The 257,249-nt window shown below is 39.0% G+C and overlaps 2 protein-coding genes, 1 long non-coding RNA gene, 3 other non-coding genes and 1 pseudogene across 15 annotated transcripts; 3 read left to right on the top strand and 4 right to left on the bottom strand.

Annotated features, from left to right (window-relative positions):
- Positions 1 to 9,877: 9,877 nt before the first annotated feature.
- LOC112854930 (U6 spliceosomal RNA) lies at positions 9,878 to 9,981 on the top strand. Its single transcript, XR_003223002.1, has one exon. It is a non-coding gene; the product is annotated as a U6 spliceosomal RNA (small nuclear RNA).
- A 19,202-nt stretch (positions 9,982 to 29,183) lies between these two features.
- Positions 29,184 to 96,070, bottom strand: CCAR1 (cell division cycle and apoptosis regulator 1). Of its 3 annotated transcripts, none has more exons than XM_025917856.2 (25): positions 95,939 to 96,070; positions 94,626 to 94,747; positions 79,660 to 79,832; positions 78,827 to 78,871; positions 73,905 to 73,937; positions 71,276 to 71,469; positions 70,028 to 70,142; positions 69,720 to 69,912; positions 66,812 to 66,941; positions 66,410 to 66,571; positions 63,286 to 63,511; positions 62,592 to 62,705; positions 61,859 to 62,025; positions 60,910 to 61,120; positions 60,010 to 60,093; positions 57,226 to 57,411; positions 47,748 to 47,939; positions 43,741 to 43,980; positions 43,237 to 43,348; positions 34,989 to 35,071; positions 34,521 to 34,667; positions 33,351 to 33,471; positions 33,081 to 33,266; positions 30,612 to 30,817; positions 29,184 to 30,042 (listed from the first exon to the last, which is right to left on the bottom strand). In XM_025917856.2, exons 2-25 carry the CDS (start codon positions 94,696 to 94,698, stop codon positions 29,983 to 29,985), a joined length of 3,453 nt encoding a protein of 1,150 aa, XP_025773641.2. In that variant the 5' UTR covers positions 94,699 to 94,747; positions 95,939 to 96,070; the 3' UTR covers positions 29,184 to 29,982. The 3 variants fall into 3 exon arrangements, with proteins under 3 accessions (XP_025773641.2, XP_086535992.1, XP_086535993.1); XM_086679866.1 differs by having other exon boundaries at positions 95,814 to 96,009; XM_086679867.1 differs by lacking the exon at positions 78,827 to 78,871 and having other exon boundaries at positions 95,814 to 96,010.
- LOC112854897 (U6 spliceosomal RNA) lies at positions 53,458 to 53,563 on the top strand. The gene has a single exon (XR_003222980.1). It is a non-coding gene; the product is annotated as a U6 spliceosomal RNA (small nuclear RNA).
- On the bottom strand, positions 62,157 to 62,221 carry LOC112854909 (small nucleolar RNA SNORD98). Its single transcript, XR_003222989.1, has one exon. It is a non-coding gene; the product is annotated as a small nucleolar RNA SNORD98 (small nucleolar RNA).
- An 8,580-nt stretch (positions 96,071 to 104,650) lies between the features above and the next one.
- On the top strand, positions 104,651 to 141,032 carry LOC147575965 (uncharacterized). The gene is made up of 3 exons (XR_015241627.1): positions 104,651 to 104,833; positions 115,877 to 115,934; positions 140,409 to 141,032. It is a non-coding gene; the product is annotated as an uncharacterized LOC147575965 (long non-coding RNA).
- Positions 118,452 to 256,505, bottom strand: TET1 (tet methylcytosine dioxygenase 1). Of its 8 annotated transcripts, none has more exons than XM_086679858.1 (13): positions 256,092 to 256,505; positions 246,272 to 248,300; positions 216,091 to 216,144; positions 175,684 to 178,000; positions 171,555 to 171,645; positions 170,909 to 171,002; positions 148,454 to 148,665; positions 143,731 to 143,881; positions 143,308 to 143,394; positions 139,309 to 139,398; positions 136,736 to 136,873; positions 133,749 to 134,097; positions 118,452 to 128,254 (listed from the first exon to the last, which is right to left on the bottom strand). In XM_086679858.1, the coding sequence occupies exons 2-13, from the start codon at positions 248,177 to 248,179 to the stop codon at positions 127,239 to 127,241; spliced, it is 6,507 nt and encodes a 2,168-aa protein (XP_086535984.1). In that variant the 5' UTR covers positions 248,180 to 248,300; positions 256,092 to 256,505; the 3' UTR covers positions 118,452 to 127,238. The 8 variants fall into 8 exon arrangements, with proteins under 8 accessions (XP_086535984.1, XP_086535987.1, XP_086535986.1 ...); XM_086679861.1 differs by having other exon boundaries at positions 118,452 to 128,188; XM_086679860.1 differs by having other exon boundaries at positions 256,253 to 256,505.
- Positions 161,710 to 161,860, bottom strand: LOC112854912 (U2 spliceosomal RNA; annotated as a pseudogene).
- Positions 256,506 to 257,249: the final 744 nt, after the last annotated feature.

Below are 257,249 nucleotides of genomic sequence, written 5' to 3'. Positions count from 1 at the left end.
GCCAGATGTGGGCTCGATCTCACTAACCAGGAGATCATGACCTGAGCCAAAACCAGGAATCTTATGTTCAACCGACTGAGCCACCCAGGCGCCCCAGTATCTCTATATTTTTTATAGATGAGGAAACTGCAAGCCGTGTTTGATCAAGAAGTGCGACCTGATCACACAGGTGATAAGAGATGGAGTTGGGCAACCACTGATCAGGGTTCCTTATGACAAATAAGTCAGACACAATTTTCTTTCTTTCCTTCTCTCTTTCTTTCTTTCTTTCTTTCTTTCTTTCTTTCTTTCTTTCTTTCTTTCTTTCATGTTTATTTTTGAGAGAGAGAGAGTGCAAGCAGGGAAGGGGCAGAGAGAGAGGGAGACACAGAATCCACCGCAGGCTCCAGGCTCTGAGCTGTCAGCACAGAGCCCAACACGGGGCTCAAACCTACGAACCTCAAGATCATGACCTGAGCCAAAGTCAGAGACTTAATCGACTGAGCCAGCCAGGTGCCCCGAGTCAGACACAATTCTCAATTCAAATAAACATGCAAACCTGAGACAACGATCTCACATCTGAATTCTGACTCTGATGGCGATGGATGGGTAAATACAGCAGGGAGTCTAAATGAACTACACTCCTATGCCTGTATAAGCTCCACAGTGAGGGCTGTTTCTTCCGGTGAATTCTCTCTATGGTAGCCCTAACCTTGCAGGATCAAGGATACCTTTGCTGTGTTTCCCATCCTGGAGAACTATAACTTTTGTCTCTGTTATCTCTAGCATCTGGCACAGTGTCTTTTCCATTATAATAAGGTAATGATAATTCTCGTTTATTCTCGGCTCACTCTATGCCTAGAACTGTACTAAGGGTTTTACATGTGCAATCTAATTTTATCCTCAAATTTTACCCTCTGAAAAGGGTAATATTAAGCCACACCTTCCACAAGAAGAACAAAAGCTAGGAAAAAAGAAAAAAGGAAGGAAGGAAGAGAAAGAAAGAAAAAGAAAGAAAGAAGAGAAAAAGAAAGGAAAAGAAAGCTTAGATAGCTTAGGCCACTTGCCTATGAGGACGAGGCTAATGGACGGTGAAGCAGAGATGCCAACATTGTCCACACACCAGGCTAGATGAGGAAGTCCAGACACCATGCCCTGACTCACTGGACCTGTCGCCTGGTCTGAAAAATTGTCCTGAGCTTGCTTCTGTCTCCCAAGCACTTGAACTGGAAATATACAATCAGGCCCTTGTTAGCTACAGGGATGCTGTGAAGTAGACCCAGCTATGAGGTTTCACGGCCTGAAATTATGAGGTAGAACTGTCTTAAACTGTGGAAACATTCATTCAGATGTGTGACATTTCCATTATCATTTTACTTAAGCTAGTCCAATTAACAAAACAAGGGGGAAGACTGTAAGGAGGAAAATTGTATTTATTTTTATTTTAAGTTTATTTATTAACTTTTATTTTGTTTCTTTTATTTATTTATTTATTTATTTATTTATTTATTTATTTAAAAAATTATATTTTGGGAGAGAAAGAGCAGAGGGAAGGGGCAGAGGAAGAGAAAGAATCCCAAGCAGACTCCACACCCAGCAGAGAACCCCATTTGGGCTCGATCTCAAGACCATGATGACATGATGACCTGAGCCGAGGTCAAGAGTCGGACACTCAACCAGCTGAGCCACTCAGGCACCCCTAGTTTATTTATTTAAGTAATGTCTACACCCAGTGTGGGGCTCAAGCTCATGATCCTGAGATCAAGAGTTGCGTGCTCTTCCAACTGAGCAACCAGGTGCCCCTGTAAGGAGAGAAATTTAAACTACAGCCAAATATGCATCCACTTGTTTTCCCAAAGGATCAGTTACCTCACAAATAGCCCCAAATTCCTCCTAAATGGAACACGTCTTAAGAGTTCATGGAAAGGGGCACCTGGGTGGCTCAGTCGGTTAAGTTTCCAACTTTGGCTCAGGTCATGATCTCGCGGTCTGTGAGTTCAAGCCCCGCGTCGGGCTCTGTGCTGACAGCTCGGAGCCTGGAGCCTGTTTCAGATTCTGTGTCTCCCTCTCTCTCTGCCCCTCCCCAACTTGCGCTCTGTCTCCCTCTGTCTCAAAAATAAATAAAAAAACGTTAAAAAAAAAAAAAAAAACAAGTTCATGGAAAACAAGGTCTCCAACCTGAATGGCCAGTGTTACATGGCAAAACTAGAGAAACAGAATCTTCTCAGGGGCCCTCCATCTTTGCGATCTCTGGAGACTAGACAGAAACGTTTTTAGAAGACAGATTTGGTATCATTCTCCACTTAAAACAATTTTTTTTTCTTTTTTCAACGTTTTTATTTATTTTTGGGACAGAGAGAGACAGAGCATGAACGGGGGAGGGGCAGAGAGAGAGGGAGACACAGAATCGGAACCAGACTCCAGGCTCTGAGCCATCAGCCCAGAGCCCGACGCGGGGCTCGAACCTACGGACCGCGAGATCGTGACCTGGCTGAAGTCGGACACTTAACCGACTGCGCCACCCAGGCGCCCCATCGTTCTCCACTTAAAGAGGGACACAGTAGTCAAACTAAAAGGTACACTAAAAAGTCTCATGATAAAAGGATTTTTAAATAATTTTTTTCAGTGAAATCTATGCGTGAGAAAGAACAAAGTCATTCTAACACTATATATACATCTAAAGAACATGCTATGTAGTTAAAAAGATTGAGACAAAACTTTATGTACTGATTGATACAAGACAGTATCCCAGAAAGCTATATCTGTATCTATATCGATATAGATGTTTTATGTATGTATGTATGTATGTATGTATTTAGAGAGAGAGAGTCTGCACTCACATGAGTAGGGGACAGGCAGAAAGAGAGGGAGAGAATCTCAAGTAGGCTCCACACTCAGCCAGACAAGGGACCTGATCCCATGACGCTGAGATCATGACCTGAACCAAAATCAAGAGTTGAAGCCTTGGGGTGCCTGGGTGGCTCAGTTGGTTGAGCGTCTGACCTCAGCTCAGGTCATGATCTCACAGTCCGTGAGTTCGAGCTCCGCGTCGGGCTCTGGGCTGACAGCCTGTTTCAGATTCTGTGTCTCCGTCTCTCTCTGACCCTCTCCCATTCATGCTCTGTCTCTGTCTCAAAAATCAATAAACATTACAAAAAATTAAAAAAAAAAAAAAGAGTTGGAGCCTTAGCCGACTGAGCCACCCAGGCGCCACCCCCCCCCCAGATGTATTTTTTTAAGTAATCTCCACACCCAATGTGGGACTCAAACTCATGACCCTGAGATCAAGGGTCACGTGCTCTTCTGACTGAGCCAGCCAGGCACCCCCCCCAATATATTTTGAAGTAAAAAAGAAAGGTAGACCCACTACTTGCATTTAAAACATGGGGGGGAAATGGGCATATATATTCATGTTTGGCTGGAAAATCTCTGGAAGGGTACATAAGAGGCTGGTCATCACAGGGGTCATCTGTAGAGAGAGGAATGGGGAACAAGATCAAAGGAAGGCTTATTTTTCACTGTGTATTACCATGTGCAAATACTTGTTCAAAAAATACTTTCAAGGGGCGCCTGGGTGGCTCAGTCAGTTAAGCATCTGACTTCAGCGTGGGTCATGATCTCCCAGTTCATGAGTTCAAGCCCTGCATTGGGCTCTTTGCTGTTAGCACAGAGCCTGCTTAAGATCCTCTGTCTCTCTCTGCCCTCCCCCCACCCTCATGTATGCTCTCTCTCTCTCTCTCTCTCTCTCAAAAATAAACATTAAAAAAGATTTCATTTGGTTCAGAAAACAACCTGAAGGAGGAACAAAAGCATGCCTGCTACATTTGTAATTGCTATGGAAGATAAACCTGATCATTTGATGCTCATATCTTCCTGGGGTCTGTCCTGAGTAGAGCATTCAATGCTTCTCACACTCTAACCCCAGCCTGTCTTTCTAGCTTCATCTCCATTTCTATCTTTGCTCTACTCCTGCAATCCACACAAGGACGGGGTACTCCAGGTACACAAAATTGCACATCTTCCCATGTTTTTGCTCACATTATTCCATCTGCCTGGAAGGCTTTCCCCCTTTCCACCAGGTGATATCCTCCAAAGCTCAGCTTGTGAAGCCTGGGACAAATCCAGCAAGGTATCATCTGTTCTTGGAGCACATTGTTAACCCTTTTATAACCCCTGTGTGTTAAGGGCTGTAATACTTAATTATCTGTCTCATCAGGCAATCTGAGATTCCTGGAGGGCCAGGCTCCTGACTGACTCATCTCTGTCACCCAGCACATAGTCCAGTACCTGAGCTGTAGATTCATTCTGCTTGCATCAAGTCCAGTTTAACTAGTACTCCATCTAGAATAACTCCACTTTTGCTGCTTCCCACTAGCCTGGGGTCATCACACACCAAAGCATTTCTGGGTTGTGGGTGAGTCACAGGAAGACCTGGTTATCCAACAGCCAATGCCAGGGCAAAGCCTCAAGGAATAGACACACCCAGGCCATACCCACACATTTGGAGTGCAGTGGTTTCTCTGGAGTCTGTTTACAGCACACATGTTACACTGAGGATGATGTTTTGATGAACTGCTTCAAAATATTTTTCCATACCAAAATTCATCGGGCTGAAGGTCCTCCCCCTTAACTCAGAAAATCAAGCTTTAGGGCACCTGGCTGGCTCAGTTGGTTGAGCAGCTAACTTTGGCTCAGGTCATGTTCTCACAGTTCATGAGTTCAAGCCCAGTATCCAGCTCTGTGCTGACAGCTCAGAGCCTGGAACCTGCTTCGAATTCTGTGTCTCCTTCTCTCTCTGCCCTTCCCCGGCTCGCACTCTGTCTCTCTCTCTCAAAAATAAAACTTTTTAAAAAGTTTAAAAAGACAATCATGCCTTGACATCTAAGGCTGATTTAGAAATCATTTTCTGTCTGGCTTCTCTTTATTTATGACCATTTCTCTTCCACGGCATGTTTTTTCCCCTGTTGCAGAAAAAAGGAAAGAAAGAAAGAAAGAAAGAAAGAAAGAAAGAAAGAAAGAAAGAAAGAACGAACAAATCCTGGAGACTTTTGTTTGTATTTCTCAAGGAGCAATGTGAGGCTTTGCTAAGCAACTGTGTTGATGCAAAGAGTAGAGAAGAGGAGGTGGGGGCAGGGGAAAGGCATTTAATACCATTTCTTTACACACACACACACACACACATACACACACACACACACACACACCACAAATTACCTCCATTATTCTAGCTCCATTATTCTAGCCACTGAACTCAGACAATACAAGACTCTGGACCATGGTAGCCTTTCCTTTAAAAAGAGAGTAAAAATACTTAGCCAACCTAAGAACGTCTTAGGGTCCCTTCCAGCTTCCTGGTGCTACAACTCCACTTTCACACCCAAAGATAGAAACCCAAATGTAGTTTAAATAGTCATTGAGTCCAATGAGACACTAAGGGACGCAAATTCAGAGGCTGAGAGCCGGATATCCCAAAGGTGATTCTGATTTGCCTTTGAACAGTCCACTTTATCTCTCCAATGGCAAGAGGCCAACCGAGAAATAAATATTGGAGAAAAAAGGATCCTTAGTTTGGAACACTTAAAGGCTAAGAATATTGGAAGCCCCATGATTCTGACGTGAGAAGTGTTCAAGAAAAAATTATTCCAACACTTGCTAAACTCGTAAGGAAGACTTTATTCAAAACTTTGCAAAGTCTAGACAGCAGAGAGTTGTAAAGCAAAGATAGCAGAGGAGCTTGGGATTTCAGCCAAGAAGCAGAGTGAGGGAGTTAGTGGATAGAAAATTACTAACAAGACTTCCGGGGTAGGGGGTTTCTTGCTAAACTGACCTAGTAGGACTCCTGGCTAAGGGCAGGTCAAGGATTTACACATCAAAGGTGGGGAGTGAAGAACTTGATCAGATATCAAGGGTCAGGGATTCATACTAAACTGACCTTGGCAGGATTCTGGCTAAGGCTGGACTGGGCAGGCAGAAGACACTTTGGGGCCCAAAGGTGAGGCTTATCCAGAAAGAAGGCTTGGAGGAGAGGCACCTGGCTGGCTGACTCAGTGGAGCACCTGACTCTTTATCTCAGGATCCTGAGTTCAAGCCCCACTTTGGCTGTGGAGACTACTTAAAAAAAAAAAAAAAAAAAAAAAAAGGAAAAATAAAAAAAAAAAAAAAGAAAGAAGGCTTAGAGGAGCCTGACCCAAAGTTTGGTCAAGGAGAGTCTTTGTCAGGAACTAATACTAACTTCCTGCACTCTGCCCCTCCTCACTGGTTAAAGGAACTAACACTCAGAAAACATTTAAAACACCCTCAAAATATTTTTTTTTAATGTTTATTCATTTTTGAGAGAGAGAGCAAGCAGGGAAGGGGCAGAGAGGGGGACAGAGGATCCAAAGCAGGCTCTGAGCTGTCAGCACAGAGCCCTATGAGTGGCTTGAACTCATGAACCACAAGATCATGACCTGAGCTGAAATTGGAAGCTGAACCGACTGAGCCACCCAGGCGCCCCAATCTTTTTTTTTTTTTTTTTTTTTTTAAATAATCTCTACCCCTAATGTAGGGCTCAGGGCTCAAACTCACAGCCCTGAGATCAAGAGTCACATGTTCTACCCACTGAGCCATTCAGGTGCCCCTATAACCCTATTTTTGTTTGGGGAGGGGGAACTGGAATTTTATCATTATATTACAAAAAATTATTTCTAGAAGGTGGAATTGCAAGCAATTTTTATTTCTTTCTTTGAGTTTTTCTATACTTACCAAAAAAAAATTTTTTTTTAAGGCCCCAATAATGTTTACTTTAAAAGAAGTGAAGGCAGCTGGCTCTCCTGCACTGGGGCCATCGGTGCCACTAAGCCTTCTAAACAAAATGAAGCGACTCTGTCATTCCACTTACCCATTGAACTTGGGGTCAGAGGGCAGGTCTCAGAGCTGGAAAAAATTACTTCCAGAAGGAAAGCTGCAACGCCAGCCTGTTTAAAAAACATGCAATGAAGTGCCCTGGAACCAGAGCAAGTCAGCAAAATTCTTATTATTTGAAACATGGAAAATCAAATTAACTCTTTCTCTACACTTAAAAAAAAAAAAAAAAGGAATAAAGTATGCAGGCCTAAGGCAAGATGCCAAACTTAGTTTCAGGATTTTAAAGGAGAAACCACTTTTCTTTAGTTTTATTACAGCACAGGGTATAAAGCTGGGCCTCATATCCATTATTTCCATGCAAATCCCTTCAAAAATGAGTTGGCCGCACTCCAGGTGCCCCGATCTCAAAGGAACTCTGTTTCCAGTGAGGCCCCTACCCTGTAGCTAGGAGTCTCTTTTCTCTACTTTCTTTTTTTTTCTTTTTTAATTTTTTTAATGTTTCTTTTTGAGAGAGAGAGAAAGTGCAAGTGGGGGAGAAGCAGGGAGAGAGGGGGACAGAAGATCCCAAGCAGGCTGCACACGGACAGTGGTGAGCCTGATGTGGGGCTCTAACCCACGAAACATGAGATCATGACCTAAGCTGAAGTCAGAGCTTTAACCAACTGAGCCACCCAGGTGCCCCTCTTCTTTGCTTTCGTATGAAGGAAAGGGAGAAAAGATGCTGTCTTTTCTGTCACACACTGAAATTGTCTTGGATTGGGGAACAAACTGTTGCTTTGTCCCTTCTCACAAGCTACCTGTTACCAGTTGTTTAAGCTTCTTAACAGGAATGCAGGATTACCTCATGTTCATCTGTACCTTCTAGAATCCTACCCACCCCCCCCCACCCCCCCGCCAACCCCAGCATGGCTCAAAAGCCAGACAATGGTTCTCTGAACAAGATGGTTAAAGAACAACAGTGTGATACGGAACGACTGGATGTTCAAGTCGGTGCTAACCAACCCTGGTTTGGGACTGCATGGATGCAGTTCATTCAGCGTTCACTAGAGCATCCAAATAGAACAGGAGGCTTTGTAGAAGTACCTATAATACAACAAGAAAAAGTACTTGGGGCGCCTGGGCGGCTCAGTTGGTTAAGCATCGTAAGTTTGCGCCCTACATCGGGTTCTCTGCTGTCAGCATGGATTCAGCTTCCAATCCTCTGTCTCCCTCTCTCTCTTTCCCTCTCCCCCCTCTCTCCTGCTCTCAAAAATAAGGGAAAAAAGAAAGAAAAAAAATACTTATTGAGCCTGCTAAATCCCAGGTGCTGCTTTGGTTAATAAAGAGGAAGACACAGGGGTGCCCTGGGGGCTCAGTCGGCTGAGCGTTGAGCTTCTGACTCTTGATTTCGGCTCCAGTCCTGATCTCATGGTTTGTAGGGTCAGGCTCTGAGCAGACAGTGCGGAGCCTGTGTGGGATTCTCTCTCTCTCTCTCTCTCTCTCTCTGCCCTTCCCCTGCTCTCTCTCTCTCTCTCAAAATAAATAAGATGTTTAAAATAAAGAGGAAGACACGAAGATGGAGGAAACATTTCCATTCACTCAGATAGCTGGCAGTCTAGTGTTTTTCAAAACATCAGAGCCTTGGGGCTCCTGGGTGGCTCCTGGTTGAGCGTCTGACTTCGGCTCAGGTCATGATCTCACGGTTTGTGAGTTCGAGCCCCACATCTGGCTCTGTGCTGACAGCTCGGAGCCTGGAGCCTGCTTCAGATTCTGTGTCTCCCTCTCTCTCTGCCCCTCCCCTGCTCATGCTCTGTCTCTCTCCCTCTCAAAAATAAGTAAGAAAATTAAAAAAAAAAAACAGAGCCTTCATAACAAATTTATGGTGAGAAAAACAAAGCAGGGGAAGAGCATAAAGTAAAAAGAATGAGCTATCAACTAATGCAATGGCTAGTGTAGACCTTACTTGGATCCTAATTTGAACAAACCAAATGCGAAACAATTATGAGAAATTTGAACACTTGACGGGGTATTTGATACAAAGAACAAAAGGAAAAACAAAGGGATACATGAATGTGATTTATGAAGAAATGAATATGTTCTGAAAATACTTCCACCTTAAAAAAAAAATCAGCATGTTGGGTAAGCTGTTTGGTGATTTTCTTTTCTGATCTTCAGTAAAAATGATTACTAACCCTCAGTCATCACCTCCTACAATAAGGTATATCCGGTAGCAGAGAGCTTATAAAATATACTTGCCAATAAGTTGCAAAAACACTAACAATTTTTTAAGTTTATTTATTTATTTTGAGAAAGAGAGGATATGTGCACAAGAGAGGGGAGGCAGAGAGAGAGAGGAGAGAGGGGGGTAGAAAGAGAGAGAGGGAGAAACAGCAAAAAGAGAGAATCCCAAGCAGGCTCCACACTCTCAGCACAGAGCCCGATGTGGGACTCGAACCCACAAACTGTGAGATCATGACCTGAGCCGAAATCAAGAGTCGGATGCTTAACTGATCCACCCAGGCACCCCCCAAAACATTAACATTTTAAAATAACATCTTTGAAGGAGAAACATTTCCGTTTTCCAATAAACTCTGGGATCATACTTTCCCCACCCACCAGAAAGAAAGAAAGAAAAAGAAAGAAAGAAACCCAGGAAAGAAAAAGAATAGCATTGGCAAAACAAAAAGAAAGGGTGTGAGCCTTCAAATAGAGATAGGAGGCTACAAATTTTGGTCTTGCTCTCAGGATGGTGACATTGCTCCTCTTACTAGGACAAAGAATCACATTGAGAATATTAAGATTTATGTGTTTCCTTTAACTTAACTAATTTCCATTCCACATACATAACATTGCTTGTGTTGACTTACACTCCTAGAATAGACTCAGGAAATCTAATAGAGCTAAAAGGAACTTTGTTTCATTTGTTTCTGTTCCTCCCCATTCTGTCAAAACACACTGGATAAAGAGACCAAGGCCCATGGAAGTTGCTCAGGGTTCCACGGCTCAGTCACTAACTAGCTGGCGTGGGAGCGAGGGAAAGTTCCAAGTCTTGGTCAGAAGCAGAGGTCAGCAAGTGCTTGCTCCCGTAGCACATATACTGAAATTGGAATGATACAGAGATTAGAATGGCCCCTGAGCAAGGATGACACACAAATTTGTGAAATGTTCCACATTTTTTGGGTGATATAAAGGGGGTTCAGAGTACACACATCTTGATGAGCAGCGAGAAATGTATAGAATTACTGAATCATTATATTGATTCTAATATAATAAAACTAGTATAACACTGTATGTTAATTATACTTGAATTAAAAAAGAATTATGGGGGCATCTGGGTGGCTCAGTCAGTTGAGCGACTGACTCTTGATTTCAATTTCAGCTCAGGTCATGATTCCAGGGTCGTGGGACCAAGCCCCAGGTCAGGCTCCTTGCTGAACATGGATTTCTTTCTCCCTTTGCCCTTCTCCTCCACTTGCTCTCTCTCTCTCTCTCAAATTAAAAAAAAAAAGAATTATGGCCTAAAAATAACTAAAAATAAAATAAAATAAAATAAAATAAAACAGAGGTTGCAAATTATGGGTGGTAGGCCAAATCTGGCCCACTGCCTGTTTTTGTATGGCCTGTAAGCTAAAGGTAATCTTTATATTTTTAAATGCTTGAAAGGAAAAAAAAAAGGAAGACTATTTCTTGACATGTGAAAAGTATATAAAACTCAATTTTTCACGTCCCTACTGTTGTGTTGGGAGATCGGCACATGCATTCACATATGTATGCTATGTGGCTGCGTTTGTCAGTCGAGTTGAGTGGCTCCAACAAAATCTGTATGGTCTGCAAAACCCAACCTATCTCTGTCTCCTCTCTGGCCCTTTACAAAAAATGTTTGCAGCATCCTGGTCGAGAGCCCTATCGGCGCCAAGACTGCTTTGCAGAACAGGGCCAGACGTATGGCAAGGATCATTCCTTAGTGCACACACGACAGGCCTTCAGACCTCCCGGATCGAGTCCGTTGCTTTACATGTTCGATGCCGCCGAAGAGGGGAGAGCTGGTAGCTGCCCCCTCGGTGTCCTTCAGCCGACATGCGGAGCTGAGGTGGGGTAACTCAGTTTCTGTTCTCACCGCCTACTCAATCTCGGGCTCTCAGTGAAGCCTGTCAACAGGGAGACCAATTAGTGCCAATTTCTGTGTAAAAGGCGTTTCCTTCAGGCAAGACTGAGATCACCACTTCATTTCACACAAACAATTCAGGGTCACAAGGTTAACCCGGGTTAGATTCAAACCAGGGCTTAAAAAGTGCAAGGCAGCCTGTTTACCAATCCTTAGAGCTCTCCAGACTCCTTAGGAAAAAAGTGCCAAAGAATTCACCTCATTTACCAGACGGGGACCTAACACTTCGGGGGTAAACAGCCAACAGGCCCTGCAAATTTAATACCCCTCTACAAGATTATCCCCAGATTTCCCACAGATGTTTACGGCAAACTTTATTCGAGCCCTGTGTAGCAATCAGTTTCCTTGGAATTCAAAACCACCAGAGAACAGGCCCTCTACTTCAGAAAACTGAATTTTTTAGGAAATCAGAGAACTCCAAGGGCCAGTGAGTTCTCAAAGCACATTTCTTTCTTTCTTTTTTTTAATGTTTATTATTTTTGAGAGAGAGAGAGAGCAGGGGAGGGGCAGAGGACCTGAAGCAGGCTCTGCACTGACAGCAGACGGAGCCTGATGTGGGTGGGGCTCGAACTCACGAACCTTGAGATCATGATCCAAACTGAAGTTAGACATTTAACTGACTGAGCCACCCAGTCGCCCCTCAAAGCACATTTCTTACGAGTGTAAATATCCTTTTGCATGAGGGGAGAAATGCATTTATAGGCAAACTTGTTTTATACTAGATTGTCTAAAAGTTTACTGTAAATAAATTTGCATGTGTATGTTAGAACATTTTTTTTTTTTCAACGTTTTTTATTTATTTTTGGGACAGAGAGAGACAGAGCATGAGCGGGGGAGGGGCAGAGAGAGAGGGAGACACAGAATCGGAAACAGGCTCCAGGCTCCGAGCCATCAGCCCAGAGCCTGACGCGGGGCTCGAACTCACGGAGCGCGAGATCGTGACCTGGCTGAAGTCGGACGCTTAACCGACTGCGCCACCCAGGCGCCCCTGTTAGAACATTTTAATAAGATGAGCAGAGCAAACCCTTTGGTAGATCATTTCATAAAGAATATCTCTTTTTGGGGCACCTGGGTGGCTCAGTCGGTTGAGTGCCCAAATTTGGCTCAGGTCATGATCTCACAGCTCAGGCACTGGAGCCCAACATTGAGCTGTCAGCACAGAGCCCACTTCGGATTTTCTGTCCCTCTCTTCCCCTTCCCCGCTTGTACTCTCTCTCTCAAAAGTAAATCTTTTTTTTTTTTTTTTTAAAGAATATCTCTTTTCTTTTTTGAGAACTCGTAGTTATGTTATTCAAAAGAATCACATTGTGTTTATTTTTTAAAAAAATTTTAAGGTTTATTTATTTTTGAGAGACAGAGCACCAGTGGGGAAAGGGCAGAGAGAGAGGGAGACACAGAATCTGAAGCAGGCTCCAAGCTTTGAGCTGTCAGTACAGAGCCTGAAGCAGGGCTCGAACCCACAAACTGTGACAACATGACATGAGCCAAAGTTAGATGCCTAACCGACTGAGCCCTCAGGTGCCCCAAATCTCATCATTTTTAAAAATTAAAATGCCATTGATGTAATATAACTTGCTTATTCTACCTACATCAAAATTATTCATTCTTACGTGGACAACTCCATGACATTCACGATATCAGGATTTTTTAAAATCATTTTTTAAAGCTTATTTATTTATTTTGAGAGAGACAGAGTATGAGCTGGGGAGGAGAAAGGGAGAGAGAGAGAGAGAGAGAGAATCCCAGGCAGGCTCTGCAGAGTCAGCACAGAGCCCGACAAGGGGCTCCAACTCACAAAACTGTGAGATCTGTCACGATTTGTTTTAACGTCAATGTAGCCTGTTTTCATTTGCCTAAAACTTCATTTATATTTTGAATATTAACAGTGTACATACACCCACAGTGTACCCGCTGCTCAGAAGAATTTGAAGCCAATAATTGTTTTCTAATTCCTCACGGACGTTCAAATTGCCAAATGATGGTAAGTAATTCACACTAGCAGACAACAGGAAAAGAATTCTTTTCAACTGATTACAATCGCTCAGAAAGGAGATTTGCTGGGGTTTTGTAATTTTTTAAATTTTGATTTAGTTTTTTATTTTTGGGGGGAGACAAAGCATGAGTGGGGAAGGGGCAGAGAGAGAGAGAGAGAGCGAGAATCTTAAGTGGGCTCCAGGCCCAGAAGGGAGTCTGACGCAGGACTCATCTCACAGTCGTGAGATCATGACCTCTGCCAAAATCAAGAGTCATGAAGGCTCTGAGGGCACCTGGGTGGCTCAGTCAGTTAAGCATCCAACTTTGATTCAGGTCATGATCTCACAGTTTGTGGGGTCAAGCCCCAGATTGGACTCTCCGCTGTCAGCGCAGAGCCCACTTTGGATCCTCTGTCTCCATCTCTCTCTCTGCCCCTCCCCGCTCCCTCTCTCTCAAAAATAAACATTAAAAAAAAGAGTTGAAGACTTAACCGATCGAGCCACCCAGGTGCCCCTAATTGATTTTTTAAAAAATCCTTATTTTTGAGAGAGAGCACACATAAGTGGGGGAGGGGCGGAGAGAGGGGGACAGAGGACCCCAAGCAGGCTCTGTGCTGACAGCAGAGAGCCCGATGTGGGGCTGGAACTCAAGAAACGCAAGATCACATCTGATACAGCCAAAAGGCCAAGATGCGATGATGAACCGTGAGATCATAACCTGAACTGAAGTCAGATGCTCAACCTATTGAGCCACAAAGGCAGCCCTGATTTTTTTTTTTAAGTTTATTTTTGAAAGAGAGAGAGAGAGAGAGAGCATATTCATATGTGAGTGGGGAAGGGGCAGAGAGAGAGAGAGAGAGAGAGAAGGAGAGAGAGAATCCCAAGCAGCATCCATGTTGTCATGCTGTTGTGGAGAAGATACGGATTGTTCAGGGTCTAAGAGGTGAGTGTCAGCTCTCAGCAGCACTCTCCCTTCATAATACTTGGGGCTGTTCTCTCACTGGAGATTGGAGCTTTCCCTCCATTTTATATTTGTGTATTTTTAGTAGGTATGAAGAGAATCATGAGCAAATATGACTTTGTTTCACAATTTTTAATTCAACATACCATTCCCCACCCCAAATGTTTGGGACAGCCGCTTGCTAAGCATCCGGAATGAAGAGGTGTGCTCTCTTAGCTTTCATCCATCCACTTTTGATCTTCAAACATTTTATGTACATGTGATTTTTTCATCATGGTTGATAACATCTCCATTCTTCGACCCCAAGCTCAACATTTGCAAAGGAAAAGGGGAAACCACAAAGGACTTCTGTGAAACAAAGTGCCTTACTCAGCTGGTTGTGAAACAGCAGTATAGAAGCCCTACATGAAGTTTATGGTAGGAGGGCACCCAGCTGGCTCCGTCAGTAGAACATGTGATTCTTGATCTTGGAATCCTGAGTTTAAGCCCCACATTAGGTGTAAACTTACTGAAAAATAAAATTATGGGGGCACCTGGGTGGCTCAGTCGGTTAAGTGTCCGACTTTGACTCCGGTCATGATCTCATGGTGTGTGAGTTCGAGCCCCACGTCGGGCTCTGTGCCGACGGTTTCAGAGCCTGGAGTCTGCTTCAGACTCTGTGTCTCCCTCTTTGCTCCTCCCCCACTCACACTCTATCTGCCTCTCAAAAATAAATACACATTAAAAAAATATTTTAAAAAATTATGATAGGAACCATGTTAAGTGCCAAGGAAACACTCTGAGCAGGAAAAAAAGAGGACAGATGTGTGAACCTATTACTGAAGCAGCAACATATCAGTTTCTGATCAGTTCATCATAGCTACATCATTCTTTGTTCTTAAGGTTTTTTTCCCTAATATTTACTTATTTTGAGAGGAGGGGGAGAGAGTGGCAGAAAGAGAAGGAGAGAATCCCAAGCAGGCTCAATGCTATCAGCACGGAGCCTGACATGGGGCTCAATCTCATGAACCTGTGAGATCATGACCTGAGCTGAAACTAAGAGTCGGACGCTTAACCGACTGAGCCACCCAGGCACCGCACCCACAGCTACCTCATTCTTAAACTACATCGATCGTAAACTGCTTTTCCAAAAATAGCATAGGCTCTCAAAGAAGAATTTATAGTAAATTTCTCCGAATTCCAGTTCATAATGAAAAGAATCCAAGACATCTTGTTTTTATTTGGTATCTCTCATGAGAATTAAGAAAAACAATCCAAATGTTTTCACTTCCTTAAAAAGCCGGGGAGAGACTGCAGCTAGTGTTACATGGTTTGGCAGGCAAACATTCCTCACAGTCCAAGTGTGATCTGAGCTAGGTCCCCACGGTTTTGGTTCATTGCCAAAGTATTCTCAGCTGCAAAGTGGGAGGATGAGAAAAAGCCCTACCTTGTAACCCGAAAAGGTGACTGAATGAAAGATGATTTAGGGTAAGGACTGGGGTAAGAAAGGTGTAAAACAATATTGAAATAAGATTAAGATTATACAGTATACTTTGAAACATAGATTTTATGAAATAAATATCATTTCTTACATCTATCTTAGAACTATAAATATCTATCTTATTTACACAACATTCCAGAATTATGTCACAATTTTTTTCTTATCCAAACCTTTTTGGTTATGATTTATATTTCCTCTATCGTCCTCTCAATTAAAGTTTGAATGTAAAACCACTTTCATTTGAGACAGTGTTGTCTTGAAAGTACTCAGTAAAGCTTTGAGCATCTTTGCAGTGACTAGAACAATGTAGTTATCTATGGGATTACATCATTTAGGGATAATATATATTTGCTCAAAGTAATTTACATTATACTTGAATCATTATGTTGTATACCTGAAACTAATGTAACACTGTGTATCAACTATAATAAAAAAAGAAAAAAATTGGGGCGCCTGAGTGGCCCAGTCGGTTGAGCAGCCGACTTCGGCTCAGGTCATGATCTCGCGGTCCGTGAGTTCGAGCCCCGCGTCGGGCTCTGTGCTGACAGCTCAGAGCCTGGAACCTGTTTCAGATTTTGTGTCTCCCTCTCTCTGACCCTCCCCTGTTCATGCTCTGTCTCAAAAAAAAATGTTAAAAAAAAAAGAAAAAAAAAAGAAAAAAATTAATAGTCCCTTTACAAATGGGAAGCATTTTAAGATGGGTGAGATGACACTTAAATAGTTACTGCAAGAAATAGCTCTGAGCCTGCAGCTTAGACTTTCAACTCTGCTGTTATCTTAATAAAGAGTTTTACTGTCAATATAAGTACTATTAAATCACAGCTGGCCCGAATCAGCATTTTTTTCTTTTTAGTGTGGAATAGAGCTGAAGGTTGAACTCCTAATTTTTTTTTTTAATTGCAGGAAAAATCCATTTTAGTTTGCTAGGTCAAATCAATCCTTCATATCTACACTGACTAAACCCCACCCACCATACCTTTATTAGTTAAGTTTCTGTCTTTTATACTGTGACACTTCAACTTTTTACTTTTCCCGACTGCCGTTTTGGATATAGGTAAAATTAACAGAGTAACTGCCAATCCTCTCAATAATTGTAACAGAAGTGTATGTGTGACTTCATAATCTTGGGCAATGGAATCAAAAGAAGTGATGACTTTCTTCTATTCAAGCAGATAAAGACTGGCTTTCAGGAAACAGGAACTGATCTGCTATTTATTAAAGAGGAATCTTTACTTATAACAAATCCTTAATAATTAAAAAAAAATTTTTTTAATGTTTATTTATTTTTGAGACAGAGAGAGACAGAGCATGAACAGGGGAGGGTCAGAGAGAGAGGGAGACACAGAATCCGAAGCAGGCTCCAGACTCTGAGCTGTCAGCACAGAGCCAGATGTGGGGCTTGACTCATGGACCACGAGATCATGACCTGAGCCAAAGTCTGACGCTCAACTGACTGAGCCACCCAGGCGCCCCACAAATCCTTAATAATTTAAAACAAAAGTACTGCTGGAACTATGCTGAATGCACAGGAAAGCAAGAAGCTTGTGGATCATAGCTTCTACCTCTAGGCTTCAATTTCCTCAATTTATCTGCAGACGGCTGGAAGGCGCAGGCAACTGAGAGCTAACCACGGCCATACCTTAAAATAGACGCAACTTAACTACGGAGCTAAAGAATTAACTTTAGAATGGTACACGTCTCATTTTATTCCAAATTCCAATTCTTTTTCTCCTCCTCCCCCTCCTCCTTCTTTTTTTTAATGTTTATTTATTTTGAGAGAGAGAGATTGAGCACAGGCAGGGGAGGGGCATAGAGAGGGAGGGAGAGAATCCCAAGCAGGCTCCGTGCAGTCAGTGCAGAGCCCAACGGGGGGGCTCTCACAAACCATGATATCATGACCTGAGCCCAAATCAAGAGTCAGACACTTAACCGACTTAGCCACCCAGGTGCCCCTCCAAATTCCAATTCTTACAGTGATGGTTGATACTCTTCTGGAAACAGTAGCTAAAGGTTAAACATTCACCTCTTGTAAACATTTCCAAAAGCCAAGTGACTGCCTCCTGAATTTGCAAAGCTGATAAAAACTCTGGGATAAATAACAGATGGTTTGGGAAATGGCTTAAGTGTATCCCAAGGCTAGTATATTTTATACCTTAAGGAAGAATGGTTCAAAGTAGGTTTTAATTAAATATTTATGTTCTAGCCAGAAACAGCAAGCGTTCTTTGTATGGCCAGGGACTGGCTTTCAACAGGTCTATCTATCTCAGCAAGGAAATGAATGGACATTAAATATTTATTCTATACATGTTAAAAGTAGATTCTGCTTTTTCCCTGCCTGAAGGAAGATAAAAAAGGCTAGAGATAACCAGTGAGCTCCATTTGGAAATATAATATTAAAAAAAAAAAAAAAAAGGAAATATAATCTCATAAAAAGACTGGGAGGCCAGGTTCAAGTAGGAAGCAGACTTGAGGTTTTACTAAGGCAAGATGATGCGAAATATTAAACCCTATGCCATTTATCTGAATTATTCAATAAAGGAATAACTTTTTTGGTTGCATTTTCTCACCTTTAGAATGGGGAAATAATATAATCAAAAGAATTTTTTTCTGCAGCATAAATAATTGTTATAAAAAGAGTCAGCAGGCCCAAGATGGAGTCATTTGTGCTAAGTCCACATCACCAAATCAAGACTTAATGCCAACTTAATTACAGTTTTAACTTTTCCCAGAAGTAGAAACTTAAACTAGTCAATCTGGAATTATCTAGTCAACTCTAAATGAGGCAATCTGCTTGAATGACCCCTGCCATCTCCTAAAGGAAGGTGACCTCGCCACAAATAATCCACTTTGCTAGGAGGCTTCCTTGTCCCACCCCTAGCTCTTTGGAGTTCCTTTAAAAAATTTTTTTGTTTGTTTAATGTTTATTAATTTTTGAGAGACAGAGTGCAAGATGGAGTGGGGCTGAGAAAGAAGGAGACACAGAATCTGAAGCAGGCTCCAGGCTCTGAGCTGTGAGCACAGAGCCCGACGCAGGGCTCGAACTCACGAGCCGTGATATCATGACCTGAGCCCAAGTCGGATGCTTAACCGACTGAACCACCCAGATGCTCCTGGAGTTCCTTTTCATTTGCTAGATGGAATGCTACCTGATTCATAAATCATTGAATAAAGCCAATAAAATCTTTAAAATTTTCTTAGTTGAATTTTGTGTTTATACTAATTGCTGTATCAAGTCTCCAAACTTCTTTTTTTCATGTCTCTAAACTTTTCTATGACTATTCCAAAGGAGAATTTGGAATTAATTAGCAAACTAATCCCAAGACCATCTTTTGGTTTATTTTGAATTAGAAAATTTAGAATGATCATGAACCATAGGGCATGCAAATTCCTCATATTTTGTCTCTTTAGATGTGAGAAAATTGCAATAACCTCCATTTAATGGCTTTCCATAGATTACACTTCAAGTTATTCCCTGCTCAAAGGGGCGCCTGTCTGGCTCAGTCCGTAGAACATGCAACTCTTGTTCTTGGGATGGTAAGTTTCAGTCATTTTGGGTGTAGAGTTTACTTAAAAAGAAAAAAAAAAAAAGTAGAGCACCTGGGTGCCTCAGTCTGTTGAGTGTCCAACTTCGGCTTGGGTCATGATCTCATGACCTTGCAGTTTGTAGGTTCGAGCCCCCTCATCAGACTCTGCTGTCAGCACAGAGCCTGCTTCAGATCCTGTCTCCCTCTCTTGCTGTCTCTTCCCCACTCAGCACTCTCTCAAAAATAAGTAAACATTAAAAAAATAAAGCTATTCTCGCATTTCATGAAGCTTCATTTGACTGAACTACAATGGTACAATATCAATTATTGTTGGATCACATGCATATGTATCCAAAGTTGAAACTTCCACCTGATTTAGTAGTTCAGAGAGTTTTTAGGGCAAAGGTCATGAAAATACAAATAAACACCAACTATAAAAAATGTTTGGAAAAAGTCCAAATCTGAAGTTAAATTAATCCCCCAAACTTGAGAACCTAGAACAAACTTCATACAAAGAGGTACCCTCTTAGCCATATGTTAATAACAACATTGGCTATTGTTACAGCCAATAACAGTATTGCCTTTAGTGGCTACTGCACTAGTGCAATAAAGGATAGAAATTAACATGATTATATGACATTCTTTGATGTTATGTCCAAGGCACATGCATCCTAAAACTGATGAATTAGAAAGCCATCTGTTCTCAAGACTCTTTAAAACAATGTCAAGAGCCAAATATTTAAAAGATGATTGAAATATCTAAACCTAGACTTAAAAAATTTTAAGGTTTAAACACCTTTGCTAAGAATAGATGTTTTATTTATTCATTTGTGTTTATATATTTTTGAGAAAGGGAGGGAGAGAAAGAGAGAGCACATGAACAAGGTGGGGATGGGCAGAGACAGAGGAAGACAGAGGATCTGATGTGGGGCTTAAACCCACGAACCATGAGATCATGACCTGAGCCACAGGCTTAATTGAGTGAGCCACCCAGACACCCCATGATTAGATGTTTTAAAATATCCACTTAGGGGTGCCTGGGTGGCTCAGTCGGTTAAGCATCCAACTTTGGCTCAGGTCATGATCTGACAGTGTGTGGGTTTGAGCCCTGCATTGGGCTCTGTGCTGACAGCTCAGAGCCTGGAGCCTGCTTAGTATTCTGTGTCTCCCTCTCTCTCTGCTCCTCCCCAGCTGGCACACTCTCTCTCTCTCTCAAAAAATAAACATTAAAAAAAGTTTTTCTTAAAAAAAATTTTTTTAACATTTATTCATTTTTGAAGAGTGTAAGGGGGAGAGGGGCAAAGAGAGGGGGACACAGAATCAGAAGCAGGTGCCAGGCTTCCAGCTGTCAGCACAGAGCCCAACACAAGGCTCAAACCCAATGAACCATTAGCTCATGACCCGAGCCCGAGTCAGACGCCCAAGCATCTGAGCCACCCAGGCGCCCCTAAAAATTTTTTTTTACAATATCCACTTAGAGGGCACTTAGGTGGCTCAGTCAGTTAAGCATCTGACTTTGGCTCAGAGCCTAGAGCCTTTTTCAGATTCTGTGTCTCCTCTCTCTGCATCTTGCACTCTCAAAACTAAACATTAAAAAATTTTTTTAAAATATATTAAGATGTTTATACATATTTTGAATAAATAGTGGTGTAAACCCAAATGCCCCCACCCACATAAAGCTCTTGTCTTCAGTCAAACTGATCCATTTCCCTGGAACTGAGATTTTTCAGTCCACAGCCTAGAGGATTACTACCTCCTCATCCCCTTTATTCTCTCCACTCACCAGATTATACTTTCGGGCAATGATGTCAGCCTGTACACGGGAATCTGGACTATCAGCCTGCCCTGGGTTGGGTCTGGGGGAGTGGCACAATTGGGATGACCCCCACATCACCAGATTCATTGATTATCGACATATTCTAGTTCCTTAAATGCTCGATGGAGCAACATTTTAGGATTTATCTAATTTAGCCAAATAAAGTTTCTCCCACCATTTGCTTTGCCCAGTTCAAAGCAATTTCTCTAGGGGGTCCTAACTAGTCCTGGAAGCTCCCCTTCTGCTTCTAGGAGAGAACACAGCCTTTTCAGTTGAGGTTTCAAAGGATGAAGCCAGTCTTGAAGAATAAATAGTCCCTTTAAATCCAGGCAGACGTTAGACTAACCTCTGGCTGGGGACACACACAGAGAACCTGGAATCTGTGCCTTCGCACACAATTCACACCGCTTCAAGAGAACCTCCCCCATGGCTTATTTGCCTAACTCTTGCCTTGACATTTTCTTGACCACTCCGTTGTCAAAAATACTTTGTTGCCTACTGTTTACCCCTCCCTCTGCTGACCATCTCAATTCTTTAATTTTTTCCCCTCTCAGCCCAGCAACCCAGTGTTCTTGCCCAACCCAGCTGATCGGCCCCTTTACCACCTACCTGTTCTCCCAACCAAGCACTTAACCACCTTCACAAACTATTATGTCTGAGCATCCTGCTTGTCACCCATCCAACCACACACAGACACTCCACCTTAGATTATGTTCAGAATGATACCTCATAAGGGAATTATATAGTCATGTGAGCTTGAGGGTGAGAAGTGAAACAAAACACTATGAAGAAAATTGATTTTTCCCAGATTTGTTCAGTAGTTGTGACCCTTCTCATAAAAAAACTATCTCAAAGTAGCTTTTCAAAGTCAACATCCTGCAGGTTCCTAGACTTGCTTATCCAATGTAGAAATATTTACCCCTACAGAAAATGCTCAAATTGCTCAGATCATATCTCCAAGACAATTGCTATTTTCCTTGGAGTTCGTTTTAATGTTTTTTTTAGATTTTATTTTTTTAAGTAATCTCTACTCCCACCATGGGGCTTGACCTCACGACCCCAAGATCAAGAATCGCATGCTCCACCAACTGAGCCAGTTAGGCGCCCCCCTCCTTGGAGTTGTTTTTTAAAAATCACGCATTAATGGGGCACCTTCGGTGGCTCAGTCAGTTAAGCATCCGACTTCGGCTCAGGCCATGATCTCACAGTCTGTGAGTTCAAGCCCCGCATCAGGCTCTGTGCTGACAGCTTGGAGCCTGGAGCCTGCTTCAGAGTCTGTGTCTCCCTCTCTCTGCCCCTTCCCCACTCACACTCTGTCTCTGTCTCTCTCAAAAACAAATAAACATCAAAAAAATGTTTTTAATGAAAAAAAAAGCAGACATTAAGTAGGGAAACCTATTATATATACCTTAGTTAGGAGGGTCTCTAAGTACGTTAAGCTAGAACAGCATCAGGCCCCACCCCAAACCTTCTCAATCAGAAATTCTGAAAGTAGGCTTGGCCTATGAGTTTTAATTAGCCTGTCAGAAAAAAAGCAAAAACAAAAACAAAAGAACACAAGCCTGTCAGGTGATTCTGATGAGTACCAGTTTGAAGTACCATGCCTTAGTTTAGGCATAATGATCACATTCACACTCCATCATTAACGGGCTCAAATAGGAGCTGACTCAGTGACTTAAGCAATATCCTGACTATCTAATAATATATGTTCTCTACATACACAAGAAAAACTAATAATTTATGGTCAAAAGTACTTTGGGATGTAATCTTCATTGATGTATAATAAGCTTGAGGCTTGTTTTTAAACTAGTGAACACCAAGAGAGCAGGTCAATATTACCCACAAGATGAATAGTAGGCAATAATTAATTTGACTTAATCCTGGTTTATACTCGATGTCTTGGTATAATTCTTGGCATCGTCCTCTCAAAAGAAGTTGCCGGTTTAACAATAAATTATGGTCTATATATCACCCATTCTATTAATATATCATAAAACAAGGCAGTGAAATGTGTCAATGATTCTTGAAACATTCTCATTATTCCATTAAGCTTCATCTAACAAAAACAATTAGTAAAGATATTCTTAGAAATTTGGGGGGCCTGGGTGGCTCAGTCGGTTAAGCGTCCGACTTCAGCCAGGTCACAATCTCGCGGTCCGTGAGTTCGAGCCCCGCGTCGGGCTCTGGGCTGGTGGCTCGGAGCCTGGAGCCTGTTTCCGATTCTGTGTCTCCCTCTCTCTCTGCCCCTCCCCCGTTCATGCTCTGTCTCTCTCTGTCCCAAAAATAAATAAAAACGTTGAAAAAAAAAATTAAAAAAAAAAAGAAATTAATTCTAACTAACGTCAAAACAATCTTTATGAAATTATAGTGGGAAACACTTCTTTTCTGGAACCCACAGATACGGCAACTATACTGCAGTTAAATCAGGAAATGTGGTACATACTACATGGCCTATAGAGGAGCCTTTTACGGTGCCTCTACTTACTGTGTTCACTTCAATCCTTTGCTTAAAACCAATACATGTTTTTTGAACTTACTTGCGGACTTGCAAAGGTCTCCTGAGATGGGTATGCTGGGCTACAAAGGCTGCATCAAGGAAGTAGGTATAGGACTGTCACAGAGTGCTCTGAAATCCCTTTTAGTATTAGGTCAAACTCTTATCTATAGTCCTCACTATAGTATTTCATTTTTTATTTTTAAATTTATTTACTTTTGAGGGAGAGATAGAGAGGAAGAGAGCACAAGTGGGGAAGGGGCAGGGAGAGAGACAATCCCAAGCAGCTGGAGCCCGTTGTGGGGCTTGAACTCACATACAGTGAGATCATGACCTGAACTTAAATCAGGAGTCAGATGCTTAACCAACTGGGCCACCCAGGTGCCTCTAGTATTTTTTTTTTTTAGGTTTATTTTGAGAGAGCACGCACACGTGAGCTGGGCAAGGGCAGAGAGAGGAAGAGACAGAATCCCAAGCAGGCTCCATGCTGTCAGCAGAGACCCTGACACGGGGCTCGGATTCACAAACTGTGAGATCATGACCTGAGATGAGATCACCTGAGCCAAGATCAAGAACCAGACACGTAACCTACTGAGCCATCCAGGCGCCTCTCCACTATAGTATTTTTGATGAATTCTAGTCAGTATTCCAAAATATCAGGCTCTGAGTAGCCTCTCAAGGTCAATTAATACCTGGATTACAGAGAACTCGCCAAGGTTGGCTTGGATCCAGTCAACCACAAAAGAGATCATTCCTTTCCTGCTGGAATGTCAATAACTCTATCTAGATACCTAAACAGAGTATCTTTACTGTTTGCTATATACAAGTACCACTATCTGTTTTCATCAAATTCTTTAATGCCTTTTGGGCATAGATATCCATGGGTAAATTCCCTAATACATTTCTGATAAATTTTGTCCACATTCTAATAAGCAAATTCATCCATAGTTAACACATTTCACATTTCTATCCATTCAAATGGATAATTTCCAAATGGTTTTTTGCTTTCTACATAATTATTGTATTTTTTTTTTTTTTACCAGAAAGTGACCACCACTGTATGAAGGCACAACACAATTACATTGTCATTGTAGCAGAAACCCATTTTGTCCCCTTGATCTCAGGTAAGGCTCTGAGTTGTGGCCCAGAGACTAAGGCGTTGGAAATTTTCCCCCCAACCGAAGCACAGGGAAAGTTGAGACTCTTGGGGCTGTTGTGGTCTTTGGCCCTGTGTCCAAGTTTACTTGTCTCCACTGGTGCTAAAGATGGACATTAAAATTTACCAAAAATGTGAAAGCATCAAATGGCTTTCCTCTTGAGTCTACCTTTGGCAGTCTCCAAAGCTTGACCCCTCCACAAAGGTGCAACCCCATATCCTGCCAGTCTTAGGGTCTAGAGACAATGGCCCAGGGGTACACAATTGGGATATTCTCTGTGAATCATGCACCTGTGCAGAAGGTGAGGTGCAGTTACAAGTGACACACGCAGTACTACCATAAACTCTCAGAAGGCAGAGAGGGCAGGTAAAAAGGACATGAGCAACATCTGTCCGACCTAGTCCAGCCCGTGAAGTTCAGGGTGTTTATGTTTCTTTTGCTTTCCACTTACAGTAAGACAATGTTTTCCAAGGAATTACCATTGAAGAGTGAACTATTTAGGTTTCACTCTGCTGAAACATGAAAGACAAGGTGGAAAAGTCCTATGTTAGCTCTTAACTTTGCCACCATGATTCTGGAATTCCTTGGGACACAATTTGTTCAAGGTTTTTATATAAGCTGTATCAATTATATAAAAATATTCTTCTATCTATAAAATTTATTGTCATCCCAAATCTGGTGTTATTAGATAAATACCAAATCACCTCTGAGATTTTAAAAGGCTATTAAGTGAATGTTAGTGAGAAGTTAATTCTAACTTTATGCTGAGCTATTCCCCCTTGATCACTTCTATAGATTGTTTACAGAAGGCATTCCAAATATTCTGAAATATCCTGTAACATTAATTCTCTGGTCTGCATTCAAAATTTTTATGGTTTTACCTTGCTATTTTCAGACAACTAAGGCCTAAATCTTTTATTTCTCTAATATACAGTTTTGTTCATCTAGATTCTGAAGTTAAATTTTATCAAGAACAATAAAGATGCTGGAATTATTTGTACAATATACTTCCACTGTCCCATGATGGTTCATTATCAATTTCATCAGAAATAGAAGCAGGAAGTTCTCGGGGTACCTGGGTGGCTCAGTCAGTTAAGCGTTTGACTTTTGGCTCAGGTTATGATCTCACAGCTTGTGGGTTTGAGCCCTGCATCAGGCTCTGTGCTGACAGCTTGGAGCCTGGAGCCTGCTACGGATTCTGTGTCTCCCTCTCTGCCCCTCCCCTGCTTGTGCTCGGTCTCCCTCCCTCTCTCTCAGAAATAAATATTAAAAAAAAAAAAAAAAGCAGAAAGTTCTCCTTTACTAATATAAGACCACTGATACCAAAGAATCAGCACTCTTTTACCACTTTAGAGGATGTTTTGCATTTTATAATAGGATTAATGTTATTTACTTCATCAGTAACATGATCCATTTATTCAAGCTACAAGACTTTATGATTAAGGTTATAGAATTGTTAGGATGAAAGGCAAGAGCACCTCAAACTTTCTTAAAGTGGCATACAAACGACTTCAAGTTGAATAATCCTACAGTTTCTGAATAAACACGGATTCGTAAGAAAATATTAGTTATCTCTAATTCCAAGTTGTGATGTAATAGGTTGCTGTTGGGGATCAGACCAGGTGAAATATTTAAAAGTATGTGGCTGAGGGCCACCTGGATGGCTCAGTCGGTTAAGCATCCAACTCTGGCTCGGGTCATGATCATAGTTTGAGCCCCACATCATGGTCTCTGTTGTCAGCACAGAGCCTGCTTCAGATCCTCTGTCCCTCCTCTGCTCATGTTCTCTCTCTCTAAAATAAGTGTCCAACTTTGACTCAAGTCATGATCTCTTGGTTAGTGAGCTTGAGCCCTGTGTTGGGCTCTGAGGAGCCTGACTGGGATTCTGTGCTTCCCTCTCTGCCCCTTCCCCACTTGTACTCTCTCTCTCAAAAACATTAAATTTTTTTTTAAATTAAAAAATAAACATTAAAAAATATGTGACTGAACAGTAGTATTTTGAGAGGAATGAAAAATGTACCTACTAAAGTCTAAGTGCCACTTAAAAGATTTTTTGTGTTGCTACATTTCTACCTTGACTTAGACAAATTTCAAAAAAACACCTGAAATTCTTAAAATTTCAATTGTTCTACAATGACCGAATCAAACAATAGAAATGCAAAAACAGGGGCACCTGAGTGGCTCAGTCAGTTTTAGTATCTGACTTCAGATCAGGTCATGATCTCAAGGTTCATGAATTCCAGCCCTGAACAGCCCAAAGCCTGCTTTGGATTCTATGTCTCCCTCCCTCCATCTCTATCCCACCTCCGCTTGCACTCTCTCTCTCAAACATAAACACTAAAAAAAAAAAAAAGCAAAAACAGGGGGCACCTGGTTGGCTTCGTTGGAGGAGCATGTGACTCTTGACCTTGGGTCATGAATTCAAGCCCCACATTAGGTGTAGAAATTACTTAAATAAAACTTAAAAAAAATGCAAAAACAGGTATCTAGAACATAAAAAGGATGGGAAAATAAAACTAAATGTTTTCATAGTCCTGCTTTATCATTTTTGTTAATTTTTTGACTTGGTCAAGGTCAGATGACAGTACAAAGATATTTACTTTTGAATAATATTCAAAGCAGTTATCTATTTTTTAATGTTTATTTATTTTTGAGAGAGAGAGAGAGAGAGAGAGAGAGAGACAGACAGACAGACAGACAGACAGAACATGAGTGGGGAAGAGGCAGAAAGAGAGGGAGACACAGAATCTGAAGCAGGCTCCAGGCTCTGAGCTGTCAGCACAGAGCCCCATGCGGGGCTGGAACTCATGAACCCTGAGAACATGACCTGAGCAAAATTCAGATGCTTAACTGACTGATCCACCCAGGCGTCACTAATGTTTATTTATTTTTGAGAGCAAAAGAGAGACAAAGCGGCAACAGGAGGGGGGCAGGGAGAGAGGGAAACACAGAATCCGACGCAGGCTCCAGGTTCCTAGCTGTCAGTAAAGAGCCTGATGCAGGGCTCAAATCCACAAGCTGGGAGATCATGACCTGAGCTGAGGTAGGATGCTTAACTGACTGAGCCACCCTGACACCCCCAATGCAGTTTCTTTTTTAATTTTAATTTTTTACAAAGCAGTTTAGAAAGGAAAAAATAGGTCCCTTCTCTTTCCTTCATTTTCTCTAAAACCATTTTTTTATATGTAACTTGCTTTTTTCTAAATGATCTCACTTTCCACTTCCACTGAATTTATAAAAAGTTTAATACAATTTAAAAATCTACACTTTTTCTTCATTCTCCCAATATTACTGACTTAAATATCTGGGAAAAATAAGTCTAACAAGTGGACTTTACAATGATTTTTCTCATTTACAAACATACTCTATTAAAGAACTATACTGTTTATTTTTATTATTCTTTAATTTAAAACAATATTTATTTTTGAGAGATTATGAGCAGGGGAGGGGCAGAGAGAGAGAGGGATAGAGGATCCAAAGCTCGCACTGTGCTGACAGCAGCAAGCCTGACATGGGACTGGAACCCATGAACCATGGGATCATGACCTGAGCTGAAGTCAGAAACTCAACAAACTGAGCCACTCAGGTGGCCCCTTTTAGTCTTTTAGTTGAAAAACTTTCCAACTACTCAGAAATGTTTCATTTTACCTTAAAAATGGAGAAACGTTTATTTTATGATAGAGAGTGAGGAAGGGAGATAGAGAGAGTGAGAGAGAGAGAATCTCAAGCAGGCTCTGCGCTGTCAGCACAGAGCTCAACTTAGGATGAGATCATGACCTGAGTGGAAACCAAAGTCAGATTTAGCTTAACTGACTGAGCCACTCAGGCCCCTGGAGAAACATTTATACAGTAACAGTAAAATTATGGATTAATCATTAATTGTTCTTCAAAGAAGCTCAACAAACCCTAAGACCAGAAAGAGCAGTTTAAAACAAAAATCAGTTTGAAAGAATTTCAGGTATTTTAATCTATTTCTTAATAAGAGCCACGTGGATTCAATTTAGCTTAAGACACATATAACATGGCACTTACATTCTCATATTAATCTATTTGGAACACCTTGCCATTATCCTAGCAAAATAAGGCAAAATGAAATAAAATAACCCTAATATGGCATATATTTCTATGATAGAGAAACATTCCAGTAAGGGTTAAATACAAAAAAACCCCCAACCATCTGCTAAAGATGTGATTCAATTTTCACCAGTGTTAAAAGACATGTCATTTAATCCTAGATTTTTCTTTTCTTTTTTTTTAAAGATTGTTTGTTTATTTAGGCAGGCTCTGCACCCATCATGGGGCTCAAACTCATCACCCTAAGATCAAGAGTCACATGCTCTAGTGACTGAGCAAGTCAGGCACCCCTAATCCTAGACTTCCTTTTTTTCCCCCCAAGATTTTATTTTTAAGTAATCTCTATGTCCAATGTGGGGCTCAAACTTACAACCATGAGATTTAAGAGTCACATGCTCTACCAACTGAGCCAGCAGGTACCCCTCCTGTATTTCTTTAGACCAGAGTTTCTCAACCTGCATACTGACGTTTTGGGCTAGATAATTCATTGCTGTTGGGGGGCTATCCTGTGCAATGGAGGATGTTTAGCATTTAACAACTAGATGCCAGTAGCATTCACCCAGTTGTGACAAGTAGAAGTGTTTCCAGACATTGATAAATGTCCTCTGGGACAGATGATAGGATATCCCCTGTTAAGAACCACTGCTTTACAGTATATCACATTTCCTATGCTTTTCACTCAACGGTTAATCAACTCTTATATATTCACTTAAATTCTGAAGGAAGTACACAGACTAATAAAAAAATTATTTTTAATTAAAGAAGGCTTAACTTAAGACATCATACTGACATCTACTGGCTTGGTACTAAACTGTACATTTGACATATACTGCATTAAAAAAAAAAAAACCCTCAAAATTAAAATATAGGTGCTATTTTGGGAAAGTAGAACAATTAACTGAAAGTAGTAACATTAACATCAGTACTGTTCGTTTTTCGTAAGTCTAACATATAATAACAATGGTAACGGTCTATTATTTTCTTAATTTTTGATGTACTGTCTTTTGGACAATTGAATTTGTAATGAACGGCTTAGAGACTGATAATTAAAGGGATTTTTTTAAACAAGTAAAAAAGTATGGTTCAAAAACTTGCAAAAAATTAAGCAGCATGCTATTTTATGATTTATACTGAAATTTTAGAAGACTGAAAAATTTTTATAAAAACCTAATGGTAATTCTATAAATAAAATTACAATTTTCTAGATATTTTAATAAAAGACATTTGGTAATTAAATACTACTATCAATTAAATTGATGAACTTTATTGGGGTTAAAACTATAACAAAGTTCATCCTAAAACATTTTGCAATGCAAAATTATTTCACTCAAGGAGTGTTTAATATTTGAATGCCAGGAATTACAAGCAATTTTCAAAAGCAGAGACTCTTCACATTCATAAAACTTTATACATCATTTGAACTAACAGATATTTATACTACTAAAATCAAACATGCATCACTTTCAAACATTCTTGTATCATGATTTTATATATTACATTATTTAACACCGTTCCTCACTGCTACATGTATTTATCATACGCTTGCACCATTCTCCTTGGATTTCTGATCTTTATCTTCATTCTTCACGTTATCCTGCAACACAGTAGACAAACAGATTTTATTAGATTCTCTTAAATGTTACTTTAAAAGTAAACATTAGTAAACAGATACTCTAAATAGTCCATTTTACCATACATAAAAAACTGACTGAGGGGGCAACTACGAAAGAAAGCTCTCAATTCTACTATGCAGAATGATTTCTAGTATGTGAGAAAGCTATCTAAGTCCTAAGAAATTTAAAGTTCTTAGGAGTAAGAGCAGTATATTAGGAATATAGCAGTATAGTAGGAATTTTTACTCCTTGTTCTGAGTAACATTGAGGATATGGCAGATCTCTCAATTACTGAAATTATTTTGTAATGGCACTGAGTCACAGATTTGTCTTTTAGTGACAAAGCACACATAAACCACATTGACATTTCAATTAAGTTCTAGAAAAATAAATCTTTTGGAAATTGCTTGTAATTAATCTAACAAAGGACAGAATGATACCATTATTTAAGCCTAGAAAAACTACTAGGAGCTTAAGAACATTAAAATTTCCAAACACAAATTTAAAAGTTGAAATAAATTGAAAATACGAAAAGTACAAAACTGCTAACCTTCTTCAAAACAGTGTGGATTTCATCCATTACTGTAGATAAGTTTCTGATTGTCTTACTGAGTTGGTTTTCAAATTGCAAATTCATGTTTTCTGTAATCTTTAAGTTTTCTTGTAACTGACTAAAGTCCTTTTTAACTTCTCTGAGTTCACCAGAGAGGCTTTTGTTGGAATTCTCCAAATTTAATATGGTTTTTTCATCCTCATCTGTTTAAAAAAAAAAAAAAAAAAAAAAAAATCATCTTTCCCCTTTAACATCCCCAATTTAACTTAAAAAAATTTTTTTTTTAATTTTATTTTTGAGAGAGACAGAGTGAGAGCGAGGGGAGGGGCAGAGAGAAGGGGAGACAATCTGAAGTAGGCTCCAGGCTCTGAGCAGTCAGCACAGAGCCCGACATGGGCTCAAACCCACAGATCATGACCTAAGCCAAAGTCATATGCTCAACCGACTGAGCCACCCAGGCGCCCCTCCCCCAAATATAACTGTGAAGTTAAAAGTATAATGGGGCCCCTGGGTGGCTCAGTTAGTTGAGCATCTGACTCTTGATTTTGGGCTCAGTCATGCTCTCATGGTTTGTGGGTTTGAGACTCCTCCTTGGACTCTGCATTGACTGTGTGGAGCCTGCTTGGCATTCTGTCTGTCTGCCCCACCCCACTTGTTCTGTCTATCTCTCAAAAATAAATGAACTTAGGGGCACCTGGGTGGCTCAGTGCATTAAGCGTTCAAGACTTGATCTCAGCTCGGGTCATGATCTCACAGGTTCATGAGTTCCAGCCCCACAATAGGCTACATGCTATCAGTGTGGAGCCTGCTTGGGATTCTCTCTCTCCCTCTCTCTTTCTGTCCCTCCCCCACTCTCTCTCTCTCTTTCTCTCTCTCTCTCAGAATAAACTTAAATAGGGGCGCCTGGGTGGCGCAGTCGGTTAAGCATCCGACTTCAGCCAGGTCACGATCTCGCGGTCCGGGAGTTCGAGCCCCGCGTCGGGCTCTGGGCTGATGGCTCAGAGCCTGGAGCCTGTTTCCGATTCTGTGTCTCCCTCTCTCTCTGCCCCTCCCCCATTCATGCTCTGTCTCTCTCTATCCCAAAAATAAATAAAAACGTTGAAAAAAAAATTAAAAAAAAAAAAAGAATAAACTTAAATAAATAAATAAACTTAAAAAAAAAAAAAAAAAAAGTAGGGGTGCCTGAATGGCTCAGTCAGATAAGTGGCAGACTCTTGATTTCAGCTCAGGTCATGATCTCATGGTTCCTTAGATCAAGCCCCAAACTGGCCTCCACACTGACAGTGTGTGGAGCCTGCTTCTGATTCTCTGTCTTCCTTTTTCTGCCCCTACCCAGCTAGTGCTCTCTCTCAAAATAAGTAAACAAAACAAAACAAAACAGGGATTTAAGGAGGGGCACCTGGGTGGCTCAGTTGGTTAAGTGTCCAACTCTTGATTTCGGCTCAGGTCATAATCTTACAGTTCATGGGTTCAAGCCATGCACTATCCATGTGGAACCTACTTGCGATTCTCTCCCCCATCATTGTCTGCAGCCCCCTACTCCCTGCATTCTCCCCCTCTCTCTTAAAATAAAATAGATGATAGATAGATAGATAGATAGATAGATAGATAGATAGATAGATAGATATGCCTGGGTGGCTCAGTTGGTTAAGCATTCAACTCTTGATTTCAGCTAACGTCATGATCTCACTGTTAGTGAGATCAAGCCCCACATTAGGCTCCATGCTGACAGCATGGAGACTGCTTAGGATTCTCCCTGACCCTCCCCTGCTTGCATGTGCTCTCTCTCTCTCAAAATAAATAAACATTTAAATAAACAAACAAATAAATAAAAGATGCAACAGAATAGGGATGCCTGCCTGGCTCAGTTGGTGGGACAGACAACCCTTAATCTTGGGGTTTTAAATTTAAGCTCCACGCTGTGTAGAGAAAGACTGTTTAAAAATAAAGTCTTAAGGGTTAAGGGGCACCTGGGAGGTTCAGTTGGGTTAAGCATCCAATGATTCTGTCTCCCTCTCTCTCTCTTTCTGCCCCTCCCCTGCTTGTGCTGTCTCTCAAAAACAAATAAACATTAAAAAAAAATAAAAAATAAAGTCTCTCCAGGCTCTGAGCTGTCAGCACAGAGCCTGATGTGGAGCTTGAACTCAAGAACTGCAAGATCATGACCTGAGCTGAAATCGGACACTTAACCAAGTGAGCCACCCAGGCGCCCCAAAAATAAAGTCTTAAAAGATTCAACAGAACAATAAAGGAATCTAAGAATGCACGTGAAAAATCAAAGATTCTTCTACAGCTAAGCAATGTTGTAGTTTTTATTGAAGTGGTCAAAAGTAAGTTACATTATGTGCCTACTCTACAAGGCAAAGGATGGATATGCAGGTGTATGTAAGTATGTATACATATGAGTACACGCATAAATCCCAACAGGGTGTTAAAAGTACCAAAATATCCAATGCTGTTCCTTACCCGTTTTTTCTTCTAGCAATTGCAGCTTCTGTTCTACTTCAGCTCTTACTTTTTCACTTTTTTCCAATTTTTGCAAGAGGCTTCCTACATCTACCATTGCACCATTGTACACGATAAGACCAACATTTTCTTCCACATCCTTTGGTTCCTGTTTTACTGTTGGTGTTGGAAGTAACAACCTGTTTCCTATTAAAAAAATTTTTTTATCATTATTTTTTCTTTAATAACATAATTATAAAATGACATAATCGTAAAATAATACACTCAAACCTAGCATATCTTCCTGCAATGCTTCAGACTCTTCATGGTTTTCTTCATCTTTTGAAGTGTCTGTTAATTTCCGGTAAAAGCAAGATTCACGGAGTACTACTTTATTCAGAAGTTTCTTTACCTGTTATTCAAGCAAGTAAACAAGTTAAAAAGAATATGTTTTTGATTTCCTTAATTGTGTTATTTTCACATATGAGGAACATCAATGGCATTTGTGTTCTTAGTACCTCTCCCTTTGAAACACTTCTGCTTTTTTTTATAACTGTCTTCCCCATAAACCTAAAATTCAAATAATCTTTTGAAAAAAATTTGTTAAAAAAGAAAAAGTATAACACTGATAGAAACACTAACACATATATTAAGGTATATGTACAAAGATATGACAGCATATAGCCTGTAATTCTAAAACATGGAAACCGCCTAACAACAGAGACTACTTAAAGGAAATTATAGTACATCTATGTTACACGATGCTATGCAATCATAAAAAGAAAAAAGTGGGGTAATTGTGTGTGCCTGGGTGGCTCAGTCAGCTGAGTGTCAGACTTCTGAGTCTGGCTCAGGTCATGATCCCAGGGTCTTGGGATCATGACCTGTGTTGGTTTCTGCACTGAGCATGGAGCCTGCTTATGATATTCTCTCTCCATACCCCCAACCCCCTGCTCACACACACTCTTTAAAAAAAAACAAAAACAAAAACAAAAACAAAGTGGGTCTCTATTTTCGTGGCAGAATGGCCACTATACATCGTTAAACGAAAAAAGCTGTCCAGGGGCACCTGGCTGGCTCAGCTGGTAGATCATGGAACTCTTGACCTCAGGTTGTAAGCTCAAACCCATGGTGGGTGCAGAGGTTAGTTAAAATCTGAACAGAAGAGAAGAGAAGAGAAGAGAAGAGAAGAGAAGAGAAGAGAAGAGAAGAGAAGAGAAGAGAAGAGAAGAGAAGAGAAGAGCTGTCTATCAATAATGTATAAAATGGTTTCATGTGTTGTATCTGTGTACACACAGATCGTATGTACATGTATACAAGTTGCTTACAAAAAGATCCAGAGAACTATATATGAGGCCAGAGGTGTAGAAAAAGCTTTTTTTTACTTCACACATTTCAATATTTCTTGACTGTTATTACTTAAAATGGCTTTTCATTTTAAATATTCACAAGACAGATTACCTGAGCCCGAGAAAGATGTAGTCCAAGAGTATAAAGTATTTCTTCCAAATCCTTTTCAAGAAGGTAACCACAATGGCTTTGATCAAAATAAACAAATGCCATTAACAAATCCCTGTTAATTGTGATCATCTGAGTCTTTTCTTTTTCCTAAAGAAAATGCAGAAGATAACAGTGAAAAGTAAGAAACTGAGAGTTTGTCTATATAATAGCCAAAATCTGAAAAGACCTTTGTCTCATGTTAGAAGTTAAAATGAGTTGATCTGGTTTATGTGTATGGGAGAAAGGAATAAGACATACCAGTTTACCTGACATAAACATAAATACCAAAATACAACTGGCTGAATTTTGCTCCAAGTGGTAATATATACATATACAAGGATGAATAAACTTCATGTGTTATGCTTAAGTTTGGATTATGTGAGTAATGGAAATTATTATATTATAAAGAACACAGTATCCAATAAATACCTTATCTTTAGAGGGTCTCTCCTTGCAGTACCTGTTGACATCTCTTTTGTCATCTCGTTTGTTTATTTCTTCCTCATCCCTATCTATAAAATCAGAACAACAGCAAAATACTCATTAATACAGATATTTCCAACTATTACAGAGGCCAAAGATAGTTTTCTATTACTTACTTTCAAAAGACATAAGGGCAAAAAAAATTATATGAATAAAAATGGTTTGGAATTCATAGGAAAGAATTATGAAGAAAAATGGGTGCCTGGCTAGCTCAGTCAGTGGAGTACGTGACTCTTGATCTCAGGGTTGTAAGTTTAAGCCCCATGTTGGGTGTAGAAATTACCTAAAACATTAAAAGAAAAAAAAAAACTATAAAGAATAATAAGAAGAAATGTATAAAGAGGCTAGAAGGAGGAAAAATCTAACTTTATTAAATCAATTAACTTTGTTCCATAAAAATTTGGAGGACATAGTTCAAAAAATGAATGTTTTATATATAAAATTAGAAATTATAACATAAATTTAAACAAAGCGAAATATATTTTCTAAGAATTAAAAGGAAAAATATTCAACACAATAAAACTAACTGCAAACAGATTATTGCAAAATAAAACGTGAGCATCTGAGATGTTAAGATAATTTTAGAAGACCTAACAGTATTAATATCCAGAATTTGCTGACATTTACATATCTATTCCACAGTAAAAGATGGGAACTTGGATAAATCATTCTTTTTATTTTAAAAGATTTCTTTTTTTAATTTTTAATTTTTTAGAGAGAGAGAGAGAGAGAGAGCAAGCAAGCATGAGCTGGGGAGAGGGGCAGAGGAAGAGTGACAATCTCAAGCAGGCTCCATGACCAGGACAGAGCCTGATGCAGGGTTCATGACCTAAAAGGAAATCAAGCTGGATGCTCAATGGACTGAGCCACCTGGGCACTCATTCCATTTTAATTTTTTTAAAAAGATTTTATTTTTAAAAATCTCCATACCCAACTATGGGGTCTGAAACCACAATCCCAAGATCAAGAGTCACATGCTTCATCAACTTAGGCAGCCAGGTGCCCCTGAATTGCACACTCTTTAAAAAAACTTTATTTATTTATTTTTAAATGATCTCTACACTCAACCTGGGGCTCAAACTCATGACCCCAAGATCAAGAGCTGCATGCTCATGACTGAACCAGCCAGGCACCCGAACTGTACTCCAAATTTTAAATGAAGGAATTACATAGTATGTGAATTATATCTCAACAAAGCCATTATTGTAAAACATAAATAGGCAAAAGGTCTAAAACTGGACTGTGGTGATGGTTTCAAAAAAAGTTACTAAGAATGATTAAATTGCACATTTAAAAAAAAATTTTTTTTTTTAACATTTATTTATTTTTGAGACAGAGAGAGACAGAGCATGAGCAGGGGAAAGGCAGAGAGAGAGGGAGACACAGAATCTGAAACAGGCTCCAGGCTCTGAGCTGTCAGCCCAGAGCCCGATGCAGGACTCGAACCCACAAACCGCGAGATCACGACCTGAGCCGAAGTCGGACGCTTAACCAACTGAGCCACCCAGGCGCCCCTAAATTGCACATTTAAAATGAGTTTTGTAGTATGTATTAGCACCTCAACGAACTGTTTAAAAACAAATGTGTCCTTGGAACCATACTATAGTACAGAGCAGTTCAGCTGCTTTATTAGGTTTATTACTTTATAGGGTAAACTAATTTACTGCTAAGAGCTTCAGTTTCCTCCATCATAAAATACAGAAAATACCCTCTGAGTAGAACTATAATTACAAATAATTTTTATCAAGAGTATATCATATACTACACAAATGTTAAATTCCCTTCCTTAATATTTTATAGACATGATCCACCTTATTTGAGTATTTAACTTGAAAGCTGTCACTTTGAAAACTTTGACTCTCCTGGAACTTAGATTTTTAAAAATAACTTTAAAGAGGGGCACCTGATGGGGCGCCTGGGTGGCGCAGTCGGTTAAGCGTCCGACTTCAGCCAGGTCACGATCTCGCGGTCCGTGAGTTCGAGCCCCGCGTCGGGCTCTGGGCTGATGGCTCAGAGCCTGGAGCCTGTTTCCGATTCTGTGTCTCCCTCTCTCTCTGCCCCTCCCCCGTTCATGCTCTGTCTCTCTCTGTCCCAAAAATAAATAAATGTTAAAAAAAAAAAAAAATTAAAAAAAAAAAAAAAAAGAGGGGCACCTGAGTGGCTCAGTCGGTTGTGTCCGACTCTGGCTGTTCATGATCTTACAGTTCATGAGTTCGAGCCCCACATCGGGCTTGCTGCTGTCAGGTGAGAGCCCACTTTGGATCCTCTGTCCCCCCCTCTCTGCTTCCCCACTGGCTCCATCACAAAAATAAACATAAAAAAAGAGTTGGGACACTTAACCAACAGAGCAAGCCAGGCACCACAGTGTGTTGGTATTTTAAAGGACACAGTTGACAGATACCATCAAATTTCTGTCCAGAAAAAGTGCAACAATTTAAACTGACCCCAAGAGTGATGAAACAACTCTTCTCTTTACCCTGGTTAATATGACCTTTTATTAAAAACTTAATTTCATCAAATTGATAGGAAAAAATAGATCTTATTGTTATATGCTGATTACTAAGATTTAACACCATTTTAGACATTAAATGACATTGGATTTTCATTTTTAAAAAAATTACCAATTCTACTTTACCACTGGAAAAAGAGTAGTCTCCCAATAGGTTACTTGATAGGTTAATGAAATATAGTATAAGGGAAAAAAACCTGATATCATAAACAAGCAGCAATTGGAAATACAAAGAAAACCAAAAAAGAACGATAATCCCATCACCCTATTTGGCTTTGCAGTTAATGATATTCATTCAACAAATATCTACTAGAGACTATTTGGATGTTGAGACTATTCCAGGAACTTGAAATAAACATCAGAAAAGAGGAGACAAAAACTGCTCGTCTATTTTTTTTTTTAATTTTTTTTTTTCAACGTTTATTTATTTTTGGGACAGAGAGAGACAGAGCATGAATGGGGGAGGGGCAGAGAGAGAGGGAGACACAGAATCAGAAACGGGCTCCAGGCTCCGAGCCATCAGCCCAGAGCCTGACGCGGGGCTCGAACTCACGGACCGCGAGATCGTGACCTGGCTGAAGTCGGACGCTCAACCGACTGCGCCACCCAGGCGCCCCTCGTCTATTTTTTTTTTAAGATTTTATTTAAAAAATTTTTGAAGATTTTTTTAAAAGTTTATTTTATTTTTAAAGATTTATTTTTGAGAGTGTGTGTGAGTGGGGGAGGGGCAGAGAGAGGGGAAGGACAGATGATCTGAAGCGGGCTCCCTGCTGACAAGAGACTGATGTGGGGCTTGAAACCACAAACCATGAGACCATGACCTGAGCCAAAGTTGGATGCTCAACAGACTGAGCCATCTAGGCACCCCTAAAGTTTATTTATTTTGAGAGAGAGAGCACACACACGCACACAGCGAAGGGGCAGAGAGAGAACTCTAAACAGGCTCTGTGCTGTCAGTGCAGAGCCCAGCGTGGGACTCAAACCCATAAACTGTGAGATCATGACATGAGCCGAAATTAAGAGTCAGATGCTTAACTAACATAGCCACCCAAGGTCCCCTTTTAAGATTTTATATTTAAAATTTTTTTCAATGTTTATCTCTGAGAGAGAGAGAGCACGAGTGAGCGCTAGAGGGGGAGGGACAGAAAGGGAGGGAGACAGAATCCAAAGCAGCCTCTGTGCTATCCACATAAACCCCAACATAGGGCTCGAACTCCCAAACTGTGAGATCATGACCTGAGCAGAAGTTGGGATGCTGAACCAACTGAGCCACCCAGGACCCCCTTAAGATTTTACTTTTAAGTAATCTCTACAACCAACATGGGGCTCAAACTCACAACACGCTCTACCAACTAAGCCTGCCAGGCATGCCAACACTGTTTTTTGTATGTATGTATTTGTTTTTTAAATTTTTTTTTTTTTTGAGAGAGAGAGAGCAAACAATCCAGTGGGGATGGGCAGAGGCAGAGAGGGGGAAAGAGGATGTGAGGTGGGCTCTGTGCTGATAGCATCGAGCCCAATGTGGTGTTCGAACTCACCAACTGTGAGATCACGGCCTGGGCCAAAGTTGGACCCTCAACTAAGACACCCAGGTGCCCCTATATGTATGTATTTTTTTTTTTTTTAATTTTTTTTTCAATGTTTTTTATTTATTTTTGGGACAGAGAGAGACAGAGCATGAACGGGGGAGGGGCAGAGAGAGAGGGAGACACAGAATCGGAAACAGGCTCCAGGCTCCGAGCCATCAGCCCAGAGCCCGACGCGGGGCTCGAACTCACGGACCGCGAGATCGTGACCTGGCTGAAGTCGGACGCTTAACCGACTGCGCCACCCAGGCGCCCCTATGTATGTATTTTTAAGTAAGCTCCTTGCTCACCTGAAGCCCAATGCAGGGCTTAAACTCACAACCCTAAGATCAAAACATGAGTTGAGATTGAGAGTCAGACACTTAACCAACTAAGCCACCCAGGCAGCCCCTTAACAATTTTATTCTTTTTTTCTTTTTAACGTTTATTTTTGAGAGAGAGAGAGAGAGAGAGAGAGAGAGAGCGAGCACGCACGCATGCAGTGGGGTAGGCACAGAGAGAGAGGGAGACACAGAATCCAAAGCAGGCTCCAGGCTCTGAGCAGTCAGCCCAGAGCCCGACGCAGGGCTTGAATCCACGAACCGTGAGATCGTGACCTGAGCCGAAATCGGACGCTTAACCGACTGAGCCACCCAGGTGCCCCAACAATTTTATTCTTAAGTAATCTCTATACCCAATGTGGGTCTCAAACCCACAAGCCTGAGATCAAGGGTTGCATGCTCTACCGAATGAGCCAGCCAGGTGCCAAAAAAACCTCCCTCTTTTCCTTACTAAGAGCTCATATGTATTCAACTAGGAAAGAAACAGTAAGTAAAATAAGTAATTAGTGTTAAGAAAATAGGTTTAAAGTTCTATAAGTAGAACAGAATAAGGAAGGATGAGGAATGTGTACTGGTGGGGAGGACTACATTTTTTTTTAAAGAGGGCTGAGTGCAGAGTAGGCCTTACTGAGAAAGTGATAGTTGAACAAAGACCACAAATGTGAAGGAGTCAGGAAGGCAGATCTCTGGGAAAGAGTGTGCACATAGAAGGAACTGCCAATGCAAAGGTCCTAATATGGGGGCATACACAATGGGTTCAAGAAACAGGATCCATTAGGTGCAATGTGCAAGTAGAAAGAGTGGTAAGAGATGAAATTACAGACTTGATGTGGTAGAGCCTTAGACAGATGTCACTGTAAACACTTTGGCTTTTAACATGGAGTGAAATGGAGACCCACTGAAGGAGTCTGAAAACAAATGAGAAAAAATAAATGAAATGCCTTAAATTTTACAAAGGTAATTCTGTCAATTGTGTTGAGAAGAGACTTTATTTTTTTTTACTTTTTTAAAAATTTTTTAATGTTTATTTATTTTTGAGAGAGACAGAGAGCAAGCAAGGAAAGGGCAGAGAGAGAGGGAGACACAATCCGAAGCAGGCTCCAGGCTCTGAGCTGTCAGCACAGAGTCTGACATGGGGCTTGAACTCACGAACTATGAGACCATGACCTGGGCCGAAGTTGGACACTCAACTGACTGAACCACCCAGGCGCCCTGAGAAGAGACTTTAAAGGAGAAGTGAGCAGGCCAGGAAACCAGACAGGAAGATATTTATTTATTTAAATCTTTATTTATTTTGAGAGTGAGTGAGCGAGCAGGGGGTGGGGAGAGGCAGAGAGAGGGAGAGAGAGAATCCCAAGCAGGCTCCGTGCCACCAGCGCAAAGCCTGACTCGGGCTCAATCCCACAACCCATGAGATGATGACCTGAGCTGAAATCAAGAGTTGAAAGCTTAAGCAACTGAGCCACCCAGATGTCCCCAGATAGGAGATTTTTAAAAATAAACTATGCAAGGGGCAGCTAGGTGGCTCAGTCAGTGAAACATCCAACTCTTGATTTTGCCTCAGGTCCTGATCCCAAGGTTCATGAGATAAAGCCCCATGTGGGACTCTGCACTGACAGCATGGAGCCTGCTTGGGATTCTGTCTCTCTCCCTGTCTCTGCCTCTCCCCTGCTTGTGCTCTCGCTCTCTCAAAAAAAAAACAAAACAAACAAACAAAAAACAAACACTTGGGGCATCTGGGTGGCTCAGTCAGTTAAGCGTCTGGTTATGATCTCACAGTTTGTGGGTTTGAGGCCTGCGTTGGGCTATGTGCTGACAGCTGTGGTGTGCTTCAGATTCTGTGTCTCCCTCTTTCTGTGCCCCTCCCTTGCTTGCTCTCCCTCTCGCAAAAATGAATAAACATTAAAAAAATAAAAATAAATAAAAATAAACTAGGCAAGAGAAACATCACTTGGATTAAGGTTAGATTAGTGGAGCTGGTAAGATATGGTCTGCTTCTGGATTTTTTTTTTTTTTTTTTTTTTTTTTTAATGTTTATTCACTTTTTGAGAGAGACAGGGTGCGAGAAGAGCAGGGGCAGAGAGAGAGGGAGACACAGAATCCGAAGCAGGCTCCAGGCTCTGAGCTGTCAGCACAGAGCCCAACGCAGGGCTCGAACTCACAAACTACAAGATCATGACCTGAGTTGAAGTCAGATGCTCAACTGACTGAGCCACCCAGGCACCCCTGGATGTTTTTAAGATAGAGAAAATATGACTTCCAGATAGGATGGAAATGGCATATGACAAAAAAGAGGAGTTTAGGAGGATTCCTAAATTTTAGCTTGAGCAATTTAAAGGATGAAGTTGCCATCAAATTAGTGTAATAAGGCTGAGGGTGGAAGGTTTTTTGTTTTCTTTTTGGTAAAGGGGGAAAGCAGGAATTCAGTTTTAGATACGTTTATTTTGAAATGTCAGATAACTTAATAGAGATACCAAGTAGGCAGCTGATAGGGAAATATGGGAGAGAGGTCTGAACTAAGACATACCTTTGAGAACAGTCAGTATATAACAGTACTTTATATATAGTATATATATAAACAGTATATAACAGACAGTACTTTAAGCTAGGAGAATGGATGAGAAAACCACCAAGGTAATTATATACTAGAATAAAGAAGACAAATAAGGATTGAGAGCCAGAACATTCTGACACAGACAAAATAATGAGAAAACAGTTTAGTGATTTAATTAAAGCAGTGATAGGACCATACTGGAGAACGGGGCAGGGAGGTGGGGGGAACCAGGACAATAAAAAAGGGCTAAATTGGACAAAGCAGGTTATAGAAGATAAATGAAGCAATACTGCTATTGAGATTATTAGGACAATTAAGACTAGATATTAGGTGGTTAAAGTGGAATATGATGTTATTGTTAATTTTCTTAGGTGGGATTATAGAGTTATGGTTAAGAGAATATCTTTTCTTAGGAAAGTTGAAGAATTCCTACTTTCAAATGGATCAGAAACACACAGAAGACAAAATATTCACAAATGAACGAATTGTTGGATATGGAGTGTTTGATGCACTATACTCTCAGCTTCTTTTATGTTCAAATATTTTCATTAACGCAAAGAAAAGTAAAATGCTGTGGTAGCAAGAAAAGGTAGAGGCAAACCAAAAAATACCTTAAATAGTAATAATCCTCAGAAAATATATATTATAAAAAATCTCTATCCTAAAAAAGGATCTTTAGGGGCACCTGGGTGGCTCAGTTGGCTAAGCATCCAACTTCGGCTCAGGTAATGATCTCACAGTTCTTGAGTTTAGCCCGCTTCGGGTAATATATGTGCAGCATTCCCAGGCAGTCCTAAGTGTCCTACAGAAAAACCCTGGGTTGAACATAAAGGGGGTCTGGGTGGTGTTAACAGAAGGGAAGGCAGAGCTGGTGCAACTGGCCATGGAGAAAGCTGACTTGGCTTGTGTAGCACAGAGAAGACAGCTGGTTTATTCCATGACAGCTTGTCCTAAGCAGAAAGTGTCTTTCAGGATCTATTTTTGGAGGTTTGTTACATATGTCTGGTTCTCAATTCCAACAGTTTAGTAAGATCTAAATAAAATGCTAGATTTTACTTAAAAAAATTCCTCTCCTCTATTAATAATATAAACAGGTTTTTACTAAAAAATATTTTACTGTTTCTAACGAAGAAAAAATACTAAAATTCTAGATTGTGATTACATAAAGTCAACAAACAAAAAATATAGTTCATCCAAAGGAGAGATAAAGAAATTTGGACCATACCATCTTCTTCATCCTCAGCTTCTTCTGCTTCCATTGGATCATACTCATCCTGATTATTATCTTCTTCAGTTTCATCATCATCTTTAGAATCATCTTTTCTTTTATCTTCTTTCTATAATTTAAAATGTCTTAAAATTAAACAAGATATCTGACCAAACGTTAAACGACTGAAACCAAAAATCATTAAATTCATTAATTTACTTGAAAAAGATACTATAAAATCTTAACAATGCACTTTAAAAGTAAACTACCATTCAAATATATGTAAATAAACCACTATGCTATACACTTTAAATTATAAAAAAGAAATAAACTATCAGAAACAAGATCTAGATGTTTATAGAGGCTTAATTCAAAGAATTAAATTTCTAATAATACAGTAAAATCTTTTAGTTTGGCCTTTACATTTCACTATCATGATGAAATTCATCATCATTTTTATACTCTAGAAGACTAAATGAAAACTTCTAAATCAGGTTGGTGGCCATGGAAATAATTACAGACCTTCCTTTCATCTCTATCTTCTTTTTTATCCTTATCATCGCCTGATTTTCTCCGCTTGGGTTTTGGTTCATCAGTTTCATCATCTCTATCTTCTTTTTTATCTTTTCTCTCATCTTTTTTGCTTTTCTTCTCCTTTTCTTTTTTGTCCTCTTTCTCAGGAAGAGATAATAATGATTTGTATATTCTGACACCAAAATCTCTTTGAAGCATTTCATTGAAAAGTTCTGCAAACAATGAAACCTATAAAAAGATACCAAGAGTAACGCAACTTTAATAAAAATACTGAATACATCCAGCACAGTAATTTATCAAATAATGACTTGCCACATCTAACAATTAACATTCACTAATAATAGAGTTGTAATAATTGGTGTCAATGATGTTGAAGATTCTCAAAAGACTCAAAAAAACTCTTATGAATACTATATAGTGTACTTTTGGCCAAATTTAGAAAAAATAGTAAAACTGTACCACAAAAAATTTGAAAATGAGTAGAAAAAAAGGGTTTCTACTATTTTACACAGCAATTCATCTTCATGATTAACGAATTTTATTCATTTACTCAGCCAGGTTTTCTGAAATGCCTACTATATAACATGGAGTGTTTTAGGCATTGGTGATATAGCATTAATGAAAGCAGACAAAAATCTTGACTCTAATGAGCTAATAATCAAGTGGGGAAAAGTAAAAGATAACCAAACCAACATCAAATGTTTAAGCAGGATAAACACAGACAGAGTAACAAAATGTAATATAGTCAGAGAAGGCCTCTCTGAAAAGTGAGCTGAAGGTGGCAAGGGAATGGGCCATATAAATATCTATAAAAGCATTTCAGAAGAGGGAGACCAATTCAGAATTCTGAGTAGGGAGTATGCATTATTATTATGCAAGTGTCCATGTATACCGACATACTCACGAACCTAAAATTATATAATGAATTTTCTACATAAAGATTTCTAAGGAAGGGGCATCTGGCTGACTCAGTCGGTAGAGCACACAACTCTTGATCTCGGGCTTGTGAATTTGAGCCCTCCACCAGGTGCAGAGATTACTTAAAAATATTAAAGAAAGAAAAATTCTAAGGCTAATTGTTTCTAATAGATTGAAAGGGTCCAGGACTTGAAATGGTTGACCACAGCTCTAAAATATGTATTCTTGGGGGGCGCCTGGGGGGCTCAGTGGGTTAAGTGTCTGACTTTGGCTCAGGTCAAGATCTTGAGCTCCATGCATACAAGCTCCAAACTGGGCTTGCTGCTGTCAGAGCAGAGCCCACTTCAGATCCTCTGTTCCCCTCTCTCTGCCCCTCCCCTGCTTGCCCTCTCCCGCTCTCAAAAATAAATAAACTGAAAAAAAAAAAAAATAATAAAAATAAAATAAAATACATAATCTTGGGGTGGCTCAATAAGTTAAACACCTGACTCTTGATCTTGGCTCAGGCCATGATGTCATAATTCATGAAATCAAGCCCCACATGCAGCTCTGCAATGACACTGCAGAGTCTGCTTGGGATTCTCTCTCCTCTCTCACAAAATAAATAGACTTAAACACATACATACATAATCTTATACAATGTGTTCAGTATATTTGACTATTTTTCTGATCATAAAGGATAATATAATGTATTAAAATTGATCTTATAGTCTATTTTATTTATTTATTTTTTTAATTTTTTTTTTTTCAACATTTATTTTTGGGACAGAGAGAGACAGAGCATGAACGGGCGAGGGGCAGAGAGAGAGGGAGACACAGAATCGGAAACAGGCTCCAGGCTCTGAGCCATCAGCCCAGAGCCCGACGCGGGGCTCGAACTCACGGACCGCAAGATCGTGACCTGGCTGAAGTCGGACGCTTAACCGACTGCGCCACCCAGGCGCCCCTCTTATAGTCTATTTTAATTCATACCCAGTCTTTACACATTTTAAGAAAACAGAAATCTATTATCTGTAAAATGACCACTAAGATGTTGAAAACTCCACTTTCTCTTAACCATTAGTGTAAATAAATAAGAAAAATAGCAAGAGGCATATCTTTTCCTAAGTCTTCTCTTTTCTATTACTTAGAGACAAAAAGTAGTAATTTAAAGGCGTTAAATAAGAAGCCCAGACCAGTGACTAGAAAAATAGAATTAATTTTTTAAAGTTTATTTATTTATTTACGTAATCTCTACACCCAATGTGGGGCTCGAACCCACAGCCCTGAGATCAAGAGTTACATGCTCTTCCGAATGAGCCAGTCAGGCACTACCTAGAAGAGCAGAATTGAAACTGAAAGAGATAAGCCTAGAATTAATATTAAATCAAAGATTTATAATTTTATGATAAATGCTTTTTCTTATAGAATTTTTAAAGATTTTATTACCATTTAAAAAAATTTTTTTAATGTTTATTCATTTTTGAGAGAGACAAAGCATTAACGGGGGAGGGGCAGAGAGAGAGGGAAACACAGAATCCAAAACAGGCTCTAGGCTCTCTGAACTGTCAGCACAGAGCCTGACATGGGGCTTGATCTGACGAACCATGAGATCATGACCTGAGCTGAAGTCGAATGCCCAACCGACTGAGCCACCCAGGCACCCCATTATTAGCATTTTTTTAAGTAACCTCTATACCCAACACGGGGCTCAAACTTACAACCCTGAGATCAAGAGTACCATGCTCCATCAAATAAGCCAGCTAGGTGTCCCTCTTACAGAATATTTTTTAAAAATTCATGTACCAAAATGACATCTGCATTCTAAACAGATTAAAAGGAAATTAACCCAGAAGATATGTTAGGTGAGGAGGAAACAAAGAAAGGATCATTTTACTAATGAAGGGCTATTTCACAAATTGCTTTGTTTCCAATGGAATAGCATTAGTTTGAGATCCATGGACACCATCAGTCAGATTTACATTATATATTGTATAAACAATATACAATACCAAAGACTAATTTTTTCATGTGCTTATTCAAATTACTACTAAGAGTTATATTACTATCAAGAGTTATATTTATGGCAACTAGTAATAAAAATAAAATCATATAGCCATAATATTTAAAAACATTTAAAAACACTATAATATTTAAAAACAGTATTTAAAAACACTAAAAATTATAAATATTTTACTATTTGTAACCTGTCTTATATCACAACCAATAAGCGTGGACTTCCGTGTTTTATAATTGCCTCAGTAATTCTCTGTGTTTGTAAATGTCTCTAGTCTTAAGTAATTCATTTTCATCTTGTGGACAAGGATATCTTAGGTCAATTAAGTATGACTGACTTTTCCAATATAATTTATAAAATAAAACAAAAACAAAAAGACCAATGTGAAATGTGTTAAGATACAATAATTGAATACAATTATAATTTTTCACAGGCTATTAAGAAATTAACATTTTTAAATATTTTACATTGTTTTACTTAAAGAATGAAGCTATCACTTCTTTAGGGATAAAAATCTTCAATTACTTTGAAAAATAAATATGTTGTAAATCTGCAGTACAATAATGGTAAAAAAGAAATAGATTCATATTGAAAAATAAATATCAATTATTTTTTATCTTATACCTCAATTACAAGCAAAATTTTAAATCCTATTAAATGAGATTTTAATTATAGAGTAAATAAAGCATTACTTCATTCTAAAGGAAGCAATTAGACATAATGTATCATGTGTCCCCTGTAAGTCTGATAAAAGAACACACCACTACTTACGAAGTAGTTTTTTAAAAAAATAATTAAATCAGAATCTGATTAAAACTTCAGATCTATCTATCAATTCACAAGAAATACAGAGGCCACAGGAACATTTAAACAATCCTACAGGAATGCAATCAACAAAAAGGAGTCATTCAGAAAAATCAGCTGCTGTCTCCACCCCCACCAAAGAATAAAATTGCAAGGAAAAAACAAAAACCCAAAAACATAATCCATGAAAAAGGCCATCAAAGAAATTTAAGAGATATATTAACCAATCAAAATGTATGTACCTTATTTAGATCCCAATTCAAACTTAAAACATTACCTCGAATGAATGTTCCTTATTATCCTCTAATCTGTAGTCCAAAAGTACACTCAAGGACATAATGCTACAGTCAAACTTGCCACTTTTTGCAGCCCAGTTTGGATGTACTATGATGGCTGGTTCATCCGGCAAAATGTATCTTCTTTCCCGACGCTGGCGTTCCATTTCTTCCTGACGTTTTCTTTCTTCTTCCTACATATTTGAAATTTTAAGTGCTAGTTATATCTCCACATACTATATATATATATATATATATATATATATATATATATATATATATATATATATTAAACGCACATCATGGAAAGAAAAAGGGCAAAATTCCCATGACTCCTTATGGTGATTATGCCAAACATAGGGCTGGAAGAAAGTTCAAATTTACTAAAGACAGCAGTTTTTATGGCTCCTACTTTTCTTTCTTTTCAGTTTCTCAGCATAAGAAATTGTTCTAAGGGGGCTGGGGGGACACCTTTATTAACATTATATAAATCAGGGTATTTGGAAAATAGTGATGGTAGCATAGCTTCTGGATCTTCTTGAATCCCCACATTAAAAAAGAATAATCTATATACCAAAACCAACATCCAAGTACACTCACAACAAAACAAGGTGAAATGGTATCCCCATAAACCCCAGTATACAAGTGGGTAGAAAAAAGTCACAAGAGCCAAAAGACCTATATGTTACTGGCATTTGTATAGAGAGAAAGCAAAAGGAAACAATGGAGTTGTATGATGGATCTAAGAACAGGAAAACTAGGGAGGAGGAGTTAAGATAGAAGAGTAGGGAGACCCCGAGGCTTGTATTGTACCTTGAACACAGCTAGATAAATAATAAATAATTGTGAACACCCAAGAAATCTGAGGAGAGAGCAACAATGCACAACTAGACATGAAAAAAACACCACGTCATGAAAGTTCAGCTGAGGATCTAAATCCTCAGAACCAAGGGAAACCTCAAGATGGAGATGTCCTTGCCAAATACCAAAAGAAGGAACGTAGGAGAGCCAGCCCACAAGACGAGCCAGATGATGGGCACACATCTTTGACACTGGCCTCATCTAACGCATAGGAGCACATGTGGGACCTTGGTAGGATCTCCCACCTTTGGTTTCAAATCCCTGACCTCTGTTTTTCTACTTAAAAAAACATAAAAAACAAAAACAAAAACACCACATTAGGATATATACTTATTTTCCCACTGACTTTGTTTTCTAAGTGAAATCTAAAATTAAAGTCAATAAAATGTGTGGCTTTCCTCATCCTCCATTAATGATTAAAACTGTCCATTTAAAAACTACACAAAGACAATGTAGTCCTAAATAGCAATCCAGCTTTAATTGTAGGGCACTGAATCACCTTGCAAACAAATTACAGTCACTATGATTTAACAATAGATACTGTACTGGGTATTGCTGGGATTTTTTTGGCAAACTTGTAACAAACCAGAGAATAAAATTTAACTCTTAATCATCATGTAGAAAAACACAATAAAGAAACCTAAAATATCTTAAAACAAACAAGAAAACCACAAAAGAGTCAATAGGTATTCACTGGAAAGTGAGCAGGTCAATTTCATAAAAGCAGCTGAAACTAGGCAACATTTTACTCCCAACGATAGTGAGTACAAGGAGCCGGTGTTTAGCCGGTGATCTAAAAGTGCCTAGAACAAAACTAAGGGTTGATGGGGGGTGGGAGGGAGGAGAGGGTGGGTGATGGGTATTGAGGAGGGCACCTTTTGGGATGAGCACTGGGTGTTGTATGGAAACCAATTTGACAATAAATTTCATATATATAAAAAAAAAAAAAAGTGCCTAGAACATTCTAGGTCTATGAACTTGCAAGGCTGATTTACCACGGCATCTTCACAGCATAGGGCCTTACACTGAGGAGGTTATTTCTGGAAGTAGAATCATTAGAATAGGGAGCAGGATAGCGACAACAGAGACATGGGAGGAGAAGGTCCTGATAAACAGTGATAGAAGGGCAACAGAGATTGAAATCTCAGAAAGCAAGCTATCATATATTTTGAGAAAATAAGAAAATAACACAATATAGAGCTCAATGAAATTTAAAAAAGCTATCTCGGAGTACCTGGGTGGCTCAGTTGGTTAAGAATCTAACTTTGGCTCAGGTCATGATATCATGGTTCATAAGATCGAGCCCTGCATTGCTTCAGATTCTCCATCTCCCCCTCTGTCTGCCCCTCCACCCCTTATACATGTGTTTTCGCACTTTCTCAAATATAAACATTAAAAAAAAAAAAGAAGCTGTCTTAAGCAATCTCTTCTAATAAAATGTTAGGCAAACTAAATTCACCTAAAAATGAGCAACAGAAAGTATTGAGGTCAAGTCCTATACAAAGTTACTATTTAAAAAAAAAGAGAACAAGGAGAACTATATCCCTACAGACAATGAAAGTGGGCCAGAAAAACAGTCATAGATAAAAATCTTAACTTACTATTTTACTATTTTAAAGTGTGCTAAAAGAGACTGAGAAAATCTCACAAACTATGAAAGAACAACATAAAGAATTTTAAAAGTAAAAATAAGGTGAAAGGGGTGCCCGGGTGGCTCAGTCAGTTAAGTGTCGACTTCAGCTCAGATCGTATCTCCCAGTTCTTGAGTTCGAGCCCGCGTCAGGCTCTGTGCTGACAGCTCGGAGTCTAGAGCCTGGTTCTGATTCTGTGTCTCCCTCTCTCTCTACCCCTCCCCTGCTCACCGTCTGTCCCTCTCTGTCTCTCAAAATATATAAACATTAAAAAGATAAAAAAAATTTTTTAAGTAAAAATAAGGTGATAAAATACAGGAAATAATTACAAAGAAAAAATCGATTCAGAAATTTAAAATAAACTAGAAGGAATACAAAAGCAAATAAACTCAAGAGCCACTGCCTTAAGCAAACAGAAGACAATGGGAAAAAATTTTAAAACAAGAAATGAAGAGGAAAAGGATCCAAGCAATAGATAGACGCTGAAAAGGCAAAAATACTGAATATGAGATAACAGGATTCTTATAAGAAAACAATAGGGAATAGACCAAATACAAAACAACTTTACTTAAGAAAATGTGACTGTTGATGACAATTTTATTCCCAAGAGCCAAGAGATGAAAACAACAAGTGTCCACCAGAGATGAATGGATAAACAAAATACAATATACACATGAAATGGAGTATTATTCAGCCTTAAAAAGAAATGAAGTTCTGATATATACTAGGACATGAACTTTGAAAACATTACATTAAGAGAACCAGACACAAAAGAGCAAATACTATATGATTCTACTTACATGAGGGATCTAGCACAGACAAATTTGGAGACAGAAAGCAGAACACAGGTTACTAGGGTAGAGAGGAAGACGGGTATGGGGACTTAATTGTTTAATGACAGTTACCATTTGGGATAATAATAAAGTTCTGGATGCATAAAATAGGGATAGTTCCACAACACTGTGCATGTACTTAATGCCACTGAATTGTACAGTAAAAATAGTATAATGGTGTTTTTTTTTTTTTAATTTTTTTTTTTCAACGTTTACTTATTTTTTTGGGACAGAGAGAGACAGAGCATGAACGGGGGAGGGGCAGAGAGAGGGAGACACAGAATCGGAAACAGGCTCCAGGCTCTGAGCCGTCAGCCCAGAGCCCGACGCGGGGCTCGAACTCCCAGACCGCGAGATCGTGACCTGGCTGAAGTCGGACGCTTAACCGACTGCGCCACCCAGGCGCCCCCAATGGTGATTTTTATTAACGTCTATTTTACTAAAAAAAAATTTTTGTTAAAGAGAAATTTTGCTCAGAAAAAAAAAAAAAAATCTGAAATCACATAGCGAAAGAGCACACCATGGGTCTAAAGACAGTAACTCAGAATGACCAGTATCAAAATACCATTCTAAAAAAATGAGAAAATCGGTGCATCTAGGCAAAATAGCAAGTGATCATATCAGAAAGTAAATTGCCTTATCATCAATTTTTGACAGCAAAACTCTACATGTCATAGAAAAGAGTTTATTAAAAACATTCAAAAGAATATAAATGTGAATCAAAGATTTTATAATCACCAAAACTGACTTTAAAAAAGTATTTATTTTTTAATTTACATCTAAGTTAGCATATAGTGCAACAATGATTTAAGGAGTAGATCCCTTAATGCCCCTTACCCATTTAGCCCATCCCCCCCCCACAAACCCTCCAGCAACCCTGTTTGTTCTCCACATTTAAGAGTCTCTTATGTTTTGTCCCCCTCCCTGTTGTTATATTCTTTTTGCTTCTTTGCTGTTTTATATCTTAAATTTCTCATGAGTGAAGGCATATATTTGTCTAATTTCACTTTAAATAATACCCTCTAGTTCCATCCATGTAGCTGCAAATGGAAGACTTCATTCTTTCTGATTGCCAAGTAATACTCCATTGTGTGTGTGTGTGTGTGTGTGTGTGTGTGTGTGTGTGTGTGTGTGCGCGCGCGCGTTTAACATACCAATTGCTGGGTTGTAGGGTAGTTCTATTTTTAATTTTTTGAGGAACCTCCATACTGTTTTCCAAGGTGTCTGCACCAGTTTGCATTCCCAAAAACTGACTTTTAAGTATAGTCAAACTGTTACCAACATACAAGAACCTAAACATTGCTACCATGAGCTCTGAAGAATCTCCTAGAGATGACCTTCAGAGACAATGACAAAAGCACTAGTGGTGAGCGTTAGATATAGAACTGTAGAACCAAGACTAAAGGAGGATTAAAAGAGTACAATATGTAATGCTACATGCTAGCCCAATGTATTTATAGTACAACATAAAAACAACAGGGAGAAAATAAGGATAGGAAAAGCAAAAATAACTTTATAAACAAATTTCAGCAGTAACATTAGTGGTATATCATCAGTACTGTATTAGTGCTGTGTATCTGTATATATATATTCCCACCCACTGGCCAAAAAAAGACAATTTGAGCTTCAATAAGGATAAGAATTGCAAAGAACTGAAGCCCATCAAATACATTTAAATCTATAAATTCACAATGTTTAATAAACAAATTTTTTAATGTTTATTTTTGAGAGAGAGACAGAGTATGAGCAGGGCAGGGGTAGAGAGAGAGGGAAACAGAATCCAACAGCTGCACTGTCACCACAGAGCCCGATGCAGGGCTCCAACCCTCGAACCTTGAGATCATGACCTGAGCCGAAATCAGACACTTAACCAACTGAGCCACCCAGGCATCCATGTTTAATTTTTTTTTTTTTCAACGTTTATTTATTTTTGGGACAGAGAGAGACGGAGCATGAACGGGGGAGGGGCAGAGAGAGAGGGAGACACAGAATCGGAAACAGGCTCCAGGCTCTGAGCCATCAGCCCAGAGCCCGACGCAGGGCTCGAACTCACGGACCGCGAGATCGTGACCTGACCTGGCTGAAGTCGGACGCTTAACCGACTGCGCCACCCAGGCGCCCCCATGTTTAATTTTTTAAATGTTGTTTATTTTTTAAAAGAGAGAGCTCGAGCGAGCGTGAGTGGGGGAGAGTCAGAGGGAGAGAAAATCCAAATCAGGCCCTGAGCTGCCAGTGCAGAGACCAATGTGGGGCTTGAACTCACAAACTGAGATCAATGACCTGAGCCGAAGTCGGATACTTAACCAACTGAGCCACCCAGGTGCCTCAATAAATTCATAATGATGTTAAAAAACAAATGGGTAACCATCATAAAACAAAGGAAAACAGTGCTTGCTTCAGCAGCACATATACTAAAATTAGAACGATACAAAAAAGATTGTCTATGGCCCCTGCACAAAGATTGTTCATATGCAAAAAGTGTTCTATATTAAAAAAAAAAACAAAAACAATCAAGAATTAATCCTGCCTTGGGGCGCTTGGGTGGCTCAGTTGGTTGAGTGTCCATGAGTGTCCAACTTCGGCTAAGGTCGTGGTCTCACAGCTCGTGAGTTTGAGCCCCATGTCGGGCTCTGTGCTGACAGCTCCGAGCCTGGAGCCTGCTTCAGATTCTGTGTCTCCCTCTCTCTCTGCCCCTAATCCACTCGCATTCTGTCTCTGTCTCTCTCAAAAAATAAACATTAAAAAAATTTTTTTAAAAGAATTGATCCTGCCTTCTTCTATATGAATTTAACAAGAGAGAAAACTATACCACCAGGTAACCAAATAGGAGATGAGGGAAATATGTAAAAACAAAATGGTACGAATTATAATATCACTATTTTCCAACCCCAATGGCTGCTAACATCAAAAAGTGAAAACCAGCTCTTCTTTGCCTTCTATTTCTAGTCTTTCTGTCCTGAACAATTCAGTTCTAAAGCAACTCCTCCAACAAAGCAGGTGTCTATACAGAGGATGGAGGCTGGCAGACAAGCCCACCAGTCAACAGGTACTGACACAAATGGAGCATGAACATTCAGAGACACAACACAGGGTAGGGAATCGGACCAAAGTAAAGAGAGTATCCAGATAGCAGAGGGAATGCAACAAACAACTGAGCAAGTAAGCAAATATATTAAGTACAGTGGAAGCTACATTTCTCATTATTGGAAAAGGGAGTTAGGTATGCAGAAAGGAGGAAACTGAAGTGAACTCTGGTGTTGGGAGTACAACTGGAGATACTAGCATAAACTCATGACTTTTTTTTTTTTTTTTTTAATTTTTTTTTTTTTTTTAAACGTTTATTTTTTTGGGACAGAGAGAAGACAGAGCATGAACGGGGGAGGGGCAGAGAGAGAGGGAGACACAGAATCAGAAGCAGGCTCCAGGCTCTGAGCCATCAGCCCAGAGCCCGACGCGGGGCTCGAACTCACGGACCGCGAGATCGTGACCTGGCTGAAGTCGGACGCTTAACCGACTGCGCCACCCAGGCGCCCCAACTCATGACTTTCAATACATACACTGTAACAAATATAGATACAAATACATATATGTAGGTATATATAAGTATAAATTAATATATATCTGTACCATAGCTCTATTGACTAACAGGGGTCATGAGAAGCACAATGATACGAGTGAGTATGTCTTGGCTTCTAAATTATCATCACCTTCACTAAAAAGTATGAGGGCTTTTTATAGTTCTATCTTAAAAAAGTATACACACACATATTTCCTTGGGAAATGGCTAATTCCAAAGCCAGGGCAGGGAGTGTACACAGTGAGATGGCAACACTGTTTTGGGCTCCAAAATAAGTTAAGTCCTCAAAATAAAACGAGGACATGTGAAAGGACACAGAAGCCAACTCAAAAGGGCTCCTACTACCCAAGTGATATATTTTCATTATCAAGATAAATATTATCATTGAATGAAATAAGAAATCACAACTCTCTTAAGAACAAGGTAGTTCAACGTAACAAAAAAACCATTATCACATCCAAGAAATTTAACACTGCTTGAAAATTATCTAATATCACACCCATATCCATAATCAAATGTCTCCAATTATCCACAAACTATTCTTCACGGCATTTTTTTTTCCTATTCGGGGTCCAGTCAAGTTTCATTCAATACATCCAGTTATCATGTGTTGCTAACCTCTTTTAATGTAAATTGTTTATTTTTATTTAAAGTTTATTTATTTGAGAGACAAAGTGGGGGGGGGGGACAGAGAGATAGGGAGAGTGAGAATCCCAAGGAGCCTCCACAGTGCCAAACCAGAGCCCAACATGGGGCTTGAACTTTCAAAACCACGATATCATGACCTGAGCTGAAACCAAGAGTTGGATGCTTAACAAACTGAGGTGCCCCCAATGTAAATCATTTCTTTTCGTCTCTCATGACATAGACATTTCAGAAGTTCAGATAAGCTGCTTTGTGTAACTTTTTACATTCTAAATCTGACTATTCTCTCACAATTAGATTAAGGTAAAAACATTTTTGGCAGGAATACTTCATAAATAATTATGTATAATCCAGAATGCATCACATTAGGAAATACATACTGTTGGTCTGTCCAATTACTGGCATTCTGACATGCTTCTTCTATTGCTCTCTTTCAAATTCAGAAAACAATGGCAGGTTTGTGCATCTAGGAGTTATTGTAAGGGCATAAGATGCAATGCAATCAAACACACAGCTGTAGAAGCAGCAAAATTCTGGGATAAGCACTTCACTCGAACTCAATCTCTGAACTTAATGGCTCTGTCAATCAAATTCTCTCTAAAACACAGGGATAATTTTTTAAAGTTTATTTTTATTTTTGAAAGAGATACAGAGAGCAAGTGGGGGGAGGGGCAGAGAGAGAGGGAGACAGAATCCCAAGCAGGCTCCAAGCTATCAGTGCAGAGCCCAACGTGGGGATCGAACCCACAAGCAGTGAGATCACGACCTGAGCTAAAATCAAGTGTTGGATGTTTGAGCCACCCAGGTACCCCTGAATAATTTTTTAAGTAAACTCTATGGCCAACGTGGGGCTCAAACCCATGACCCCAAAGATCAAGAGTCGCATGCTCTGCTGACTGAGCCAGCCAGGCACCCCAAACATATGAATAATTTAGCATTCATTTTTAAAAGGGAAGATGAAAAATACATGATTTGGAAATAACTCAAATTTCTCTCGAGTAGAAAACAAACTGTGACATTGATACTATGGGATATTATGGGATATTATTAAGCAATACAAAATAACAAATTAGTAATATATACAACAAAATGGGCAAATCTCTAATGCATTTTGCTAAGTTGAAGAGGTCAGACTGTAAATGTTATATATAATTCCATTTACATGAAATACTGGAATAGACAAAACTACAGGAAACAGATCAGTGGCTCCCAGAGGCTGGTGTGAGAAGCAGAAGGAGCACATGGAGAGAAGAAAATGCTTACGTAAGGGTAGAGATTTTTAGAGGGTGACAGACCTGTTTTTTTGTTTTTTTTTTTTTAATTTTTTTTTTCAACGTTTATTTATTTTTGGGACAGAGAGAGACAGAGCATGAACGGGGGAGGGGCAGAGAGAGAGGGAGACACAGAATCGGAAACAGGCTCCAGGCTCTGAGCCATCAGCCCAGAGCCTGACGCGGGGCTCGAACTCCCGGACCGCGAGATCGTGACCTGGCTGAAGTCGGACGCTTAACCGACTGCGCCACCCAGGCGCCCCATGACAGACCTGTTTTATGTCTTAGTTGTTGTCATGGTTATATAACTATATTGCATTTGTCAAACTGTTCACCAAAAGCGTTGAATTTTACAGTTATGTAGTTGTATTTTTTTTTTTAATAAATGTTTATTTAGTTTGAGAGAGAGTGTGCACACAGGCAAGCTTAGGGAAGGGGCAGAGAGAGAAGGAGAGAGAGAGAATCCCAAGCAGGCTCCGCGCTGTCAGTGCAGAGCCTGACTTGGGGCTCTATCTCAGGAACCATGAGATCATCACCTGAGCCACAATCAAGAGTCAGACACTAAAGTGACTGAGCCACCCAGGTGGCTTAATAAAAGTACACACGCACATATTTTAAGAATTCCCTATAAACAAGTATTATATTTAATAGTGTATATATACCTCTTTATCATCTTCAGATTTCCTATCATCCTCCTCTTCCTCTTCTTTTTCTGATTTCTCTAATTCCTTTTGTTCTTCTTTTTGCTCTTCTACTTTAAGCTGTTTTGTCAATCGGGCTATTAACTGAGATTTTAATCCTTTGGAACTAAGGGCTCGACTTTCTAATTCTTTTCGAAGGTCATTTACCTAAATATGCAGAACATAAAAAACACAGAAAAAGAAAATGGGACATTGAAATAAGGAACAAACTGCAAATATCTTTAGTTTGATTTTTTAAAATTGAGGTGAAAAGTACACTTGTTCAGCTCAGAACATGTTTGTGAAAATGCAAACTGACGATATTTTTGGAAAATAATCTGAAACATGTTTTAAGATGCTTAAAAAATTAATTCTCTTTGACACAGTTATTTTGGGGAATTAACCCTAAAGAAATATTCTAAACACAGGAAAAACAAAACACTTTACATATTCCTTGTAACAGTCCCTTTCTCAAAAAACTAAAGAATCTAAATATCCAATGAAAGAATAATACCACATCAACTAAATAGAAGAGTATAGAACATTTAAAAATAATTATATGGGAAACACTAATATTAACTGAAAAGGATGAAACTGCAACTTTTTAATACAATGTGATCAGAACCAACCAAGCAAAGTGTGTACCTCTAAAAAATAATAATAATAAAAAAAAAAATCAACATTTTAACAGTGGTTCTCTTTGAATCATAGGCTTTGGTAACTTTTTTCTTCAATTTTTCATGTATGTACCAATTTTTAAAATAAACATGCGTTATATTTATAATCAAAAGAAATACAAGTTTTAAAATAAGAAACTTAACAGTAAAGTCATCAGTTTGAAAAAAAGTCCTGGGATGCAGGCTTAAACTAATTGACTGTATTTTCTTTCTTTTTTTGTTTGTTTATTTTTAATGTTTGACAGAGAGAGACAGACAGACAGACAGACACAGAAACAGCACAAGTGGGGGAGGAGCACAGAATCTGAAACAGCCTCCAGGGTCCAGATTCAGAGCTGTCAGCACAGAGACCATCTGCAAGATCACGACCTGAGCTGAAGTCGGATGTTTAACCGACTGAGCCACCCAGGCGCCCTCCGTTTTTAAATTAATGTTTGAGGCACAGAGACAGAAAGCGAATGGGGGAGAGGCAGAGAGAGAGGGAAGCACAGAATCTGAAGCAGGCTCCAAACTGTCAGCACGGAGCCTGACGCGGGGCTCAAACCCATGAGCAATGAGACAATGACCTGAGCCGAAGTTGGACACTTAACGGAATGAGCCACCCAGATGCCCTAATTACCTGTATTTTCTGAATCCACAGTTCTCTATACAAAACCTGATGCTGATCAAGACAACTTGAAGTAATACAAGAATAACAAACATTCTTGTGATACATATTTACTTATTAAAAAAGCAATGTGAATTAAAAAAGTATAGTTTCATACAAAGGAAGAAAACCTGCTTTTTGCTGAGAACAAAAATTAACCAAAAGGTCAGCTTTTATGTGTTAAAAATAACAAGATGCAAAAGCAATTTACAATCAGCTTCTGACTTATGTAGAAGTCACATATACAGAATCTATGAAAATATACTCACATTAAAGGCCCAGAGACGAATAAGTGCAGAAAGATAACAGGTCCAAAAACATTGGGGAACAAAGAAAACCTAGTACAGGTTAACCAAAGATTTTCAAAAGAGACTTTTAAATTATTATTTCCTTCCCAGTTCAGATACCTTTTTTTCTTTTTTTTTTTTTTTTAATTTTTTTTTTTTTCCAACATTTATTTATTTTTGGGACAGAGAGAGACACAGCATGAACGGGGGAGGGGCAGAGAGAGAGGCAGACACAGAATCGGAAACAGGCTCCAGGCTCTGAGCCATCAGCCCAGAGCCCGACGCGGGGCTCGAACCCACGGACCGCGAGATCGTGACCTGGCTGAAGTCGGACGCTTAACCGACTGCGCCACCCAGGCGCCCCTTTTTCTTTTTTTTTAAGAGAAAGAGCACGAGTGTGGGGGAAGGGGCAAAAGGAGAGAGAATCTTGAGCAGGCTCCACATTCAGTGGAGCCTGACATGGGGCTCAATCCCATGACTATGGGATCATGACCTAAGCCAAAATCAAGAGTTGGGTGCTCAACTGACTGAGCCACCCAGGCACCCCATATCAATCTACTTACAAATTTTATTTTTAAAAACTAAAATAATCTTGATAATCTTTTCCCAGTTTCTTCCCTTTTCCTTGAATATAAATTACTTAAATATAAAAATTCTGCCTTCTTGGACAGTTCCCCAATCAGAAAATGATGTTGCTTACACTATAGCCAATTGTATATTACATTAAAAAGATACTGGCTGCACTGATTTATAAAGTCACCTTTTGTTAATAGAATTTCTTAAAAAGGTTTTTATTTATTTTTGAGAGAGAAAGACAGAGTGTGAGCAGGGCAGGGGCAAAGAGAGGAGGAGACACAGAATCCAAAGCAGGCTCCAGGCTCTGATCTGTTAGCACAGAGTCCGACATGGGGCTGAACTTGGTGAACCTCAAGATCATGACCTGAACCGAAGTTGGGCGCTTAACCGACTGAGCCACGCAGGCACCCCTGAAGTCACCTTTTATTTAATCATTATACACATGCACATAAATACAATATAGAATATTTATGTAAAATTCATGGACGATTTGGAGTGCCTTTTATCTGATAAAACACTGTCCACATTCTCTGTTCCTATTCAGAGACTTAAAATTAAATACCATCAATTTCAAAGTTACCTTCATTGTCTTTGGATCAAGTTTAGACCAATGGGTAGGAGTGGAAATTTCTTTAGCTTCACCATCATCCTTCTCTTCTTCATCCTGATATACAAAGTTAAGAACATAATTACTATTCTGAAACCTTAAAATTATGGTAATTTATTTTTAAAAGTCTGTTGCTGATCTGTGCAAGGTCACAAATGTTTCAGATTGTCTTCTCCTAAAGTTATTATTTAGGCAAGTCCACGTACATACATTCTACCACTTTTAACTGATCACAAAGACACTCATCAGCCAATCAAAGCCAGATCTGTGAAACACAAAAGGGTGATAAATTACAACACAAAGGATATCAGGGATGCACAAACACTGCCGGTCTCCACTAACCACACAGTGTGTGATCTTGCCCCAATTTTCAAGCCACCCAAAGTTAAGACTGATTTAGTCAGACCTTTCAAATGTACCAAAGACGATGCCACATAGCCTGAAATGTCAAATCTCTCAGACTTGTGGTTGTCCAATTTCAAATATCCATGACTAGAACTGATGACCGTGAAAGAGAAAATTTTTTAAATTTTAGAAAATGGCAAAATGTTTAAAATGGCTTAATACTGAAACTTGCTCAACAACTGGTCCCAGATTCCAGCAACTAGACCTATGATAAAAACAAAATTCTGTGCAATTTAAGCACAACTTATTTTCCTTTGAGGTCTCAGCACTCTTAAAGTTAGCATACTAGACAAATTTTTTTTTAAAGAAAAGAAAATAAAACTATACTGCTGAAAGCTGGAGTACCAGTCGCTGTTACCAGTTATGTTCCTCCATGTGTGTTTGTTATGTAGTGTGTGGTGTGCATTTGTGCCTGTGTTCCTGTGCCTGTGAGAAGCGGAAATAGAAAAAGGGATTAGCGTTCAGTGCCTGTTCTCCATCAGCCTCCTTGCGTTCACCCTGAAGCTTCTCGACCAGCTGCTGCTTGTATCCTCGGGAGAGGGTTTCCCACTCTGAGCGGGTGGGAAGGCAATGCCAAACATCCGGGAAAAATAAAACCACTGTCTCCACATGAGCTGGAACTGTACGCCCCTTGTGGGTCTCCTCAGGGCGATGGTAGCGAATCTCTGCAAAACGGTACCTGTTGCAAGGGAAGAAGCATGTTGGAAAAAAAATTCTAAAATACATTTTAAAGACCCTAGTTCACTTGTAGCACATCAAGTAAAGAAATTTTGCTGCAAGAACTTGAGGTTGGTCTAAAGAAAAAAAAATTATAGAAGCCATAGTTCCTCTTTTGGTACATTTGTACAATATTTTATGGTTAAAAGAATATGTTCCCCAAAGCATTTTCAAGTTTGATTACAATGCTACCCATATTTTAGAGAATACCTGAAGAAGCTGGATAGCTGTTCAGATTTCATGTGCTAAAAAAAGAATGTTCTCAATTAAATCACAAGAAATATACTAAAATACACAAGACAAATAAGCCTCAAGAGAAAATATGGCTGAACAAAAATAATCAGCAACTATATCATTTTATAACAAAAGAATTATAATGAAATGAAGTTCTCTCTTGACGATCTTCTCCAGCTATGCATGAAATGAAAAATATTTTCAACATACATCCAACTTCCAAAGTAAAGCATAACAAAACATTTAAATAATTTTCAGTTTATTTTGATTAGTTCTTAATCCTTTTTCCCCCAAACATTTTGGCACCAAATAAACTTTTGCTACAAATGGGGATTTTCCTTTGAGATTACCTGCATGATCGAGGTTGCTAAAGTAAGGGTGAGGGGATGGGGAGAGGCTGATAGATAAGAACATCTATATAAACTATGAAAAAATATTTCTAATCAAAAAATGAATTAGTACTTACCATTGTGTGCATACACTTAGATCAATGCCTGTCAGAGCCTTACAACAACGAATAGCAGTCTTAATCAACACAGACGGGTCTTTTTCTGGGTCTGGTCCATCCAGCGAAGGAGACCAGTGGCCTCCAATGGCCATGGCTTCATCCTTGCCTTTCATGCCCACTAAAAACTAATTCAAAACAAACAGTCATTTACATATATTATGCAACTTGTCAAATTACAAATAAAATACTTGAAAAGGAAAGGTACAAACCTTTCCAATATCATTTTTACTACCTCTGGTATCTGTCAGTCAAGGAAGAGTTCAGTTCATCGTGTTCCACACTGCATTTCAGCAATGGAATAGGATTTATACATCATAACTCATCCTTCTAAAATATTTCTTCAGATAAAGAATTCTTTAAAGAAACAAGCTAGAATTCACACTTTAACAGCATCCAAAGATACACTAAATCCAATACCACTAAGATTTTACTACGCTTCAAATACAAAACATCAAAATGGTAGCTGAACTAGTGACATACAAATAACATATATCTATAATCTGCAATGAGAAAAACATCCATATCATTAAATTTTAAGTGCCATCATACAAAAATTAGTTAAACTAATCAGCAAGCTAAAAATGTAGTGTTTTAAAATTATGTATACACACACACACACACACACACATATAAAATCAGAAATAAGCAAAGGAAGTATACACCTGAGGTTAAAATAAATGTTTCATTTTACCTTAACAAGTCTAGCAGGATGTTGAAATCCATCTCGAAGTTCTTGTGGGTCTTCGGCAAGAGCACATGACTTATGATACAAATCTTCCATACTAGGACTAGCCATCAGCATTACCTATTATAGTCAAATAATTCAATCCTGTCAAAAGTCTAAAGTAATGTAAAAAAATGAGAAGCACTACTAATTATCCTTACATATTTGATATCCACAATTTTTACAAAAATGGAAAGTAAAATGCTATGGCAGAAACGGCATTAGATATTGTATAATGATAGAGTTTTAACTTTTCAAGAAATACTTTTTGATTAATGTGCTAAAAATAACCAAAAACTGTGAGACCATAAACAACATACAGAATGTTACCCTGAAGACTAACCTATAGGGTATACACCAACATTATGTTTTATCAGAGGATACCAGAAGTTACAGAACATTCTAAAAAGCTCAATAAAATCAACTTCATCTTCAGATTTTTATAAGTTTCAAAATGTTAAAACAATAACCACAAATTTTAAGAGGTAAGGCAAAGAGAGGTTAAATTAAATTATTTAAGTAACCAAAACAGAATTAGGCAGACAAGAAAAAAATAGCTATTCAGGTCTTAAACCTAACAACCACTTTATGAAGATTAATTCCACATTCTTAATATGAATAACTGCTCAGAAATTTTAGCTGTATATCACATAATACAAACCTTTGCACTGTATAAATGGTCAGCATCTGGCGGATCAAGAACGGCCATATTTTTTTCTAAGGACTCTACTTCTCTGTGCATTACATAGAAATTGCAGTAATTTCCCAGCTGAAATGGTCTTGACAAAGGGAAAGCATCCACCCATGTAAACTGAGCATCAAAAAAGTCACTAGGTATATATAAATTCTGATAACGGCGCCTTAGTTCCATCATGTCACAACTAGGACTGAAAAACAGACATAAGTAGTGAATAAATAGCCTTAATATCAAAAATTATACAAAACATCCACTCCATTCTGAATCTAAATATACAACCCGACAGTTAAAAGGCAGCTGAAAATGGTCAGAGTCAATTATTAATGGGCTACAGACTTGCACAGAGGCATAGGAGAACCTCATTTTCAAATTTATTTACTTACAGTTTAAAGAAATAACTGGTATCTAAGTGTTACCTTTATTTCTTTGCTTTTTGTGTGTAGCTTAAAATTCATTAGAGACACTTTGAAATAACTTCAACTCCACCTCCAGAGAAAATATGAACAAAAAGCAGTTCTGCCTTAGTTGAAACTGCATTTTTGAGAAAAGTATAATTCACGTAGAATGGATAAAAAGAAGGGACAAGAGAGGTACCAAATAATGAGTACTCTTCAATCTGGTTCATATAGTATAAAAATTAAAAAACCGGCATTTTATAAAAAGATCCTAGATCAAGCATATTTACATTCATAATCAAGCACAATAATCCACATGAAAGCTAAATCCAATGTTTTTTTGGATTATCCACATTTCTCTGTATTAATGGCAATGACCCATACCTGAGTGTTTATTAGGAAAAGAGGATAAATTTCTTGCCTTTTAAATCTGGCATAATGATTTTTTTTTAAGTTTATTTATTTTGAGAGGGTGGCACACTGGTATTTTTTAAAGGATGATTTCCTTTTTCCTAAGAAGCAGAACTTGTAAAGGAAAGGAACTCAAAGGCAAATCAGTCTGGTAAAAGAACAAAGACTTTCTATTAAAAGCATAAAAAGTGTGGAAAAGAATAATTTGTAAGCTGAAAAGCTCACTACATTATCTTTTTTATTAAAAAAATTTTTTTTTAATCTTTATTTTTGAGAGACAGAGTACAAGCAAGGGAGGAAGGGTAGAGAGAGGGAGACAAGGAATCCAAAGCAGGCTCCAGGCTCTGAACTGTCAGCACAGAGCCTGACACAGGGCTCAAGCCCACAAATCGTGAGATCATGACCTGAGCTGAAGCTGGATGCATAACGGACTGAGCCACCCCAGTGCCCCTTACCTGGTCTTTTTTAAAGGCACCTAACAACAAAGCTAAAAAATATGACCTAATATATTTGTAGGAGTGTCTTTTTATTTGAAGCCTAAAAATAACAAATATATGATAAACTTGTCAGGTGTGGTTGCTGACATAATTATACTTTATTTGTATAAAATTCTGCTGTCAAAGTAAGGAAAATGTGAAAAACAGTATTTGAGGTTTTTTTTTTTTTAAGTGTTGCAAACATAAAGTATGTGTAATAGTTTCTTAGTTTCCCATCACTAGAATTTTTGAAGTTGTTTTTTATCCTGTAAGATTAAAATCTAAAATAAAAGATTAAGTACAAACAAGCCATTTCTTGGCATACAGTCTCTTATAACTGCATTACTACAAAACAATCTTGATTTACACAACTATAGATGAGAAAAGGTGTGCAAATTTTAAAATCATTTTTATTTGTCATAGATTGATTTGATGTTCTGGGAATTTATTTCAAAGTGGTGAAATGACACTGTCAGTGTCTAACTCGGAAGGAGATAGCTGTTGATTTTATACCCTATCCATTAATTCTCCCCAAAAAGGAGCATTATAAACTGGAACAGAGGAGTTTAAAAGCAGAGCTCCTCTATTTAATATCTTTGAGACTGGAGAAGTCGGTTACAGTGAATTTCTCAGATGTATGCAGTCTAGACATTTTAAAATATACAAGTAAATAGGAGTAGTAAGTAGTACAAATTAGAGTAGTTGCTCATTTGACCACAAGGCTAAATGAACATCAACTATACAACAATTAAGCAAAGTTACTAAGCGAGATTTTTTTTTTTTGGCACTGAGTTGCGTAAGTAAATTACACTGTTTTTACTCAATCTAGAACTGAATATATAGAAATTTAAACTTTTGATAGACTAGAATTATGAATATTATTCTTTGATAAAATGCAGTTAATACTTTCTCAGGATACTGAAGTACATACAGTTATCTGTGCCTATGTTCAACAGCTATAAACACTGCTTTCAATGATTCATTTTTCTTACTGTACTGTCAATTTGTTTTCCCCATTTGTTAATTTATCCTATACACAACTGCCAGTCTCAGGGCCTTTGAGTAATTCTTCCTTTCCCCTAGGCTAAATTAGTCATTTTGCCAATCTTTTTATGAATTGCAACTTTGTAGCTATCTATTACCTTGTTGGCCACCACATCCCACCATCCATTAAATGCAGAGTATATACAACTGCCATAGACTGATCAAGTGCTTTAGATACAAGAACTCAATTTAACCTTAGTAATTCTGCTAGTTAACAGAATTTCCATTTTGCAGGTGAAACAGAAATTTTTTTTTTTAACGTTTATTTATTTTTGAGACAGAGAGAGAGCATGAATGGGGGAGGGTCAGACAGAGAGGGAGACACAGAATCTGAAACAGGCTCCAGGCTCTGAGCTGTCAGCACAGAGCCCGCCCGACGTGGGGCTCAAACCCACGGACCGTGAGATCATGACCTGAGCCGAAGTCGGATGCTTAACTGACTGAGCCACCCAGGCGCCCCAAAACTCAGAAATTCTTGGTAACTCACCCACTCACCACCTCTGATTCCAAAGGCTGAAAAATCTATTTATGGATACACACACGTGTATGTTATATGTCTATGAGTGTATATGTAGGTCCATTTTGCTATTATGCCAACATTGTCACAGCTAACTTGACATAACTGGTACACTGCCGTATTACTTTATCAAACACAATGGAGTATGTAAGAAAAAGATCTCTGTATATATAACACACTCTAGTAAATTATACAAAATCAGAAACTGGTAATTCAATGAAACAATTGAGGGGCAAAGAACTTACCAATCTAAAGAAAATTTTGAAAACTGAACTGTGTAACGTGGAACAACACGTCGAACTCTTCGAGGTGATCGTTCTCTCTCTCTTCGAGGAGATCTCTCCCGGGAACGTTTTCTCTGAGGAGATCTTTCTCTGGATCTACGTCTTTCTCTCTCCCTTTCACGACTTGAAACAGAATTTTCTAAAATTACTAATATTTCTGGCATTATTGAAGAGTTCTTCAATAAAATCAATACTTACTACAAGCAAGATTTCAATATACTTTAATGACTTTTAAAAACTATTATAAAACGTGTAAGACAAACTTAGCATTTAACCACTTTCAAATGTACACTTCAGTGGCATTAAGTGCATTCACACGGTGCAACCATCACCACCATCAAACTTATACTTTTAAAAACATACCTTCTATCATCTTTTCTGTTAGGCACTTGATCGCCTCTGTCATTCCTTCCTGAAAATCTGGATGGTGGATCTAATCTCCGTGCTGGTTGTGGCTGTGAAACTATACGGACGGGAGGCTGCAATAAACCAGCTTTAAAAGACACAGAAAAAATATTTTAACTTATATAAAAGCATCACCTAGTTATGTTTTACAAATAGAAAAAGTAAGCTAACATCTTAAGCTTTGTGGCCAAAAACCTGTAGAGATCATTTATTTGTATATACTTTTTACAACAGTTTAAAAATGCAAAAGCTCAGAGACAGTATAAAACCAGCCCATGGACCAAATCCAAGGGCTGTAGTTTGAAATTCTTGATCCACAGACAGTAAACCAGAGTGTTGTACAGTAAGATATTCACAGGGTGCTAAAGTATCAGCCAAAGATTACCCAGAGAAAAAGCTCCTTATAATGGAGAGATCTATGGCCACCACTCGGACCAAGTAATCAAATTTAGCATCAATTAATACAAGAATCTGACATGTGCCTCCTAGTATGATGCAATATGAATTACAAAACATCATGTATGATGTGTTCTTGCCAAAGCCTTCAGATTTAATTCTAGTTCATAGTTTATATGACGGATAGCGGAACAAGGTAAAAATATTGCAAGGAATCCCAGCAAATACAGAATACAACATTCCAAAAGAATCTATAAGTCAACAAGCCTACTCTCTTCAAAAAGTCAATGTCATAAAGGAAGAAAGGAAAAGTGGGAAACTATTCTAGAATAAAAAAACTAAAGTAACATAACCAAATACAATGGATAAAAGCTGACTGGCTTTTCGTTTTTCACTTTTGTTTAGGAAATAAAAATAACCTTGAAAAACATCTAGGAGACAAATGGGGGGATATGAATATATTGAGAATATGTAAATATATTCTTAGATATAACAGACTGTAATTATTAGAAAAATGGTCTTTTTGAGGAAGGGCATGCTTAAGTACATAGGGATGAAATGTCACTGTCTGCTAATTACTTTAAATGATTGAGCAAAAACTATTTGTATATACACATGTAAAACACAAAGTAAAATGTTAAAAATTTTTACAAGGTTGTAAGTATGTAAGTGATCACTATACTGTTGTTTTGACATTTTTGAATGCTTGAAAATTTTCATGGTAAAAACTGGAGAAAAATTAGCTAACTTATGTTTCTTATAATAAGGAATCCTAGTTCCCAATGGACAATTCCCTACCCTTCTGCCAACACATCAACTCCTCTGAAATCCTCATCCTACCACACCACTTTTCACTCTTCTTTTAAGATTTTAAGTAATCTCTATACCCAACATGGGCCTCGAAATCACAACACTAAGATCAAGAGTTGCAAGCTCCTTCAACTGAGCCAGCCAGGTGCCCCTATTTTTCTCTCTTCTATTTTTTCTACCCTACTCATTGCTTCTCTAAGTCATCCACCAAATTCATGGGACTTAGCTGCCTTCATCCCTCCCACAGAGGCCATTCTCTCTTCTTGACACAATGACAAGGAAAAAGTGGTATTTAAGTCCCTGCTCACAAATAGAAAACAAAACCTCTTAGGAAAAACATGAAAAGGAAAAAAAAATATTAGAAATCACATGACTGGGGTGCCTGACTGGCTCAGATGGAAGAGCATCCTGATTCTTGACCTCAGGGTCATGAGTTCAAGGTCCACATCAGGTGTAGAGATTACTTAAAAATAAATAAAATTTTAAAAAATAAGTAATGAAACTTTAAAAATTATTTTTAAAATTAAATAAAAATTAAAAAAAAAAAGAGAATTCACAGGACTACTAATCAAATATCTGGAAGAACCAAGAGCTTGGAAATGGTCTCACATTACCTAGTAAGTTTAAGTCACACAAACCCTCAGACCCCGCAATGCCACCTGAAGGTACATGCCCTGGACACATATATGAAGAGAAACCTAGGCACATTCCCCTGAGACACATATGTGAGGACATTTATAACAGAATTTTCCAAAACCAAAAACTAGAAACAATCCAAACGTTTACCAAAGAACAGATAAACTATACAATATTCATACATATAATATTTTCTAATGATAAAAATGAAGAATAACCCACATGGAAAAAAAGTATAAGAAACTGTCACAACATAATATTGAATAAAATAAGTCTTACACAACAGATTACATAAGTGGAATCACACACTATGTAAAATTCAAATACAAAGCTAAACTGTATTATGCGGACATCCATAGTTTAGAGAGTAAAACTATTAAAAAAGAGTAAACTAACAATTTTAACTTTTTACCCAAGTAGTGATTGCGCAGGTATTCATCTAAGAACTCATTACACTATAATCTCTTTAATAATTCTAAGTGTGTCATAATTTATAATAAAAGAGAAATTGCCACAATTACACTTTAAGAAAATACCAATTAAGTAGGCTTCTGTTAAGCCAAGGCTATCTTTGTTAACACTGGTTCAGTAAAAAACTGTCTAGAGCTTCAAATAATTAATTTGCAAAGGAAAAATGTAAAACACGGCTCATTTCATGCGCTAGAGTTCAACAAAGTACTACCACTAGACAATATATATATATATATATATAATGTTATGTTTATATGACATTTTCTTCCATTACAGATAAAATACCAATGAAGGGATAAGGGATTAATAACTCTAATATTTATGTCAAGTTCACAAAGAGCAGGTCTTCCTATAAAAGCAACAAAATAAAAATACTTCCAAAGAGGTATAAAATACAAGCGGTCTACATAAGATACTTACACTTCCTTTCAAGTATTCTGGAAATCCCTGCCTTTTTTTATAATTAGAAGCATATTCTCATTATTATAACAACTAAGAAGCTGTAAAAGTTATATATTAGTCTGAAACAGAAAAGATACACTGCATGTAATACCTTTCTGCTGTGGCTGCTGTAATAAAGGCTGTGGCTGAGTCTGCAATAATGGTGTAATAGAAGCTGCTGAAATCTGTGCCTGCAGCAGTGACTGGGGCTGAGGCTGAGCCTGAACACCAAATGTCGTCTGTGGTGCAATTGGCTGAAGTACAGCAGGAGGAGTCTTGAGTAAAGGTTGAGTTTGGGATTGATTCTTAACAAAAATAAAAAAATAAAATAAAAATTTTTTAAATAAAGAAAAAAAACTTCAATTATTAGAAGACTGAGTCACCAAGTTTCTGTAATACTTAACTCAGTATTTTATATACCTGGTTTGGTAGCGTCTGAATTCTTTGTGCATTCCATTTAAAAGGCATATTGGGATTATATGTAGCTTCAACCAATACTCTGTCACCCACTTGGGGGGTTTTCCCTTTGACAGCACTGGAAAAAAAATTGTTAAATATAAATGCAATTAAAAGATTCCTCCAAAAATTATTTACATTTGTAGTATTTTAACTAAAGTAAACTATCTGAAATGGAAGTCTAAAAGGCTCTTAAAAAGTCTACTTTTTGTCTGCTACTCCTACACTGATTTGAGTACTGATCATGTTTCACCCTCCCTGTAAAAACACAGGGTTTCAAATGGAAGAAATAATTTCCACCTCATTTTCTCCATTTTCTCCCAATATTGTGTCCTTCCTTCTACAGTACATTCTACCTTTTATAGCCCAAGAGTAAGATTTCCTTTGGGCTGTGGAGAGATAAGAGAAATGAGGTGGAAAATAGGAGACCCATTTTTTTTAATGTCATACAGCAATTACATTTCCCAAAAAAGTACCTCTAAGGCAATTCATTAAGAATATATTTGAGACATCCACGGAAAATCTTATTTCATGCAACCACCATCACACTAAAAAATATTATTTTGAATAGGTTAGTCACTAATCAATCATTCAATGTGATTCGCTAATTTTTCAGTTGAAAATGTTTTAGTATATATTGTCATTAGATATGTCAAATAGAAGATTAATTTTAAAAGGTATAGGACTAATTAAATCTCTAATCCTATTTTAAGTCTGCCCATGAAGAGTTGGAAAATAAACTCACTCCTATAAAACATGTATAAAGAATTCACCATTAACTACTTTGTTCAGTAACCAGAAGATAGCTTCATTCATATTCTCCATCAAAAAAGGCCAGATACAAATATAATAAAAGCTGAATGACTAAAACAAAAACTTAGAACTAAACCACGATCCTCTACCGTAATCAAGCCTTATCAATATACTTCATGCTAAATACAAGAAGGCTGGGGTGCCTGGGTGGTTCAGTAGGCTAAGCATCCAACTCTCGATTTCGCTTCAGGCCATAATCTCACAAAATATGAGTTCAAGTTCTGCAAGGGGCTCTGCCCTGATGGTACAAGAGCCTGCTTGGGATACTCTCTCGCTCACCACTCTCTGCTCCTCCCCCACTCACTTGTGTACACAGGCACATACGCACTCTCTCAAAATAAACTTATAAATAAATAAATAAATAAATACAAGAAGGCATTTGTCAAAACCTAAGTTTACCTAAGCTGAAAGAATACATCTTCATCCACAAATCCGAACGTATCATGTAGTTTTGTAACTACACCTGTAAAAACACGCTGTTTTTGAGGTTGGGTTTGTTGCTGACTGGACCTAGGTGTTGGATATGATACAGTTATCTGTGCTGCAGGCTGAGGAGTAGACAGGCTAAGGCTTGTAGGCAGTGCAACAGCTGGCTATAAAACAAAATCAACATCAAATTAAGCTAATGATTTGAAATACTCTAGAAATTAAAAATGACTACTCAAAACTAAAAATGCTAAAAATAACTTAGTTGAAGTTAGGAAATACACATGTACACCTTGAAGATAAGATAAATATTAAAAAAAATCTACTTCAACATTAAATTCTCTCAAATGAATGTTTTCACAGATCATTCCAAGAAAAGAAGATACCATAGTGAAACAAGTTTTAAAAATACTGCATATTTTAGGGGTGCCTGGCTGGCTCAGCTGGTGGAGTGTGTGACTCTTGGTCTCCGAGTTATAGGTTCAAACACAATACTGGGTGTAGAGATCACTTAAAAAAAAAAAAAAAAAAAACACAAACAACCACTTGCAACTATGTGGATGGAACCAGAGGGTATTATGCTAAGTGAAATTAGAGAAAGACAAATATCATATGACTTCACTCATATGAGGACTTTAAGACACAGAACAGATGAACACAAGGGAAGGGAAGCAAAAACAGGGAAGGGGACAAAACATAAAAGACTCTTAAATATGGAGAACAAACAGGGTTACTGGAGGGGTTGTGGGAGGGGGGATGGGCTAAATGGGTAAGGGGCATTAAGGAATCTACCCCTGAAATCATTGTTGCACTATACGCCAACTTGGATGTAAATTAAAAAACAAACAAAAACCTGTGTATTTTAGTCCCTTCTCACAAATTCAAAAACAATAATGTGATACTCAGGTAAAGTCCTATACAAGTGAAAGACAAATACATATCTCATGTGTAAAATCTTAAAAAACACAAAAAATTAACAGAAACAGAGAACAGATTGGTGATTAACAGAGGTGTGGAGGGAAGGGGAATGGGTGAAAATGGTCAAAAAACACAAACTTCTAGTTATAAGATAAATATAAGGATGTGATGTACAGTATAGTGAATATAATATTGTATTGTATATTTAAAAGTTGCTGAGACAGCTCTTAAAAGTTCTCATCAGAAAAAAATATTTGTAACTGTGAGGTGATGCATATTAACTAAACTTCTTATGATAATCATTTCACAATGTACATAAGTCAAATTACACTGCACACCTTCAACTAATACAGTATCATATGTCACTTATCCTTAAATAAAACTGGAACAAAAAGAAAAGTTAACACTTTCATTGTTCTTTCGTGGCACAATCAAGCATGAATAACATATTACTGATTAAAACTTCTCTACATAAATAGGAATAAAATCATTAAAAAGAAACATTCATCTAATTCTTCAAGACAAACCATTGTATTTGTTTTATACCTGCCATAAGACGAGTCTCTTAATTTCTACCATTAAAAAAAAAAAAAAGCAAAGTCCTACATATAGTGAAGGAACTCAACATTTCTCAAATTGTGACCATAAAATTATCTTCCCACAAAAATAATTAACATCCTAAGACACTAATGATTTATGGGTACACAATGGGAAATGCTACTCTAAGAAAAGACAAATTTTTATAGCTTTTCTAATTAGTTTGGAAATTCTACTATTGGAGATTGAAAATACAAGATCAGTGTTAGTTGATTTTGATTCTACAATAACAGAAAGTGAGGTTGACTTCTCAACTCAAGTGCATTTTTTACAAAAATAACAGATTCAAGACTAAAAAAGTATGAAAGGTTATAGAGTAAACCTTCTTCTTCTGTTCCTTCGATACCCAATTCCTTAACCATGGGGAAATGGTCACCAGTTACTATTAGAGGTTCTGTTTTGTTTTTGCCAGTTGCATAGTATTTCACTCTCAGTGAACCATGGCCCTTGGGCCACATCCAGCCCACAGCTTCTGATTCATGTATAGCTTATAAACCAGGGATGGTTTCTTACACTTTTAAATAATTTCTAAAATGAAAAAAATATGCAACAGGGACTGTAAGTGGTCCACAAACCTAAAGGAGCATTAAAAGTTCAAAACATTTTAATGCTGCTGAAAAATTAAGCTGATAATGTAAACAATACCTTCACCTACTAAGGTCAAGCCAAAAAAGATACATAAAAACTTCCTAAAATTATTAGTTACAAAGGAAATGTAAATGCCAAAATCAGTTTTTTGGTTTTTTTTGAACAGCAGGCAAAAGTTTATTAGAGTAAAAGATCAGAAAGGAAGAACAGTAGGACAGCTCTCTTTATAGAGGGGACATTCGAAAGTGAATGCCCCAGAATTAAGTTTAAATAAGACCTCATATTTATTCAAACTAGATCACAGCTGGATCTGTGACCAAAAACCATAAAAGAGAAAACAAAACCATATGCTTTCCAGCTGTATTTAACACATTGTTAAATTATTATGTGAATCCAACCAATATTCATCTTCAAACTCTGGAACACTAGAATACAAATAAAATTGTGGTCTATTCTTCATTCAGATATCCAAAAGAAATTCAAATAATGGCAAACTAACCTGTGTTAAAAGGGTCTGTTGAGGTTGCTGTAACTGAAAATAGAAAAAAGAAAAACAAAAAAGATCAACTGAAATTGTTTCACAGATGCTTTATATAAGGAAAAATTCCTATTAAGTCAGTACTTCATTTCTAATTAAGAAATACAGTAAAAAATACCAGAAGTCATTAGGTGTAAGGTTTCCTACAACTATTTCTTTTTTTTCCTACAACTATTTCTAAGCGTAGATCTGATATATAACTAACTCATTCAGTGGAACAACCTGGCTGCCTCCATGAGCACAGCATGCAACTCTTCATCTCGGGGTTTTAAGTATGAGCCCACACTGGGTGTAGAGATTACTTAAACATAAAATCTTTAGGGGTGCCTGGGTGGCCACTGAGCTTCTGACTTTGGCTCTGGTCATGATCTCGTAGTAGTGGTTTAGAGCCCTACACTGGGCTCTGCACTGACGGCAAGATCTTCTGTCTCCCTCTCTCTGCCCCTCCCCCGCTCTCTCTCTCTCAAAAATAAACATTAAAACAAACAAACAAACAAACTCCTTAACAAAAGGGGTGTCTCGGTGGCTCAGTCAGTTGAGTGTCCAATTGTTGATCTCTGCAGAGGTCAAGATCTCATGGTTCATGAGATCAAGCCCTGCATCAGGCTCTGGGCTGGCCATGTGGAGCCTGCTTGGGATTCTCTCTCATTACACTTCCCCCACTCACTTGCTCTCCTCTCTCTCAAACATTTTTTTTAATCTTAAAAAAAAACGAAAACCAACTAATTCGTTCAATAAAGAAATTGATCTTTTATCTTATTTCATAAGAGTAACACCCACAAAAAAACCCCATGAGACCCTAGACAGGATAATTTCTAGTTCTACCACGTTAATCACTGTGCTACAGAAATGATTAAATATCATCAGTATGCTACCTGTATCAAAAATATCATTGGCTAGGGGCGCCTGGGTGGCGCAGTCGGTTAAGCGTCCGACTTCAGCCAGGTCACGATCTCGCGGTCCGTGAGTTCGAGCCCCGCATCAGGCTCTGAGCTGATGGCTCGGAGCCTGGAGCCTGTTTCCGATTCTGTGTCTCCCTCTCTCTCTGCCCCTCCCCCGTTCATGCTCTGTCTCTCTCTGTCCCAAAAATAAATAAAAACGTTGAAAAATTTAAAAAAAAAAAAAAATATCATTGGCTATCTATTTGCATCTGGCTGACTCAGTTAGTAGTGCATGAGACTCTTGATCTCAGGGTCCTGAGCCTTAGCCACATGTTTGGGTGTAGAAATTACTTAAAAAATATATCATTGACTATCTACATGATACATCTGATAAAGGATAAATTCCCCATATATATGAATGACTCACACAGTAACTCACACCAAAAAACAATCTTATTAAAAAATCGGCAGAGGATCCAGACATTTTTTCCAAAGACATACAGATAGGTGAAACAACACATGAAAAGATGTTCAACATCATGCATCATCAAGGAAATGCAAATCAAAGCTACAACGAGCTATCACTTCACACCTGTCAGAATGGCAAATTCAAAAACACATGAAATTAAGTGTTGGCAAGAATGTGGAGGAACTGTCATGTACTGCTGGTGGAATGTGAATTGATACAGCTACTGTGGAAAACAGCATGGAGGTTCCTCATAAAATCAAAAATAGAAATACCATATAATCCAATAATTCCACTATTGGATATTTACCCAAAGAAAACAAAAACACTAACGTGAAAAGATATATGCACCTCTAGGTTTACCACAGCATTATTTATAAGCCAATATACGGAAGCAACCACACACACACACACACACACACACACACACACACACACACACACACACACACACAGGAATATTACATAGCCACAAAAAAGGATGAGCTTGTGCCATATCAGACAATACAGATGGACCTAGAGACTATTATGCTAAGTGAAATATGTCAGACTGAGAAAGACAAATACATGATTTCACTCGTAAGTGGATTAGAAAAAAATGAACAAAAAAGGAGAATCAGAGCTATAAACACAGAGAACTGATGGCTGCCGGAAAGGAGGAGGTTTGGGCAAAATGACTGAAGGGAAGAGGGAGATTCAAACTTCTAGTTACGGAATGATTAGGTCACAGGAATGAAAAGGCACAGCCTAAGGGGGAGCTTGGATGGCTAAGTCGGTTAAGAGTTCAACTCTTGATTTCAGCTTAGGTCACAATCTCACAGTTTGTGAGAGTGAGTCCCACGTGTGGCTCTGTGCTGACAGGGCAGAGCCTGCTTGGGATTCTCTCTCCCACACTTAAGAGCAAGCAAACATGCACATTCCCTCTCTCTAAAAATAAACATTCATAAAAATAAACATTAAGGGGCGCCTGGATGGCTCAGTTGGTAGGCATCCGACTTTGGCTCAAGTCATGATCTCACGGTTCATGAGTTCAAGCCCCGCATCGGGCTCTATGCTGACAGCTCAGAGCCTGGAGCCTGCTTCGGATTCTGTGTCTCCCTCTCTCTCTGCTCCTCCCCTGCTCACACTCTGTCTCTCTCTCAAAAATAAATAAAAAAATAAATAAACATTAAAAATTTTTTTAAAAATCTGAATGAAGGTTCAAAAAACTGAAGAAGTTCCTAGTTTATAGTTCTCTTACATTACATTTTACAATAGTGCTGTACAAGCTTGCGAAGATAGAATATGGGTCGTCAGTCTTTACATCAGACTTCAGTTCCTCCATTTGGAATTCAGAAAGAGGAGGGATCCTGAAGAAATCATATGTGGAACATACTTTGACACCTACTGTGTTATAAAATGTATCATCAGATGTGCCTTGAGAATAGTAAATGTAACATTAAAAAAAGTTGCTGGCTATAAAAAAAATTTTTTTTAAAAAAAGCATAGCATAAGGAACACAGTGTTGTTATAATAACAATGTAACAAGACACATGGTAGCCACATTTGCAGTGAACGTAGCATAATGTATAAATTTGTCACATCATTAAGTTGTATACCTGAAATTAATGTAACAAATGTGTGTCAACTATACTCAAAAAGAAAAGCTCAGCCTAATAAAAGAAAATAAAATTAGGGGTGCCTGGGTAGCTCAGTCAGTTGAGAGTCCAACTTTGGCTCACGTCATGCTCTCACGGTTCTTGGATTCAGGCCCACATCGGGTTCTATGCTGACAGATCAGAGCCTGGAGACTGCTTTGGATTCTGTGTCTCCCTCTCCGTCTGTCACTCCCCCACTCACGCTTCATCCATCTCTCTCTCTCAAAAAAAAAAAAAATCACAGGCTATCTAATTCATATATATCCCCCTAAAATGAGAAGCCTTCTCAGATTTGCCACATGCATGGGGACCATAAGGAACCATACACTCTGACATCGTTTTTTTGGCAATAGTAAAGGATAACACTCATTACCAGAAAATACAAGGAATTGGTGTAAAAAGAAAAAAATTTAAATTATGGAATAGAAAGTTGACTTAAGCTAGGATAAAAGAATCTATGTGGGGTCCTATTCAAAGCACCCGGCTTACCTGGGATTACCATGTATTAGAGGTTAAATCTACCAAATTATTTTTTCTCTAAGTCAAGAATAAACAATGGCATTTTTTAAGGCAATAGCATTTGAGCCTTTCATTTTCATACGGTTCAACCTAACACATAATCTTTAATGATAAACTTCATAACAGTAATAAAATAAGTCTAAGGATATTTTTGAAAAGCAGGTAGCCAACTCTGACATCAATCTCTTTCCAAATTTTTACAAGTTTACATCAATATTAGGAGGATAGTATAACTTTCAGTGAAAGTGCAATGCTTCTGAAGCCCCAAAGGACTTAGCCAAGAATGAAATTGGGTCATGGATCCACTAGGGACAAGACCTTATGGATAAGAAGCCTCATGTTTATCTAGTGTTTTTGGATCTAAGTTTTTGGTCCTTCTCTCATATCCCCTTTTCCCCTCCTGATTGCTATACTTTCCTGAAGCTATCAACAACACTGAGAAGAAAGAAGACTACCTCTACTCTTAAAAAGCCTTGAGTGGGTGCTTAGGCTAGAACCTATCTAGATTTCAGCAGGGCAAACTCTTTTCTCCTTGACATGCCTCTCCTTGGGTTCATTTTTTCTTAGCTTTTCCTATCATCACAGATATAAGACTCCATAGAACATAATTATAGAACAAGACTAGAGAAAAAGGGCTAAAAAAACTTGCTTTTTCCCTACATCGGGAGTTTTCAAATTGTCAAAATGTGCTATGAGAGTAGGAATGGGAAAATACAACGGGAGGCTTCTACCCACTTTCAACAGCTCTATTTTAATATTTTATATTTTATATATTGAGTTTCAATACACAATTTCATTAGGTGAAAATAGAGAGGATTCTGTTGCTTTAAAAAAAATAAAGGCTCACGGGGTGCCTGGCTGGCTCAGTTGGTAGAGTGTGTGACTCTTGACCTCAGAATCATGACTCAAGTCCCACACTGGGTATAGAGCTTACATTAAAAAACCAAAATAATAAAATCAATAAAAATAAAAAATAAAGGCTCAAAGCCAGTGGTCTATCTAGGGCTTAGGTTTCAAATGAGAAAAAGGACCTTTTCATTTTCACATGTGGTCTAATACAGCACAGTAGGGCTAGATGCTCCAGACAGAAGTACTGGGCCACTGACTCAGTAACAGATTCTTTCCAGATTACCCTCTGCATGCTTTCTTAGCAACATGTGACAAAAATGGCTGCTAGTTGAAGATTTCAATTTCCACAGGACACCTCTCCTACCTTCCTCTCCCTGGGAGACATTCCTTTTAACCTACCTCATTTCCCCACCCCAAAAGAATTCAAATCACACATTAATGTAGCTGAAAGGACATAAAATCTGTATAAATTGAATCTGGGACAAATGGCTTTTTAAAAATCAGTTTTTAATATCGAAAATATAAACTAACCTGCTGTTGCACACTATACAAGGCCTGCTGAGGTTGTGAATATTGCTGGAAAAAAATTTTTTTTCAAAGAAAAATATGGATGTTAGTTTTATTCATTCTCAAAAAGTGATATACATATATACAAATACATAAACAAAATTATACTAAATAGAAATTTTCTTGAACAGCTAAACTTGATGAAAAATAAGCAAAAGATATAAGGACTATCCGTTTTAAGAATTTTGACCATGCAAACGCACTGCTCCATATATCTTAGCATATATAGTAATTTTAATCACCTGAAAAATAAGCATAATAAAACCCCACAATTATTAAGTCTTTAAAAAATGAAAGTACCTACTGTGGCTACACAGAATTAATAGTTTTCTATGTCACATATTAAAAGCCAACAAAGGGGGTGCCTGGGTGGCTCAGTTGGTTGAGCGTCCAACTTTGGCTCAGGTCATGATCTCACAGTCTGTGAGTTCAAGCCCCGCGTCAGGCTCTGTGCTAACAGCTCAGAGCCTGAAGCCTGTTTCGGATTCTGTGTCTCCCTCTCTCTCTGCCCGTCCCTTGCTCATGCTCTGTCTCTGTCTCAAAAATAAATAAAAACACTTAAAAAATAAATAAAAGCCAACAAAGGAGTGCCTGGGTGGCTGAGCTGGTTGAGCATCCAACTCTTGGTTTTGGCTTAGATCGTGATTTTACAACAGCCCCAAGTGGGCTCTGTACTGACAGCGTGGAGCCTTCTTGGGATTCTCTTTCTCTTTCCTCCTCTCTAACTGCCCCCCCCCCCACTACTCACGCTCTCTCGCTGTCAAAATAAATAAACTTAAAAAAATAAAGAGATTCACCTGTTGCAATGCAGCTGCTGCAGCTGCAGCTTGTTGCTGCAGCGCCGCAGTCTGAGTTAACTGATAGTTTGCTGGGGTTTGTGTCGTAAGGCCCGCTGCTGCTAATGCAGTTTGCTGTGTGTAAATGGTAGGAGATGCTCCAAGGAGTGATGGCTGTTGAACACCCAACGCGGCTAAAATGAGATTAAAAAGGAAAGAAAAGAAAAACATTATTTGGATCCTTCCTAGGAATCTTCCATAAGTACTTAGTTATGAATAATGTTGTTAATTGCTTAGTAATAACCTAAAGCAGAATTTGAGTAAAGCTTGTTAAACTGAACTGATTCAAGTACCGTCCCAGATCCCAGTGGCTTTGTACTTAATGTTGATGTCATGATTGAAAACATAATTCTATAAAATCAAACTGCACAATGAACACAACCAACCTTACCTAGATCAAAAGTCTAAAGTACTCTTAAGAAGTATTTTCAGGAAAAAATGCAGAAAATAAATTGTATTATTTTACTAATCTAGAATTTACTGTTTTATCTTCAAGAAGATGAAAATCATGTATTATAGGCAGTGCTGCTGCAAGTTATCCACCTATAACTTTCTACTGGACAAAATTTTCATGTATTTCTACTTTGCATTAAAGATTTATAAAACTAGGGGCACCAGGCTGGCTCAGTTGGTAGACGGGATTCTTCGTCTCGGGGTTGTAACCTCGGAGTCCCATGTTGGGTGCACATTACTTAAAAATAACATCTTGGGGCGCCTGGGTGGCGCAGTCGGTTAAGCGTCCGACTTCAGCCAGGTCACGATCTCGCGGTCCGTGAGTTCGAGCCCCGCATCGGGCTCTGGGCTGATGGCTCAGAGCCTGGAGCCTGCTTCCGATTCTGTGTCTCCCTCTCTCTCTGCCCCTCCCCGTTCATGCTCTGTCTCTCTCTGTCCCAAAAATAAATAAAAAAGTTGAAAAAAAAATAAAAAAAAAAAAATAACATCTTAAAGGGGCATACCTGGGTGGCTCAGTCGGTTAAGTGTCTGACTCTTCATTCTGGCTAGGGTCGTGATCCAAGGGTCATGGGATTAGGCCACATGTCAGGCTCCATACTGAGCCCAGAGCCTGCTTGGGGTTCCTTCCCTCCCTCCCTCCCACACACTCTCTCTCTCCCCCCCAACTCTGCCCTTCTCCCCAACTCCTGTGCTCTCTTTCAAAACAAAACAAAACAAAAAAGATTTAGAAAATACTAAATAACGAGGAAATAATAAACCAGGAAATACACCAAAGCAACACTTTAAAATTATTGCACTACTTTATGGGACAATGCGACAAAATTAACCACAGCAACTTAAAATTACCACCTGATTAAACCAAATTGGGGAAAGAACTCAGAAGGACAGATTTAGGTATGTGATTGTTTAATGTATGCTTAGAGCTAAGATTTTACTTGAAGCTTTCATGCAATTCCACTGAATGCAAAAAAGCAATTAACACTGCAATCTAAAAAATAAAATAAAAATTGCATCTAGCACTATCCTTCCCAAAATTGGATCTCCTTGTACAATGACTAGTTCCCCAGGACATTAAAGTCTGAAAGCAAAGAAAAAAGGGTCCAAGGTTTAAAAAGCTAAAGAAATGGGGCACCTGACCGCCTAAGCTGGTAAAGCATGTGACTCTTGATCTCGGGGTCATGAATTCAAGCCCTACAATGGACACAGAGCTTACATTAAGAGAAAAAAAAAAAGTTGGGGCACCTGGGTGGCTCAGTGGCTCAGGTGATTGAGCAGCTTTTTTTTTTTTTAATGTTTTTATTTATTTTTGAGACAGAGAGAGACAGAGCATGAGCAGGGGAGGGGCAGAAAGAGAGGGAGACACAGAATCTGAAGCAGGCTCCAGGCTCTGAGCTGTCAGCACAGAACCTGACATGGGGCTTGAACTCACAGACCGCAAGATCATGACCTGAGCTGAAGTCGGACACTCAACCGACTGAGCCACCCAGGCACCCCGAGCAGCTCTTAAAATATGCTCAGGTCATGATTTCAAGGTCCTGGGATGGAGCCCTGCATCAGGCTATGCACTGACAGCAAGGAGCCTGCTTGGGATTCTGTCTCCCTCTCTCTGCTCCAAACACACTCACATGCACCACCTGCCTTTCAAAATAAATAAATAAACTCTAGGGGCATCTGGATTGCTCAGTGGGTTGAGCATCCAACCCTTGGTTTCAGCTCAGGGCAGGGTCTCACAGTTCAAGGGACTGAGCCCCATGTCAGTCTCTGCAATGACAGAGCAGAGCCTCCTTGGGATTTTCTCTCTCTCCCTCTCTCTGCCCTTCCTCGCTTGAGTGTGCCTGTGCACACACACTCTCTCTCAAAATAAATAAACTTTAAGTAAACTTTAAAAAAAGTATATGAAGCAACCTTTTTAAAAAGTATAGGAAACAATGAATTAAGCACATAATTTTACTCAGAACCTTTAATGTGCCAACTAAGCATTAGGAACCTCAAAAGATTGCCATAAAAGTAGTATTTACTCATGGAACACACTTACAAAGCATCTTGCTTATATCTGAAAATACATATCTGTAAAATATCTGGGAAAAATGCTGCCCTATAACTATTAAGTTAACACCCTTATACAAAGAATAGTATTTTGCTGTACAGGAAGAGAACAGAGAACATTAATGAACTAAACAAAGCACCTAATCTAGAATATCCCAGAAAATCTTTAGAAGTGTGAGGTCCATTATCAGTCATTTAAAAGTTCAAATTAATTTTACTTAAAACAAACCAACGACATGGGGCGCCTGGGTGGCACAGTCGGTTAAGCGTCCGACTTCAGCCAGGTCACGATCTCGCGGTCCGTGAGTTCGAGCCCCGCGTCAGGCTCTGGGCTGATGGCTCGGAGCCTGGAGCCTGTTTCCGATTCTGTGTCTCCCTCTCTCTCTGCCCCTCCCCCATTCATGCTCTGTCTCTCTCTGTCCCAAAAATAAATAAAAAAAAACGTTGGAAAAAAAAAACAAACCAACGACAAAGCAAAGCAAAAACAAAAATCTCAAAAATTATATTTGTCATTCTTATAAATTACAAATGACTCCCTGCAAAACATACAGATCGTTAAAAATTTAAAAAGAGGGGGGAGGAGAACCTAAGGGGGGAAAAAAGTTCTAAATGTCCTAAATCCTTACCACATTAATCTTCTTTCATTTTTAAGTTGTTTTGTCGTTTTGTTTTTAAGTAAGTGAGATATCACAGATGGGCAGAAAGGAGAAACCAGGCCTAACTACATGAATTTAAATAGAAGTTTAAATAAAAGGGCAACTAGGTGGCTCAGTCAGTTAACCATCAGCCTTCAGCTCAGGTCATGATCTCACAGTTTGTGAGTTCAAGCTCCTCTGTCAGCTCAGAGCCTGAAGCCTGCCTCAGATTTTGTGTCTCCTCTCTCTCTGCTCCTCCCCTGCTTGTGCTCTTTCTCTCTCAAAAATAAGTAAATAGGAGCACCTGGGTGGCTCAGTCAGTTGAGCGTCTGTCTTCGGTTCAGGTCATCATCTCATGGTTCGTGGGTTTGAGTCCCACATTAAACGCTCTGCTGTCAGCTCAGAGCCCACTTCGATCCTCTGTACCCCTTTCTCTCTGCCCCTCCCCGACTAGAGCACACTCTTACTCTCTCAAAAATAAACATTAAAAATAAATAAGTAAATAAACATTAAAAAAGAAATTTAAATAAAAGTGGAGAATCTCTTAATGCTAGCCCAAGTTCAAAATGAAGTTAACTGCATTGAGAAAAAAAAGGTACTGAAATCTAGGACGTAAGTTCTAATCAGTGGATCCTGTTAACATTTTTTTTTTTTGATCCTGTTAACCTTTTAAAATTGTATGCAAAATTGCAAAAAAGAAGGTCCAAAGCTTTCCTCCATTTTAAAGAGAATTACAGACCCAAAAAAGGTTAAGAACTGCTGTTCTAGGATAACAGAAGCCAGATACTCATTGAACACAAGATAAGGACCATAGCGAAAATTATTAGCGTTTTAAATTCTAAGATTGGCGTGTTACACATTTGACAAAAGTGGCACCAAGGATTCAATTATCATACTCATCTCCTTCACCTACCTGTGGTGTGACCTCAGATCTGCTCTGTTTCATTCTGTTAGTACCAATTTCCAGAACCCTGGATGTTGCCACAGCAGAATGGCGCAAAGCCAGGATCTCAGAAATGGTTTCTTTTCTTAAAGCTTTTCTAGGTGTTCTGAATCCTGGCAGCATACACAGCAGCCTACCATAAGTAGGTAGGATGACAGACACATCTCTTTTTCACTGTTACCAATCAGTGTGATAAATCAGAAACTACAAAAAAATTAAGGTGACTCCTGAATAATGTGGGGGTTAAAGGTGCTTGACCTCCTCAAACAGTGAAAAATCCACATAAAACTTTTGATTCCCCCCAAACTACTTCCAATAGCCTAGTGGTTTGGGATAAAATATTCCTAAATGAAAGAAATTCCAATTAGGTAATTTGTTGATGACATTATTTTTCTAGGACCTCAATACAGTGTTAGGTCTATGTAAGCCATTCACATATAGGGAACCAGTCGGTTAAACATACTGATGTCTTGAAAGTTGAAAAGAAAACAGAGATGCCTCGCTGGCTTAGTTGGTAGAGTGAGCAACTGCAACTCTTAATCTCAGGGTCATGAGTTCAAGCCCCACATTGGGGGCTTACTTTAAAAAAGGTGGAGTGGTGCCTGGGTGGCTTTGTCAGTTAAGCATCCAACTCTTGATTTCAGCTCAGGCCACGATCTCATGGTTTCTTGGATGGAGCCCAACATCAGGTTCCATGCTGGTTGGAATTCTCTCTCTCTCTTTCTGCCCCTCCCCCGCCTGATCTCTCAAAATAAAGAAACTTTTAAAAAAATGTGTTAAAAAAAAATTCCATACACATATATTAGCAGTTAGTGATTGGACCAACACTTAGTCATAAAAGTTTGTCCCTCCTATGTTTTCTAATTATAATTTCTCCCTGAATTTTGCATTGTAGGATTACTGTTTAAAGATTTTTGAAAGAAAACAAAGTAGCATAAAGTGATACACTAAAATGAGGAGAAAGAAAACTATGTGGCACAGAAAAAGTATAAAGCTCAGTTTTATTAAAAATTATTTCAGGGGCGCCTGGGTGGCTCAGTCAGTTAAGCGTCCGACTTCAGCTCAGGTCACGATCTCACGGTCCGTGAGTTTGAGCCCCGCGTCCAGCTCTAGGCTGATGGCTCGGAGCCTGGAGCCTGCTTCCGATTCTGTGTCTCCCTCTCTCTCTGCCCCTCCCCCGTTCGTACTCTGTCTCTCTGTGTCTCAAAAATAAATAAACGTTAAAAAAAAAAAATTAAAAAAATAATTATTTCAGGGGGTGCCTAGTTAGCTAAGTCGGAAGAGCATACAACTCTTGATCTTGGGGTCGATTTCAACCCCCACATTGGGTGTACAGAGGTCACTTAAATAAATCAATAACCTTAAAAAAATTAATTCAGGACTGATGTAACCCACCGGAATTCAGGACACGTGTTAATGGTATTTATAAACCACTAAAAACTTAGGTCCTGTATTGTATTTTTTCCTTTAAAACTTTTTAAGGGGTGGGGGAAGACTTCTTAAGAAATCTTACCTAGCTCAGTTAGTTAAGCATCTGACTCTAAATTTTGGCTCAGATCACGATCTCACTGTTTGTGGCATGGAGCCCCATGTTGGGCTCTGTGCTGGTAGCGTGAAGCCTGCTTGTGACTCTCTCACCTTCTCTCTGCCGCTCCCCCACTCACATGTGCTCTCTCTTTCAAAATAAACTTTAAAAAATAAAAAACTACTAATAGCCTACTGCTGACTGAAAGCCTTACCAGTAACATGAATGGTTAGGATATTTTGTATATAATTATATGCTGTATTCTTACAATAAAGCTAGAGAAAAAAAATCATAAGGAAAATACGTTTACAATACTTATCAAAAAAAACCGCATAAAAGTGGACTCACACAGTTCACACCCCTGTTGTTCAAGGGTCAATACCTGTTGGTAATGAAGGGTTCAACTGCTAGGAGAAATTTATGGGAAGGAAATTTATATTCTATTGGTTGTATCACACCACTAGCTAGTTAATTCAAATTTTGTGAAATTACTGTGCATGTGGTTGTGGCCTTTATGTATCTGTGATATAGCTCTTTTTTTTTCCTAATGTTTATTTTTGAGGGACAGAGCATGAGTGGGGGAGGGGCAGAGAGCGAGGGAGACAGAATCTGAAGCAGGCTCCAGGCTGAGCTGCCACCACACAGCCCGAAATGGAGCTCGAACTCACAAACCGCGAGATCATGACCTGAGCCAACGTTGGACACTTATACTGACTCAGCCATCCTGGTGCCCCAATACAGTTCTTGTTAAAATCATTCGAGACTTTATTCTGAATAAAATATATTTCATTATTAATGCTCCCCTTTTTTGTGGTTATCTGAGAAACTATCCTTGAATATTTTTAATTTTTTAATGTTTTTATTTATTTTTGAGGAGAGAGAGCGCACTCACGAGCAGGAAAGGGGCAGAGAAAGGGGGAGACGCACAACCCAAAACAGGCTCCAGGCTCTGAGATGTCAGCATGGAGCCCAGCACAGGGCTTGAACTCAAGAACTGCGAGATCATGACCTGAGCTGAAGTCAGATGCTTAACAAACTGAGTACCCAGGAGCCCCATATCCTTGAATATTTGTAGACAGAATTTTTTTCAATCATCCACAATGGGACAGTCTGTTCATTTATCTATTATCTGATTCAATATGATTGCTGAAGGTCTTGTAACCCTTCTGAAACAGATAAGCTTTTCACAGTGTTATCAGTAGTTTCATTGACAAACCTATGAAATGAGCCCTAAACCACATAAATAAGTAAATTTAAGGACTAAGCTTTCTTAAACCTTTAAGAACTGTAAATTTTATCATTTCCTAAAACATAAAATCAGTTTCATATGACTGAAAAACACTTGTGTTATGACATACTAATAGTTACTAGTTATCACTGTTGTATTTTAAAATCTTTATTGTGCTCTATCTTTACTAAGAGGAGTCATCCTGAGATAATAAAATTCAAAACCTCAGGCTGATATCAGATACTTCCTTTTTTCACCTTATGCAAAATTTAAAGCATTGGTCAAGCAATGATTCATCCTTTGAAATTTCCACCTACCAACTATGTTCAAAAAGCAATCTATTTAGAGAGAAAAACAGCATGAATATATGGGGGATTTTCTTCATAACTTGTGGATTTATAAAGTACTTACACACCCAGTTTTAAATCAAGTGAACAAATCTTTTAAATGTCATCTTTCGATACCCTTTTAAGATCAGATTTCACACAACTATAAAACCTCTGATGCTCCTATTTGCAGATAACTATTTTAAAATTGGATACCTCATTGATCAATGCATTCCTGTGGCTTTCAAGGTTCTACTCTAAGCCCATGATGTACCCACTGATTAGAAATATTCACTACCTTTTAAGAATAATAGGTTAGGGCATTAAGAATAAGAAATTAAGGGGAGGGGAGAATAAGAAATTAAAGAAGTCAAATGCACAAATTTCCCTTTATAAAATAAATGAATTTGTGGGTAACGTTAAAAAAATAAGAAGGCACAACATAGTATTTAAATACATTCTAAGTATTGTATGCTTCTATAACTGCACTGTTTGATACATTAGCCACCAGCCATACGTGGCCATTTTAATTTAAATTCGTGAAAATTCGGTGTGTCTGGGTGGCTCGGTTGTTTAAGCAACAGACTCTCAGTTTCGGCTCAGGTCATGATTTCGCGGTTCAAGAGATCAAGCCTCACATCACACTCTACACTGTCAGCCCAGAGCCTGCTTGGGACTCACTCACTCTCTCTCTGCCTTTCATCAGCTTGTGTACATGCTCTATCAGTCAATTAGTGAAAATTAAATAGAATTAGAAATTCAGTTCCTCAGTCACAATAACATTATTTTTTTTTAATGTTTATTTTTGGGAGTGTGAGCAGGCAGGGGCAGAGAGAGGGAGAGAGGGAGGGAGGGAGAGAATCCCAAGCAGGCTCCCCACTGTCAGCACAGAGCCTGATGCGGGGCTCACAAACTGTGAGATCATGACCTGAGTCGAAATCAAGAGCCTGATACTTAACCGACTGAGCAACGCAGGTGCTCCTCATAGTAACCACATTTAAAGTACTCAACAGCCCCATGTGGCCAGTGGCTACCAAATCAGGCAATGAAGATAAATATCCATCATAAAAGAAAGTTCTTCTCAGTGATCAGTGCTATTCCCTAAGAAAAAGGCAAAGTCTTAACTAATTATCTGTTATACGGTTTTCTTATAATCTCTATAAAGATTAATACCCTTGAAGACAACTGCTTTTCCATTCTTTTGACGTGCCAAGGAATTGATAAGTTGTGATCCTGACTATAATCTCCTCCAGCTATTATTCAAATAACTGTTCGTCAACAATGATTTCCCTTTCAGGCAGTTGAAGACACTATTCATAATGTCCTATGATTTCTTCTATCCTTAATTGCCTCTGATATTTACCGGATTTTCAGCCCTGTTTCTTTCAAGGAGTCTTGTACGATCCAAAGTTAATATTCAAGCTTTCAAGATTACTTCCAGGGGCGCCTGGGTGGCTCAGCTGGTTAAGCGTCTGACTCTTGATCTTAGCTCAGATCATGATCTCATGGTTTGTGAGATCAAGCACCACCTGCCCCTGCCACCTCAAGCTCTCTCTCTCAAACAACAAAAACTTTTTTTCACTGTTACTTCCAATACATTTTCAGCTATAATAGACTAAAATTATTTCCCAGATCATAAAACAGATAGTGGAAGAAAAGTCACAACTGCATAAACAGAAGTGGCATGCTCAAGTTAGGACAGAGAGATGGGGCACTCACTGCTTTGTAATCTGATATGTTAATGCAGCTCTCACTGAATAAGAGCACAGGTATGGCATATTCAGAGTGGGGTGGGGGGGAGGAGTTGAGCCTTAATAGACTTTATGTGCATTTTTCTTTACTCTCAGGATAAGGTTTTAGAGACTACCTGCTATTACACAGTACTAGTAGTGCTTAAAGAGGGTTAAGCCAGGGGTGCCTGGGTGGCTCAGTCAGTTAAATGTTTGACTTTAGCTCAGGTCATGATCTTGTGGTTTGAGGGTTCGAGCCCCACATCGGGCTCTATGCTGACATCCCAGAGCCTGGAGCCTGCTTCAGATTCTGTGTTTCCCTCTCTCACTGAACCCTCCCCTGCTTGCACTCTCTCTCAAAAACAATAAATAAATAAATTTTTTAAAGCAGGGTTAAGCCAACACCTGTAGCAATTCTTTCCTACCAAATGAGTTATAAACATCCAAGTCTGTCTAGGGATGACTAAGATAAGTGAAGTATACATACTATATCAACTATTACTCATTTGAAAAGGACCTTGAATGTTGGAATTTAATAATTTGAGCTGCTGATTCAAGAGATTAGGATTTTAAAAGATGACTATTGGGCAAGAATAAAGAGGTAGAAAAAATGGGATCGTATTTAAAACTGTATTGATATTAGCTTCAGCCACCTGTGTAAAAGCACATTATCACTATATTTTTAACTCCTAAACCAGTTCATGTTCCTCTATGGACAAAATGTAGTCATTTTACAAAGAGGTGTAAGAAATAGGTGACAAACTGGTTAGAATATGCTAAATCATTCCCAATACTTCAAAATTATGATTATAAACACATACAAATGTAAGTATTTTCAGTCAAATCTAAAAACTACCCCTAGTCAATAATAAGGGCTAAAGATTCAATCAGTGGGCCACATGACTGGCTCAGTAGTGGACCGTGCAACTCTCAATCCTGAGGTGGTGAGTTCAAGCCCCACATTGGGTATAGAGAGTACTTAAAAAGTAAAAATAAATAAATAAAAATAAATAAATCTCTCATAAACATTCAATCAGTGGTTGGCCAGCAATCTCTATCAATGTCTCTTTATACACAGAAAACTGTTAAAACTTTGAAACATAAAAGTTCTGGAACCAAATAAAGAATGTCACTGAATACATACCATAGCACTTCAGTTAGAAAATGGAAAAAAAAAAAAAAAAAAGGAAAATATTAAGAACAATTATTTCGGGGGGCCTGGATGGCTCCCTCAGTTCAGCATCCAACTCTTGGTTTCACTTCAGGTCATGATCTCAAGGTTTCTGAGTTCAAGCCCTGTACTGGGGCTCCAGGCTGACAGTGTGGAGCCTGCTTGGGCTCCCTCTCTCTCTCTGCCCCTCCCCCATTTGTGCGCTCATGCTCCTCTCTCAAATACTCTTCAAACAGACACACACACCCACGCGCGCGTGTGCACACACAATTATTTCAGTGTGGAAGAAATGAGATTTGGACTGGAAAGACAGTCTTGAATACCATCCCAAGAAGTTTGAAATAAATTCTAAAAGTACTTGAAGATACTTTTGCAGATAAGAGAAAAATGGAAGATATAATGAACCACAATTCTGATGTGCTAACATGGACTCTCTTGTGATGTTCTATAAGACCTAAACAAATTTCTTCATCTTTCTGGGCCTCAAATTCCTTATCTGTTAGAGAAAGGAGTTGAGACAGAATCTAGCTCAGGTTTTATCCAGGTTTGAAAAATTCTGTGACTTAGACAGAAATTATGCTTTAGGAATATGACATCTGACACACACATTGGAGCAGAGAGAGAAATAACAAGTAGCCTATCCAGTAAATAAAAGAAAAAAGCAAATAAAAACAATTAGAACTAAAGAATAATAAAGAACAATGCCACCAAGTAACAGATGGGAAAAAGAACTTTTTCACTGGAGGCGCCTGGGTGGCTCAGTCAGTTAAGCATCCAACTTTGGCCCAGGTCACGATCTTGTGGTTTGTGGATTCGAGACCCATGCCGGGCTCTGTGCTGACAGCTCAGAGCCTGAAGCCTGCTTCGGATTCTGTGTTTCCCCCTCTCTCTGCCCCTCCCATGCTCATGCTCTGTATTTCTCTCTGAATAATAAATAAACGTTAAAAAATATTTTTAAAAAGAACCTTTGACTTAAAGATCTATGGTAAGCATCCTGGATTGGGTTTGAGAAAAGTATGGAAAGTCCTGAAAGTTAGGTGAGAGACTCTGGTATATGAACTGTAAGCAAGAGAAAGCTGCTTGGTGGCAGTTATTCAAACGTGAAGTGCCCAGGGCCTAAATGTAAAATAAGAGTATACCTGAGGCATTTTCAAAGGGGAAAAAAGTCATGATTTGATATTTGATTGAATATGGGGGGTAAAGAAAATCAAAGATGACAGATGATGACACCTAGGAATTAGTAACATTTTAAGTGAATATGCAAGGTTCTTTTTAATGTTTATTTATTTTTGACAGAGAGAGAGAGACAGAGCATGAGTGGGGGGAGGAGCAGAGAGTGAGGGAGACACAGAATCTGAAGCAGGCTCCAGGCTCTGAGCTGTCAGCACAGAGCCCGATGTGGGGCTTGAACTCACAAACCGCAAGATCATGACCTGAATTGAAGTCGGATATTTACCCGACCAAGCCACCCAGGCGCCCCTGAATATGCTCAGTATTAAAACTAATCAGGAGTGTCTGGGTGGCTCAGTTGGTTAAGCGTCTGACTTCAGCTCAGAGCATGATCTCACGGTTTCTGAGTTCGAGCCCCTAGTCAGGCTGTGTGCTGACAGCTCAAAGCCTGGAGCTTGCTTTTGGATTCTGTGTCTCCTTCCCTCTCTGCCCCTCCCCCACTTGTGCTCTGTCTCTCAAAAATAAATAAATGTAAAAAAAAAATTAAAAAAAAACTGATCAGAAACAGTTCAAATACTCATCTTCACTTTTACAACAGATTTCAACAATACAACACAATTATGCATGCTTTTACTTAAGTTTTACTTAAGTCATCTGCATGAATGTAATGAAATTTTCCTATCACTGTTAGATGAGAATTTTCAAAGTTAGTAAAAATGCTAAAAATATCCTAGAAAATGGAATAGCATAGTCTTTAACTGAAGTTATAGGTTAAGTTATATAACAGAAGAGTAGCAATTTTTTAAAGCTATTTATTTGGAGAGAGAGGGGGAGAGGATGCATGCCAAATGCAGGGGAGGCAGAGAGAGGGAGACAATCCCAAACAGGGCTGGAACCCAGGAACAGTGAGATCATGACCTGAGCCGAAATAAAGAGCTGAAAGATTAACCAACTGAGGCACCCAGGTGCCCCAAGTGTACTAATTTTCATATTGCTCTCAAAAGAAAATGAGTCAGGGAGCACCTGGGTGGCTCAGTCAGTTAAGTGCCCGACTTCAGCTCAGGGCATGATCTAGCAGTTTGTGGGTTCGAGCCCCACATCAGGCTCTGTGCTGACACCTCAGAGCCTGGAGCCTGCTTCGGATTCTGTGTCTCCCTCTCTCTCTGCCCTTCCACCATTTGTGCTCTGTCTCTCAAAAATAAATAAATGTGAAAAAAAAAGACAAAAAATGAGTCAGAAATATAAGCACAAAAATAAAATATTTAATTCAAGTTGAATTATTCAGTTAACCTTTTTCTGTTCCATGATCATCTAATTTATGACAGTGGCCTCTGATACTACTATGTGTATTTTGTTTTTTCAATAGAGTAAAAAGTGACACCTACACTATTGCCTTAAGTCCTTATATGTCCTTTGTTGAAATTTTTTTCTCAAATTGTATTTGAAGCTGCCAAGACAAAACTTAAAGCACTGTAATTAGGTTAGAATGTTCTCCATTGAGGGGCACCGGGCTGGCTCATTAGCAGAGCATCTAATTCATTTTTTTTTTAAATGTTTATTTACTTTTGAAACAGAGACAGAGCGCAAGCAATGGAGGGGCAGAGAGAGGGGGAGACACAGAATCTGAAACAGGCTCCAGGCTCTGAGCTGTCAGCACAAAGCCCAACACGGGGCTCGAACCCACAAGCCGTGAGATCATGACCTGAGCCGGTCAGACGCTCAACCAACTGAGCCACCCAGGCACCCCTGGAGCATCTGATTCTTGATCTCAGGGTTGTGAGAGTTCAAACCCCATGTTAAGTGTGGAGATTACTTAAAAATAAAATCTTTTTTTTAAGTAGGCTTCATGCCCAGTGCAGACCCAACGTGGGGCTGAGATCAAGAGTCAGAAGCTTAACCAACTGAGTCATCCAGGCATCCCAAAAAATTCATCTTAAAAAAAAAATAAATGTTCTCCATTGAGATGAGATGTAAGTAAGCCATTCCAATTGCCTGAGGATTGAAAATGTAACTTTTACAAAAATTTGAATGGTTCTAAAAATCAGATCCAATAAGATGAGATACTGATTAATCGCAAATAAGACTTTTAAGATGAAGGCAAGAAAACAGCAAGCTATAAGGAAGCAGCCTGATATACAGCACCTGGAAATTATACATTTCAATAAAAACAGTATCGCTAAAGCGTTCCATTTAGAGCCTACTCCAGGATTTTTACACGAAAGCTAAGAGTAGATACATGCTAACAAAACACTTGCCTACTTACTGAAATCATGATATGTCAATAAAATTTGATTTTGAAAATCTCTGATTAACAACAGGTCTAAGATAACCCATAATTTCCTACAGCACAAATACAAGCTCCATTTACACAAATCCCTTTACGTTTGGACTCTATTGCTAAATATCGAAAAGGAGACCCAAATTTACGATTGACTTTTTGTTTGACATTTTTTATAAGCCTTTGCTGTCTCCTTGGCTCAGCCTGAAAACAAAAACAAAAAGAGTATAACCTATATTTAAGTAATTACAATACAAATGTTAAGAGCTATAGAAAGTAACTTTTACCATAACAGCTATTTTGTTGGAACAATACAGATACAAATTTAAAACAAATTATATGCAGAAAAAGCTGGGTAAAACATGTTTAGTTTACCAGCATACAAGTACCTAGTACTTGTTTCCGGACACACAGTAATTGCTAAGAATTCGTTTCATCAAAACGAACACCAAAGTCCCCATTATTTAACATAACAAAATACCTGGATCTGAATTAAATATAATCTATAACTACTATTTCATAATATCTTCAGTTACCTGTAGAACTGATCATTTAACCTCCTAAACAAAGAGTAACTAAAATAAAAACTCTAAAGTATCTATTTCTTTAAGGAAAAAGGCCACCTACCTAACAAGATAATCATGTCCATTGAATTTTAGAACACCCAAATCAGAAGATTATACTGTCTCTATAAGTGACCTCAAATTACTAAAATATTTCAAGTACATAAAACATGGCAAAGAACCACTATTAGAGAGGTCATAAATAAAAATATACTCAAATTAACAGAATAAGCTGCAACTTTTCTGAGTACTCAAAGAAACTAAAATTCATTCCATAGAATCCTTGGGAATTTATTTAAGATTCAAACAAGAAGTCAAGAAATGGTGCCAAAAAAAAAAAAATATTCCTATAAGCAAAGAAGCTCAATGAAACATTTACAGTGACTTTTTTTTGTTGACCATATTTAGAAAATGTCAACATTCATTGGCTCCTTTTAGATCTATTTATCTTTCTCCTTTGCTTGGTAAATTCTTCAGTTGGGTTTTGTACTTTAAATTGAAACAACTGAAAAGCAGTCGTATATAATTTCTCATAAAATATAAAATTTTAATACATTTATTTTTAAATATAACTTGTGAATATTGACACCTTAACATGCCAAATAAGATAATCTCTAATCAATCAAGTAGCTAACCTAATTAAACCGAATAATTTAATGTTTGAAAAACTATATAAAACTGTCCAAACTGCAGTGTAAAACATGTTTTGCTAGTTGATCCATGAATTTTAAAAGCTTCACAAATAAAAGATACATCATTTGGAAACATTTTACAGTATTACATATAGCTTAATTCACATAGTTACAACATGTCCTCCCCCAAACCCCAAGTTTACAGTACTTGTGTTCAGTAGCCTGACCTGGCTGAGATACCGCAGTGGCTGTAAACTGAGTAGCCCATGGCGGATTCTTCTGTCCTCCAAACTGAGCCATGATGAAAGGAGGAAAAAGCCTTCGCTTGTTTGTCTTCTATAGCAGCGATCTATTAAGAAAGAACCCACATTTCAAACTTGAAACTATAAACATCATGAAAATATTTTAAAGAAATGTTTGTCAAGGACACCTTCGTAGATCATAGTATAAATAGCAAGGTGTATACCAACGTCCGATATGCAGCAAAAACATTTTACATCAAGTATCTCACCAAAAATACCCAAATTCAACATAGGACATTAGGGGTAGACTAGTAAGAAAGGCACTTCTTTCTGTGACTACAAACTCACATTTCAACGAAGACCATGTGCTATTATCAACCCAAGTCTTAACAAAAAGAACTACACAGCTGCGGGTTCAAACAAAATAAAGCCTGCGTGTTTCTTTTGCCAATGAGGTGGAGATTGAAAGTGGTAAAACCAATAACGGAAATTCGGACGAGACACTGAATAAAGGTATTTAAGACTATCCTCTAAATAACGAACATCTCCTTACTTTCTCGGGATGGAAAGGGCCGAGGGGCTCCTTTTCTTTCCCCTCCCTCGAGGGGGAAAGACAGTTGAAATAACGGATCCCTCCCCCCAAAGAACCATCGCCAAGACCCCTCCCCCCCAAAATCAGGCCAGAAAAGGCGAAGATCTCAGCCCGCGCACCCCCTCCTTCCCCCCGCGACTCGGAGGGGCCAGAGCACTGCCATCCATCTTCCTCCAGCCCCAGCTCCTTGCGGGACGCTGACCAGAGAAGGCAGAATCCTACGTCTCACGAGACTGGGCGAAGCGCCAACACTGGGTATTGAAAGTCCTGGTCCCCTTAACCACCGTGCCGGGCAGAGAGCCTCTATCCCCCAAAACCCGCGCCGCCGCCAGCCGCCCGACGCCCTGGGCCGGAGACCGGGAGGCTAAAGCTCAACGGCTTCGCAGCGAGGGACGGCGCTCGGCAGTCCCTCTCGACCCGCCAGACCAAGGCTGAGGGGCGCCGGGGGCACCTGAAGAACCCCGGGGGAGAGAAGGCGGGGGGAAACGAAGCAGTGGGGGAGGGGCCTGCCGCGCGGGGCCTGCTTCGACCCGCACAAAAGGGACCGTGTCCCTCCCGCCCCAGTCCCACGAGAACCCCACCGTCGCTGGCCTACGGACGCCGTGATCCCCAAACGGTCGATCCCAGCCCTTCTGCGAATCCGAAAGGACGACAGGAGCCCCGGTTCCGCCGCCCGCTGCTGCAACCGCGAGGACCAAACCTTCACCTGAATCGGGTCCCGGCTAACACTGAGGCCATTTCAAACCCGTCAGCCTTGGGCGCATGCGCCAACTTCCCCCTCTTCCTCCACGCCTCTCCCCTCCTCCTCATCTCTCCGAGGACGGCGCTGACGGGTTTGCGTTCTGCGTGCGCGCTCCCCAGCTCGCCTTCAATACGTTCACCGCTTTCGCTACGCAGCTAGAGCGAGAGCGCGCCTGAGAAGAGTTACCTGGGATTCCCATAACAATGAGCCAGCGAAGTCTCAGCGCCCGCTCTGAAGAAAAGAATCTTGTTAGGCTGGGCAGGAAAGAATCGGCGGTCACGTGATCCGATCGGCTTGCCGCCATTTTGTGCTCTTCGCCTTTTTTTTTTTTTCTCATTCAAGTACTTGGAAGAATGAATATGTCCTGTGTCAGCTTCCTTATTTTTTTTTTAATTGAGATAAAATTCACTTACCATATAACTCACTCTTTTAAATATTTTGCACAATTCGGTGGCCTTTATATAGTCATAAGGTTCTGTAACCATCAAGTCCGCCCTTAAACTCATACCCATTAAGGAATCACTCCTTAATCCTTGCTCCCACCATCCTTTCACAACCGCTGATCTGCTTTGTCTCTGTGGATTTGCCTGTCCTAGATCCTTAATATTAATAAGAGTATATAATACATGTCCTTTTCTTATTGACTTCTTCAACTTTATTGTTGTTTCTAATGTGAAATGTTGGGGTTTGGGAGCAAAAGGTCAAGAAAATTCTTGAGACATCTTTGATGCCAAAAGGGTGGTTTTATTAAAGCACGGGACAAGACCCGTGAGCAGAAAGGGCTGTATTGGGGTTGTGAGGAGTGGCTGTTTACATATGCTTTTAAGTTGGGAGGTTGTTAAGGATAGAAGTCTCTAAGGAATTTGGAAGCAAGGTTTCCAGGACTTTGAGGGGCTAGATGTTGTTAGGATAAGGTTATTTACTACTAGCTAGTGAAATAGTCATGAGACCCTTCAGATGTGTATCAGTGGGCCATATGCTTGGAGGATGATTGTTCACCTATATCTTGGGGGATAGAGATCAAGGAAGTTTCCAAGGGGATTTTTACAGGATCCTGGAGGTTGGCTAAAGTTAAACTGAGGTTGCCTTTTGCCTCTAGCAAAGTATTAACATTTAGGCAGCTAAGCTCCTTAAGGAAGGTCGCTCTGTAATGGGCTGTAAGTTACAAAGTTTAATTTTTTTTTCATATTTCTTTTGCCTTTGTTCTCCACAGCGATTTCCAAGGTTCCATGTAGCAAGTATCAGTACGTCATTACATTTTTTGGCTAAAACTATTCTTTTAAATGGGCATTGCCATATTTTGTTGGTTTTTTTCTTCCCTTCCTCCTTCTTTCAGATATTGTCACATTTTGTTTATTTGTCAGTTGGTCATTTAGGTTGTCTTCATTCACTTTTAGCTATTATAATAATTCTGCTGTGAATACTCAAGTTTTTGTTTGAACTCTTGTTTTCAATTTATTTAGGTATGTGTTTAGGAGAATTCTACATCACATGGCAATTCCATACTTAAATTTTGAGAAATTGCCAAACCGTTTTCACAGTGTCTACACTAATTTACATTACTACAACCTCCTCAACCCTTACTTTCTTTTTAAAAAGTTGTTACAGGAGCGCCTGGGTGGCTCACTCGGTTGAGCGTCTGACTTTGGCTCAGGTCATGATCTTGCGGTCTGTGAGTTTGAGCCCCCCATTGGGCTCTGTGCTGACAGCCTGGAGCCTGCTTTGGATTCTGTGTCTCCCTCTCTCTCTGCCCCTCCCCTGCTCATGCTCTGTCTCTCTCTCTGTCAAAAATAAATAAACATTACAAAAAATTTTTTAATAAAAAGTTGTTACAGCTGTGATACCTGGGTGGCTCAATTAAGCATCTGACTTCAGCTCAGGCCATGATCTCATGGCTCCTGAGTTCAAGTTCCGCATCAGGCTTTGTGCTGACGGTTCAGAGCCTGGAGCCTGCTTCAAATTCTGTGTCTCTGTCTGTGTCTGCCCCTTCCCTGCTCATGCTCTGTCTCTGTCTCTGTCTCTCTCTCAGAAGTAAATAAACGTTAAAAAAAAATTTTTTTTAATATGTATGTATACTAAAAATAAATAGGTAAATAAGTAAAAGTTGTTCATTATAGCTATCCCTGTGTATGAAATGGATTTAATGGGTATCCCCAATGACTAACAATGTTATCTTATTGGCCATTTGTTTTTTGGGGTTTTTTGACAGAGTGAGTGGGTGAGCGGCAGAGAGAGAGACTGAGGATCCCAAGCAGGCTGCTCTGCACTGACAGGCTGATAGCAGGAAGCCTAATGTGGGACTCGAACTCATGAACCATGAGATCATGACCTGAGCTGAAGTTAGACATTCAGCTGACTGAGCCACCCAGGCACCCCTCTTATTGGCCATTTGTATATCTTGCTTTCAGAAATGTCTGTTCGTATCCTTTGGTTCCCCTTACACTCCCTTGGTAATTTTTTTTTTGCAGTATAAAATATGCAACATAAAATTTATCATTTTAATCATTTTGAGAAGTGTACAATTCAGGGGCATTAAGTACATTTACAGTGTTATGCAACCATTACCTTTGCTCAATTTTAAATGTAGTTGTTAGTCTTTTTGCCTGAGTGCTAAGAGTTCTAGTTCTGTGTACAACTTGAAGCCAAACTTATCTATTTTTTTCTTTTGTTACTTCTGTTGGGGAGGAAGATTTTTATGCTACACTTCAAGATTATTCTGGCTGATCAAAGAATTAAATTGAGATGAGACAAATTAACAGAAGAAAAGTCAAATTTAATTACATACATGTGGAACATCCACATAAATATGAGAGATTCCAAAAGACAGTCAAGCAAAATGAGGTATATATGTCATCCTGGACTAAGGAGAAGGAGGTAGTGGTCTGAGGCTTGAAAGGGAAGGAAGGTAATTCATAGGAAGAATATAAAAAGTAAATTTTGATAAATGTTTGCTGGGCCATCCAGAAACAATGGGACATAGAGATCAAAAAGGCCTTACCAGAAAAAAACAACAAAAAAACAAAAAACGGCCTTGCCAGGTTCCTCCCTGTGTAACATACCTAGTTCATATTGTACTGTAGTTACCTACAAGGTGTCCAGTTGGCTTAGTTGGTGATTCATGCAATGCTTGAAATTGGGGTCATGAGTTTGAGCCCCACTTTGGGCATACAGATTCCTAAAAAAAAATTAAAAATTAAAATAACAATAATAATAAAAGGGGCCTGGCTGACTCAGTCGGTAGATTATGGGACTCTTGATTTTGGGGTTGTGAGTTTGAGCCACACACTGGGTGCAGAGATGGCTTAAAAATAAAATATTTAGGGGGTGCCTGAGTGGCTCAGCGGGTTGAGTGTCTGACTCTTGATTTCATCTCAGGTCATGATCTCATGGTTCATGGGCTCAAGCTCTGCTTCCCTCTGTGCTGACAGTGTGGAGCCTCTGTGCTGACAGGGAGACAGAGACTCCAAAGCAGGCGCCAGGCCCTGAGCTATCAGCGAAGAGCCTGCCATAGGACTTGAACTCACAAACCTCGAGACTGTGACCTGAGCCGAAGTCAGACACTTAACCAACCCAGGTGCCCCAAAATAAAATATTTAAAAATAAAATAATAGGGGTGCTTGGGTGGCTCAATTGGTTAAGTGTCTGACTCTTGATTTCAGTTCAGGTCCTGATGTCACGGTTTGTGGGATAGATCCCCATGTCAGGCTCTGTGCTGTTAGCATGGAGCTGGCTTGGGATTCACTCTATTTCTCTCTCTCTGCCCCTCCCCCATGCTTGCTCCCACTCTCTCTCTCCCTCAAAATAAATAAATAAACCTTAAAAAAATAAAATAGGGATTGATTTCAGCTCAGGTCATGATCTCATGGTTCCTGAGTTCAAGCCCTGCCCACAGAATCTGCTTAGGATTCTATCTCTCCCTCTCTCCCTCTCTCTCTGCCCCTCCTCCACTTGCCCTCGTACAACCATGCTCTCTCTCTTGAAATAAATATATAAAAACTTAAAAAAAAAATCAATTGACTATACATGAATAGGTTTATTTCTGGAAATTAAATTCTATTTTATTGATCTATATGTCTGTCCTTATGTCAATACCGTACACTCTCTCCCTCTTTTTTTTTTTTTTTTAAGTTTATTTATTTTGAGAGAGAGAGCACATGCAAGTAGGGGAGGGGTAGAGAGAGAAAGAGAGAGAGAATCCCAAACAAGCTCTACACGGTCAGTGAAGAGCCTGATTCAGGGCTTGAACTCACGAACCACGAGGTCAAGACCTGAGACAAAACTAAGAGTAAGACACTTAACTGGGCCACTCAGGTGCCCCAGTACCATACTCTTTTAATTACTGTGGCTTTGTAGAAAGTTTTGAGAATTGTGAGTCTTGTGACTTTGTTCTTTTTCAAGATTGGTTTGGCTTTTCAAGGTCTCTTGCAATTCCATATGAATTTTAGGATCCAATTGACCAGTTCAACAAAAATGGTGGTTGGAATTTCTATAATGTAATTGATTTATTAATTAATTTATTATTAAAAAATTTTTTTTCATTTTTGAGAGAGAGAGAGAGAGCAGGAGAGGGGCAGAGAGAGAGGGAGGCACAAGATCTGAAGTGGCCTCTGTGCTAACAGCTGACAGCAGAGAGCCTGATGCGGGGCTCAAACCCAGAAACCATGAGATCGTGACCTAAGCAGAAATTGGATGCTTAACCAACAGAGCAACCTGGGTGCCTCTGTCTATCATCTATCTATCTATCTATCTATCATCTATCTATCTATTATTTATTTATTTATTTGTTTAAGTAATCTCTACACCCAGTGTGGGACTTGAACTCACAACCCTGAGATCAAGATTTGCATTCTCTTCCAACTGAGCCAGCCAGGTGCCCCAGTGGTTGGAATTTTGATAGGAATTTCACTGAATTTATAGACCAATTTGGGGAGTATTGCCATCTTAACAATATCAGGTATCCATTTCACAAATATGGGATGTTTTTCCATTTATTTAGTTTCTTCTTTAATATCTTTCATCATGTCTTAAAGGTTTCAAAGTTCAATTTTTGCTACTTTTGGTTAAATTTATTCTCCAATTATTTTATTCTTTTTGATGCCATTGTAAATGGAACAGTTTTCTCAATTTCATTTTTGGATTGTTTATTACAAGTGCACAGGCATACAATTGATTTTACTGGGACGCCTGGGTTGCTCAGTTGGTTTATTATCCAATTTCAGCTCAGGTCATGACCTCATGGTTCATGAGTTCCAGTCCCAGATTGGGCTCTCTGCTGTCAGTGCAGAGCCTGCTTTGGATCCTTGTCCCCCTGTCTCTCTGCCCCTCCCCATTCTCTCTTTCAAAAATAAATAAAATATTAAAAATAAATAAATATTTTAAAAATTTAAAAATTGATTTTGGCATGTTGATTTTGTATTATACAGCTTTGAAAAAATTTTTAATGTTTTATTTATTTTTGAGGGGCGCCTGGGTGGCTTGGTCAGTTAAGCGTCCGACTTTGGCTCAGGTCATGATCTCATGGTCCGTGAGTTCGAGCCCCATGTCAGGCTCTGTGCTGACCGCTCAGAGCCTGGAGCCTGTTTCAGATACTGTGTCTCCCTCTCTCTCTGCCCCTCCCCTGTTCATGCTCTGTCTCTCTGTCTCAAAAATAAATTAACGTTAAAAAATATATATTTATTTTTGAGAGAGAGAAAGAGTGAGTGGGGGAGGAGCAGAGAAGATCTGAAGCAGGCTTTGCTGACAACAGAGAGTCCCTGGTGTGTGGGCTTGAACTCACCAACCGTGAGACATGACCTGAGCAGAAGTCGGATGCTTAACCCACTGAGTCACCCAGGCACCCCTGTATTTTACAACTTTGTCAGTTTACTTGCTATAATAGTTGTGTTTATATATGTATTCATTAGGATCAAATATAAGATCATGTCATCTGTGAATTGAGATAGTTTAACTTGTTCCTTTCCAATTTGAATGCTTTTTATTCCTTTCTTTTTTTCCCCCTTGGCTTAATTGCCCTGGCTAGGACTTCCAGTACAATGTTGAATAGAAGTGGTGAGATCAGACATCTTTGTCTTGTTAATGATTGTAGGGGCAAAGCTTCAGTCTTTCTCTATTAAGTATGATTTTAGCTGTGGGTTTTTCACAGATGCCCTTTATTAGATTAAGAAGTTTCTATTCTATTCCTAGTTTATTGACAGTTTTCCTCATGAAAGGATTTGGATGTTGTTAAATGGTTTTCTTCCATCAATTGAAATGATCATGTGGATTTTTACTGCTTTGCATTAATACAGTGTGTTAGATTGACTGGTTTTTGTATGTTGATCCATCCTTGAATTCCTGAGGTAAATCCCTTTTGTTTATGGTATATAATCCTCTTCAGATGCTGCTGGGTTTGGTTTGCTAGTATTTTGTCTAGAATTTTTGCATATATATTGGTCTGTCGTGTTTGTATTAATTTTTTTTTTTTTAGGTAATCTCTATGCCCAATATGGGGCTGGAACTTATGACCCTGAGAGCAAAAGTCATATCCCCTACTGACTGAGCCAACTAGGTCCCCCTCTTGTGATGTCTTTGACTGGCTTTGGTATGAGAGTAATATTTTGTTCATTTTTATGAACAAAAATACTCCTTTGTCCTGTTTTTAGAAGTGTTTGAGAAGAAGTGGTGTTAATTATATTTTAAATATTTGATAGAATTCAACTTCACAAGAAGTTATCTTGTCCTGGACTTTTTTTTTTTTTTTTTTTTCTCAGTGGATAGTATTTTTATTACTGACTTAAAAATTTTTTGTTACAGGGATGCCTGGGTGGCTCGGTTGGTTGAGCGTCTGACTTTGGCTCAGGTCATGATCTCACAGTTTGTGAGTTCGAGCCTGCTTCGGATTCTGTGCCTCCCTCTCTCTGCCCCTCCCCACTCACACTCTGTCTCTCTCAAAAATGAATAAAAACGTTTAAAAATTATTTTTGTTATGATTTTATTTTTAAGTAATCTCTAGACCCAATGTGTGGCTCAAACTTACAACCCTGAGCTCAAGAGTCACATACTCTACTGACTGAGCCAGCAAGGCACCGTTTCTTTTCTCCCCATTTTTACACAAAATCTATACCTTGCATTTTAAATAATATATATTGGAAATTGTTTCATATCAGAATAAGAGTGTATCCCCATTCTTTTTGCCAGCCAAGTAATATTTTTTGTACGAATTATCATAATAGTTACTTGATCCCCAATTGATGAATATGTAGGTCATTTTTAAAAATTAAAAAAAAAATTTAATTTAGGGGCACCTGGGTGGCTCAATTGGTTGAGTGTCTGACTTCTGCTCAGGTCATGATCTCACGGTTCCTGAGTTTGAGCCCAGCGTCGGGCTCTGTGCTGACAGCTCAGGGCCTGGAGCCTGCTTCGGATTCTGTGTCTCCCTCTCTCTGCTCCTCCCCTGCTCACACTCTGTCTCTCTCTCAAAAATAAATAAGGATAAATAAAATAAAATAAAATAAAATAAAATAAAATAAAATAAAATAAAAAATATTAATTTATTTTTGAGAGAGAGAGACAGAGTGCAGGTGGGGGAAGGCAGAGAGAGAGGGACACACAGAATCCGAAGCAGGCTCCAGGCTCTGATCTGTCAGCACAGAGCCTGACGCGGGGCTTGAACACATGAATGGTGAGATTGTGATGTGAGCTGAAGTCAGATGCTTAACCCACTGAGTCACCCCAGGCACCCCTATGTAGGTCATTTTTTTTAAGATCTCTTTTTCATGGAAAGAGGCCTTTTATTTATTTTATTTTATTTTTGTTTTGTTAAGTATGCTCTACCCCTAATGTAGGGCTTGAACTCATGACTCCAAGATCAAGTCACATGTTCTGTCTACTGAGCCAGGCAGGTGCCTCCTATGTAGGTCTTTTTTTTTTTTTTTTTTTTTTTCAACGTTTATTTATTTTTGGGACAGAGAGAGACAGAGCATGAACGGGGGAGGGGCAGAGAGAGAGGGAGACACAGAATCGGAAACAGGCTCCAGGCTCAGAGCCATCCGCCCAGAGCCTGACGCGGGGCTCGAACTCACGGACCGCGAGATCGTGACCTGGCTGAAGTCGGACGCTTAACCGACTGCGCCACCCAGGCGCCCCTATGTAGGTCTTTTTTAATCCTTTGCACTCATAAGCAGCGCTACAGTAAACAATCTCATACTCCTTTCACTCTTGTACGATTTTATCAGAATATGCTCTTAGAAGTAGGATTGCTTAGTCACAGATCTTGTGAATTTACACTTCTAACATTGTAATTAATTTGCAATTTGTAATTAATTTTTAATACATATTGAATTTACACTTCTAACATTGTAATTAATTTGCAATTTGTAATTAATTTTTAATACATATTGCCAACTTGATTTCTCCGTGAGTTATACCAATTTACCAGTAACATATGAGAGTATCTGTTTTCCCACACCCTTGCCAAATAGTATATTTTCAAACTTTTAAGTCTGAAAAAAGGTGAATGGCACTGTTTTTGTTATCTATTACAGTATAACAAACCATCACAAAATGTAGTGGCTTAAAATAACAACTTCTTAATGTCTGCTGGCTCTGTAGGATGACTGAGCTCAGCTAGATGGTTATTGCTTAAGGTCTCTAATTTGCTTGCAGTCAGATGGCAGCTGAGGCTGGAGTCATCTGATCCCAGCCTGTCCAAGGTGATTTCTTGACTTACATATCTGGCACTAGAGTGTTCCTTTACTCTCGACCTGTCCAGCAAAGCAGCCTGGCCTCCTTTTATAACAGCTCTGGGTTCCAAAGTAAGGAAGGGGATAATGTCAGCTCCGGTTCAATAGAGTGGAAGGGATAGATGCCGGCTCTCAATGGGTAAGTGAAGTGCACAGAGAGGGAGGAAAGGAGATGACGGCCATCTCTGGTATCCTGATAGAGTTTTGGTTAGTAGTTCTCTCAGTTTGAGTGAGGCTGTTTTTTCACACATATAAGAGACATTTGTATTTCCTTTTCTAGTAAACAATTATTCAGTTCCTTTGTTGTTTTTCTCTTTGGACACTGATCTTTTTCTTCTCAATTTTTGGGAGCTCATCTTAGTCCTTTATCATCTAATCTGCAAACATTTTATGTAAATTTTTGTTTTTTTATGATTTTTTATGTAAATTTACGATTTTTTTTTGCTTGGATTTTGGTGAGTTTTACTGAGCAAAAGTTTTTATCTTTAGGCAGTAAAATTTATAAAATGTTTCTTTCATGGCCCCTGAATTTCACACACACAAAGAAAGCCTTTCCCACTCTGATTATAAAAAATAAATTCTACAAGTGTTTCTTCTAGGGTTTTTATTTATTTTTAAAAAATGTTTATTTTTGCGAGAGAGAGAGAGAGCGCACGAGAAGGGGAGAAGGGGAGGGGCAGAGAGAGGGAGACAGAGGATCTGAAGTGGGCTCCACACTGAAGCAGGTTCCAGGATGACAGAGAGAGCCCAAAGTGGGGCTCAAACTCACAAACCGCAAGATCGTGACCTGAACCAAAGTCGGACACTTAACTGACTGAGGCACCCAAGGGCCCCTAGATTTTTTATCTTTTTTGTCTGTTTGTTTAAGTTTTCAATCCATTTAGAATTTATCCTGGGAAAAGGAGGTAGGACTCTAACTTTATTTATTACAAATGGCTACCCAGTTATTCCAACTATTCATTGAATAATCCTTCATTTCCCTAGTAATTTGAAATGCACCCATCTATTATTGATCACACCTGTACCATATTCTTTCATTGTAGCTTTATAAAATATTTTATATTTGTTATACTGTGTATTTGTAATCCTTTAATTACCTTTTCTTTCCCCCGACCCCTGAAGTTTTTGGTTATTCTTGCCTGTTCCATATGAACTTTAAAGTAAGATAAGAGTCAGACACTTAACCGACTGAGCCACCCAAAAAGCGCCCCTGTTTATTTATATTTGAGAGAGAGTGAGTGGGGGGGGAAGGTACATAAGGAGAGGGGGGACAGAGGATGTGAAGCAGGCTCCGCACTGACAGCAGACAGCCCAATGCAGGACTCGAATTCATGAACCAGAGGTCATGACCTGAGCCAAAGTTGGATGTTCAACCGAGCCAACCTGGCCTGCTTAAATTTTATTTTAGAGAGAAAGACTGTGAGCAGGGAGAGTGGCAGAGAGAGAGAGAGAGAGAGAGAGAGAGAGAATCCCAAGCAGGATCCATGCTGAGCGTGGGCTCAATCCCATCACCCTGGGATCATGACCTCGGCCGAAATCAAGAATCACACACTCACTGACGGAGCCACCCAGGTGCCCCAACATGTAAACATTTTTAAATGCACTCAAATATCCCACTATATACTTAATATACATTTTTAAAACATTTTTATGTTTTTGCTTATGGAAATATTTTGCCACAAGTGACTCTTAATTTATACTCAGCTAACATTTTTGTTTAGTATTTATGCATATATGGAATATCTTTTCTTCTGTTTTTTAATTGAAGTATAAGTAACATACAATGTGATATTATTTTCAGGTATACACCATACAAATTCAACAATTCTATACATTACTGAACGCTCACCACAATAAGCATTGACACCATCTGTCAGCCTACAATGTTATTACAATATTATTGACTATATTCCCTATGCTGTAATTTTCTTTTATATATATATAATTTTATTAAGTTTATTTATTTTGAGAGAGAGACAGAGGGAGTGTGTGTGTGTGTGTGCAAGAGCAAGGAAGAGTCAGAGAGAGACAGGGAGAGAGAGAGAAAAAGAGAGAGAGAATCCCAAGCAGGCTCCACACAGTCTGCACAGAGCCCCATGCAAGCACTAGAACTCATGAACTATGAGATCATGACCTGAATGCAACCAAGGATTGGAAGCTTAACCAGCTGAACAACCCAGTTGCCCCTGTATGCTGTACTTTTCACCTTCATGATTTATTTTGTAACTGGGAGTCTGTACCTCTTTTTTTTTTTTTAATTTATTTTTAAAATTTCTATACCCAATGTGGGGTTCCAAGTCAAGACCACGAGATCAAGAGTCACATGTTCCACTGACTGAGCCAGCTAGGTGCCTGGAAGGCTGTACTTCTTAATCCCCTTTATGTATTTCACCCATCAACCTCACCCACCTTTCCTATGGCAACCACCAGCTTATTCTCTATAGGAATTCTTAACAAGTGAGAAAAATCCAACCTGCAGGTTTTCAGTGAAATAGAATTTTTATGAAAAGCGTACTGGAAATTTAATGAAGTTTTTAATTTGCTTAGAAGTAATTCAACACTCCTGGATGACTCACCTGGTTGGGTAGCCAACTCTTGATTTTGGCTTGGGTCACGGGATAGAGCCGCAGTCAGGCTCTGAGCTGAACATGGACCCTCCTTTGGATTCTCTCTCTCTCTCTCTCTCTCTCTCTCTCTGTCTCTAAAATAATAATAATAAGGGGCACCTGGGTGGCTCAGTCAGTTAAGCATTGGACTTCGGCTCAAGTCATAATCTCACAGTTTGTGAGATCAAGCCCCTTATCGGGCACTGTGCTGAGAGCTCAGAGCCTGGAGCCTGCTTCAGATTCTGTGTCTCTTTCTCTCTCTCTGACTCTCCCCCACTCATGCTCTGTCTCTGTCTCTCTCTCAAGAATAAATAAATCTAGGGGTGCCTGTGTGGCTCAGTCGGTTAAGTGTCTGACTTTGGCCCGGATCATGATCTCACAGTTCATGAGTTCAAGCCCTGCGTCAGGCTCTGTGCTGACAGCTTGGAGCCTGGAGCCTACTTCAGATTCTGTGTCTCCCTCTCTCTCTCTGCACCTCCCCAGCTCGTGCTCGCACTCTGTCTCTGTCAAAAATAAATAAACTTAAAAAAAAATAAAAAAATAAATAAATCTAAAAAAAATTTTAATAATAATAATAAAAGTAATTCAGGTTTTGGTTTTTGCAGTTTTCCTTCCATATTATATTGAGCTAATATTTTACTTTTATTTTTTAATAAAGTTTATTTATGTATTTTGAGAGAGAGAAAGAGAGAGGGAGTACTAGCAGGAGCAGAACAGAGGGAGAGAGAGAATCTCAAGCAGGCTCCAAGCTGTCAGTGCAGAGCCCTACTTGGGGCTCAAACTCAGGAACCTTGAGATTTGACCAGAGCTGAAATTAAGAATCTGACACTTCGGGACACCTGGGTGGCTAAGTCTGTTGGGTGTCAGACTCTTGATTTTGGCTCAGGTCATGATCCCAGGGGTGTGGGATTGAGTCCTACATTGGGCTCCATGCTGAGCAAGAAGCCAGTTTGGGATTCTCTCTCTCTGCCCTGCTCTATCACTCTCTCTCTCTCTCTCTCTCTCTCTCTCTCTCTTAAAAAAAGGGGGGGAGGGTGCCTGGGTGGCTCAGTTAAGTGTCCAACTTTGGCCTTGGTCATGAGTTCATGGTTCATGATTCTGAGCCTTGTGTCAAGCTCTGTGCTGACAGCTCAAGCCTAGAGCCAGCTTCAGATTCTGTGTGTCTCTCTCTCTGTCCCTGTCCCACTTGCGCTCAGTCTCTCTCTCAAATATAAAAATAAACATTAAAAACAATTGGGGGTGCCTTGGGTGGCTCAGTTGGTTAAATGTCCGACATTGGCTGAGGTCATGATCTCATGGATTGTGGGTTCGAGCCCCATGTCAGGTTCTGTGCTGACAGTTCAGAGCCTGGAGCCTGCTTCGGATTCTGTGTCTCCCTCTCTCTCTGCTCTTCCCCCATGCTCTCTCTTTCTCTTAAAAACAAATTGGGGCGCCTGGGTGGCGCAGTCGGTTAAGCGTCCGACTTCAGCCAGGTCACGATCTCGCGGTCCGTGAGTTCGAGCCCCGCGTCAGGCTCTGGGCGGATGGCTCAGAGCCTGGAGCCTGTTTCCGATTCTGTGTCTCCCTCTCTCTCTGCCCCTCCCCCGTTCATGCTCTGTCTCTCTCTGTCCCAAAAATAAATAAACGTTGAAAAAAAAAATTAAAAAAAAAAAAACAAATAAACATTAAAAAAAAATTTTAATTAAAAGGAAAAAAGGGTCAGACACCCCGAGCTAATACTTTTTTTTTTTTTAATTTTTTTTAACGTTTATTCATTTTCAAGAGACGGAGAGAGACAGAGCACGAGTAGGGGACGGGCAGAGAGAGAGGGAGACACAGAATCTGAAACAGGTTCCAGGCTCTGATCTGTCGGCCCAAAGCCCAACGCGGGGCTCGAACCCACGAACTGTGAGATCATGACCTGAGCTGAAGTCGGATGCTCAACGACTGAGCCACCCAGGTGCCCCGAGCTAATACTTTTTTAAACTGGATTTTACATTTCAACAGATCTTTGGAGTGCTTATAAATTCTAGATGCTTAGATGTGACCCTTGATGTAAGAGAATGAAAGGATCTTATGTAAATACTAATTTTTTAAAATGACTGTGACTGGAAGAAGAAAGAAGACAGAAATGGTGGTGTTAGCAGAGGGATGTGGTGCTAGGAGGGGGTTGTGGGACTGAAGAGCAGTTTCTTATTTGCTTTATGATGCCAGAGACTAGGATGTATTTGAATACTGCTAGGGAGGATCTAATATTGAGATTGAAGTTAAAGGGAATGAACAAATAACTCTCTCTTGAGGAATTGAAGTCCCTGAAAAGGCTAGATGGGACAGAGTACACAGAGAGGGATTAAATCTTTGTGTGTTTTGGCGGTTTTTGTTTGTTTTTGGATTTTTAAAAATTTATTTATTTTTTAATTTACATCCAAGTTAGTTACCATATAGTGCCACAATGATTTCAGAAGTAGATTCCTTCCACTAAGGAATCTACTTACCCATTTAGCCCATCCCCCTCCACAACCTCTCCAGTAACCCTAGTTTGTTCTCTATATTTAAGAGTTTTTCATGGTTTCTCCCGCCCTCTGTTTTTATATTCTTTTTGCTTTCCCTTTCTTTCCATACTTTGGCTATTGTCAACAGCGCTGCCATGAACATAAGGGTGCATGTGCCCCTTCGAAACAGCACACCTGTATCCCTTGGATAAATACCTAGTAGTGCAATTGCTGGCTCATAGGGTAGTTCTATTTTTAAGTTTTTGAGGAACCTCCATACTGTTTTCCAGAGTGGCTGCACCAGTTTGCATTCCCATGTTTATTTGACTTTTTTTTAAACATTTTTTTTTAATTTAACATTTATTCATTTTTGAGAGATAGAGAGGGACAGAGCATGAGTGGGGAATGGGCAGACAGAGGGAGACACAGAATCGGAAGCAGGCTCCAGGCTCTGAGCTGTCAGCACAGCCAGACGTGGGGCTTGAACTCACGAACCACGAGATCATGACCTGAGCTGAAGTCGGACCCTCAACTGACTGAGCCACCCAGGCGCCCCTGTTTGTTTTTTAAGAGAGAGCGAGGGAGAGAGAGAGAGAGAGAGAGAAAGAATCCTTTTTTTTTTAATGTTTATTTTTGAGAGAGAGATAGAGAGACAGAGCACGAGAAGGGAGGGGCAGAGAGAGAGGGAGATACAGAATCTGAAGCAGGCTCCAGGCTCTGAGTTGTCATCACAGAGCCCAACCCAGGGCTCGAACCCAGGAATCATGAGATCATGACCTGTACCAAAGTTGGATGCTTAACTGACAGAGCCACCTAGGCACCCCAAGAAAGAATCTTAAGCAGGCTCCATGCTCACCACAAAGCCTGACTTAGGGCTTGATCATAAGTAAAACTTTAAAAAATGTTTTAGGGGTGCCTGGGTGGCTCAGTCAGTTAAGCTTCAGACTCTTGATTTTGGCTTGGGTTATGATCTCAGGCTTTGTGAGATTGAGCCCCAAGTCGGGCTTTGTGCTGGGGTGGAGCCTACTTGGGAGTGTCTCTCTCCCTTTCCCTCTGCCCTTCCTGTGCTCATGCTCTCTCACTCTCTCTCTCTCAAAAATAAATAAAAATAAAAATGTTTTTTTTTTTTAATTTTTTTTCAACGTTTATTTATTTTGGGGACAGAGAGAGACAGAGCATGAACGGGGGAGGGGCAGAGAGAGAGGGAGACACAGAATCGGAAACAGGCTCCAGGCTCCGAGCCATCAGCCCAGAGCCTGATGCGGGGCTTGAACTCACAGACCGTGAGATCGTGACCTGGCTGAAGTCGGACGCTTAACCGACTGCGCCACCCAGGCGCCCCGTAAAAAATAAAAATGTTTTAAAGAAAATAAAAAGTCTTGGCAGAAAAATGCTTTTGACTAATGTCTACCTCCTGAAGTTCTGAACTTTTCATTCACAGTTTTATAAAATAGCCTGGTAATAAATTTGGTGCCTGGCAAGGAGAAGGGATTTTCATTGATCTTTGGCCGAATATTTTTCCTTAAACTGCCAGAAAGGACTGATTAGAAAGAGAGAATAAAGTGTTGGCAAGAAAATGATTGAAATCAGGAAATGCAATCAGGGAAAGATTGCATAGGAAGAAGGATCAATGGAGTCTCCAGTGAGGTAGAAAGAGACTTGTGGAAACAGCGGGTAGGACAAACAGAACAGATAGGAGGTTGAGGTCATGATGTGAGATGTATGAGCTGATGCTTTTGGAAGTGATGATATGTTCCATTCCATGACTGGAGAAAGGAGGCTCTGGTGACGTGGGAGAGAAGGTGCCCAGATAAAATCAAGGAACTGAGATGTGAAGGTGTTGGGATGAGTTATCTATTTGTTCGATGAAATTACCCAGAATGGTAGTAAAAATCAGGGCAGGGAGGAATAATGCATGCCAACAGCAAAGTCACCAATGAATGAGGAGGAGTGTTCAGGAAGGTAATAAGAGAATGGGAGGCGTGCCAGAGCTAAATGATGTGAGATTTTTCAATTTTTTTTTAACGTTTATTTATTTTTGAGACAGAGAGAGACAGAGCATGAACGGGGGAGGGTCAGAGAGAGAGGGAGACACAGAATCCGAAGCAGGTTCCAGGCTCCGAGCTGTCAGCACAGAGCCCAACGCGGGGCTCGAACTCACGGACCGCGAGATCGTGACCTGAGCCGAAGTCGGAGGCTTAACCGACTGAGCCACCCAGGGGCCCCGAGATTTTTCAATTTTTAAAATTATTTATTTGTTTATTTGTTTCTATTTTTATTAATTTCTTTTTTTTTTTTTAAGTTTATTTATTGGAGTGCCTGGGTGACTCCGTTGATTAAGCATCCAACTCTTGCTTTTGGCTCTGGTCGTGATCTCACGCTTCGTGAGCTCGAGACCTGCATGGGTTCTGTGATAACAGTGTGGAGCCTGCTTGATGTTCTCTCTCTCTCTCTCTCTCTCTCTCTGGCCCTCTCCATCCCCCCCCCAATAAATAAATAATCTTTTAAAAAAAGAAAGTTTATTTATTTATTTTGAGAGAAAGAGTGTGTGTGGGCACACCTGCATGTCCAAGTGGGGGAGAACAACTGAGCCACCGAGGTGCCCCGATGTGAATATTTAAAGGGAGAGCACATTGGAACAAGAATATCTCTTACATTTACCCCCATTCAGAGGTTTGTGCAGTGTGAGATATAAGCTTCTCCAGTTATGAGGCTCTAGCCTCATGTTGCCTTCAGGGGAAAACCAGATTTCATTTTCTGCAAGGTAATAGAACATGCTTTTTTTTTTTTTTTTTTTTTTTAGAGAGAAAGAGTAGAGGAGGGGTAGAGGGAGAGGGAGAGAACTTAAGGGAATCTTAAGCAAGCTCTATGCCTAGCTTGGAGCCTGGTGGGGAGCTTGATCTCACAACCTTGTGATCATGACCTGAACTGAAATCAAGAATCGGGACACTTAACCGACTGAGCCACCCAGGAGCTTCTTGCACCTTGCATTTATTGATTGATTGATTGATTTCATTTTGGGGTGTCTAGGTGGCTCACTGGGTCAGACGTCGGACTCTTGATTTTGGCTCCGGTTGTGAACTCATTGTTTGTGGGATTGAGCCCCACACTGAAGTGTGGAGCCTGCTTGGGATTCTCTCTCTCACTCTGTCTGCTCCTCCCTTGCTTGTTTTCTCGCTCTCAAAATAAATAAATAAACTTAAAAAAGTAGATTTTATTTTTAAATAATCTCTACACCTAACACGGACCTCGAACTCACAACCCCAAGATCAAGAGTTGCACACTGCGCCTACTGAGCCAGCCAGACACCTCAAGAATAGAGCATGCCTTATAAAAAGATGACTAGGGGTGCCTGGCTGGCTCAGTTGCTACAGCATGCAACTCTTGGTCTTGGGGTCCTAAGTTTGAGCCCCACATTGGGTGTAGAGTTTACTTAAAAAAATGAATAAGGGGCGCCTGGGTGGCGCAGTCGGTTAAGCATCCGACTTCAGCCAGGTCACGATCTCGCGGTCCGTGAGTTCGAGCCCCGCGTCAGGCTCTGGGCTGACAGCTCAGAGCCTGGAGCCTGTTTCCGATTCTGTGTCTCCCTCTCTCTCTGCCCCTCCCCCGTTCATGCTCTGTCTCTCTCTGTCCCAAAAATAAATAAACATTGAAAAAAAAATTAAAAAAAAAAATGAATAAAAAGAAGTTGAGGCAAAGTCACAGGAAAAATTGCTAATCCCAGAGGGGGAATTCCAGAGGACTCCTTGGAGGGATGGAAAGGAAGGTGGGGGACTCCATGGTTAGATTAGAAGATGTATTACAGAGTTACAGAGCAGTGTGTGGACGACCACTTGTTAGGTGATAGCTGACCAGCAGAACTTACACTTTGAGTGATGGCCAAAACAAAGCAGAATGTGATGCATGTGGCATTTAGTTCTGAGAGGCACTTCTAAGAGAGTCGGCCATCTGGCAGTACAGATTAAACTATGGTTGGAAGTGAAGACCAGTAGGTGGAGATGGGGTCTCTGGTTTCCTGTGGTTAGCTGGTGTGGGTAGCTGCAGGGAGAGTAGCTGTGGAATATAGCCAGTCTTGCTTTTTCTGGCATTGGCTGGGGTATCTCAAGGAAAATGTACATACGGTTTATGTGTTCATGGTGTTATGTACCTTTTACCATATTCTTATCTATCATCTCTCTCTCTCTCTCTCTCTCTCTACCTATCTACTATCATCTACGTATTTATTTTGACATTTTTTAAAGTATTTTTTTTAATTTAAGTAATTGCTACACCCAATATGGGGTTTGAACTAATGACCCCAAGATCAAGAGTCACATGCTTCTCCAATTGAGCCAGCCAGGTGCCCCTCACTTACCATAATTTAAAAAAAAAAATGTATCATTCCACTGACAATGGACTAGCAAAAAGGTGCTGTACTTCCAGAAGACGATTGGGGAATATCTATCATAAATATTTAAAAATATACATTCGGGGTGTCTGGGTGGCTCAGTCGGTTGGGCGTCTGACTTAGGCTCAGGTCATGATCTCGTGGTTCATGGGTTTGAGCCCCGCGTCAGTCTCGGTGTTGACAGCTCAGAGCCTGGAGTCTGTTTTGTGGATTCTGTCTCCCTCTCTCTCTGACCCTGCCCAGCTCATACTCTGTCTCTGTCTCTCTCTCTCTCAAAAATAAATAAAACATTGAAAAAAATTTTTTTAAATAAAAATATACATTCCAGGGTACATAGGTGGCTCAGTCAGGTAAGCATCCAACTCTTTTTTTGTTTGTTTTTAAATGTTTATGTATTTATTTTGAGATGGGGGGTGAATGGAGGAGGGGCAGAGGCGGGGGGGAGGGGGGGGAGGGGAGAATCACAAGTAGGCTCTGCACCATTATTCCAGAGCCAGACTCGGGGCTCAATCCCACAAACATGAGACCATGACATGATCTGAGCTAAAACCAAGAGTTAGATGCTTAACTGATTGAGCCAGCCAGGTGCCACAAGCACCCGGCCCTTTTTTTTTTTAAGTTTATTTATTTATTTTTGAGAGAGAAGAGAGAGAGAGAGAGGGAGCAAGGGAGGAGCAGAGAGAGGTACAGAATCCCAAGCAGGCTCTGTGCTGAGCCTGTCATCTCAGCTGAAACACACAAACCTGTGAGATCATGACCTGATCCAAAAACCAAGTCATACACTTAACCCATTGAGCCACCCAGGCGCCCCCTTTCAATTCTTGATCTCAGCTCAGGTCTTGATCTCAGGGTTGTGAGTTCAAGCCCCACATTAGGCTCCAAGCTGTTCATGAGGCTTACTTAAACAATAATAATAAAATTTAACTTAATTTAATTTAAAATACACATTCAAAAGACTGGGAAAACTTATATGTCTATCAATAAGAACTAGTTAAATAAGACATGATTTGTCCATACAGAGAAATATACCATACGGGTATTAAAAAATAAAAAAAGAAGGGCCACCTGGGTGGCTCAGAGGGCTGAGTGTCTGACTTTGGCTCAGATCATGATCACACATTTTGTGAGCTGGAGCCTTGCATTGGGCTCTCTACTCTCAGCCCCAAAGCCTGCTTTGGATCCTCTGTCAGCTTCTCGCTCTGCCCCTCTCTCATTCACACATGCATGCACACACTCTCTCTCTCTCTCAAAAATAAATAAACACTTAAAAAAATTATTAAAACATAGGGGCGCCTAGGTGGCCGACTTCAGCTCTTTTGGTTTCGTGGTCTGTGAGTTTGAGCCCCACGTGGGGCTCTGTGCTGACAGCTCAGAGCCTGGAGCCTGCTTCCGACTCTGTGTCTCCCTCTCTCTCTGCCCCTCCCTTGCTTGCTCTCTCTCTCTCTTTCTCTCTCAAAAATAATAAACATTAAAAAAATTTTTTTAATAATGAAAAAATAAAAAAATAGGAAAACAGTTCTATATACATTTATCTGGGCTGCTAGATTTAAAAAAGAGAAGCAGATGTTTATTTCGTTTGCATATGTGTGCAGCCTCTGGGTAGACACAAGAAACAGCTAAGTATGGTGGCCTTTGGGAAGACGAAATGTGAGGCTAGGCTTGGCAGACTGGATGCTTACTGAAAAGCCATTCTCCCCTATTTCTTCCTTTGCTGACAGAGCCCACATTTTGCTCAGATGTGACTTCAGGAGAAAAGGATTTCTTCAGCCCCAAGAGGTAAATTGATTGGCATAAGCCAATTATGGTACTTATTCTCCCTGGTAGTGATTGTTTTAGGCATGTCTATGTGACAAAATATTGGCCAATGAAACAAAAGTAGTATATTAGGGGCTTCTGAGTTTTGTTACTGATTAGGAAGAGACTAGAGGGTAAACTCCTTTTTAGGATTTTTAGGTAAAGTTGGGAAATGTCCTGATTCTTTGAGTTGTCGCAGCAATCTTGAGACCATGAAGGAAACCTAAGAGAATTGCAGATCAGGAACTCTGGTATCATTGAATTGCTGAGTTTATTAGCCCGGAATCACTTATCTCTGGATCTCTTGTTAAGTCAGAAAATGCACTGTTTATTGTTTAAGCCACTTTTAGTGGTAGCCAGGAGCATCTTTAGTACAAACATTGGACAACAGAGGTAGTGATTAGAGAACAAAGGCAAAAGAAAAATAATTAAACTTCCTTAAATTCACAGCCCATTGACAGGTCCTTGAGACAGGCAGAGTGACCTTCCTCAAGAAACTCAACTCCCCTGATGTTAATACTTTGCTAAAGGCGAAAGGGAACTTAGCCTGACATTAGCCCAACCTCCAGGATCTTGTCTTTTTTTTTTTTTCTTTTAATGCTCATGTATTTGGAGAGAGAGAGAGAGCTCCTGCACATGTGTGTGAGTGGGAGAAAGGCAGAAAGAGAGGGAGAGAGAGAATCCCAAGCAGGCTCCACGCTGTCAGCACAGAGCCCAACTGGGGGCTCAGTCACAAGAACTGCGAGACCATGACCTGAGCTGAAATCATGGGTCCAACCAATGGAGCCACCCAGGCACCCCTATAAGTCTGTAACATATAAAAACCCCTTTGGAAACTTCCTTTATTTCTACCCTCCAAGATACAGGTTAACAAGCATCCTCTAAGCATATGGCCCACTGATATACACCTGAAGGGTCTCATGACTAATGTTTTACTAGACAGTAGTAAATGACCTTTTCCTAACAATAGTGAACCACTCAGTGTCCTGAAAACCTTGATTCCAAATTCCTTAGAGTCTTAAGCTATCCCGAACCCCCTCCCAACTTGAAGGAATATAATCAGCCACTCCTCACAACCTCAGTGCAGTTCTTTCTGCCCATGGATCCTGTCCCTGTGCTTTAATAAAACCACCCTTTTTGCACCAGAGATGTCTCAAGAACTCTTTCTTGACTGTTTGCCCCTGGACCTCAACATTTCACATCAGTGGGAAGTTCATTACTTTTTTCCTCCTTTAATATCTTTTGTACTTCTTGAATTTTGTACCAATGGAATGTCTTAACTACGAAAAAAATGTCTTTCTTTTAAGTTTTTTTTTGTTTTTTGTTTTTTGTTTGTTTTTTAATTTAAGTAATCTCTACACCCAGCGTGGAGCTGGAACTCATGATCCTGAGATCAAGAGTTACATGCTCTTCTGACTGAGCCAGCCATGCACCCCAAAAATGTCTTTAATTAAGTGCATTCCCTTTAATACAGAGTTTTAATGTTTATCACTATGAAAAATTGTATAAAAAATAGAACTACCCTACATCCCAGCAATTGCACTACCGGGTATTTATTCAAGGGATACAGGTATGCTGTTTTGAAGGGACACATGCACCCCAATGTTTATAGCAGCACTATCAACAATAGCCAAAGTATGGAAAGAGCCCAAATGTCCATCAATGGATGAATGGATAAAGAAGATTTGGTATGTATATACAATGGAGTGTTACTCGGCTTCACTCATATGAGGATTTTAAGACACAGAATAGATGAACACAAGGGAAGGGAAGCAAAAATAATCTAAAAACAGGGAGTGGGATGAAATGTAAGAGATTCTTAAATATGGAGAACAATCCCTACTGGAGGGATTGTGTGTGTGGGGGGGGCTAAATGAGTAAGGGGCGTTAAGGAATTTACCCCCGAAATCATTGTTGCACTATATGCTGACTAACTTGGATGTAAATTTTAAAAAATAAAATAAAATAAAATAAATTTTTAATGTTTATTTTTGAGAGAGAGAGAGAGAGAGAGAGAGAGAGAGAGAGACAGTGTGAGTAGGAGAGGGGTAGAGAGAGACAGAGACACAGAATCCAAAGCAGGCTCCAGGCTCTGAGCTGTCAGCACAGGGCCTGTGCGCAGGGCTCGAATTCATGGAGTGTGAGATTATGACCCGAGCTGAGGTCGGACGCTTAACCGACTGAGCCACCCAGGCGCCCCACTAGGGGTATGATCTTAGCCACTTAAAGCTTCAGAATTGATCTGTAAAATGGGGTTAATAAGAGTCCTTAATAGCATCACTGTGGGAGTTAAAGGATTTATATAAAATGCAAAGTTTTGGGCATATAGTTATTCCATACATGTAGCCATCTGGATTTAGGTTGAGCAAAATTCATACATTTGAACATCTCTAAATATTAAATCTTATAGCCTTATATAGTTAAAAATGTGTGATTTTTATTTGATATTAAAATTTTAAAATATTATTTTGAAGAGGAAAGAAAAATTAGACTACCAGGTGCAAAATAGAAGTATAAAATTTATTTAAAACCACCCACAAAGTTCCGTGTAATCAGGAATGATACAATTTGCAATAGTTTTTTTAAAAACTCATGACAAAGATTTAAAATATAATTTCAATTACAGTATTCATTTAGCCTTATTCAGTTAGAACACTTAATAAAAAAGAAACTTTATGCTCTAAATAAATGAGACACACAAGGAAAATATAATAGACAATTTCCACAACTATCTTTACATGTATGTTTCGATACTAGTACATTTCAATGCATTTTGCTACATAAACATGAAATCATGTACAACTGCTGTGCACCAAAATTTAGCTTAATTAGGTTCTTTCAAGTAACATGCAATTCCAACTCACAAGTCTTCAAGTACTGCTAATAAGTGTTCCCTTGTATGCAGAGCACTACATGTTGAACTGTAATCATCACAATTAAGATTATTTCTTTCCCTTCTGCATGGTGAAGTGCTTTTTCTTTAAACGGTTTCTCCCATATGTTAAGAACCAAAACCAGATTTTGTAGAATTTTAAAATCTTTTTCTTATTAACTTATTTCATTGTATGGGATATTTAATACAGTAGGACTGCAATAGGTAAAAATAAATCCCCCTAAGCAAAAAATCAAAGGTACAAAATAAATAGTAAATATACCCTCAGAGGAGGAAAAGTCACCTAGAGACAGGAATATTAACTTGTGAAATTGATACTTCTTTATTGAAAGGTCAGGACTACTCTATTTCCCCATGATGAAGTATCTGTGAGTATTTCACTCCCACTATTGAGAAGCACTCGTTCTTCTCCTTTGAACCAAAGTATTGATATGCACGTGAATCTACTTGGTAGGTCATCATATAACACAAGAGAAAATGAAGAAACTAGAAAGTAATGCTTTTCCTTCTGCCAAGTAGCTTTACAAATTTCTCTTCAGGGAACACTTCATGATTTCTTAGTAACTCAAAGATGACCATCCACCCATAGGTAACAATGCAAAAGCTGCCCTCCCCACCCCCCCCACCCCCCCTTTATTACTATAAAACCGTTTCTGGAAAAATATTTCTCTTAAAGCACCTATCACAATGTTATCTGTTATAGAAGTTTAAAAAAAAATGACCATACATAGTAATAAAAAATATTTAATCTTTGTTTTGCTTTTTTTTTAAGAGCTGTTTTTGTAAGGTCCTATGTTGTCAGCCATTTTAGAATATCACAAACAGGCATTAATTAGTGAGGATAGGCAGTTACTGAATCAAATCACCAAAAGTGGAATTTATTTTGACTATTTAGGGAAGTTTGGGTTTTTCATTAGCAACCCATAATGTACTGATGGAATAGGCAAAATATCCTACCTCTTTATTTTTATAAAGAACTTACTAAAAACTTTACAAATACATCTCGTTATTTTTCTTAACTCTCTGGGCAAAGGTATGTTTAAACTTTGACTAGAGACTTTACATGGCTGGAAACAAAGAGGAAGGAAAAACAAAACAAAACAAATTTAAATAAGTGGGAGACAGTACGATCTCTTAGAGATGTCAACAACTTTACATTTTTACTATGAGTACCTGAAAACTAAAATAGTCAGTTTACTGAGCACATTCCCTTCTAGAAACCTGCACTTCAATATAACAAATACATTAAACTTTGATTATGAACTGCTGATCTTAGTCTTTTTAAAAGTAGTATTTTTTAAGCAATTATTATTGAGGTTTCCCTTTGTTTTCGTAGCACAGGGACATTCCTTATTAAAAGGTTTATTTACAGGGGAAAAACTGAAACTTCATTAATCTAAGCCCTAATGCAAAAGTTCTGGGAATTTAGGGAGACCTTCCAAAGTATGCATTAAAAAATCACTGGCTAAATAAATAGTGGAAACAAAATACGTCAGAAACATGTTTTGCATATGTTAAATAGGGTTTACATTATTCTTAGATCTGGTCTGACAAAATTTCTACCCACTAATACTAAGTCATTGTTTATGATGCCGAAATGCATTTATTTATTTTTGAGAGGGAGAGTGTGCACACAGGGAAGGGGCAGAGAGAATCCCAAGCAGGCTCCACACCACCAGCCTGGACCCCGATGTGGGGCTCGAACTCGTGAACTGTGAGATCACGCCCTAAGCCAAAGTCAGACGCTTAACTGACTGAGGCACCCAGATGCCGTGATGCAGAAATGCACTTAGCAGTCTGCAGATATGAAATGGTTTAGTCTCAGATGGGTTGACTTGGTGTATGACTTGGAGCAAGCCATTTGCTACTCTTGCCAATCAGCAGGTTCACCACCAGTAAGACGGGAACATTTGGACATCTGTCCAACCCTCAGTGTTGGGGAGAAAAAAATGAGCACATTGTAAAGCAGTTTGATAACCTAAAACTTTATAAAATACAGGGATTATAATTTTCTTACTACCATATTTGCATTCAAAATGGTTCCTCATTTTGAGCTATTTTTCACATAAAACTTATAGGGTGGGGAGGAGAGCTATTAATGAATTTTTGGCTGGGCTGGTGGAGTGAACCAGCAGACTGTGAATAGGGGCACAAATCTCCCTCCTCTCTGCCCCTTAAATCCCCCCCTATTACATTCAGAACTCCTGATAACTGATTTATCCCATCTTTAAGAATTCCTCAAGTTACTTTCAGTTCATTTTTAACCTTTCTCACCCAGATTTTAGAATATTTCCTATTATTGTCAAAACCCAATTTCCAAAGGGGTAAATTTACATTAGAAAGTAGATATCATCCACAAAACTGGGCCAGGAGATAAAACGTGCAAAAAAAATATATATCTACTCTAGAAATCAGACCTGTTATTAATTCAAAGTCACTGGTCAGACAACTTACAATTAGTATAATGTATTGTACAGAAATAGCAAAGCTATGCAGAAATAGTGCTAGAATATTTAACTTCTTATACAATTTTTTTTGCAAAACACTCAAGCACTAATAAACAAGAGACAAACATTGTTGGGATTGTTAAAGAGAACAATGGGCGCATGACCACTATCTAATCCTAAAAACTGAATTTGCCTCTACCCAAAAATGGCTAAATAAAATATTTTGATTCTTTTTGGTATTATTCCACAAAGGATTTGTGAAACATGATTTTAGAAGACAGGAAGACACCTTGACCAAGATCACTGCTATTCTTGAAATGAACCATGTGTATATGTGTAGGGAGCATGGGGAATGGAGGCAGAACAGGGAGAGGAAGCAATAGAATTTTAATTTAAAGAAAATCAGAGGAAAGGATAAAAACTGTAAACAGAATGAAAGTACACTAGTAACAGCATAGCGTCAGTGAAATGAAAAACGAAAAATAACAAGCACAGTTTCTGGTCAAAGATGGCAAGTCTATACCTAGCCAAATGAAGAAGGAAATTACTTCTTAATACTGTCTCTCCACAAGTGAACATGTTTCTGACAGCTGCAAGATTTTTTTCTGATGAACAAGACAAGAGAGAATGCCTTTCATAACAGCTGCTGGGGACAAAATTTCTATTTTAGGAAAACTAGGTTAAACTATTCAACAGGAGTTTCGCAAGTTGCGCACAAACATAAATCGGTTAAATCAGATGTAATGTGTTTAAAATCTGATAACATTCCTACCTTAGACTAAGTTTTGCTTCAGTTATAGGGGACACGTATGGCTGAACAAACAAGAAAAACTTGTGATCCCGGCGGGATCATGGTATCACAGTAGGAATGGGAAAAGTATGGCCAACAAAGCTGAGACAAGGGTTTGACTTCTAAAGCTAGAAATATTAAATATTGCATACTATCAAAAGAGAAACACATTGTGGGGCCCTTAAAGGAGAAGTGAAAATTAGGAGTGGCAAAATGAATCCAAAGGAATACCTTTGGATTACATGAAGGAATAAAATACATGCCTTTCGAAGTAAACAGTGGTATTTGATCAGGTGCCCAGAAGACAAGGGGATTGAAACAGTCACCTAGATGTACTGGAATAAAGAGAATTGAAGTTTGTAGAGTTCAAGACAAAAAGAGTGATGTCTTGCATAAAAGCCAGTTTTATCATTTCCAAAATTAAAAGAAGAACTTAGACACTCTTTTATACATGAGAAAAGAAAACAAAGAAACAACAACAAAAACCCGCCAATAAATCTTAATACATTCTAAGAAAATACATGAATCCAGCTTCTGATAGACATGCTGATTCTTTCTGAATTGCATTCCAGAGCCATAAGTGGCATCATTTTCTCAACCTGTTAGAAGAAAGCTCAAAATGGAGCACAATTTTGATTTAGATAAGTCCAGACTCTTCAGGAATCAGGGCACTCATTATCATCACTTGGTTGAGTGTACCTTACTGTTGACATTGAAGTTACAAGTTCAATACACTTATGGGCAAGTTTAGGAACTGTGCACAATAAAACAGTATTCTAATACAGGTAGACAATCACTTCAAAATTAACTATGCTAGGATTTACTTGTGAGGCCAACTTGGCAGGAGGTGTGACTAGACTGTACAACCATGGCTAGGTAGTATATATATATACACTGGATATACTTTCTCCAATTCTTTTAATCATTCAATTTTTCATAACTCCTTATATATGCCTAATAATTGTTCCAGGGGAAATAAAAGCCTGTACCGTGTAAGTACTTGATATATATATATTTTTTATTGAAATAGCAAATAAGACTATTGCCACATTTTGTTGGATTAGTTAACAGGACAACTTCATAGGTAAAAAGTCAGCTAGATTTCCCACACAGGGGAATCTTGATCCAATTTCACTTGACTTATTTTCCTGAAGCCCTCAGGAAAACAAACAAAAAAATAAATAAATAAAAAAACAAACAAAACAAAAAAAGTAATAGAAAAAATAAAAGGCCATTTTTATCTTTCACATGTACTGCAATAAGGTTATTTCCCAGTGATACAATACTCCCTGGGTGAGGAAATCAAGTTTGTTTCCTAAAATCCTCCTACGCACACCAAAGTGGCCTTCATTTGATGGTTTAAATTCTATTTATAAACATAAGTTATACACTGACATTAACATCTGCTCTTTAGGCCCCAGTGATTTAACTATAGGACTTCTAAGGTGTCTTCCAGGGCTATGAGAGGCCACTACCATATTACTTCACAATTCTTGTCATAAAATTGTACAGAAGATCAAAACTCACAGTTGTACTAAAGCTAGACTAAAAAGAAATTTCCATGCAGCAAGAAGTTGTGAAATAGAAGGTAGCTATATATTATTAAAAGTCACATACAGCTACTGATTTACTCAGCACATTCAAAGGAAGTCCTGTGCTCGCTATAGGTGGAAGTTGTCATGCAATGTCAAAACTTTGTCCCAGATAAAAAAATCTGAATAGAATTTGTCTTAAAGAATAAACTTAAGTAGTTTGGGGTTATTTTCATACATGCTATTGTGGAATAAATGATGATCCATTCAAATCCACTGAAGCAATAACATTAGAAAGTAGGTTACTTCATATGAATTGTTATCTCATTTACACAAGGGTATGCATTCAATTAAGTATGTACTGGGGTTATGTCTTAAGTAAATTGCTTACGGATTTCATCTAGTTGAAATTCTATATTTAACAAATTAAATTATTTCACATGCAGATTGCATAACAAAGATGTTAGAAGGGTAAGCTGCAAACATTTTGCTAACATATTGCAAAAATTTACCTACAGCTATACATTTTCAGCTAGCCTCACTTTCCAATAATATGTTTCAGTTAGGTCTATGACATGATGTACTTGGTACTTTGTAGATGGATTGGAAGATACAGGTGAGGCTGATAAGCAGAAGAAAACATTTTTTTTCCAACCATGGCCTGAGAGCCATTAGAAATGGGAGTCTGAAGGGCAGAGTGATATTTTGTAGGATTCTAAAATAGGCAGTTCATTGCAGTTAGTAAGTTTGTAACATATTATGGACAGGTTGGGTTAACACGGGGATCATGTATCAATGAATTCAATTATCATACCATGAACAAAGGCAGAAGATTCAAAAACTCAATTTGAGTGCTGTAAGAGAGGTGAAGCAAAAGGTGATCATGACAGTAAAACATAAGAGGTGTAGAAATAATGTTAGATGACCAGTTTTCTGAGTGAAAATGTCATTTCAAACAAATTTATTTCCTTGCTTCATAAAAGCAGTCTAAAAGCAGTGTTGCTAGCATACAATCACAATGCTGTAGAACATTGAATAAGCAGGAGTTAAAAAAAAAATCACAGGGCAGACAAAGGGATGGTAAACTGCTAATTTAAACTTATGAAGTAACGTCCAACAAAGTAGGGATCATGTGTGGTTCGCACCATGGGGTTATCGGTTGAGGCAGGCTATTGATGGTGTGAATTATAATAAGGAATGGAAAACATTTTAGTTGAGAAGGGATATTTTCATATATGTTTTTGGGGCAACTGCAGCCAACTTCACAATTTTCAATATTCCCCTAAGTCAACACTGGAGCTTCAAGTTCAGTTGTTAAGAAACTTATTCAGTTAGTGACCCTGATGGGAATTTCTGCAGATATATTATAATGGATTCTTTTGAAGGAAACTTGCTGTTTCTTTGAAAACCATGGATAAAAACATCTTTTAGGATTTAAATTCTTCAAGTTTACTTTGTCATGGGAGGCGATTCAAAGAAAATCAAAAGCTAACGTTTAAGTTCTGCAGACATTTAGTAAGTGTTGAATGGTAAGAAGATGGATAGATGGATAAAGGGTGTTAAAACTTGATCCATTAAATCTGGTGATGAAATAATTTCTAGTGGGAGCTAAGGCCTAATATCTAAAATGAAATATCACAAGGGCGTATTCCTGATAGTCTAATACTAGTAAATATCTTATTGAAGCAGCAGAAACAATAAACAATCACTTATTTATATACTTATATGTATAAGAAACCTTAGGCTCACAAAAATATACATGTTTTAAAACGGAAATCTAAGGCACACAAAATACTAAAACAAGTCAATGAATCACCCTATTTTACATATTCAAGAAGCAGAAATCTACTTGTACAAGATGATGGTCTACCAATGGATATTTGTTATATACAATCCCTTCATATTCCTTTACTTGTATTAGTCAAAAGCTTGAAACTGATACTTTGCACCATATATTATTTTAATATAAGTTACAATGAGTTTTTCTTTAGAGAGCTTGCTGGAACTGTTTGCTTTTGCACCAAAATTGTTGAGTGTTAGCAGTTGTGGGCTTCCTATGGCATTTCCAAGGGAGAAGCACCATTAATTAGGTTTTCCACACTCCCAAGGAATCTGACACTTTGAATGTTATAGCACCTCTGCATTTTAACAGAATCAAGTATTTCATTGAAATTTCTTGTTCTAAACATTTTGCTCGGGCAATCCTTTTTGTTTTGTTATAAAATGAGCCAATAAAATAATAGGAATATATAATGGGAGGGCTAACATAAATGGAATGCCTATTTTCCTGTTACCTAGAACATAGGCAATTATCAGAGAAGATGAGTTTTCATTTTCCTAGAACGAATGTGCTTAAATCAACTACTTTGGATTAGTATTAATGGGCAATACCATTCCTACTGTTTCGGCTGTGTGGATATGTGATGATGATAGGGAATTTATTTTTAAAAGATTACTATGGGAATTTTATTCTTATTCTGTACCAGAATGATTTTAAGAACAAATAAGGCAGTTGGGATGGGTAGGGTTTTTGCTACTTTATTTTTATATTTGAACACCTTGAAACTTTAGAAGCATTTGACTCTTCTGATTCCTACTATGTTTCATCTCCTTTTGGAAAAACCTTTCATGATTATACTGAGAAAGCTGGAGGGAAAGTAAATTGGGGCCACTGTTGCTTGATAAATCAGAAGAGAGCACTCTTACTCAGCTCCAAATAAAACGTTAATCGATATTGGTGATACGCTTCCTAATTCCGACTTTAGAGAAAATGAACAATTTTTGCATGTTCTAACTATTTTATAAGTAGCTAATATTTGCATGAGGACACATTAAAAAAAAACACAACAAACCATATACATGATTAGAATACATATTGCAGTTAACAAGATGGAACTCTACACAGCAATAAATGATTTCTCTTGTATGCAAATATGCATAAACAATAGACAATAGGATTCTTATACTATACTATTTCAAGTTACTTTTAAAAATAGAAAGTGCTTTTAAAATATATATTTACAATTTATGAACAGCCTCCAACCATTATTAACAATAATGAATTATTTTATACAGGAGAGATATTTTGAGAGAAAACATTTCATTGGTTTATTTCAAAGGAATATGCCGATTTTCTAGCAATGATTGGAAGATGTTGGAACAATGGCACCATGAAAAAATAATGCAGCTTATTTTTAACTGTTGATGTGGGTAAGCACCAGGAGCTGTGTAGAGTTAACACTGTGTCTTGATTTTACATCATAGCACATGAACCTGTTAAAATCCTCTAAAAATGACTCTTGTTTCATAGTAAACAGACTTAATTTAAAGCACCAAACTGAGTGATTCTATCAAGGTTAACACCTAACCAAAACATTTCTTTATGTATTGAAAACTATAAAACTTTTATTTTTGCTTAAAATGTGCACCTTCTACCAATTGTCAAAATATAGTCACAGTTAAGAAATACCCACCCCATTTTTGTTTTTTTTTTTGTTTTTTTTTACCTCAGCCTTCAAATGGGTGAGATGAAGATATAAGTAAACGACAACATGACTTTCTTTTAACAGCACCTTGAAAAAATACACAAAACTAGCAAAGGCATTAAGAAGGGGAGAAAAGCTTTCAGACCCAATGGTTATAGGGCCCTGCAACATGTGTGAGAGCATAGGGGGACACTGTGACAATATTGTCATGGGTTAATGTTAATGCTTTATGAGAAGGAATTTGGTTCAATTCATTAACTTCAGGGGACAGTTCAGGACCCTCATTAGCTGCCTGGTCTTTCTGCTCTGAGGCCTTAGTTTTCTTATTCTTAGCTTCTTTAGCCTCAAACTTCATTTTGTTTAGTTCAAAACCATGTTGGGGCTTATTCAGGTTTTTGTGCTGGTAGAAGACAAGGGAGAGGCGTGTGGGATGATTCCGGTTTGGGTGTTCGACAGGAGTCGTCGCGTGAAGCTCTCGCCGGGCACACTCGATCAAAACGGAGCCATGAGCAGGCGCGATAGCCACCCCACCAATGTTGGCATCCAAGAAGATGTGCTCACTGTCTGACCAGTACTCATCAATGTGGGGCAATTTCTCCTCAGCAGGTGACAGGGGGTCATCTGAGAGGGGATCATCTGAGAGAGGCTCATCTGCTTCAGAGTGTGGCTCATCTTCTTCCACCAGAGAGGACGCAAGGTCATGAGGAGAGGCGGTGAATGGGGGTTGCTGGTTTGGATGATTAGAAGATAGCTGTTCAGATGGACCAGTGGGAGGCTCAGAATAAACCAAGGAATCTGGCATGGGAGTAGACAAGGTGGGAAGAGGAACCACTTCACCAGGCTGTGCAATTCCAGCGCCTTCCCCCGCAGCTGCATTAGCACCACCGTGTCTCGCAGAAGGCATTGTGCAGTGAGGATTGCTACTTCTTTCTGAAAACCCGTACGAAACTGACGACACATCGTTCTTAAAAGGAGCTGTTGTGGCCGACACAGTCTTAGGGGACCAGGAGAGACTTGGAGGTATGTTAGCCTCTTTCCATGTGTGAGGAATGGATGGGGTCAATGAGTAGGTTTTAGTGTTGTCCGAACCTTTGAAGATAAAATGGGGTTCAGTTTCATTTTTTATTTCAAGGTGCAAGGCTTCGGTTTTATTCCCTAAACAGAGAAAAGGACACCAAATGCGAAGATAAGTACAAACTACTTTAGGTAGTTGTCTTTAAGGAGTATTTTAAAGAGAAATACATGACAAAACATTGATGATGGCAGTGTTGGTCAGTTTTGTTCTATTTACTTTAAGACAAACATACAAGCATGCTTTAAAAATTGCATGTAGTTTGGTATGCTTTTCCAACCAACAAATTTCCTTAAAGAATGCTTCCCTAGGTACACATTTAGCCAGAAGGATGCCCAGTGATTAAAATACTAAGAAATTAGAAACAACCTAATTGGCTATAAAGTAAATATTGAAATCATACCTTGGAATACAACACAGGTAATAACATGATGATTCAGAACAATATTTCTACCCAAAGAGATTATTGCATGATCTCATTTCCAAAAAAGTAAAAATAAGTAATAGTTTATAAATATTTCTGGGTCATGATAACATCATAACTGGCAAAGTTAATTACTAGGCAAAGGAAGTCACAGAAGAAGTTTTAGTTGAAGAGGCACCAAGGTGGCTCAGTCAGTTCAGTGTCTAACTCTTGCTTTTGGCTCAGGTACCATCTCACAATTTGTGAGTTCAAGCCCCCTGCTGCTTTCTGTGACAACAGCATGAGCCTGTTTGGGATTCACTGTCTCCCTCTCCCTCTCTCTCCCACTCTGTTCGTGATGCCATTCTCTCTCAAAACAAATAAATAATACACTAAAAGAATAGTGCTTATGGGTTAAGATTACAAAAAGACACGGGGTTATAAACCTAATATTGTGCAGAGCGCTACCAACAGGGTATGTATTATTATTTTTTTTTAAAGTTTATTTATTTTGAGAAGGAGACAGAGAGCGCATGTGTGCACAAGATCATGACCTAAGCTGAAATCAAGAATTGGCCACTTAACCAACTGAGCCACCCAAGCACTCCATCAAGGTATATAGTATTAAAAACATAGCAGTAGGGGCACCTGGGTGGCTTGGTTGGTTAAGCGGCCGACTTCGGCTCAGGTCATGATCTCGCGGTCCATGAGTTTGAGCCCCACGTCAGGCTCTGTGCTGATAGCTCAGAGCCTGGAGCCTGTTTCAGATTCTGTGTCTCCCTCTCTCTGACCCTTCCCCGTTCGTGCTCTGTCTCTCTCTGTCTCAAAAATAAATAAACGTTAAAAAAAAAATTAAAAAAAAAACCACATAGCATGTAAAGATGCTACTGGGGAATGACACAAAGATAAAGTTGGTAGAAATGCTGTTTACAGGCAGTATGGAATCAGGTATGTGAATCTTAAAATAAATCCAAAACAAGTGTCTGTAAAATGGAGCTATATTCAAACAAACTTATCCTAATTCTCCCCATCTTGCCTCTTCACTATCTCTCTATTAAATTTTTCTTAGCCTTGTATAAATGCCTGCTCTGTCATTTCTCTCATCTTACAAAAAATAAATAAGCAAACTCTTGTTGTAAATATGAAAAAAATCAAACAAGTTAAGGAATACCCCGTAATTCTATAGTTGAGTAAAGTTGAATACAAATTCATGGTGTATTTTGTTCCCTCGGGCTCCTTGGAGAGATGGCTGAATTTATATATGGGGCAGTGTTATATAAAACAAGCCTGGAACATCGTGTTGGAAGCTAAGGAAACTATCAAAGGCAATCGAGGTCATGACAAAAAAAATTCAGAAGCCAGCATGATGGGTTTCTACTGATCAAAGATGGAACAATTTGAGGGTTTTTTGGTTTCAATTTGAAGATTTTTAAAGCATTTTTCATATTTAGTTAGGAATAAAAACCCTATTTAATATGCACTGAAATATGAACTATAAATAATAATAAAAATACTAGTAATAAAATAATAAAAATTAAAAAATTTTGAGATCCCAAAGATACTAAATTAAAAAAAACTGAACACACTGGAAATTGCTTAGGAACTAACTTGTATTCTAAAAACCGGTGAATAAAGGCAAATAGCCAAGCATTTATTCTAATTTCCCTACATGAACCATATCTCAGCATTAACAAGTTATTGGTAAGGGCAATATTTCTTTGTAAAAGAAGATCAACCACCAAATGGAAGAATGGTGGACTTTGTTGCTGCTCATGTAATAAAGAATATAGAATATGAGGGCACCTGGGTGGCTCAGTCCGTTAAGCGCCCGACTTTGGTTCAGGTCATGATCACATGGTTCATGGGTTTGAACCCTGCGTCAGGCTCTGTGCTGACAGCTCAGAGCCTGGAGCCTGATTCGGATTCTGTGTTCCCTCTCTCTCTGCTCCTCTCCTGCTCGTGCTCTGTCTCTCTCTGTCTCTCAACAATAAACAAATACTAAAAAAATATATATACATATACATATATACATATACATATATACATATATACATATATACATATATATATATATATATATATATATATATATAAAATATGATATTAAGTGTTTCTAAAATGATTGGGTAAAAAGTTCATAGGGAATGTTATGATCAGTGATTCCCATTGACAACACCTGGACCATGGATCAGTCTTAACATCATAAAAAAGAGATATCACTGGACACTATATATTTCCTGATGTGAAGAAACAAGAGTGTTCAAATTGGACAGTGGTCTTTAAATAGTGTTTTTAGGGGCGCCTGGGTGGCGCAGTCGGTTAAGCGTCCGACTTCAGCCAGGTCACGATCTCACAGTCCGTGAGTTCGAGCCCCGCGTCAGGCGCTGGGCTGATGGCTCAGAGCCTGGAGCCTGTTTCCGATTCTGTGTCTCCCTCTCTCTCTGCCCCCTCCCCCATTCATGCTCTGTCTCTCTCTGTCCCAAAAATAAATAAACGTTGAAAAAAAAAAAATAAATAAATAGTGTTTTTAAAGTGGAAGCTGAATTTGTCTCCACAGGACAATGGTTTTGGCTATATGAAAAAAAGAGAAAAGAAAAATTGGAAAAGCAAGCTTAAATAAAAAAGGTTTAGGAGACATATCAAATACCTATAACGTGTGACCTTGTTTGGATAATAATTTAAACAAAACAAAATGTGGGGCGCCTGGGTGTCTCAGTCGGTTAAGCATCCAGCTTCGGCTCAGGTCACGATCTCAGTCTGTGAGTTCGAGCCCCGCGTCAGGCTCTGTGCTGACAGCTCAGAGCCTGGGGCCTGCTTCGGATTCTGTGTCTCCCTCTCTCTCTGCCCCTCCCCTGCTCATGCTCTGCCTCTCTCTGTCTCAAAAATAAATAAAAACATTAAAAAAAATTTTTTTTAAACAAAACAAAATGAAAAACAAAAGAAAAATCATTTAGGAGAAAAATGGAGCATATTTTTGGTTTTGTTTTGAAGTAGGCACCATGCCATACCTATGTGGGGCTTGAACTCACGAACCTGAGATCAAGAGTCAGGTGGTTCTCCTACCGAGTCACAAAGGCACCCCAAACGGAGCAATTTGAACATTGATTGGTATGAAAACAATATTTGATCTGTTTGTTTTAGGTATTGTGGTTATAAAAATTACTTATTGTTTAATGACATACTGATGAAGTAATTGATAAGATAATATGATGTGAGTTCTGCAATTTGTTATTGAGGGAAGTGAGATTCATTAAATAATTCACTCACTCTATACCTTTAAAACATTTTTCCATTTAAGAAAAAACCTCTCAACCTTTAAAACTTCACTGCATTCAACTGATTCCCTTTATAACCAAGCACAAGAATCTCTCCATTTCTCTCCCATTTTGCCAGCAATCTACTTCAATAATGCTCAAGCAGGACCTCCCACTGCCTGTAAAACTCAGAGTGAAACTTCAGTTTTCATCTCACTTGACATGGTTGATCACTCCCTCCTTGAAACACTGCGTATACTCTTAGAGTTCCATTAATACCTCACCAGACCTTCCAAGACTGTGTTCATCTCTGAAGCCTGTACAAATTGGGAATTCCCAGGACTTCTCCTTCTACCTCCTTTAGTTCTCTGTGATTTCATTTACTCTCAGGCTTTGAAATTCTATCTCTATGCAGCTGACTTCCTAAGTTATACCTCCAGCCAAAATCTTTTCTTTGAACTACACTCTTATTCAACTGTTTACCTAATGGTTATCTGACAGGTGTCTTAAACTTGACAGGTCCAGAAGTGAGCTTCTGATCTCCCTCAGAATTTGTTCTTTCCCATTTCTCATGATTCTTGGTGATTTCCCCATCTTTCCAGTCACTCCAGACCAATAACACCAGGGTAAACAGTGAGACTTTTTTTGTCCACAATCCAGATTTTTCAGAAATCCTGTTGACTCTACCTTGAAAACAGATCCAGAACCAGGCATCTCTCATGTCCTCATTAGCCAGTCTGGTTCAAGCTCCATCACCTTTTTCTTGAGCTGTTAGGATGTAGCCTCTTCTTTACCATTACCCTACTTTTCTGTTCTGTCTACTGGTTTCTAGTTCAACCCAGTAAGCAGAATGTTAAGTTTGAGTCACATCATACACCATCTCTATGTTTTTTTTTAAGACTTTACTTTCAAGTAACCTCACACCCAACGTGGGCTTGAACTTACAACCCCAAAATCAATAGTAAAATGCTCCACCAAATGAGCGAGCCAGATGCCCCAGCCCCTCTCTATTCTAAAATCTCCAGTAGCCTTCCTTTCACTCACTAAATGCTGATATCTTTACAGCAGCCAACAAAGCCCGAGATGAAACGCTCCAACACCCCTCTTCCCTCTCCAATCTATTTCTTACTCCTCTCCCCATTTCATGCTCTGCTTCAGCCACACTGGCCTCTTTGCTTGCATAAAGTATTCAAGGTAACCTCTTGTCCCCTGATCTTTACATTTGCCATTTCCTCTGCGTAGAATGCTATTTCTCCCAATAAAAACACTAAGGGTTCTTATTGGCCTAAGGACTTTACTCAAATGCTCCATTCTCAACAAATAGCTTTCTGACAACCATATCCAAATAGAATTCTCTCACAGAGCTCTCTCTCCTCTTTCACTGCTCACTTTCCAACACCCAGAACAGCACAAAGTGGTACTCAGTAATATTTGTTGACTGGATTACTTGTATTTGATGCTAAATGTGACCAAGGAAGACTTCAAGGAAGTGATGTCATTTCCCATGTTCCAAGAAGGAGTAGGGCTTCAAAGTAGATGGGACCAAACAAGAAAAACAGGTTTCTGTTTGTTTTCTTAAAGCATAAATAGAAAAAATACCAAGAAATACTGATGGGTCACTTTTTTGTTGACTTTTAGTTTTGGAAAGTATGTAGAAATTGTGTACATGTATGGATTCAGTGTCTTATTTTGAACTCTAAAGCAACATGTATTAGAAACAAGTGAGATTTAAGAATAATTACCTAATTGAATTAACATCTGATCTAAAGTTGTTTTTTGCTGTGTTTTGTTTTCATAATGCCTCATTCCTAAGAGAGCAGCAAGGATAAAGGACAGGGGAAGTGGGGTGCAAGGGAAAGTCCCAACACTTTGGCTAGTGGGAGTTGTGCACAGAGACTCAGCAGCATCCATAGGCCTCACCTAAAAGCGACAGCGATGAAACCTTGCTATTGTTTGTGGTCGAGTTATTCTTCCGCTTGATTCGAGGAATGAATTTCTTCTCCACAGCTCTTATCTTATGTGCAAGAACTTCTGTCATCATTGCTGCCCTTTTCTTCCCAGAACGAGGAACAGGCTGAGTGAAACGTGTTCTTTTTTTACGGCGGGGTGTGAGCACCTCGATGGCCCCAGATTTGATCTTGGCTTCCATTCCTTCACTAGAGCCAAACTCATCTGTGTCTGAGAGTTTGTAGAGCGGTAGCACATGCAGCTGCTCATCTTGAGGAATAACCCCCAAGGAGCGATTATCCTCTCGTGTTAAAGTACAAACCTGACAGAAAGAAAACATGAAATAGGTCCTGCACATTCAGAGTTATTTCTACCTTCTAATTGTTGCCACTATGAAAGGGATCTATGTTCCCATTTTATGTTCCATTGGTTCCTGCTGGTATATTAATTTTGCACAACTAATATACATCAAGCCACTCAACATTCTTCAATTCTAGTAATTTATCAATTATCTGTAAGCAGACCAGCATACTTTTGAGTTGATCTTATAAGTACATATTATGCACGTTTATGTATTTTATAATATTTATAATTTTTATTTATTTTTAAGAGAGAGAAAGAGACAGAGAGAGAGAGCAGGGGAGGGGCAGAGAGACCGTATCATAGGTAGGCTCTGCGCCATCAGCACAGAGCCTGAGGTGGGGCTTGAACCCATGGATTGTGAGCTCATGACCTGAGCGAAAACCACGAGTCAGACACTAAACTGAGCCACTGAGGTGCTTGTTTAAAAATTTTTTAAATGTTTATTTCTTTATTTTTGAGAATATAATATTTTTAAAAAGTAAACTCTGTTGGGGTGCCTGGGTGGCTCTGTTGGTTAAGCATCCGACTTTGGCTCAGGTCACGATCGCATGGTTCATGGGTTCAAGCCCCACATGGGGCTTTGCCCTGACAGTGCAGAGCCTGCTTGGGATTCTCTCTCTCTTTCTTTCTCTGCCCCTTGCCCATTTGCACTCTCTCCCTCTCAAAGTGAATACATAAAACTGAAAACAAAACAAAACAAAACAAAACCACACAAGTAAACTCTATCCCCAATGTGGGCTTGAACTCATGACAAAGAGATCAACAGTTGCATGCTCTACTGGCTGAGTCAGCCAGGCACTCCTGTAATATTTTAAATACTAGGTCTTTTTGTTATATTTCATCTTACTCCAGTGTCCAAGTTAAGGAATGTTTACTGGACTGTCCACAGCTTTCATACTAAATATTATTAAGATATTATTTTAGCCTATATATTACCATATTTCTTAACTATTTAAATAATGACACATTCATTGGGTAGAGGGGAATTACTTATGAAAAATTTCCAGATTGTAAGGTTGACAGAACTTGATGAATACAGATGGTAAAGAAAGATAAACTTAGTTTTATTTTCTCAGTATCTATAGTCACGTTTACTGGCAAGACTTGAAATACTAAAGTCTCTTGGGTGTAATTTGTGAATAATTTAAAGTAATCATGTTAAAAATTAGACTCTTAAAAAAAATTAGACTCTTGCATCAATAAATGTTTAAGCGGTTTATTTGTTCACCGGGACACTAAGAAGGGGCCGAGGAGACAAGATACAAGGAGCATAATTAGAAAGACTGAGGCAGCAGACAGGGAGGCAAGTGAGTTGGTAGCTGAAGGTCAAGATTCCAGGGTTTCAGAAATGCAGAACTTTGGAGTCAGGGCAAGTTCTAGGTACAAGCCTCATTGCATGAGCAATGACAGCAGAGGAGAAGAGGCCACACTGAATGATACACAAGAGAAGCACAAGAAGAAGAGGAACCAAAATCCAGTTTGACTGAACCTAATTCACCCTGATCATGGATACTGTGTCATGAAGCAATTCAAGTAAAGTGACTAGCCAAGCACTAGCCAAGCAGTGACAACGAACCACACTGTGGCCACGATTCACCTGGACAGATTTCTACTATTTCAACTTTGAAAATAACATTTGTCTCAAAGACTATAGTCAACGACAGTGGAGAGGAATGATAATGCAAAAAAAAAAAAATTTTTTTTGGCTCCTTAATTCTATCAGTCATAGACTTCACGGCTAAACAAGGAGGGAAGGCTGCCTTTTGACGGATTAGATTGTGTCCTTCTAGTCACAGTGTAAGGGACTGTAGCTATGTCTTTCTTATATGGGGCCAACCAGACTGGTGTCATGCAAAAACAGAGGAAATCACTCCATATTAATCTCTTGTTTTACTAGGTGAGGAGATAATGACTTGAACCAAATCCATTTCATTTAAAAAAGACAACTGTGTGATTTTTCTCAGGGTCTTTTACTTAATTGAAGTATTTCTTAATTGACTTCACGCTATGGGCGTACAATTCTTTTCATGGCTGTAAACATAAGTATGAGCACTGAAATGCAAATATTTCTGATAATTCTGGAATATTAATGGAACTTTATACATACATACTGGTATTAAGAACAAACATGAACAAGAAAACGATACATTCGGGATAATTCCATCACAAAAACCCTTTGGTACCCAGAAGGCAAAAAAAGAGAACCGATAAATTGCTTAACTTCCTACCTATCAGTTTGAGAACATACAAGAGTGCTCCTACCTGCTAGCAAACACACCACAATTAAATATAAGGTTCAAGACCTTCAAAAAATATTTAAGGCCAGTTCTGTAACTTTGTGGAAGGACTTGGACAATAACGTAAATGCTATTGATGTATATACTATGTGAGACAGAACATAAAATATGATTTTTAAAATTTAATTCATCTCTGCACCCAACGTGGGACTGGAACCCATGATATTGAGAACAAGAGTCATGTGCTCCTCTGACGGAGTCAGCCTGGGGCCCCTAAAATAAAATTTTTAACAGTAATCATATTCAGCCTAACCACACAGAGATGGAGCTTTTAGAATCAAAAGCCATCTATGTACATACCACAGTGCTTCCATTATTCATGTTGTGAATGTCCCTGTGGGGATGGGCACAGAAGTCTAGGCAAGCAGTGACCCCAGAGAAAGGACGACCCTCTTTGCTGCCAAGCCGACATTCTCGGGCAACATGTTCATATTCTACCTAAAAAAGAAATGTATGACACACAGTTGTGAGAGACAGGAAGAATCACCTTCAGTAAAGAATAAAAGTCACTTCCTGACCAGGCTCTTACACTAATGACACATTGCAATTTCAGATATTTATGACCATAGTGCGTTAAAGTAGTGGATGTGTAGCTCAGAAACATTCAGGAGGAAGAGTCTGATAGTACACAAAGTAAAATGCAAATCCCTGGCTGTGACTGATGGTAGGATGATAAAAATACCTGCTGCTGGTGAATAAACAAGCAGAGCAAGCCTAATTTATTCCATTAGGAAGAGAGACGAACATAGTGCATTAATTATGTGGGAAGAGTCCTCAAGGTCTATAAATATACATGTATTCATAAACCAGTATAAAAAATGAATTTATAACTATTTTATTTTATTGTTATTATTATTAATTTTTTAAAGTAGGCTTCAGGCAGGGCTCCAACTTAAGACCCTGAGATCAAGAGTCAGACGCTTAAGCGACTGAACCACCCATGTGTCCCTATAACTCTTTTTAAAATGAAAAGTTGAATTTAACAGAAAGGATGTTATTCATGACAATACAAATAAAGATTTAAGAAATATAGACCATAGGTCTCTGGTTATGTTTAAGATAAAAAGATACTGGCGTGCCTGGGTAAATACACACAATGAAATGCTATTGAGCCTTAAAATGGAATGAAATTCTATGGTGCCTGGGTGGCTCAGTCAGTTAAGCATCTAACTTTGGTTCAGGGCATGATCTCACGGTTTGTGGGTTCAAGCCCCACGTAGGGCTCTGTGCTGACAGCTTGGAGCCTGGAGCTTGCTTTGGATTCTGTGTCTCCCTCTCTCTCTCTGCCCTTCCCCAACTCTCTCTCTCGGTTCCTGAGTTTGAGCATTGGGCTCTCTGCTGTCAGTGCAGAGCACACTTTGGATCCTCTCTCTGCACCTCCCCTAGTCTCACAGACTCTGTCAAAAATAAACAAACTTTTAAAAGATATTTACATGTATTTTCCACCTTGTGATGACTGCACACATGTGTATATTGCAAAAGGATTGCCACAGGAAGGTTAGGTAACATCTCAATCCCTTAACACTATGAGGTTTATTTTGTGTGTGTAGTGATAATTGAAGATCTCTTAAAAACTTGTAAGTATATAATATAGTATTGTTAATTAAATTATAGCCTCAATGCTGTGCAATAGATGCCCAGATTGTATTTATCTTATAGCTAGCTGGAAGTTTGTACCCTCTGATCAACTCCCTGCTTCCCTCAACCCTCATTTCTTTTCTTTTATTTTTTTAAATTTATTTATTTTGAGAGAGAGGGAGAGAGAGAGAAAGGGGGAGAGAGAGGGGGGGAGAGAGAGAGAGAGAGAATGATTGGGAGAGAGCCAGAGAGAGAAAGGGAGAGAGAGAATCCCAAGCAAGCTCCATGCCTGTAGCACAGAGCCCAACATGGGGCTCGAACCACAAACTGGGAGATTGTGACCTAAGCCAATATCAAGAGTCAGACATTCAACTAGCTTAGCCACCCAGGTGCTCCTCCTTTAATTTGTGGATGATGTCCTTTGAAGCACAAAATTTTAAAATTTTGAATTTCTTTCAGTTGTCCTTAATAGAACCTTCAGCAAAGTGTTTAATAGAAATGGTGAGAGTAGATATTCTTTTTTTTCTTTTAAGTTTATTTCTTTATTTTGCAGAGGGTGGGGGGCAGAGACAAAATTCCAAGCAGGCTTCCACACTGTCAGCCCACCTCAGGGCTCAATCACAAAAACCATGAGGTCATGACCTGAGCCGAAGTTAAGAATCAGAGGATCAACTGACTAAGCAACTCAGGCACCCTGAGAGTAGATATTCTTGTCTTGTTCCACATATAAAGCAAAAAATGTTTTAGTCTTTTATCATGATTATGATATTAGCTGTGGGTTGTTATAGATGTCCTGTATCAGGTTGAGCCAATTCACTTCTATTTCTATTTTGATGACTGTTTTAATCATGAAAGTGTTAGCTTTTGTCAAATGTCTTTATACAGAGAGATTATGTGGTTTTTGTCATTTGTTCTATTAATATATTCAGTATACTGGACTGATGAATTTTCTTGTGTAGAATCAATCATGCATTTCTGCTTTTATAAATTATATTTCTAGAAATAACCAGAATTCTGTCACTCTGGAATTTTAATTTAATTCAACTGTCATAACAGGAAGTTTTTAAAGACAGATAAATATACATATTTTTTTAATTAAAAAAAATAGAAAAAAGTTTTTCTTTACAGTAATCTCTACACCCAATGTGGGGCTTGAACTCACAACCCTGAGATCAAGAGCCACATGTTCTGCCATCTGAGCCAGCTAGGCACCCCCAGGCTAGATAATTTTTGAAGTTGTTCTATAAAGATAGATAACCATGTTCAAGAGTACTGCATCTGGTCCCCAAACATACCTGGTTTTGGTAAGCAACTGGAGCATACTGCTTATAAATTGGAGCTAATCGTGTAGCCAAACTCTGTAAATTATCTTCAAGGTTTTTTTCCTATAGGAAAAGACAGTCCATAAAAGTTGTTTCATAATGACATACAAGTTTTAGGTGTGTGAAAAAGAGTCATAAATCATTGCTGATGTGTGGTTGATGCACAATTCATACTTACCCTAATAAAAGAGATACCACAGAAAATAAAATGGGTTGTTTTTTTATAAAATTGAAAGCCTTAGTCATTGTTATGGTTTAACTATGTTGTAAGTGAGTTAGAAATGTAAATGGTGTTAGAGATAAGGTGTAAAACTGCTCACGTTGCTAAATATAAATACAAGAACCGTATTTTATATTTATTTAGCAGTACTGGGCACTTAAATCAAGTAGGACTGTAAGGAGCCTTGACACCATATCAAGAATCTGGATTGCTACTGATGGAAGAAACATGGAAGACTTTTCAAAGGAGAACAGTCTTTAACAAGAGTCTCCATTAAAAATGTCACTGATGACAGTATGAGGTATCCAACACAAAAGGAGAATTTGGAAACAATAGTTGAAAGAGCACTGTGATAATTTTTCAGAGAGGATTGTATTCTAAATCAAATCAAAGACTTGATAAATGATCAATCACATCCAAGGAAGACTATGGAAGGGAAACTGAGAGCAAGGATGAAAGGAAGAATTAAGGAGGCTCAAGGCTTCTGCTTCATTTCAGATTTGATGGATACCAAGAACACAGAAAGACCTTCATGTGGATACGTATCAGATTATAAAAGCCAAAGCCACACACAGTATAGACATAGGAAGTTAATTCTTTTTCTTTTCTTTTTTTAAAGTAGGCTCCACACAAAGCATAAGAGACTGTTGAGAACTGAGAACAAACTAAGGGTTGATGGGGGGTGGGAGGGAGGAGAGGGTGGGTGATGGGTATTGAGGAGGGCACCTTTTGGGATGAGCACTGGGTGTTGTATGGAAACCAATTTGACAATAAATTTCATATATAAATAAAAAAAATAAAAAACAAAACAAAACAAAAAACAAACAAAAAAATAAAAAATAAAAAAATAAAGTAGGCTCCACAACCAGCATGGAGCCCAATGTGGGTTTTGAACTCACGACCCTGAGATGAAGATCTGAGCTGCAATCAAGAGTCAGACACGTAAACGACTGAGCCACCCACCTGCCCCAGGAAGTTAATTCTTGGGTGCCTTTAACAAACCCCAATTTGAGCAACTGAAAAGCATCAGTGGTAATAACTTTGTTTCCTACTGATTTAGGTTGATTCTTTCACTGAAAAAGAAATTTATCTATTTGGCATACATTTAAATTACTCTGTTCCTTTCATCTGTTTTCTTACGTATGTGAAACTTAATATAGCTTAATAAATATCGTCAGGAAAGTCAGGACCCTCCTTTAAAAAACTTCCTGACTATACTCACCCATTAATTATTTCATGTATTTGAAGAAAATTTCACAATTGTGATTTAAGTACCTATTGAAAATATTTTGATTATGTTTTGTAACACCTGAAATATTAAGTGGAGTAATTGTGTTTTACTACTGGTAGATAATGAATTCACAAAGAGTATCAGAAGTTAGACTGAGTATATGGTCATCAGAAAATATTTATTGTGTGGAAATGTTGAAATAAATTAGGCCCACAGAAATTAAATAAAGCTTATATAGGTGACCATTACAAATGTAAGTCTCATTATTCATAATGTAAGGATCTTGACACTCTTGTTTCATTAGAACAAATGTGTTTGTCAGATATAGAGGTTTCTTCATATCAGGTCCTAACATGTCAGTGCTCAAGCCTATATTCCTCTTCTCTTTTCATCCTAAACCTGATCTCTAGGACTGTCATATCCACATCTGTGGTTATAATTACTATCTGGACAAGAAATCACACTTGAGCTTCAGATTGTTATTATTGACCTGACATCCCCACTTGGATTTACCATAGAAATCTCTCACCCAGTGGTTCCAAACTGAATTCATAATCTGCCTTTTTGAAACCTTATGTCAAGAAATAGCACTACCATCTGATTATGAAAACCTTTCCAGACTACCACTATCCTCTATGTCCTCTGTCACAACCAATTCCAAGTTACTATTATCCCTTCTCTGGACTATTCTTTTTTTCTTTTTTTTAAATGTTTATTTATTTCTGAGAGAGAGAGAGAGAGAGAGAGAGAGAGAGAGAGAGAGAGTGAAAGGGAGAGGGGCAGAAAGAGAGGGAGACACAGAATCCGAAGCCAACTCCAGGCTCTGAGCTGTCAGCACAGAGCCTGATGTAGGGATTGAACTCACAAACCGCAAGACCATGACCTCAGCCCAAAGTTGGAAGCTTAACTGACTGAGCCTCCCAGGTGCACTTGGACTATTTATTCTTAAAGCTAGCTCAACTTGCTAAACACACTCTTCAACAATTTTAATACATTATTCAAAGAGCAGCTAAAGAGACCCCTTTGAAAGACAAGGGTAATTGTACCACTATTCTCATTAAAACCCTTCAATGATTTTCCAAAATGTTTGACATATAAGGCCACTGCATTCACCTTACTCTCTCTTGCCTGCTGAGCTTCATACTGGCCTTCTGTCAGTTCCTGGAATGAGAAATGCTTCTTCCTGTATTATAAGCACTATATAGATATTACTCATTATTTATAAAGACCATAGAAAAAGATCATGATTCATATATTATTATGTTGTAGAATAAAAATGTAACACTCATGTCAATACTCTGATGTATTTATACACAGGCAGTTTCATCATAAGATATTTGTAAAGAAAAGTGATTAATTTTAAGGGAGAATGGACATCACATTATCAAGTGTTCTTATGTTTGAACATAGCACCTTTCCATGATCAGGTATAGCCTTTAGTAAATTTTATCATTTTCTCCCTAGAGGTCTAATACACTTCTTCGATTTTTAAATGTAAGCTCTACACCCAATGGGGCTTCAACTCATGACCCTAAGATCTAGAGTTGCACACTCTTGAGACTGAGCCAGCCAGGTGCCCCTAACATACTTATTAGATTTCTTCTAAGGTATTTTATCTGCAAATGATAGTTCTCTCACTAAAATCATTTACATGTTTTATTGCAACAGACAGGAACTCTAAAAAATGCTAAATAATTCCACTTACCTCTTTAAAGGGATCATTATTAATTCTGAGGTTCTTGGAAAGATGATATATTCACCTTATTATGGCTATAATTGAGAATCATTCCTGCTGTTGTATTTTGTGTTTCCTATTTATCTTGTATTCTAATGACTTTTAAAAATCCTTTTGCTGATTTATGTATAGGTTGTCTTCCTTAGAAAGATTTTTTCCCCACACTACTTTAAAATGCAAAAATTCTATTTAAATTCATCTAAAAAAATTTTAAACATATGCTTTCTTAAATATATGTTTTTCTGACAAATTCTAGAGCAGTGTTTTCCAAGCTGTGGGTCATGACTCAGTAGAGGGCTATGAAGTCAATTTAGTAAGTCACATCTAACAAAGAACAATGAAATTTTATAAAAAGTATTGTAGTGAATACCAGTGATCCTTTGCTATAATTAAATTAGATATTAAGTTTTTAATATTTTAATATCTTCTCTAACATATAAGATGAAGTATTATTTACTGAAGGTTTTGTTTTAATTATTTACTTGCATATATCTATTGTATAGCAGTTTATAATATAAAATGTTTTTTATTCTTGGTCACAGCTCAAAGTTTGAAAAACACTGATCTTAGAGTTAATTGGTATCTAAATCATCTCCACTCCAAACAAAGCATAAAACATCACCACATTTAGTTCCTGTAGGTGCCCCACCCCCTCCCAGTGCCTACCCACCCTTGAGCTGGTAAGAGTATGGAATTATACTTATCGGTTGTTATTTTAATTTAAAAAAATGTAAGTACTCAACTTATTTAAACTTAACAGTAAGGTTGACTAATTTCTTTGCTCACCATGGCCTCGTGTCCCGGACAGATTGGTTCCGGTTTCATATATCTTCTTTCTGGATTACGTCCTTTAGTAATTCTTTCATAGTAGTTCTGTGGGTAGTAAACTTTCTGAGTCTTTGAAATGTTGGCAAATGGTTTTATTTATTTTTCCTACTTTGGCTGGGTATAAAATTCTAGGTTCTTTGAACAATTATTGTCTCTGGGGTTTGGGGAGAAGGAGGAGGGAGCCAGGGACAGTGGTAATTTGGGCTCAGAGATGAAGACTTTACCTAATTTATTGAGAATTTTAAACTATTTACATATATATATTCTTACTGTTTTTTCCACTACTTCTAAAATATTTAATTGTTTTACTATTTAAAAAACATTTTAAGGAATGTACTTATAAACTCATTGTGAAATTTAAAAGTAAAAAAGGGCACTTACGTGTAAGGGAGAGCTTGGATCAATTCTAAATCTTCTAGGGCTTGGGCTTCTACCAAATTTACATCCATTGAAATACATACTCCAGGAACAACCAAAAGAGAAGGAAGCTCCACAAGTCTCTGGATCAATTCCTTGACATGTACAGGTACGACTGTAAGATGATAATTGCAAGGGAATGAACTGATAAAGCGGGCCAATACCTCAGAAAGAACATTTCAGATTCCTATAATTTTAGAAGTATAGATGACTAATGAATTGATTTTAACACATCTATTTTATTACTGATTTTACCTTAAGTAGTGTTGACAACCCAAAGCTAAATGCCCTTGAATATAGGCCAATTTTTAACTAAAATGTTTGCTCATGATTGGAAATCCAAATAAATAGCAATAAACTATACAGAAATATACATATGGATATGTCCAAGGAGAGGAAATAAAGAATCTAGATTTTAATCCTGGATCTGTTCCCTATCAGATGTGAAAATTAGAGTATCTCATTAGCTCTTTGGACTTTAGCTCCTTCATCTATAAACTGACATTGATATAATTCTCTGAGGATTGACAGTGGATAAGATATTTTGCATGTGAGATCACTCTCAATTTTAATGAAGGTCTTTATTATGGCGCCTGGGTGGCTCAGTTGGTTAAGCATTGGACTCTTGATTTCGGCTAAGGTCATTATCTTGCAGTTTGTGAGTTCAAGCCCCATGTCGGGCTCACTGCTGTCAGTCTGTCAGTGCAGTACCTGCTTCAGATCCTCTGTCCCCTCTTCTCTGCCCTTCCTCCACTCGCATTCTCTCTCTCAAAAAATAAATAAAATATTAAAAAAAAAAAAAACCATTAAAAAGTCTTCATTAAGCTTATAAATGAAAAAATTGAACTGAAAGTAATTTGGTTGTTTTATCACATTGGGGGCATTTCTGAGGTCCTAACAGACCCAATAGTAAGGATGACAGTGATTACAATATTCATACAAAGATATGAAACCAAGGAGGTAAAAAGCACTCTTTGGTTTCTAATTGCATAATCCTCAAAACTTGAATAGTATGTGCATAGTTCTTACGTAATGATAAAAAATACAAACAAAAACCCATATTTTAAAAAGTCAATGAAAAGAATATAGAAATGTAAAGTTTGAAACTATTATTAGTATTTTTAAATTGTAAACATCAGGAAAATGTCTAATACGTAAGGTAACACTGAATATGATAAGAAAGTATACAAAAAGTATCATTTAAGATACTGCGAAGGGGAGGAATCGTCTAAGTACCCCTAAATCTTCTTACCAAGATGGAAGATATATTGTAAAATGACAAAATGTTACAACAACTTGAAAAGGAAGAAAAAGGGTATGCAAATGGGATTAAATTTGAAATTACAGAAGGACATTAACGTTGCCAAATAGAAAAATAAATAACACATTTATGTCATTGAAATGACACATGGAAAGGAAAGAAAATTGTAGTTTCACTGAAAGTTGACAGTTATTTAAACAATTAAAAACACAGGAAATGTAGAAGTTCATGAGACCTACAAGAGCTTTTGCAAACAGTCAATATCACTGATAATAGGACAAATGAAATGAAAGTAGGTCCTTATCTTATGGACTAAATATGATAGTCCTGCCAATAATTTCTCAATTGAATTACATTAGCAAGCAGCAATCAAACTCAAACTGAGCAATTGTCTATAAAATTAGGACCAAAGCAAAAATGTGCTATTGGGACCTCCTCAAAATAAAAGGCTTCTGCACAGCAAAGGAAACAATCAGGAAAACTAAAAGGCAACCGACAGAATGGGAGAAGATATTTGCAAACAACATATCACATAAAGGGTTAGTATCCCAAATCTATGAAGAACTTATCAAAAATCAACCAAAAAAGAAATAATCCAGTGAAGAAATGAGCAAAAGACATGAATAGACACTTCTCCAAGAAGACATCCAGATGACCAAGTGACATGAAAAAATGCTCAACATCACTCATCACCAGGGGAAAATACAAATCAAAACCACCATGAGATATCACCTCACCCCAGTCAGAATGGCTAACATTAACAACTCAGGCAACAACAGATGTTGGCGAGGATGTGGAGAAAGAGGATCTCTTTTGCACTGCTGGTGGGAATGCAAACTGGTACAGCCATTCTGGAAAACAGGATGGAGGTTCCTCAAAAACTTAAACATAGAACTACTCTACAATCCAGCAATTGCACTACTATAGGTATTTATCCAAAGGATACAGGTGTGCTGTTTTGAAGAGACACATGCACCCCAGTGTTTACAGCAGCACTATCAACAATAGCCAAGTATGGAAAGAGCCCAAATGTCCTTTGATGGATGAATGGATAAAGAAGATATGGTATATATACACAAAGGAGTATCACTTGGCAATCAAAAAGAATGAAATTTTGCCATTTGCAACTACATGGATGGAATTAGAGGGTATTATGCTAAGTGAAATTAGTCAGTCAGAGAAAGACAAATATTATATGATTTCACTCATATGAGGACTTTAAGATACAAAACAGATGAACATAAGGGAAGGGAAGCAAAATAATATAAAAACAGGGAAGGGGACAAAAACGTAAGAGACTCTTAAATATGGAGAACAAATAGAGGTTTGCTGGAGGGGAGATGGGCTAAATGGGTGAGGGGCATTAAGGAATCTACTCCTGAAATCATTGTTGCACTATATGCTAAGCAACTTGGATGTAAATTAAAAAATAAATAAGTAAATAAGTAATAATAAAATTAAAAAAAATAGGACTTCAAAAATATCAATACAATGAAAGACAAGGCATGAGATTTAAAAAAAGTTAATGTTTTATTTTTGAGAAAAAGAGCTCAAGTCAGAGAGAGAGGGAGAGAGTATCCCAAGCAGACCCTTCACAGTCAGTGCACAGTCCATCGCAGGGCTAGAATCTACAAACCAGCGAGATCATGAACTGAGCTGAAAGGAAGAGTCAGACACTTATCCAACTGAGCCACCCAGGTGCCCCAAGTCTTCCTGTTTTTGATTATTGTACAGGAGTTATGGAAGAGAATTTTGTCATTCTTAGAATATACTCTTGAGTAGTATTTACAGGAAAAAGGTATCAAGCCTGCAACTAACTGACAAATAATCCAGAAAGAAAAAATTTAAAAAATAAAAATAGCACTAATAATAGTAGTTTTTTTTGTTGTTGTTATTTATTCTTTGAGAGACAGAGAGACAGACAGTGCATGAGCAGGGGAGGGGCAGAGAGGGAGGGAAGACACAGAATCCGAAGCAGGCTCCAGGCTCTGAGCTGTCAGCACAGAGCCCGATGCGGGGCTCGAACTCACGAACGGTGAGATCATGACCTGAGCCGAAGTTGGTCACTCAACCAACTGAGCCACCCAGGCACCCCAAGTAGGTTTGTGTGCATGTGTAAAAAAGCAAATTTTACAAATTGTTAACAATAATGAAATCTATGTGAGGGGTATATATGATAAGAGTTCATTGAAATATTCTTGCATCTATTCTGTCAATAAGAATTTTTCTTAATTTTTCTTTATTTTTTTTAAGTAGGCTCCAACTCACAAGCCAAGATCAAGCCCCACATTGGGTGTAGAGATTACAGAGGGGATGTCATATATTTTTGTTTATATTTTGTATAATGACATTTCTTTTTTTTTTTAATGTTATTTATTTTTGAGACACAGAGAGACAGAGCATGAACGGGGGAGGGTCAGAGAGAGAGGGAGACATAGAATCCAAAACAGGCTCCAGGCTCTGAGCTGTCAGCACAGAGCCCGACGCGGGGCTCGAACTCACCACGAGATCATGACCTGAGCCGAAGTCGGATGCCCAACTGAGTGAGCCACCCAGGCGCCCCATGTAATGACATTTCTTTAAATACTCTCTAGTAACTGGAGTTGGCTTAAATGGAAAAAATGATAGAAATAGATCTCCTCCTCCCATGATTGACTAGCATAAATTTTCAAGTTTATTTATATATTTTGAGAGAGTGAGCACGTGCATGTGAGTGGGGGCAAGGCAGAGAGCGAGCGAGAGAGAGAGCCATAGAGAATCCCAAACTGGTTCTGCACTGTTAGCGCAGAGCCTGAAGTGGGGCCCAAACCCACGAACCATGAGTTCATGACTTGAGCCGAGGTCAGACTCTTAACAGACTGAGCCACCCAGGTGCCCCAACTGGCATAAATTTTAAATACGTCACAAATTCAGGTTTTTAAAATTTACAATTTCAACAAGAACTAAAAGAAACCATGGGTGAACTACTATATAACTTGCAAGAAAGAAAAATATTCTTTAATGCCACTTAAAATGCAGACAGAAAAGAAAAATAGGTATGATTAATTATATTATACAAGAAAGAGGATGGGGTGACTGGCGGGCTCAATCGGTGGAGCATGAGACTCTTGATTGTGAGCTTGAGCCCCACGTTGGGTGTAGAGATTACTAAAAATAAATAAATGAGTAAAGGAGAATATCCTAAAAGGGTCTCAACTCACTATGAAACCAAAGGAGAATATCCTAAAAGGGTCTCAACTCACTATGAAACCAAATTTCTATTAAAGAAAAAACAAAAACAAAAAAACCCCACTTCATCATTTTTAGTTTTAGAATACCTAAATTTACGTTCTCCCATATAATACACGTCATTGGTAGTTAACTAACAATGTAATATTACATAATAGAGGTCTGAACAGGAAAGCAGTAATAACTAAATTTGATTACTTTTCATTGAGCGTGCATCTTCGGTCTGTGGGATGACCGTTGTAGGACTTCAGATTTTCAGTGAGCTCTGTATACAGTCTGTCGGCCATGGGGAGAGGGATGCCGTCCCACACCATGATGAGGACCACCATCACAGCTGTTGGACAATGGTGGCCTGTGCGCTGCCGAACCAAACAGAGAACTTTTTCTTCATCGCTGCCTCTTCTTAAAACCTGGAAAAGCAGAGTGCATTTGTTTATAGAAAACAAGAAACCTAAACTTGAGTGCAATGGATATTGGTTTTAAAGCTCTGTATTATTGCATTTCAGGTCTTTTTAAACATGACTATTTCTTAAAGGGTTGAAACCTATTTAGTTTTTAGACTAGTTGCCTCCACACAACTCAGAGTAACCCAGGTTACTTGACTAACAAACAACAGGCAGAACAGGAGTCTGTGGTATGTGGTTATTACTTGTGAAAGGAGACGAAAGCAATCTGTGGTTTCTTTCGCTGTCGATACAGTATTGCAAAATAGACAACAGAGGATTCCCTGGAAAAGAGCCTAACTGTTTTGTTCTTACACAAATGCCACAATGGGACAAATCTAGCCAGATGCAAATAACCAGGGACCCTCAATATTAAAAATGGACTTCAGCACTTGGGTGAATGGTTTTATTAGACAGAATAATTAATATATAAAGCAATGCTCCTAAAATTCCTGTGACCTTTCCATGCTATCACAAGGATCTAGCATACCCATATTATAAGATTAAGGTGGTTCAGTTGACACGGTAAATGCAAAATACAACAATTAACTTTGAATAATTATTGATTTTTCTTACACTGTATCGTACCCATGGGGTGCTATAAAGGTCTCAGAAGTATTTAAAATATAGCCCAGTGGTCCTAGTGCACACCAAAACATTACATAAAAATGTTGACAAGACATAAAACCAACCAATTCTGTTTAAAACTCCCTCCATAAATCACAAATTTACACAGCAGAGACACTGACCACATTAATCAGCACATAATCAGTAAATGATAAAGGTGCCCACCCCTGTGACCAAAATGGAGTAACGAACAGCAAAATTATTATCCCATTTCTGTTGCTATAATAATATTACATAAACTTGAGATGAAACTTCTTAAGATGTTAGTTACCCAATATCACTTTCTTCTGTCACTCCAGATGGTTAACAATCATTGCTACCAAGGCATCCCTTGAGTAGAGTTGGCTTTAGGACCTTCCCCCTAAACACAATTATTTATATTAAAATTTTTTTCTATACTTATATGTCCTTTTACAGCCAAATAAGAATACATTTGCTTTCAAATAATCTCAAATACAAAATGATATATAATGTATTAAACAAAATTATACCAGATAATTTTCAAGTTTTCAAGCAAAGAACAAAGTTACATTTATCTAGTCTTTGTATGGGAAATGCTAAAACGCTATTTATTCATGGTTATCTGTGCTTTTCTCAGATTCTCCAAATGTCATTCAGTGAACATCAGAAAATTAAGCATAACGAGTCTCTAAATTCAGATCTAGGTTCAATATGCTGCTTAAATACTGCCATGGTATGAAGATCTGTGACCACCAAAAATCCATATATTAAATCTTGAATCCCAGTTGTGGTGGTATTACAAGGTAGGGCCTTTGGGAGGTAATTAAGTCACATGGGGGAAGCTCTCACAAGTGAGATTAGTGTTCTTATAAATAGACACCACAGAACTCCCTAACACCTTCATACATATGACAACACAAAGAGAAGAGGACTCCCCCCACCCCATCCCTCCCCCCGCTCCACCCATGCTGGCATCCTGATTTGAGACTTCCACACTCCAGAACTGGGAGAAATATATTTCTGTTGTATAGAAGCCACTCAGTCTGGTATTTTCTCATAGCAGTCTAAATGGAGGAAGACAAGTATTATACCTGTGTAAGTCTATAAAAACTATAAAACATTAAAAGAAATTAAAGGTGATCTCAATAAAGGCAGAACTACCATGTTCATGGAATAGACACTATTATCATGATGTCAATTTTCCCCAAATGGATTTCCAGATGTGATGGGATCCCAAGCAAAATCTTATCAGAGTTTATTTTGTTTTGGGTGGAAGTTGACAATCTTGTGCCAAAATTCAAATGGAAATGCAAGAGATGAAAAAGGGCCAAGAAAATGAATGAAGGCAAAGTGATTTACCAGATTATGAATCTTGACCCTTACTGCACATAAGTAGCTTGAGTTATATTGTTGATATAAATATGAAAGTTAAAACAACACGTTTTTGAAAGAAAACATCTTCATGACCTTGAAGCAGGTAAAACCAATTTAGAATAGATTACCACATTTAATAACTATAAAGAAAAATATTAAGAAGGTGGATTGTACAGGCGCTTGGCTGGCTCAGGTAGTAGAGCATGGAACTCTTGATCTCAGGGTTGTAAATTTGAGCCCCATGTTAGGCGTAGATTATGTAAAAATAAAATCTTAAAAAAAAAAAAAGAACTTGGATTATATTATAATTAAGAACGTCTGTTCATGAAAAACATTAACTAGCAAGAGATTAAGAAGGCATACAGGCAAGCAATACAGTGGGAGAAATATTTATAATACATATAATTGATAAAGTATTTTTACCCAAAGTATATAAGGACATTTCTCCAAGTGAGTAATAAAAACACAATAGAAAACCAGCCAAAGATTTGAACAGGCTCGACACAAGAGAATATCAAACAGATGATGAGCATATGAAAATATGCTCCACATTACTCGTCATGTAGCAAAGTAAGAAAATTTTAAGGCACCACATATGTTGGTGTGATGATAAAATAGTGAAAACTGCTATAGAAAACAGTCTGGAAGTTCCTCAAAAAACTAAAAATAGAACTGCCATGTGATCCAACAATTCCACTCTGGAGCTTACATCCGAAAGAACTGAAAGCAAGGCCTACAACAGTTATTTGCGTGTTCATAGCACCACTATTCATAATAGCCAAATGGTGGAAGCAATTCAAATGTCCACTGACAGATGAATGGATAAACAAAACGTGGCATATCTATATAATATCCAGACTCAAAAAAGAAGCGAATCCTATTACATGCTACATACAACATGGATGAACTTTAATGATACAATGTTAAGTGAAATAAGTCAGTCACAAAAAAGCAAATCTATAGGATTCCAGTTATAGGAGGTACCTAAAGTAGTCAAATTCATAAAACATAAAAGGGGAATGGTGGATACCAGTGGCTGTGATAATGGGATAATCGGGAGTTATTTAATGGGCATAAAGTTTCAGATTTGAAAGATGAAAATGTTCTGGAGATTTATGCCACAAAAATCTGAATATATATTAATGCTAAAGAATTATACACTGTGGTTAAGTGGGTAAGATGGTAAATTTTATGTTTTTTTAAACATAGTATAAAAAAAGTGGAAAGAGGTCTTAAAAAAAAAAGGCACTAAACACCCATTAGAATGTCTACAGTGAAAAAGAAAATATCAAGTATTGATAAGAACGTGGAGCGACTGGAAGAGTTGTATGTTAGTCATGTGACTATAAAGAGATAACCACTTTGGAAAACTGTGTGTTCCTATCAACCAAAGCTGCACATATGCACACCCCACCCTCCCCACCCCTGCAATTTAGCAATTCCACTTCTAGATGTACAGCAAATAAAAATGTATTCTTATATTTCCCAAAGATTTCACCAATATTCATAATTATCCCAAATTGGAAACAACTCAAATGTCAATCACCAGAAGAATATAACTCCATAAATTTTCAACATTTATGGTAACAGAACACTACTGAGCAATGAGAATGAGAATGACTTACAGTTACAGAAAACATGAATTAACCTTACAACTCTAATGGTGCATAAAGGAAGATAAGACGAAAGAATAATTATTGTAAGACTGCATTAAGATGAAGTTGGAAACAGGCAAGAGAAACCAATACTGTTAGAAGACAGGACAGCGGCTACTTTTAATCGGGGATAAGAGGGGACAAGAGTGCTTTTGAGGTGCTAGTAATATCAGATGCCAATTACACAAAGGTGCTCACTTTAGAAAAATCCTGTGACCTTAGGATTTCTGTAGTCTTCTGCACATATGCTACAGTTAATTAAGAAGTCTACCTTAACCTAAATTAAAACAAGAAACTGGAAAGGCTGGAGCATCTGGGTGGCTCAGTCAGTTAAGCGGCCGACTTCGGCTCAGGTCATGACATCACTGTCTGTGGGATTGAGCCCGAGCCCAACGTCGGGCTCTGTGCTGACAGCTGGGAGCCAAGAACCTGCTTTGGATTCTGCGTCTTCCCCTCTCTCTGCCCCTCTGTGGCTTGCACTCTGTCTCTCCCTCTCTCTCTCAAAAAAGAAATAAAAATTAAAAAAAATTAACAGCAAAAACTTGTAAAGGCGGTCATTTACTACTTCAGGATACTTTAGCAAGTTTCTTAACCCATGTATAGCAACACAGAGCTAGGATCTAATTAATATTAGCCACTATTTCATGTCTCTTTGATTTATTACTGCACACTTGGCTCCTGATCATAGAATTTCAGCTCAAATATTTGTTGAATGAATGGTTAAAAACCACAAGAGCCCAATGTGGTTGCATTTTACAAAAATTTCAAAAAATACAAGTTACACTATTAAGATGAAAACTCTCATTTCAAAAGAAGATTTTAAGTGAGTATAAATATCCCCACTTTTAAAACTTTTCTTGAGAATTGTATCATTTAGAAAGTGGAAGGATTTATTAATTTATAAGCTGTTGAATCTGTGGTCACATGGCAGTCACTTTAGATGGTAAATGGTACATACAAACTTCTGTGGGAAATGTTTGTGTAATTAAAAACACACCACAAACTGAATGAAAAATGTTTTAAATAGTTTTCATAAATATGATCGACTTGTCATATATGTAAAATAATTTAAATACCATGAAGTCCATCCTTTAAAAGTACAGAATTCATTGGTTACTGTATACTCAGCGTTCACCCTCTCCCCAACCCCTTAGAAGTCATGCCACTTTTTTCTCCTTCCTCTGTCTGCTTCGGTCCCAAATCTATTTTCTACCTCTATGGACTTTGCTCATTTGGGACATTTCATATAAATGGAATCCTCTAACACGTGGCCTTTTGTATCTGGCTTCTTTTCCTCAGCCTATGTTCATTCATGTTTGTAGTACTTATCGGTAGTCTATTCCTTTTTACTGCCAAATAAGTATTCCATTGCACGGGCATGCCATTTAGACTGTTTCCACCTTTGCAGTTATGATTGATGTTACGATTAACATTTATTTAACAAGTTTTTCTGTTGACATGTTTTCATGAGACCAAACCCTGCAATGACAGTGTGGAGCCTGCTTAGGATTCTCTCTCCCCCTCACTCTGCCCCTCCACAGCTCACGGGGGGGTGTGTGCTCTCTGTCAAAATAAATATATTTATTTTTTAAATATTTATTTCCTTGTTGAGAGAGAGAGAGGGAGAGAGAGAGAGAGTGGGGAGGGGCATGGAAGAGGCAGAGAGAGAAACCCAAGCAGGCTACTCTTTGTCAGCACAGAGACCAATGCAGGGCTTGATCTCATGAACTGTAAGATCATGACCTGAGAGGAAATCAAGAGTCATACAAGCCACCCAGTCACCACTAAATAAATAAACATAAAGAAAGAAAGAAAGGAACAATCAGACTATTTTCCAAAGTGCAAGATCTATTTTGTAATTACACTAGGAATGTACAAATGGATCCAATTTCTATATCCTCGACAACTCTTGTTACGGCTTGTCCTTAAATTATAGGCATTCTAGGGTAAAGTGGCATCTCATTTTGACTTTGATTTGCATTTTTCTGCTGAGTCATGATGCTGAGCATATTTTCATGTGCTTATTGGTCACCTGTGTATCTTCTTTGAAAAAGGTCTGTTCAAATACATTGTTCATTTTAGTTTGGATTGTTCATTTATTATTGATATTTAGGAGTTCTTTTCTTATAGTCTCTATTCAAGCTCATTAGACATCTGCTTAGCAAACATTTTCTTCTATTCTTATTGTTTTTTTGACCTTTCTTTATAGAGTCGTGTGAAGCACAAAAGTTTTAAATTTTGATGAAGTCCAATTTATCTTGTCACTTGTGCTTTTGGTGTTTTATCTAAGAAAAAAAATTGTGTAATCCAAGCTCAAAGATTTACAGCTATGTTTTTTGTTGTTATTGTTGTTGTTAATTTTTTAAATGTTTATTTTTGAAAGAGAGAGAGAGTGCTCAGGAGAGGGGAGAGAGGGCAGGGGGAGACAGAGGATCTGAAGCAGACTCCATGCTGACAGCAGAGAGCCTGATGTAAGGCTTGAACCCAGGAACCGTGAGATCATGACCTGAGCTGAGGTTGGATGCTTAACCAACTGAGCCACCCCGGTGCCCCTACAACTATGTTTTTATGTTTTGACTAATGATTACATAGCTTGAACTCTGACATTTGAATCTCTGATCCATTTTGGGTCTAAGTGACTAGGACGTTTCATGACAAGTTACTTCATTGTAAAGTTTTTAAGTTAAAAGATGTGGTAAATAACCAAATATAAGTGATCCTGGATTGAATTCAGACCCAAGAAAAAATATGTTGTCTTTTTCCATAAAGGATAGTTAGATATAAGACCTAAAGATTAGACAATAATATTAAATCAGTTTTGATAATTGTCCTGTGGCTATGTAAAACTTTCTTAATTATATTGTGGTTATATAAGGCAACATTCTGGTTTGTTTGTTTTTTTTAAAGACTTCATGGGGCTCAAACTCACAACCCTAAGATCAAGAGTCTCATGCTCTACCAACTGAGCCAGCCAGGCACCACGCACCATCCTGATTTTTATGAAAAACATAGCAATGTATTTAGGGGAAAAGGGCATCATGTTTACAAATTACTTTTAAAGTATTAAGAAAAAATAGAGAATAAAGAGAGAGAGGGAGAGAGAAAAATAAAGCAAAGCTAATTTGGTAGAAAACTACATTTGCAAAATGTAGAGTATACAGAAATTCTGCAGTATTCTTGCAGTTTTTGAATAAGTCTAAAATTATTTTAAAATCATAAGTTTAAAAATAATCCTATGATGTTGGCCAAAGTTCCATATTGTATATTTTATTCTCAATACAAGCTTGGGATTCTTGTGCTCATTGTCCATAGGGATGGATGACAAGTTTCAAAACAGAGCCACTCAATCAGTGAGATCATAGGTCAAGACATAAGCTACAGGCAGATCTCTGGAAAGTGCCAAACCCAGGGATTCAAAGAAACAGGCCACTGTCAGAAACGATGTAAGAGCAAAGAATAAGTCTGCATAATCAGAGGAATGAAGAATGGACACATATTTTGTAAAATAAAAGATCTCCCATTCTGAGGTTAACTCAGTCTGTGGGACAATGAATATTCAATGCATACTAAGGCCTAGTAACATCTGAAATAAATTAATGTAAATTAATAAGTATGTGAACTTAGATAAAGCAATTAGTCGCAAGTCCAAAATACTGTCAGGTTAGCAAGATGTCATTTTGTCTAATTATTATGCTGCAAATTGTAATCACCTGGGAAGCCGATTAAGTACCACTGCAAAGGAAATCAGACAAATGCAAAATTGAATATACAGTATCATTTTGATTAATGGGGAAAGTATTAGTCATGTACTTTTCTATCGGGATATTGTAGGGGAGGTAGACATTTGTAAGGGGTCTGTATGAGTTAAGTGTGCAAAGCAGGGCTAACTCTGTTTGGAGAGCGGGAAGGCTTTATGGAGGAGACTCCTTTTAAAGAACTACAGAAGTTTGCCACCACAGAAAAGAGTACAAAGACCATTCTAAGAATTTTGGAAAATAAGTCCCATGAGGCAAGGATGTTATTTAAGGAAGAATTCTGCTAGTTGTCCAGATACCAGATGGCTTCTGTGACTTATAAAACCTCCTTTATTAAATTATTATTCATAGTTGGCTCTATTTCTGGGATCTCTGACATAAAGATGATGTTCACTCTGTATATAAGATGCAGCTCAAGAGTCCATACCTTCCCAAAGCCCTTCCTGGACCCTCATCTCCAAATATTACTCTTGGTCTCCTCCCTACTCCTTCTATATGCTCTTCTTAAGCAGGCAAGTGGTAGCATTTCAATAGTAACAGCACACTGGTGACTGCTTAAGACACGGCCATGAATGAACTCACCCAATAAGGAACACTTGACGGGCTGAATGAATTGCTGAGGAGTGATGGGGAAAGCTGTGTGATGGAAACTCTTGCCACACACCAGCTTCTCCGAAGATGTAGGGTAACCAAAAGTTTGAGCTGCTGAAGAAAATCTACGAGGACCCAGAATTTCCTTTGGCAGTTTAGGTATTGGTTGACCATTGGGAGAGCATGCTCAGAGAAAGGGTGAAGAAAGAAGATAGAGCAATCTGATGATCATTAGGAAAATATTTCTTAGCAAATCTGTGATAGAATTCTCTCATCCCAGGTTATACATGATTCTGCCTCTACAGCCTCTTTACGAATAGCTCTGCAAAGTACATTCTTAACGATTTTCCAAGAACATGGTCCAGATGGGACAATCTATAGAAATTCCCCATGGAGAGTTCTTAAGATTGGGATCAAGAGTGACAGCCTAGGATATTCTAAAGAACTCTCTGGTGGTGTGTGTGTGTGGGGGGGGGGGGGGGGTTCAGGACAACTCATTACTAAGTGTATGAAAACTGCTGGGGAGACAAGACTGTCCTGAGAAACAAAATTACTGTTATAATTTCTAAGGAGGCAGGTATAGGTAAACACTATATTCACATGCTTAGGGGCATAGAAAGAAGAAACTCAAAGACCTAGAGAGGTTTCCCCTAGGGCAGGCAGATTTGGGTTCTAGTCATATTGTATTTATATAGGCAACAAAAAAATTATTGAAGCAGCTGTCTAATCCCCACCACTTCCAAAAACCAGAGAACATTAGGTATTTATAAAAAAGGTTTTAAAAAAATGAGAGGAAATTGTCCTTCTAAATTTCAATTTTTTCTTTAAAGCTATAGCAAAGCACGTTTTATCAGCCAAGCAATGGTCTGCTCTAAATGGGTCAAGGAACAATTTCAACCAAAATGAACATATAGAAAATGGAATTTTAAATCACTGAAAAAAATTCAAATTAACTATGGGATCCATACATAAAATTATGAAAGTACAGGGAGACACTATGTTTCTTTTTTTTTTTTTTTTTTTTAAATTTTTTTTTTTTTTTCAACGTTTATTTATTTTTGGGACAGAGAGAGACAGAGCATGAACGGGGGAGGGGCAGAGAGAGAGGGAGACACAGAATCGGAAACAGGCTCCAGGCTCTGAGCCATCAGCCCAGAGCCCGACGCGGGGCTCGAACTCCCGGACCGCGAGATCGTGACCTGGCTGAAGTCGGACGCTTAACCGACTGCGCCACCCAGGCGCCCCGGGAGACACTATGTTTCTAATAGCCCAGTAAAGACTCAGGCTTCCTCAGCCAGATGAAAAAAACTCTGAAGGTATAGAGTAAATGACATTGATTTGACCAGGTAAGAATTTCAAGCTTCTGTACAAAGATAACAGTCAAGCACTATGACTCAAAGAAAATCTACTGGGGGGGCCTGGGGGGCTCAGTTGGTTAAGCGTCTGACTCTTGGTTTTGGCTTAGGTCATGATCTCACAGTTCTTGGGTTCGAGCCCGGCATTGGACTCTGTGCTGACAGCACTGAGCGGGCTTGGGATTCTCTCTCCTCCTTTCTCTGCCCCCTTGTTTGTGCGCTCTCTCCCTCTCTCAAAATAAATAAATAAATAAATAAATAGATAAACGTTAACAAAAAAATAAAAGAAAATCTAGTATTTAAACAATAGCAGACTATATAATAGAAGTTTTATTCACACACCACAAAAAAAGATAACGTAAATAAAACATGGTTATGAAGAGTGAATTCATGGAAGAAATACAAATGGTTAATAAACTTTTTTTTTTTTTAATTTGGGGGAAAGAGAGCAGGTAAGAGGGGCAGAGGGAGAGAAAATCTCAAGCAGGCTCTGTGCTCAGTGAGGGGCATGACTTGGGGCTCAATTCAAAGAAACTGGGATCATGACCTGAGCTGAAAGCAACAGTTGGACACTAAACTGACTGAAACACCCAAGCACCCCAAATGGTTAATAAACATTTAAAAGAAACCAACGTAATTAGTTACAATGTAAGTTCACTCATAGTATCAATTTTTGGTTACTAGGTTAACAATGATGAAATAGATTACACTATTAGATAGATATATATATATATATATATATATATATATATATATATATATATAAAATTCAATTTTTAAAATATAATTCAATTTTTAAGAAATTAACAATAACTAAAAGATTTATTGTTAACTCAAGTATTTAAAAAAATTTTTTAACATTTCTGTGGGTGCATGTGCAAGAGACAGCACGAGTGGGGGAGGGGCAGAGAGAGAGAGGAAGACACAGAATCCAAAGCAGGCTCCAGGCTCTGAGCTGTCATCACAGAGCCCTACACGGGGCTTGAACTCACCAGCCATGAGATCATGACCTGACCCAAAGTCAGACGCTTAACTCACTGAGCCACCCAGGTGCCCCTGGAGTATTTTAAGCAAAGAATTTGTAAGAGTTTATTTATTTATTTATCTTAGCATCTTTAAATATTAAGCAAGTTCTCAGATGCTTTCTTTTTTTTTTTTTTTAATTTTTTTTTAACGTTTATTTATTTTTGAGACAGAGAGAGACAGAGCATGAACAGGGGAGGAGCAGAGAGAGAGGGAGGCACAGAATCCAAAACAGGCTCCAGGCTCCGAGCGGTCACGCAGAGCCCGACGTGGGGCTCGAACTCACGGACTGTGAGATCATGACCTGAGCCGAAGTCAGATGCTTTACCGACCAAGCCACCCAGGCGCCCCTCAGATGCTTTCTTTATAATTTCTAATATTGGATCCAAACTATACATGAAGAATTCCATTTCAGCATGCAACTAAGAGTAAATGCCCTTGAGAAGATTCTGCTCCAAAACAATCCCATGCTTATTTTTTTTTTTTTTTAATTTTTTTTTTTCAACGTTTTTTATTTATTTTTGGGACAGAGAGAGACAGAGCATGAACGGGGGAGGGGCAGAGAGAGAGGGAGACACAGAATCGGAAACAGGCTCCAGGCTCTGAGCCATCAGCCCAGAGCCTGACGCGGGGCTCGAACTCACGGACCGCGAGATCGTGACCTGGCTGAAGTCGGACGCTTAGCCGACTGCGCCACCCAGGCGCCCCCCATGCTTATTTTTTAAAACATGTTTATTTATTTTGAGAGAGACATGGGCAACAAAAGGGAGAGAATTCCAAACAGGCTCTATGCTGTCAGGGCAGAGCTAAACCAGAGGCTCGATCCCACAAACCTCAAGATCATGACCTGAGTCAAAATCAAGCATCACTCAACGGACTGAGCCACTCAGGCACCCCAATCCCATGCTTATTTAATCAACCTTTCTTGAAATTTATAAAGTTTTTGCCGTAATAATATTAACCCTGTCACTTCTCTGCCCAACATGCTTCAGTAGGTGTCGAACATTTTTAATTGAATGTTTTAACATCCAAACTTAGTTTGGGTATGCCCAGGGTTGTTAAACATCATTATCTCAGAAAGTAAATTTAAGATCGATTTTTAAATTTGAAAGTAATCAATTTTTACGCAAAGGAAACAATCAATGAAAGTAAAAGACAACCTACTGAATGGCAGAAGATATTTGCAAATGACATATCCAATATAGGGTTAGTATCCAAGATATACAAAGAAATGATACAACTCAACATCCCCAAACCAGAAGAAACGAACAGACATTTCTCCAAAGACATAGAGAGGCCAACAAACACATGAAAAGATGCTCAACATCACTCATCATGAGGGAAATACAAATCAAAACCAGAACCAGATATCACCTCACCCCTGTCAGAATGGCTAAAATCAAAAACACAAGAAATAATATGTATTGGCAAGGAGGTGGAGAAAAATAAACCCTCATGCACTGTTGGTGGGAACACAGTGCAGCCACTGTGGAAAACAGGATGGAGGGGCCTCAAAAAATTAAAAATAGAATTACCATGTGATCCAGTAATACTACTATTGAGTATTTACCCCAAGAATACGAAAACACTAATTCAAAAAGATATGTGCAGCCCTATCCTAATTGCAGCATTATTTACAATACCCAAAGTATGAAAGCACCCCACATGTCCATTGAATGGATAAAGCAGATGTGTAGAAGATGAGGAATATTATTCAACCATTAAAAAAAAGAATAAGGGATGCTTGGCTGGCTCAGTTGGAAGAGTATGTGACTCTTAACTTTGGGGTCATGGGTTTGGGCCCCACATTGGGTGTAGAGATTACTTAAATAAATAAAACTTAAAAAAAAAACACACACAAAAACTGGGGCACCTGGGTGGATCATTCAGTTAAGCATCCAACTTCATCTCAGGTCATGATCTAGCATTCTGTGAGTTTGAGCCCCACGTCGGACTCTGTGCTGGCAGCTCAGAGCCTGGAGCCTGCTTTGGATTCTGTGTCTCCCTCTCTCTCTGCCCCTCCCCCACTCACACTCTGTCTCTCTCTCTCTCTCTCTCTGCTCTCAAAAATAAACAAACATTAAAAAATTTAAAAAAAAATTACTAAATCTTGCCATTTGCAATAACAGGGATGGAGCTAGATACAGAGTATAATGCTAAGTGAAATATGTCAGTCAGAGAAAGACAAATACCTTTATGATTTCACTCATACATGGAATTTAAGAAACAAAACAAAGAAAAAAAATGGAGACAACCCCCAAACTAGACGCTTATCTATAGAGAACTAATGTTAACCAGAGGGGAGGTAGGCAGGGAATGAGTGAAACAGGTGAAGGGGATTAAGAGTATACTTAGCTTGATGAGCAGTGACTAGTGTACAGAATGTTTGAACCACTGCATTGTATACCTCAAATTAATATAACGTTGCATGTTAACTATACCTGGAATTAAAATAAAAGGGGAGGGGGCACCTGGGTAGCTCATTCAGTTGAGTGTCCAACTTCGGCTCAGGTCATGATCTCGTGTTTTGTGGGTTCGAGCCCCACATCGGGCTCACTGCTGTCAGCCTGTCAGCACAGAGCCCGCTTTGGATCCTGTGTTTCTCTCTCTCTCTGCCCCCCCTTCCACTTGGCTCTCCCAAAAATAAGTAAATATTAAAAAAAAATTTTTTTTTAAAGTATGGTTCCTGTAAGTACTTCAATACCAGGTCAATGTGTGGAGTGGATGGTGCAAGCTCCTATTCCATCTCCTTGCTCCAAACCCCATTTAATATAGGTACAGATACTATACTTGATCTTAGCCAAAAGGCCAAGTGACTTAAAACTTAATTTTAATTTTATATAGGGTTTTAAGTTTCAGTTTGGATACTTGACCTTGATTTAGTTTTGAATTTTAATTTAATAGTTGCATAAATATAGGACTACATTACTTTTCTTAAGGAAAAAAAAAACAACAACAAATAGAACAGTCCTTCTAATATAATCTCAGTTGTAAAGATGTCAGGTGATTAGGGTTCTGCACCAGCTCCACTGAAGACCTGGGGCCCACAGAAGGACTAGTTTAGAATCACAGCTAGGAGTAATATCTGCATCATGTATGGAGTCTATTACCAAGGCGAGATCATTTTTGAGTTTATTAATAGTCACAGGGGAGAAAAAATTGAGCAATATTTTCAGCACAAAATAATGGTGACCACCAAAAAACCCAATAAATACAAACAATCAAACAAAAACAACACAACCCTTTGGTAAAGACAATTTAAAAGTACCTATGTATGATAATAAAATAAGCTTCAACCTTTGGGGATAATGACTGGGTACATGCGAGAGACTTCTAGGGTGTTGGTAATAATTGGGTGTGTTCTTCTTGATCTAGCTGGTGGTTACATGGGAGTGTTCACTTTGTAAAGCTTAACTGCGCTATATATGAAGACTTGTGTAATTTCGTTTGTGTATATTATACCTGAATAATAAGTTTCCTTAATAAACGAACTCTATAAAAGTAGTCCTAATGGTGGTCTTAATTCAAGAAAAATATGTTTTATAACAAAAAAAGGCAAGGATAGTGAAAAATGTCTGTTCAACATTAGCTGAGAGTTAGCATCAACTTCTTGGCTTCTGCCTAATTTTGAATAAGGAAGCATAAATATTCTTCTCACATTATCAAGGTATCACAGAAACCAAACAAGTAGCCCAGGACATTATACCCCCTTTATTACACACCATAGTAATATTTCAGAGAAGTGCCTGATTTGGGGACAGAAACATGCAGCAACATGATACAGCCCAAAGACATCGAGGACAGAACCTTGGAACAAAGGAACCAAACAGGGAAAGGAAAGTATTCAAAGGTTATATACATATATGAATCCAGACAACATGGTTTGAAAACTTGTGGATACTTGGCTTTCTTCTTACCCTAAAACTCTGCTCACCTCAGACCAGAGCAGGCAATAAAATATTCACTTGTATGTATTTACTGCCACACCCGCTCTCCTGACCACAAAACAATCCTATAGAGGAGAATCCATAAACTGATTCCTGCCGTGAACTGATCAGGCACTGGAGCCATCTGGGCAGCGTACTGTTTCAATTCTTGTCCCTACTCCTCCCACCGCCTCAGAGGCTTAAGAGCGTGTGCGTGCACACGCGCAAGCCCTCATGGCGTTAGTAGTATAGGGAGTTAACAGAGCCTACTGTATCCAAGAGACTCCATCCTTTCCACCCAAATCTACAGAGTAACAAGATAACTAGTCCTTGACAAGACTCACAGTAACATGACAGCAGAGAACAGAGTCAGAAACATCTGCGAAAGGCTAACAATTATGGGGGAGGGTTAATGACTACCTGGCAAAGAAAAGTGTTAAAGGCAAGGGCACAACAATGTCAGAAAGGCTCAAAAACCTGTCCTGCCCGGTTAGAATTTGCTGCTAGGATTTTTCTGTGTGACCATTAAAAAGAGGACCAGTAAGTCTCTCCTTCAAGAGAAGGAGGCCAAATGCAGCACAATAAAAACAGGATGGAGTTCAACCACTATGAACAAACGTACATGGAAAAATAGAGTGAAAAGATTTACATAAAAAATCACAATGTTTGATTTAGGTTAAAGTTGAATATCAAATACACGATAAATGTACACTGTACAGGACGAAGAGTAAAAATGGAACAATGCAAACCACTAGTTAACTGTTTACTGAATTCCTTCATTTAAAATGATTGGTCTTCCTCTACCCCATCCCTTTACTTCATTCCTGCATAAAGCATCCCTGTAAGACTCAGTAACGCTAGTGCCATTCAAAATAATCTGCTCTAAAGTCCTAAAAAAGGATGTAGACTATGGAGACCTAATTCTCTCAATTTTTTATTTGACCAGTATCGAAGTTCAAATTTGAGATGGACAATTTTATCAGACTATTAATTCTCATACTCCAAGTTTTGCATGCCTCAGAAAACAGCTAATAATGAACACCACGGCAATACTATTCCAAGATACCACTTCAAATTCAAAATATTCAATATTCTATAAGACTTATTTAAGCTCTATGTTCATTCACTCAACAAAAATTTTTCAGTGTTGACTATGTGCTGGGCAGTGCTTTGGGCACTAGCAATGAACATATGAATATATTAAATAAGATAATTTGGAAAGTTTGCAAAAAATAAAGTTTGATTAATATTTTGATTTCTCTAGGACATACAAACTTTTACAAGACTTAGCTTTTCTTTTTCACAGATATACAAAATCAATTCTTGGTTTTGTTATCAAGATTACACTTTTGACTTCTCATTAGTAGACACCAAATTTTCATTAAGTTGCTTAGCAACCGTGCTTTACTTCATTCCTTATCTCTGGATTGCTTTTGTATTTGTGAAAAGTGCCAGATATGTATCACAATGTATTGAAATGTTCTTTTATTCTGAGAGAAGTATTGCAAAAGGGAAAATAAGAAAGTAATTTTACTATAGCTGCTTCATGGAAAATGCTAACTACTCTTTTTTGTCCTTAAGAACCCCTGAAGACTTAAATCAATAATAACAACAGAATGATGCTACCAAAATCTTTGAATGGTAGATTTCATTTTTGTCTTCATTAAAAAAAAAAAAAAAAAAAGAGGTATACACTAAATTCTGTCAGTGTAATTATTATTGCTTAAGAGAAGGTTTGGAAGGTAGGAAGGAAGGATCATCTAGAATCCCACCACTTAACCCAACTACCTTGCTTTCTTTTGGATGACTCACTCTAGGGAGAGCCAGCTGCCATGTCCTAAGGATATTTTTACCCTTTGCTACTAAATAGGCAAGAAAGTAAAGGATTCAGAAATATGTAACAGGTATAGATTTAATGAACCCATGTCAATTGTCAATACCAAGTATTGGGAACCAGTCTCTGCTATTTGTTTCAGCAAATGTGCAAGGTACTATGTAAGGGCAAGATTCAAAATAATGAAGCCAAACAACATGTGAGTAATATGTGAGTAGGGGGAGGGCAGGAAAAGCAAGAAAATTATTACCACAAAAGTCAGGATGGGAGTTCTTGGGCTTCCAGGAATCAAAGAATATTCTGACCTGGGTAGTTGCTTTATCAATGTTTTCTTTACAATTATAGGTAAACTGTACTTTATATTTTATGAACTTTTCTGTTGATATATTCCATAATGAACAATGTTAATACTTAACAGCATTATTTTGTTAATAAAGTTCACAAAGGACTTCTCTTCCTCCTTACAAAAATACAGGACTATGTCAGATTATATTAAATATTAACTATATTGGATAAGGCTGAGATAGATATATTTTACAATGCCAATATAGTGTCTTTAACATGATATTTTTAGTGAAGAAGAGATATAGGATATTGCTGTAGTCATCTCCAAGACATCTCCAATGATTGCCACCACCTAGTATTTACACACTTGCACAGAACCTTCCTACACTGAATAGGGTTCACTTGTGTAGCAACTTCCAAGGCTAACACCCTAAAAGACACTGTTGGGACGTCTGTGTGACTCAGTCAGTTAAGTATCCAACTCTTGATTTCAGCTCAGGTCAAGATCTCACTGTACAAGAGACTGAGACCCACAATCGAGCTCTGCACTGTCAGCTCAGAGCCTGCTTGGGATTCTCTCTCTCTCGCACCTCCCCTCTCTGTCCCTCCCTTGCTTGTGCTTCCCCCCACCACCCCCCCAAAAAGACATTCTAGCTGTTTCCTTGTTATCTTTTGATTGACTTACTATGGCCATGGCAGGGCATGGGAAAACACCTAAGTCCTATGATAAGAAAGCGAGGCCTCTAGCAAACAACCATCAATGAATCTCCTGCAAATGACCTGGGAAGTAAACCTTCCAGCTCCACTCCGTACTCTCCAAATTTGCAGATGACTTCAACCTCATGAGAGACCCTCTTCCAGAAGCACTCTGCTAAGCTACTCTCAAATTCTTTAAAAAAAAATTTTTTTTAAGTAGGCTCCATGCTGAACATGGGGCTTGAACTCATGACCCTGAGACTGAGTCAAATGCTCTGCTGACTGAGCCAGCCAGCACCCCTACCCTCAGATTCTTGATCCACAAGAGCTCTATGAGATAATAAAAGTTCCTTGTTCAAAGCTACTAAATTTTGGAGTACTTGGTAAGCAGCAGCAGATAATACAGATTTGCCAATTAATTCCTTAGAATGCTCTTTATAAAACATAAACCAGGTAGATAACATATCCCTAATTAAAATACCTCAAAGACTTCATGTTGTTCATGGACTAAAACCCAAATTGCCCACTATGGTCTACAAAACCATTCATGCCCTGGCTTCTGCCTAACCTTTTTACCCTCACACGGTTCCATTCTCTACTTCTTCAGTGACTAGACTCCTCTGAGGTTATTAACGAATATACTCTTTTCTATCACCTTTTTTTTTTTTTTTTGCTGTTTTCTCTGCTTAGGAATGTTCTTCCCTGCATTCTTGGGAGTATTCTTTGCATACTTGGCTCCTTTTTGTCTCTCAGTTCTCAGCTTAAATGTTCCCTCCCCAGAGAGGCCTTCCCTGATGACCCGTTCATGAGAAAGCCCTGGAAAGTTCCCACTAAAGAGAGAAACAAGATAAGGAGGCCATATTTAAAGCAATATAAAACTGGAGTTAGTCTGTTTGAATAATTGTATGAAGTGAAAGAAATGGTATAAAATTTGAAAAGAATATAAATTTGTCACTACAGACTACATGATTGCACATCTGAGATCACAAGCAAAATAAACTGAAAAATAAGAAACAAAAGAAAAAGAAAAAAGAAGAAATATATAAACTCTGGGAAGTAAACTTTAAGACACCTCTGAAGGAGGGGCACCTGGCTGGCTCTGTCAGTGGAGTATGTGATTCTTGATCTCGGGGCTTTGGGGACTCTACGTGTTGGGTGTAGAGTTTACTTAAAATTAAATCTTTGAAAAACATTAAAGCACCTCTGAAGGCCAAAAGAATACCCTAGCCAGTGGAAAGGTATCCTGTGTAGGACAGAAAGACTAAGTATATTCTCCAAATTCTCTGTGCAGTATGGTTACAATAACACCAATAGGACTTTAGTTTTGCAACTAGACAAACTGATTATTAACTTAGGGGAAAAATAAACAAGACAGGAATAGTCAAGAGATTTCTGAAAATTAGAAGGAATTACCTCTACCAGATATTAAAATATATTGTGAAGTATATATATTTGTGTATATATACAAATATATAGTAGATAATATACAAATTTTTATTTGTACTATATACAAATAGTATATAATATACAAATATGTAGTATATACAAATATATAGCATAAATATATTGTAAGAGTAATTTGATGCTTATTTGGGAGACCCATAGCAATAAGATAACAACAGAAAATCTAGTAGTATAAACAAATACAAATCAGTGGAGAAAATATGGACAATTAAATAAGTGGTGTTGGATGTCTGCACAGTCATCTGAAAAAATATAAGCTGTTGCAAAAAATGGATAAAATGCAGAAAAATCAAATCATTAAAATACGACAGAAAGGTTTATCAGCTTATAAGCTAGAAGTGGTAAAGATTTTTCTAATTAAGACACAATACACTAAAGTCAAAGAACAGATGAAAGGTATTTACCTTAAAATTTTTTTCATCTCCAAAATTTTGTTCAAAATTTAAAATTTGATTTAAAAATTCTGAACGTTAAAAATAATGACAAGCAGTGGAAATACATCTGCAACCTTTATGACAAATGTCAATTTTTCAAAGGGGCTCCCATAAAATCAATAGAAGACTAATAATCCAATAGAAAAATTGGCAATCTGTATATTGTTTCCTACTTTAAAATGTTTTGCATCGCCTGTATTTTTCAAGAGTGATTAAAACATAAAAATAAACATCACTTTGGCTACTGTTTAGATACATCTTCACCAAAACTGTTGCACATAGAGATTGACTCATATGGGTGTTACATGGGGACTGAAGAAAGGATGTACTTTCACAGCTGAATTGACACAGTCTGAAAATCAGTGCTTGGCTAGGACAAGAGGTTGATCCATGAAGGAGGAAACAGTCGTTCAAAACTAGTTGGGGAGCACTTTAAGGAGATTTTATTTAGTTCTTGAGAGGTGAGGTGGCCCAGCAAACATGTAGTTAGCAAGCCTAGTCTGAAACTGTGTGATGGCTGGAAGAACCCTGGCCAGTTTGTTCCCATCTACAAAATGACCGGTAGATCTTAATTCATGTTTGCATCCCTAATATCTAGCCCAGGGGCTGGCAATATAAAGTATTCAAGAAGCACAGTTTCTTCACTTATTTTTCTCCTTCTGAAACTGTTTCTTTTCTCTTCTAAAACTCACCCACATTGTAACAAATTGAAGGCAAGTTATCTTGGAACTTGATTCTATTTCACATAACAGAAAACCCCAAACAACACGTTTTTAATATGTTAACAAAAATTCTCTCTCATGTTAAAGAAATTCAGATTTAAGGGGCACCTGGGTGGCTCAGTTGGTTAAGGGGCCGACTCTTGATTTCAGCTCAGGTCATGGTCTCATAATTCATGAATTCAAGACCTGCATCCGGCTCAGCGCTCGTAGAGCAAAGCCTCCTTTGGATCCTCTGTCTCCCTCTCTCTGTCCTTCCCCCCTGTTCATGTTCTCTCCCTCTCTCTCTCCCTCTCTCAAAAATAAACATTAAAAAAAATTCAGATTTAAGAAAGACTGAAGTTAGTTTGGCAGCGCTCCTGGTATCATCAGGAACTCATGCTCCTATCTTTCTTCACACTAGAAAGTCAATCTGTGCTTCAAAAGTGGCTGTTGGAGCTCCAGTCATTAAATAAACTCATGTTCTATAAATGTTTAGTGAAAGGAGAAAGACACAAAAGAGCACACACTATATGAGTCTAGGTATATGGAGTTCATCAAAAAGACCTTTAAAGAGATAAAGGTCAAAATAGTAGTTACCTTGATGTGGTGTTATTGTCTGGGAGGGCCCTTCTGGCGTGCTAAAATGATTATATCATCATCTGGATAGTGTTAGACACAAGAATAACCTTGATATGTATGTACACCTAAGCATTTGGGCACTTTACTGTAAGATAACTAAACAAGGTAAATTCTAGATCTTTGAGTTTATCTGTATTTTAACAGGACTAGGAGCTCCACATAGATTGAAGAAATAGTATTTTGGAGGCCCCTGGGTAGCTCAATTGAGTAAGTGTCTAAAGGAAGCTCAAGTCATTATCTCACAGTTCATGAGTTTGAGCCCTTCATCGGGTTCTATGCTCTAAGCACAGAGCCTATTCAGATCCTCTGTCATCCTGCCTCTCTGCCCTTCCCCCACTCTCTCTCTCAAAAATAAACACTAAAAAAAAAAAAAAAAAGAAACAAAGTATTCTAGAGTGTGCAGCTCTTGTGCTTTTAATCGCTTCCAAAGGTTTAAAAGTAACCAAGACAAATAGTCTACTACTAGAGCAGCTATGGGTGTGGCAATCGTCTTGCTTTAGGAATACCTGGGTTTAATCCTACTTTTATTTTGTATTTAATGTCTTTAATTTCTCCAAAAGGGGTATGAAGTTACCGACTTTGACCTTATTCAAAATCATAACAGAGTCCTTTTGTGAGGATTCAAGTTTTTAACATAGTACCTGATGTATAATAAAAGGTACTTGTTATTGTTATTATTTTATTACCATTATTACCAACATCAATTTTTTTTTTTTAACAACATCGTCATCTTTATTAACAAATGATGGCACAGGGATCTAAAATGATTCTACGGGGGCGCCTGGGTGGCGCAGTCGGTTAAGCGTCCGACTTCAGCCAGGTCACGATCTCACAGTCCGTGAGTTCGAGCCCCGCGTCAGGCGCTGGGCTGATGGCTCAGAGCCTGGAGCCTGTTTCCGATTCTGTGTCTCCCTCTCTCTCTGCCCCTCCCCCGTTCATGCTCTGTCTCTCTCTGTCCCAAAAATAAATAAACGTTTGAAAAATAAAAAATAAAAAATAAAAATAAAATAAAATAAAATAAAATGATTCTACGATTGGGGCGCCTGGGTGGCTCACTTGGTTGGGCGTCTGACTTCAGTTCAGGTCATGATCTCATAGTTCGTGGGTTGGAGCCCCGTGTCGGGCTCTGTGCTGACAGCTCAGAGCCTGGAACCTGCTTTGGATTCTATGTCTCCCTCTCTCTCTCTCTTTCTCTCTCTCTCTTTCTCTGTCCCTCCCCCAGACATGCTCTGTCTCTCTGTCTCAAAAATAAATAAACATAAAAAAATTTTTTTAATGATTCTATGGTCAAAAATTCCAAATAAACTGGTTAATATCCTTGTGGATGTGAATGTCCTACTGAATATATATATTTGGCTAGGAACTTGTTTTACAGTTAAGAACTTCCCAAAGAAGTTGAATTCAGTTCTTCTTATAGTTCTGCATGTTTAGAAAACCAAAGTAGTCATAGGTACAATTTTGGGAGTATGTTATAAAAAAATTTAGTTTTGCTTTCAAAATTATATGATCCTCATTAAGGTGGTCCTATGGATAATGACTTGGAAATAATTTCAATACAGAAACAGATAACAGATATAAAGCAGTATGTATAATTTAGTACCATTTACTTATGTTACCTAACTATAAATTCATTAAAAGATCTCTAAAAGTACATAAGACACTGACAAAAGTGGTGACCTTGGGGAGCTGAAGATCACTAAGTAATAACTGGGAACTTTTGTTCATTTAACATAAAAAGTCCAGGCTAAGATAGAAAGCTTCCTGATTATTTCCCAGGGAATAATAAGGGTGGATACTTTTCTAATCCACATATTCATGGAAAATAAATTGATGGGTTTTATATGTGGAATAAATCTAGTTTTGAAAAATGTGTAAGCACAAAATACTTACCCACTTAGCAATTGGACACCCATGAGAGCTTTTTCCTTCTTTTCCCGTGTACACTACAATTTCTATCCTTATTGCGTTTCCTTTTTGACCATACCTGAGTACAAAACACAGTGAAGGGAAAATAATTGCAATTAATTGCGATATACACTTTGACATCTTAATGTACATAAGATACAGCTTTAAAGAAGTACAGAAATCAAACACTCCTCATAATTTACATTCGTTAAAAATGTATTTTTGTGTGGCAGATATTTTTATTGTTATCCCATTCTGCTTACTCATCCTTAAAGATCACTCTTTTAAAAAATGGACTGGCTCCAAGATAAGCATAAGGAATGTGAATGCAGTGTTGATGGAGGTAATCTGAACTATCACTACGATTATACAGTAATAGAAAAATAAGTATTTCTGAATTTAACAAAGACAGCCTTGCTCTGTGAGTGTCTTGTTGAGGGCCCCAAGGCTCATGTGATGAGTGACTCAGCAGGGACACCAGGACACTATTCTTTGCCTGGGCCCTAAGAAACATCCAACTTCCACTCCTGAAGGTATATATATACTTCTCATTTGTTCCAGAGATAATTTCTCTGCATTGAGTCAGGTCCACAGTAATGAAGGATTTTAACAGGGAAGGATATTTCCTCACCTATTCTCCATGATTTCCCTGATAGCAGCAACACTTGGTCCTGCCCCAAGGTGTGTATAATATGGGCCTTTGTCTTTTTGTATAACTCGATCTGTGGAAGGAATAAGATTATTAGACCCAAAGCTTTACAGAATTGCATAGGGGCAAGGAGGATATAGTTTTATTATTTGTTTTCGAATTCAGAACAATGAATCTTGACAAGCTTTTGGAAAGATTTAATAATTAATGTCTAGGACAATAAGCCCTAGAATTTCACTTGTTTCTTTCTTTCAGCTCCTAACTATTTCATTCTTCCTCTAAGAATCAAAGGAGAAAAATATTTTAAGATGTGGGTCATATTTATTTTCCTACCTCCTGCTTTAAAAGGAATCTATTAATAATTGAGGTACACAATTAAAAGTTATGAGAGCAATACATCTTAAAACCCTGGCCTTACAATCCTATTAAAATAGAGCCCTGCAACTGTACTGCTAAGAATTTATTATACTATACACTTGCCTAATTATATATTTATAATGCAAATGTACGCAGGAATGTTCCTTGTCACAATTATTTGTAATATCAAAAGAGAATAGCACATTTAGCATGTCATTAAATGATAGGTTGAATAAATTGTGGGATGTTTATATAGTGGAAAAATAAAAAAAACTATCAAAACAATAATATTTAAGCAATGAAAACCCTGAGATTTCATATTTTTAAAAGCAAGTTGCAAAAATATAGTATATAGAGTATTTTTAAGTATATTTTAAAAGATCCAAATTTTCTAAAACTGTAACCAAAATTGAAATCAGTAATAATGTTAATTCATATAGAAAAACTCTGAGGATTTATCGTTAGAATATTATACTGTAAGAAGACATTTGCATCATATTTCTGTCCTACCTGAAATTTTATGGGTGTGAATTATATATTTCATAAAAACAGTATGTTTAACTTGGCCTCTCAGAATCATGTCTAGCTGGAATCGCTCAGGAATGCATTTCTGGCTGTGGTGCATCTATACTGACTGAAAGGTCATTATGATTGGACATCGGATACAACATAAGATTACTTTTGTGGCTTCCTAAGATACATTGAACAGATTTTAAGTTATTACTGATGATCTAAAGCAGTGGTTCTTAACCAGGGGCGATTTTTCTTGAGTAGAAAATTTGTCCAAACTTCTTGGTTGTGACAACTGGGCAGGGGTGTGTGTGTGTGTGTGTGTGTGTGTGTGTGTGTGTGTGTGTGTGTATTACAGGCCATGGATGCCACTAAACAGGCTAGGTTGCAGAGGACAGTTCCCCTACAATAAAGAATTATCCTTTCCTCAAAAACTTAAACATAGAACTACTCTACAACCCAGCCATTGCACTACTAGGTAGTTATCCAAGGGACACAGGTATGCTGTTTCGAAGGGACACATGCACCCCAATGTTTATAGCAGCACTATCAAAATAGCCAAAGTATGGAAAGAGCCCAAATGTCCATTGATAGGTGAATGGATAAAGAAGATGTGGTATATATATACGATGGAGTATTACTCGGCAATCAAAAAGAATGAAATCTTGCCATTTGCAACTATGTGGATGGAAGTAGAGGGTATTATGCTAAGAAAAATGAGTCAGGCAGAGAAAGACAAATATATGACTTCACTCATATGAGGACTTTAAGATGTAAAACAGATGAACATAAGGTAAGGGAAGCAAAAAGAATATATAAAAACAGGGAGGGGGACAAAACATAAGAGACTCTTAAATATGGAGAACAAGCAGAGGGTTGCTGGAGGGGTTGTGGGTGGGGGATGGGTTAAATGGGTAAGGGGCATTAAGGAATCTACTCCTGAAGTCATTGTTGCACTATATGCTAACTAACTTGGATGTAAATTTAAAAATTAAAAAAAAAAAAAAAAAGAATTATCCTATCTAAAATGCCAATAGTGCTCAATTTGAGGAGGCGTGATTAAGAGGTTAATTACTCTTACTTTGCTAGAACACAATACCTGCATGGAAATCTTTTACTCTTAGATACGATCATCCCACTTGGGATGATTTCTGAGTGAGTCTGCTTTTTGTTTTTTCATCACTTCCCATTTCTACACAATGAGCACAATAATCTTGCATGTAATGATTATAGGAAAACATGTAAGTGACGATGTATAAAACAATTACGTGTGTACTGCCGATGTTCAATAAACTTTAAATGCTTAGTTGTGTCTCAACTCCTACCCTGTGACTAGTTACTATCTCTACGGAAAGAGTTTTGCAACTAGACAATCATCCTACTGAAATTATGCACACAGTAAAATTATACTAGCTCAGTAAAATTAGACTAAAATATAAATTTTAATGGCATTTTAAATTACAGATTTTTTTTTCCATTTCTAATGATATTAAAAAAATTACCGTCCCTTTTTTACTTCAGATTTTTGAAACAAGAGGAAGGTAGGCTCTCAAGTTGTGACTGTCTTTGAAATCCAGTTTAGTCATTCACTAGCTGTGAACTTCCCTGTGACTTAGTTTCCTCATTTGTAAACTGGAGTTAATAAGCCTTCCCTTTGTAGGGATGTTGTGAATATAACAAGTCAGGGCCATTGTACTGTATCAGACTTGGCAGTAAAAGATCTGGAATGGGAATCATCATTATTACACTCTTCTGTACTTGGTCCAAGAACCTCTCATTCATTCTCCTGTTTCGACCCCACTCAGCATTGTCACCCCTTTTCAGATTATGAGATCCTTCCAAGAAGAGCTTATCCCTGGTACCTGGCAGGCTGTCTAAGTGGTGTTGAATGATGAGCGGAGAAATAGAAGGATTGATTTCAGAATGTCAAATGTACTTTAGAAAATCAAGAGCAAATAGTCATGGCTATATACTTCACTAATTTTTCTACTGTGGTTTTGAAAAAAAATCAGAATGATATAGTTTATCCTTCCAAACAATCCTTTACCCATTCTGGAATGTACTAACCAACCACCTACTTCTGACAAAAAAAACTTCCCTTGTTCAAGGCAAATCTTAAATCTTTGTGATTTGGGGCTATATTTTAAGACTTTTTTTTTTTTTTAAAGACTTTTAATAATCAAACCTATTTGAGTTCAGAACAGGTTATTTCACAAATTTTGTCCTCATAAGCTGTATAAAAGCTGAAATAATGAGGGCATCAAGTAGTGTAACAAACTTGAATGACCCAATCTATTTAATCTCTCTATTACAGCTACATTAGAGTAAATTAATTCTTCTTTTACAAAAGCTCTTACATGAAATCTGGCCATAAACAATGACTAATCAGTACAGGGTTCAAATTAAGCTTTCGTATGTTTTAAATACTGAGCAAATTTCTCATAAGGCCTGCCTAAGAATCTTTAGTCCTGCAAGATTTTCTCAGGGCTGATAAAAATTCTAATTATTAGTTCCTGAATGATCTCTTTCAATGACTCCTAAGACACAAAATATGTATTAGTTAGAAATCACTTCCCAGCTCAGCTATTTACACATGCCTATTGGTTTTTTAAACAGGAAAACAATATTATACAACAACTTAATATTTTAGAATTTCAAAAGGTTTTCAAATTCTTCAGCAGCTAAGATTTGTTTGGATTTGTTTCATATATAAGGACATCCTTTGTATTGCAGAGCAGAAGAGCACTAAGCATTGAAAAAGAAATAAACCAGGTCCAGTTCTTTAATGGGGCGGCAATCACACATACTTTGTATAGTTATTTGTTAAGTTGCACATATATTTTATGTTCTCTGTGTGTAGGTTTTATATTTCACAATAAAAATTATTTTTGAAACAAAATGCTTACAGGTTGAAATTCTTTTCCATATAGAAGAATAAACTATAATAAAGTATTAAAGGAATTCATTCCTATCATATTCACAATAAAATTTGGCCAAGAGAAATCGGCAAATTTTCCACTTAAGAAAGTTTCCTAATTATGCGTTAAACTTCCCAATTATTTGAGCATAATCAGTAAAGGTCCCACAGAAAAATCGGCATAGATTTAGTCCATTTCAGCTAGAACATGAATGGGGCAAAAATGCCACATATGAAAGACAACCCAAAATTTGATTTGGTCATGAGGAGGCAATTAACGGAAGTAAACAAAGAAGAAACACATAACACACTCGGCCCCACACTTACCAAGACAGTTGCAGGTTGGCAAATCAGAATCTTTCGTTGTGGACACCAGGTTTTTTGTAGGATTGGTAAAGAAGTTCATGGCATAATCATTAAAACTTTTCTGTGCACTGTCTACTGGGGAAAGTTCTGATGCTCCAACACTGGATGAACAGACATCCTCTTCACTTTTGGTAGAAACCACTGTAATTCCACCTGAACACACTACATTTACATTCCTGAGAATTTGTGCTGGGTCTGGTAGGGGGGTCTCATGAGAGATACCAGGCAATGTCGGCAGTCTCTGATGCATGACTTGGTCTTTAACATCCTGCTGGAATTGTGTTTGGTCTTCGCCAGCCATTACATTAGCACACTGGTTAGTTGGAGAGGAGGCCTGGAGTAAAGGATGAGCTTTCTGATTGACATTCACGGATGGCTGTACCTGAGAATTATAAACTTTTTCTGTAAACGCCTGCCCATTGGATTCTGTTTTTAACTGGAATAATGGGAGAGAATCCAAAGGTTCAACCTTCATGGTTTTTTCCTGTGCTAATTCGGGATAATATCGCTCAAATTTTATCTGAGTGAGTGGAGGAAATAATTTTTTGTGTTCTAATGCTGAAGTCGTTTGAGTCAGTGGTTTCCATACTTTGGTTAGGGGAGGAATTTTTCCTAACAGAATGGGAAAATCATGTGGACCAAATTGACCAAATCTTTGAAATTTAGATGCTATCCAAATGTCATGTAACTTACTGTACTCATATGACAGCTGTTCCCTCTTTTTCTGGTCATTATCTTGACCAGTTAGGACTACAGGCTTCTTTTTCCGCCGATCTCTTGATGGGGTAGATTTTGTCTTTTTCTGTGTCGTGTTCTTGTGCTTTGTTAATGATGAGCTATGATTGTTTTGTACACTGGAAGGTGGTTTCTGTTGTACTGTGATTTTCTCCTGACTGCATTTTTGCTGCACATTATATGCAACAAGATTTGTTGATGTACTTTCAGCCTTTTTGTCCTCTTGTTTTATATAATTGAATTTAATTATTGATGCAAGTTGTGTTAACTGTGTTGCAACATCTTCCTCTATTTTACTATGAACTGTATCTTGACACGATGGATCATCTTTTGAGTCTATCTGTTTACTGCTGGCCAGTGGCTGGTTACAATACCCCAATTTATCACTTGTTGGTGGCAACTGATGCAAATTCTTAGAACCCTCAAGGGTAATTCTAGCTTGAGCAACATTTTTATTGGTGTCAATTTTAGACGAATTTGGATTTGGTATGAAAAGAGATCCTGAATTTGTGACTTTTGAATATTCCTGTGACTTTGTAGATGCTTGGTTAGCAGCTGAGTTGTGTGACTTGGAAATATTTTGGCCATTAAATACCACCGTGGTGCATGGGCTTTGCTTTTCCAAAGATGGATAGTGATGAAGGCTTTCTGGCTCCCCTTGTAAGGTTGGGTCTTGAAGGTCTTTTTTTACCGAATAAAGGATAGCTTTACAGCTATTAAGCAAACTCGCTGTTCTGTGCTCTGTTTCTTCATCCTTCTCAGACTTTGATGGTGAAGAATTTTCTGATGGAGCTTCTGATAGTTGGGTCAGAGCTTCTATGGCCACCACTTGCTCCAATGTTAATCTCCTATCTTTCATCAGGGATAGAAGACTTGGTTGAACTGGAGATCCATCTTTTGATTCTTTACTTGGTATATTTTCTAGAGATTTGGGTTGATCACTTTCATTGTGTGTACTAGTATGACTATTTAGGTTGAAATTTGCTGGATCTGGGATAGACTTGCAGTTAAAGCTGGGCTTCTGGAAGACTGAAACATTACTTCTCCCCTTGAGATGATCACAGCTCGCATTAGTGGCAATGGAGCTCATGGCATTATGGTTGGCAGTGTCTTTCAGGAATTTATAGGAGTTGTTTTCAAATGCCTTGCCAAATTCTTCAATACTGAATTTTTTAAAACACACGTTGGACTCGGTTGGTAAATAGTGTACATTTTTAATGCCATTTCTTACAGTTTGTGCAAACAATTTCTGAGGTTCTGGTAACTCGGTGAGTAGGACTTTCTTCTTGTCATCTTCAGAGTTTTTCAATTTTTCAGCTTCAGTCACAATTGCCTTAAATTCTCCTTTGACATGATCGGTTAAATGTGATTTCTTATTTTGCGTCCACTTCTCCACTTCAATACCTGTCATACTTTCTTCATTTTTAGTTACATTTTCAAGGGGAGGTGGGTTTAATTCCAATCTCTGTTGGTCCCCATGGCATTTACTGTATTCCATGGATTCTGACTTGGGGCCATTTACTGGTTTGTTGTCAAAATTTGCCTACAAAATGAACACAGAGATATCTCATATTATCTATGCAAACATACGAGTAAGAGCCATGGGAAATTTACAGTTTAATAGAAACTAAATGTAAAGCCCTGAAAAAATATTTTTGCTTTTTTTATGTGTTCAATAAAATAGCAATAAGGGGTGTGTAGGAAAAAAGAAAAAGACCGAGGTACAAACTATCATAACCCACGTGTATTAATATTTTGGTATACTTAATTGTTTTTCCAAATTAATTTTTAAATATTTTTATGTTGGTACCATTCAATGGGCAATATCTATTGTTTGAAATACAAAATACATGCAGAAAAATGTGCAAATCATAAGTACATAACTAATTGAATTTTCACAAAACGAACACCTATGTGCCCAGATTCCAGGCCAAGAGACTCCCATCTGGTCATCATTTCACTGCCTGAGGGTAACCATTGCTTTGACATCTATCATAGATTTCTTTTGCTTACTTCCAAACTTTAAATAACTGACTTCCTTTCACTCAAAATCGTATTTGTGATTCATCCATGTTGTTAAGTATACTTGAAGTCCATTAATTCTTATTGTTGGACAGTCAAACAATGACTACAATGTATTGATTCTACTATACATGGACATTTGAATTATTTTTGGTTTTCGGTTATTGTAATTATATTGCCGTAACATATTACTCTCACAAAATTAGTTATTTTACCACTTAAAATCCTACAATTCAGTGGTTTTTTTTTAGCATATTTACAATGTTATGCAACAATCGTGTCTAATTCCAGAACATTTTCATCACCACTAAGAGAAACTTTTTCCCACTAAGCAATCACTGTTTACCCTAAGTTCCATAATTTATTTTTAAAAAATATTTTATCTTAAAATTTTTAATTTTTTAATCTAATTTAATTTTCTTTTCAGAGAGAGAAGAGGGTTCAAGCGAGCGAGCGGCAGAAAGGGAAGGAGGGAGAGAGAGAGAAGCAGGGCTTACCCAAAGCGGGGTTCGTGCTCATGCTGTCTCAAAATAAATGAATAAACGTTTAAATTTGTTAAGTTTATTTATTTATTTATTTATTTATTTAGAGAGACAGCGAGAGCAGGGGAAGAACAGAGGGACAGAGAATCCCAAGCAGGCTCTGCACCACCAGCAGAGCCCGACATGGGGCTTGAACTCATGAACCTGTGACATCAGGACCTGAGCTGAAATCAATAACCAAATGCTTAACTGACTGAGCCACCCAGGCACCCCAATCTCAATTTTTTAAAACCATGAAACAGCTCAGCCAAAATTATAGCACAGGAATTCAGACACTAAGGGCATTTCCTCCTGCTGTCAGGGGCAAATGCAAAGACAAGCTCCACCTCCTAATCTTTAATATGGCTCTGCACATTCTACGCAAAGCCTCAGGGAGAAAAAAATGTTAAGTATCAAAACTTAGGAGACTTCCTCTTTAATGAAGATGATATACCCGACTCCACAGACGAACAAGGAGTATTGGCTGAAAAATGGAATCAATGTTCAGGATAGTTATAGTTACATTCAAAATATAAAATATTGAAGCATTATCCAATTGTGTAATTAAACACTAAACAATCTTAGTAGAAATAAATTCTATCTAATTTCTTTAAAAAAAAATTTTTTTTTAACGTTTTATTTATTTTTGAGACAGGGAGAGACAGCATGAACAGGGGAGGGTCAGAGAGAGGGAGACACAGAATCTGAAACAGGCTCCAGGCTCTGAGTTGTCAGCACAGAGCCTGACGTGGGGCTCGAACTCACGGACCGTGAGATCAGGACCTGAGCCGAAGTCGGCCGCTTAACCCACTGAGCCACCCAGGCGCCCTTCTAATTTCTTGGTCAGGGTACACAAGTTACACAGGTTATGTTCAGTTTGTCAAAATATATGATACACACATATATACACATACATTTTCTGTATCCTTATTACATTTCAATAAGATTAATTAAAAATTAATCTGAGATAGTGGACTTTTTTTTAAGACAGCAATGGTCTTTAATTAAGGAGCGACTGGGTGGCTCAGTCGGTTAAGCGTCTGACTTCAACTCAAGTGAATCTCATGATTCATGGGTTCAAGCCTGAGTTGGGCTCTGAACTGACAGCCTGGAGCCTGCTTTGGATTCTATGTTTCCCTCTCTGCCTCTCCTTCACTCATTCTTTCTCTCTCACTCTTTCAAAAATGAACAATGAAAAAAATTAAAAAAAAAAAAATCTTAAAAAAAAAATTCCATTGTTAATAGGCAAAAATGTCCAGGATATACCGGACAGTTGAAAAAACCCAACCAGGGGCGCCTGGGTGGCTCAGTCGGTTGGGCGTCCAACTTCGGCTCAGGTCATGATCTCAAGGTCCATGAGTTCGAGCTCCGCATCGGGCTCTGGGCTGACGGCTCAGAGCCTGGAGCCTGTTTCGGATTCTGTGTCTCCCTCTCTCTCTGACCCTCCCCTGCTCATGCTCTGTCTCTATCTGTCTCAAAAATAAATAAATGTTAAAAAAAAAATTAAAAAAAAAAAAGAAAAAACCCAACCAAACAAAAAAGAGGATATAGAACCTGTACACATAATGCTTTTATTTTTTAAAATAAAAAAAAGTGGGTGGGGCACCTGGGTGGCTCAGTTGAGTGTCAGACTTCAGCTCAGGTCATGATCTCATGGTTCATGGGTTAGAGCCCCGTATCAGGCTCTGTGCTGACAGCTTAGAGCCTGGAGCCTGTTTCGGATTCTGTATCTACCTCTCTCTCTGCCCCTCCCCTGCTTGCATTCTGTCTCTTTCTTTCTCTCTCTCTACCCCTTCCCCACTCACACTGCCTTTCTCTCTCAAAAATAAACATTAAAAAAAAAAAGTCCTAATTAAATAGTTTTGATTTTTTAAATATATTTCCTTTAGGGGCACCTGAGTTGCTCAGTCACTTAAGCATCTGACTGGCTCAGGTCATGATCTGACAGTTCCTGGGATCAAAACCAACACCGGGCTGTCTGCTGTCAGCTCAGGGCCAGCTTTGGATCCTCTGTCGCCCTCTGTGTGCCCCTCCCCTACTCATGTGCAAGCGCAGGTGATCTCTCTCTCTCAAAAATAAATAAACATTAAAATATATTTCCCTTAAATTTAAACCAAAATTGGGGCACTTGGGTGCCCCAGTTGGTTAAGTGGTTGAACTTCAGCTCAGGTCATGATCTCATGTTTCATGGGTTTGAGACCTGCATCAGGCTCTATGCTCTCAGCTTGGAGCCTGGAGCCTGCTTCGGATTTTGTGTCTCCCTCTCTCTCTGCCCCTCCCCCACTCCCACTGTGTGTGTGTCTCTCTCTCTAAAAAATAAACATTAAAAAATAAATAACTAAATGTAAACCAAAATTGATTAAGCTTCCTATGAAAAGATTTCTAGCATACAGTAAGTGAAAAAAACTCAAAGTTTATGTAGTATCAAATTACAAATTAAAGCATAAAGAAAGGGTGTGGAGTATATATGTATTTTATATATACATAAATATATAGTAAGTTTATATATTAAAATATTTCAGGAATACCTGGCTGGCTCAGTGATTAGAGTGTGCGACTCAGTCTCAGGGTTCTGAGTTCGAGCCCCACGTTCCATGGAGAGATTGATGAAAAAAAAATAAAATATAAAAAATATATTTCAGGAAGGCTATGCACAATTGTCTACTTGTGTCGTATAGAAACTGTACTCAGTAGAATACTGGTAAATGTTTGACAATCAGATTGGGAAACGAGAGGGAGGAAACACTTTTGCAGTGTGGGCCAATTTTCATGGTGTGCATACCTCCACCATGGTGGACTGTAAATTATCAGCATGACACCCGAGAGGGTGTCAGGAAGAAAGGCACACAATCCCAGAGCTGGAAGGAACTGATTTCATCATACCACTGAGTGCGCCAACAGAGACTGCTGGTGCAACAGGCTCCAGTAACTACATTATGAAGTTTTCTTTTAAGTTTACTTATTTTTATTTTGAGAGAGAGCGAGCAGGAGAGGGGCAGAGAGAGGGAGGGGGAGAGGGAGAGGGAGAGGGAGAGGGAGAGGGAGAGGGAGAGGGAGAGGGAGAGGGAGAGAGAGAGAGAGAGAGAGAGAGAGAGAGAGAGAGAAAGAGAGAAAATCCCAAGGAGGCTCCAGTGCGGAGCCCGTTGCATGGCTCTAATCCAGGAACTATGAGATAGTGACTTGAGCAGAAACAAGAGTCGCACGCTTAGCTGACTGAGTCACCCAGGCTCACCTGAATTTTTCTTTTTTAATGAAGACTTCCTTGACATTTAATCTACTTAGGCACAGTGAATTCCCAAATATCCATTTTGTGCCTCAAAACATTTGTTAACATCTACCTTCTCTAATGAGAAGCCAACTCTCCAAAGGGAGTGAATACTGAAATGATGGCTGTTTTATTCCCTAACTTTCTATATGCACTCTGGGGACCCAAACTCATGCCACCTGCCCACTTGTGTTTTGTCTCTTCCTCCTCTACCACCCAAGGCTACCATTTAAGGGACAGTGAGTAATTCAAAGTCTCACAGCTTTCTCCTTTGTGCGCTATACTAGTCACAAGAATAGAAGTTGCTCTGGGCCCCTCTCACCCATCCCAAACCAACAGGAATGTTGAACACCTTAGATCAGATCTGAGCCCAAGAGTTGCTGAGCCCCCTCTGTTCTCTTATTTCTCCACATTCCTATCATAGTGATACTCTTACACCCATTCTTGAATGAGCTCAAATGGCATTGAGCAAAGTGGTATTTGATTCTGAAATGACTATGCCCTTTGGACAGAATCTGACTGTAGCCTCTCCCAACACTCACATTCCATACATGCTGTATTCCATACATGCTGTATCAAGAAACAGGTGCTCAGATGACACGAAAACATCTTTCAAAGCATGTACAGAGACATGGTCCACAAGACTCTGACCTTTACTATAGGTAGATCAGTGCTTCAACATGCCTTTTGTTTTTGTTTTGTTTCGTTTTACCGCCCGCCCTCCCCCCCCCCATCCCAGGAGTCTTTTAAAGCTTTTTTTTCCCTAATAAACTTAGGGAAATGAAATTTAAATTTCACAAATATAGTGTGTATGTTTATGGAATGTAGCCCCATTGTAATTTCTACGATTTTTTCCACCTTTTCCCCCCAACCAAGATAACCTTTATCCCCTTTGAGGAAAAAATAAAAATTAAAAAAAATAACACGCAGAAGAAAAGGAGCATCCCACAAAGTGCTTATACCTAATCAGAAGCAACACCCTCAGGACTTATGTTCTCAACCTAAAAATTAAGTGTTTGGAGAAAAAATTCAGGAGGCCCACTGGTGGTTCCATTAATGTTGACTTTCAGATGATGCAATCATACTGGATACTGTATTTTACCTCCTACATTCCCACAGAAGCATGGAGGTCAGCCCCTGCTCTGCACAACTGCTTGTGAACAAACCCAAATTTAAATCAAAAGGAAAGATTAACCAGTCATTCACCAAAGCGAAAATAAACATTTAACACACATACACAAAAAAATCCTCCTTCAAAGTAGACCTGCAAAATAGTTACCTTATTTTGCGACGACAGTAAAAATTGTCTAGCTCTTTCCTTTTTTAGGCATAAAAAAAGGACACCTAGCCACCAAGTGTTGTAGCCCTAATATTTGAGCATTGCCTCTATCCTGTTTCTCCAGTTTGCCTACAGCCACCCTGTGAGATGTCCAAAGTTCAGAGAAAGGCAGGAGAGGGTGGGGTCTAAGGGACTGAGTTTGCACGTGTCCCCACTGGTCCCCACTGGTCCCCATTGGTCCTACCTTGGTGCCAGAATGAATTATGGTTCTTCCACACCTGGGCCAAATAGAAGCCATTGCAGAGACTTGGAAAGTTCCTTTTCCAATTCAATCCACCAGATACAGACTTCTTTTCTATTCTAAAGTTTTTACTCCAATCCCCAACAAAAACCCCACCCTTATTTGGCCACAGGGTCTCAGAATCCAAAGTAAATCCTTTACGTGGGGGTGGGGCAGAGGAGGGGAATCATGTCATTAGAGGGAGGGACAACTACTATTTAATGCAGAAACATGTAAATTGTAGATTGGCTCCAAATGTATACAAAACTGAGGTAAGAACTCAACCTCTCTGGTCCCAGGTGCCCTTGTTCCTGACCTCCTCCTCTGAAGCTTTGAGCCAGTACAATTTACTCCAAGTCAAAAAGACTAAAACCATTCAGACCCGAAATCTTCCTGAAGCTATCATCCTATCAAATTCCCTGGACATTCAAATATCTTAAATGGCTACCCCAAGATTAGACATGAGTCCTCAATCGCCAAATTCTATCATTCCTTAACCTACTCTTTTTAGACCTCCAAGGAGAGTCTCAACTGAAATTCTAAAATCTAGGTCTCCTTGGAGCTCCACACTTATGTGCCTCTGTCCCCAGGCTGTAGGTGTGTCCCCCTGAGCCTACAACGTGGAGGATTCCAAAGAGAAACCCATGTCCTTTTGTTCTTCAGACTTTTCATGAACAATCTTACCCATGCTTAAAGTTAAAAACCAACTCTTATCCAGTGTATTTTATTCTTTATATTTTGTGTACCTTCTTTCAAGTACTTGTCGGAATATGGGCTTTATTGGAATCAGACAGACTTTGGCTACTTTCCCTGGTTCCATCCTTATAAAACATGTGGCCTAGAGTAAGCCTTGCTCTATGGAGCCTCTTTGAGCCTCAGTTTCCTTTTTTTTTCCTTAAAAGAATTTTTACATGATTATTTTTTAATTTTTTAAGTAGGCTTCACACCCAGCATGGAACCCATTGTGGGGGTTGAATTCACAATTGTGAGATCAAGACCTGAGCTGAGATGGAGTCGGATGCTTAACCAACTGAGCCACCCAGGTGCTCAAGCCTCAGTTTCCTTAAGAAAAATCAGGATGGGTAACAGCATTCACTGAACAAGTTTATTTTGAGGATTAAATGAAACTATGTATTTACATATATTGTTAGACCTTATTACGTGCGGAAACGAACTATTTAGGGGAAGGATATCTATTAGGTAGTTCTTTCTTTGCTACATATATGTCCTTCAATATATAGCAAAACCTACTAATTCCAGTGTCAAGTCCACAATTAAGAAAAAAGAATATTTATTAGTGGTTATTATGCGTTGAGCACTGACTGCTGGCTAGTCATCAAAATTAACACTCTATTGGAACTATCTCATTTATGAGCTTCTCCTACTAAGTGTATTAATATCTCCATTTTTCTCATAGAAGTTTAAAAAGCTTAAGTAACAATCCAAACTCAAATGAATACTCTCAGAGCCAGAATCAATCAAGGTGCCTGTCTCTCACAAGACCTTAGTGTTTAAACTCAAGGCACTGCTCTTTAAGTAATAATTAACATTTATGATGAATTCGATTAGTTACTAATATTTAGTAATGTTTCCTGAACTAAGATTATGATAGATGCTTAACACTTAAAAGAACAACACAGTTCCTGTGATACTTTCTTTTCCCAGATTGTGGGAATTCTTGTTTTTTGGACCCACTAGCCTACTTTCATTCACCTGTTTTGAGTTGTAACAGCATATACAGCATTGCTATTCAAAATATTATCACCTTTTGTGCAAATTCTATATATGCACTCTGTATCAAGTGATGAAGTAGACTTGGGTGAAATTAGAATCCAATTTACAATCCAACTCTTGAGGATATGGTCAGAGGCCATTGTCTCTTCTCTCCAAATGTTCCTTGGACTATATCCCTCCTTACTTCTGAATAACCCTGATTTGCTTTACCTTTTCCTAACTTTTTGCTCAAAGTGATCAGTTTCATCTAATTACAAGGTTCGGTGAAAATGTACTGGTATTAAGTAATACCCCAATATGTAGTGCCACATTAATTTTTAAAAAACAATTAAAAGAACACAAAAAAAATGGCAGCTTACTTAATTCAATCAGACAGGAGTCAATCACAATGCAGTTTATATGCACTCATACTGTCAACGCTCGGCATACAAAGTAGGTTCCAAATACCTTGTTTTTCTCTTTTCTTTTCAGGGCATTTAAATGCTCCTCAAGATTTCAGGAGACTTGTCCCATGACAAATCCTGTTTTTCACTAGGGTTTATCCCCTATCAAGTCATTTTGCTTGGAATGCTCCTCCCTGGAATGATCAAAGATAAATCCAAGGACTTTGCCTCACCTAACTCCATCCAGGAGGCCATCAGATAACTAGTTTAATTCAAGATCCCACAAAGTAACAACAAAGGTTTCTTCAACTTTCAGTTCTTTCCAATATGGCTCATGTGGCCTTGGATCTTCCATGTGACATTGGGCCCTCCCTCAATGTTTCCCCTTGAAGAAAAGAAAAAGTGTCTACTTCTGCCTAGGCTTTCTAAGAATATAAGCTCCAAGAATACTGAGTATTTATTCAGCACTTAGCTGGTGATGATATGCACAGAGGTATTTACACATTCCTAACAGAAAAATCAGAGACCATTCTGGAGCCAAAGTATCAAGATCTGTATATCTTTCCCTTCTAGCTCCTTCCCCACAGGCCATAACAAACTCAAGTCTTTTCTAACTTAAAACAAAACAAAACAAAACAAAAAAACACCAAAAAACCTAGAGAAGCATTGAGCTCTCACCCTATCTCACTGCACCATTTTTACAAAAAAAAAAAAAAAAAATGGCCTTCAAATAACTATCTGCGATTCTGGACTAGAGCGCACTCTTCAGCCTACAATATAATTAGGCTTCTGCAGCCCAAGACTCACCAGTGCAGTCCCAATTCCCAAATTCATTTCAGTGTCAGAATATCTTTTGATACTGTTGCTCAATTCTTTAAGATTCTCCCTTCAATTCTCCACACGTCATTTCAGTCTCCTTTGCTGGCTTTTCTGCCTACTTATAAGTTGTCATTTTTTTAATGTTTAGTTTTTAGAGAGACCAAGCTTGCGTGAGTGGGGGAGGGGCGGAGGGCGGGGGGAGGGGGGGGGACAGAGGATTTGAAGTGATCTCTGCAAACCGTGAGATCATAACCTGAGCCGAAGTCAGACACTCAACTGACTGAGCCAACCAGGTGCCCCTTTTCTGCCCACTTATAAGTGATGTTGTTCCCTTTTGCCTTCTCTCACGTCTCCCCATTTATCTACATATAGGCCTTCAGTTTACACCTGCTTGCTGATGACTCTTATGGCAAAACAAGATCTTTCCTCTAAACTACAAACTCAGATGCCAACTGGGCATCCTCACCAGGCAACTGAAACCCAACCACATCTAAAAGTTAATGAGTTATCTCTACTCTCACCCTGCTTTAACTCCAAAACCCACCTAGTATAATAACCCATGAGTCTTGTCAGAAGCCTCCTGCATTCAAAACCCAAATTCAGACAATGAATTCAGCAGTCTTGTTAAAACCTCTTCCTTTCATCCTGTGTTCTTCATTCCTACTGCTTTTGGCTCAGTGCATTCATTCTACAAACGTTTACAAGAGTACCTGCAACATGCTGTAGGCATGGTTAATGGGAGAGTTAACCCAAGAGGTACCAGATCTTACGGATATTACACTCAAATGAAGGTTAGGCAACAAACATTTTCAGAATCTAGTCTTTCACCACTACCCTTAGTGGATTAACCTCAGCAATGGGATTAGTTTCCAGTATGTAGCAGGTTGATACTTTTATATACTGTAGTTCTAAGGAAGCACTTTCCAATGAAAATACAATATGGGCTCCGAAATCATCTTAAAATTTTTAGGAGGTGTCTTTCTTTCTTTCTTTCTTTCTTTCTTTCTTTCTTTCTTTCTTGTTTATTTATTTATTGAGAGAAGAAAGAAAGGGAGGGAGAGGTTCCCAAGCAGGCAAAATTTTTAGGAGGGATCTTTCTTTCTTTCTTTCTTTCTTTCTTTCTTTCTTTCTTTCTTTCTTTTTTTAAGTTTATTTATTTATTGAGTGAAGAAAGAAAGGGAGGAAGTGGATCCTAAGCAGGCTCCAAGCTGCCATCGTGGAGCCCAACCCGGGATTTGATCCCATGAACCGTGAGATTATGACCTGAGAGGAAATCAGTAGATAGATGCTTAACTGACTGAGTCACCCAGGCGCCCAAGGAGGTATATTTCTTAAAAGTAAAAGGAACAGGTGAAACAAATTTTAATATATTTCGATTTAAGTCATCATATAAAAACTATTATTACAACATGTATGAATATAAAAATTAGTGGAGATATTTTAGTGTTTGTATATTAAGTCTAAGAAATTCAGTGCATGTTACACAAGACACAAATTAATTCATTGCCAAATTTTCAATGGTTAAAGTAAAATGTAACCCCAAAACAAACTTGTATGGTAATAAAAATATTTCACTTTAATTCACTTTTAGCTTTTAAATCAATTAAACTTAATTCAAATTATGAAGTCAGTTTCTTAGTTGTACCACCCATATTTCAAGTATTAGATATGCAGTTATTTAAGGAAATCGGTTTACATGCAAATCTCATGGCTTTAGGCCACATTCCACAAGCACCTGGCTAAACAACAACATCACCCTGGGGTTTTTAGAAAACGAGATTCTAAACTAGCCCCTGCACAGTTCCTTTATTCTGAAGGTGGAAACTCTAGAAAGATTCAAAGAGAGCATGGTAAGGGAACCTGGGAACCACTAACCACCAGAGCAAAATTCACATTTTTCAGTACAAGAAAGGCCTCCAAGATCCTAGCCTTGGCCAAATTTTACACAATGTATCTTGCACTGGCAGTATCCCCAGACCAACCCCCCACCCCCAAGTTTGCTTCCCCTTGGCTATTTTAGGCAGCCCAGTCTTTTCTCAAGTAGCAGTTTTTATAGTAGAATGCCCCTTAATCATTCAACCCTCCCCCATCCATTTTGCCCCCAAAAAGACCCCACCTAGAATTAGAAGAAAGGTATCTGTAGAAATCAACTATTTTTGACAATCCCCCATCTGGTAAAAAATCAAGCATTTCTTAACCATCCCCCTCCCCACCTGCCCCCACTCAGATAAACCGAACACTCTTTCCTTTACTATCTCTGAATGGCCATTTATCATTATCAATTGATTGTACCTACTTATTTGTTTGCAATGCTGTCTCTTCATCCTGGACTTTAGTCCCCAGAGTACAGATCTTGGTGATTTGTCTTCTAGGCTCAAAAATGTGTTTTATTTTGGGGCACCTGGGTGGCTTAGTCTACTGAGTGTTTGACTTGGGCTCAGGTCATCATCTTACGGTTCAGGGTTCAAGCCCCACATTGGGCTCAATGCTGTCAGCCTCTCAGCAAGGAGCCCACTTTGGATCTTCTGTCTCCCTCTCTCTGCCCCTCCCCCACTTGCACTCTCCCAAAAAGAAATACATATCAAAAACAAATAAATAATTTCTTTACTGTGTTTTACTTAGGGGACAAATGGGGAGATCTAAGTATACACTTGGTATTAGATAGTATTAGGGTATTGTAATAATGTATGATTGTATGGTATGACTTAACTTTAAAGATGATTACCTACAACTTTCCGATGGTTTGTACACATACAAAAACTCAGTTATTGGTGGTGTTCACTGCCATATTCTCTCAACTTGTTTTCTGTGTAAATTTTTTATTTAAAAAGCTGGATGATTATCTGAATAAAATATGAATGAGAGGTACGTGGGTGGCTCAGTTGGTTGACTGTCCAATTCCAGCTCTGGTCAGGATCTCATGGTTCTTGAGTTTGTGGCCCACATTGGGCTCTGTGTTGCCAGTGCGAAGCCTGCTCCAGATCTTCTGTGTCCCTCTCTCTCTGCCCCTCCCCTGCTCGCTCTGTCTCAAAACTAAATAAACTTATAAAACATAAATACATAATGAATAAGTACATGAATGAACTTAGAAGAAAAACACAGGATGCTTTAATCTGGGGAGACTTTCCAATTTAGCTTGTATTCATTTGTAAATATTATTTTAGAATAAAGGAACAGTTCTTCTTTTCTAAATGTCAATTTTTCAAATACTTGTTTTCAGAAAGTGCTGCTTCTGAAACCAGACACCTTAAGTAGCAGGATCAGTTAGGAAGTTATTTTATATAAACTTGTTCTAGTCTTTTCTTGTCTCCCGCAAAACAGTCCCCAGGACATAGCATCACTAGACTGACTCCTTTCTCATCCACCACCAGTCTGTATATAACACCTTTCCCCACAACCAGAACTGCAGTTTTCTTCTATCTAATTCCCCCCCTTTTTTTTTAATTTTTTTTAACGTTTATTTATTTTTGAGACAGGGAGAGACAGAGCATGAACAGGGGAGGGTCAGAGAGAGGGAGACACAGAATCCGAAACAGGCTCCAGGCTCTGAGCTGTCAGCACAGAGCCCAACGCAGGGCTCGAACTCACGGACCGTGAGATCATGACCTGAGCCGAAGTCGGCTGCTCAACCAACTGAGCCACCCAGGCGCCCCTAATTCCCCTTTTCTTTTTTTTTTTTTTTAATTTTTTCTTTTTTTTTTTTCAAAGTTTATTTATTTTTGGGACAGAGAGAGACAGAGCATGAACGGGGGAGGGGCAGAGAGAGAGGGAGACACAGAATCGGAAACAGGCTCCAGGCTCTGAGCCATCAGCCCAGAGCCTGACGCGGGGCTCGAACTCACGGACCGCGAGATCGTGACCTGGTTGAAGTCGGACGCTCAACCGACTGTGCCACCCAGGCGCCCCCCTAATTCCCCTTTTAATGCATGACTCAATCTTGGCAAGAAGAGAAACCCAGGTAAGCACTTACAGGCAAAGTCATGAAGCTAGGAGCTACTACAAACCAATACAGGTTACCATCATGGGTTTACTCCTTTTTTCCTTCTTTTATTTCCATAAAATAAGTACAATGATGGAAATTTTTGCCCTATCTTTCTCTTTTTATTAGAAGTAATAATTTGGGGCGCCTGGATGGCTCAGTCGGTTGAGCGTCCGACTTCGGCTCAGGTCATGATCTCGTGTTCTGTGAGTTCGAACCATGCTTCAGGCTCTGTGCTGACAGCTCAGAGCCTGGAGCCTGCTTCTGATCCTGTGTCTCCCTCTCTCTGCCCCTCCCCCGCTCATGCTCGCTCTCTCTCTCTCTCTCTCTCTTTCTCTGTCAAAAATAAACATTAAAAAAAGCTTTAAAAAAAGAAGTAATAATTTAAGTGGCACCTGAATGCCTCAGTCAGTTAAGCATCCAACTCAATTTCTTCTCAGGTCATGATCCCATGGTTCATGACTTCAAACAACGCGTGGGGTTCTGTACTGACCGCATGGAGCCTGCTTGGGATTCTATCTCTCCCACTCTCTCTGCCTCTCTCTCTCAAAATAAACAAATAAACTTAAAAAAATAAAAAGAGAGGCGCCTGGGTGGCTCCATCGGTTAAGCGTCCGACTTCAGCTCAGGTCATGATCTCACGGTTCGTGGGTTCGAGCCCTGTGTCGGGCTCTGTGCTGACAGCTCAGAGCCTGGAGCCTGCTTCAGATTCTGTGTCTCCCTCTCTCTCTACCTCTCCCCCGCTCGCACTCTGTCTGTCTCTCTCAAAAATAAGTAAAATGTTAAAAAAAATTTTTTTAAATAGAAAGAAATAAGTGATAATTTAAAAATATTTTGGGGCACCTAGGTGACTCCATCGGTTAAGCGTCCGATTTCGGCTCAGATCATGATCTCATGGTTTGTGGGCTTGAGCCCCGTGTCGGGCTCTGTGCTGAGAGCTCAGAGCCTGGAGCCTGCTTCGGATTCTGTGTCTCCCTCTCTCTCTCTCTGCCCCTCCCCTGCTTGTGATCTGTCTCTCTCTCTCTCTCAAGAATAAACATTAAAAAAAATTTTTTTTAATAAAAATATTTCTAGGGGCGCCTGGGTGGCGCAGTCGGTTAAGCGTCCGACTTCAGCCAGGTCACGATCTCGCGGTCCGTGAGTTCGAGCCCCGCGTCAGGCTCTGGGCTGATGGCTCAGAGCCTGGAGCCTGTTTCCGATTCTGTGTCTCCCTCTCTCTCTGCCCCTCCCCCGTTCATGCTCTGTCTCTCTCTGTCCCAAAAATAAATAAACGTTGGAAAAAAAAAATTTTTTTTAAATAAAAATATTTCTAGATTTACATGTTTCTTTAATAAGAAAAATAATTAAGAAACATTTATAAGAATGTTTATGAAAGACCTGTTTGAGCTGCATCATAACAGCAAATACTTCAAAAACAATACAGGACTAGGTGAAAAAAGCATGGTATGGTATGTCTGTATAATGGAATTCTAGGTAGCCAATGAAATATTATGTACCGAAATGGCAAAGGGTCCAAAACATTTCATGAGAAGAGCAGTTGAAGAGGAACATGTAATACAATTTTCTATGTGTGTATGTGGGGATGTCTGGGGAGAAATCTCTAAGTGTAGATTTAAAACAACCAAGGGGCATCTGGGTGGCTCAGTCGGTTAAGCGTCCGACTTCAGCTCAGGCCACGATCTCACGGTTTGTGGCTTTGAGCCCCACATTGGGCTCTGTGTTGACAGCTCAGAGCCTGGAGCCTGCTTAGGATTCTGTGTCTCCCTCTCTCTCTGCCTCTCCCCCACTCACACTCTGTCTCTGTCTCGGTCTCTCTCTTTCTCTCTCTCAAAAATAAACATTAAAAAAAATTAAAAAACAACTGAAGAGGGGGCACCAAGCTGGCTAAGTGGGGAGAACACTCAACTCTTGATTTTAGGGATGTGAATTCAAGCACCACATTAGGTGTATAGATTAATCATAATAAAATCTTAAAAAAAATAAAAAATAAATTAATAGGGGGCACCTGGGTGGCTCAGTTGGTTATGCATCAACTCATGATTTCGGCTCAGGACGTGATCTCTCTGTTCATAGGTTCCTGGGTTTCAGCCTGGAGCCTGCTTGGGATTCCCTATCTCTGCCCCTCCCCTGCGCGCGCTCTCTCTCTCTCTCTCTTAAACACATAAGTATTTTTTTTTCAACTTTTTTTTTTTTTTTTTTTTTTTTTTTGGGACAGAGAGAGACAGAGCATGAACGGGGGAGGGGCAGAGAGAGAGGGAGACACAGAATCGGAAACAGGCTCCAGGCTCTGAGCCATCAGCCCAGAGCCTGACGCGGGGCTCGAACTCACGGACCGCGAGATCGTGACCTGGCTGAAGTCGGACGCTTAACCGACTGCGCCACCCAGGCGCCCCAACACATAAGTATTTTAAAAAATAAATAATAAAATAAAACATCTGAAGAGATACACAAAAAACTAGTCCTGAGGTTATTGATGTGAAATAAAAGAGATGGAAAGGACAGGAGAAAATGGGAATTGTAACATTTAGCACTTTGCTATTTAAAATTTTTTTCAACTAGTATCTGTTCCTTTTATATTTTTTAAATTATAAATGCATACAAAACTGAAAAACCAGAAAAGTACATCTGCCAAATTCCAGTATTAATTAATTTTCTATAAACAGAGGTTTCATTCCATTAATAATAAATAAATGTTAAGGATCTAAATAGGTATTTTTCCAAAGACTAAAATGCATATGGCCAACAGGTACTTGAAAAGGTGCTAATCATGATTAATTATCACAGAAATGTAAATCAAAAGCAAAATGTGATATTACCTTAATGAGGTAGCAGCATTATTCACAATTGTCAAGGTAAGGAATTGGGTTAACCGAAGTGTCTCCAGACAAATGAATGGGGACAGATAAATGGGTAAAGAAAACGTGTGTATATGTGTGTGTGCGTGTGTGCATGCACACATATTGGAATAGATTATTCAGCCTTTGTTTGCTTTCTTTTTAAAAATTTATTTTGAGAGAGAGAGAGAGAGAGAGAGAGAGAGAGAATCCAAGCAGCCTCCACACTGTCAGTTGTAGAGCCTAACACAGGGATCAGTGCCAAGAACCATGAGATCATGACCAGAGCTGCGATCAAGAGTTAGATGATCAACCAACTGAGCTACCCAGGTGTCCCTTATTCAGTCTTTAAAATGGAGGAGGAAATCCTGTCATTTGAAACAATATGGATGACCCTCAGAGGCATTATTGTAAGCGAAATATGTCAGAGAAAGACAAATATTGCATGGAAACACTTACACATGAAATCTAAAATTTTAAAAAGACAAACTCAAAGAAACAGTAAAAAAAAAAAAGTGATTGCCAGAGACTGCGGGGGTGGGGGGGTGGCGGCCGGGAGTGGAGCAAGTAGGGAGAGGTTGGTAAAAAGGGCACAAGTTTTCAGTTACAAGATGAATAAAGGCTGTGGATCCAATGTACAACATGGTGACTATAGTTAATAACACTGTGCTATATAATTAAATTTGCTAAAGGAGTAGAATTCAAATGTTCTCACTGAAAAGAAAAATTAAAGTTAAATCTGTGAAGTAACATATGTGTTACTTTGATGGGGGAATTCTTCCATGGTGCTATACATAAATCAAATCACCACATTACACACTTTAAATATCCAAATTTACCAGTTATACCTCAATAAAGCTGGAAAACCCTTAGTAATAATTTTAAATGTAAAACAATATAATCAATTTAAAAATGTCAGACTGACAAACAATAATAATTCATAATATCTAGACATGAGAAACTCGTGACTCTTGGTTCAATTCCAAATTTATAGATGGCAGGGAGCCTGGTAGCTCCGTTAAGCATCTGACTCTTGATCTAGTTTCCTGAGATGGGAGCCCTGCCACTGGCTCTCTGCTGACAGGGTGGAGCCTGCTTGGGATTCCCTCTCCCTTTTTCTCTGCCCCTCCCCTGCTTGCACAAATGGGTGCAATAAATAAATAAAGAAATGGCAGTAGTTACCAAAAATTTAAATGTATGCATCAAAGCATATTCTACTTTTGTTTATATTTCTCTGAAATATTTTTGCCCCTCCTATGAGTTTGAACTCTCTTTCCTTTAGAAGTGTCCCTTGTGCGTAGTATATCACTTAATTTAGACTTCGTTTTATTTACCTAATCTGAAGCATGTCTTTTAGATGGTGGTTATATTTTATAGACACACTGTAATAACAAGTGTTTGGTGCTGGTAGGTTTTTTGCTAAATGGGTTATTTTTCTTTTTATTCTCTTTTCCTCTATTAATTTAAAAGACATAGACTCTCTTTTACATTTACTACTGATTCCTGTCATGTCTTTAAATATTATTAACTCCATATTTCTCAATTTATTAAAATGATAATGGATATCTCTTAAACTGATCCAAAAAGGAGCACACAGTAAATTAATATGAAAAGAACCAAGGTGCAAAGAAGCAACATGGCACAGTCTAATTTTTATAAAACAATAAATGTTAGTACGGTCATAGGACATTTATCATAGAAGACAATTGTTAACACTAGGTACATCTGGGTAAGATGGGAGAAGTAAATTTTCCACAAGAAATAAATTTACAATTAAAGAAAACGAGAGGCTCCTGGGTGGCTCAGGAGAAACAAACTCACGCTCCGTTTCTCTCTCCCAAAAATAAATAAACATTAAAAAATAAAATACAATAAAGAAAAAGACACTTTCTACCATGGGGGAGGGAGGCTCGAACTCACGATCAAGAGTTGCATGCTCCTCTAACTGAGCCAGCCAGGTGCCCCATGAAAAAGATACTTTCTTTTTTTAATTTTTAAAAAATGTTTATTTATTTTTGAGAGAGATCGAGACTGACAGACAAGAGCAAGTGAGGGGCTGAGGGACAGGGAGACACAGAAGCCAAAGCAGGCTCCAGGCTCCAAGCTGTCACAACAGAACCCGACACGGGGCTTGAAACCACAAACCATGAGATCACGACTTGAGCCGAAGTCAGACGCTTAACTGCCTGAGCCAACCAGGTGCCCCCAAGATACTTTTAATAAGTGTCTAGAATGTAACCTGCTTGGATTCACATCATTTGGAACAAAACACCAGCACGTATCATCGTTTCATGTATTTCATAGTGCAAACAAACTGCCACAGAGGGCACCTGTGGGGCTCAGTGGTTTAAGCATCTGACTTCAGCTCAGGTGATGATCTCACAGTTCGAGTTCAAGTCCCGAACCAGGTGAGCGGGAGCCCTGTTTCTCTCTTTCTCTCCCTCCCCCACCTCTCTGCCTCTCAGTCACTTGCGCGCCCCACCCCCACCAAAAAAAGCCACTGATAAAAATGAAGCCATTACAAAAAACTTCATTGAAGTTATGTCATTACTACCTATGCAGCGGCCACTGTATTTTCCCTCATCATCTTATGTATTTCTTTGACAGTTATGAACAGACAAATTCAAATCTGGGACTATATTGCTTTTTAAATCTTCATAAACACCTTAAACATCCTGGAATATAAATCCAATGAAGAAAAAGGGAAACAAGAATCAGAAAGGGGCACGATTCGGAATTCCACAGTTCCCAAAAGACTGGTGTGATTCAATAAAACAGAAAATCACACACTTTAAAACCATACCACTGAGGACAGTTGTAGAGACTGACATAGCTGAGCATTAGGCTTTTAATAAAAATAAACAAAGAGAACACCAGAAAAAAAATGTCTCCTAGTCTGTGAACATTGACTTTCTGTTGCCACTGAATTTTTCTCACCTTTTATGAATTTCAAAGCTACAACCTGACCCTAAAATACCTCCATTCTGTTCCTCACTGGAAAGCTGTCAGGAGAACTTTTATGGCCTGTTCTTAAGCCATTCAGATGCTTGCTAACAAATGATATGACAGCCATAGAAACTAACAGAACTGTTGAGAACATGAGGCTCCAGGCATGAAGGAGCCTTAGCAGATGTTGTTATACATTTGGACATTAATAATGAAGCAATTCCTACAAGGCCTCTTGGTATTATACTTGCAAAACCGATTCAAACAAATCAGCTCGGGAAAGAGCAGTCAGTGGAGCTAAAAGCTGGATTAAATATGGTAAACAAAGGAGCCTTGCCAGGGGTGAGCAGAACTTGGCTAGGAGAGACACAAATAACATCCTAAGACCTACTAACTCTAACAACGAATTGAAAAACACAGAAAAGAGTCACGTTGGGGCCAGTGATAAATTTACAGCTAATGCTACAAACCAATGCAAGGGAGAAAATTTCAATAACATTCTAAATGAACACAAAAGTATGGCAATCATTTCACAATAGATATGTTGTACACCTTAGACTTACATGGTGTTATATGTAGAGTATGTCCCAGTAAAGCTGGGGAAAAAATAAATTTGAAAAAATTCAAATAAAGTTCAATTTTTTTTTTTTTTTGTATAATATTTCAGAAACTGTGGAAATAAAGACAGGTAGAGAATTCATTTCAAAAGATGGAAAATGTCTGGGGAAGTATAAACCAAGGCTGAAATTCTAAGGAGGAAGTGTGGAAAAGATCAGGCAGAAAATTAAAAGCAAAGCAGTTGGTTCTAGAAAACAACACAGCTACACCAGCAAATGCAATAGTCCCCTTTACACAACCCAAGAAAAAGTCACCTTGAGCTATAAACTTACTCATTATTATGTTTAGTTCTAAGAGATAAGAAGCCAGCTGCACGAAAGTGATGGAAACTACCAGGCCTGGCGTTTTTACATCACATACACTGCAGTTCCATACCCCTTACCCTTTGCCTGGGGTGCCCGCTGGGTTTTACCAATTATGCGACAGATACACCAGAGGCTAAACATGCGCTGATATAAAACCCTTACCATACAAGCTTAGTAGTTAAGTAAGTTATGAAGTGACCATCTGTGTTTTCTGCTTAAGCAGATGAGAGGATCTCAAGGTTAGAAGAGACCTTCAAGGGCATGGAATCCACCTCCTTATGCTAGGCACAATACCTCTATTAAGTGATTCATCAGTATTTGCTTAAGTACCAAAAGTAACAAGAACTACCTCTCAACAGAACAGTATGCGGTTTCTTCTTACTCCATACTTATCAATCTTATTTTTATGCTTGGAACCTGACAGAGCAAGTCTTCCTTAACCCTTTAATTACCGATTTGTGATGGAGTACAGCCCACAGAATAAAATAAGTAGCTCTGAGTCCATACTGAGATAAATAATCGAATAAATAAGTGGGAGAAGAGGGACAGTGCTTTCTTACAGTACAATTTCCATTAACAGATGGAGAGGAATGGTAGAAACAGAAAATGACCATTTGGTAAGCACCACGTTAATAATTCTTGGGAGCAAGAATCATGTATGAGTACTAAATAAAATCAGTGGGTAAAATATGAAGGAAAGCAGGATATTTTCAGAGTGTCCAAGTACCTCCACACAGGATACTTTTAAGTAAGGTCCACTCCCACTATGGAGCCCAAAGCAGGGGTAGAACTCATGACATTGAGATCAAGACTTGGACCCTTAACTGAATGAGACCTGCAGCGCCACCCCCCCACCCCCGCCAACACACACACAAGATAATTTTAAAATATTTTTAAGTTTATTTATTTATTTATTTATTTATTTATTTATTTTTAAAAGTTTGTTTGTTTGTTTGTTTAGAGAACCAGTGGGGGAAGGGCAGATAGAGATGGGGACAGAGGATCCAAAGCACACTCTTGAGACGACTGAAGACAGCCTGATGTAGGGCTTGAACTCCCGCCCCTATTTATTTATGTTTTGAGAGAGAGCGAACAGGAGAAAGACACAGGGAGAGGGACAGAGGTTCTCAAGCAGGCTCCGCGCTCTCAACACAGAGCCTGATACGGGCATCATGACCTGAGCTGAAATCCGATGCTTAACCACCCAGGGTCTCCAAGATACTTTTTAATTACAAAGGGAAACAGTAATTTCATAGAGAAGAATCCTGGCAGACACCTAAGCCAAGAAATCAAAGTTAACTCAGGCATGAGACCTGATATCATACACTGAGAAAGGCCCGTTGCTTCTGTTGATTCTTGCCAAAAATGCATATCCTAAATTTAATCATGAAAGAGCATTAAACAACCCAACTTGAGGGACGTTCTACAAAATAACTTATGAAGAGGGCACCTGGGTGGCTAAGTCAGTTGAGCGATTTGGTTTCAGCTCAGCTCATGATCTCACGGTTCATGACTGCATCAGGCTCCATACTGAAGGTGAGGAGTCTGTGTGGGGTTTTCTCACTCTCTTTCTCTCCTCTCTCTCTGTTCCTTCCCCTGCTGAATCTGTCTCTCTCTCAAAATAAATAACTAAACTTAAAAAAATAAATAACTGGCCAGGATTCTTTAAAAGTGCCAATGCCACAAAAGACTTTAACACACTGAGAACTATAGCAGTCTGAAGACTAAAGAGATGTGCCAACTAAATTTGATGAGGTTGGTTTTTTTTTTTAATGTTTATTACTTATTTTTGAGAGAGACAGAGCACAAGTGGGGGAGAGGCAGAGAAGGGGACACAGAATCCCAAGCAGGCTCCAGGCTTGGTGCTGTCAGCACAGAGCACAACGCAGGCCTTGAACCCACAAATGGCAAGATCATGACCTGAGCCAAAGTCGGACACTTAACCAACTGAGCCACCCAGGCACCTCGAGAGAGAAAGAATCTTAAGCACATTCCATGCCAGTGCAGAGCCCAAGGCAGTGCTCAATCCCACAACCCTGGGATCATGACCTCAGTAGAAATCAAGCATCGGATGCTCAACTGATTGAGCCACCCAGGCGCCACTGATGATGAGAGATCTTAATTGAACCCTGCGCCCCCAACAAAAGGACAGTAGTAGGGAAACTGGCAAAATTTGAATTAGGTCTTTAGAACAGTAAATAGTATTGTGTCAATGTTAATGTCCTAGTTTTGATCCATGAGATGTGAGACATTAACATTTGGGGATGTTGCTCAACATCACTCATCATCAGGGAATTTCAAATCATATCACCTCACATCTGTCAGAATGGCAAAAATCAACAACACAAGAAACAATAGGTGTTGGTGAGGATGTGGAGAAAAAGGAAACCTCATGCACTGTTGGTGGGAATGTAAACTGGTGCACCCAATGTGGAAAACATAAGTTAAAAAGAGAACTACTCTACTCCAGCAATTGTATTATTGGATATTTACCAAAAAAATACAAAAACACTAAACGAAAGATATACATTTACCCCTATATTTATAGCACCATTATTTTCAATAGCCAAATTACGGAAGCTGTTTAAGTGTCCATCGATTTATGAATGGATAAAGAAGATATTACACACACACAAATGCATACAATGGAATAGTATTCAGCCATATAGAAGAATGAAATCTCATCATTTGCAACAACATGGATGGAGCTAGTGTGTATAATACTATGTGAAATAAGTCAGAGAAAGACAAATACCACATGATTTCCAGACACTTGGAATTTAAGAAATAAAACAAATGAGCACAGGTGAAAAGAGAGAGAAACCAAGAAACAGACTCTTAAAAAGAACAAACTGGGGGCGCCTGGGTGGCGCAGTCGGTTAAGCGTCCGACTTCAGCCAGGTCACGATCTCGCGGTCCGTGAGTTCGAGCCCCGCGTCGGGCTCTGGGCTGATGGCTCGGAGCCTGGAGCCTGTTTCCGATTCTGTGTCTCCCTCTCTCTCTGCCCCTCCCCCGTTCATGCTGTGTCTCTCTCTGTCCCAAAAATAAATAAACGTTGAAAAAAAAAAAAAAAAAAAGAACAAACTGATGGTTATCAGTGGAGAGGTGGGGGGAGTGAATTAAATAAGTGATGGGGATTAAAGAGTACACATAACATGATGAGCACTGGGTGATGTACAGAACTGCTGAATCACAATACTGTACAACTGACTGTAATATAACACCATATGTTAACTATACTGGAATTAAAATAAAAATTTTAAAGATCATTTGGGGATGTTGGGTAAGTTCTTTGTGCTATTTTTACAGTATTCTTTATTTTTAATGTTTACTTATTTTTTTTTTAATTTTTTTTTTCAACGTTTATTTATTTTTGGGACAGAGAGAGACAGAGCATGAACGGGGGAGGGGCAGAGAGAGAGGGAGACACAGAATCGGAAACAGGCTCCAGGCTCTGAGCCATCAGCCCAGAGCCCGACGCGGGGCTCGAACTCACGGACCGCGAGATCGTGACCTGGCTGAAGTCGGACGCTTAACCGACTGCGCCACCCAGGCGCCCCTACTTATTTATTTTTAAGGGAGAGGGAGAGGCAGAGAGAGGGAGACAGAGAATCCCAAGCAGGCTCCGTGCTGTCAGCGCAGAGCTCGACTTGGGGCTTGAACTCATGAACCGTGCGTGATAGCATGACCTGAGCTGAAATCAAGAGTCAGACACCTTGAGCCACCCAGGTGCCACTATTTTTGCAATAGTGTTATAAATTAGAAATGATATTCAAATAAAAACTCAAAAATATTTACTTGTCATAACCAAGAGCCAGCCCATTCTCCTCTACCCAAGACTTCTCCACCCTCAAGGCCTCTATTGGAATTTTACACAGAAGGAGTACTTTTTGCAATATTCAGCGTACTAGTTGCTTCTCTTTAATCACAATGGTAGGGCTTACATTTTTTATTTTAATCAAAATTTCTTTGATTTTATTACATTCTTATTACAGGAAGAAAAAAAACTGGCACATTAAGGAAAACCAGAAGAAAGACTCCAAATCATTTACTCAGGCAAAACTAAATTGTAGTCTGCCAGATCCTTTTTTATGTATATAAATATATTATATTTGATGCACTGTATTTTTAAAACAAAAACGAGATCTATACCATATGTCATTTTGTAACCTATTTTTTTCACTTAAAAAATATAGTTATATCTCTCTTAAAGACTAAAGCATACTTTTAAGACTCTAGCCAAACTGCTCTCCAGGAAGATAGTATCAATTTATTTTCAAAGTGCCATGTGTCCCATTTTAACTCCAACTTCCCATATTTCCTAATCTTGTTGTTTTACCTTTCCAAATTCATATAAAACAAAAATGAAAACAGAATCTTGATTCAGATGTTCAAATTATTGTAGAGGTTGACCATTTGAAAACTATTTCTTGAACATATTTATAGTTATTCTTTTGTGATGTTGACTCTTTAGTAAGTTCTTTCATTTATTTTAAACTTCCAGACAATTCTTTCATTTTCTTTTTTTTTTTTAACATTTATTTATTTTTGAGAGACAGAGAGAGATAGAGCATGAGCGGGGGAGCATCAGAGAGAGGGGGGACACAGAATCCGAAGCAGGCTCCGGGCTCTGAGCTGTCAGCACAGAGCCCGATGTGGGGCTCGAACTCACAGACCGTGAGATCATGGCTTGAGCCGAAGTTGGACCCTTAACCAACTGAGCCACCCAGGCGCCCCTACAATTCTTTCATTTTCCATGACATCATAAACATCATTGATATTATTTAGGTGCTCTTATTTCCAAGTACTGTCATTATTATGGGATACCATCTATCTTAACTAGAAATTTGAACTCTGTTTAGACCAACTGTGAGCAAAATTTTGTACACTATCACCAAATATCCTGAACTTCAATTCCTCTTCTGTATGTTCTTCATTTCTTTTTATGAAAAAAATTTTTTAACGTTTATTCACTTTTGAGAGACAGAGACAGAACATGAGTGGGGGAGGGGCAGAGAGAGAGGGAGACACAGAATCTGAAGCAGGCTTCAGGCTCTGAGCTGTCAGCACAGAGACCGACATGGGCCTCAAACCCACAAACCATGAGATCATGACCTGAGACAAAGTTGGACACTTAACTGACTGAGTCACCCAGGCACCCTATTTTTTTATTTTTAGACAGAGAGTGAGTGGGGAAGGGGCAGAGAGGGTCACAGAAAGAATCTTAAGTAGGCTCTGGGCTCAGCATAGAGCCAGACGCATGGCTTGAGCTCCCAAACCAGGAGACCATGACCTGAACCAAAATCAAGAGTCAGATGCTAAAATGTCTGTGCAACTCAGGTGTCCCTTGACTCTACTCTTCATACTGTTATTACATATTCAATATTATAAGACAGATGTATGGATTATATACCTTTAAATATCTGTGCTTAGTTAAGTATGTATATTTTAATACTAACTATAATGATGGAAAACTAGAAGTCAATTCATTCTCCTGGATGATAAGGTTTTCTTCCAAAATTATTAACGTAACTTAATGATGTTATTTTACAGTAATATAGAGTATATTTTTCAAAAATAAATAAAGATAATTATCATAGAGCCATATGATGGGTTAACAAGAATAGCCATCATTAGTAGGATTAAATAAAAAAATTCCTAAACCAAATGTTGGTTAAGATGTGGAGAAACTGGAATTCTCATAATTACAGAAGTATAAAATGATACATTCACTTTAGAAAATTGCCGTATTTTTTAAAGTTTATTTTATTTATTTTGAGAGCAGAGAGAATGTGTACACACACAGGGTAGGGAAGAGACAGAGAGAGAGTGAGAGGAGATTCCCATGGAGGCATGGGACACAGAGCCCAACACAGGGCTTGACTGCATGAACCATGAGGATCATGACCTGAGCCAAAATCAAGAGTTGGATGCTTAACTGACTGAGCCACCCAGGTGCCCGTGGCAGATTCTTAAAATACTAAACATATACCTCCCATGACTCAGCAATTCAACTCCTATTAAAGAACTGAAAACACATGTCCACCAATAAAACCCTTGAATTATATCTTAATAAAGCTGTTAAAAAAAAAAAAAAAAACAACTAAGGATGTTCAAATCTACCTACCTACCCAGTCCTGAGTGAAAGAAGCCAATTTATTCTATATAATTCCATATGCAAAAAAAAAAAAAAAAAAAACTAACCTATGATAACAGAAAACAGATCAGTAGTGGCTTGGTGGGGCTGGGGCGGGTGGTGTAATATTGACTAGGAAGAGGCACAAGGGAGTTTGCACAAGGAAATAGAAATGATTGGTATCTTTCTATGCACTCATCAAAACTGCTTGAAAAGGGGGCGCGTGGGTTGTTCAGTCCCTTAAGCGGCTGACTTTCGATCAGGTCATGATCTCATGGCTCGTGAGTTTGAGGTCCATGTCGGGCTCTGTGCTGACAGCTCAGAGCCTGGAACCCATTTCAGATTCTATGTCTCCCCCTCTCACTGCCCCTCTCCCACTCTCTCTCTCTCTCTCTCTCTCAAAAATAAACATTAAAATTTAAAAAAAAAAAAGCTGCCTGAAAAATATATGTAAGACCTAAGTATTTCAACGCACATAAAGTGTATTTCAAAAATACCAATATAAAAATGAACAAGCTGATACATCTGTATATACATGACATATATGTGACTATGGATACACTTCTATGTCTACAGACTACATGTGGAAAATACTCACAAAACTGTTAAGCGTATGTACCTCTCGGATGTGAGGGTAAGGGGGTTAAAAGAAGGGAAGGACAATGAGTATATAGGACAACTTTGGGCTTTCCAGATATGTTTTAATTTCTTTCAAGTTTGTTCTTCTTTTGTAGTTTAAAACTATTTTAAAATGAGTTCACTAGATTTTCTTTTAAATCATACTGATCTTTGCATTTTCTTATTTAACATAATTTTGACTATACTTTGATGTTTCCACCAGATCATTAGCTGTACACAGGATTGAAGTGTAATTTTGCTATTATTATAACCTATTAATTCATTCAGAGGTAATTTTCTGAGTTTTGTTTCTTATATATATCCTGAAGGATGTTTAATGTGATTTGTTTCTTATCTGGTTCATAAATAAATAAATATTCTTTTTCTTTTCTTCAAAGCTCCTTGGTCCTAGATTGAGGGAGTAGGTTATCACTGATTGGTTATCTTCTATTTTACTTTGTCTCCATTTGAGCTAGACGCCTTTCTTTTGTATTAAGTTCTTGGTAAGATAGGGTTGTGGGGAAGATAAGTGGCGGAAAGGGCAAGATAAAGAAGGAATGAAGTCTAAGTCACATTCCCTTCGAATTCTATGCCTACTTAGCCTCATCATCCAGATATCTGCTTTTTCTCAACATCCCAGATACTATGCCCACATTTTACCACTACGTGGCCTGAGTCCAACTACATTCTAAACCAAAATAAACCATTTGCCTACACAGTGCAATAGGACATTAACTGGAGCCAGAGGCATTTTTCATTAACTAAAAGTTTTATTCATTTAATCTTTAAAACTTAAAATCTTTTAAATTCAACTGTTTTATGCCCCCCCCCCAAAGTCAAAGTGCCTTAAAAGTAACTAAATATAAAATAGAATGTTTAGGTTAAAAATGGAGTGCATAATATTTCATCCAGACAGAAAGCATTAATGGATGCTAAAAATCAATGAAAAGTAGTACTAAAGTATCTCCACAAAAGATAACTACAAAAGCTAAGAGTATAGTATTACCTGGCAGATATCACCTTAACCAAGTGATCAATGTTAGGATCATAGTAATGGAACAAATTGGCATCACGTGCCTCAAGATATGATCCACAGAGAAGAACACAAACTCGCTTCTGTGGCTTTCTCATTAAAAATGCAGAACCTGAATCTAATCATGAGCAAACATTGAATAAATCCAAATTAAGTGACATCTACAGGAATAACTGATCCATATTCCTTGGAAACATCAGATTTGCAAGACTAAAGAAAAAACAACTGAATGCAATGCATGATCTGAGATTATCTTTTGATATACACTACATTAAAGACAATTGGTGAGATTTGATCAGTAGATTAGATAAGGAGAGTATCATGTCCATGTTAGTTTACTGATTTTGATCTTTGTACTATCATTATATAAGAAGAGGTCCTTGTTTGTAAGAAGTACACATTTTAGTATGTCTGAAATGTACTCTCAAAGAATTCAGGGGGAAATCCATGTATGTGGAGAGAGAGATAAAGCAAACAAGATAAAACATGAACATTTGGGAAAACTTGGTGAGGGGTGTATGGGAATACTTTGAACTACCCATAGCTTTTCTGTTGCTTGAAATTTAAAAAAAAATTTTTTTTTAAATGTTTTATTTATTTTTGAAAGAGAGACAGGGAGTGAGTGGGGGAAGGGCAGGGTGAGAGGAAGACAGAGTCTGACTCGGGGCTCAAACCCACAAACTGAGAGATCATTACTTGAGCCGAAGTCAGCTGCTTAACCAACTGAGGCACCCAGGTGCCCTCTAAAATTTTTAAAATTTTAATAAAGTCCACAAGAAAGAAGTGGGAAGACCAGAGGCTTTCTCATTTCAAAGTGGAGCACATGACACTGCTTGACCTATGAATTTGATTGAGTTTCTGACTGAAAAGTCAAATTGGAAAACATTGCTTACATTGTCTTTCTGTGACCGTGGGCAGCATGTAACTTCTTCTTCACGGACAATTTTTACTAGAAATTATATTGAGCAGACATTAGCCTGTCAGGCCCTATACAACTGTATTATGTATCATAATGCATAGGACCTTAGGAAATGTGCACCAAGTAACTCAGCTTTCTGATGGTCCTAACTTATTTTAGTGAAGTGATCAAATATCAGAGGCTTTAAATAAACCCTGGACAGCTGGATTAAATTTCTGATGAAATGTTCTAACCTGCAGTGCAGTTATTTTACACCATCCATTAAGTGAGGGGATAAACTAGACTTCATGGGTAGGGTGATAAAATTAACATTTTGAAATAGTTTTTATTTATCTTAATCAAATAAACTTCAGATTTTTATAAGATTCATCAAAACCCTTACTTCAAGTCAATAATACTTTTGTAAGTGCTTCCCCATGGCTCTGTAAATACTTTTACTTCATTTTTTTTTCATTTCTTTATTTCAGTGCACCAATATTCAAGGTATCCATTCCTTGCCTCCAGTGTAGATGGAGAAGATCAAGTTAATCTCTGAATTTACACTTATTTTTTTTTTCAATGTGCTAACCTCTTATCAGAAATTTAAGATCCAATCCAGGAATCACTGGACGCTCTCCAACAGCTACATCTGGATTGGACAATCTACCGAAAACCTGAAATTTACTGCCTGTTAACCAGATTTCTTGACAGTCAAACCAAAACATTTTATAAGAATGTAAGAGGGGCGCCTGGGTGGCGCAGTCGGTTAAGCGTCCGACTTCAGCCAGGTCACGATCTCGCGGTCCGTGAGTTCGAGCCCCGCGTCAGGCTCTGGGCTGATGGCTCAGAGCCTGGAGCCTGTTTCCGATTCTGTGTCTCCCTCTCTCTCTGCCCCTCGCCCGTTCATGCTCTGTCTCTCTCTGTCCCAAAAATAAATAAACGTTGAAAAAAAAATTTTTAAAAAAAAGAAGGTAAGAAAAGACAAATAGTGTTAAAAGTCATCAGTCAAGAAAGAATACACATACACACAATGGTAGGAAGACCAGAGAGACATAATCAAATGCGAGACGTGATCGAGGACTCATTGTTAAATCAGGAGGAATACAGCTAGAAAGGATTGTTGGGGGGGGGGGAGGGAGGATAATTGAAAAGATTTTTAGATGGACAGTATCTTAGATTAGACTGAATCAATATTAAATTTATTTAGTGTGATCATTGTATTGTGGTTACATTGAAGAATATTCTTTTCTTAGGAGAGGTATGCTGAAGTATTTACAGGTAAAATGTCACATGCTCCAGCAAAAAAAAAAAAAAAAAAAAAAAAAAAAAAAAAATATATATATATATATATATATATATATATATATTTAAGTATATAAAATAATACAGATGTTCAATGTATTTTTCTTTCAACTTTTTTGTAGGCTTAGTTTTTCAAATAAAAATTAGACAAAAATTAATCAAATTAAATGTATAGATATGTATTCTGATTTCCATAGCAATTCATTAACACAGACTATTCAGACCTGGACGGATGATTTGAGACAACACAGTTTCTCTTATACACTGAGATGTCACTATAGTAACATCTAACAGTTCCAACTTAACTGACTAAACTTAGGCCATGATATGTATTAATTTGATCATTCATCAATTATAGGCACAAGGTATTACACTAAGATATCCTGGAGACCACAAAGTTAACTGCTGCTCTAAACCTAAAAGTTATGATTGTTCTCATAACAAAAACAATAATGATGGTGAAAGCTATCATTTATTGAAGATCAACTACATATGGGATAAATTAAGAAAATTAAAAATTATGCAAGCTGCCAAATAATCCTGTAGATTAGTTACTGCTCCCCTTCTACAAATAATGATTCTACAAATAATGAAAATGTGTCTCAGAGAGTTCACTTAAAATTTCTTAGGTCATGCTTCAGATTCTACATCTCCCTTTCTCTCTCTAGCTCATCCCAGCTTTTGCTCTGTCTCTCAAAAATAAATAAAAACACTAAGAAAAAATTTTTTCTTAGGTCATATAGTAAACAGAAGAAGAAGCAGCAGAGCTTAACTCAGGGCTATGTGACATTAAAGGTCATGTACCTTCCTTTGGGTGCCGCTGATACAGGAGATACAGTTCAAATATGAACTGTAACTGTATGTTCAAAAATGAAAAGTAATCAAAAGCACTAAATATTTATGATATCAACATTTAAATACTCAGAAAATTTCGATATGTTTTTTTCCTATTTTGTCTAAAGTAATTTTAAGCTTATTTCAAAAATTGAAAATTAGGTAACTTTGTCTTTTTCTAAAGTAGAATGAATACATAGGATATTAAGTGAAAACATTGCTTTCTAAGAAAAAATACTTTCAGATATTTAAGATAATTTTTTTGATAATTTAGTGAGAACTTTATTATGTGACTCTTATCTGTAAGAAAACAGGCTTAAAAGATACATAACCTGGAAACATCACTAAAACTTATATTCTGCTTCAGATGTCTTCATATCCATCTATCTTTGTCTCTGTACCCGAGTTGTTTTTTTTTTAAGTTTGTTTATTTATTTTGAAAGAGAGACAGCACAAGTGGGGAAGGGGCAGAGAGCGAGAGGGAGAGAGAAAGAATCCCAAGCAGGCTCCCTGCTGCCAGTACAGAGCCCGATGCAGGGCTGGAACCCACTAAGCAGGGAGATAATGACCTGAGCCAAAACCAAGTCTCAGATGCTCAACAAACTGAGCCACCCAGGTGCCCCTGTACCTGAGTTCTATAATTCAAACTAATCATCAAGTGTGAGATTATTTTTCATACCGATGATATTCTAGCTTTATTAATAGAATACTTGATTCTATAATATATTTATAAAGAAAGGGGGAAAGAGAAATTTAGTGCTTTCAAGGTTTAAAGTCTTATTTCTGGGGCACCTGGGTGGCTCAGTGGATTAAGCATCGGACTTCAGCCCAGTTTATGATCTCGTGGTTTGTGGGTTCCATCCCCACATCCGGCTTTCTGCTGTCAGCATGAGCACTCTGCAGATCCTGTTCCCCCCTCTCTCTGCCCCTCTCCCACTTGCACTCTCTCTCAAAAATAAATAAATAAATAAATAGACAAATAAATAAAGTCTTATTTCTGATATTCCTCATGATAAAAAGCAGAAATCACATTTTTACAAGGAAAGAAAAGGCTTTCTGGGATATAAGTTTATATATTTCTTTTTATAATTTTTTAAATATTTATTTATTTTTGAGGGGGAGGGGAGGGGCAGAGAGAGGGAGACAGATGATCCAAAGCAGGATCTATGCCCAACACCAACAAATCTGATGCAGGGCTCGAACTCACAAACCATGAGATCATGACCTGAGCTGAAGTTGGACCTTAACCAACTGAGTCACCCAAGTACCCAGGTGCCCAGGTTTAATGAAAGAATGAAGTGAATATGCTGCTAAGAAAATACACATTTTCTGAAAGACTCAATAATTTTAGTAACATACATTACACCTTCAGATATAATAATATACTGATAAATTACTATATGCCATGCTGTCTTAACCACTTTACATGTATTAAAAAAATTTTTTTAACGTTTATTTATTTTTGAGAGACAGAGAGTGACAGAGAATGAGCAGGGGAGGGGCAGAGAGAGAGGGAGACACAGAATCTGAAGCAGGCTCCAGGCTCTGAGCTGTCAGCACGGAGCCCAACACGGGGCTCAAACCCAGGAACCACGAGATCATGACCTGAGCCAAAGTCAGACATTTAACTGACTGAGTCACCCAGGCGCCCCACCACTTTACATGTATTAAATAATTAATTTAACTCTACAACAATCCTATGATCTTATGTGGGTATGTTTAGGTGTGTACTATATTTAAAATTAAATACACACAATACATAATACTTAAACAATTTAGTTATTTAAAATAACCTGGTCCCTATAATAAGTTTATTGTTTAACATCTGGTTCCTTAGAACCATGAAAAGAACATGTGTTTTAATCAAATTCATATGACATCAGTAATTTTTAAAAATAGATGATAAAACTATAGCATCTCTTCTCTTAAAATCTGTCACATGCAGAAAGTCCTGCTTTTAGTTCAAAAAGGATTCAGAGTCAGCCTTTAAAACAATAAATCAGGGGTGCCTGGGTGGCTCAGTCAGGTAAGTGTCCAACTCTTGACTTGGCTCAGGTCATGATCTCGCAGTTCCTGAGTAGGAGCCCCACATTGAGCTCTGTGTTGGCAGTGGGGAGCCGACTTGGGATTTTGTCCCCCCCCCCGTCCCCCCCACTTGTTCTCTATCTCCCTTTCAAAATAAATAAAAATAAAGCTTAAAAAATTTAAAAACTAAAAAAATAACCACAATAAATCATCAGAACAAGTCAAAAAAAGATTCTATAATCTTTATTCTCTTGCTTAGGCCACTGTGGCAGGTAAATCTTATCATCAAATCTTTAAATAAACATTTTTAGAACATATTTTGGGCATTAAATTAATTACACTTGAAAATTAATTACAATACTAGTAACGTTTCAACAAAAATTTAATATTTTTTATTTAGCTCTTTTTATCTGACTCTTCAGAATACATTCTAGTCCAGCACTATCAAAACACAAACACAGTATCAAATGAGCATAAACATTCAAGAAACAAGGTATATATTCTTTTCTTAGCTAGGAAGAATTCAACAGATTTTTTTTTTTTTTTCTGGTAGCTTGAATGAAATTTTCCTCAAGCCCATTCACCCCACTTGGCTTTTATTCACTGATTCTTTGGGATCATTCCTAGAAATTACAGAATGAACATGGGCCTTGAGTCACTGGAAATGTACGTGCTCCAATAATAAATGAATGATTTGACTGTGTGTGAGCTTGGCTTAGTGAGAACCCAGCCCTGAAATCAGTCTGATCATCTCTGGGCAAAATGCTATATTACAATTTCTGGGTATGCAAACCAGAAGCCCCATGTGTGCCTTTGATCATGTGAATAAACACTGATGGATGAGCACACATCTTTGACAATTTTTGCCAGTTTATGACATAATGAGGAAAATAAGGACCATGTGTTGAATCATTAAACTAAATAATTAAATTTATATGACTGTCCTGTATTCTAAGATTATCTTCTTATAATTTATACGGATTTTTTAAAGCTAGTATCGCTTTGCGGATACTGTCATCACCCACTCTGAATTTTTTCCGCACTGCTCTATTATATTCAGAAGACCGGGATTCATTGCATGAGACTATGAAAGACTATCAAAATGGCATGCTTTTTTTCCTGAACAGTGGTCAAGCTCCGCATGTGATCTATCACTTAAATTTGCAACATGTTACTATAAATCATAGAATGTTACATTATAACCAGAGTTAAGAAAAGTTTACTAATGATTTTTTTTTTTACTAACTGAAACAAAGTTGTAGGTAAGTGTGCAGAGAAAATGTTTTAGTAACGTTGTTATCTTCCTTGTCTCCTAGCTTAATGGGTTTTAAAAATAAACAAGGTAACTCAATGATATCAAATTTGGTACTTTTTTCAGCACTAGTATAGGTAACAATTTACAAATGAAGTAAATTTCCCTAGCTTGGCATTTTGTTTGTTTTTCATTCAAAGCATGTACAATTTGTAATTTTTTCATTTGTCTTTAATTTTGTTTTGTTTTGTTTTTTTGCCTGCCTTCCCTAAGTAATAGTTAACCTCTATGAGGGCAGAAATAATTTTGGTCTTGTACACCATTGTAGTCCCAGCATTTAGTAAATGCTAAGAAAATATTTATTGGATATAAATGATGTTGTTCAGGAAACTGAACTTACTGAGCATTTACTATGTGCCAGACAATGACGGTACTAGATATTTTGAATGTCACTATGTCTTGCAAATCAAGACAATGTATGAATATGATTTATTATTTATTCTTTTTAAAACATAATTCCTAAAGACCTAAGAGTAGCTATATGTGAGTGTCTTCTTCTCCCCTAGTGAGATACATGTCTTATGTCCCCCCCACCAGCACACCCCCCCCCACTTGTTCTTTTCCTTTATCAGCATCATCAAGGAAGGAAGGAAACAGTGAAGAGTAGGGCCTGCCAGTGTAGAAGCTAGCAGGAAGATCACTTAGCTTTCATTTTTTTCTTTTCTAAATAATCTGTAGACAGTTTCCTGGTTTAATATCCACTGACATTTCTTTAAATTTGTTCACTCAGTTCTTCCAAATACTACTTTGATGATATTTTGTAACCAAATAGCTAGAAAATATCCCTTACTGGCCTAGAAAAAGTGTGTCTAATTACAGAAGGTATAAATGTGGCCCATGCTCAGGGATGCCCATACTTTTTATTCTGAATGATTTTAGATTTACAGGTAAGTTGCAAACACTGTATGGGGTTGCTTATATACACTTCACCCAGCTTTGCCTAATGTTACTCTCTTACATAATAATGGCTCTAGTACTATTTTTGACCCTACTATACTGTCCCTGTGGTCACTAGTGATGCTGAATATGTTCTGTTTGCCCCTCTAGGTCCATACTCCATCTTATACACCCTCTTACATGCCACAGGAGGTTCACTGGGACATATTTTATCCGTATGCTCCCTTCCCTTTTGGCTTCTGATTGGATCCGCCAATGAAGCAGCAAGAAACTGGAGGGCAGGGTATTTATTTCCAACCCCCCTACCTCCTGACCCAAAGAATTTTATTTCTGCAGAAACATCCCTTTACCAAATCCACAACAAAGCCCTGCGACATCTCTTCCACTCCAGTCATGCTTTATGCCTGGATACCTGCTCCCACACGCTGGTCTCTCCAGGCCTATGGATGGTGAGAACTCTCTGCTGTCACTAACCCTGGGATGCTTTGACATCCGTAGTTTTTTCCTTAATCTTACTTATAGTTCTTAAACAATTCCCTTTTTAAATTCCCCCTCACTACCCCCAGATAACTGTGCGATCTGATTTTTTTCCCCAGAGACAATGATTGGTAACCTAACCAAAGTGATATTACTTTAAAATTGATTTTCTCTTAAGAAAATGTAAGGGAATATATCCTTTTACTCTGACACACCAAGTTGAGATTATTCATGTAAATGTTTCTACCAAACAGAGCTCCAAGTCATGCCATTCACAAGTGCAATATTATGAATCAATCACTGAAATTACTTCATACGTTTAGCTTGCTCAAGAGTCAAGGAGACAATTACAGCACAGCCAATAAGCTGCCATGTATATATCACAGCAACTCTAGTGATAATCAATAGGGTTTCAGTTGGAACCTGTCCTCCAGAACCAGTGGGGGCAAGCATCTGTGCCAAGCCCCTCCCCACCACCACCACCCCCATCATCTGATACCCATTCTGGCCATGAGTGCTTTGGACAGAAACTGTCATTTCAGTTAGAGGAAATTATCTCTCTCGGCAGGGATTGGAGGTCACATCTACAGTTTTAAATTATGAACTACATTAGAATAAATATGTTATCGACATAGACAGTAGATTGCTTAAAAATTAGAGGTATGAGACATACCAGGCAATTTCATCCCCACAACTGGATTCAATATTTAGTTGGCAAGTTCAGAGTAGGATGGACAAGCTTCAAGTCTGCACCCAATTTCCTTAATCAGACTCTTCACCTATCCAACTGCTTCTCCACAGATAATGAAAGTGAAGATCAGTGGGGATGCCTACAGCATCTACCCTGACAAAGAGCAGGGGACCCAGGAGATCTGAAGATCTAAGAGGCCAGAGTCAAAGCAAGCAGACTGTATCTCTGGCACAATGCCAAATGCAAAGAGCCAATTACAAAAGGAGACCAAGTTGTAACCTGTAGACTCCTGTCACCGCTCTCCCAGGTAGCAGCCTGCTGCAACCCTAAGTCCTCACCTATAAAACCTTAAACTGAAGGTTGTTGCTCTTCCCCCTCCCTCCCTCCCCAAGTATGGATTCAGTTTTCCTAACATCTCCTTCAGGGTTGTACCATATTCTACTTATTTTACCCATATCAAACGAAAATCTGACAGCATTTTAGCATTTCTACTGTGGAGCGAAGAAACAAAGCTTTCTTTGGAGAACAAAATACATTACAGCCAACAGAAAACTGAAGAAAACATTTTAAAATGCCAACATCAGGGGGAAATTATTATTTTTTCCTTTAAGGGCATTTCCCTACTCTTGTACAACAATTGATAGATAGAGGAAAGTGAGCAACAATTCAGTTCTGCTTTCCGTGGCCCATGAAATTCAGCCACCCACAGGCATTTATTTTAAAATAAGTCAGAGTCCATTGCCATGATTCAAAAAAGCAACACACAGTATATTTACTTCTGAAATTTATTTCAGGTGACAAGACACCCACAGACTAACAAAATAAACATAGAATTAAATAGTATCCCCAAAGCCCAATGCTACTTCTTAGCAAAGGCAGATGATGCTTTAGCTACCAAGCTTAGTCTATATTAGTGTGTCCATGTAATTGACCTCTTTCTCCTATACCCTCATTCCACCCCCTGCAAATTTGAGAGCCATTTTAACAACAGCACTAAAACAATTTCTCACTCGAAGATTTGAAGACAAAACACCTAGGATGGATACACCCAACCCAGAAAGTGTAAGAAGAGATGAAGAAATACAATCAGGGCTTTTGATGATATTAATTCTATAGTTAGAGGAAGGGAAGGAAGTGAGAGGGGGTGAGCGAATCAACATGCAGAAGAAAAACAGGAGGGGTTAATTTACCCTGAAAATAACCAGTATTCTATTTGTCCAGGCCCAATGAGAATTTGTGCCAAGCAATTTCATTCATTTCACGGTGCCTAGAACACTGATGACTGTGTGGTAAATATTAAACAAATACTTGTTGGTTGATGAAAATGTACATGGCAATGCCATACACACACAGGAAACAGAAACTCAAGGTGGTCAGACAAATTTGAAAGCAATGCAAGGTTTGGTTCTCCATGGTAATAACATTTTCAAGGCACACAACTGGGGAAGCAAATGAGATAAAAATTTGCCACATCCATAGCTCAACATGTTGTTCCTCTTTGAGTGCTAAAACTTTATTTGCAAAAGAAAAGCTAAGATTAGGTTTAAAATATTTTTAATTATATATACATAATATAATTTTAAAGACCAGTTAAGTTTTATTGCTTAATGTCTTTATGATTTAAAAAGGTTACTTGCTCAGGTTGGTTACATTTTAAATAGCAATATACCACTTGAAACCTTTAACACATAAGCACCCATTTACTGAACTAAAGCTAGCCTTGAACTTTTAGTAAGCCATATGCTTTTAAATTAACCCTTCTAAATACTGTACAAAGCTCATAACACAGACTGTTAGCTTATAGCTGAATTAGGTTACTACTAAATACTCATTAGGCAAACTATTGAAAATAATGAAACCATGCATATTCCTACAGCCCTATGAAGCCCGAAATTAAAAATGATACAGTGAGAATTTGGGATTAAGCAATTTGGCTGATCTCAATGGATTACACATTTTAAGTTGAACTAAAACCTCTAAGGACCTTTTCCTTTGGAAAGAAAAACCACACATTTTAAAATAGTATCTAATGGAAGGTCTATTAAAATCACAATGGATCATAGCTGTCAACTTCAAATAGTGTCTCTCTCCTTAAGAGCTTAAGTTTACACACTGGTGCAACACCACAAATGCAGATGCTACAAAGGGATCTACAGAGGAAAAACAAATTTTATTCACAACACTTTGCATATAAACTTTTCCTTCTGGAGACTTGTGTGGGGTTGAAAATAAAGGATGCTAATATGCACATTATGCAGCACATCAAGAAAAGAGAAAACACTTTAGTTGAGTGAAAATTCATTTATCTACTGAAAATCCGGGAGAATTCACATCCACTGTACTGCAAATTTACTCCTAAGTGACAGAAAAATACTATATGAAATGGAAAAAAAAATTAAATATGATTTAATCAATAGCTGATTACCTTTAAAACTTTGGGCTTCTTTTCCCTCTGGGGCCTCTTGTTTTCTTTTATAACCTAAAAAAAATCAAATTGCAAAATGAGCCTCCGTTTAAGAAAAAAAATTAGCTCCCACCCCCCCAAATTTTTTGGCTATTTCTCTAGAAAACTACTTATACCATTTAAAATCATCAACATGTTTGCTAGGCAGAACCTAAAGAGCTTATGTAAAATGTAGACTTTAAAAGTCACTGAAAAAAAGCCTTGCATAAAGATGAAGTAGGGAAATACCCTTTTTTCCCCTTAAAGTCTGTCTTAATTAGCCTCTGCATTCTTCACAGCGAAGCCCACGAGGTAGCCATCTTGCTTGCTTCTGCAGAGGAAGCCTCTACAGTGGAACAGTTCTGCAAACTGCTTTTTGGTATTATTATCATGGTGTTTAAAGGCAGCCCTGGCCTGCCAGCACTGTAGACGTGCTGGGCATGCCTTTTGCAAAAACAGCCCCACAAAGAGTGCAGCCAATGGCAATGCAGAGCTTAGCAACTCCAAAGTGATCTTCTCTGCTAGCCTTCCTAGACAAAGGATCTCCTGTGCGGCTCCGCTCTCACCACAGGACACAGGCAGCCACAAGCTGCGACATGGAGTGCGCTGCAGAGGATCTGGTCGCGCCGAAATCACAGGAGGCTTCAGCAAAAACAATGCACACAAATCCCCCAGGTCTCCGCCATCGGATCGATGGCGGAGGCTCCCTGATTAGTAACCTCTTGGCGGCTCCGAGGGCAGGTCTGCGCGGGGGGAGGGGTGCGCGGCTCTGCCTCCAACGTACAGGAGATATAACTGAGCCGAGGGGGGCATTTGGGCTTGCTGAAACTCTGGAAGGTATTGTGCATTTTTACTTTATAAGGCAAGGCTAAATATTGGCGATATTTAAGGCAGGGAGGTTATGTGAGGACAGTGTAGGCTCAGCTGTTGGGCTGCGTGTCTCATTCCCCGGGAACCACACCTCTTTGCAGCAGGCGCTTTGCCCAGAAACACAGCAATTTGATTTCTGTCAATAAATGTCCAATGACAAAGGCGGATTAGAAAATACTAATGAAGCCACTTAAAAGGAAAAGGACAGGATGAGGACAAGGAGAAGGGGAGGAGTTTACAAAATATACTTGCCACTCTGAGTGGCTGGAGAAAAAAAAGACTTCTCTCTTGCTCTGCACATTTCTGGTGACCTTCATTTCCCAGAGAAAATTCCTACTGTCCCAAGGTGGGCTCAAACATTTGGGATAGAAGGGGCACCTTTGGCTCCTCTGTCTCCCAAGATCATCAGCTGTCACCGAGCATCTCCCGGTGGAGCTGCCAAGTGGGTCCCCACGTGGAGCCTGTCTGCGCAGCAGGCTGATGGTCAGTCGGGGCCACCCACTTCCCAGGAATTGGGAGCGAAGCCAGAGGTGGCACAGGCAGCCACCCACACTCACGGACCTGGACTGCCACTGTGCCCAGTGGGTGGTAGGCACTGGGAGAGCTGGGCACCAGAGCCAGAACTTGCCAGACCCTGAGAGTGGCAGAGCCAGAGGAGTTCAGCTCCCTCCCCTTAAGCCCCCTGGCCAGGCAACAGTGGCAGGAGAAAAAGAACCAAGACAGCTGCTGTGAGCTGGCAGGTCTCAAGGTCACTGCCAAAATGTAGTGAAGAGGCCAGTCACAGTCCCATCATAGCCACCTTGACAGCTGCACAGATCTTGGGAAGACAGCCTCAGCTCCATCCTCCCAGGGCCAAAGTTTCAGCAACACATTTAGGGGATTGGCAGGAGGGCCTCCCTTGCTGCTCAGCCAAAGATGGGTTTTCCACTTGCAGTTGGATTCAGAACAGATTCCCACAACCAGAAATCAGGAACAGAGCGAGGGCCGGAAGGCCTGTATTTCATCACCCTGGATTCCTAGCCTTTCGGTTTGCCACAAAAGCACGCTTTTCTTGTTAGGATGGTAAGTCCAACATGCACTCTTTTCCGACTTTAAACTACCTCTCTCTCACCTACCCACCCTCAAATTTTTAACAAGTGTAAAAAGCAAGCCTCCTGGTAGCAAAACCAGTGGATTCTGACCTATCTACATCTTTCAGGGCAACTTCAAGCACACTGTGCCCACACCAAGAAGCTCTCTGTGGTGAATGAAGCATCCACGAAGCAGGTAGGAAAACAGGACGTAATACAACGAGATTTGAAAACGGCCCTGCATTTCTTTCTCTTTGAAGTTTGTGTGTGTGTGCATGATAAAAGATACATAACATAAAATTTGCCATTTTAACCATTGATAAATGTACAAATTTAGTAGCATTACATTCATTCACAATGTTGTGAAACTATTCCCCCCCCTCCATTCCCAGCTGTTTGATTATCCCAAACAGAAACTCTATATCCATTCCACAATAAGTCCTCATTCACCTTCTCTCAGCCCTGACTACCTTTTATTTTGCCTTCTGTCTCTATAAATTTGCCTATTCTAGTATATCATATAACTGGTGTCACACAATAGTTGGCCTTCACTTCATGTAATGTTTTCAAGGTTCATCCATGTTCTGAGATTGTCACAATTTCATTCCTTTTTTTTTTTTTTATAAGATATTTTTTTAAGTTTGGGGCACCTGGGTGGCTCAGTTGGTTAAACATCCGACTTTGGCTCACATCAGGATCTCAGGGTTTGTGAGCTGGAGCCCCGCATCGGGCTCTGTGCTGACAGCTCAGAGTCTGGAGTCTGCTTCAGATTCAGTGTCTCTCTCTGACCCTCCCCTCCTCACACTCTGTCTCTCTCTCAAAAATAAATAAACACTTTAAAAAAAGATATTTTTTTAACATTTATTTATTTTTGAAAGAGAGAGAATGAGCAGAGGAAGGACAGAGGATCTGAATTGTGCTGATCGCAGATGTGGGGCTCCAACCCATGAACCGTGAGATCATGACCTGAGCTTAAGTGACTGAGCCAACCAGGCGCCCCAGAATTTCATTCCTTTTTAAGGCTCAATAGTATTTCACTGTGTGTATATACACCAAATTTGTTTATCTGTTCTTCTGTTGATGTACATTTGGGTTGTTCCCACTTTTTGTCTATTGTGAAAAATACAGCTATGAACATGGGTATGAGTATCTATTTGAGTCCCTGCTTTTAATTCTTTTAATATAGGGGCGCCTGGGTGGCGCAGTCGGTTAAGCGTCCGACTTCAACCAGGTCACGATCTCACGGTCCGTGAGTTCGAGCCCCGCGTCGGGCTCTGGGCTGATGGCTCAGAGCCTGGAGCCTGTTTCCGATTCTGTGTCTCCCTCTCTCTCTGCCCCTCCCCCGTTCATGCTCTGTCTCTCTCTGTCCCAAAAATAAATAAACGTTGAAAAAAAAAATTTTAATTCTTTTAATATATACCTAGGAGTAGAATTGCTGGATCATGTGCTTATTTTGGATCATATGATAATTTTAATTATTCAAGGAATCACCAAACTTTCTATGGTGTCTATACCATTTTACATTCCTGTCAGTGCATGCAAGGGTAGCTCAACATTTCTTAAAGTTCCTTGCATTTCAATTACAAATAATGCCTCTCCCCCTTGAATACTTGAATATAATTTTTAAAAAGTATCAACATTTTCCCAGCTTGATTGCTCAATATTTAGTGAAGTTGGCCATGATATATAATAAATCATATGTTGAAAATCAACCTATTACCTATGTGATCCATGTTCATCTCAATAAAACAAAATCAGGCTCCAAGTGTTAGGGGTACCGAAAATCCACATCAGTGAGAAGTCAGTCCGCTTTTTAAAGCCCCACTGACAGAATTTTCACTGCATGGGATACTCATGAAGTCATACAACACTGCACTTGGCAACCTAAGCAAACATTGGAAGTCTGTGTGCAGTGTTCTGCAAAATGAATTAATAAATAAAGCCAAAGCTCATCTCAGCTAAATATGAGGGTTAATTAAAGTGACCAGACCTAACATTGACTCAAAATAGCCAACTGATACTATACCATGAAGATCTGCACTTGTTTGAACGCAGAATAGATTGGTAACCTGCATTGGTTGTGACCATCTGCTCTAAATCCTATACTTAGTGATTTGTCAGTCTCTCGACTCAAGGCTTAGGTGATGGCAAGCTTTGATGGAGAAAATAATCAGACATTGGTAGCTGAGAAATTGGAGGTCAGGAAAGCCATTCCCACTCTCTTATCACTCAGGGCAAAGTACACACCACTAGATTGTGTTGGAAAATGGCAGATCAGAAACTAAGAAACCCTGTGTTGTAGTCTTACTTACTCAGAACTTGCTTTTGTCACTTAAGTCTATTTGTTTTTCTCACAAGAAATCATGGTTATTAAGTTGCATGAGTTGTACTTAATTTTGTAGTAACTTCTAGGTTCTTTCAAATATTACAAAATGGAATCTCTTTTCTCTTAATCCCATGATTGTAGGGGCGCCTCAGTAAAGTGTCAGACACTTGATTTCAGCTCAAGTCGTGGCTCTGCATCAGGCTCCACGCTGACAGTGTGGAGCCTGTTTGGAATTCTCCCTCTCTCCCTCTCTGTCTCTGCACCCCTCTCCCCTGCTAAGGCTCGCATGTGCACTCTCTCTCCAAATAAATAAATAAACTTAAAAATTTTTTTTGAAATCGAATGATTGTAGAACTAAAAGAGAACATCAGAGAAAAAAATTGAGTCTAACTACATTATTTCATAGATAAACTAAGGCTCAAAGAGATAAAATTACTTCATTCACACTACACAGGAAGTTAGAACTTGACTTGAGCTGAAGTTTAACTGTCTACACTGCTTTGTCTATAACTCCTCTTTGTTTTCAATACCCAACAATAGACATTGGTAAATATCCCCCAAATAACCTTTAAGGTTGAAACATCTTCAAAACTACACACTCTGGGAGCAGGGGGCCTGGGGGACTCTCTTGGTTGAGTGATTGACTCTTGCCTTCCACTCAGGTCATGATCCCAGGGTCATGGAATGGAGCCCCACATCAGGCACTTGGAGTGTGGAACCTGCTGGGGATTCTCTCTCTCCCTCTACCCTTCTCCCCTGCTTGCATTTTCTCTCTCCCCCTCTCTCTCAAAATAAATAAATTAATTTAATTTAATTTAAAAATTTTTTTTTAATTTTTTTAATGTTTATTTTTGAGAGAGAGAGAGAGAGAGAGAGAGAGAGAGAGAGAGCACAAGCCAGGAGAGGGGCAGAGAGAGAGGGAGAGACAAAGCAGGCTCCAGGCTGAGCTGTCAGCACAGTGCCTCATGTGGGGCTCAAACTCACAGACTGTGAGATCATGACCTGAGCCAAAGTCAGATGTTTAACCAACTGAGCCACCCAGGCACCCCTAAAAAAATTTTTATTTTTATTTTTATTTTTTTAATTTTTTTTTAACGTTTATTTATTTTTGAGACAGAGAGAGACAGAGCATGAACAGGGGAGGGGCAGAGAGAGAGGGAGACACAGAATCTGAAACAGGCTCCAGGCTCTGAGCTGTCAGCACAGAGCCCGACGTGGGACTCGAACTCACGGACGTGAGATCATGACCTGAGCGGAAGTCGGATGCTTAACCGACCAAGCCACCCAGGCGCCCCTAAAAAAATTTTTAAATGCAAAATCCTACATACTTCGTAGTGGCTCATATTCCTAGAAGACTAGTATTTAAATGAATATTACATTAAATGTGCTTTTAAAACAATAAATCTTGTGCCCTCAGAGATAAATTTATTAATAATTTTAAAATTCTACTTCTCTAAGCATAAGCCATTCTGCATCCACAAGAAACTAGACATACAAACACCACCTAGGAGGAATTTTCTTCTAGGTTAATCTCAGGAGTGATCATGCTTTCTCAAACTGGACACCTCTGTAGCACAAAATCCTTCCAGTATTACCCCACTCCCCTCTCCCATAAAATCCTTCTATATTTCTTTTCTTACACATTGTTGGGGGAGAGGGGGTCATAGCTTTTGTAGTGATACCTGGGTAAAGATATTTTAAGTACCGTACTTTATAAATTTCCAATCATTAAGAATAAGAAAAGGATGGCTCATATTGTTCACAATTCTTACAGAGATCTTAAAGTTAGCTTGGTTTTATTTCTTATGAGACACAGAAACCTTAGGTTAATGGGAGATCTTCCTGGGTGATTGGGTAAACAATAATAGTCTGGGTATAGGTGGCTGATCTCCTCACACAGCCTTCCCTGGCTTCTTTCCGTCCCCCACTTCCTTCCCTGAGGCTTATCTGCAGTGACCCTTTTTTCCTTCTAAGGGGCCAGGTCTACATAGGGTCTATCCCATTCCCTCTAGCAGTCCTGCTTAGTGCTGGTAAAAGTAACTGCTTTTTGGGGCCCTTGGGTGGCTCAGTCAGTTAAGCGTCTGACTCTTGATTTCAGCTCAGGTCATGATCTCACGGTTAGTGTGTTGGAGTCCCACATTGGGCTCTCTGCTGATGGTGCGGAGTCTGCTTGGGATTCTGTCTCTCTCTCTCTGCCCCTCCCCTGCTTGCTCCCTCTATCACTCTCTCTCAAAATAAATACACATTTTTAAAATTTTTAAATAAAAAATAAATAACTGATCTTCAAAAATAAGAATTAAGGAACAAGTGAATGATGGTCTTCAATAATTGCCAAGGGAGAACTGTTGTCAGTGAGGGGAAGCAGAGATAATGCCAGAGATTAATGGGGCTGAAATATCACCTCTCCTTAGTTTCTCAACAATTCTTAGTACTAACTTCAAATTGACAAGCTTACTCCATTACAGTCTAAAGCCATAATTTGGACACAGAAATCCAAAAAGAGTATCTATAGGTGCTTGTCAAAAACAAATCACAAAGGATGCTGATATTTAGAAAATGTCCCTTTTTGTGAATGATATATTGAAATTTGCTTCTTATTATTCCTAGTCTGTCCTGTGTATTTTATATCAATAATATCTTTAAAAAAGAAAAAAAAAAGGAAGCTCTCTATCTTTGGGCTCCTTCTCCACGTGCTGGAGAGTTGACACTAGATAGCACTGAACCCTCAGTTTTTATTTTTTTTTATTATTTTTGTTTAAATTTTTTTAATGTTTATTTTTGAGACAGAGAGAGACAGAGCATGAACAGGGGAGGGGCAGAGAGAGAGGGAGACACAGAATCTGAAATGAGCTCCAGGCTCTGAGCTGTCAGCACAGGGCCCGACGCAGGGCTCGAACTCACGGACGTGAGATCATGACCTGAGCCGAAGTCGGACGCTTAACCGTCTGAGCCACCCAGGCGCCCCGAACCCTCAGTTTTTAGATAATCCTATTGTCTCATCAAGTCTAATAGCAAAATCATAAAAATTCAGTTTCTCTGAGAAGCTCTAATCATTTTACATACACACAACTTCTTTCCTGAGGTTTAGATCTAATTATCTCCTAAGTTTAACAAAATCTAACTTAAAATTGTTGAACAACCTTAAAAAACTCCACATCCAAAAACATTTTCTTTGAAACTTGTTGATTTATTTTTTATAATGAACCTTTCCATTTAAATCTTTAAACAACTTAATAATAATAACAAAAAATAAATAATCAAAACCCATGCGATGACTTCATAAATGTTCGGGACTTCCAATATGCAGAAATGGTGCTGGGCCTGGCCCTCAGAACCTAACATCTCAAGGGGCGCTTGAGTGGGTCAGTTAACCATCCAACTTCAGCTCAGGTCATGATCTCACCTCTCATAAGTTCGAGGCTCATGTCAGGTTCTGTGCTGACAGCTCACAGCCTGGAGCCTGCTTCTAAATCTGTGTCTCCCTCTCTCTCTGCCCCTCTCCCACGCATGCTCTCTTTCTCTCAAAAATAAATAATTGTTAAAAAGAATTTAAAAAGAACCTAACATCTCAGGAGAGACACAAACAGACAATCATGATGCAGTATAGAATGGGGATGAGCCCAGAAAAGCTATGAAAGAGAAGTCTTCCCAGAGGAAGTGACATTTCCACTGAAACCTAAGGAGGATAAGCAGGAGTTGGTGACATTTAGAGGGAGAGAAGAAATGTATGTGCCCCCGATGAAGGTTCACAGCATGTGCAAGGACACTGGCAGCACTATGGCTATGGAAAGTCACACTGGAGCGTGGCTGTGAAGGAGCTAAGGGGACAATGAATATAAGAGGCACATGGATAGATGTAATCAGCTTTTAATTCTCTACTTTTCCAGTTTGAAATGTTACTTTTTTTGTACCGTTTTCCATAATTAGTCCTTTCAAAAGCCAACAATGATGCTCCTATTAAATTCATCATCACAAATAACAGCTACTTTTTCAAAGGAAGAACTAAGGAGGGGTGATTTGTTTGTCTTAGATCTGAAAACCCTTACTTTTCAACTAGAAATCACCCTTGTATAACTAAGTCTCCTAATCAGAGAAAAGTATATATATATATATATTTTTTTTTAACGTTTTATTTTTATTTTTGGGACAGAGAGAGACAGAGCATGAACTGGGAAGGGGCAGAGAGAGAGGGAGACACAGAATCGGAAACAGGCTCCAGGCTCCGAGCCATCAGCCCAGAGCCCGACGCGGGGCTCGAGCTCACGGACCGCAAGATCGTGACCTGGCTGAAGTCGGACGCTTAACCAACTGCGCCACCCAGGCGCCCCGAGAAAAGTATATTTTGAAAATGAACGTATGCAAAATTTTTTGTTGAGACAAGATCAGTTATTCAAGAAAGGTTAACTCCTTTAGTCCTTGAACTCATTTCCTAGAGTTTCACACAATCTATGGAGAAATGTATTTGTCTGCCTAGAAATAAGTTATATTCTTTCAGCAGGGCAACTACTGGACAGACGCTTTTGATGTTTGGAGTAAAGGGTGCCCTTTGTTCATCCCGGTAATGGAACAGAGAATAGCAACTATATTGGAGCCACTTCATACCTTTGGTGTTTCTGATTTAATGAATAATTCTTTTTCATGGAACTTAGCTCAGGTTGAGAGAAGACAGGAATTACCACTTTTTTCAGGGAGAACCAAAAAATAAATAAAACCAAAAAACTTGCCATTGAGCCTGTAATATTTTTATAATAGTAGAATGCCTAAAATTAATTTTTCCCGAAGTCTGGTTTTCCTGACAGCCAAATACTTATTCAATGGACACATTAGTTCTTATGTAACATAATAAATAGGGCACCTGGGTGGCTCAGTTGGTTAAACATCTGATTTCGGCTCAGGTCATAATCTCGCAGTACCTGAGTTTGAATTGCACGTCAGGTGAGCTCAAGCCCCACTTTGGGTCAACAAGAACCCTGCTTCAGGAGAACCCCACTTCTCTCTCTAAATCTCTCTCTCTCTCTCTCATAAATAAATAAATAAATAAATAAATAAATAAATAAATAAGACAAATAAAATAAAATGTCCTCAAGGTTCTTCCTACTTCTTACTAGGTCCTCAGTTCTTCTAACTTGGCACCACTTCTGTGTTTGAAGGTGATCCTTTTGAACTTTTGCAATATAAAGCCCTTTAGAAATACTTTGTGAAGTCCGGAGAAGATATACTTGCCGTAACAAAAGAACAAAAAGGTTATTTTCATCACAGTTCACCTTAGAAATCAACAGGTATAGAGCTCAAACTTGTAGCTGTGCTAAATGTGCAGATTTAAATTAAAAAACTTGCATATCTTTATTAGGAATGTTTTAGCATAAATGATTATAATAGTGTTTCCATAGATACTTTTTTCTTTTTTTAAAAAGATTTATTTTTAAATAATCTCTATGCCCAATATGGGGCTCAAATTCACAACCCAGAGATCAAGTTGCATGCTTTACCAACTAAGCCAGCCAGGGGCTCCCATAGATACTCTTAGTGACTACTTTAAAAAATGCAATTTCCCCCAAAATGTGTTTGATTTACCTGACTTCCGAATACTTATTCAATTGCCTCTTGTTTAAAAAAAAATAAATGTTTCTTAATGTTTTACTATTATTTATAAATTGTGAATGCCCATCATTAACTCTTTAAACTGCATCATTTGAGAATGAGTCAAACTGCATTCACTGATGCTGTAATTAAAATTTTAACTTTATGAACATAAAGCCATATTTTATAAGGCTACTTTTTGCTTCATCATAATAAATGAAGTGTTAGTGGGCTTGGGGGGATTAAGGATTGCTATATCCACCAATTCTCTTAATCACTAACTATGCATGTAATAAAAGAAAATTACTGTAGATGTCTTGAAAAGAAAGTTTTGGGGCACCTGGCTAGCTCAGTCAGTGGAATGTATGACTCTTAATCTCAGGATTGTGAGTTTGAGCCCCATGTTGGCTATAGAGATTACTTAAAAATAAAATCTTAAAAAAAGAAAGAGAGAGAGAGAGAGAAGTTTTATTTCCTCCTGGCCTATACATCTTAAATATATTTTTAATTTTTTTTTAATGTTTGTTTTTGAGAGACAGAATGTGAGCAGGGGAGGGACAGAGAGAGATATCAAATATCAAAATATTTGAGGGGCTCAAACTCACCGACTGCAAGATCATAACCTGAGCCACCCAGGAGCCCCAACCTTAAAATATGATATTATACAATATCAAAATATTATCTTAAATAAGATCAGTATGTCCCGGGTGGGTCCAAGTCCCAACTATACTATTAAATATGGGACCTTGGGGTACCTGGGTGACTCAGTTGATTGAGCATCTGACTCTGCATTTTGGTTCAGGTCATGATCCCAAGGACATGGGATGGAGCCCCAAGTTGGGAGCCTGCTTAAGAGTCTCACTCTCTCTCCCTCTGCCCCCTCCCCCACTCGTGCTCTATCTTTTCCAAAAAAAAAAAAAAAAAAAAATCTTTAAATATGGGACCTTAAGCAAGTCAACCTCCCATAGACTCAGTGAAGGACAATGCTGACATTAGGTTTAAGTGTTGAAATGACTATGAAAAGCATGTGATATGGTGCTTGGCTTTCAGGCGGTTCCATTACAGCAGCCAAGAACCATGACTGTCATTAGTTAAGAAAACTGTATATGAAAAACAATGTAATAAAAAAAAAGTAAAGAAACAAGTGTTGGCAAGGATGTGGAAAAAAAGGAACCCTCGGGCAGTGTTGGTGGGAATGCAAACTGGTGTAGCCAAGGTATGGAAGTTCCTCAAAAAATTAAAACTAGAACTGCTATATGATCCAGTAATTCCACTACTGGCTATTTACCCAAAGAATATGAAAACACTAATTTGAAAGGATACATGCATCCCAATTTCTATTGCAGCATTGTTTGTAATACCCAAATTATGGAAGCAACCCAAGTGCCCATTGGGAGATGAACAGATAAAAGAAGATGTGCTATATATACACAGTGGAATATTATTCAGCCCTAAAAATTAACGGAATCTTGCCATTTGCAACAACACGGATGGATCTAGAGAGTGTAATGCTAAATGAAATAAGTCAGTCAGACTTATTTGACCATACGATTTCACTCATATGTGGGATTTAAGAAATGAAACAAATGAACAAAGTAAAAAAAAAGACAAAACAAAAAAAGACTCTTAACTCTTAGGAACAAACAGATGGTGAGAGAGGAGGTGGGTAGGGGGATGGGTGAAATAAGTAAAGGGGATTAAGAGTACACTTAATATGATGAGCCCTGGGGCGCCTGGGTGGCTCAGTCAGTTAAGCCTCCAACTTCGTCTCGGGTCATGATCTCACAGTTTGTGGATTCGAGCCTCGTGTGGGCTCTGTGCTGATAGCTCAGAGCCTGAGCCTGCCTCAGATTCTATGCTCCCTCTCTCTCTCTCTCTCTCTGCCCCTCCCCTGCTCATGCTCTGTCTCTCTTCCTCAAAGATAAATAAACATTAAAAAATATATATATGTACATATATGTATATGTATATATATACATATACATATATATATATATGATGAGCCCTGAGTAATGTATAGAATTGTTGAATCACCATATTGTACACTTGAAACTAATTTATAACACTGTATGTTACCTATATTGGCATTCAAAAAACAGTAATGAGCAATTAACGTTAATTTAATATAAAAACTGAAGATATTTAAGAACACACTGTTTGGGGACATCAGAACCTCTCCCAGATAAATCTAGTATCAACAAGATTTCTGCTAGACTTGGGGCATTCTAATTCCACCATTCCATCATAACATAATCTTACATTTATTAATTTAAAAAGAATATAAAGGGACGCATAGGTGGCTCGGTCGGTTAAGCGTCCGACTTTGGCTCAGGTCATGATCTCACGGTTCGTGAGTTGGAGCCCCGTGTCGGGCTCTGTGCTGACAGCTCAGAGCCTGGAGCTTGTTTCAGATTCTGTGTCTCCCTCTCTCTCTGCCCCTCCCCTGTTCATGCTCTGTCTCTCTCTGTCTCAAAAATAAATAAACGTTAAAAAAAATAAAAAGAATATAAAACTTTCACTGTCATTGATAATAGAATTGATAGTTTGGAAAAACCGTCCCGCTAAAGACAATTAGAAAAGCTGCACAAAATATAAAAACATCTGATAGAAGGCATAGAAGAGTGCAGAATTACCATACCAAGATTCAGAGGGGAATGAGTCCAGGAAGGGTAAAAATATTTTAAGTAAAAATATAAAATTTGAGAGAAAGAGGTAAAAAGCTGGCTAAAGAGAAATGTAACCTTGGAAGTAAAATATAGAATCAGTGGAATTGGCAAACTCAAAGAGTTTCAATATTTGATTCATGTGAAAAAAGAATTATAGTTTTGGGGGTGCCTGGGTGGCTCAGTTGGTTGAGCGTCCGACTCTTGGTTTCGTCTCAGGTCATGCTCTCACAGTGATTTCAAGTCCCATGCTGACAGCACAGAGCCTGCTTGGGATTCTCTCTCCCCTACTCACACTCTGTCTCTCAAAACAAATAAACTTAAAAACAAAGAAAGTATTATAGTTTTGCAAAATGAACCTATAAGACTCTTAAACAACATCTATTTCAAAGTTTCACAAGTCTGAAAGATAGCATCAATGCCCTTAGCATGACTATTCACAACCAATCTGCCTCTAGGTTCCCCTCCTCTACATCCTCTGGCTTCTTCACCTCCTGCTTGTTGCCTTCACTTGAGAACATGGTGGTTAAAATGAGCACATACCATCCAAGCCAAGGGTTCTTTCAAATCCCAGATCAACTGTATGGTCTTAGACAAGTTACTTGGCCTGTCTAAGCATCAGTGTCTTTATTTTTTTTTTTAATTTTAAAGCTTACTTATTTATTTTGAGAGAGAGAGAGATTGTGTGGTGGAGGGGGAGAGAGATGGAGAGAGAGAGAATCCCAAGCAGGCTCTGTCCTGTCAGAGCAGAGCCCAAAGTGGGGCTGGAACCCACGAACTGGGAGATCATGACCTGAGCCAAAATCAAGAGTCAGACTCCTAACCAACTGAGCCACCCAGGCACCCCTTCAGTGTCTTACCTTATACACTGGGGGAAGAACGTATACTTGATAGAATTGTTGTAAGGATTAAATGAGACAATGAGTATGTCAGTAGTTGATACAGTATTGGGCACTAAGTAAGTACTCAAAACATGATAGCTGTTAATTAACCCCTTCAGATAAATGCTTACTGCATACCAGTTCCACATCTATGTTCACTATCATTCAACCCAACCGACATTTGTTTGGTGGCTACCCAATGCCAAACACAGCATAGGGAGGGACATGAAGGGCAGGAAAAAAAATCCTGGCCTCTTCAGTCAACTCAGTGATGTTTCAAAAAAAAAAAAAAAAAAGATTAACGCTCAGGTCATGATTTGGTGGTCCCTGAGTTCCAGCCCCATCACAGGCTCTGTGCGGACAGCTCAGAGCCTGGAGTCTGCCTTGGATTCTGTGTCTCTTTCTCTCGGCACCTCCTATGCTCTTTCTGTCTCTCTCAAAAATAAATAAACATTAAGGAAAAAAAAAAAAGATGGGCCTTTGGAAAATGCTTTAGTCATAAGAGTGGAACCTTAAAGAAGGGACTAGTGCCTTATAAAAGAAGCTCCAGAGAGATCTCCTAGCTTACTCTACCATATAAGAACAGAGTGAAAATGCACCAGCTATGAACTATGAAGAGGGCCTTCACCAGAATTTTATCATGCTGTCACCTTGATCTTGGATTTCCCAACCTCCAGAACTTTAAGCAATAAATTTGTGTTATTCATAAATGACCCAGTCTGTAGTATTTTTTTATAGCAATCCAAAAGGTCTAAGGACTAAGACAGAATTGCAAAGTATTCATGGAAGATATACAAATGGTCAATAAACCCATGAAAAGATGCTTGACATCATTAATCATTGGAGAAATGCAAATCAAAACCATCATGAGATAATCACTTCACATTCACTAAGATAGCAATAATCAAAAATTCACAGGTGGCTGAGTTGGTTAAAACACCCAACTTCATCTCGGGTCATGATCTCACAGTTCTTGAGTTCAAGCCCCATATTAGTCTCTCTACTCTCAGGGTGGAGCCTGCTTTGGATCCTCTTTCTCTCTCTCTCTCTCTCTCTCTCTCTCTGCCCCTCCCCCACTCGTGCTCTCTCTCTTTCGTCTCTCAAAAATAAATAATAAATAAGTAAACATAAAAAATTGGAATAATCAAAAAGATAATAACAAGTGTTGGTGAAGATGTGGAAAAATTAGAATCCTCATACATTGTTGCTTGGAATCCAAAATGGTCTATTTTGGAAATCAGTTCGGTAATTCCTTAAACAGTTACCATTTGACTCAGCAATTCCACTTCTAGGAATATGCACAAAGTAACTGAAAACACATGTCTACAGAAAAACCTGTACACAAATGTTCAGAGCAGTATTACTTATAATAGGCAAAAAGTGGAAACAACCTAAAAGCCCAACAACTGATGAATGTGCATACAGAATGTGGTTTATTCATACAGTGAAATATTATTTAGCTATAAAAGGGAACAAAGTACTGGTATATGGTACAACATGGATAAACTCTGAAAGCATTATGCTAAGTGAAAGCAGCCAGACACAAAAGACCAAATACTGTATGATTCCATTTACATGAAGTGTCCAGAACAGGCAAATCCAGTGACAAAAAGCAGATTAGTGGTTGCCAGGAGCTGGGGGAGGGGAGAATGGATGACTGCTGAGTGGCACAGGGTTTCTTTTAGAATAATGAAAATGTTCTAGAATTAGATTGTGGTGATGGCTGCACAACCTTGCAAATACATTATAGAACACTAACTTGTGCACTTTTAAAAGAGTAAATTTTATTATGTGAACTCTATCTCAATTTTTTAAAAAGAAGAGATTAATTCTTTAATTCTCCTTTATCACAGTGAAAAAAGTGCCTCTACTACTTGCTAGCCATGGGGAATTAAACACAATTTTTTTTTTTAATTTTTTTTTTCAACGTTTATTTATTTTTGGGACAGAGAGAGACAGAGCATGAACGGGGGAGGGGCAGAGAGAGAGGGAGACACAGAATTGGAAACAGGCTCCAGGCTCTGAGCCATCAGCCCAGAGCCCGACGCGGGGCTCGAACTCACGGACCGCAAGATCGTGACCTGGCTGAAGTCGGACGCTTAACCGACTGCGCCACCCAGGCGCCCCTAAACACAATTTTTAAAGTGGGTTTCTATTTACCAGTCTGCAAAATTAGAGTCCAAACACTTAAACTTCACTGATCACTGTCAGGATCAATTATGGTAACATTAAGACTTTTAGCAGTGTCTGGCCCATAGTAGACCCTCAATAAACGTTAATTTCTATCTTCTTCCTTTCCTTTGCCAGTTTCCTGTTTCAAGTCAAAGAAGTTTAAATTTTGTTAAAATCTTATGTACCCAATTAGCAATGAAGATAGAGTTCCCTAGTTGTTAGTTCTTTAAAAAAGATAAAAGTTAAACACTATTGTTTTGTTTTCCTGGTTTTTAAACTTTTGTTTGTTTTAACATCTCATAATGCACTTGAAAATACAATTAGGTGGGGGCGCCTGGGTGCTCAGTTGGTTGAGCTATTGGCTTCAGCTCAGGTCATGATCTCACGGCTTGTAGTTTTGAGCCCTGCATCTGGCTCTGTGCTGACAGCTCAGAGCCTGGAGCCTACTTCAGATTGTCTCCCTCTCTCTCTGCCCCTCCCCCACTCACATTCTCTCTCTCTCTCTCTCTCTCTCTCTCTCTCTCTCGTTCGCTCACTCTCTCTCAAAAAAAAAGTAAAAGAAAAAAGAAAGAAAGAAAATGGAATTAGGTGAATAAAGGCATTTGAATTTCTATATTACCTAGGACCAATCTCCCTTCAGTTTTGTATTAACTCCTAAACAATTTACTTACACACACACACACACACACACACACACACACACACACACACACACGGCTTCCTAAATCTAAACAGTATCAACTCTGCCCAAATTTCATTCCTTGCATAAACTGTGGACTTCCATTGCCTTATCTTCCCACTTCCTCCTGTCTTGATCCTATGTTTGCTCTTTAACGTAAAATTCACCACAAAATGATACTGCATATGAAATCTATATGAAAAGGGCACCTGGGTGGCTCAGTTGGTTGAACGTCCAACTTCTGCTCAGGTCATGATCTCACGGGTCATGGTTCAAGCACCACAAAGCACCACATGGGGCTCGATGCTGTCAGCTCAGAGCCTGCTTTGGATCCTTTATCCCCCTCTCTCTGCCCCTCCCCTGCTTGCATTCTCCCATAAATAAATAAATAAATAAATAAATAAATAAATAAATAAATAATCTGATATGAAAATAAACTGTAGTGTAAGTGTCTAGAATACAGCAAACACCAAAACCCTCTCATTATACAAAGAAAAAAACTGTACCATCATCATCTCACTGGAAACCACAACTATAATTCTATATCACATGGGAACAGTGAAACCAATTCATTCATAAGGCACCTTAATCCTCCAAAGAAAATGCTTTTGCAGATACTGCAAAACTCTGGGTACTGGCTACTTCTGAGTACTTCAATTGCTTTGCTCTAAATAACATGAATCAAGTGGCAAGAGGGAAATGGCTGAAAGTAATGAAATGAATACACAAATCTCTTCAAGGATGTAATAACCACCACGTTTAGGCACCTAGTGTTTAGCAGGCACACTGCCAGGCCTTTTATAGACATCACTTCTGCTCCTCAAGTCACAGGTCTGTCACAATGTTACGAATAGATCCATTCTCATACTGATGACCATGTGGGGAATAATCAAAACTCAGTATAACTGGTTTTTCCTTATCTGTAGGAATAGTTGTCAATTTCATTCCTTCAAATTTGTAAAAGAGTGGTATGATTCTCTTACCTGTTTTACTTTTGGGAAGCGAGAGACATAATTGCACAGTTCTACGAAATCTAATAAAAGTCACGGACCATCTCTCCAGAAAAATGCATATAAAAATAATATACTGTAAACTAATATAACACTGTATGTTAACTATACTGAAATATATATATATGGCATAAAAATTTAAGTTTTACTTAATTTATTTTTTTAATTTACATCCAAGTTAGTTAGCAATATATGCTCAACAATTTCAGTAGATTCCTTAATGCCTCTTACCTGTTTAGACCATCCCCCCCCACAACCCCTCCAGTAACCCTGTTTGTTCTTGTTCTCCATATTTAAGAGTCTCTTATGTTTTTGTCCCCCTCCCTGTTTTTATATTGTTTTTGCTTCCCTTCCCTTATGTTCATCTGTTTTGTATCCTAAAGTCCTCATCTGAGTGAAGTCCTATGATATTTGTCTCTCTGACTAATTTCACTTAGCATAATACCCTCTAGTTCCATCCACGTAGTTGTGAATGGCAAGATTTCATTCTTTTTGATTACAGCATATAATTTTGAGGCAATGGGATCACAGAACACTGAAGCCCATCCTGATTAAAAAGCCTCTAATGCAGAAATTCTATTTTTATGATTACTGAAATACTGTATGAGTGTTGGGATCATTTAAACTGGGATCAGTGGTGCCTGGGTGCCTCAGCTGGTTAAGCTTCCAACTTCAACTCAGGTTCATGATCTCAAAGTTTGTGGGTTTGAGTCCTGAGTCAGGCTCTATGCTGATAGCTCAGAGCCTAGAGCCTGCTTCAGGTTCTGTGTCTCCCTCTCTCTCTGCCCCTCCCCAGCTAGCACTCTCTCCCTCAAAAATAAATAAACATTAAAAATTTAAAAAATAAACTGGGATCAAATTGGTCTTAGAAATTCTTGTCTAGCAACCAAAATGCATGTGCAAATTTTAGTAGGACTAAAGAACTAATATAATGATAGCAATTTAAAATTTTTGGGGCGCCTGGGTGGCGCAGTCGGTTAAGCGTCCGACTTCAGCCAGGTCACGATCTCGCGGTCCGGGAGTTCGAGCCCCGCGTCGGGCTCTGGGCCGATGGCTCAGAGCCTGGAGCCTGTTTCCGATTCTGTGTCTCCCTCTCTCTCTGCCCCTCCCCCGTTCATGCTCTGTCTCTCTCTGTCCCAAAAATAAATAAACGTTGAAAAAAAAATTAAAAAAAAATAAAATAAAAAAAAATAAAATTTTTGGTGTTTCTGCAAATGCTAAAAATTCATCAAGTACCTAATCTGATCTGGCTAGTATCCAGTCATTAGTTAGAAATGCTGAAATGCTACCTCAATCACCATCTTTGAGAAAGCAAATAAGATGTGTTAACCAAAAAACAATGTAACAGAAACTTCAGTCTCTCATTTTGGGAGAAGGAAATAAACCCGACTTTCCAAAAAATACCTTTACTGTAAATACAAACCTCAGGTTTCTAAAAATGGTAAAGATTTGGAAACCATTAGGCATTAACATTAGAAAAATACTAAGTATTTTGGTTACGCTAATACTTTTAGCTTGAAATAAAGGACTAATGATTCCAGTATCAAGGAAAAATCTGAAATAGAAAACAAGATTTATCCTGAAAAAAGTTCACTGCCTAACAAAAAAAACTGTAAGAAATTGAAGCATCCAGCAATGGAAAATAATTTAGTAGGGTTAAGTTTATTTTTCACAGTTTTTAAGTCTTTACAAAATTTTAATTACAAGGGAAAATGTGAAAAAAAGAGAAGAAACACATTTACCTGATTTGACTTCAACTATGTGTTTTTAATGCAGAAAAAATACTCAATTTTTTATATATATGCCATAAACCAATATATGTATGGGGGTTACCTCTAGTAGAATTATAGTTCTTTTTTTCTTGCTCCTAAACTTCCTTTTTTTTAATTAAAAAGTTTTTTGGTTTTTTTAGTTAACAGGGTTTCTTTGGTAATATTTATTTATGTATTTATTTTTAATTTTTTTTAATGTTTTATTTTTATTTTTGAGAGAGAGAGAGAGACAGAGACAGAGTGTGAGCAGGGGAGGGGCAGACAGAGGGAGACACAGAATCTGAAGCAGTCTCCAGGCTCTGAGCACAGAGCCCAACGCAGGGCTCGAAGCCACAAAACTTGAGATCATGACCTGATCTTATGTCGGAAGCTTAACCCACTGAGCCACCCAGGTGCCCCAATATTTATTTTTGAGAGAAAGAGACAGCATACAAGCAGGGGAGAGGCAGAGAGAGATGGGGACAGAGGATCCAAAGTGGTCTCTGCACTGAGAGCAAAAAGCCTGATGCGGGGTCAAACTCGTGAACTTAGAGATCATGACCTGAGCCAAAGTTGGAGGCTTAACCAACTGAACCACCCAGGCGCCGTCCCCTCGCTTTTTTTTAACATGTTTATTTATTTTGAAAGAGAGAGAGAGTGGGGAGGGGGAGGCAGAGAGTTTGAGAGAGAATCCCAAGCAGATTCCCTGCTGTCAGCACAGAGCCAACACTTGGGGCTCGAACTCAGGAACCATGAGAGCATGCTTGCCCTGTGCCAAAATCAAAAGTCAGACACTCAACCGATTGAGACAGCCAGGCGCCCCCAATGTATCTTTTTCTTTCTTTTTTTTTTTTTTTCCAACGTTTTTTATTTATTTTTGGGACAGAGACAGACAGAGCATGAGCGGGGGAGGGGCAGAGAGAGAGGGAGACACAGAAGACTCCGAGCCATCAGCCCAGAGCCTGACGCGGGGCTCGAACTCACGGAGCGCGAGATCGTGACCTGGCTGAAGTCGGACGCTTAACCGACTGCGCCACCCAGGCGCCCCCCAATGTATCTTTTTCGAAAGCACACTGCAGGGGTGATTAGATGGCTCAGTTGGTTAAGCATCTAACTTGAGCTCAGGTCATGATCTCACGGTTCATGAGTTGGAGCCCCCCATCGGGCTCTGTGCTGAGAGCTCAGATACTGGAGCCTGCTTCAGATTCTGTCTCTCTCTCTCTCTCTCTCTCTCTCTCCCCCTTCCTCCGCTTATGCTCGGTCTCTATCAAAAACAAATAAACTTTGAAAAATAAAATGTTTAAAAAGCACATTGCAAATCATCATTATACCCTATATGTACCTATCTATATGTGTCAAGCAACTCTTGATCTTGGGGTTGTAAGTTCCAGCCCCACGTTGGGTGTAGAGATTAGTGAATAAAAAAATCTTTTTAAAAATAAAGTAAATTTAAAAAATAAAAAGATACATTGCTATGTCAGAGATACACTGAAGTCTTAACATTTTTATTTTTTTTAATTTTAGAGAGAGGGTGTGCATGAGCAGAGGAGAGGAGCAGAGGGGGAGACAGAGAGAGAGAGAGAGGGAGGGAGTGAGAGAGAGGGAGAGAGGTGGGGGGTGGGGAGAGAGAGAGAGACAGGGAGAATCCCCAAAAGGTTCCATGCTCAGTATGGATTCTCACATGGGGCTGGATCCCATGACCCTGTAATCATGACCCTAGCTGAAATCAAGAGATGGACACGCAACCAAGTGAGCCACCCAGGTGTCTCCCATTTTTTTCAAAGTCTTACATTTTTTATAAGATTTCATTCTTTCATTTATTAACTGAATCATTTGTTCACCAAACATTTATTGAGCAATTATTATGTGCCAGTACCTGCTAAATCCTAGGCTTGGGCTTTGAAGTAATTTAAACATCTCACTTCTAATCACTTTTCTCTCTGAAGGGGAACACTGACTTTTTTTTAAGTTTATTTGAGAGAGAGAGAGAGAGAGAGAGAAGAGTCTGAGTGGGGGAGGGGCAGAGAGAGAGAAAGAGAGAGAGAGAGAGAGAGAGAGAGAGAGAGAGAGAGAATGAATTCCAAGCAGGCTCCACACTGACAGTATAGAGCCAGATATGGAGCTTTAACTCAGAAACTGTGGGATCATGACCTGAGCTGAGACCAAGAGCCAGACACTTAACTGACTGAGCTACCCAGGCACCTCTATGACTTTCTTTTAAGAACTGTGACTCAATAATTTTTTTTAGTTTATTTATTATTTTTTAAATAATCTCTACACCCAACATGGGGCTCGAACTCACAACCGGAGATCAAGAGTCACATGCTCTTCTGACTGAGCCAGCCAGGTGCCCCTGTGACTGAGTATTAATGGAACATAATTAAAGTGGAAGAAAAGCAAGATTTCTCTTTTGTTTCCTTCATAGTCAGCTGAAGAGCTGATGATAATTAGCCAAGCTTTCTGGATACTCATGACTTGAGTACTGAATCTCATTATCAGATTAATAATCTGAATTACTTTGATTAGTTTGATTCACTTGCTAGTTGTATTATTTTAATATGATAATAATGAAAAAAGAGAAGAGCTCGCCTCTCTCCTGGTAACACAAGTACCACATGTATCAAAGTGCAACAATGACTGGCTACTTTATAAAGAGAATGACTGTTGCAGCTTTGAAATCATGAACTCTTGAAATACTATTTTGGAACATGAAAACCAAGAGTCTGACCAACAAAAGGAACTATGGAGTTAAGTTCTGTAGTAAAGTGAACATGTACCATACTATGGTGCTCACTATCATATAATAGTATAATGTGGATAATACCGACACTAGATGAAGGTGTTCTCCAGTTCCACACACTTTCCTTCTTGGTTAAGATGATATACACAAAATGGCAGGTAAGATTTGAACCATATTGACAAGATTCTGGAAACTAACACCTGAGGTCAGAATCAATCAAGGTCACCATGGTTTTGTTGACATAGTTGGGGTTTACACATGCAAGGATCCTAGACACCAAAGGGTTTTTTCCCTACAGTCAGCTCTGTCCTGGATATGCTACCAAAGCCTCAGTAATGATCCAAAGAGATTCCTTAAAGGCATATTTAAGGACATACAACATCTGCCCTCAATTGAAGGAGTTAGTAGCAAAAATTTGTTCCATATGCCGTATACAACATAAACCAAAATGAGTTCCGACTGTTTATAAATACTAAAAAAGCAGTAGCCAGGAGAGGCTTGTCCCACCTCACTCCCACTAGAATGAATAAAATAAAATAAAACAAATATGTCAGCCAATTCTGAAATGATAGCTCTGGAACTAGACTGTTACCACACTATTCACAAAATAGTGGACAGTCAGTGGCTCAATTTGTATCATACAATACTACTGGACTTTTAGCTTTGCCAAGTATAACTTATGGGGGTATTGTTATTCGTCCAGAGAGAATATGCATTAGCTAAGAAGATAGCATGGTAACGGCACATTTTACAGTGTTTTCTAGTATACTGCTATTTAATCTGACCAAACATATAATAACCCTTCAATACTTTGGGGAAAAAATCATTAACTAGAGTAAATACAAGAGATTATTTCAATTTGGCAGCCAAATAAATCAACAACTGCTTGTTGATTTAATTAATGCTAATTAAATGTGTGATGTACTATACCCCGACCATTAGGATACAGATATATAATTCAATATCCTGCGCTCAGAAACATATCAACAAAACAGCTGTGTTTTGTTTACTTTTGTTTTTGTACACACTAAACATTATTTGCAAAAGTGTAGTCTGGCCAAACACCTACTCTCTGCCTCTAAAAAGTACCCCCTTTCCTTTTTTTTTTCCTTACTTGTAACATTATCAAACAAACAGGGTAATGCATAGGTCATAAAATGCTAAATTACAAATACACAGAGGGATCATCAGCCAAGAGTAAAATCCTAGATGCCTATGAATTATAAAGTTAGTGGTTTTAATTATTTGCATTTTGGACTCAGACAGTAACCTGAACTAAATTTGGCAGAAAAATAACATTTTATATTTCAGCCAAAAGGTATCTCTGCGGAGACTATCTAACCACCTTGTTGACAAATAAAAACAATTCTTTGTGGGAGACAAAAATGTGATCTATGACCAAAAAAAGCAATAGTAGCTAGCTTTTTGGGAAATGGCACATGCTAAGTATATTTTAGACAAAAAAATTTTTTTAACAATTCTGTTTTTGAAATATACATTTGTTTAGGGCACTTGGGTGCCTCAGTTGGTTAAACGTAGACTCTTGATTTCGGCTCAGGTAATGATCTCATGGGTTCATGAGATAGACCCCAACATCAGGTCCTACACTGCTAGTGTGGAGACTGCTTGAGATTCTCTCTCTCCCTCTCTCTTCATCACAATAAATAAACATTAAAAAAAAATTATCGGGGTGCCTGGGTGGCTCAGTCGATTAAGCATCTGACTTCAGCTCAGGTCATGATCTCCAAGTTCAAGAGTTCAAACCCTGTATCAGGCTCTGTGCTGACAGCTCAGAGCCTGGAGCCTGCTTAGGATTCTCTGTCTCCCTCTCTCTCTGCCCCTCCTACCAGTGCTCAGGCACACTCACACTCTCTCTCTCTCTCAAAAATAAACAAACATTAAAAAAAATTTTTTTAAAGAATAACTTAAAAAAAATAATTATCCATCTTGACTCCTTATACCATACGCAGAAGTCAATTCCCGATATACTTTACATCTAAATGTGAAAAGTTAAAAAAGTGACTTTTTAAAATTTATTTATTTATTTTTGAGGAGGGGAGGGGCAGAAAGGGAGAGAGAATCCCAAGCAGACTCCGCGCTGTTAGCACTGAGACTGAGGTGGGGCTCGAATGCACAAACTATGAGTTCATTTCCTGAGCCAAAATCAAGAGACAGATGCTTAACCGACTGAGCCACCCAGGAGCCCCAAATAGACAAAATTTTCTTAAACAGGACATAAAGGAAAGAAAGCATTGTTAAGTTGAACATTGAAGTTAAAATTTTCCATTCATTAAAAAGCATGATGGGGGGGCGCCTGGGTGGCTCAGTCGGTTGAGTGTCCGAATTCAGCTCAGGTCACCATCTCACAGTTCGTGAGTTCGAGCCCCGCGTCAGGCTCTGGGCTGATGGCTCAGAGCCTGGAGCCTGCTTCCGATTCTGTGTCTCCCTCTCTCTCTGCCCCTGCCCCATTCATGCTCTGTCTCTCTCTGTCTCAAAAATAAATAAACATTAAAAAAAAAAAAATTAAAAAAAAAAAAAAAAGCATGATGGGTTGCCTGGGTGGTTCAGTGGGTTGAGCGTCTGATACGATCTCAGTTTGTTTGTGAATTCGAGCCCCACATCGGGCTGACTGCTGTCAGTCTGTCAGTGCAGAGCCTGCTTCAGAGCCTCTGTTCTCCTCTCTCTGCACCTCCCCTGATTGCACTCTCCTAAAAATAAAAATATTTCAAAAATTTAAAAAAAAATTTTTTATCAATAAAACATAATGGGGGTGCCTGGGTGGCACAGTAGGTTAAATCCTCCAACTCTTGATCTCTGCTCAGGTCATGATCTCATCGTTCATGAATTTGAGCCCCCCAAGGGGCTCTGCACTCATGGTGCAGAGCCTGCTTGGGACTCTGTCTCTCCTTCTCTCTGCCCCTCCCCCACTTTTGTGCACACTCTCTCTTTCAAAATAAATGAATAAACTTAAAAAAATTTTTTTCAACATAATAAATTCTTAAATAAACTTTAAAAAGGCATAATAAACTCTTATAAACCAATAATGAAAAGGCAGAAAAACCAATTTAAAGATGGACAAGACTATCTAAATGGCTAAGAAGCAACTAAAAAGTAGCTCAATTTCATTAGTTATCAAGAAAATACTATGTAGTGGTACCACTACACATCCAAAAAAGTGATTTAAGAAGACAGAAAATAGCAAATGTTGACAAGGATGTGGAGCAAGTAGAACTCTCATACATGACTGATGAAGAGTCTTAATTGAACAACCACAGCTGTTGAGTAATAATGAAAGCTAAACATCTGCATAGTCTATGACCCAGCAATTCCATTCCTAGGAATATACAATAGAACACACACATATATTCACCAAAAGACATTCATGATAATGTGCACAGTAGCAGTACTGTTCATTAAGAGTAGAATGGATGAGGGGCACCTGGGTGGCTCAGTCGGTTGAGCATCTGACTTCGGCTCAGGTCGTGATCTCACGGTCCGTGAGTTCAAGCCCCATGTCGGGATCTGTGCTGGGCTCTGTGCTGACAGCATGGAGCCTGGAGCCTGCTTTGAGTCTGTGTCTCCCTCTCTCTGACCCTCCCCTGTTCATGCTCTGTCTCTCTCTGTCTCAAAAATAAATAAAAACATTAAAAAAATTTTTTAAAAAACAGACACTTGCTAATATCATAAAAAAAAAAAGAGTAGAATGGATGAATGTATTGTGATATAAACATACAATGGAACACCATACTGCAATAAAAATGAATAACTATAAGCAACATTACTGAATATTAAGCAAAGAAACCAGAAACAAGAGTTTACAATTGTTGTTTGTTCCCTCAGAATGAACTTCCCTCAGAGAAGTGTTCCCTATGTTCTCCTCTGCCTCTCCAGCACTTTTGGATGGGCAGATCTATCTACTGCCAGAGTAAGGACAACATAATACATTCTTCAGGATCAGCTTTGTCAGTGATAAAAGTGACCTTTTGGAGGAGGGGAAGAGCGAGAGAGAGCAAAAAATATGAATATCAAGTAGAGGGGGAAATGTGAAATAGAATATCAACAGGGGTGTCTGGGTGGCTCAGTCGGTTGAGTGTTGGACTCTGATTTCGGCTCACATCATGATCTCACCGATCAGGGCATCCAGCCCTCTGTCAGACTCTGCAAAGACAGCGCTGAGCCTACGTGGGATTCTCTCTCTCCCTCTCTCTACCCCTTCCCTGTGTGCACCCTCTCTCTATGAAAATAAATTAACATTTTTTTAAAATGTGGTTTTAAAGAATACAAACAAAATGGGGGAACCTGGCTGGCTCCATCAGTAGAGCATGAGACTCTTGATCTCAGGATTCTAAGCTTGAGCCCCAAGGTAAGTATAGAGATTACTTAAAAATAAAAATCTTGAAAAAAAGGAGGAAAATCTCTTAGAGTCGAAAGCTAAGCTCGCTAATAGATTTAGAAGAAATGATGGAAACAGAATCACTATTTGGCAGCCATCAGGCAAAACTCACTAATAAATGTAAAACTAGGGGGTAAAAGTTTGAGGGATAGCAGGATATTTACAAAGTCTCAGTCTCCCTATAAGATATTCATTAAGTATATAAAGTGAAAACTACTGACTTTACAATGGAGAATTCTGGAAGATATTACCTTAAGCAAGAGATCAAAATTAAGATCATAGGAGTGCCTGGGTGGCTCAGTAGGTTAAGCGTCCAACTTCAGCTCAGGTCTTGATCTCAGGGTTCATGAGTCTACTAAGCCCTGCATCAGGGTCTCTGCTGTCAGTGCAGAGCCTGCTTTGAATCCTGTCTCTCTCTCTCTCTCTCTCTCTCTCTCTCTCTCTCTCTGCCCTTCCCCTGCTCATGCTCTACCTCAGTCTGTCTCTCAAAATAAATAAATCTTTAAAAAAAATAAGATCATAATAGTAGGACAAACTGACATCATGTCCCACCTGATAAGAAAACATTCCTACAAAAATGTATAACCCAAACCTCATCATGAGGAAACATTAAACAGACTCAAATTACAAAATAAGTGATCTGCACTTTGTAAAAGTATCATAAAGGACGAATCCTGAGGAACTGTCCTATGACACCCCCCGAAAAAAGAGTATGTATTGTATGATTCTATTTATATCAAATTCTAGAAAATAAAAAATCTATAGTGACAAAAGATACTATTTGCCTAAACAGAAAGGGTGCAGGGAGGGGGTAGGGACTACAAAGGGGCACAAAGGAATTTTTGGAGGTGATGGCTTTTGTGCTAATAGTTGCATAGTGTATACATTATGTCATAGCTATCAAATTATATACTTTATACTCTCTCTTTTTAAAAAAAAATTTTTTTAATGTTTACTCATTTTTGAGAGACAGAGAGAGACAGAGTATGAGCGGGGAAGGGGCAGAGAGAGAGGGAGACACAGAATCGGAAGCAAACTCCAGGCTCTGAGCTGTCAGCACAGAGCCCGACATGGGGCTCAAACTCACGAACTGCGAGATCATGACCTGAGCTGAAGTTGGACGCTTAACCGACTGAGCCACCCAGGCACCCCCCCCCTTTTTTAAGTTTATTTATTTTTGAGAGAGAGAGAGAGAGTGCGTGGGTGAAGGAGGGGAAGAGAGAGGGGGAGACAGAGAATCTCTGTGCTATCAGCAGAGACCAATGCAAGCCTGACTCAGGGCTGGAACCCACAAACCATGAGATCATGACCTGAGCCGAAATCAAGAGTCAGATGCTTAATCAACTGAGTCACCCAGGTGTCCCTGCTTTATATTGTCTTATCATTTAACTTATTTAGCACATATCACCATGCCAAGTCTAGGCAGGCACTAGAAAAACAACCTGGGGAACACACACAAATAGTTGTGGCACAGTGAGGGGTGAGTGAATGGGTGGAGTCTTGTCAGATAGGGAAAGGAAGAATGTGTACCATAAACATGGACACTGAAGTTGGAACACACATGGTGAGCTTGGGGAAATACAAGGAGCTGGATACTACTGAAACTTCAAGATTAATATGAGAAGCAGTGACAACAAACAAGACAGAGGTCAGCTGTGTCAAGATCTTGAAGATCTTGTATTTCATGCTAAGAAACTAGGCTTCACCTATACTTGGCAGGCACCAAAAGCTTTGCTCTATTTTTGTTTTGTTTTGAGTGAGATATATCACACATACAGAAGAGCACTAAATGTATTTAGGTAAGAGAATCATCAGGGATTTAGAAAGAAAACTCAGACTGTATTTAAGGAGAGGTTGTTCAACATCCTGACTTCTCTGCTAGCCAGTACACTTACAACTATATCCCCAGTGCACAACCCAGAGTTGAAGTGCAGTAAATACTTGCTGTGAGAGAGAGAACACTGAAATTGTCCCAATAAGGGATAAAGGCATCGTCTATAGAAGTGGCTAAGAAAATGGAGAGGAAGGAGTGCTCAGATCTCATAAACAAGAAATCTAGAGGAGGGAGAGGAAGGGATCAATGATGACTGAATTTTCCATTCGGGGTGACAATGCAGACAGTAAGCCATTAAGCCAAATATGTAATGACAAAAGAGGAGCAGGTCTAGGAAAAAAGAAAACAAATTCACTTACACCTATCAGGGACAGAGTGAGTACCTTCGGCAATGATGCCATTTGGGAATCTTACAAATCAGGAACTTACAAGGGAGGTCTCTGCTGTAAGATACTGCTGCTGCTAGGTATTGTCCATGTACGTTTGTAAACCATCAGGTTGCTGGCCACTCCCACATTTGTGAAGCGACTTGAGTAAAAATTACTCATTGCAGTAAGGTTTGGAATAACAGAGTATTTTATTTATTTAAAAAATTTTTGTAACATTTATTCAGTTTTGAGAGACAGAGTGTGAGCGGGAGAGGGGCAGAGAGAGGGAGACACAGAATCTAAAGCAGGCTCCAGGCTCTGAGCTGTCAGCACAGAGCCCGACCTGAGCTGAACTAGGATGCTTAACTGACTGAGCCACCCAGGTGCCCTTGGAATAACAGAGTATTTTAGAAACACCTTAGGGGTGCCTGGGTGGCTCAGTCGGTTAAACGTCCAACTCTTGATTTTGGCTCAGGTCATGATTTCATGGTTCATGGATTCACAAGCCCCACATCGGGCTTTGCATAGACTGTGGAGTCTGCTTGGGATTCTCTCTCTCCCTCTCTCTCTCTGCCTCTCCCCTGCTCACTCTCGCTCTCTATCTCAAAATAAATAAATAAACATTAAAAATTTTTAAGGAAAGCAAAAATAATATGCAAACAAGGAAGGGGACAAAACATAAGAGACTCCTAAATATAGAGAACAAACAGGGTTGTTGGAGGGGGAGTGGGCTGAATGGATAAGGGACATTAAGGAAGATACTTGTTGGGATGAGCACTGGGTGTTATACATGGGGGACGAATCATTGGAATCTACTCCTGAAATCATTGTTGCGCTATATGCTAACTAAGTTGGATGTAAATTAAAATATTAATTAATTAAAAAATTTTTTTTTAATTTAAAGAAACACCTTAAATGCCCATCAATATATGATTGGTTAAATGTCTGATCTCTTGTTTGCAATGGGTCAAATAGAAAGTCAGCATTTTGGATAGATAAGAATGAAATAGAAAAGACTAACTTAAATTTAAGCTCACAATACTTTAAAATTAATCTCTTCTACTATACCTTTATTCACAGCAGACACAAAATAAGCATACCTTCAAGTGAGTGATCTAAAAATCATAAAACACCAAGTTGGCATGTGTTTTAAAGGTCTGAAAAGCAAGTTTAAGTATTAACCAAGTTCCATAAAAAGTCTAAGTCAACCAATACTTTTAGTGCCTTAGGTTCATCAACTGTAATAATGAGAACTAAGGTTTATGTACCACTTTAGAGTTTACAAATTCTTTTTAACTTCTGATGACCATTTAATCCTAACCACATGAGATATGTAGAGCAAGTGGAAATCACCTACCAAAAGGTGCGATGAAAGCTTTATTGTTGTTTCACCTTCAAGGCAAATTTTCAAAATTAACGATACCGACCATTTTATTCTTTCAAAAGAAAAGAAGTTTAACTCCTCTGGTTCCTCAAGCTGCAAGGGAGTTAATGAATGTTCCACTGTTAATTTAAATTTAAGTTAAACCTGTAACTTCCAAAAAAAGACACACAACTAGCCAAAATAAGGCAAAGTGGGAATCTTTGCAAAACCATGTTTCATGTCACTGCTCTGTCTCATCAAATCCTTTAATGTAAAATTTTATGTTCTAGTTTTGTGAGACAAATTCTAAAAATAAGCTAATGTATCACTGCACAAGACATATTTCAGGTAGATCCATACATTCTTATAGATAATATAACATTTTATCAAAGTAAAGTGTTCTGCACAAATCACTCTATGAAAGTCTTACAGGCGTCTCCCAGCCCCTGGGACGTTTACTTACCTCTGAAGGCACAATGACGGATGGTTTCTTTTTCAGTTCCTCACATTTCCTCTTCTTACAGATCTGATGGCTATTCTTTCTGTTCTTACAGTAAGTACATTCACCACAATTGGTCTTCTGCTGGCAGGGCCCACACACCCCACACCGCTTTCGTTTCTTCTTTTCCAAAGTAGGTAGCAAAGTTGTATAGGAGGAAGGGGAGGCCCTGGCAATTGAACCTGGCCTAGATACCACTGTGGTATTGATGTCAACCATGCTGGTCACGCTGATCTGGGAGCTCCCTCCTTCCAATTTGCTGGGACCAGCCTGGGAGAGTTGGGTAATGCCCTGTGAAGCATGGAAGAGTCCTCTCTCAGGGGCTAAGGTGAATGCCTGAGTGTTAGCTGGCAGAAAGCTTATATGAACCTGCTTCTGATTTTCTATATTGCTAATAGTCATCACAGGAGGTACCGAACTTATCTCAGAGTTTAATGATGGCTGAGGAGCGTGACCTGAGCCCAAAGGCAAAATCTGCATTGCTCCCTGGACCTCGAGCCCATATGAAACAGTGCTCTGGGGCTCAGGCCATTCTGGGAGAACACTATAGGTAGCAATTGGGTTTAGCGGAGCAGGAACAAAGATAGGTGGGTCTGAGGCAGTACCGCCACCCATCCCAAGGATTTGTTGGTCTAGGATAGCACCAAAGACCTCTCCTTGGACTGGAATAGCACCAGGAATCTCTGGTGGGGCTGGAGTCTCATCCAGAGCCTCTCTGTGTACTGGGTTAGCACCAGGAACTTCCCATTGATGTGGGACAGCACTAAAAGCCTGTCCTAGGACAGGGGTGGTATCAGGAATTGCCTGTTGATCTGGGGTAGCTTTGAGTACCTCTTGATTATCTGGTTTAGCACCAAGCGTTCCTTGTTCAGAGCTTGCCAAGAGGAGTTTTATTAATGAGGTAGGATATATTGACCCACCAATGGACAAACAGTTTCTAAGGTCCAATTCAGGTATAACCTTATTAAAGCTGGAGGTGGGGTAGCAATCATGTTCACTTTTGATAGGATCCAGGTAAGAATCAGATAGCTTAAGAGATTCTACTCGTGAACCCAAATCTTCTAACTGAATGCTGGAGTTTCCTTCGTAAGTAACCTTGAGGGCTGCTCTTTGGAGCAAAGGAGCACACAGAGTGTCCTGAGCAAACATTCTAGGGGAATCACTTGTATCAGTCAATGTCTCTTTAGAGAATAGTCCTTCACCACCATGTGTCCCTTCCAATGACCCAGAAGGGATCTCTACTGCAGGACCACTGTGAGTGGAGATATTTATTTTGGTATCCTCCACCTTTTGGGACCAAGACTGGGTTGTCTCTTGGCTCTCACCTTCAATTAAAGATGCATTTTGTACACCAATTAGATTCTCTGTATCAGGAGCAATTAGGGGAACTTGGGTTGGAATTGAATCATTTTCTGAGTGTTTCACTCCTTTGTCAGTAACTACATTACAATCACATTCATGTTGCTTTTCTAAATGCTTAGCAGGTGGAATTTTCTTAGGTTTGGCTATGATCACTGGAGGTTGGGAGAGTCGTCTGCTAAGAGAGGTACTTCGGAGAGCCATTGTAAACCCATTGCAAGTTAAGGATTCTGGGTTCTGAAAAAGAACCTCAGTCCTATCCAAATTCATTCGTGCCGCTCCAGCTCTTGTCAGAAGGCTTCTGACTGGCATAGGTGTTTTGGGTTCTATTTTTTTCTTAACATCTCTTTCTTGAATTAATTGCTTTACTCCTTTTCCAGGGCTCACAGTCTTGACTGATGCCACATTTTTATTGGCTAGCTTAGATGTCTTCTTCAGTTGGCTGCTTTTCTTTCTGTTTAGATCTTCCCTCCTGATTAGTCTGGAAGGTCTTGCATGGCGGGATCGAGACATAGCTACAGAGTAGGAATAAATGAAAGGGCACAAGGAACAGAGTCATTGGTCCTTTGGAAAGTCTCGCCTCTGAGGAGAATCTGAATGTACCATGGTTGAGTTCAGCCCACAAAATTTTGGTCTGAAATAACAAAAAAAAAAACATTGGAAGTGAGTCTTTTTCCTATGTATTCTCCCATTTGAAATAAAATACTAACAATTATTAATCAAAATTGGGAATGAGAACGTTTACTGCAAAAGAAAAATATAATAAACACAAAAGATACTAACATATCCTTTAAACCCCAGATTCACAAATAAAGCTCCTTTAATTACTGTGACAAATGATTTAGCTGATGAAGTTCTACGAACAGGGTAAGCATGTGGGTTATTCTACATTAGAAACCACAATTGTTGTAGGTACATGTAGTTTAAAGATCAAATCCCAATCTTTACAAATTTTGGATACTTAAAAAATTATCTGTTAATCTTTCCTCAGCATATCACCACACAAGATGAGGTATCATCTGGTAAAACCAGAGAAGTTTATATAATTCAAGAAACTCTACTTGGAGATCTAGTAATATTAATACCACATTCCAATTAATAATCTACAAATTTTAAGCTTTACACATGCACACAAAAATGGCATAAAATCTTAGGAGTTAGTATTGACAGATTAGGTTACAGATAAGACTCACGGGTCCAACAAATATCTGTTGAGTACCTACTATGTATAAGGAAGGCATTGTGGTGGGCACTGCCCACACCCAGAAATGAGGTCCCTCTTTTCTCTTTCACCCGACTTAATCCAAAGACTGCTGGTTCTAAATCCCTTCTACCAAGGATCCCAAAAGTCTCATGATGAATGCCTAGGCAAGGAAATTGGAAATAAAGAGAAAATGAGATAATTAGAACAGTAAAGCATACTAGGCAAGCAACTATTATTTGAAAGGTAAGCAAGAAAAAGGAGAAAATGAAAGGGGACTAAGAGCTACCACTGTCTTTTGGTCTCCTTTGATTGCTTACCCTAACCCAAAATAAGACCAAACTATGAGCAAGAATGAAGCTCACCATACAAGATGTATCAGTCTATTCCCTAAAGATCACAGAATCAAGAGTGGGACAGCTGGGTTGGTGAGGATTCTTTAACAGTTAACATGTTGTTGGATTTGTAAGAAAATATGTTGTAGGAGAATAGTTACCAAAAACTTGGTCTGCAACCAAGTGATCAACAGTCTGTGGCAAAATCAGGGGCAAAAAGGGCAGTATAAAGTTTTTCCATAAAGTTGAATTTATTCATTTTAGACAACTCTTCCTTACTCTGAAATGCCTCCCTGTTTTCTCTCATTAAAATGTCCTTTCTTTTAGAAAAGTAAAAGTCCTTTATTTTTTTGAAAAGGTAGGGATAGATTTATTTTATAATGTTATTACTTGGCCAAGTAAAAACTTGACAGCCCTCTATCATTCTCAAGTTGTGCATTTGTTTTTGTGGCACTGATCTGATCCAGGTAATCCTGGGACACACTGGTGGGTTTAGTAGCTAGAGAGGAGATGTGCCCCATCAGAAAGCTGCGAGTTTGAATTTGTGATCACCTGCTAGTTCCTTCCACATCCTATTTAACTGAATCAAGGTTTCTACATCTGAACTGAGGTCGTTTTGAGGTATCATTGGGCTCCTACAGGAAAAGCTTATGTGAGGTTGAGGAGGGAGCAGGGAAGGTAGGAGAAGGACTTTGGAAACAGGCAGACTTGGGTTCAGTTTCCAGCTCAGAAACATTACTAGCCATGTGATTCTGATAAATTCTTCAGTCTCTCTATACCTCAATTTCCTCATGTGTAATAGAATAGGAAGCATAATAGTACTGACCTCACTGGGTTACCATGAGAATAAAATGAGATGAGTTGTATAAACACTTAGCATAGTGCTGGCATATACTTAGGTGTTTAATAATAAATGGGAACTTAAAAAAAATAAAGGCTGCTTATAACTCCAAAAAACAAAAAAAGAGAGATAAGCTAAATGGTTATCATTATGGAATCAGTTTAACCCAGTCTGCCATACACTGCAAAACAAGATTTAGTTCTTCTGTTTCTGTTATCACCTAACACATAGTAAGCTACACACTGCAATAAAAGACCCCAGAGCACTCATTGAGTTAAAGTCAAAGCATTGTGCCTTTAGGATATTTTTCTCGGGGCGCCTGGGTGGCTCAGTTGGTTAAGCGTCCGACTTTGGCTCAGGTCATGATCTCATGGTTTGTGGGTTTGAGCCCCATGTCGGGCTCTGTGCTGACAGCTCAGAGCCTGGAGCCTGCTTCAGATTCTGGGTCTCCCTCTCTCTCTGACCCTCCCCCATTCATGCTCTGTCTCTCTCTGTTTCAAAAATTAATAAACATTAAAAAAAAAAATTAAGATATTTTTCTCTCTGTGCCCCTCCTGCGCTCTCTATCTCTCAAAATAAATAAGTAAACTTTAAAAAGAAATAATGAGGGGCGCCTGGGTGGCGCAGTCGGTTGAGCGTCCGACTTCAGCCAGGTCACGATCTCGCGGTCCGGGAGTTCGAGCCCCACGTCGGGCTCTGGGCTGATGGCTCAGAGCCTGGAGCCTGTTTCCGATTCTGTGTCTCCCTCTCTCTCTGCCCCTCCCCCGTTCATGCTCTGTCTCTCCCTGTCCCAAAAATAAATAAACGTTGAAAAAAAAAAAATAAATAAAAAAAATAAAATAAAATAAAAAGAAATAATGATAGCCTTTTTGTTTCTTATTTTTTTTAAGATTTTATTTTTAAGAAATCTCTACACCCAGTGTGGGGCTCAAACTCACAACCTTGAGATCAAGAGTCAGAAGCTCCCCAACTGAGCCAGCCAGGCACCCCAAGACAGATTTTTGATTTTTTACTTAATTTTTCCCCCAAGACAGACTTTTTAATTATTTTATTTTTTAATGTGTATTTATTTATTTTTGAGAGGCAGACATTGAGTGAGCATGAGCGGGAGGGGGAGAGAGAGAGAGAGAGAGAGAGAGAGAGAGAGAGAGAGAGGAAGACAGAGAGTCCAATGCAGTCTCAAAGCCATCAGTGCAGAGTCCATGAGGGGCTTGGGGCTTGAACTCACAAACTGAGAGATCATGACCTCAGCTAAGGATGGCCAATTGAGCCACTCAGGCAAGTGCCCTGTCCCCCCCTCAAGACAGACTTTTTAAATGGGCAGCGATAACATTAACTACAAGAAAAATAAGTTTGATAAATGTGTGCTAAATACAAACACTAGACTGGAGAATGCTGGAGTTCTTGGTATCTAAACTTACTGCTTTCCCCCTTTAAAAAAAAAAAAAAAGGTTTTTGGCTTGCACTAATTTTTTGGCTGTGAAAAACTGTTAGATATTTTCTCCAAAGACCATTGCTTTTTGTACCAGTATTTTTAGAAAACAAAAGACATTCCAATTCTAATCTCCAGAAAGTCAGCAGTCTTTATAAGGATGTTTTTTCAGATAGCAAAAAGCAGTCCTTTCCATTCTTTAGAAATTCAACAATATCAGTATAAGCTTGCTTTATCTCTTGTATCAAGATTGCATTTCTAAAAAATTATTAGGAGCATATAATCTAGGTATTGCAATAGGCCACGAAAATTAAAATTCACGTTATGTAGGCAAGTAATCTGGATATACCAGAAGGTGTCATGGGATCTGCCTTTGAAAGTAGTTTATAAATTGATCTCAGCCTCATATATTCTTTTATATTTTTAAATTAAAGTGCTTTAGAAATTCAGCCTTGTAATTAAGATAATGTTTACCATTCAAACCTTATCTCCTGAAAAAGAGCCTGCCAAGGAAATGGAAAAGGTATGAGCAACATGGATTGGGAAGATGTGGTCTCTTTAAATGGTAACAGCCTTTTTATGAGATCGTGAAAGAGGCCAATGACCCCTGAAAAACCCAACTGCAGGGGAGAAACCACTGGGTACCACCCAGCCAAAGAAATAGACAATCAGAAACAAAATAAGGGCTCCCACAAGATCCTAATTTTATCACCCAAGGCTCCAATGATGAAATGTGACCTTCTTTTGTGATAAACTAAGTTATCCCCAGGGCTGAACTCTGGGAGGAGAGGCAACAAGCTTTTTTTGAAATTTGTGGGGGGAAAAAACAATGCAGTCCATTCTATTAAATAGGTTCCTATTTAAATATGAAGTTATCCCCACAGATCTCCTGAAAATTATTTTCCTTGTTAACCTGTACACATTATTAAATGCTCCATTTCCCCCTTTTTTGTTACTTTTATTTATTATAGAGTACTTAAGTCCTACAAAAAGGTATATTTACAACCAAAAAGTAATTCCACTTACATTTTTCATTTCTGATGAAAATTGACGTTTCAATATTTCTCAAAATCAATTTTATTCTACCCTAGAATATACTGAAGAGTTCTGAGTGCTACAGAGATAGATATAGGATAACACGATCAGAGCAGAAAATAAGAGAATAGGGTCTCTGTTATTAAATACAGATCATAGGTCCTAATTATTTGCAATTGATACTATTCTGTGGGTTCTTATTTTCCTGGAAGAGAAAACAAAATGAAACAAGCAAACAAAACTCCCAACAATTGTGAGATATAAAACGTTAGTTAACAAATCTTTTCACCACAGGGCACCACAAATAAAAATTCTTTTTACTAAAATATCCTTCTGATGTAGAGGACTAGAGCAGTAGGAGATTCAAGAGGCCAACACATAATTTGAAACATGAAAAGACATGATGCCAACCTAAAGTAGAGAGTATAAGGTTAAAGACAGAGGGAAGAAGTGGCAGGAGCAGGCAATAAATATTTGACTGTCTAAGGATTGACTAATTATTCACAAATAATTTAAACTTAACCTAACCAAACTGGTGAGCAAATAGGATCAGGTATTGTCCTCAATATTATTTGAGCTTACTAAGTACTCAATCTTTCCCTACAGAGGGCCTTTTTTATAATTACTGAAGTAATTCCCTGGTCTAGAAAATAAAAAGTGACTTCATGAACTATGTCAGTTGTCTGTAAAGGACAATATTGACAACAGCACCATGTCAGAAAATTCTCTCCCACCTCCATCCCTCCTCCTTCTCCTGGATCTCCCAAAGTCCCTTGGGCAGGAAGTGGCTGAACTGATGTAACCATCCAGCCCGCATGTCAATTTAAAATTATATTGCAACCCTTCCCACTACCAGCAGTGGCCAAAAAAGTGGTGAGTATTTGCATTCATATGGCTGGAGGCAAAAGAAGCTCTGATTTCAGAGTCACTCCATTCAGCTCCTTAGAATTTAAAGGCTACTGCACTTGACTGAGAAATACAAGACTTACAACATTTCTTTTAAAAGGCACCACCTGACTTAGTTTCCTCCAGCAACTAAGTTCTACATCTAAAGGAAGAGGAGGTGGGCGGGCGGCTTGCAGTTCCTAGATAGTCTTCTACCACAGGAAGTGTGAGAGCCCTCTGCACAAGGAAAGGCTGTTCAAGGAAACTCACTAGAATGCCAGCAGATTTAGTCAAAGGCTCCTTCCATATGTAAAACACCCCTGCTGCCCTGCAGAGAGCAAGAAAAAAAAAGGCCTAAGAGAGCCACAGAAAAGGGAAGGGAGAAGTTAAAATGGAGATGGAAGGATTCTTCCAAAAACAAGAAAAGTATAAAACACACTGGGAATAGTAAAAAGCATAAGAAGGAAGAAAATGTCTAAAGGGGAAGGGGGAGTGGGCGAAAAACTAAGGGGAAGACTTTTGTAGTAATAAAGCTAGAATGTAAAAAAGATAACTGGGATCAAAACGCTGAAGCCTAAAGGTAAAAAGACCTAGGGGAGAGAAAAAAGAAATTTAATTGTGCAGGGAAAGAAAAATAGATGCAAAGAGAGAGTGGGGGAGGGGATGGACAAACCAGATAAAGAAGATTGGAGAGGGAAGAGAAACAAAGAGCAGAAACAGTGGTGATCCAAACCTCAGACCCATCAATTCTGGAAAACCAGAGCTGAGTGCCATAGTTAATTCTCATTATAATGGTAAGTGATGGTCGCAGAGTTGTAAATCTGAGCTACTAATCTGTGCAAAGAGAAAGGGACAGTGTGTGCTAATAACTCCAGAATATCTTGATTCTGAAGTTTAACCGAAATCATAACCTGGCTTTAAACACTGTCAGAGGCTGACAACCAACCTATTTAAGATCCCTTACTTGGGGAGGGAAGTGTAACCCAAAACTGGTAAAATCAGGAAACACGCCCAAAATCACAGTGCCGAAGTCTTTCAGTTCTTGGAAATAATACGGACTAATCTCCAAGCATCTCCTTATCTATGCACCTATCTGGTGCACCACCCTTGTTTAATTGTAGTCATACATTCCTGATATGCTCTAAATAATTCTTGCCCTAACTGGTTAACAAGCCCCAAATACATGAGTATAGATGCATATATATTTGGCATCTTGGGCCTTAAGAAACCATCGTCTTTATTTTACTTCATATCGTCGGAGGGGGAGGAGAAGGGAAGGTGAGCACATTTCGTTCAGGGCAGACCTGAGGCTGCTACCCTACAGCGCCGCCCTTCAACTCATCCCGGTGCGGTGCGCAGCGCACCCGGCGGACACTAGACCGTGCACCTTATCTTTAACTCGCTTAAGTCTCGAAGCACTTAACCTTTATCTCTTCATAAGCTATTACCATTACGTATTGTGCAGCTCATTTGGTGCCCGAGAGTGGAACCGGGGAGAAGTGGCACAGGGGTGACCTATGCAAAATGGTTAATTTGGGAAAATGACGAGTTGGGGGCGGGGGAAAGACTCCTAATCCAAGCAATTTTTGTTCTTGGTGATATATTCATTTTTATTGGGTCAGAAATGCGCAATTTGGGTTCCCCATTCACGTGGAAGGCTGCTGGGGCGGGTCGGTAACCTCCTGACCACTTTTAGTGGAACTATACGGACTGCAAGTAGCCCTTCCAGAAGCTCTATCAGTTGAGGGTGTGGGTGAGAAGCAGGGCCGGGAAGGGAGGAAGAGAGGAGAGGGGGAGAGGGAGAGAGATCCAGCCCCGTCCCTCCACGACACGTGAAGTGCCTGCGGCCCTGGCCGGGACTCGGCCCCTCCCGGACGGCACCGCTGGTCGGAGGCACCCAGCTCTGCGCACCTCCCACCCCGGGGGCCAGCTCCCCGGACCCTGCGGGTGGGACTGACCAGACCGCAACGGCAGCGCGCTCCGCAACCCGGTGGCGCCCAAAAGAGGTTTTCAAAAGCCATTTTGACAGAACACTAATTCTACTCCCTATTCCCTACTTCCCGGATCGCTGTAACTCCAGGTCACCTCGGGTCAGACTCTAAAGTTTCATCTATGAAGTCCCTTCCCCGAAATGCTCAGGGAGGGAAGTGCCAACAGTTTCCCAAAGAAATCTGTCCCCTACACAAGCATGGGGGAGGGAGAAACCCTGTTTGGGGGTGCGCTTGATTGTGCGCCAGGACGGGCTCCTCAACCGCAACTTGCCCTAACTCTGCCTTCTCACCTTAAGGAGCCAGACCTGCGACTCTCCTACGAGGCGCATCAGTCTCCGGCACTTTCAGGGATCCCCGCAGGCACACTTGCCCTCCCCCAAGCCCGGTTTGCGGCGGCGCCCGGGGTCCGAGCCCGCGGCGCCCCCGCCCCGCTCCCCTCGTCCAGCGCCGCAGCTGGGCCTCCGGGGCCGGCGGCCGCGTCCTCCGGCCGGGAGCATTGTTTACCACCCGCAACAAAAGCGCCCCAAGCGGCTCGGGGCAGGGGGTCGCCGCGGGGAGTGGGCCCACCCTAGCGGACCCGGAGGACCCGCGGACGCCGAGCTCCGGCCCTCACCCAGCCCTAGCCGAGTACCGCCCCTCGCACCCCCTTCCGGCGTCGGTGTGAGGGTCCCTGCAACCCTGCCCTCTGCCCCAGCCCCAACTCACCACTGGCCGGCGCCGGCTCCGAGGGCAGCGCGCGTGCCCCAGGCTCCAAGCCCGCACCAGCCCTCGGGTAAACTTTCCAACTCGCGCTGGTCCCCACAACTTGAGAGCCCAGAGTCTCGGCGGGCACGAGGGGCGCGAGCGGGCCCCGGGCGGACACCTACCGGCTGCCTGGCAGGGTCAGGGCCCGAGACCCTGGGGTGGGCGGCAGCTTCCCAAAGGTCCACAGAGGAGAAGCAGGTAGAGTTGCATGACTGGGGCGGGGCAGGGGGTTGTCCCAGGGGGCAGACCCGGGAGCCGAGGGGCCGGCGGCTGCGCGCACAAAGCAGTGCGGGAGCGGATTGCGCTGCCACTCCCCGCCAGGTCAGCCCCCCGGAGCAGTAGTGTCTCCCCAGGACAGACCTCTGGGAGTGAAGCAGGGGCTCTGCCTTTGCTGGACCCTGCACCGCTGAGCGAGAGTCAAAACGCGAGCTGGATTTCCCCAAACTGGAGCTGGACTCCCCTCTCGACCCTTACCCCTCCCCTTAGCCCTCCTCTCTCATAACACCTTTGTGTGGGGTGTGTGTGTGTGTGTGTGTGTGTGTGTGTGTGTGTGTGTGTGTGTGATGTCAAAGGAGAGTATTGGATAGGGAGAGAGGTGTTAAGGTTTTCTTGTCATTATCTTTTTTCGGAGGAGTTCTTGGGCTGAGAGAAAAATTTTAGGGTTTCTAAATTGAATGTTTATAGATAGATCAAGGGAGTGCCAGATCAGAGATGACACAACTGAGCAATATCTGGGTTGCAGACAATGGTAAACTGCCCTCAACACTAAAGAGAGGCCAGAGGACGGTTGTGTTTCCTTGACTCAACACTTGATGTCTGCAGATGTCATAACATTTTTTGTTAGCTATCTGGCCTTGTATGTTGAGGGTGGTCATATTCACTTTATGGATGAAAAATTGAAAACATCGGAAGAAGTAAGTTTTCAGCATTAAAAGGAATAACCAAGGGGCGCCTGGGTGGCGCAGTCGGTTAAGCGTCCGACTTCAGCCAGGTCACGATCTCGCGGTCCGGGAGTTCGAGCCCCGCGTCGGGCTCTGGGCTGATGGCTCGGAGCCTGGAGCCTGTTTCCGATTCTGTGTCTCCCTCTCTCTCTGCCCCTCCCCCGTTCATGCTCTGTCT

The sequence above is a fragment of the Puma concolor genome, chromosome D2, assembly GCF_028749965.1.
Source record: "Puma concolor isolate L17-30 chromosome D2, mPumCon1.1.hap2, whole genome shotgun sequence".
Classification (NCBI taxonomy): Eukaryota; Metazoa; Chordata; class Mammalia; order Carnivora; family Felidae; genus Puma; species Puma concolor.
Note: the sequence above shows the minus strand (reverse complement) of the source record. Positions and strands in the feature narration are given on the sequence as shown.

Coding starts and splice junctions, on each gene's coding strand:
- CCAR1 (XM_025917856.2), bottom strand. CDS start 94,698: ATGGCTCAGTTTGGAGGACAGAAGAATCCGCCATGGGCTACTCAGTTT. Junction 60,094..60,909: donor AGGAGGCTGATGGAGAACAG/GCACTGAACGCT, acceptor TTTGTATATCAG/GATGAAGAAGAGAAGGATGA. Junction 57,412..60,009: donor TTGATCCAAAGACAATGAAG/GTAACTTTGAAA, acceptor CTGCATATTTAG/GTAAATGACCTTCGAAAAGA.
- TET1 (XM_086679858.1), bottom strand. CDS start 248,179: ATGTCTCGATCCCGCCATGCAAGACCTTCCAGACTAATCAGGAGGGAA. Junction 178,001..216,090: donor AGAAGCCCAAAGTTTTAAAG/GTAATCAGCTAT, acceptor TTCATTTTGTAG/GCAAATTTTGACAACAAACC. Junction 171,646..175,683: donor GCCAACCTGCAACTGTCTTG/GTAAGTGTGGGG, acceptor TTCCTTCCACAG/ATCGAGTTATACAAAAAGAC.